This window comes from Petromyzon marinus, chromosome 1 (genome assembly GCF_048934315.1).
Source record: "Petromyzon marinus isolate PM22_M1 ecotype Great Lakes invasive population chromosome 1, UKy_Petmar_22M1.pri1.0, whole genome shotgun sequence".
Classification (NCBI taxonomy): Eukaryota; Metazoa; Chordata; class Hyperoartia; order Petromyzontiformes; family Petromyzontidae; genus Petromyzon; species Petromyzon marinus.
This window is the reverse complement of record NC_133667.1, coordinates 27,503,036-27,791,393: the sequence shown is the minus strand read 5'-3', so window position 1 is coordinate 27,791,393 and position 288,358 is coordinate 27,503,036. Positions and strand designations below refer to the sequence as shown.

Sequence of the window (288,358 nt, the reverse complement as noted above, 5' to 3'; positions counted from 1 at the left end):
CAGGTATATTACATAAGTACTTAGCAATACATATATATATTATAATAAACATTTACGTTATTAATGCAGCTTAAACAAAATAGCTTCTTGCGACAGATGAAACACAATCATCTCTTGAGCAGCGTTTAGTAGCTAACCAGTCTCAGATGGATATACTGCACTAAAGTATTGCTTACAATAGAGTATATTATTCATTGTAGAAGTCGTCAGAGTAGCACACTTTGAAAATAATTTAGATAATTGTTAATGAACGTTGCCCAGCTTCAGCGAGAATAAAACTATTGAACAGCAGAATTAAGTTAAATAATGTACACATTATATGCAGTTTAACAGAGATCTACATTACATTCCCGTAATTCAAGGTTCAATGATTTAAAACGGTACATGCATGTTTTCTCCTTCATTCGCGTAATTTCTATGACAATGTTAAATAGAAAAAGCAACTTAACTGACTCATGTGGTCTGGAGCCAATGGTAGAAATTCTCTGGCCACTCTGTCCATAGCATAACAGCTGCTAGCCAAGGAATACTACGAAATAACAACTACGGTTGGTACTGCTAGATTATACATGACACAAGTTCATTTATACTTAAAAATGTTATTTTTACAAGCGTAAATAATACTTACTGCGGTACAAACGAAGTGCCTTGATTCTTCTCGATGGAAGACGTGTAACCGTTGCTAGTCTGTCGAAAGAATAAGTACGACGACTCTACAGCAGTCTCACATATGCCGGTATATATAGCGTGTGAAAATTACCCTTTAATGGTCAAGTTGAAAAGCCAGTGTGAACATAGGGTGCTTCAGAGAGTATGCAAACTAACTTCCGACTGCAGTAACAAACCTCATAAAGTTCCTCTAGAAACGTGTACACACTGGGTGTGCTGTCAAGTCGTGTTACTTTAAAAGTTGTCTTACACAGCAGCATGGACATTACACAATTATTATTTTTGCCTGTTACTATTATTTTAAGAGGACGTACAATGTGGCATTCACAGTTTAGTTCCACGTGTAATCACACACACATTTATTGTGAATTTTGATCACGCGGTGACCTCAACATCCATGTTGAGGACTCAATTTACCAGACTGACCGTGTTAGTCTCATCCGCGCCGAATTCAACCACCCCACTGCAGGCTCCAAAGCACCTTCTCTTCCTGCCTCTTTCCCCACACTGAAATTCCTTCCAATCGTCTTTTTCCCAAAACTCTAAATAAGCTCGTTCGATGTATTAAAATGTGTGAACTCCTTCTTGATGTATTGCAACTCTGCAAGGACGATGGGCCGAGTCAATCTCCGATCGATGTAATGTAAAACAGACTTTAAAAAAAACAATAGATTGATGATGCAATATCTATCAATAAAGCAAATACATTTTACAATTGGGGTGTGATGCTGAATTATACCGCTGTGCTTTGAAAAAAACTTCAACTAAGTATGACTGACATCGATGCTTATTTTTAATGATGAGAATATCCTGAGTTAAATCCTGTGGTTTTTGGGGTCAAAGAATAGACATGCCTGTTGCTGTAATTCTTATTTGTCTCTGACATGACGTTGACCGGAAGAATAACAAATGGGGTCGTCCATAAATGACGTCACGCGATTTTGAACGATTTTGACCCCGCCCCTCCCTCGTCACACGGCGTCACAAAAAGTCAAACCCCCCCTCAAATATGACGTCACAAAGCTCTGCCCCCCCCCCCCCAAACCATATTTCCATTTTGAAAATAAAACATGCTTCACATCGCTTTAAACTATTGTCATTGTAGTGCGTATTTTGTGGGGGCTACCGTCCCCCGCCATCACTGAATTGTCGGGGCCGTTGCCCACCGACTCCCCCGTGATACTCGTCCCACTACCCCCCGGCTGCCCTGTGGGGTCCGGGCCATCGACCCCCAATTCCCCGTCCCCCCTGCACCCCCGCCTTTGCGGCTGCCCGCGTCGCCATGTTTCAATTGACGCAGTGGTCTGTGGTTACGCCCGCGGTGCGCGTTGCCGTTCAGAGGCGGTGTGTCGCTGTGAGCGCGCTCGCCAGTAAAATCTCCGTCCCGCCCGTAAACAAACAGGCGCAGCGCGGTGTTTCCCTCCCACCCGCGCTCCACGTGTGCCGACAATACCAAACACGCCCCTACCCTCTGCCCAGCCCCGTACACCAATCGCACGCGAGGGGGTTGGAGCCGAGGGACGGGCGGGCGGGGTTTCTGCCGTGCGCGCGCCGCCGATTGGGGGACGCTCGCTCGGCTCTGAGTTAAAGGTCCCGCTCAAACAGTCGCGCGAATACGCGCTCGCTCGGCGCTTTAACTCACTGCTTCGCGATTAGACACTTGTGCGGGTGCGTGACCGCGACACAGCCACACAGGCACGCGATCGCTAAGCACTGTCGTGAGCGATATCACGGGTACGCGAGCACTGGGCACCGCCGAAAGTCGCCACGTATGCCCGTACGCGCCGCGCAGTACCGCACACAATTGCACGGGTGCGCGATCGCGACGCCGTCAAACCGGTATGCGAGCGCTACGCGTTACTGTAAACAATCGTGCGGGCACGTAAACACCACACGCTTCGTCTCGAGGTGCACAGCCGCGCATACACGTAGACACCCAGCGCACTCTGCCCTCCACTTCACGCTCCCAAAAGACCACGCAACACAGTTTTATCCCCCCACTAGCGAATTTTTTTACCTCGAGTAACCAATTTTATCTACGTGTGATGGTATGGGTCAGTGGACGCGAATCTATCCCTCGGAGGTCTTCGATTCAATTTCTCCTACCGATCGCCCCGCTCTCTATCCTGGATTTAAAACGGTTAAACTTACGCCTCTCTCACTCGTACTTACTTCCACCTGATGTACTGACCGCTGTAAGGGGATGAGGCGGCGAGATGTCTCTGTAGAGGGGCGAGCCTGTCGGTGCTGGAGTACGTCTCACGGACGTCTCGGATGGCTGACTCTGCTGCTCCTGGGACCGCGATGATCTTGAAGAAGAAGAACTGACTTGCTACCCCAATCCCCCTCCCTTTATCCTACCTACAACAAAGGAATTTCGCTCTTTCAGTCCCTTGGCCTCCCGTCCAATCAGGGGCTCGGATTCTCCCGCCCTATCGATACCCGGATCCCAGCTCGGGTGACGTCGCCGCAGTGATCTCACCGACGTCCGCTCTCTGTTCTCCCGCTACCAGTCCACTGACCCGTGCTTGTGCGTGTGTGGCTCCACTCGCGGTGGCTCGATGGCCCTTGCCGTGACCATGCAACTTTAATATTAGGTCGCGGCGCCGCAGTGCATGTCAGCTACAGGGGGAAGATCGCCCAATTTCCCGGCCGCAGGAAACCATGAAGTTCGATCCCACTAGGGACTTCTGGACAAAAACCTATCAGCCTGGTGACCTCCCCTCCCGGCTCTACGTGGGGCGTGTGTACGTTCGTGCGGGGGGTGGGGGGTGGTGAGGGTGCACCGCGTCGGCGTCGGCATCCCCCGGTGGCGGCTTTGCGGCGGTGGGCACGACCTCGGCAGAGTGGCCCTGCTGCGGCGGCCTCACGACTGTGCAGTGGGCAAAACGCCGACGTCTGAGAAGGCATCGGCCCCGGGAGAGTGGCGGGAAATCCGAGGCATCGGTGACGGCGTCGCGGTGGTGGGCGCGGTTCCGCTGGAGCGGCTCCGCTGCGGCGGCACCACAATTTAATGTGGCGCTGCACTCTGATGTTGTAGGAGAAAACATTTACTAGAAAGTCTATTTAATTAAGTAGAACGTGTTGTCTATATTTATTTAAAGTTGCGCAATTTTGATGTGACGTCACATTTCTCAAACCCCACCCTCGTTACACATCGTCACAAATGTCTGACCCCCCCCCCCCCCTAGGTGCGTGACGTCATTTATGGACGGCCCCAATGTCAAACCATGGCTTCTCACACAGTATAATGGCAACGTTTGATCACATAAAATAATATATTTTTTTAAATCATATAAAAGCATTCAATGCAATAGATGGCAGTGGTGCAGCACTGCCATTGCTTGCTCCCGCCACTGCTGGTGGAAGAGCCTCCACTGGAGGGAGCTCGAGAAAAATAAGAGGGCCTCTCCAGATGGCATTCGACCAACTCTTCCTCGCTATTTCATTTAATAAGTGAACAAAAGTGCATGCAATACGATCTATTACAGGTCTTGGTAGACCTTTCTAATTGAGAGAAGACAGAAGCTCAAAGAAGGAATGTTCTCAGCAGAAACATGATTCAGAAATCCTCCAACTTCCCAGACATGTAGCTTACACAATTGTCCCTCAACAGTAATTCTCATGATAAAATTCAGTACACTGTGACCACCCTACCCTCATGCTTCCTATATCCTATAACGGAACTTAACACAGACTTTTCATTCTATGCAGTAATGTATTTTCACAGCCATTAGACGTACATGATTGCATTTGCTTTTTTGTAAATATCGCGCGACTGCGATGGCAATGTTGTGTCGTCCACTCTCCGTCGTCTGTCTGACAAACGCCTGATGATGACGGTGGATTTGGGCATTTTGCTCAGTCGATCTGACCCCAAAAAAATGTATGAATCACGGCAAAAGTCGAAAAGCTTGCGTGTTTCAAGTGATACTTTATACCTTGTGTGCATTCTTTTTTTTTCCCAGTAAAGCTGAAATAGTGTGCGTGTGTATGGGCAAGCTTAATAAAACCCACTTCTACATGTAGATTCCTTCCTGCACTGAATCACAGAGCACTCACAAAAGAGAATAATGACAACAAAAGCTAAACACAAGACAGGTAGCTGCCCTGCAGATCACAGGTGATCTTGCAATATTCAAACAACGTAAACGTCAGATACCGTCACGTGGTGAACTCTATGGAACCTCGAGCATATTCCTCAACAGGGAAATTACTTTAAGGAAGTAAATGCCGATAAAACTATAATTTGCATGACAGGTGAACGACATATTGAGTCACGCAGACATCATATATTGACCTTAAGGAAAGATGTAGTTCAAGTTAACATGTAAATTATGTGCCAGTTATTTATGACATTGTTTGGGGCTCATAAAAAAATGGGGTGTATAGTACTGTATTTTAAAAAGTCAATACTCCAATGTACCCAACATTATGTTCATTCGACCTTTAATATCTCATGAAATAAACGTGTTTCTACATTAAGTTTCATTTATTTGGGATAGCCCTGTGAGCCATTCGGCTCTTGAATCGGGTGCAACTGCAACAAACAAAAAACAAAAACATGAACAAGAAAACATCTTAAAGTGACTATGTGACTGCGCAAACAGAAAAATCCAGGAAAAAACAGCAAAATCTTCCTGAAAAAGCACCGTACACCAACGCTGTGTGCAAAAATCCCAGTGGGATGCAAGTCAAACAACAACACCCACAAGACAACTTTGATTAAAGTCATCAGTCTAACCCCGTAATACAACAAACATGGCCAAACCAAAAAACTTTTCGAAATCACCAAAATAAAGCCATAGGGACTGACCGAAATTTCACAATAAACGACGTAAACAAATGTGTATATACGTCACAGTGTGCGTGTGTGTGAATAATACGATTTATGACTATTTTTATGCTGAACATGCAGTATAGCATTTTGTTTCGATCCAGATGACACTGCGACCTACGACCAAATCACCCGGCATGCAACCGATCTCGTTCGATCACGGATGCTATGCAGCATCAAGCCTGGGTAGTGCCGGGATGGGAAACGGCGATGTGCAAAGAAGTTGTCATCGGGCTGCGGGTACGCATGGAAGGCAGCAGAGTTCAGTGCGACAAAGTGTACTGTTGCCCTGCCCTTCTATGCTCCCACATCGATGCTCCCCACCTTCATCAACCTCCACTGACTGGCTTCGTGAAATACGGTCAAATAACTCCCGTGAACTAAACAGACATAGGCAGGCACTCATCCAGCAATGGATTGACAACAGGGCTGTCCATTGACAAATCCACACGTAGACGGCACTGCAGTCAGAACGCTTGACAGCTACTGTCCGAATGCTTCCAATTAAATCCCCAGGCAGGTGCTCATGCCTCCCATCAGCAAACACAGACTATATCACATAAAAGGTGGCCATAAATCTATCACCCATGATTTAAGTATTTGGTCAAGCAGCCCCCCGTGTGAATTATGCATGCATGTTGCCCTTCTTTCGCACCGTATGTAGCCAACCGTGCTAATCGGAGTCTGTTTGACTACACTTCACCATGCTAGTCAGGGCAGTTTGATGAAGAAGAGGGAGGTAGAAAGCAGGTCCGGTCCAGATACATCAAAAACAACTGATCTCAGCCAAGGCTGGGAATTAAACCGAGTTGGATGATCGGCTCCCTAGCATTGTGCCAGTCACATGCAGTTTTTTTTACCATACTTCACCATCATGAGACCTCCTTTGCCAGTATTAAATTATGATAATAGGGGCAAGGTCGTAGCCATGGAGTCAACATTTGGGGGGATCAAATCTTCCAGGTGGTCTGTGGTCCCCCCCCCAGAAAAAAAATCTAAATTTGAAAACTAATTTCCTGCCATTTCCTGCCTAAAATATAAAAAAATTCACTAACACATAGGATGGACTTTCTATTTATTTTTTACTATACAGTAATGTCTAATAGTGTATTGTATTAGATTTAAGTTTTTTCTTTATTACCTTTTCTTGTTTCATTGCATGTAATGGTAGAGATTCGGGATTAATAAAGTACAACCATAACCACAATCATATAAACAGAAATCTATTTTAAAGCAATATATTGGGGGGGACATTTTGAAAATTGGGGGGGATGTGTCCCCCCCTACGATATATATTATATTTACGGCCTTGAATAGGGGTTTCCCCTGTCTGGCAATAAAAAAATGCGTCCTCTGGTATAACGCCAAAAGGCGAACAGCACAAAGACTTTGCGATGTTCGCCTTTTGGCGTCCTCTGTTTGAGACTAGGCTCTAAAGAAAGCTGTCTCTGGTGTGGACCAATCAGTTTCAAAGACAATGCACATACTGTCACAGCATGTTTTTTTGTTTGCATGTTCACCACAAGTATCTGTGGTTAATGCAGACATGACTCCTTGCAAAAGGTTTCAGTTTGGTGTTTTAACATCTTAACACCTGTTTTAATGCCAGAAAGGTGAAAACCCCTATTGCCATGCTTCACCACGTTGTTTCCGTGCGGATTAGTGAAGGGTAGTAGGGGGATCTGGAAGGTTGAGGGTCAGGACATGCTCGGCTATAACTTGCTGACGATGGTCGCCGCGGCGCTCGCGCTCCCAGCCCAATGACTAATACAGGAGGGGCATTTGCATGAAGTTACATTTTAGTTTCTCTCTCGTCCTTTAGTGGGGGCAATCCACAAAGACTCGTACGTGGGTGTGATGCACGCGATCGTTTCCACCACGTGGCCGACGATTCCGTTTTACATCGAATTAATTTCTGAGGAATGTGCTGATTGATGCTGTCACGGGCGCTGTTGGTTGAACGTCAATAACTGAAATTGGGTAGCGTAAGATTTCTCGCCTCAAAATGTTATGGGGGGGGGGGGGTGGGTGGGTTTTCCCCCTTGTTTCTCTTTCTTCTCTCTGATTAATGGAATTGCTATCTTTAAGTCAATAAGACACGTCACATTCACTGACCATTTCGCACGAGTGACCACGCGTTCGTTGAACGGCAGTTTGGGCGTGCCGGAGAAACATGCAAAGTACAACACCGTAGTGGGCTTTCGTGACCAATATTATTCACAATAGAGGTGTTTGAGTGAGATCGCGTAAATATATAAATGTGCCGTTAAACCCGCCACCACCCGACACAGCCAATTAGAAAGGTTTGTCACGTGAACAAAACACGCCAATTCGTAACTAGTACAGCACACAAGCAGAGTTGGCTGTCGTCTGATGATGTTGGTTTGTAATTACTGGCGAAACGTTGTACACACCGGTGTGCTGTACAAGTAACGAATTGGCATGTTTTGTTTGCGTGACAAAAACCCTACGAATTGGCTGTGTCGGGCGATGGCGGGTTTAACGACACATTTATATTTAGGTGATCTAAGCCAAAAACCTGTATTATGAAAAGTGGTGGTACTCTCACCTCTTCTGATACATCTCGCCAGCTTGGAAGAATAGGCCAAATACCCTGCCAAAGGGGCTCTCGAGAGTTACTCCGAGCAGAGGTCCTTGTTCCAGCAGTGTAGTGACCAAGAGATTACAGGGGTTACACCTTGACCTTTTCACATTGCTACAGCACACGGTATGAAATAATATATACATACAAATAATAAGGCAAAGCAAACAAAAAACGTATAGTTATGAACATTGCTACGATGTGTGCAGTATAATGAGCGATCAACTCGTTTAGTACGAAACAAAGTACAATGGTAGGCTATTACAAATGTGCATGTTTGCATATTGGACATGTACCACAAATTTACGAAACTCAATCATCTTACCAAACCGTGTAGCGCATCTAGGAAACATGCACCAACAACCCAGCACTATATATTGTAACCGGCCTTATGAAAATAAGTAAAATAAGATAAACTCCATTGTAATGTGTTTAAAGTAGTAGATATTCTTTTTTTATTTACTGGATGAGCATTTCAAAAATCGTAATTTTTATTCTCTCGTAAAAATAAGTTATATTATGCATGTGTTTTTGTTTCGTTCGTGTTTTGGGTTTCAGTAAAATGTTTTGACGAAGCCAATGTCAGCTTCAGGAGGAAGTTTTGGGGAACTCAGTAGGTTGAGCTTCACTTGGAATGCACGTCTCCAAACGTGCAAAGTTCACGGGCAATAAAATTCGAAATGGCATGTAAATCGATAGTATTTTCCCTGTTTCAAAAATGTCTACACCTATGCACTTCATTTTTCAGCACTGCCAGGTGGCCAAAACCCGGATTCGAACTGAGGTCAGTGCCTCTGATCTGACTTAATCATCATGAACCCCCTGAGCCAAACGGCCACCTCAGGCTCCACGTATGTAGTTGAGCACAACCTGAGCTACAACCAAATTGTGAAGCTCTGGCCTTACAATGCATTTACATTTGACTTGTGGCCCAGCAGGGGATGATCATTTGTGAATTGACTCATGGGGCGTCACCGACATGACTTGGGGTTTTGCAGTGGATGCTTGGCCATTGTGAAACCACATAAAAACAGGGTTCTCTAGAGCTCCCTCAGTGGGGGCCCTTCCGCCAAAAGTGGCGTCAGAAGGCAATTTCAGGGCCGCACCTTTACCTTTCATATTATATGGCAAACATGGTATAACACACTGCACCACATTTGAAAATGTGAATATTTGTCATTTCCACAACATCTTTATACAGAAACATCAACAGGGCACTATAGCAGGTTCATGCTTTTGGTAATGGTCCTTTTTCAGAATAAATATGGAAGTCAAATAGAAATAACTACATACCATTAAATCACACCATTATAATAATGTCATGCAGTTGGAATACTATCCATGTCTTCAATTGCAAACATGCTTTTTTGAACGACATGCTTTACTTCTACCAGCAGGTGGAAGTGGTAAGTAATATTGTGTTGGAGACGAGACTTTGAGTCATAGTGTGATGACTCTCGGACTACACGAACTGTAGAGGATTGCTTTATTTTTATTTAGGGCGATTCACGCGGATAACTTGGCCAGGGATGACACGCAGATAACTTGGCCAGGGATGACACGCAGATAACTTGGGCCAGGGATGGCACGCAAGTAGTGACGATGTGAAGACAGCGACAACACGATGACAGTGATGGCGTGAAGACAGCGACGACCCCGATCCCACGGCAGCCTCTCGCCTTGCCTCTCGCCTCCTTTTATCCTCGACGTGGCCCTCACTCCGCCTACGGCCACCAATCCTTTCTCGAACTCTCTGGCCCATTCCAGAACTTCCCTGATGGTTCCCCCTTGTCATAACTCGCCCTCTATTAAAATCAATCGTCTGTAATTACTACTCGTGACCGCTAGTCCACACACTGTCCCTGTACCCGCACTGTCTCCACACATGCGCCGTCTCTACATCACCCCCCCCCCCCTCCTTAAAAAAAATCAGCCGTCTCGGCAATTAAAAACAATTTTACAGTGTTTGGGCAAAAGAACCACGTAAAAAAATACTCGACGTCCGACGATCGTTAGGGCGGAAGAACCGCATATGTAAAAAACAAAGCCGCGCTTACCCTGGGAGATCTGCCGAGTGGAATCGAAACACTTTGACCGGGTCTTTGATGCCGGTCCATCGCTATGGGTGGATTTTTGGGCCTCTCTGGGCAACGAGGGCTCACACAGAGACTTGAAGGGAATTTGACCAGGCTCCAGCCAGCGGTCCATCGCATATGGCGGCTTCTTGTGATTCCGCGGACTTCAAAGGCTTGGAAACTGTGAGTGGCACAACGCATTTTTCTTGAGGTACAGTTTCCCCAGTCGACTGTCCTGGCTCATCGGACACAGCGGACACCGGCTGCACAAGACTTGGGGATGAGCCGTCTATAGGGGGATGAACATGTGATTTCAGGCGCGACGGGTGAACAAACCAATGGTGACGTCCTGCCTGAATTCTTACGCACTTTGGCCGTTTGACGTCTACCACCTCAACGGGGGCCATCCTGTATGGTGCCAAGACTCCCAGAACGTGATAGTCCCAATCTGTCTGCGCCTCATTAACTGCCGGACACAGCATCGATGTTAAGGTGCTGTGCAGGCGTTCCACCATACCATCTGTTTGAAGATGGTATGGCAACGTTCTAATTTTTTTGCACCCAGTACGTCGCACACTTCGTGCAGCAGCTTGGACGAGAAATTCCAAACCTGATCTGTGAGAAGCTGCTCGGGTGCTTCCTTGTCCATCACATAGCCGTGCAAAAATGCATCGGCAACGGATGCAGCCATTTGGTTGGGCAATGGCCAAGCCATTGGCCACTGGGAAAAATACTCTACCCCGACCAGGATCAATTTATTCCCCTTTTGTGTACTCAGAAAAGGTCTCAGGATGTAAAGCGGAACCAATTCGTGAATGCGGGACACTGTGATGGACTGCAACGGGGGTTGAGACTTTCTCACTGGTAGCTTTCGGCTAAAAGTCTTGTTGCAGGGTTAGCAAAGTTTTTCGATGCCCGAGGTGCATCAACTTATTTTCGTGTACTGCCCGCGTTAACCTACCCCGTAGGGAGGTGGAGAACACTCGACACTGATGTTGTGAAACCTCATCCCACCTCATCAGCAGTCCTTCCTGGTTAGTTTTGGTGTGGCGCCGCAAGTTCAACAAAGAAACATCCTCCATCTGTAGCTGGCCCCATTTGGCATGCATGAGGCCCAAAGTGTTGTCTCTATGTATGACCACTCCAGCTAGTGGCTGGTCACTCAATGCCTCTACGACCCCTGGTGACCCAGCCGCAGGTGGTTTACGCCCGACGAGCATGCACAACGTTCGTTTAGAGGCAAGCGGGATAATGCGTCTGCAATACAGTGCCTTACACCATTCCAGTAAATTACCCGGAATGAATACTCCTGGAGTATCTCCAGCCAGCTTGAGAGCTGGCCGGAAGGCTGGTCCACTCTCAGAGAGTACTAGAGGGCCGCATGGTTCATGCGGACTACGAAGTCCCTGCCATAGAGATAAGGCCTGTACTGTTGAATGAAGTACACCATGGCCAAAAGTTCCCTGCGGGTAACACAGTACCACTGCTCAGCGGTTCACAGGACGCGACTTCTGTATGAAATTACCCTTTCCACCCCGTTCTTCACTTGGGAAAAGACAGCCCCTATGCCCATGTCACTAGCATCAGTGTTCAGTATGAACGGCAGGGAAAAATATGGATTTCGCAGTGCAACAAATGCGTCCTCCTCCTCTTGGCCCCTTTTAAACTTCTGTTTTTTAGCCATCAAGGTATGCAAGGGTTTTGCAACTGTCGTGAACTACAGAACGATTCTTTGGTAATATGATGCAAACCCGACGAAACTGTGCACTTCTCCCACCGACTCTGGGGGTTGGCCAATCGCGTACGCACGCCGTTTTGTCCGGGTCTAGAGCTATCCCTTTTGCACTGACAATGTGGCCCAAATATTGCACTGAGGTTTGTAGCAAATGTCATTTAGCGGAAAATAAACAGCGGTAGAAGAAGCTAAATTATGGCCACAACTGGCAAATGTACTGTGCCTTTACGGCTCATACAGCTACGAGAACGTAGTTACTAAGCCAGCACCACGAAAACTTTTTGCAGGCCCGGGAAAATATTCTAAATGAGGTCTTTCTCCTCTGACCGTGAGTCCTTACTGAGGTGAGGTGTAAATTGAACCCATGGCCTCCTGTATACCACCGTGGTGTCCCGATTATACTGATATACTCGCTACCGATATACTGATAGAAACTGCACGACACAAAAAAACTCAAAGCGTTCTTCATGACCACTTCCTTAAAGTAACATGCAATGTTACAGGAAATGGCACTTCTGAACAGCACATAAACTAAAACTGTTGTTTCCCAGAAAAGATAAGCCTCAAAAGCAAAATCGACGAAGGTGAGGTTCATTTTGCGTTGTTGCTTTATTATGTTGAAATTTAGCAGCCAACTATAGCGTGCACAGATAAGGAGTGTGGTGAAACCAGCTCTGCAAAAAAATGTACTATTTTTCGTTTTTACAGTATAATATTGACCATAAAATTATCGCTAGTTACATATTTTGTTAAACAAGGCCTCAGATATATATACACACGATACATTATATATTTCTGAAACTATATAGACAATTTTTTAAGATGCAATATAACTTTTAGTTTTCGTAAGAGATGTCAACGTGATCAATACTCTCATGTACATTTGGGAAGTATTGTAATGTTATTGCATTACTTGTTTATTTCATACAAAGAGCATTGTACCAAGTGTATGTATATGATACTTGTGAAAATCTATAAATAGTTTATAATTTTCACATACGTTCCAATTTAACCAATCATGTTCGCGGTACCGTAGTCAATATAAATAACTGTACAACCCTTTGTTTTATCAATCTGAAAAGGTATTTTTTTTATCAAGACTTTTTAACACTGTATGTAATGTAATAGATCAAATTTTAATAAATTCGATTCGCTATAAAAAAAATATGAATCTAATTTAGTTTGGAACATTAAAGAAAACATGTTTTACGAAGTTGAAATGTGAAGTTCAACATTTTCAACTGAACATCTGTAAAATAGTGAACACATTAGACAATTATTAAATGCTAGCCTTTTGCCCGTCCAAGGACGGGTGTATTGCAGTAAATCTGAAACTTGCAAGCGAAAATCAGACTGCGACGTGATATTGCATTAATGCGTGTGCAATTTTATTTCATTTATAAAGTTTATAATCCCTTATACTGGTAGGAACGAAGTTGTAAACTGAGTGTACCAGCTTGCAATAGATTAATGTGTCCGTCCTTCCGTCCGTCCCCTTTCAATACTTTAACGAAGTGAAATCTCGTGCTGTTGGGTGTAAAATCAGCAATAGACAGCGCAGAGACTTGTCCTACCAGCCCACCCTGCAGGGACCTGTTTAATCATGACTTCCTTTTTACTTCGATGTCTCAACAACAGCGTTACGGAGATCACGTGACGTGAGGGTTCTACCTTTGTAGTGAGGGTTGTCAGTTGACGCCGAGGAGGGGGAAGGAGGCGCCTCGCCCCCCATGTGGAGTGACGTCACCTGCTAATTTTCTTGAATGGGGGGGTATCCATTTGGAGGACGTCACCTTATAAATTATTATTAATGAGGGGGGCTGGTCGACGTGGAGTGACGTCACGAGCGTTGCACACAGACATTCTTGGCTCATTATAGTAGGTAATAATAATGGCGGGGGGGGGGGGGTGTCCATTTGGAGGACGTCACCTGCGCATGATTATTAATGAGGGGGGCTGTACGATGTGGAGTGACGTCACTTTCGCATGATTATTAATGAGGGGGGGAGTACTCCATCTTGATGATTATATTATTAATGAGGGGTGGTGTCCATTTGGAGGACGTCACCAGCTCATGAATATTAATGAGGGGGGCTGGATGTGGAGCGACGTCACGAGTGTTAAGGACATTCCTGGGTGATTATAGTAGATATATGCGTGGATTGCAAATAAGTCTACAAACTAATGACAATGTTACACCCCACCCCCCTTCCCACCCACCTCCATTAAGGTCAAGACTTCACGAAAAAAAAAGCTTGAGAACAGAAGATGTTTGAACTGCAGATTTTACAAAATGTGGTAAAGCTATTATAGGGGATGTTTGTGTTTCGCTGGAAATCTTAGTCCACGTGACAAACCAGACTGTAGAGGGAGCTAATGCCAACAAGACTGGCAACATTGCAAGGTTAATTGCATCAACAGTAAATGTATGCATTTCATGAATTCGTCTGCATGGTTTTAACCTGGGTTTTTCCAACAGCATGGGCGGGGCAGCTTATGTTAATTTAAGTGATGGGCAGCGACCGCGACGGTGGTGGGTTTTCCACCAATCAAAGGGCTGCCAGGTAAAAATTAGCATGTAAATGTAAGATCGGTGAGCGGCCTCCATGGTGAGCGCGCTGAGGTGGCTATGTTAATATGAGAGATTAGCATCTTAATTAGCTGCCCCGCCCATGCTGCTGGCATTTGGGCTACGCCCATTTCAAACCTTTATAAACAGTTTGCCTTTAGAAGCTAACCCCCTTTACCTGATGACGACCGTTTGTGTCGCGATCGAAACGTCGTAGGTTTTAGTTTTTTTCTTTTAACCTATCTATGTGACTTTACGAAAAGACCCAAAGAATATGTCACTCCACATGTAGCACCCCCTCATTAACAATCATGAAGAGGTGACGTCTTCCAAATGGACACTCCCCCCCCCCCCCCATTAATAATAATTAGCGGGTCACATCACTCCACATGGGGGGGGGCGAGGCACCTCCTCCCCCCTCCTCAGTGTCAACTTATAACCCTCACTACAAAGGCAGAACCCTCACGTCACGCGATCTCCGTAACGCTATTGAGACATAGAAGTAAAAAGGTTGTCATGATGAACTAGGGATTATAACTTTTAAAAGAACAAAGTCTGTGTCACCGCGGCCTTGCAAATTGCACACGAATTGATGTAATGAATAGCAAGTCGCGGTCTGTTTTTCATTTACAAGTTTTAGATTTACTGAAATACACCCGTCCTTGGATGAACAAAAGGCTAGTGTTGAATAGAGTGCGCCACGGTGGCGAGATGTGAACTACCTCGCCTGGTGTGCAGGAGTTCGTGGGTTCGATCCCGACTCTGACGCCTGCTACTGTATGTTTGGAGTATTGCACGTCTCTCTCTCTCTCTCTCCATGGTCGCGTGGATTTTTCGCCGGATCCCTCAGTTTATCTATCCATGTTTAGAATCACGCGTTTAGAGCATTTGGCTGCTATACATTTCCACGTGATAAGCCACTTGGTTGGGCTATCGTTTTTGGCCAGGTCGCTTCTGAAAAAAATGCCTATATATATAGCTCAGTGGGCCTTACCTGGTAAAATAAGACAAGTTTACTTCAGTGTAACTGTGCTACTGGGACATGCTCGGGGATGGGGAAGGACGACAGACATCGCTGCAAATTACTTGATGTTAGCAGGTTCCGTTGTCCGACTCTCAATTTTGATGTGTCAATTTGGTCACCGTGGAGTTACTTGTGCTGTCGAGGTAGACTTGTAGGCGGCGTGAACTCCAATACGCGAGGACTACCTACTCGGCGTTTGCCAACCTCGGGGTGAAATGGCCAAGGCAGTTCTCGGTCACCGTTCCTTCTCGTCAAGTGGGCTGTCTGTACGAGAGGCGCAAAAGCGTAACGTGGGGCACAGCTGGTTCGTAAGAAATGAAGTCGCGGGCTGTTCTTCGAACGTGACGGTGTTTGTAGTGTCCCCCCTTTTTGTGTTTTCTTTCTCCGTTCCTGTACGCCAACCCATCTCCTTTTGGACAGTCTTCAACCGCTCTAACGTTTTAAGAAAAATGTGTCTGTGAAGTACAATACTCGCAAGACAATGAACGCATGGAAGGCCTAGGGTGTGGCAATTTTAATGGAACGGTGACTTTTGAGTGATTGTAAAATCTTGTTTTCACACCCTTGAATTCGAAATGCATTGTATTACTAACATGCTGGAAAGACATCGTTTTTGGTAGTGGGCATTGCTGGATCACGAACGGATGGGTCTGTGATGTGGTGGCAATGCTGATTGTAATGATGCTCCTGATGCTGCTTCTAATTGATGAATATTATACCGATGCTGCTGTTACTGCTGCATCAAAGCAATTTTACGCTCCTCTTAAAGGGGCAATTCAAACATGTACATCCATGAAACCATCATAACACTTCCATATTTCTCAGTCAGTTGACTTGTGACATGTGTACAAATTTCATATTTTAAGATAGGATGACTTTTATCTGTAACAATAAAACATAAGACATTCATGTTCAGCTAATTGCTCGGGAGCACTGCTTGCACGTTTTACTACGAAGATGCCTCTTGCTGCTCAACTAAAGTACTTGCCAGTATCTGACTCCTGCAGTCTTGCATATATTTCAGAAGTGATCAATGATAGCTCCTGCACATTGAGCATACATTGATTCTCTTTTAAAGGGTCTAAAGCGGGCGGTCTTATTGTTGATCCCTTTTAATGCACACATGCTCTGCCATGACAGAAACATGCATGTAATATTCATAATAAAGGTTTTTGGGTTAGATCGCGTTATTTATAAATGTGTCGTAACCCTCCACCACCCGACACGGCCAATCAGCAAAAAAAGTGTCACGTTGACAAAAGACAAATAATTCACTACTTTAGCCCACCGGTGTGTTGAAGAGTGAATCCACAACATTTACAGTTTGAGTAGTACGACGTTTCGCTGGTAATTACATCCAGCATCATCGGGCAATTCGCCAGAATGGTAAAGCCCTCGCTTGCTCCCGGTTGTATATAGAGCAGCAGGGTGACGTCATCATTTAACTCATATCAGGTGCAGTGATTAGAGGCGGAGGGGGTATTGTAATTATATAATCGATTAGTAATCAGTCAATATATATAAAACCGGGAGCAAGCGAGGGCTTTACCATTCTGGCGAATTGCCCGATGATGCTGGATGTAATTACCAGCGAAACGTCGTACTCAAACTGTAAATGTTGTGGATTCACTCTTCAACACACCGGTGGGCTAAAGTAGTGAATTATTTGTCTTTTGTCAACGTGACACTTTTTTTGCTGATTGGCCGTGTCGGGTGGTGGAGGGTTACGACACATTTATAAATAACGCGATCTAACCCAAAAACCTTTATTATGAATAATATTGGTCGCGAAAGCCTACGTGTTAAACTGCATATAATATGTTTTAAATTTGTGCCACTTTTATCCTCGCCAACGACCGATTCACAACAACGTGCGGGAGGCCTGCATGGTACCATTCTGCATTTACGTTTCTCCCTGCAGCAAACTTAGTCACCTGCAATGTTGGTGCTTCTTGACAGCTGCCTGCGTGCAGACACGCAAATGCGTCTATATTTCACGTGCAGAAACGCCTTGTAAACACATTGCCTATTTTAAGTGGAAACCAAAAATTTGCATGACTTGCGTGGTATTTCTGACGAAGGGAAATGTCGTTTGTTGAAACTACGAGAGTGTAATGGACTTTACAGTTCGGTGCTCTATAATGTAACCGAGTAGAATGCCTCATTAACTTCCAAGTAAAAACAGAACTTAAAGAGATTTTTCTTTTAAGGTTACAAACAACATTTCTTTCCCACTGGTATTGTAATTGACAGGGCTGCCCGGAAAAGCAGGGCAAAAAGAGGCAATTATCCCTGGGCCTCACACAAACATCCCCCGAATAGCCTTAACCGACTGTTGGGGCGGAACGGCACACGAGGGGTGTGGGTGGCCAGCGCCATGCCCGGCCGCCTTTGTCTCCCTTGTGGCGATGTTGGCACACCACACTAGGTACTCATTTGAGGCTGAGTCGATCTAGGGGAGGCCCATGACTGGCTCAGATAATCGTCACCGGTGTTGGCCGTGTGCGGAAATTGAACTCGGGTCGCACAGTGCTCTAACCGCAACACTACGGCTGCCTCACACACAAGAAGCCCCACGATAGGGATTCTACCCTGGGCCTCCAAACCCGGCACTCAAGAAACATCTGGGTGGCCCTGATAATGGAGTATTGCGTAACTTCCGTCATTCTTATGAAGCAAGACCGTAATTATAATATATATTGGGGGGGACACATCCCCCCCAATATTCAAATATGCTCAAAATGTCCCCTCCCCCCCCCCCCCCCCAATATATTGCTATAAAATAAATTTATGTTAATATGATTGTGGTTATGGTTGTACTTTAATAATCCCTAATCTCTGCCATTACATACAATGAAACAAGAAAAGGTAAAACAACTGAAATCTAATACAATACACTATTAGGCATTATTGTAAAAAAAAAGTCCATCCTATATGTTATTGATTTTTTTTAAATATTAATATTTAGGCAGGAAATTCGTTTTAAAAATTTAGATTTTATTTCTGGGCGGGGACCTCCTGCAAGATTTGGTCACCCCCCAATGTTGACTCTATGGCTACGGCCTTGTTATTAAGTACAATGAAACAGTGGAAGACTTTTATAGCAGCACCAGGAGTGGAGTTGGTGCATTGTTTACCATACTGTGCTATAAACCCAGTGACCTGATTTTTATTCCAGCCCCTCGCTCTTCCAAACCCGCACAAGTCAAAGCATATGATCGAGGCCTGAACATGGGAAGTAATTGCACTTATACACGTGGTATTGTGACATCGTGGTAATCTTGGCAGTCACATCCATGTAATATATCTGTTACAGTGTACATCTGTTTCATATACCGTATTTAGTAAAACAAGAATCACTTGAAAATTTAAACAATGTTTATATTACATTGTTTTAATTTTCATAATGAAGCTCAGTTCTTGCATGTGGAATTTTTTTTACGTCTCATTTGAGTTTAAAAAAAGCCTTCCCAGTGTTTGCTGGTCATGAAATAAAAAAAAAACATGACTTTAAAACTGATACCATAGTTTTCTGTCTTAAAAAAAATCATCATTGCATGACGACTTCAAACAAAAATGAAACAATTTTAAATATACGGCATACAATACATATGCATTGTGTGTGTGTATATATGGTATCAATAGCATTTTTGTCAGAAGTGCAGAGTAAAAAGTTTGAATCAATATATTACATGCACCAATGGACCAATTTCTCTGCCGTGACAACTCTTTTGTTGTTGTGCCTTTTGTTTTGGTGCCAATTTTTGTTTTTGTGTTTACTCATTGTTTTGCTTACTCTTTGGTTCTTTCGGTAAAGTCACGTGACTTTACCGAAAGAACCAGAGAGTATGGATTCTTGCAGTCAAGAAAGCTTCAAATCAAGATTGTTTTGCTTGTTGGTAGGGTTTTCGTTTGCTGGGTAGTGGCTGTACGTGGGATTGTATCCTTATATTTATAATAAATATACAGCGTTATGGGATGCTATTAGCACGAATGGCACTATATGAGATGAAAATAGTATTATTACAGCAAACTATTAAATGCTATACACTTGTAGTATTGTAAGTTTAGGTGTTTAATTGACTGCACATAACTGCATGCAAAGCTTCACGCAGCACTGCGTAAATACGATGCAACGCTTCAAACTTCACCGCATTTGACCCTGTACACTTACAAAAAAACGAGAACGCCGATTAAAATTACTGTTTGACAATGGCATGCATTTGATCGCAGTGTTACCACATCCGTACGTAACAAAGTATATAGTCATGGGGCATTCCCACCATTATTGATAACCTATTGCAGATATATGCTGGTGGCTACGTGATTGATTTCCACTTGACACGCATTGCAACATTTTCTTACCTGTTTGGTGCAACCTGAGAATCCATTACTGTCATAGGCAGTCAGGACCCACCGATCTTTCCCAAGTGTAACAACTCTCAGTGACGGCTTTTGCAACATTTATTGCCTTCAACTGCAAGAGCGTCCGAACACAGTAACCCACAATAATATTTCACTTATCGCACGTTGTCGGTAAGTGGTTTCTCATTCGTTTGCTTGTTATGTACGCTGTACGAGCTGTTATCAACTGTCCCCATGCCCCTACCAACATATTATACTTTTTATACTTCAACAAGTCAAATTTCCAAACCAATTCGTTTTTTTTATTTACATAGAGTCTGAGGTGGCCGATTGGCTCAGGTGGTTCATAATTATTAAGTCAGATCAGAGGCACTAACCTGGGTTCGAATCCTCGTTTCAGCCCCCTGGGATTAAACAGGTTTCTATGTTTTCTTGCCTCAGACGCTCTCCCGCTATATTTTTTCACCTGATGACGACTGCTCGCGTTGCGATCGAAACGTCGTGATATTTTTCTGTTTTTATTATTTTTCTATCTACGTGGCCTTACCGAAAGACCCAAAGAATAGGTTTCTGAAGTGTAGTGAGCTCATAATCTCCCAAATATCAATGACTTACATAAAGGCCCAGTGACTTATATGTTTTTATGCCACAACTCCTCGCTTTCCTCACTCCTATTGTCCATGCTGTATGGTCAATTGAAAAACAAATCGGCCCTCGTGGTGCAGGTAATGTTGTACTCCTCATCAGGTGATGTTGTTAACTTCAACTGGATTGACTGCAGCTCTTGACTTAAATTTCGGCCTATCCGAGGATATCAAACACATTTGACATGCCACAAAATTTCCAAGGGGCTCTTCCTGCCAAAATATTTTAGTTGGGAGTCGAGAGAAAATACAGCTGTGAGCTTATAAGTTGTGATTTTAGTCCTATGCAGAAAAAGTCGTAAAACCACTGCTGGATGAAAGACTCCTGAAGTCGTCACCATATCTAAATTCTGTGATGCAACATTCCACCGGCCACCTCCACATGAGCTGACGTGATCACTCCAGCTCTGCGGCACACATCCTCATGGGCATGTTCGCTCTGTTTGCTGCCACTCCATCATTAGTCCTGTCTAACAGTCACGAAGGCAACCTTTTGTTCATCGTTAATGGGTGTATAATTTGAATGTTCTATAATCCGTTGAGCATTCAATCTTTAATATAAGTTGAAAACTGTTTTAAATGTGATGAACATTCCAGAGCAACTACCCACAATAAAGTACCATAAATCGTACTGTACTTTACCTGAAAAAATATTCCAATTATCGATTAACCACTTTTAATATATGACCAATATATCAAGTCATATCAGTATATATTGTTAAATATAATCCTCACAGCAGTTAAACATATATGACAAATGTAATCATTCTTTACAATTTAGCTGGTCTATGCCTGCATTGCTTTTGCAAAATCTTATTTACAAAAATGTGTGTGTTTAAACAGAAGAGAATATGAATCTATTATCTTGCATGTTAATGTTTTCAATAGAGATGTAAGCAAAATGTAAAAATGTCCATTACCATCATTAGCAAACCACTACGATTTAAATTCTGGATAAATGTCTCCTCCTTATATGTTTGTTTATTATTATTATTACATTTTGAGCCAGCAGGCCAGGATTGGGCAAAAGTTATCCCACTTTTAACCCAGGCAACTGATCTAACATTAAACTAACATTACAATAACATATTTAAGAATCACAGTTAAGAGACATACAAAATATATACTATAAAAAATAATAATTAAAGTAACTCTTTGTGATCTTAAAATCTCATCATTGCTTCACTTATTTTTCTTTACAAGGTACAAATAATGTTGATACAGACCATTGCTGTCACGATACATTGCATGCATAAATGGTTACCTTTAATCTGAGACTGAAGTAAAAAAAAACTGTTTTACAATTTTGCTACTTACATGAATGCCACCTCATAAAAAAGTGTAGTGACATTTAGTGGAAATGTTAATAAACTTTTCAGGTATTCCTTAAGAAATTACATCATTATCACCATCAGCACGGAAACAAATATTTGATCACCAGTATTATTGGCTCTCAATTGGCCAGGTCACTTGCAGTTTTATCATCAAGACTCAATTCACCAGGGACGTGCGGTCAGGGGAGGCAGGGAAGGCAGAGCCTCACATGTCATGCTCCAATGAAAATAGCTGTTACGAAAAGTAAAAAAGAATTATCAAATAAAATAAATATTAAGATTTTTTTCCACTGATCTGTGTTATAAATGTAATTTCTGTACGATTCCAATCTTTTTTTGTAGTCAAAATCGCCAAATTTGCGGAGCTCCGCTGCAAATACAGGGAGAGACGAGAGGTGAGGCAGCGACGAGCTCAGCCTCCCCTCTGATTGCGCAACCCCTCAGTAACTGGATGGAGCGCGGGCAATAAGCACGTGCCTGTTACTATCTCAGTATGTCACCAATGTAATGTTTGTAGACCCCTTCATTTCATGTCCTCGCCTTCCATACTCCAGGTAACTTATTTCACATATGTGTATAAAGCTATTTAAGCTCGCTGGTCTGGTTATGAAACTGCAATGAAAAAGCACGAGGGGAGGCAGCTATCACATCTGCCTCTGGGTGAGGCCACGCCCCCCTCCGTGAGGTCACGCCCCCCTCAGTGTGTGAATCTGGCTCTGACACTAGCCAGTGCCTCCTCAGCCATTGACCTCACCACACGTCACTGCAATTCACAGCTATGCAAATAAGCACTTCCTCAATACAATTTGGTTCTGTTTGATGGTATGAATCTAGCTAATTTGCCTAAACTATCCTATAAAACCCGACTCCCTTATACAAATAGTTACCTTATGGCTTCCTTTAGGTGGGAAAGAATAGAGGTGGCTCAGAGTTGAGAGCGCTGGAATGGCCCCACTGCTTTACTTACTTTTCTTTTGTGGGCAGTGTTATTGGTGTGTGTTTGGGAAAGCAATGTACTGTTTAATCTTTATTTGAAGCTTTCGTGACAGCAGGAATCCATACTTTTTTTTTCGGTGAAGTCACGTAGTTAGAAATAAAATAAAATGAAAAATAAAAAAAATCACAACTACGTGACTTTACCGAAGGAGAATATTATTGTGTTATTTTATTTTATCATTTTATTATTTTATTCTCATTCTACGTGACTTTACCGAAAGAACCAAAGAAGATGAATCCTTGCAGTCACGAAAGCTTTAAAGCGAAATTTTACCAAAGGAACCAAAGAGAATGTGCTGTTTATGTAAAAATTAGCTGGAACCCCATCAAAATATTTAGAAAAGTCAGCTGCTGTATGATGGAAATCAAATACAGTGCAGCATCTATAGTGACATGTTAATAAGCATATTGACTTATTATTGTTACTCCGGGATTTGTTGTACAGAATTCATCTTAAATGTGGTGATGTGTGGGACCAATATTGTGGATGCTGTGATTCAATTCTTTACTCCGCTTATCCACAAAGGATCACAGATAAGTGCCCGGTAATGTAAGGCATGTATTAACTCCAAGCATTCTCATACATTCCTGTTTTCCATAAAAAAAAGTCAAATCTGTTTGTGTAGGAGTATAAACGTTCATAAATTTGTAGTTTACTCAATGTGATAATTAGAAGCTGACTTCTTCTGTGCAGAAAAAATGTTTAACAGAAGCAAAAATTAAGCCTGTGTGTAGTATAATGTGTAGTACAATAATGTATTTTGGGCCGAAGGATGTACAGCATAATACGCCTTTTAAAATAAAAACACTGCGCACATGAATAAAATTGTTTAACTAACCTTACACAACTGTTCACATGATTATATGGAATTACCGTTGGAGGTGGAGGCCTTCCGTCAATGTAAACTAAACCCAGTATCAACATTTCTCAATATAAAAAAAGAAACAACAGCAGCAGCAATCATCTCTATGGTTCCACAAAGGCTGTTGGGATCACCATGAACCTGTAAAACACTTGCCTTGCTTGAAATAACTTGGCATTCACCTGAAGTTACCCAAAAAAATGTGAATTTATGAAACGGTCAGATGTGTGAACAATATAAAATGAAAGTTACAAATAGTTTACCAGACAAAAATAATAAGTAAACTAGTTTGAAACATGGGGGAAACTATTTTCTGTGCTTTAGAAGTAAGAATATGCACGTATGTATGTGAGATTAAACACATTACTAAATGCAAAAAGGTTAGACTTTTCAGCATCTATAGAAAACGACATTTAAACAAGGGTCCTCCAAATTATCGTAAAGAAAAATGTGAGTGTCTCGTAAACAAAACATTGATGTCCTGATACTGCAAAGTCCACGTTTTGTTGGATGTCCTACATGCCAGTCGCCATCATATCCATGCATACAACCTCATGGCAAGCCACTACCATCCGAAATATGGCTTTGCCATATACATGAAGAAACCATCACAGAGTTATACGCCTTCCCGCCAACTGAAAAAGAAGCCACCTACACATGCTGCCCACCTGGGTCACACAAATTTGAAACTGTGGATGACCTTGCCCTGGCAACGCAAACAGCCACTGTCAACGACATCGAATCCACTCTGAACCAAGACCTAACCACCGTGGGGGAATTTTTCCAGCAATGATGGCTCAAGTTTAATCCCAACAAAACAATAGTCACTGGTTCTCATCTTGATAACAGGAGCACCAAGCACACTCTGAAAGTGACCTTCTGCGGCAACACTGTGCGACACGACCCCACCCCAACCTCTCTCGAAGTGAAGCTGGACTGTACGCTAAACTTCCACAACGACCTGAACAAGGGAGCCACCAAGACAAAAATATGTTTCAACCTCAATCTTGATTGAGGTTGAAACTGCAGGAATCCATACTCTTTGGTTATTTCGGTAAAGTCACGTAGGTAGAAGAAATAATAGATCACGACGTTTCGATCGCAACACAAGCGACCGTCTTCAAAGAGTATGGTTCAACCTCGTTCAGAAACTGACAAACACAACATAGGGAGCATCAGCACCAGTGCTACGGACATCAACGATGGCCCTTGTGTACTTTATAGCCGAGTACTGTGCACCAGTACGGATCAGAAGTAGTCACACTCGACTTGTTGATGTTCAACTGAACACTGCAATGTGGTGTATCACTGGAACCCTCAAATCCACCCCAACACAGCTGGCTGCCCGTGCTGTCACAAATCTCTCCTCCACCCATCTGCGGCAATGCTGCATTTCTCTGAAAAGTCCAGAGAATCAAGGAAAACGGTCGTCTTCTAATTCATCAGGACCGCAATATGGCCCTCGTCGTCACTTGAGGCTTTGGACACATGCGCTTAACCTTCAACAATGCGAGTTCAACCCTGATGAAGCTTGGAGAGCCCAATGGAGTTCAAAAATAACTCCCAAACACCACCTTGTGAAAGTCCCAAAGCAGAAGATCCCTAGATTTGATCTACCACGAAGCTCATGGTTCACCCTAAACTGCATTCGCATAAACCATGGCAGATACAGATACCTCGTGCACAATTGGAAAAAAAAAACTTTCCAGTGTGCGACTGTGGTCATCCACAACAGACCGTGCAACGTATAAGGACGCAGTGCCCTGATCCGCAAATACGAAGGAGACATCAGAGCGATGATGCACTCCGCTGTTCCTGACGCGTTTATCTGGCTTGACCACCTGAATGTGAAATTGTAGTTGTTGATTTGTATCTACATCAGCCATGCCAAAGAAGAAGAAGTTGTTACTGGTTACATTATAGATGGGTTCTGCGAAGACCCCCTCCCCTGCCCCGACACTTTGTTGCAGACAAGGGAAGTTATAATGCACTGGATGGTAATTTCACAAAATCTACGTAACTGCTGGCTACTCGTGACCCCACTGTGTATTTAAAAGTTCCATCATCAGTATAATCAGAATTTGTCACCTTGTTGAAGGGAGGAAAATGCGGACACATACATACCCATGATTTTTGTGTATACATTTGTGGATGTCTTTTTGCTATATTTGAAATTCATCCAATGGTTGTGCCCCCTGTGGCTAGTTATCAAACATTGCTAATTTTTTTTGGAAATTGTATATACTGCACTGTGCTTTCGTTTTTCCACACAACCAAACCCTGGTCTCCACCAACTGAATTCACAGGCCCCTTCACCTTATAAACCCAGTGATGCACGCATTGGTGCTTGTGCCCCAACACTTGTTCACACATACAGTATGAGCCAAAGACCATTCATTTGTGCTGCCACCCATTCACCTTGCATGCTCTCAGTTGGCTCAGCAGCAAGTGGGACAGGGAGGGGAAATGCTGTGATTGTACTTCAAGAGTCCTCTGGAAACCCAATAGCACAGCTGCCAAGCATTTACCGTGACTTCATAGGTAGGTCGAACTCAAATTCTGTAATTCTAGATTTGAAGCTTTCGTGACTGCAAGGATTCATACTCTTTGTTTTTTTCGGTAAAGTCACGTAGGTAAAATAAAATTAAAATAAAAGAAAAACAACTAAATGAAATCACGACGTTTCGGAGGCAACACAAGCTTCCGTCTTCAGGTGGAACAGTCACGGCAAGAGAGCTGCATCAAGTGGGGAGCTCTGAGACCCTCGAGCTTATATAGAGGTTAAGGTGGGGGGGAGGAGCCAAGCAGGGAACGACGACGAGGTTAAGTTAAACCTTGGCTCCTCCCCCCCACCTTAACCTAACCTCGTCGTCGTTCCCTGCTTGGCTCCTCCCCCCCACCTTAACCTCTATATAAGCTCGAGGGTCTCAGAGCTCACCACTTGATGCAGCTCTCTTGCTGTGACTGTTCCACCTGAAGACGGAAGCTTGTGTTGCCTCCGAAACGTCGTGATTTGATTTGGTTGTTTTTCTTTTATTTTAATTGTATTTTATCTACGTGACTTTACCGAAAAATCTAATTCTGTAGTTGACTCATTTGTGTTCATCAAGACCACTTTCTCCGTATCTCGATATCATAGGTTCTCAGAGAATATAAGTTGAGGTTAACCTTTTTCACGTCTCAGGCCATAACGTACACTTAGAGGAATGAGTCTTGTGTATTAGGTGGTCTGCTTCGCTTGGTTTTCTATGACAATAGAGGAAAGGAGTATAGAAAAAATGTGAAGTGTTGCTCTCAAGTTCTCAAATGGACACCATTGACACTCTTAATTAAAGCCAAGTGGTTCAAAATGAGCTCCTAAGTGCTTTTCCAGAAACACTTTTACAGGTACAAATACAAATTGTTGAGTTCAGTTCACCTCACGTAATCCCAGAGAGCAGGGATGCTGCTGTCTGCAGGATTTTCATTCATAATACAGGTTTTTTTTTGTTAGAACGCGTAAATATATTTACAGTGCTTTGTCCATATATTTACGCTGTAAAAAGTGTTTTTTGGAAAAGCACTTAAGAGCTGTATTATGTATGATATTGTTCGCGAAAGCCTACGTGTTAAACTGAGGATTTTGATTGTGTAAATTATAAGTTGACCGCACTGCATGCACACAAGTGTCATAATTTACAGTGCTTTGTCACGCCACTGCTCCATGAAGGTCTCCCCTCTCCACGTCGATCAATGCGTTAACCATACTTCACCATGCCAGTTAGTTAAGGTTAGCGAATGGTGGGGGGGGGGGGGGGCGAACAATCATTTCGGATTTTACTCACCACTGATGTTAGCCAGGGGTGTGATTTGACCTCGAGGCGCAGAGGTTAGCGCAGTATGCAGCAAACCACTTCGGCTGGACATCTGCCATTTTGCGTAATGGACACTGACACAAGTGCAGAGAAATTTGCTTCCTCAATACAATGCTAAGGGTAAGGCTGTGTTCGGGACATTTGCCTCTTCTTGAGGAGGTTAAATAAGATATTCTTTATCATTAGACCTCCTTTGCCAGTACCAAAATTTAATAATAGGGTTTTTTCCCCTTTTTTTCTGGCAACAAAACTGAAACGTTTTACAAGGATTCATGTCTGCATTAACCACAATACCTGCACCAAAATGCGTACAGCTGTACGCCTTTTGGTGTCACCTGGTCGAGCACCAATTGGGTCGAGGCTCAAGAGAAAGCCGTCCCTTGGTGTGGACCAATAAGTTTCAAGGACAATGCATATATTATCATAGTGTGTTTTTTGTTTGCATTTTGACTGCAGGTATTGTGGTTAATGCAGACATGAATCCTTGTAAAAAGGTTTCAGTTTTGTTGCCAGAAAAAAGGAGGAAAAAAACCCTATTATTAAGAGATTCTTATTCTTGAAAAATGTTTTACCCATATGGATTACACCCCCAGATAAACACACGTGCTTTTCTGTCCTATGAAAAGACAGGGTTACGGCAATTGTAACGTGGAATTACCACCATTGGCTTAGGACTGTCAATGGAGGCGAGCATCCCACAAAGCTCCTTTCACACGGGGGGGAGATGCTTTGACGCGTTTTTACTGGTTCGCTAAGGTCGCTCTACCCACTAAGATTAGATCTATTCCCATGGCTGGCTGGCCTCCAAATGTTAAAATGCAGACCACTGTTCTAATTGAAATACCATGTTAAAACGGTGCTGTATTCAACAAAATCAAAACAGATATATATTCACTACGATAGATCATTTATTTAACCCATTCAACAAGAAATATACACCAATGGTATTGCATTCAAATGCGAACAGCTTCAAACAGATTAATTGTAAGATGATTGAGCTATAAGAAAACAATCCTTAATGCCATACGAACGTATTGGCGGTGCACCGGTAGTGTGTGGTAATAAAAAAGGCACATTTTTGCAATAATTATGTATTTTTCCTGGATCCGCAACCCCGATCTGAAGATCTTGTGGGGTGGTGGTGCGTCAAAATCAGTTCTCGCGATGTCGAAGCAGTTGGAAGACGAATGTCAGTTAAAATGTTGATTTTAGACTATTTTACGGGGGCGGGTGTGTTATTCTGCGGCGGTGTACAGCCAATACGTATATATAATAGAAAAAAAAATGAAACGAACATTTTTTAAGAACCTTAAAATCTATACAAAAAATTGTTGTAACTTTGTCTCAAAAGTGCAATATAGGAATGTATTATTTGGTATTAAGGAAAACAAAACAGCAAATCACATTTACACTTTGGTAGTAATATGACCTTTAAAAGCAATATTATTTTGGAGTATCCATTTATTGCATGATTTTGTAGTTATGTTATGCATAAATCTCGTCAAATTAAATCAAACACACCTCTCAGTGATGCACTAAGCTAAACAAATTAACAAGTTAAACATCCTTAAGCAAGTTAGGTAGTAGTTTTGATTGAAAGCTTTCGTGGCTGCAGGGATTCATATTCTTGGTTCTTTCGGTAAAGTCACGTAGAAGGCAAACAATAAAATAATAAAATAATAAAACAATAAAATTCTCACGACGTTTCGACTGCAACACAAGCAATCATCGTCAGGTGTCAAAACCACAGCAAGAAAATTTTTATTTTATTTTTTTTCTTGCTGTGGTTTTCACACCTGATGATGATTGCTTGTGTTGCAGTCGAAACGTCGTGAGAATTTTATTGTTTTATATTTTTATTATTTTATTGTTTCCCTTCTACGTGACTTTACCAAAAGAACCAAGAATAAGTTAGGTAGTCTTTAACATTAGTGATTTTGTTAAATTGTTTAAGCAGTACTCAGTCACCACACAAAATGCAACCAAAAAGGGATGTCCCTTTGAGAATCAAACTTCCACAATTATTATATTCGATTGATCATTACCTTGAAAATCATAAAGACCGATGGACATTCACACTTCTTTTAAGTGATAGTTATTTTAAAACATATTTCTCTTATATTATTGTTAGAATGGAAACTGGTATAAGAAGTTATTGTAATGGTGGACAAAGCGAGCCTAACTTCCATGTAAATATTTAATATTGAAAAGCCTTGTTTTAGGAAATATTATTCTGCTTATTTTCTGACTACAAATTAATGCAACAAAATCAAAATGTCACAACATAGCTGACGTTTAAAGTGTACCACTTGTGATATAGTGAAATTCTAAAACGGTTTTCATGACCAGCGAGTTAATCATTTTGTTATTGATGGGTAAAATGTATATCATGCGTATGCGATGAGTGAAAACTTTGTGAAATCAGAAGTTAAATTTCGATTTAAAGCTTTCGTGACTGCAATGATTCATCTTCTCTGGTTCTTTCGGCAAAGTCACGTAGAATGATAATAAAATAATAAATTGATAAAAATAAATAAAAAATAATATTATTGCGCCATTTTATTTTATCAATTAATATAATATTATTATTTTATCAATTAATATAATATTATTATTTTATCAATTAATATAATATTATTGTGTCATTTTATTTGATCAATTTATTATTTTATTATCATTCTACGTGACTTTACCGAAAGAACCAAAGAAGGTGAGATCAGAAGTTCTCGTAATGGTGGACAAAGCGGGCCTGATCGCAGCGGTTCAGCTGGCGGCAAGACTTCTCAACGGTCTTCGTGAGGCCCGGAGGGCCGCAGCTAAAAATGCCGACCGTTCCAACCTTAAAAAAACCCAAACAACGAAAAACAACAAAAACAATTACAGCAAAAACCAAAACGTCACGATCAGTATCTTTTGCATAACCTGGGCAAAATCCGATGAGCTAAGAAGCTCCCTTTCGCAGATGTCCAGTACGTGTAACACTCGTTGCAATGCATAAACATTTACTTCGGCAAACTCGTGTGCGTACTCAAAGGCGGATGAAAGCGTTTCTGTTCAGCTAATAAAACAATTCAGCTAAATAAACACATTTCTGAAGTTCAAAATTACATTTTGCGTACACCCAATAACAGTAAACAGAAGCACTTGCACCAAACGAGCATTGGATGATAACACAACCACTGTAACTCCAAACAACATTCGATTAAGCCTCCTCTGGAGACAATAACTCAATACGTTTACAACCATCATAACATTTGTTTCAGTGGAATGAAACAAAAATCACTGTGCAACGATGACATTGTACAAGCATATCCATTCGAATAACAAAACAAAGACAAACCTCTGGGTGCAGTTTCTGCAGGGAGTTGAGGAAGGGCACAAACTGCGGGCGGCCAAAGTGCGTGATGGAGCGAAGGCCCGTGAACAGACTGCGGTTGGACACCTTCTGGAAGTGACGCTCGCAGATGTACTGAAGGAAAAAGAAAGAATGACGTTGGTAAAGTTATTCATCGATTCCATCGGTGTTTTCTCGGGATGCTGCCGTGAGTGGAATGTTTAGTGTAATGGATTTGCAATGGACAAGTTTCTTGAATCCTCCTCGCTTCAAATCCACACCTCCGATTAGCACAGTCGGCGACGTATTGTGCTGAAAGAAGTTCAACATACATATACTCATCCAGCAGTAGAAATGGGTACATCAAGTCGCCAGCAAGGGAAAGTAGGCCAAATACCGCCTCGAATGGGCTCTCTTGAGCTCCCTTCAGTGGGTGTGAGCAAGCAATTTTTTGGGATGAACCTTTATATTTCATAGTCTAACATAATTAAGTGTCCATTTCTGCTTGCCGGTGTATGACATATTTGTTGTGATTCTACGACGTCTTTTTGGTTTGTGCCGTGTGCTATGCAGCATGATGCACAACTGAATTTCAGTTCCTGCACCGAATTCCAGGTCCTGGAGATGCCCCCAGGACATGGAGCGAAAATTGTGGATGTCATTCCAGATAACACGCTGTACTACCCCAAAAAAACACACTGGGAGAGCTTCATCGCACAACAGCGGAAGCCTACGAGGTGATGGAGTGCTGTTGTTCACCAGCATAGTTGTGCGCAAGTCGAATTTCTCCGCGAACTGCGTGATGTAGATATGGATGGACACCAAGTCGTTCTTGTCGTTTTCTTCCACCTCCTGGATGATGTCCGTCAACCACTCGAACTGCCTCTGGGTCCGTGTCACCCAAATGAAGTACAGCTGTTCGCCCATCACACGCGATACCAAAAACAACAATCCCTCATTTTTAATTCACCGTCACATTTCCATTTACTACGATTCTGACATTAATGAGTCAACAAACCGATGCATAAATAAAAATTGCTCACGGACACGAGAGTTCCGTGGTCTTGCATATATATGTTTTATTACTAAAGATTTTGCTTCGGCTTGAAAGTGCTCGTCACTCACCTTTCTGCAGGCAATGAGCCTGGCATTAATGGAAGACTTGTAGACGACATCCTTGAGGATGGAAGCAAACGGGGTGACGCCAATGCCCCCTCCCACCAGCACAGACACCTCAAAGTCATTCCAGTGCTGGTGGCCCTCTCCAAATGGACCGTCCAGGTATACCTGTACACGTACACAAAAAATATCGTCCGCCGTTTGGCCCCAGATGCACTCGTAATGTAAGGATGGACCAATCCAGAGATTACTGGTATGGAAGTTGAAACAATAGAGCAGATCTCTTAAATCCATCCCTGCCTCTGACTATCCAGTAATATAAAAAGGGTACTTCATAGAGAAGTGGATCAGCAGGTTGCATGTGGTGGATTGTAAAGTGTGGGTACATCCAATTTTTCTTTCAAGAAGTCTGACTAGTGTGGGGAGCGGTAGTGTAGCAGTTAGCACGCTGCACTATGAACCTGGCGACCCGGGTGCGATTCTCGCTCACTGCCAACACCAGTGACGATTATCTGAATCGGTCCGGGGCCTCCCCTATGTCGACTCAGCCTCAAATGAATACCTGGTGCGAGGTGTAAACATTGCCGCGAGGGAAACAAAGGCGGCCGGGCGTGGTGTTGGCCACCTACCCCCTCGTGTGCTGTGCCGGCCTTAATAGGTGCAGGGCTAACAGCACTTGCCCCAACAGTCTCTTACAGGCTATACGTGGAATCTTTGTCTTGAAAAATCCTATTTTCTTTGAACTTGATCATTCCACATTCATGTCGTGCTATTTATAGAATTATTAAACACATGGCTTTACAAGTTGGCATTTCAAGTGACATTCAAATGATATATGTATTTCATCAAACCTTGGAGAAGCATCCGTCACTGCTGATGCTCTTTGAAGAGTAGACTTCACGAAGGCGGGTGGTCCATGGGCCCGCAGCACGCACGTGGATGCTCAGGGTACCCTCATGGGGTGCGGACGTGAGCGTGAAAGGGTGGTACTCGCTCCGGCCCAGGGTAAGGCAGGCCACGCGCACCCACTGCCCAGACTTGTACTCAAATCCCTGCGGGCGCTTGAATTGCAGGTGTGTCACTCCTGCAAATCGAGGTCAGAAAACGTATGCGCTCGGTGACACGCCCAGGTCAGTCGCAGGCTCAGAATGACACGCACAGGTGCAAATACTGATCGTTTCGAGAGGTTACTTCAGGTCTCCAAGGTTTGTCGGGGGGAAAAAGAAAAACATCTATTACGGGGAAAAAAAATGTTTGTCAAACGAATAGCTCTTTGATGGGTTTTTTTGTTGCGGTTGTACCCCCGTTGTGTTGTTCAGTATGATGTCCCGATGTCTCACTACACGTACTGTAGTAAAACTGGGAGCTTTTTCTCATTGCGATTCAGTTTCTAAAGAAGCTCCCAAAAAGGAGTACATTTCTCAACCAAACACAGGGGATCACGAACACGTCAGCACAATTGCGTACAGCCACGCTGCGGCTTCTTGCAGTCATTATTTGGGTGCCAGATTTATGAAGCGCTGCTGTTGTATCGCCACAAAGCATATTTGTTCGATGTAACCAAGAATGTGCTTGTCAGACAGATACATTGTTTCGAAGATTGTTCAATTTCAAACCCATTTGAAGCTTTGTAACAGCCCAGGATATGGCTGGGTGACAACACTATTGTAATTTCGGGTGGGGTTTTTGGTGCTCATTGGTGTGTGACCACCATTTCACAAATATAATTAGCTAAGTTCACGTACAATAACGCAGCTAAATATGCCTGTTTTATGGGGGAAGTGTTGTTTAAAACATCGGTCTATTTCCAGAAATAAATTGTGGTCACATTCATGTTGGGTTCCTTCATCTTCATATTGCTCTACTGGCGAGAAGCTATTGGCTTCCTTGCCATGTACATATCTCAAGTATTTCAAAATACAATTGTTCATAAAAATGTCTATATTTGTTTATATCTAAATTACACACGTTTATATGTTTAACAAATGCTATTGCGTGGACAGGGTTATTATTATCATCATCATCATCAGGTATGACCCAGGATAAACAATGAGAGTATTTTACTCACAATATGAAGGTTGTCAGTTCAAATCCTAGCAGGGATTGAGCCTAACAACCCAACGTGGCTCTTAAACTAATGCCCACTTTGTGAGACGTCTATAGTGCTCATCCTTTGCATGGACTTATTCACGCTGTAATAATGTGGACAATCCACTACGAATTCAGGTCCACCAAAGGAGATGAGCTCCAGCCCGTTGCTCGTTTGAGCAGCGAGACACTGACTCCATGACGCTGTTTCATTGCGTTGCATCGATATTTGCGTAACTTCAACAGTGCTTAATAATATTTGCATGCCACACTCAGATTCCCTTCTTCGGTCCTCGTTATGCTACAATGGCATGCAAAAAAAACACCGGTTATGACTTATGCTCCGGGTTACCGGATGGCCTTCAGGGCAGTACTTGAATGTAACTTCCGTGTCCTTAAATATCACCAACAGAAACAACATCTGTACTCTAAAATTGCATGACATATGCAACGTCAACATTCTGGAAAATACTGAGTGAGAAATAAGGCCCGTGGATGAGACAACACCTGAGGGAAGAAGCTCAGCCTTGAGCACAGTGATCTCCACCTTGCGTCGGCTCAGGCTCAAGAGACGGTCGCCCAGGAATATAAGAGCTGGTGGCAGAAAGTATACGTAGAACATAGGCTTCTGGATGAGGCCAACACTGCCATGCAGAATGGTCTGTGTCGGGAAGGGCAAACAAGGAGAAATCAAATGTACAAGTGTGAGTATCAGTATTGCACACCAATGTAACAAGGTTGACATAAATTCTAAAAATAATGAAACCTGTTCCATTTATATAATCAAGACTTTATATCACAATAATAAATGACAGCCATGTGTGAATGTGTTGTTGAAGGCCTCCCCAGGCCACATGAGTCATGGGGATTGGTCACATCTTACCATGATGGTCCATGTGCTTTGGTTAAAAAAAATGGGTGTGGTGCCCGAGACAGGTTTCACATCATATACACATATACACATATTACTTGCCACTGACGGTAAGCATGGTACAGGAATCAAACTCAGGTCACCCGGTTGAAAGGGCAGCGCATATAACATTCCATAGTAGTTGCCATTGCAATTTCTGGCCTTCGACACATGAATGTAATCTCCAGCACTGGTCAGGGCTGCCAGTGGGGATGAGTGCCAATTGCTTAAATCAATGGAGACATTTAGTTTTTTACATTCGATTCAAACAAATTACATGACCACCCGGGCTCTGTAATTCGATTAATTCCATCAGCATGTTGCGTTACAATTCAAATTAATTATTGCATGCAACAAATGAGTCAATAGTTGAACGGAACAGCTTCCTACCAAAACATAGAGCAGGATGTACAGCTGGTGGGTTATCCAGAAGGCATTGAAGGTGTGACTGCGGGCAAAGCGGCTGGCGAATATGTACAGGACTGCAAGCACCGCCAGTATCAGCACACCTGTCATACCTGGCAGGGGATGAGTGATGGCACATTGATCAACACACTGATGAAAACAAGACAAAACATCCTCATTTACTTTAATACGAACATATTGTGTCACCTATGAACTAACTTACCCACGGACAAGGTACACGTAAAGACCAGCTCAAAATGTTCCTGGAAAATGTAATCACCTATTTATCCCAAAACTGAGCATATCATTCAGCAATATGCAAGTGAGCTATACAATCTTATTTGGCAGAGAATTAGTTGTTTTTCATACTGTTGAATGCAGCACGGAAATAAGTGAGTCACCATCCTGGCAAACGTACCCGGTATTGTTTGAAAAAACCACCAGTAGAACTTTTTAGGCATCTCGGACCTAAGTTTCAAGAAAGCAGCATTTGCACAGCAGTCATTGACGTGGCAAGCATAGCATCAAAAGGCACATGAAGTTAATGGAGTACAAAAAAAAAGGAATTCATGAATGAGAAAACCCACATTTGTCATTGCGAGCCTCACCCGTCATTGAAAAACACGTTTGGGAAGAGGCAGGACAGAACGCTCAGTGGCAGCACTGAGAAGTGGTACACGTTCACAACATGCCCAATGCTGTGCAGGACTAAGGAAGAGAAACGACAAAAAAATGCCATCAGATCAAATTGTGCACACTCAACAAATACCATTACCACACAATGGAACCGTTAATATACGTATTAAACTGTTTATTTAACCCGGGGCCAAACGCAAGAGGCCAGGGAGTAGTCTCATTTTGTTCGAGTAACCTGGGTCGCCAGAACGACAAAAGTAAATGGGGGTAAAGTACAACAGCAATGACGCGAATAACAAAAACAAATCTGAGGTCAACCAAACGAACTAGAAATCGGCGCAAAAAAACAACCACGTTTAAGGAGGAATCGAAAATTACTGCGCAAACATAAATCAATCTTACGTAATGTGTGATACATTTCCCGCAGCAAACGTTTGCTTGGGTAATTTACTTTGATTGATTATTTTGTGTACAATGTGACAATTATTATTTAAAATATTGGAAAGCTAAACTTTTTTTAAACATTAAAATTAGCCAAATATGCTGATAAATCACAGTGTGAAAGAAGTATATTGTCAGCCTGGGAAGTAAACAGACAAGGATTCAGGGACTCAATGAAGCTCAATATTCAGACTATATTTGCATATTGTGACTTGATACAATCCTACATCATTCAAATGAAGTGGCATGCTTCTTTGTGTTTGACACATATGCATGAGTTTGTACACTGATATTGCAAGTTAAACTGGCTATGTGAAAATTTGGGTAAAGGTGCAGCCGTGCAATGATTTGTTCATGCCACTGCCGGCAAAAGGATGACCAACTAGAGGGAGCTCTGGAGAGCCCTTTACTTTTAGCCTTCTCTTCCCTGATGGTCATACATCTTGATGGGTCACTTGTCAACGTTCTTTATCCTGACTCCAATATGAAAGTCCTGTTTAACACTGTATTGATCACGATACATTGTGGAAAAGTTGTAATATTAGACACAAAAATCGATATTTTTTTAGCCAGTCGTCGGATAGCGCTGCATGCTTCAACCAGATGTCTCCACGTATTTATTCATAATAAAGGTTTTTGGGTTAGATCGAGTTATTTATAAATGTGTCACATTTATAAATAACTCGATCCAAAGGTTTTTGGGTTAGATCGAGTTATTTATAAAATGTGTCACATTTATAAATAACTCGATCATTATGTCACATTTATAAATAACTCGATTATTATGAATAATATTGGTCGCGAAAGCCTACGTGTGTTCCACGTATTTAAATTAAAGGTGCTGATGTGGCCAGCCTCAGTAGACAGTGCACCAAGTAACCGTTTCGATGTTTGACTGAATTCCCCCAGGGCGGTCTGGTCCACATTCATATTTTCATTGATGTGATACATGACCAAGAACTACAGACAGGAACCAAAAAAGTCAGTACCAAATAACAACACCACACATACCCTGACTGCGACAGACTTTTTTTTTTTTACAAAATCATTATTTGAAAAAAAATCTTTCTAGCTGGTTAGCTGGCTGGCTGGCACGTGGGTGGTCAAGTCTGCGCGGTGGTGACATCACACCTCCCACCACCAGCCTCCTCCCCGGCTGTGTATCCCGTATGAATTCAAGGACGTGCTAGCAGTATTTCAAACATGTTTAACTGAATCTTCGAAACACCACTGATTTCACCTTTCATAGCGTCACCCCCTCCGCAAGTGTAATTTAAGCGGATGCGTGGAAGGGTCGATTTGAAATCAGTAAAACTCTTTGTCATACATTCGTAGGTTTTTTTTTTTTACCTGGTGGGCCAGGGAATGCTTAGGAGGTCCAGGAGTGCTGCTCTTACCTTTGTCTCCCTCTTTCACTCCCTTATTTATGCTTCGAATGCCCCATTTACCACGACACACCCAGTATACAAAGCAAGCACATCCACGTCTTGAAAGGTTTTGATTTCAAATCGCTTTGTTCATTCTGGTGTTCATGTGCTTTATTGATTTGATGAAGAATAAAAAATAAAAATACATCGTCGAAACTCACTGGACAGAATGACGGCGGTCATTGCGATGATTTTGTGAAATTCCACGGCCGAGTCGAAGGGTATGTAGTGGTTGAGCGCCGTCTCGCGCAGCGCCGTGATGATGTTCCGGCACATGGTGAGGAGGATGAACGAGTAGCAGAATGAAATCCCGGCCGCCGTGCCGCGCGACAGGATGATCCCCACCTCCGTCACCTGCCGGATCCCAAAGTGCTCTGCGCCAACTGCGTAATCTAAGGGTGAAAGGCAGCTGGAATCAGGAACAACGAAAGAAAATCAACGAATGAAATGAACGTTTCGCAGCTAATATCAAAGCCAAAGTGGCCCATGCCCAAATGAGCATGGGGGAGAGTGCTCATATCCAATGGTGGTCCTGAGTTAAGTGGTTGATGAAGGAGTCAATACTTTGAGGTGTTTTTTTTTTTTAAATCGCAACCTTCTGCCTCTGAGACGAGCGCTTGTTTCGCAGGTTTGAATTCTCCGTGTGTTCGTGTTGTACCACTTTGTTGTTTGGCACGATGTCCTACGTCTCGCTCCGCATGCCGGGAGCTCCTTATGAATTCAGTAGCTCAAAAGAAGCTGCCAGCACGCAGAGCTGAACTTCATTCGTCATGCCGGACAACACAAGCACTCTGCCAAAGCATCACCGTGTGATAACAGTAAAAAAACAAAGGTCAAAATGTTTCCATGCTCGATGTGCCAATGCTCGTTGCTGTTATACACCCTGAGGCCTTGGTGGAAACTTTACATTTCAATCATGGAAGCAAGCGTTTAAATGTTCAAATCGTCATTCACCATCATTGGCCAACACTTTCAATCCACTGCTGGATGAAGGCCTCCCAAGCCATCACCACCACCTCATACAGCCCTGCAATGTAACAATTCACCGAACGCCTGCACGCACGAGCCGGCTTCATCGCTCCATCTCGGCGGCAAGCATCCATATGCCTCCGGCCATCGATCTTTCGCCAACATTTTTTTTATATTCTCCTGTAAAAAAAAAAAAGCGGGGTGGGGGGTAGTTGTTGAATCTCTTTTGAATTGATCTCGAATGCCAATGTAACTTACAGTAGGCGCGCTCGGCCATGACGCCAGCCATGATTCCGTAGAAGATGGCCATGCAGAAGATGTGGCGGCGGTAGTTTTCCACGTAGCGCTTGACGGCCTGCATCGACTGCCCCAGCTTGCTTCGATTGTAGCGTTGACGCCGGGCTTCAGTAAACAAGCGGCCTCGCGGGCTGTTTGTCCTGTAACAGGGAAACGGCGGGGGGGGGGGGGTAAAATTATTTATTCGCAAAGGCCGACAAAGTATTTCTTCCGGAGGCAAATGGTTATTAATGTTGCTCTCCAATGCATGCTCGGGTTGCACCGCACCTTACGCAGGAAGCTACTTCATTCAGTTCCTGAAATTCCCAGAATGTGGAGCAAAACGTCAGATGTCGTGCCAAACACAACCAAACGACACGTCGGAGGCCTGTACAGAACAACTGTAATAAACCCAAGTACGAGTAGGTCTTAATTGTATTATATCCTTAAGAATGAGGGCATCAGTTTCACTCACTGTCTGTGCGAAGACTCTGCGGGATTCTCATCTTGTTTATCAGCGACTCTCCCAGCATTAGAACTGACGGGTTAACATGCACGCAGACACACAAATAAAGCACATTTTGCATATGAAGCATATATGCATTTCCTATATGTGTATTTCATATACAGCACTTGGGGATGACATAACTGAACTAATACCATAACAAGACTTATTTATTTTATCAGGAGCGAAAAGGGCAAGCTACACTTAAACTATTAACAGTGTATCCCTGATTTAAAGCTTTCGTGACTGCAGGGATTCCTATTCTTGGTTCTTTCGGTAAAGTCACGTAGAAAGGAAACAATAAAATAATAAAAATATAAAACAATAAAATTCTCACGACGTTTCGACTGCAACACAAGCAATCATCGTCAGGTGTCAAAACCACAGCAAGAAAATATGTTTTTTTAATTTTTAACCTTTTCTTGCTGTGGTTTTCACACCTGATGATGATTGATTGTGTTGCAGTCGAAACGTCGTGAGCATTTTATTGTTTTATATTTTTATTATTTTATTGTTTCCTTTCTACGTGACTTTACTAAAAGAACCAAGAATATAGTGTATCCCTGCTTGTATGAGAATTGGACAGTGTTTGCAATCTTTATCAGCCTTCAACTAGCAGTGGAAACTCAGATATTTGCATGGCAGAAGCCAGTCTTACCAAATTGGTACTGATTTAATGACACTGATGAGATGGTGCACTCAGTTGACCACCAGCTGTAAATTGAGTTAGCAACTTTGTAAATCGTGAGTTGAGTGTTTTTTTTTACAGTGCCACCTGGCCTGATATTTAGATAATATGAAAAAAAAGTCAATTATTTGCATAACTTTAGAGTGAATGACTCCTTTCAGTGTAAGGATTTTGTTGTTCAACAAGTCACTTTGTTCGGTGTCTGCTGTTGTTTCCTCCGTATGCAAAAAGATTAAACGTCTGGTGGGGTCTGGCCGCCTGTGTTTCTGCAAAGCACTCCGGCATATCATGTGTGTGTTCCAAGAGCAATTCAAGCGAATAAACACTGTTGTTTTTGGCAAGTGCCCGGCAGTCACACGCTACCGGTTTGTATACTTTTCCGAAATCTACACTCATCCAAGTAGACGTTTCCGCACCGGTGCGCCCTTCTGGGTTTTTAACTACTTTCTTTTCCAGTTTCCCTTTTTCACCGCATTTAAAAGCCCCCCCCCCCCCCACCACCCTTAACTTCGACACTGTAACAACTATGCAAAGCACCGAACGGTTTTAGAAACGATGTTAATGGATCCATGGTAAGTAAAGGGCGGGGGGACGGGGGGGGCACACTGGATGTGCAGGCCTAAATGCACGCACAAGCGGCTCTGCGGGAGGGAGCGCGGTTCCTCGAGAAGTCAAGTGCCGTGACGGCATTTATTAACGCGTGTGACCTCGCGATTTACCCATCGTGCGATTTGCGATGGTGGATGAAGGAGATGGTGTGCTCGATTCTCTTGGTCTTTGGCAAGTGCATCCCTGTAAACAATGCAAGCAAATCTGGGTGAACACAGGAGCCCATGCAACATGAAGCATATGTGGCATTGTTTTAACACCTGGTTATCGTGTTGAAACATTTGTGTACTATACATAGGTGCGTACAGATATATGTGTAGGCCATTTCTTAGCAACATTTACAATAAATATATGACACCCTAATGAATTTTTATTGAAAATGCATTCTCAGTTTACCTGTTATATATCTTGTATATATAATCAGTATGCTCTATTTTCAAAATGGCAGCAAATTCACTATTGAATTCTATATTTGCATATTTCCAATATGCAGCACAATTGTAGGTTTTATATTCGTTCCAATGATACATAATAGTGCGATGCGAATGAAGTTCAACACACACACACATATTTTTTTGTTGAAAAATGGAACAAAAAAAAACCCAACGTGCTTTCTTAATGCTTAAGTGATCGTATGCTATTCCACTTCTCCCCCAGAGTGCACCCTGACTGAGTGGCGGGTGGGGGCTTCGCAGCGGCGCTCTGTACCAGCGACGTGAATTTGCAGGTTGCTGGCATCATGGTAGTGCTCATTCAAGAGCTTGTGCAGGTCTTCCCAGGTGAATTCTGTTTTGCCGTTGAGGCCGTACTCGCTGCACACCGAGTCCATGATGCTGTCCTCCTCCTCCTTTGGCAAACTGTAATCGGACAACTCCAGAAACGACCTACGTTACCAGCCCGTAGACAAAGGAAAGAAAAAAAAAAGCGTGAGAAAGTTAGCATTCGTGCTCGTTGTAAATGGAGAAACTAGGCTCATTACTATTGAGGTGAGTTAAGAAAAAGAGAGTATATGTGTCTCATTTGGATGCATGCGCGCGCACACACGCATACTCTGGCTTACGAACCTAAGCATAGATTCAAATTCTTCCTTCGTCATGAAGCCAGTTTGGCTGACTTCGTACATACGGAACATCAGCTTAGATTTGGCCTCAGCAGTTCCTGGTCACAGGAAGAGACAAGTTATATGTTTGTATGCAAACACAATTGGTAAGCAGTGATTATAAAGTTGAATGGTCAACACTCTGATGTGCTTTGAGGTTGCAGCATATGTTGCATGATGTCTCACATTTAGCTCCACACTCTGGGAGCTTCTTCAGAAACTCACAGTGAGTGGGAGCGCAAAACGTACGACATCATTCAAAGCAATGCAGTACAACCTAAAACACACACACAAACAAACACACACAAACACAAACATCAGAGAGCTATAGAGCACAACGACGTGAACTGACACAAAATTCACTGTCGATGCCGTTTATCGATTTCACTGCACTTAAAAAAAAAAATTGTAACCTCAGTTTCAAGGTATTACCTTTGATGAAGACTAGCAGCACGCTTAGCAGCTCGCTGAAGCACAGGTAGCCATTCTTGTCTCCATCCGCCAGACGGAACATGTGTTGCAGGAAAGTAGAGTCGGGTTTAAGGCCTAACAAGTCCCCGAGCTCACTGGGGGACAGCTCACACTTCACTGGTGACTCGTTCACCTGCTCATCGCTCACATCCAGCTCATCTTGTGGTCCAAATGATTCAATCTGCAAAACCTGCCACATCCAATACAATGATTTGCTGGGGATCTCTCTGTAGGTGTGGATATCGATATTCTATGAAATATCTCCTGTGACATATATAGGACAATTGCAACATATTGCACAAGCTAAACAAGATCTGGTTTATTTGGTGCATTTTATTAATTGCATATTTCATTTCGATGGTAAAATATGTGATAAAAAATTACATCACAGCAATAAATTATAATAATACCTTTGCAAAGATCTTTCTGAAGTATGTCTCCAGTATGAGTTGCCGTTGCTCTTTTGTAACTGCATTCATGAGCAGCAACTTTTCATTGCCACCGGATTTGGAAATGAAGTGACGCTCAAATTGTCTTAAGAATGTATCCAAATCTTCTTGAAATCTAGTTCGCTGTAAATCGGAATCAAAAAACAGGACCTGTGGAAGGCAAAAAATGTTTAATATTTCGAACACAAGTAAAAAAAAAATCACCGGATGTGATGACCTCTTGCCCTTCTCCATAAGCATATGGCGGTGAATAGCATATTTTGGCTGTAATAGTGCTCAATTAAATGTATGTTGAACTTCTTTCGCACCGTACGTAGCCAACCGTGCTGTGCTAATCGGAGGTGGCCGACATTTTCACATTCATGACCACAGAACGAAGGAGCAAAGAGTAGAGTCAGCATTTTGACCACTGGCTCAGGAATCTTCAATGAAGATTTGGGACATGTTGCACTTGTTCCGGCAGGGAAAACACGCTCTTTTCTTTTTTTAACCCGACAGTGCGCTTAACATAAACTTAAGGCAATCCTTGCAAAGGCGGTTGGCGTACAACACACTGGTACGCCTCTGACGAGCACGATTAGCTACGCACGGTGCAAAAGAAGTTAAACATGCATGCATACATTGAGGCGGTGACACATATCGCACGCGGCATCGCACACCCGTAGCGGTATTGCCCTTTGACCTCTTGACGGTGCACAGCCCAACGGCGGCTGCGCAGCACGCCAGGCGACGTCGCGGTGCGGCGGCTGCGCTGCTGCTGCTGCTGCTGCTGCCTCACCAGGTCGTACTCTTTGGGCACGTGCACCAGCAGCAGGTTGCCCCTGTCGCTGGCCAAGAGCAGCTCCACGCCGGACAGGGCCTTCACCTCCAGGCTTCGCAGCAGGGCCCCCGCGCAGTCCAGCACCTTGATCGATCCCGCGTCGTCGAATCTCAACCGCACGTCCCGCAGGGGTTCCTTCTTGCCCTGCCATTCGCTGGCTGATAGAACGCAATGCATTTGTACTGAAGGTAAAAGGTGCAGCCTTGCGATTGCTCGCGCACGCCACTGCGGGCAAAAGGGCTTCCATTGTAGGGGGCTCTAGAGAGGGCATTTGTACTGTATGTTGTATCTTCTTTTTTAACTAACCTCTCATTGACAATTCATTGGTATTTCGAATTGCAAATGCGTTTCACATTAATTATAAGCCAAAACACGTGATTAAGTTTGAGAAGATACGACAAAATAATGTATGGCTCTGTGAATTATTTTGTCCGGCTGCCTACCTCAATGAATACAAAGCATATCCCACACGTTCATGCGGTACCTATAATTGCTTTAGGCTGCAGTGGAGCTCTATTATATCCTTGGCCAACATTTTCATATTCATGACCAAAGGACAAAAGATTCAGCATTGTGCTCATAGATTCTTGGTTGAACATTCCCATAGTAACCATAGCTCTTCTATTTGCCCAGAAGTCCTCATACCAAAATGGAAAATAGAATTGTGAAAGCAACTATCGTGGTTTAAAGCAACAACAATTGCTTGGCTTTCTTGAAGCTTTAGGGAAGATGGTTAATATGAGTCATGTAACAAGTCACGCCCTCAACCAGGCACAATTAATCAGGGCCAGAGCATAGTGTTATATGGTGTTGCATATTTACGTCTTTGTTACCTGCTCCATGTAGACCCCTTTCCAAAGTATAACGTTCAATTCCTTACCACGAATTCCATCTGCTCCGGGCTTCTTTCCCGTCTTCAGCTGCTGCTGATCTTTCATTTTTTCAAAGCTTTTCTTCCGTTGGCGCGACACGAGGCACAACACTAAAATGCACACTGTCAAAAAAAATATTCACCATAGATCGGTACTTGGGAGATACCTTACCTTTACACACGTGTACAGTCCGGTTCTCAGGACCAGTATCGGACATCACCCGCCACCGTGCATCGTCACCATTATATAGGCCAGGCCTCGGTTTTTTACGTACCTACAGGCAGCAGCAGAAGGGCCACAATGGTGGCTGCGAAGCTGCCCGTACTTCCTGAGAAATAGTCAATGGTCTCCGGGGGCGTGCATGGCTCCAGGTCGCTCACGGCGAGCTGCTTGGGCTGCTGGCAAGGGTTTCCTAACACATAATGAATTGGAGAGTGTCAGAAATTACGAAAATATGCATTTGTCCAGGCAAGCCTTACTGGAGGCTCAAGATGTGGCATTTTTTTCAGGAGGGGTATTGCTTGGTGGGATGCTGCAAATGGTTAGCACACTTGACGTGCATTCCAAGAGGTTTACTTGTTTGATTTCATGGTGTGGCACTTGAAACAATGGTGCACTTTTAATGAATCCTCCCTGCCTGTGTCCACCAAGCAGTATGGAGGAGTACACGAGAGTCAGTAAGATCTTCAGGTCGCGTGAGGCGGGGTGAAGTGTGGGTGCCCCCACCTCCTCCACCAAGACATCTGGCCAATGTGAAATAGTAGGCCAAGTACCCACTTAGAGGGGCTCTCTAGAGCTCCCTCTAGTGGGAGCCCTTCTGCCAAGTGGCAAGAGCAAGACATTACAAGGCTACACCTTTAATAATTTTACTTTTGTTTGGGACGTATTGCCAATTTATTGAATATTTCCGTCACTATTTGTGAACAGTAAGTGCAATGCCTACAAGTACGTGGGCAGAACACTCAAGCGCCAGACAGTTAAGTTATTAACCCACTTGCTGCGATGCCTCCTACAAACCCTTCATTCACCTTATGGTAAAGTCTTTTGCAAAAAAAATTAAGGTACAGAATATTATTACAAAGCTAGCACACAAAAGCAATGGAACACTTAAGAGAGGAAAATCAACTGCTGCACCAGACTCCTGCGCTCCCACATCTACGCTCCCCATCGTCACCAAAAACCGCGGCGACCAGCATGGTGAAGCATATTCAAATAACCCCCACTACCCGCACAGTGTGGGGAGTGGAACCGGCAAAGATCTGTGCAAGTGAAGCAGTTGCAGTGACTGCGTTGCACCGTTGTACTGTTCATTTTTGTGTTTTTTTACACGGTCGGTGGGTTTGCCCTCCAATTCATCGATAGCCCCACTCGATAGCAAAACATAGTGGACCTCTCGGTCGGCCTCACCGGCTCTCCAGAAGAACACTTCATCCTGGATGGTGCGGTTATTGACCCTCATCACGGCTTGCAGGACACTCGAGAATTTCGTCCTTCGAACAGCTTCCACGTCCGACTTCGTGAACATCCTGAATGGCAAAAGGAGGTTTCCCGTAGTAGACAAGTGTCATCATCACCCTCGTTATCGTCGTCATCATCATCATCATAAGCCATGGTCAATCGTCGTCATCATCATCATCATGATAAGCCATGGTCAATCCACTGCTGAATTAAGGCCTCCTCAAGCTGCCACCATGTCACGTTTCAGCACGCAACAAATCAAATGAGAAGGCATGTGAAGATTCATTGCTTTCACCGATTCGATCAATTCTTACGATTCGATTTTTTTTTGACATTGCGGTGAAAGTCGCGCCTCGAGTCGGCCGCTACGAATCGAGTGACCTCATTGCTTCCGACACACACGCGCAGTCGAAAATAAGGGCTGCTTGCTTCTCACGTTGCACAATTCGGTGCATGTAGGGTGAGAGTAGGAACAGAACATGGCTCGATGAATCCCATCGCATTCAAATCAATCGATCTTGATGTTACGTGCCAATATCGCCCTCAATAAATTAGGCATGCCTGCACATTGCAGCAGAATGCCGACGATGAGCGCGGTTGGCTTCGTACGGTTCAAAAGACGTTCAACGTACAAACAAACATAGAGCAACGGGAATGAGAAAAGAGACACGTCATGCCCTCAGCGGCTAACACCGACTGAGCAGAGTAAATTGCAACCGTGCGCAAAATAAAGTGCAGCAGTGCGCAATGAACAACATGAGAAATGTAAGTAGTAGATAAATATAAGTGAACAGACACGTTTTTATTTGAAACGTTCGTTTTTTTATGAGAAGGTGCATGAAGGTGAAAAATATTCCATATATCACTGTGTTCGGAATATTTTATCGAGCTATTTTTCCACGCATTGTTGCTGCGCTATCACGTACAGAAGCACACTGCACGTGCGGCATGATGTATAGTTAAAATATAGTGCATTGTACATACAAAGGGACAATCAATAATTTTTTTAAAGACCACAATGCATTGTAATTCTACATGCAAATGTGGAAAATCTTTCACCTCGGCATTCTGCAAGTCTGTATGCGGGCTATTGGCAATACAAGTGCCTGCCAACAGTTACACAAATACTTTATTTTTTTATCGCATATCAATTCCATCAGTGGCACTTCACTTGTATTCGATCACGAGTTGTTGTGCTTCAATGGAAATAAGTGGGTTACAGCGCCATTGCAAGAAACGTGGAACGCAATGAGCAGTAAATGAGCACGAGTAGCACCTCACCCGTTGTTGGTGTTCTCAAACCAGAAGCGGTCCCCGTCGCGGATGCGCTCAAACTGATCGACGAGGATGCGCGAGAACAGGGGCCCAGGCCCCCCCTGGCACTCCAATAGCCCCCCCGGCCACAGCTCCAGCCGGGAGATGTCACCGTTATAGACCAGCTTCAGTCGCTCGATCACCTGATAAAAGACAAAGATCCCTTGTTTAGCCTCGACAGACTGTTGGGGCAAGCGCTGTTAGCGAGCTGCACCTGTGAAGGCCGGCACGGCACCCGGGGGTGGGGCGACCAGCACCACGCCCGGTCGCCTTTGTCTCCCAAGTGACGATGTTTACACACCGCACCAGATACTGATCTGAGATTGAGTCGACCTAGGGGAGGCCCTGGACCGGTTCAAATATTTGCCACTATTATTGGTCATGAACGGGAACCATTGCACTGCGGCTTTCCATCTATACAAACACACATACATACACAAATACACAAAGATGTCATCAACATCAGACACTCCATCATCTTGCACACACATAGACACACTCAACCACTTACTACTATAGGCTCAATCACATAGGATAACTTTCATGAGTGTTATAATGCACTCTGACCCCAGTTGAGGACAGAGGTAATGTACATACGCTTTCATTCTTCTTGAGACAACGTTAAAAAGATTGCGCATCGACGTACCTCTGGGTTTTTTTGACTAAGCGTGGGATTGATATCTTCCCACTTGGTGATTGGGTCCAAGTTCATGGCTTTCCGCATATTAACGTAGCTGGGCAATCCGTGGTCCCGTCCACGTTGGATGTTAATGGCCATGAGGTCCAGACGGGAAGCCTTCATAGGGCCGTACATGCTGTCTGTAGCAAGCAATGGGGAAAAGGCACGCGTGCAACGATTGTAATGGACTGCCAACGCAATTTCATACTGGTGAGTGAGGTAGACATGAGTTACGATTGTTGAAGTGAAATGCAATGTTATTGAAGGCAGACTGTGACAAAAATGGTGACCTAAAAAGATTATTGAGAGCAGGATGGAATTGTTTTAGGGAACTGCATTTTTGTAATGAAAAGCCACTCATAAATGTGCTTGAAGAAATAAACAAAAACGATATTGTCCACTATGGTACATGCCTCAGAAACATGGACATTGTGAGAGGAAATGAATCCAAATCTGAAAACTGTGCAAAGAGGCGTGGATAAATGCATGCCAGGAATTGCACTGAGATGAGGGATCAAATGGAAATGATAGTCACCACATTGACTTAATGCAAGCAAATGGGGCCTTGCTTTCATTGGCCATCATCATTGGAAACGATGGTGGCCAATGGACGAGACTGGTGATGGAATTACAGCCGAATGAGGCGGACATGCTGTAGAAGGAGAGAAAACAAAACAACTATTGCAGAGAGATGGAGCACTGACATCAGCTCTTTTGTAAGAGTGATTGTAGCTTCACGGGACTGTCAGGTAGCAATGGTGTGGCCTCATAAACTATGGCCGATGAACTGAAACTTAAACCATTAAGCAAGAAGCATTGGGTCGCGTATCTCACCTAGGAGGTCCTCAACAATGACGTGATCTTCCTGTTCGGCAATTTGAGAAGCCATTCCGAGCACGAATTCATCAACTTCGTGTCCTGATCGGAAAACCTGAAGAAAAAGAGGAAATGAAACCATATTTTTCCGGAGAAAATGCAATGTATTGTGAATTTCACAGCTCGTTCAGCCATTTAAAAATCAATTTAAAATAAGGAAAAATACCTCCTTGGTCCAGTAGTTGTTGCACATGCGGCTTGCATTATATTGAGACTTTGGATCAGATGGCTTAAAATTGCAAGAATCATCCCTGTGGAAAGTTTACATGAACAAACTCAAATCAATTATGCTAATAAACAACAACAACAAAAACATGTTGATTCAACTCAAAGACATAACTATAATCGTGAAAGACCTTTATTTTATTTTCCATAATGATAATATCCAACGTGGGAAAGATCGGTGATGTGTTTTTGTCTTGACAATGCATATATTATCAGAGCAAGTTTGTTTTCATGTTCACCACAAGTACGTGTGGTTAATGCGAACGTCATTCCTTGCAACAGGCTTCTAGTTGGTGTTTGAACATCTTAACACCTGTTTTATTGCCAGAAACGGTCAAGCCTCTTCTTATTTTTTTCATACGTTTTTGTTTTGTTTATTACACGACCACTGGAAACCATGTGACCTGAGTTGGCCTAGGCGAACATCAGTGGTGACTGACATCTGAACCCATCTTGACCATCGCCTTTACCATCCCACACTTACTATTGTATGAAGAAGTATGGCCCAAAAACGTCTCTGACTGATGGCTATGGGAGGCCCTCGTCTATTCATTATTATTATTCAATGTTACACATGCAGCAATGTGCACGAATAAAGTTCTGCATTTTTAGATATATATTTTTACCCTTAAAAAAACATTTGACGCTGCAATTTTATTTCGATTATTCGTATGAAAAATGTTGTTCCACCGTTCTGAATGACCCGTAAAACTGCTCATTGTTTTTTTTTTAATGTACATGCAGCGTGTTCGATCTTATGCACCGCAAACAACAAGGTGGTCCGTTCTCAGGGATAGGGACCAATGAAGATCTGAACCGTGCTTCCATTTCAAATGATTACCAATTGCAATACCAAAGGCCGACATATCACGTGTAAAGGTGAAGAGTAAAGGTGCAGCCCTGCAATTGCTCGCTCGTGCCACTAATAGTGGAAAGGCATTCACAAAAAATAAGTATTTTGGCCTACTCTTTCACACTGGCCAGATAATAATTCATTATTTTAAAGCACCTTTGTCTTGGAATAGGGTGAGAGTGCCCACACTTTGAATGACCACACATCACTTGCCGATCAACAAAACTGTTTATATTGCTGGGTGGCAAAGCGGCGTGGGAATTTAAGATGCCTGAACGTCGTTAAAGCACAGCTAAATATAAAAAGAAACAATCACTATGATGAATGACGTCGTGAAAGGTCATGACAGTAATAAAACACAAGTTATCGTTTCCTCACCTCTTGTAAACTCCCGGGGGCACCATAGTGTGGCCAAACCTCATTGCGGCGGCCTGAAACTCCACCGAAATGCTGGGATTCACGTGGGGCTTATACCCTGTGGTGCAATGGAAAGCATTCGTTCAAAATAATGCCTCAGTTGTTACATGTTAAATTCGGTACGTACTTGAGGGCACACTTCAAGCAATATTGACATTAAAAATGGCGTCAAGTTAGTTGATATACAAACGGTATGCAATAATTGGAGTAGGTTGGACAAAGTTTGCACAATTAAGCAACGGAAGTCACAGCGTTTCTTAAACGAAACTAAAACTATTTTTTATTTCATCAAGTAAGACCCACTGAGATATATAACTCTTTTTCAGAAGCGACCTGGCCGCAAATGATAACTCAACAAAGTGACTTATTACATGGGATTGGATAGCAGCCAAATACTCAAAACGCGCGTTTCTATATGTGGAGGGAAATAGCGGAGGACCAGGAGAAAAATCCAAGCGGCCGCGGGGAGAACATGCAAACTCCACATATACAGGCGTCCTGTACACCAGGCGAGGTAGTTAACATTCTGCCACCTTGGGGCAACGTTTGCAGGGGGTGAGTGCGAGAAGAGAATGTGTGATGGACACGAACAAATCGTAACATTACTCCGTCTGTTTTGTCTTCAACATTTGTTTTAATTTGGTTTAACATTGGCCTAGTTAAGGCCCTCGGCGTTTGGATGCCTCCTCCCTCCTTTTAAATGCACTCCAGGGATGCTGTGTTTAAAGCTCCAATAAAGGCACCATGTGAATAAGTTGCACGTCTTAAGAACGGGGTGAAATTTCTGACTGAATTGAGGATGTCATTTTAATAATGCATCATTACCTTTGTATTCCGCCATGTTCTTCCCAAGCATTGCAGGCAGCCATTCGTAGAGGACAATGTTCTGAAAAAAATATGCAACATGAAGTGTTTTACCAGCAGCGAATAGCTGGAGTTTCCATCATGTTCATCGTTACAAAAATGTACGGCATACAGTTGAGTAAGTGCTGTGCAATGCATGTGACGTCTCACGACTGGAAAGTGACCTCCCTACCTGATACACTGCCACGACCCATTTGCGTGCGTTTATAAAGAGCTCCTTGTCAGACATTTCTGGGTTTTCTTGGCGCATTTTTTCCGCCAAGTGGTTGTGGTAGCGCAGCCACACCGTGCCGATGGCTTTCAGGAAAGGGCTTTCATTTCCTCGTGAATTTCCAAACTCTGTAGCACAGAAGCACAATCGTATTTGTTTACGTCTCTTTCAAAGCGTGTCTCAAACCGATGGCATTTCATTCACTATTTTGTGAAAATGTGATCGATGCCAACGACGGTTGTTACAATTCAAATTTTTCATGATTACGATTCAATACCAAATTTCATGACATGACGATTATCAGGATATGAGTTTTCCAAATCTTTGTAATTGTATTAACCTTTTCATTACATTGTTTTTGTGCTTTCCTGTTCATCTCGTAAGAAAGAAAGGTTACTCAAGGCATCTTCAACGGTAGGCATATAATCTTACACACACCTGCCCCAAACGCCCACCAATAGTTATTCTGATATTTAAAACATCTTACGCTAACAACGCACACATTGATGTTAGTTATGCAACAAATATAAAAATCAATAAACAAACTACGAAAGTTATAATCATAGAAGCTGCCATGCGGTAAATTCCCACTTGAATTTACTTATTTATGCTGGACAGCCACACTGAGTCAAGGGACTTTGTTTCAGGAGGGTCCTACATTGGGAATGCATTGTAAGATGTGTTCAGCCAATCAACGATGAGTGTTTACGATGCAAGCATGGAGAAAACCAAAGCACCCGGAGAAAACCCACAAGCGCGAGGAGGCAACACTCTAGCCCCGTACGAATGGAAGCAGACAGCGATAAATCCATTTGCCTTACTGCCTTCTTCGGGCAAGCCAGAGTATGGTAGCTCAACGCCCATGAGAAGGAAGTTTAGCAACATCTGCACAATCCACCAACCCTCGCTCCCACCGCCACACTGCTCCATTATAGGCAACGTCCATGGCCACCACCCGCCCCGCTCTGAAAGAATTAGTCAATAACCCTGGAAGATATTTTTGTAAAGCACTTATATTTTTTTGCGGCTAATATCTATGGGATTTACAACACTATTGTTTTTTCGCTTGCTATTTCACGAACATTTCGTCAGGTATTTAAATCATCAAGGGAAACACATTTGAGCAAACGATATTCATTCACGAAATCACAACATTTGACAAAATGGACGACACGATTGCCATGGGACTCGCATCGTGCCGCCCGTCGCAGCGTCGCCGCACCAATCGAGGCAAATTATAATATTGCTCCTGTGCTATACTTCGAGAAAGCACGTGAATGCAAGCAGCGTTGTTACCGTAGAGGTTGCTGTGCCCCGAGCTGCCCGCTTTGTAGGATGGGGAAGGGGCATCGATGAGCCGCAGAGAACGGTCACTGACAGCGGGAAGGGAGCCATTCTCGCTGCTTTTCAGCATCCCTCTGTCAAACGTGCGCAGTGCGTGACACCAACTCCTCGAACAACCGTATATCGCGCTGCCGTCAAGCCACGACGTCACCTTATTCACCTGGAAGTAACAACAAAAAAGCAAAAGGACTTTGTTACAATATCAACATTGGCATTTCGATTCCCAAAAACAATATGCTTCTTCATTATTTTTCACTTTTATTTTCACGCGAAACTATTACTTTTTTTCCCCCCTGAAAATGCCATGGATTTCATGAGGTCACAGATTTTAGGATTACACTGAATTGCAAAGGGAAACCACGTGTCACGTTCGTTCCCTGCAATTGCTGGCTCAGGACACTGCTGGCAGAAGAGCCACCATGAGAGGGAGCTCTGGAGAACCCAATGAGACCCCTGGGGAGCCCCACTCGAGAGTATTATTGAAAGAGTTGGAAGCACCCTCCCTGTATGCCCTCACCAAATTATATACTGCTGGGTGGAAGGGGGGGCGGATTAAATAAACCTACCCATTGTTTAATACTGACGTGGACCATGCTGAACACAGCACGTGAGATGTGCGGCGTACACGTTGCATAAATGCAAAATCAAATAATCGCCAAACTGCGACTGTGGTAAACCCCAAGCCATTCACGCAAACCCTCGCGGTATCGTTGAAATCCATACAGTGTCTACTGGGGCCTTGGATTTGTTGAAGGACCTTAACATTCAGCTGGACATCATCTATATCAACTTTTGGTTCCCCCCCCCCACCCCCTATGCCATACAAAAGAAGAAGAAGAAGACTCTGGTGGGCTGGGTGATTCAACTCGTGACCCCTGAATTGCAAGTCCAGTGTGGTAACCGCTGCTCCATGGGCAGCAGCATCCATATCATGCAAATCACGTGAATTACCGGCATCCTGGGGTTGTTTGGGGCAGAGCCGGTGCTCTTGTCCCATTGGCTGCGCTGAAAGGGCAGCACGTGGTAGGGGCTGTTGGAGAAGGCCGTGTCATTCCACGGGATGGGGATGTTGAGAAACTCGGCCGGACACCCCACCTGTCGCGTGTCGACGATCTCATCCACAATGTGCTGACCTGTCACCACCGCCCCCCCCACCCCCCCAGAAAAAAGAAGGAAAAACTTAAGTTGTGGCATTTTTGTTTAATTAATCATTTACACACGCAAAACATATGCCACCTTAGCTATGCAGGTATATTTCTCAGGCACGTAACAATCTCAATATGAGCATAAATATTGACGTGACTAGCATGATGCTAATATCTAACCAACCTTTTAGTGGTAAGACACGAACCCATCTCGTGTTGAAATGTTCTATGGAAAATATTCACATGCCTACATACAACTTTTCTTTTATCCTGATTTGATAATTTACTAGAGCCATTTTTCACCAAGATATAGCGATTAAGAATGTGATTGGAAGTCGGGGAATTACGTACAATAATATTAAATCTGTTCACTTTGACAGGACATATTTTCGTGAGAATGAATGTATTACAGTAAAACCATAAATGATTCTCAGACTATCTTCATAAATGTCTCGTTTGATATGTTTGGTCGAAGTTATAAATCAAGATTGAGTAATTTTGTTTTGTTTATAGGTGGAAGTACTGGGAGAAATCCAGACATGCGCACCTGAGAAGTCATTACAGGTCACCTCACAACTTTGCAGGCGTGAATCTCAGGAACATAACCATCTCAGTGTGATAACAATGTTTATGAAGAGTACATTTGGCATTAGCACCATTATTATAGAACGAGTCCATCATGACGGCGCTACATTTCACAGATAGTTATAGTCTGGCTTTAAGGATAAAAGTTAACTTCAAGTAAATATACAAAATGTGGCAAATTTTAAGCAGTGACGCAGGCACACATGGCATACTGCTTTCCAAATAACATAATAGGATCGTTAACATACATTGTGAAGAAGCCAATCTCAATACGCGAGGAACATTAACCAGGGTGGCCACCAGGCTCGAACCGCGAACCTCTGCAATGAGCGGCAAAAGCGCTACCGCTGGGACATGTCGCCGCCTAATCCCGAACTCGCCTCCTATTCGACTGCATCACCATGCCTGGATCAATTACCAAATAAGGGCCTCACGCAAAACAAACATTCCACAGCAGGCGGCACTCGCCCCGAGTCTAGGAAATTCATGACGAGGGTGGCCGTACCGAAGAAGACGGCCAGCACGGTGCGGTTGAGGGCCGAGGGAAGGCCGCTCTCTCCCCGCATGACGCTGCTGCTCAAGCGACGTGCGTTGGGCACCGTGGGATTGTCCCACATCTGGTAGACGCCATCGGCAAACGACGCCGGAGCGAGGCGCAGCAGCTTGCTCCCTTCGGGCAGACCGGATTTGGGGAGAAGGAAATGCGAGTAACGGGGTTGTTGCAGCAGCTCTGGGAGCATGATCACGTAACCCGGAGAGTTTATGAAAACGAATTCTGAACAAAGCCTGCAAAAGTTGGTTAGCAGACCTGATCCAGCATGGTGAGGATAGGATTTTGATTGTAGTATAGGATTGGTTTGATTCGTGATTCACGAGTTTGATGAATGATTCATGAAAACGGTTGGCTACGTATGGTGCGAAAGAAGTTCAACATACATACAGTACATACTCCCGTGAAAAACACCAAACAATAGACCCAATAATGAGGAAATTGGCCAAAGGTCCCAAGTAGGACCCCTCCTGGAATAAAACCTAAAATTATTACATTCGTTTAAGTATTAAAAGTGAATTATCATATGTTATATTTTCACTGATAGATAGAATGCATCTGCTTCAGAGCGAACTCACTGATTCTTCTCAAGTCTCTTTTTCAAGGATGATACGGGTCGACAAGCGATAACACAGGTCATCAGCTTTATAGCACGGTGCGCTAACCTTTGTACCACTGCTCTACCCTCTGACTTATGCACGTTTATTTGAGCAGCACTTGTCCGTTTAAGCCTTGTCATATAAGCGTTGTAATTTCTCCGTATGTGCATGAACACGTCCCCCCTTTTTGTGTCAATCCATTGCTGACTTGGTGACCCAGGTCGCTGTTGTAAAACGAGACTCTATCCTGGTGACTCGAGTTGCCACCCGGTGAAACAGAGCAAACATTGAGCTTCAACTTGGACGAGAGCCTCCCACTCCACGCCGTAGCGAAATGTTAACTACCGCGCCTGGTATACAGGAGGTCGTGGCTTCAATCCCGACACTGACACCTCTGTATTTGGAGTTTCAATGTTCTCCCCGTGGTCGTGTAGATATTTTTTATCCGGGTCCTCCAGTGTTTCCCTCCTCATTAAGAATCATGCGTTTAGAGTATGTGGCTGCTATACATTTCCACACAAAATCAGCGAAATCAGCGACTCTATTTCTGACCTTCGCATATGATATTCACATATTATGAACGTTATAAGGCGAATTAAAAGTAACTGCGATAATCAAGAAGATGAAAAGACAGGTATTAAAACGGGGATAAAATACAATAATTCCTGAGTGGGTGAGAAGGAATGCACAGCTAGAATAATTAGTATTTATACTCTTTGGTTCTTTCGGTAAAGTCACGTAGGTAGAAAAATAACAGATCACGACGTTTCGATAGCAACACAAGCCATCGTCATCAGGTGAAACAATACAGCATGCGGACTGCTGAGGCAAATGTAGTGTAGCTCTCTCGCTACATTTCCTCTTGCCTCAGCAATCCGCCTACTAATTTTCTACCTACGTGACTTTACCGAAAGAACCAAAGAGTATGGATTCCTGCAGTTACGAAAGATTCAAATCAAAATTAGTATTTAGTTTAAAACCTCACACAGTTTTGTTTGCGATGTTATACTGCCAGCGTCCTCCTGGTTACTATTTAGATGTAACGTTTTCACAATTTAATTACGATCTTAATGTGATGGTACACAAAACAGGCCAACTTATTTGTGTACAATGTGCCAGATTTCGGACGCGTACACGTTTTGCTTTTAGATGTATATGCTCAACTCCAAACAGCGCCACTTAGTGCCTGTAAGAACAAGGCCCCTTGCCATAAAACGCCACCGGTTGTATCTTTGTTTCCCCTTTTAAGGCCACTGTTATTGACGAATAAGTTGAGTTTCATTGTTAATTATTAGATGACGCGCCATCATCAAAGAGCAGTGGTTGTTAGGGTCCCCTGTTTCTCTAACATAGTAAGCACTTAAGATGTGTTCGCGAAATTCAGAATAGACTAAAAAAAATATCCGCTAAAGCAGGCCATTGATAAGACATTTTTGGATGATCCACAAAAAATTGAAATTTGGGTCGATTCGAGAGCGCGGTGTCAGAGGAAATGACGCAAAGTTTATTTCGATGCTTCCACAGCTGATGGCGTCACACGCGGTCAGGCGACGTCACTTTTGTTGAGCACCAAATCAGGTAAAACGATGACACGATGTAACATTCATTAACTATCACGCGCTTTTACTTTTGACAAATGCAGCCGATTGTCATTCGGACTGCGATGGCAGTAGTATTGCCCTCTTGGTAACACAATCATTGCCGGGTGTGGTTTTTGCAGTGAACGTTACCTGTGCTTCCCCAGTGAATGTTATCAAGGTTGTTGTACCACCCATCGTAACGTTGGACCTGGCAATCTGCAGACGGAAACAATGCAGGCACTTGCGTTAAAATGCTCGCCAAGAAATACATCCCCGTTTTCAGCCTTCCGTCAAGCCACTGCTGGATGAATGTCTCGCCGTGACATTTCGATCATGGGGAGTTGTTTTTCCATACTTCACCATGCGGGTCGGGTGTGGGTGAAGGGAGTGCACCAAGGACCGGTTTTGATATTAATCGACACAGACGTTGATCGTGAGCAGGAAATACATTTTGGGTATTTTTAAAATCTATATATATTTATTACAGGCGCTACAAGGCGGTCACTCTAGTCGCGTTGAACAGGTTTTTTTATCTGTTAACAGTTTTGCATTTTTGGTAGTGATTTGTAAAGATTATCTCCTGTAGAATTTGTCTTGAAGTAAACAATAAAATATTTCACATTCAGCGCGCGCAGGCGTTGTGCATTAATTATTTAAGTAAAGGAAGCAAAATATGGCGATGAGACATAGTTGTTAAGAGCATTCGTACAAAAGTGCTAAAGGAACGTATGCAACAGTAACATAAAACGCTATAAATGTGTTGTTGTTGTGGTGGTGATGATGATGATGATTCTTCCGACCATAAAAAAATATATACATGTGATTGACCAACGACCAAAGCGCAACTTCAGCAGCATAAATGCACAGTAACTGTAGGCGTGAGACAATGTCAATAAAACACTGGAGCTGTCGGCAAGCTCAGCATAATACAGTGAGGGAAAAAAGTATTTGATCCCCTGCAGATTTTGTACGTTTGCCCACTGACAAAGAAATTATCAGTCTATAATTTTAATGGTAGGTTTATTTGAACAGTGAGAGACAAAATAACAACAAAACAACACAATCCACAAAAACGCATGTCAAAAATTTTATAAATTGATTTGCATTTTAATGTGGGAAATAAGTTTTTGACCCCCTCTCAATCAGAAAGATTTCTGGCTCCCAGGTATCTTTTATGACGGTAACGAGCTGAGATTAGGAGCACACTCTTAAAGGGAGTGCTCCTAATCTCAGCTTGTTACCTGTATAAAAAACACCTGTCCACAGAAGCAATCAATCAATCAGATTCCAAACTCTCCACCATGGCCAAGACCAAAGAGCTCTCCAAAGATGTCAGGGACAAGATTGTAGACCTACACAAGGCTGGAATGGGCTACAAGACCATTGCCAAGCAACTTGGTGAGAAGGTGACAACAGTTGGTGCGATTATTCGCAAATGGAAGAAACACAAAAGAACTGTCAATCTCCCACGGCCTGGGGCTCCATGCATGATCTCACCTCGTGGAGTTGCAATGATCATGAGAACGGTTAGGAATCAGCCCAGAACTACACGGGAGGATCTTGTCAATGATCTCAAGGCAGCTGGGACCATAGTCACCAAGAAAACAATTGGTAACACACTACGCCGTGAAGGACTGAAATCCTGCAGCGCCCGCAAGGTCCCCCTGCTCAAGAAAGCACATATACATGCCCGTCTGAAGTTTGCCAATAAACATCTGAATGATTCAGAGCACAACTGGGTGAAAGTGTTGTGGTCAGATGAGACCAAAATGGAGCTCTTTGGCATCAACTCAACTCGCCGTGTTTGGAGGAGGAGGAATGCTGCCTATGACCCCAAGAACACCATCCCCACCGTCAAACATGGAGGTTGAAACATTATGCTTTGGGATTGTTTTTCTGCTAAGGGGACAGGACAACTTCACCTCATCAAAGGGACGATGGACGGGACCATGTACCGTCAAATCTTGGGTAAGAACCTCGTTCCCTCAGCCAGGGCATTGAAAATGGGTCTTGAATGGGTATTCCAGCATGACAATGACCCAAAACACACGGCCAAGGCAACAATGGAGTGGCTCAAGAAGAAGCACATTAAGGTCCTGGAGTGGCCTAGCCAGTCTCCAGACCTTAATCCCATAGACAATCTGTGGAGGGAGCTGAAGGTTCGAGTTGCCAAACGTCAGCCTCGAAACCTTAATGACTTGGAGAAGATCTGCAAAGAGGAGTGGGACAAAATCCCTCCTGAGATGTGTGCAAACCTGGTGGCCAACTACAAGAAACGTCTGACCTCTGTGATTGCCAACAAGGGTTTTGCCACCAAGTACTAAGTCATGCTTTGCAGAAGGGTCAAATACTTATTTCCCTCATTAAAATGCAAATCAATTTATAACATTTTTGACATGCGTTTTTCTGGATTTTTTTGTTGTTATTATTCTGTCTCTCACTGTTCAAATAAACCTACCATTAAAATTATAGACTGATCATTTCTTTGTCAGTGGGCAAACTTACAAAATCAGCAGGGGATCAAATACTTTTTTCCCCTCACTGTATGTAAATGTAGTCACACGCATTGATTCTTAAACCCGACTGAGTCAACAACGCTTATTTATTGTAAAGGGACAATATAAACAGCTTACCTGCGGACAGACAGAGTAAACACAAAGAGAGAAGCCGGGTTGATGCCATTAAGTGTGCGTCAGCCGGGAAATCCCGTACTTTAAGAGCTGCTCGGTGTCAGCCTGGGTTCCTGTGAGGAAAATACACACAAAGGTGTCATCCCGTTCATACATTATTATAAGTACAGCAGTTTGAGATACGTAAATGCAACTAAACACTCGCACTCTTATTGCCAACGCTTAATATCAGCCAGAACGGTCTGAATCACAGTCCTGGCAATTATTTTGGAACGCCACATTCTTCTAGCTTTGTTTTGTCTTCGTGGAATTGTGGAGATGTAGACTACATTAATAGAGGATTATTGTGGATGGAAGCACGTTGTACTCGAGTGGCAGTGCCTTTTGCTGATGAGCTCTGCTCCAAGCCAGCCTAGGAGCGTTCCAAAAAGTATCAAGAGACGAATTAAGCCCTGCTTAGGCATATTAAAGACGAAACTATTGTTTTATTTTATTTTACCAGGTAAGTCCCGCTGAGCTAAATAGCGATTATTCATAAGTGACCTGGCCACAAATTATAGTTCAACAAGGTGGCTTATTACGTGGAAATTTATAGCAGCCAAATACCGGAGGACCTAGAGAAAAATCCACGCGACGACACAGGGAACATGCAAACTCCAAATATACACGTGTCAACTCATGCTCTCCTGAATAACACGCGAAATATTTAACATCGTGCCATCGTAACACCATGAAGATCATGGGCAACGTTTGGAGGGGGTGCAAGGCCCCCCCTGCAAACTTGACACCTTTATTAATTTATTTTCAGTTGCTTATAATTTACATTAAAAATATATTAATAAATTGTATGCACCCGCGATTCCTAATGTGAGGGACAAAGTGAACCCGTGGACCCCCCCCCCCCAAATATAGAAGTCAAACTCCGCCTATGATGAAGATATAATTTATACGAGTTTCATCCCTCTATACCAAGTAATGTCCGAGCACATGCATGTGTATGAGCACTCTTTGCAGGAAGCGTCCTGGCTAAATAAGTACTGTAATTATTCGTATTAATTATTGACGATACCTTAATGGGCACCCAATGCATTTATATGAGAACATACAAACATAAAGTTAACATCTACGAGTAGTCAACATTTTCCTGCTGTGCATTTTTTTTAACTGACGATAATCCGTATATTCTTGGTTCTTTCGGTAAAGTCACGTAGAAGGGAAACAATAACAAAGATATATATTTTTATTTTATTGTTTCCCTTCTACGTAGAGTCACGTAGAAGGGAAACAATAAAATACGTAGAGTTACGTAGGGAAACAATAAAATACATAGAGGCACCTATTTTATTGTTTCCCTTCTACGTAGAAGGGAAACAATAAAATAATAAAAATGTATAATTTTTACGTGACTTTACCGAAAGAACCAAGAATATGAATCCCTGCAGTCACGAAATCTTTAAATCAAAAGATAATCCGTATATGACCACTGGAGCTCACATTTCACGTGCCTATGTCAGTAAATATGAACTGTCAGTTAAAGTATACATTTACTGGTGTGTATAACCACCCGCATACAAAGAGATCTTAAACGTCAAAAATGGAAATTCCCAACTGGTCAATTAATCAGAGTTAAGCGCGGTGTACTACTTTATATTGTGCAAACACCTTAAAGTTTGCAGAGCAGTTAACAAAGGACTTTAACGGGGCTGCCTATAGGCTATGTACAGATTATCTTTTATCTTAAGTGGCCCAAGGGTGAACTTTTGATTGCTCTCTCACAAGCAGGAAAACAATGCACAATGCATTAACAGTTTTTTTTTATACAAAATATAGATGTGTTAGTTTTACAGATAAACTCTCTCTATCCACTGCTGGATACTTTTTTTTTACTGAATTATATCCAGCAAAGCCACCCGTTGGACTCGTTTTCAGGACGGTCCTCCGTTTGGGCTTTGAAGTTAAAACGTTTTCTCCCAACCTAGAAGACTTGTGGCAGGAAACCCAGAGGGAACACATGCGCACGAGGGGGCAGCACTCGATCCCCGTGCAGATGGAAGCAGGTGGCGATTAGTCCACTCGCTGCCACCACCTTCTTCTGGCAAGCCAGGTAATGGCACCTCGACGTCCCACGGGACAGGGAGTTTCACCACATTCTGTGTGTGATCCACCAACCCCTCGCCACTGCCTCCACCGTGCTGGATTACAGGCCACGTCGGTTGCCAAAGCCGCCCGGCTCGAAGGTCTCCGCCAAACCGTTGCCGCCTTTCACTGAAATGGCAATTTTCATCGTCCACCCTGCACCTTGAACACTAACTGATTTCATCATATCCATCTCCCCAGTGGACGTCGTCCTCCAAGCCGTGTTTCACCCCCCCCCCCCCACTAAATAATAGGGGAGAAATTATAGAGAAAACCTGTTTTTTTTTCTCTCACATGCCTTCCACTAATCTCAATGCCCTTATTAACTGTTGTAACACGTTATACTATGTAAGATATGAAGCCATCGTTTTAACAATACTGTATTTAATCTATTGAGGGAATTAAGTAAGAGAAAAATATCCCACTGAGTTCAACATACACACATTAATCAATCAATGTGATATAATACAAGGACCGCCCTATACGATTACTCATCGACCTGCAAGGCTAATTGAGCCAAAATTAGTTGTCGACTGGGAAACTTTGTAAACTTGGGAGCATTTAATAAAACGGTTATATTTACGACGGTATGTTTAATGAAGCACACTTATGTTTTCAACTGAAATGCTGCCTGAGTCTTAGACTGGTTGATGTGTTTTTCTTAACATTACCTCGGGATGTTTGTTAATAGTCCAATCACACTGGGGATGTTTGTTCAATTCCTCAAAAAGTTATTTGCATTCGAGCAATGCATTACATTTTAGGTGAATACCCACGGAAAATGAGGAACTACCAACGAGAAAATCCGTGCAGATAGGTAATCAAATATTTCCATCTTCACTAGTGGGTTCTCAATTGTTTTTCGTAAGTAGGTTGGAAAATACAAAAAGATATGGATTACCCTACAAGGCTTCCTGTTGTGGCAAGTGTTGTTCGCGAGACTTAGACCAGCATGGTGCAAGATGATTTTATTTTCATTTACCAGGTCAAAGGCCACTCTGAACAATAATCTTTTTTCAGAGGTGTCTTGGCCACACGTGATAGCTCATCGAAGTGGCTTACATCATACGTGGGAATGCATAGCAGTCAAATAATCTAAGACGCACGTTTCTAAATGTAGAGGACACAGAGAAAAATTCACGAGACCACCACGGGGATACCATGCAGACTCCGCGTATACAGGAGTCATGGTCAGGGCCGAACCCATGATCTAGTCCAGTGGTTCTCAAACTTTTCTTGGCTACGATACCCCGTGTTGAATTTTGTTTCAACCGAGTACCCCCCTGCCTGACCCAACATGGTTCTTAGAAATAAATGTATGAATAATGATCGTCAATATTTTAACCAACTGTCCATTTTGTGAGGAATCATAACTATCTGAAAACTGCAAGCGAATAAAGCAAAATCAACGAACGCTCTGCACGCGTGACGCAATTTGTTCGCGCTCAGTTCGACGCTCTTGGAGACCCACTATTGTTTACACCGTTGTCGGTCAACACATGGATCAAAATGTGATCGTATGTATTTTATATTGGCAGATTCGTACATGATTATTCACCAATGACTCCCACGTATGCTATAATTTCATAAATTTATATAAATAACCTCACGTACCCCCTGGGACATTGCCACGTACCCCCCCACCCAACGTTGAAAACCACTGCACTAATGCATACCAGACGCGAGAGATAACATCTCGCGGTGGCGAGCCAGCTCCATCCTGAGCCGCTTTTGTTTCCCCAGTGACGGATGTTTTTTATTCACCACAACAGGCACTTATTTTAAAGCTGAGTGGACCTTGCGGGGGCTCGGGACCGGTTAATATGCCCGTCACTGATGTTGTTCGTAAGCGGGAATTGGAAGCGAGTTGGCCGAATTAAGTCCAAGCGCAGTGCACTAACCTCTGCACCATTGCTGCCCAAGAATAAAATGGGAAATAAGATAAAAACACACACGCGCACATGTAACAAAGTATGAGTAAGAGACTAAACGTTTTTAATACATCTGAAAAAACCTTCCCGTGACATAAAAATTGAAAACGAATTTCTTTCGAACTGCTTTTTTGTGTTTAGTTTGTTCTTGTAGCACGATTGGCTGCGTAACGTGTGAAAGAAGTTCAACATACACACATACAGACGTGCCGTCAGTAAAACGGATTTCAAAGATTGATCGGAGCATTATCACTACCATAGAATGTATTTCCTAAATGGAGATTAATAAAGCTCAAAGGCAGTGAGCGCGCAGCTATTCCAACACGTAGGACCACATTTAGAGCACAGTACACAGGTCCCAGGCCACGGGAAAACATCAGTGGCGAGTGATATCTTCACCGGGTCTGGGACCATATACTCCTTCGCCAACCCAAAACTGACAAGCGTGGTGAAGTATGGACAAACGAGCCCGTGAGTGGACACACCACGTGCGGACGCATCCAGCAGCGAGTGGACGGCACATCCAGAAGTGGATTAACAAAGGGCTGTACATTATATTCCCAAAATGCAATGTGCCAGCAACGTTATGGGAAGTTACTTTTCATTTAAACGTGTTTGTTTAGTCATACGTTTTGATCATTTAAGGGGTTGTCTTGTCTTGCCCAAAAGCGACTAAAAAGTAACCGTTCATATGTTAATTTAGGAATTGGTCATCGACAAAACATTTTAATTCTTATCAGACCCCATGGTGTATACTGTAGTCTCCACCTCTTAATTTTATTTTATATCAGTACTATTCTGCATAAAACCGACTATATAATAAATGAATGGGGAAAACCGACTCGTATCAATAAACTTTGCAATGTCCATGCAAACTAAATACAAAGGCAAATACTAACGAATTCAAGAACGCACACTGGAGCACTCGGTTCACGTTATATATCAGTTTGCGTGTGTAATAAAACTTTTACAGATTGGACAAACTTATATTTATAGCCTACGACAATGCGTCTATTTCGAGCGATTGTTGTTGTTAAGTCCATGCTAAAAATAAGTAAAATCACAACAGTTTTAAGCAGCCTATGTGTACTCTATGTGTGTTAATTGGAAGGAGGAGGGAGGGAGGGAGGGGATGGAATTCGTCCCATAGCGTCACTCACTCACTCGCTCGCACGCGGAGGGGAGAACGTGTGCCGCGTGCGGATGGCCCAAACGTAATTGTGCATCCACACGCACACACACACACACACGAGCGAGCGCCGTTTCGAAACGTCGAATTCGCATTGCGCAGGCCGCTTAACTGCCACCGCAGCTGACAATTGCTCACCGTGTGCGTCCGATTGCACACGCGCGCGCGCGCTTCCAGTAGGCAGAGCGCGCAAACAACTTTAACGCCGGGCAACATGCGGCAAACCCTGAGCGCAGCCCGCGTCGATCGATACCCACCGACGGTTGCGGCCAAGGTAGCTTCTGATTTTTTTTTAAAGAATAGACAACTCGCAATAGCTCAGCGGGGCCCTACTAATGCTGAAATAAAACATAGTTTCGTTCGGTTAGTCCTCCCATTTCTTGGAGCCACGTGCACGCCGTCGCCACCAACAGGACGCTTGCAGCCGATTGATTAATGGTCTTAATGAGAGAAGCGGCGAAGGTATAAGTCGAGGCCGTCCCCTGTCTGAGCCGCAGGATTTTCCCAAGAGGAAGAATTTTAGAAATAAATTGACCCTTATAAATGCGGCAGTATAACAAGGTAGTAGACGCAAGGGTGGTTTCCGTTGTATTTTACAAGGCAGTTAACAAGCATGCATGAGGTGTGTGTGTGTGGGTGTGTGTAAAATATTAAACAATACCTCGTGCTTTTCTGAGTGCGCTGTAGCCCGGCAATAGGGATAGCAGATCTCTGTGGGTGTGTAAAAAAGCGGGGAGTTTTTAAGGGCTAGGGAGAGATGCGCCCAACCTTCACCTGTCCATCCACATCTGTTCTCACATAGCTAGAGTGCGAGTTAGGCTCCACACTAAAAAAAAAGGAGGCAAATAATTCGACCAATCTGAACGGCCCTAGATCTCTCTCCCACACCACCCCTCCACACCTTCCTCGGCACCACCCTCCACACCTTCCTTAGCACCACGCACTGGCAGAATTTCCCCCCCCCACCCTCTCTCTCCTCCTTGGATGCAAATTTTGTTTTATTGTTTGACAAATGCGTGACTTCATCAATATTCAAGTCGCTTTGTCTTCGTGACCTATAAAAAGGAGCAACGATTTGGGGGTAAGGTCATTTTATTGACAGCTTTTGACCGATCCAGTCTCAGTTGGAGAATATAAAAGCACTTTGGCCGGTGAACTACCGACATCGACAGGAGTCAAGACGAACACGACTACCAACCAGGTACGTCGTACGCATCCTTCCAACAACGCCAGCGCAATTCACAGAGGAAGGATCCCCGTGGAATCGCAGAGCCTAGAGAATAACAGTTGCGCATTGTTGCGTTCAGGTACTGAGCCATATTTATGTTCACTTAAACTGTTAGAAATCGTAGGTGTATTATTGTCCTTCAATTTAGGATACTCGTGTTTTAACAGGGAATCGTCAGAAGTCCGGGGTGGCACCAGTGTTACTTAACAACGTGAAGACAATCCGACCGGCGTATATCTTCTTTTTTTCTCCGAATGAGGAAAACTCGATTTTTTTCCACGAATAATATATGCTTTAACCCTGTTATAATTTACGACGTATATTTCCTCAGTTTAATGATATTTTAGGAGCTTTACCACGAATAATATATAATATAATGATATTTTAGGAGCTTTACCTGTTATCGTAAAAAAATGCAATTGTGGGTCTGACACGAGATACTGAATAACGATACGAAGACAATCCGATGGTAATGTATTGAGTGCCTCTACTCACGTGAGGTGGGTGGCTGGCTTGACTGAAACATACAAAAGCAGCTTCCCGGCAAACCCGATTTGTCTCAATAGTAAGTTTTCTTTCTGTCGATGTGTAGAGACAACAAAAACGGGCATTCTGTTTTGGGTTACACAGACGTCATCGACATTTGACTCAAACTTTTCAGCACGTTGTCTATAACTTTGATTTACAATTGCAACGAATGCCACTTAAAGCGCATTCCCTACTCATTTCTCTTGTTCCAATATTTCACGATACCCGTATTTTTTGTCGTAATACGCTCACCTAATGCCACCTGCAGGCAATATGAAGCGAGCTCTTTTTTTTGGCCGACCACGCCTCACAATATAGCAATCATAATGAGAATAACCAACTCGCGTTACTGTGCGTAGGTACTGCATGCACATGGCTTCAGACACCTGGCAATGATTGTGAACCTGCGTGGTCACACGGTCTCTTGAGACACCCGTTTCACGATGAATGCTAAGTGGCACAGTTAAATTGCGTAAAGAAAAAAAAACCATACTTGGCACAGACCTCCGGTTTCCTCGCTTAGAAATACGATTTGCTGCATCGCCTTTAATTTGATATGTGATGTAAGGCATGACTAATATACTGTAAACCAAATGGGCTTCTTTCAAGTCGTCCGCTCTCCTTATTACAGTACTTATATTTTAAACATATATAATCATACATTATCTTGCGTTGCTTTTCGTGTGGATGGAGATTAAATAAGTTAAACTTAGAGTTAGTACAGTAGTGCATTCTCTTGCAACTTGTTTGTTAAAAAAACACATTTACATTGTCACGAGCACACCGATAAGCGTTTCTCACCATCGTTCTTTACTAAAACATGCTTGAAACAAATATTGTCGTTACATCGCAACAGAAGGTACGACAAAAGATTTGGGTGCCCTTCAAGCTTAGGCTATCTTTACTGATTGCCTTTATTGAAGCAGGTAAATTGCCCACGCATCGCTTTTGCAAAAAAAATGTCATCGGGCGAATTAAAAATTTGGGTTTAAACACATTTTTTTTAAAACTGTGTATAATAATGAAACGTCATTTGCTAACCACTTAACCTGGGGATGATTGGACAATAGCTAACACGCATACAAAACTGCACAACAACACGCATTTGTAAATTCAACACAGTACTTAGTTTGAGAAAGGTCATTACCAATGCTTAAAGTTATATTACGAAGTATACTTAGGTTCAAAAACCTCGACCCTGTTATCGATTGTATTTTTTCCCGATACATTAAAGGTAGCTTAGGAATTAGATTTATTACGTAGGTAAGCACGGCTATGTAAAAGATAATGAAGCCAACTTCATTCGTGCATAACCTTGAACTGTGATATGTAGACGACAACAATGGATCGAATACTTTGGTAATGAGTGCGCTTATTACTAATTACCCACATTAATGATCACACAGCTAATTAATTCAATACACGGGCTTCACTAAATGTTATCAACGTCGAGTGCTACCCATTAGGCTTGGTTAATACAGCTGTCCAAGTTATGTTTTTTACAATGTTTTAGATTGAACACAAAATTTGTGTGTGTGCAATGTAAGGTTGCTGTTTCATCATTGAATGTGTCATTAATATGCCCACTCTGTAATTCTACATTTATATTGTTCGTATTTCATGTACGAAACATTGACCTCCCGCCGGATATCTGCGCATACAAAACTAAAAACAAGCCCCAAGTTTCTAGTCGCATCACATAAAACTGCATTTCACCAAGGATACAATGTAACAATCTGAAAAATGTATGCATGTACTGCGTTCTGAAAAAAGAGATAGAAAGCTCAGTGGGCCCACCGTAGTAAAATAAAATAAAAAGATGTTGAACTTCTTTTGCACCCTAAGTAGCCAAGCGTGCTAATCGGAGGTGCGAGTCTTTAAAAAAAAATAGCCAACTCCCCCTTCCAGACTTTTCCAGCTTTCACGCTCCACTGCTTTCTCAATAGCAATCCCCCCCCCCCCCTCCATGCAAACAAATAACTCCAAACGCGTCTCGCGGCGCTACAATCGACCAAGCTCATTGCAACCGCATGAGGGATTAAAACAATAACACTCCGAATGAAATCCTCAGGCAGCAATAAACGAACGTAGACTTCCAGTCCAAGTACACCGCCTTATATGCATGTAACTTAGAAGAGAGAGTTGCAGCGATTGTTTAGGACTGCTGTTTTGGCCATTTATATCGGGTGTGCTTAAACACACAGATGTCGGTTTAAGCAACCTAAGAACACACCGTTTTGGGGGCTCTAAGCAGAAATTATGTTTGCGAGCCTCCCCTTTAAATGTACAAACTCTTGGTCGACAACGATGCACGCCAGAAAGACAGAGATAAGAGAGAGATTCATTAGCTGTGTTATGTGAATTCGATTATTATGATTACGTTTATTCAGATCTTAAGTAGGGCTGATATTTGGCGCATCTGACTTTCCTCAAGAATTCGAGTTCCCCCTTGAGCTGTTTGGCGCGGTAAGACTGTCCGATTAATTCCCCAACACCAACAGCCACCACCTCCGCAAGGCGCAGGCGTAATTACAGCTTTGGTTTTAATTGCGCAGGTCGCCCTCAAATCAGCCGGTAACAAAAGCGAAGATGACAATCGGGGATGGCTTCCCTCTGTTCTACGGCGAGCGTCGCACAGCCGCGAGCGTCGACCTGGAGCAGCTTATCGTCATCGTCGTCTTCTGCGTCCTCGCCGTCGCATTCTTGCTCATCCTCCCGGGCATCCGTGGCCGAGCGGTAAATCATCACGCATTGTCGCCGCACAACATTGCTCAACTCTCACCTACACTTCTTTTAAATATTTGACTTACAACTTTCGTGACTGCTGGAAGCCATGTTCTTGGTTCTTTCGGTAAAGTCACGTAGATAGAAAATACAATTTAAATTATATAATTTCTATAAAGAAATTATAATTTTTTTCTATCTACGTGACTTTACCGAAAGAACCAAGAATATGAATTCCTGCAGTCACAAAATAAATTAAAATTAAAAATAAGTTATTATATATATAAAAATATATTGACTTCTATTTTTTATCTACTTGACTTTACCGAAAGAACCAAGAATATAGATTGATTTTGTTTATAAGCCGAGAGGTAAATCATCACGCATTGTCGCTGCACACATTGTTAAACTCTCACCTACACTTGTTTTGTTTTTATAAACCAAAGGGGTCACATTTATTTATACGGAGTCGGCTGGCCAGATTTTATTTTATTTTATCTGCATGCACTTCAGTATAAATGGTATCATAATACGTATAGGAATGACAATGGGTTAGTGCAGTCAATGATCAGAAGCTTTAGTACTGCGATTAAATAATAAAATTGACAATTATTTTCATTTCTGCAAAGCTTGCCTTTTATTGTGCATTATGTACGAACTACATCTTATCAATTATTGATGCGTGGAGTTTGTTCCGTCAATTACACGTCGACGAAAATTGAGTTACCTTTTGTAATCGAATGTTTATTTTAACGTATTATAACATTCCGATGTCCGTTGATGTATCTGTGATTGCAGCGAATCTACTGGTTCATTCGAGTGCTCCTCAGCCTGCTGATCGGATGCCTCATAGTCGGTAAGAAACACGTAACGTTTATTTATGCATTGTACAAATTCCACAAACTTTATTTACCTGTGAATATAGGACATGATTAATGATAAGCTTACCTACACAGATAATCCTTGAGAAAACTATATTTACAACAGCGCGATATATATATATGAATTTCCAAAAACACAATGCGTTCACAACATTGGTGCCACAATACAGTGCTGCTTGTGCAGCATCGAGCGTTAGCCTGTACGCAGTCAATCCGAAGTGGCAAACGCGGTTCGCACTGTGCAGATAAATGTTCGAACGCTCCCACTCTGCTGTCCCCCGCCGCCACCCGCGCAGTGGTGAACTTCCAGACGCACTGGGAGGTCGGTCACGTGGAGACACAGACGGAGTACCGCGTGGCGGATGGCAGCACCATCAAGGCGCGCATCGGACTCGGCGTTTCCCTCCACGGCTTCAACATCACCCTGCAAGGTACCGGATAACGCCCAGCCTACGAAACACACAGCACCCCCCACCCACCCACCCACCGTGTGCTTGCAGGTTGATCCTGAATGTTGCTTGGCACGATCTTGGACGTGTCGCTGCACGTTATAATGCACAGCCCGAGAAACCCATCAGAGTGCTATGCGAACACAATGGCGAAAACCTACACCTAAGACCTACTACGTAAGAAGAATAGCGCGATTGTTATTAACGGGAATCTTAATTAACGTCCTGGAAATGATTCAAACAATACGTTGACTACTTCTTGACCAATGCAAATACTGCAGATTGTCTAGAAGGGATAGAAAGCTGGAATTTAGCATAAATATAGCCGAGTCAAAATAAATAATGTAAAAATTGGGCACCGAAAATTACAACCCAGAGAATAAATTGGTTTCACTCTTTGGGCAGGGCGAGCCTGACATTTAAATTCCTATGTTGAACACTTACAAATAGATACTCCCCTGATCATCAGTGATGAAAGTAGTTCACCCCCTATAGAGTGTGTCAATAAAGCCAATAGAGAAATTACTTGCATTCACACGTACACCCGCAATGCATGTCATTTCTATGTTTCATTTATTTAACAAAATCAAGCGTCTCTGCCCAAAGTGGCCGCGCTAATCTCCATTTGATGCCAAGCCAATGCTGCAGATTCCACATTCTTTTTTTTTAAGGATCATTGTCTAAATACGACCAATATTTACTTCCCAAAGTGAGACAGTTATTTTCAGTTTCATTAATTTGGTATAGCCCTGTGAGCCATTCGGCTCTTGAATCGGGTGCAACCGCAACAAACAAAAAACAAAAACATGAACAAGAAACACCATGCAGGGTGATGTATAGAACGCTTTGTTATTTGGCATTCGTCAATAACACTGCCTTGAAAGGAAATCTGTATAATCGGTCCCGTTTGGCCTTTCTTCATAGCACATTCATCATCAGGTGCTATGAAGAAGGGCCGTCGCCATGAATAAGGGCCATTGCCCAAAACGTCAGCTATTATATATTTGTTTTCCTTTAAAGTCAGTGTTATTGACTTTCCATGGGCGAGATATTACAATCCAAACTGAATCGCACTAAACGATTGATTGACAACACATGTAGGGAGGCCAGCGTGATTCACATCTGCTAATCCATCCGGTAGGTAGAGCATCTGCTTTAAATGTAATATTTATCTGTCATGCAAAAGGAGCCTCAATCAAATCGATCCCACGATGCGGTCAAGCCCAAACATGACACGCGCGGTCATGCCACCCCGCCACACCTGCTGATGAACCGTGTTCTTGCACCGCCACTTTCACCACAGGAACTCCGCGGAATCAGCTGAACGAGATGATCGACTACAACGAGCGCTTCACTTGGCAATCTGGCAACATCGAGAGCGACTACCAGCAGGCTCTGCAGAGGGGCCTTCCCGTGCCCATCCTGCAGCTCGCCGAGACGTTCGGCAGAAACAGCGCCTGTGCCAAAGTGTTCCAGTACGCGCAGGCCGGGGGATACGCCTCTGCGCTCATTTGGTGAGGCCGCGGCGGCATTCTTGGCTCTCCCAACATGCACGAGCCGATGTCGTGCGGTTAACTCCCGAAGTAAAATAGGGGGGGCTCTCTCTCTCTCCGGAGGGTGTGTTTTTTTGGGGCGTACCGTGAGCTGTTCGGGCATGGAGTCCGACGTTTCGCCGCACCTTGCTGCGAGCATCATTCGTGCCGAACAACACGCACAACAACCCGAAAATGCCTCGGGGAGCTATACGGTGCACAACTTATGCGGAAGTAAAAAAAAAAAGAGTCTTGCCAAAGTTTAAAAATGGCCCGTTTCTGCACAGCATCGAGAGATTTTGACCGCATTTACATGCTATGAAAACCCAAATTGCATTCTATTGCTCGTTTACCATTTCAAGGGTAAAACAGCATCTGCAAGTATTATCACGTGTGTACCAACTGCCACCGTTTAATTTGCCCTTTTGTTGATAAATCGAGGAAACGCGTTGGCCAGTTTTTTTCCTTACGGAACATCCGATGATGTTAAATGCTTCCCACGACTATTCGCTCTTCTCACATGCACTCGCGAACGACCAATCGAGCACCGTCGTGAAACCACCTTTCCGCGCTGCGTCCACCCCCCACCCGTGCAGGGTCGCGTTTGTCTGCTGGACCCTCTCCAACTTGCTGTTCGTCATCGTGCTCCGCTACGGCGGCGCGGCGCTTTTCATGACCGGCTTCTTTCTGGTGATGGCGCTCATCTCCTTCGGCTGCACGCGCCTCGCGCCGGTCTGCCAAACCCGACTGGGACTCGAGAACGTCTCACTGCACACCACTTTTGGATACAGCTTCTGGCTCACGCTCGCCAACGGTAAGCGGAGGACAGCGTGGCACAATGGTGTTAAAAAAAAGCAAACAAAAAAAAACGGTTGTTAAACGCCGCACGGAATCAATGATGACAATGGCACGCTCATCAATACTGCACTTGGGACATAATGTGCACCCGTTTGTGTCAATATCCCACCGATGGGTGATTGTTAAAACCACTTGACCTAACGACAATTTACAATTTGATTATTAAAGCATTGCTAATAAATCGTGTGCAGCTGTTGGTGTGTTAGAGTAGCCTTGGATTTAAAATGTTGATGCATTTTTTGTTATTTAAATAACTAAAACCTGGCTTTGGCAATTGATTTTTAGCTAAGGTTGCTTCTGCTTATTTGAATAGTGACAGCGAAACATATATTTAATCAGAAATAACAAATCTCATTGAAGTTAAAATACAGGGAAAAGTTTAGTGATACCTGGTTAATAATAAAAGACTACCATAGATTACTGGCCAACCTTGTAGCCAACAGTATGAATACACCTCTTATTATCCAATGTCAGGGATGCTGCGATGGCGTAATAGTCGTAAGCACACTGGACTCAGAGGGTCGCCGGTTCAATCTCCCGACAGCAGTTGAAACAATGGTGCAAGTTTATTCAATCCACTCATCTCTGTCCACCAAAATCTATTGATTGGGAGGTCGCGTGCGGTGGGGTAAAGTGTAGGGGTTTCCTGCCCCTTCCAAGACGTCTAACCAGTGTGAAAGAGTTGGGGTGCCACATTGGTGAGATGTTAACTACCTCGCCTGGTATACACGAGCTCGTGGGTTCGATCCCGACTCTGACGCCTGTACATTTGGAGTTTGGATGTTCTCCCTGTGGTCGCATTTATTTTTCTCCAGGTCCTCCGGTTTTTTCCCTCCACATTTAAACCATGTTTTTAAGAGTGTTTGGCCGCTCTAAATGTCCACATGATAAGCCACTTTTTTGGGCTATCATTTGTGGCCAGGTTGCTTCTGAAAAAATAGCTATATATAGCTCAGTAGGCCTTACCTGGTAAATAATAAACGTTTCCAATAGTTGGATAACTCTGCCCTCGAGAGCTCCCTCTATTGGAGGCTCTTTATGGCAGGAGTGACTCGTTCAAGAACTTTTACATTTTATTTTACCAAGTAAAGCCCACTAAAAGCTATATCGCTATTTTTCAGCAGCGACCTGGTCATACATAATAGCTCGACGAAGTGGCTTATTATCATGTGGACATATATAGCAGCGGCTTGTTTTAAGTGTGGAGGGAAAAACCGTAGGAACCGGAGAAAAATCCACACGACCAAGAGGGAGGACACGCAAACTCCAAATATACAGGCATCGTCAGGGTGGGGATCGAACCCACGGCCTCCTCTATACCAGGCGAGGTGGTTAACATCTCACCACCGTGGCACACACACGGCCGTGCCTTTACGTGCCATTACATGGTGTCACCGCCGTTGTTGAATCTTGTTATTAATTCTTACTGATTCCCCCTCTCCCCACCAACCCACTGCATTCTCAGCCGTGCTCTGCTTACTGCTGGGAAGCCTGGTGATTGCTGCTCATTTCGTGGCTCCGCACAAGCTGGAGGAGTTTTTCTCCAACGAGGAGGACGAGATGGAGGACCTTGGTAATGCGTGCGCACGTCGTAAGCGGTGCAGGCACTTGATTTAATAATAAAAAAAACACGTGACGTCCGCAGAAGAGCGCGGGCATCAATTCATGTACACGTCTCGTACGACCCCTGCTGTCATTTCACTGCTGGATGAGGGCCTCCCCACACCATACATGTCGTGGGGGGGGGGGGTTAGTGAAGGCAGGGAGCATAGAAGTACTGAACAATATATTTCTGCACTGTCCATCTGCAACCTACCACTTAGTCTCTTAGCCCATAACAACATGCTGTGTATGGTGCTCATCAATCCAAGCACTGGTCAAGGCTCAAGCCTGCTTAGCGCTGTGTGATCTGGCATAGGTCATAGGCATCGATTCATTCATCCACACCTCCGATTAGCACGTTTGGCTACGTAACGGTGCGGAAGAATATCTATTATTGGTTCTTTCGGTAAAGTCACGGAGAAAGGAAACAATACAATAATAAAAAATATAAAACAATTTTATTGTTTCCCTTCCACGTGGTGACTTTACCGAAAGAACCACGAATATGAATCCCTGCGGTCACGAAAGCTTTAAATAAAAATTTGTTGCGGAAGAAGTTCAACATACATACATTGCAGACCACGATGTACAACACTTTCTATTGTTGCAGCTCTTTGCATTTTAATGGTTATGTAATCATTGTAAACATATTCTTAATAATAAAAAATAAAATAAAAACTCATCATATGAAGAGGAACTAACGTTTTGATAGATAACCCCAGTATTGCATTTCTATGCAACACGGAAATCATGTATAAAGTCTCAATAGTTCTGTATGTACACATCAAGTACATTACATGTTGCGTATACATGAATTCACGTTTATTTTTTGTTTGTTTTCACAGATGAAAAGAAGCATAATCTTGTGGAATACGCCTACTTGAATGAGGCGTTTACGAATAATGCCCTCGACCCATCAAAGGCAGACATCACAGTGGCCGTCACGGTAAGGCATCTGGCCATGGCATTCACTTGATTCTCACTGCTTTAAATCCACAATGTTGGTGACGATATAACAGCCAAGCCCACAGCAATTTAATTAGTTCATGGTAGTGATATAAACCTTTTGCTCATTTTACATATATATTTTTTCCTCCGGATTTTTTTTTTGTAAACAAAAAAATATTCAATCTTATTTATACGTGCAGCTTTGCTTGCTACATCAGCCGAAATGTAACATCGTGTAACTTTCTAATCATCATCATCGTCATCGTCAGCCATGACCAAGCCTATGCTGGGTGACGGCCTCTTCACTAAATAGATCCTGCAATGCATTAAATCACCACGGCAACAGCACACGAGCCGATTGCATTGATCCATCTCTGTGGTAAACGTCCCCCCTCGGGAGTTTTCCATCCCTTGGGTTTCCGCTCTATCATTATTCTTGATCATTGATCAAATTCAAAGAGGATTTCCATGCATTGCAAACAATCAATTATGACGCACGATTCAATGCCTAGTTCATGCTCGTAATAGTGTATCTGAACTGTGATTCGACGCATATCCTAGATTTAAAGCTTTCGTGACTGCTAGGATCCATACTCTTTGGTTCTTTTGGGTAAAGTCACGTAGGTGAAAATAAAATAACAAAAAATCACTACGTTTCGGCCACAACACAAGTGGCCTTCATCAGGTGAAGGGACGAGACTGTCTGGTAGGACAGCGCTGTCCTCCAGACAGTCTCGTCCCTTCACCTGATGAAGGCCGCTTGTGTTGTGGCCGAAACGTCGTGATTTTTTGTTATTTTATTTTCACCTACGTGACTTTACCCAATAGAACCAAAGAGTATCGACGCATATCGTTAGATATTTAGAAATAAGGCGCATTGATTCATATTTTGAGATGAAGTGATATGGTTGTTTACATTATGTAGAGTAAATGTTCTATGCTCCTTTATTTCAGATTCCAGAGGCAATTAACACCCAACTCTAACCATCCACATCTGAGTGCAACCGGAATATAAACACTTTGTCCACAAACAGGTAAATGTTATTGCATGGCTTTGAGGTTATTCGCGTATATCATGACAGCCACGGGTCATTTAATTACGCATCGATAAACATATAATTCGTAAGTTCACAATACGCACATCGAATGGTGCATGTAATATTCAACGATTTCCTTACACCTTGTATTTTAATACCTTATCTTATGCAGCATATCGTGCTTGAAGTAAGTGCTTTAAGTAAATGTAAACGACTTGTTGTATATGATTAGCCAGTGTGATCATGTTTTTTGACGTTTTATTTTGTATCCCTTTCCAACACACAGTCCAGACATGCAAGCAACTTTGAAAGATCTATCACAGACCCGAATGAAAAATGTTACAGAGGAGGAAGATTTGTGATGTGCAACACATTCCACTGTTTGAACGCATTGTACTGAAACAACCACACTGTCAGTGCAACACACTCCATTTGACCATGTGCTTGATAACATATGAGACTTACAATCTTTATAGTTATATCATTATTCCATCAAATTGCACTTGTATTTTTTTTACAAATACGTGCAGTTCTAACCTGTCGATTTTATTTACAAATTGTACCAAATGTATTAATGGGTAGAAGTAAAGTATTTATAGAATTCTTTTTATACGTTAAGTTTTAACCGCTACATGAATTGCTTCTCATGGAAATAAATTAATTTTCTATGAAAATGAACATATGTATATTTAACAATGTGACCAGTAACTTTGATTGTTGTTGCTTCATGTAGAAAACAATAAATATATATAAAAACCCTTCAGTATTTGATTCTATGTTGTGCACCAGCGATCAGTTATCCTCTGAATTGACATACTTTCAGGATATGTGTTTATCCAGCATCCAATAAATACTACTGCGTAGGCGTTTGGCATGTTCCACATTTCTTTTCCACATGGTCGGAGCTTCTTCGGTTCTTGAAAGATGTCATGCTGAACAACATGCGGTACACTCTGAAACACAATTAGAGCTATCCAGACAAGTTCTAGATTTGAAGCTTTCGTGACTGCAAGGATGCAAACTCTTTGGTTTTTTTCGGTAAAGTCACGTAGGTAAAAAATAAATAAAATAAATGAAAACTAAATTAAATCACGACGTTTCGGGCGCAACACAAGCGTCCTTCAGAAACACTTAAGCGTTTGTGCTTTCGCTACTTTGTCCCCACCTGAAGAAGGACGCTTGTGTTGCGCTCGAAACGTCGTGATTTAATTTAGTTTTCATTTATTTTCTTTATTTACTTTTTTACCTACGTGACTTTACCGAAAAAAAACAAAGAGTATATATCCAGACAAGTGTTCACATCCAAACTTAAAACTTACCCCTACATGTCTTAAGTTTTTTTTGAATCAGCTGTTGCGTATATGCCTTTAAAAAAATATATGAAGTGTGATATTGCCTAGTTTTAATGTAATCGTCTCTTTGTAGACATGTAATGTGGATTCAGTGCGTTTGAAGCATTCGAATGAGAAGTGGAACAGGCTTAATGGCTTGAGCTGATAACGACCAGTGATACAGACACGAGACAAGAAGCCATATGGAGGCCAAAGGAGTTGCACCCCTACTGTTTGAATTGTGCTCATGGCACAAATAACTCAGCACCCAAGCTATTACAAGCCTTGACGTTTGGAAAATTGAAGCATTCAAAATCACAACCACCGCATGGGAATATTTTCACACATGGTATTAAATATTCTTGGTTCTTTCGGTAAAGTCACGTAGAAGGGAAACAATAAAATAATAAAAATCTAAAACAATAAAATTCTCACGACGTTTCGACTGCAACACAAGCAATCATCATCAGGTGTGAAGACCACAGCAAAAAAGTTTGAAAAAAGGTGATATTTTTATATTTTTATTATTTTATTGTTTCCCTTCTACGTGACTTTACCGAAAGAACCAAGAATATGAATCCCTGCAGTTACTTGATAGGATATGCTGGTATATGAAGATGCAGCTCAGGAACAAAATGTTTCAATATGAATATTTTGTATATTCTTATTAAGAATCACTGTTATCCGTACATAATTGCAACTTAATGATAATTAAATTATGGAAGCTCGCGCTGAAGCGTTGAACCTAAGGATAATTTAAGACAACGATATGTATTTTTTAAATATATATTATGATACATTCTATGCAACCAACATAATGCATCAATGGTGTATGACCTCCGTGAGGAAAGGATGGCGTTTATGAAATCAGATGCCAGGATCCCTGCAGAGGCAGAACCAAAGATGACCTAAGGCTGACCCGGTGAATGTTCGAGGGGCGTGAAAGTGGGAGGAGCTTGTGGCTTCTTGATGTGTCTTAGGGAATTAATTAAGATAGACATTCCTATCTAACATTATTTAAAAAAATCGTGTTCGTCAGACCTGCATTGGCAGATTCTGGGGATAGCACTAGTAATATGGCTAAGGGGCCGTCCATAAATGACGTCACGCACCTTGGGTCAGACATTTGTGACGATACGTGACGAGGGGGGGAGGGGGGGTTGAGAAATATGACGTCACATAAAAATGCGCAACTTTAAAAATATAGACAACACGTTCTACTTAATTAAATAGACTTTTTAATAAATGTTTTCTCCTACAACATCAGAGCGCAGCGCCACGTTAAATACGAACTAGAATAACAATGTTTTAAAGCGATTTGAAGCATGTTTCATTTCAAAATGGAAATGTGTTTTTTTTGGGGGGGGGGGAGAAGCAGACATTGTGACGTCATATTTGAGGGGGGGGGGTCTGACTTTTTGTGACGCCGTGTGACAAAGGGGGGGGTAAACAAATCGTCCAAACTTGCGTGACGTCATTTATGGACGTCCCCTTGCAGAGTCAAGGACTTCGAGGAGTCGTACTGTACTAAGCTAAGAGTTGTGAAAAGCTAAGAGGCGTGCGAAGGAGTGTCGCTGTAACACTGTGATAAGCCAAGACGTGTGTGAGAACCCGAGTGGAGATTTGAGTCGCGCAACCGATAATCGTGCGTGCACGAAACCATTGTCCACTCTCGAGGCTGGAAAAGTTGTGGAGAGGCCGAGAGTTGAGTGTGGTGGACACGGGCAAGCCGCCGCACAGCACGGGTTGCTCTTGAGACTGAGCCACAACGGGTGCTCGCAAACCCCATGCCATTCCCAAGTAGGGCTGAACGATTAATCGATTTCAAAACCGTAATTTGAAACAATGCGGTTAGTAAATTAATTTGCGATTTGAAAAGTCATATTACTTTCTTATTGACAATAGTTTTTTTTTAAATCATTATTATAACTTTATTTATTTAAATTCATTGTTCTACGTTTGATTTTTCTATTTCGATTAAACATTTCAATAAATTCATGTTGGAAGCAATTCATACCTTTTAGGTTCTCATCCTTGCACAAGAATATATAGAGCAGTTCATATTGTTGATGGTATCACGTGGCAATGCCCCATCACGTGTTTTACATCTCTTACACAGTGAATATTGAACTGAAGCTTGACTTAAAAAAACATTTAATCGCAAATGCAATCGCAAAATCCGTCAGAAAAATCGCAATTAGATATTTTCCCCCAAACCGTTCAGCCCGACTCCCAAGACTCCAGCTGCGGATCGAGCCTGGCGTGTGAACAATCTGCGCTGGTGCGGCGCGGCAGCTGGCGGCTTGACTTGGGCAGCGTGCCGACTCGGGAGAGCCGGCGAACACACTCCAGCTGTGGATCGAGCATGATGCACAGACAACGAAGCAGCGAGCGGAGTGGCCACGAGCGCGTTTCAGCCGTGGCCCGAGATTGCCCCGCTTGTGTTGCGATCGAAACGTCGGGCTTTTTGTTTGTTTATATAAATATATTTATTTTTCAGGCTACAGTCTACATTATAGACTGCCAGTACACTCAGCGAGGTTAAGAACCAGGCGACAGTCTACATTATAGACTGCCAGTACACTCAGCGAGGTTAAGAACCAGGCTACAGTCTACATTATAGACTGCCAGTACACTCAGCGAGGTTAAGAACCAGGCTACAGTCTACATTATAGACTGCCAGTACACTCACCGAGGTTAAGAACCAGGCTACAGTCTACATTATAGACTGCCAGTACACTCAGCGAGGTTAAGAACCAGGCTACAGTCTACATTATAGACTGCCAGTACACTCACCGAGGTTAAGAACCAGGCTACAGTCTACATTATAGACTGCCAGTACACTCAGCGAGGTTAAGAACCAGGCTACAGTCTACATTATAGACTGCCAGTACACTCAGCGAGGTTAAGAACCAGGCTACAGTCTACATTATAGACTGCCAGTACACTCACCGAGGTTAAGAACCAGGCTACAGTCTACATTATAGACTGCCCGTACACTCACCGAGGTTAAGAACCAGGCGACAGTCTACATTATAGACTGCCAGTACACTCACCGAGGTTGAGAACCAGGCGACAGTCTACATTATAGACTGCCAGTACACTTACCGAGGTTAAGAACCAGGCTACAGTATTATTATTTTTATTCACTTTATTTTTATTTTCTATTTACCGAAAAAAAAACAAAAGCACTGGAGGTATTTTTCGGGAAGAAAGATGGGACATTGACTTTACACTCACTCACTGGTGTATTTTTTAAATGTACCTTGTGCAGGTTGTGGGCCAAGAAGAATCTCAGCTTGCATGCATCACACCATAACAAACGAAATGTGTTTTGTCGCGTTACCATTAGACAGCATGTTCTCTTTTCATCACGCGATCGTGAAATTTGACCATTTCTGCATTTATGATCGTTCAGCACGGATTTATGAGTACGTATATTTGCATGGGTACTGTCGTTGCTATTATATTTTTTTATGACAAGTGTTTTTTGGTGTCCGAGTATGTTGATATTAAAGTTGCTTAGATCAAACAGGATTCCGAGTGCTTCTGTCCTCGCTCATGCATAATTGTATTATGCGGTGAGATCTGAATCCTGAGACCTGACATAATTGCACGTAATTGATAAAGCGATAATCATTGATATTATCACGATTAATAATACATATCCCTAGACAACGAGAGCTAATACTAATAATTTGTGTAAACTTTACGCATACTCGCTTCCTAATTACATACGCATTAATAATTACGTGTTTAATCACAATCATAAATCATTACACTCAACGCATTCTTAATCATTATTTAACTACATCCACATCATTAATTACACTTAAACAAACATTTAATTATCTTTACATTTAATTACATTGTTTTTCTCACAAATAACACATTTTATACCTTTCGAATTTGTATTATTATTTTAATTATTTTATTCGTATATATATTTTTTAAATCATCACAATATATACACAGCTGATGAGCACTCAAAGTGACATCAGAAAGGTTATTGCTCGAGGAAAAGGCCGACTCTTAATTGTTTTACACATTCGGAAAAAAAGAGAATCAGAATCTTCGTCAGTATCTTTATTTATCCTTGGAGGAATCCGATGAGCTATGAAGCTCTTTTTCATAATGTCCAGTAGAAGTGACAAAAGGTAAAAGTGATAAAGAGGTTTCCACTCGAGGGAGCACTAGACAGGTCCTCCAGGGGGTATTTCGAACATTCTACAACAAAAGACAGTCACTGCATCGCGTGCGCTTTCAGATGTGCTTCTGCGGCCGTCTGGAACGTTATTCCTTCCGATATTAGGAAGCCACTGAAGCTATGCACTTTGAAATCTATTTTGAAAACTGATTTCTTTAGAACTGCTCTTTGTGTTTAGTTTGTTGTCCTTCCCCCGCACCTCCGATTAGAGCGGTGGGCAAAGTATGGTGCGAAAGAAGTTCAACATAGATACATAGATTGCCTCACCTCTCTCTGCTCCCTCCACTGGATTCCCATTGCCAGCAGGGTCGTCTACAAGACCCCATGCCTATGCTGCCCGTTATCCACTGTATCTTCATTCACTCCCTTGACCCTGTACTTACTACAGCTTATGGGAGGTCTCTCTACAACGCAACTCTCAACTTCCTCCCTACTTCAAGAACCAGGACCGTCACTGCCACGCGTCCTTTTTCTCCCGTGGCAGTCTCCTCCATCTAGAACGCCATCCCACTGCGCATTCACGGCATTCACTCGACATCTGCTCTTAAGCGAAACTTAAGTCACAGCCTCAGCCATGGTGATATAGGGCTGTGAAATATTATGCGCGTTATAAATCGCATTCTTATTATTACTGGCCATCACATCATCATACCCTCTCACCACACCATAACACCCTCTCACAACACCACAGACCATCTCACTATACCATCACATCACACCACCAAACCATACATCTACTGCACAATGGACACGAAAGATCCAATTCGGTCATTCACAAGAGTAAGCCATTGTGTGCAGGCATCATGGTCCGCATTTTCTAAATTTGAAAAATTACCTGCGAATTACTCAATTGGAATATACATCGCAATCACCAGCCCCAACTGCAAAAACTTGACAAGACCATTTTGAAAATCACTGCTGAGACTCAGTGAGATTATCATGGGTAAAATATAGTAAAAAATAATAACCATCATCGCCTACTCACGCAGTGACCTGATGCCATCATTTTTACGTACACAGATTGACATCAATCATGAGCTTTCTCATGATTGATGATCTGATTGGAAGCTGCTGTCCGAATGGCCCACTTGGGACTTGTTCAGATTTGGGGAAATTCTATTTTTTTACAATGTAAAAATGCTGGTGCCAATCATTGAAATCAATCATGAGTAGGTTTGGCATTCACGCCATTCTTGTAGCGCAAGGCTATCTGAAAGCGCTGTTTCATGTATGTATATATGTTGAACTTCTTTGGCACCATACGTAGCCAACCGTGATAATTGGAGGTGTGAAATATAGTCTGCAGTAGTTTTGCAGTAGGGGCGATGTTGCTATGTGCAATCCCAATTGAGCATTTTGAAGGAAAATGTTATAAATTGTCTAAGTTGGACCACGACGACTGCACACAAAGTCCTACTCTTTTAGAATGGCATTAAGGGATCTATAACATCCAATATTTAGCAAATGGCATGTTATGGTCAATACACCCGCAGTATTAACAGGGCGGCCTGCCAGATTCGAACCCCAAATGTCTGCAACAAGCTGCCCCAATAATTTACGGTGACGATTGCCAGCAAACCATTGCTCTAAAATTCCCCCCAGTGGATCATGGCCTTTACAAATGAGTAAGGATTCTGGAGTGAAAATTCTATAACTTTAGGAGTCATGTTATGAGCGATGTTATACAATACTCGACAGGATTACATTTTATATGGGCTATGTAAAAATACGTTGATCACTTTCATATTAACCATCTCATCGCACCTGTGCACTGAATGTCGAAGTGAAGATTCTAACATTTTTAATCAAAACTGTGAAGCCTCTCAAAATTATAAACGCATCATTAATCGGATGCAATCAAGTTGGAGTTATAACAACATTCCTAAATGTTAGATTAAAACATTTATCAATTTGGAAGACCATAGTGTAAATGCAACTAATTACAATTCCTTAGTTACATTGACTGCACTGTAATTTCACTGAGAAGCCAACACAATATCATCCGTGTCAATGTAGTACAACTGATACATTGTTCGATTTTGTTATAATATTGCAATTATAATAAGACAATTATAATACACAATAACGTTATTCTAAAAACAGTTGTAAACTTGTTAATCAACAAATCTACCCACGCATGGCTGACTCTTGTTAGCCAAATGCAGCATTTTTACACAGAGCATTTGACAGTAAATGCAGTACATATATATTTTTTGCTCCAAATAATATTAAATACATAATCATGGATATATAAAATATACCATTTACATACATTTCATATCATTATTGAGTTGGAATATCTAATTAAACACTTTCAAGATTCCCAACGTGAACAAGTATTGGACGGTGGCCATCTCCTCTGGTGGTTTTGATTTGATGGTAGAAATGGCACGTTCGTATGGTGGGCACAAATATTTGAATAGAACAGCACAGGAGCGACCTGAATAAACGTTTATTCTTTTTGGCTGATCACTAATCCAAAGAAGGGCGATGGGGCTAAGGTGACCCTGGTCAGGGCTTAAACTCATCATACAATTTCAAGGTTGCAGTTATAATGAGATATACAGGGTTCACCCAGCATACAGATAAGGCAATAAAGCAATAATAACGCAGGGAGAAATAACAGAGAGAACTAAAATTTGATTTCAAAGCCTGCACACGTTTCCCACCAATCTCACTCCACTCCTATTATTTTAACTCTCGCCCGTGTAAAATATGAAGCCATCACTTTTACAATATTCAGTCACCTGCTACGTTAATACGCAATCAAGGGGGTCGTTAGAAACCAGTGGGGGTATCTATAAATTAATCACCTTGCACATCGCAGACTAAATTAGTACAGTAATAGTAATACATTTCTTTTTTTTTCATAATTAAAAATGCACAAACTATATTGATAAATAGAACGTGTGCAATGTGTAATAAGAGGACATTTAAACAATTGAAATATTTCCAATGCTATTTTAAAAAACGCAATTGTATTGATGTAAACTCCATAATTTATTTAGTACACATTTTTCCTTCAAATACGTGTCTCCACTGTGAATAAGATAAAAAAATATATAAGCTACCTTGATGCTCTCAAAACATTCATTGACCATTACAATGGATCCAACTGCCCATGCCTCCTTGGAGACTCCATGATGTCACTCTGAAACAGAATATTCATGTAACATTTATTATAGATAAGTAGAACTAATACAAATATTTAAATATATATGCTATATACATATATATAAAGTCCACGGTTAGTTTCCCTTTCAAACAATAAGTAAGAACAACCAGGCAAATGCATGAATTACAAAACGCTTTCCAACATGTGTTAGTCTGCGGAAGTGTTTAATAGGATGTATTGAAGCCGGTGGCTATGAGGGCAAAAATAATTTGCATATTTGCAAATAGTTATTTTGGGTCTAGTGTACATCTCCAAGCTTTAGGAAACCTTTTGATACATTTATCCAGCGTTCAATGGGGTAAGAGTCGCAAGCTGCACTCTATAGTGGAGGTTCGTCAATAATATATGTTTTACTTGAGCTATAATGCCCTCTCTCTCCCAGGTCAAGGACGAACAGATGGACGGAGCTAATGCACACTAATGCTTTCAACCTTAGTTGGACAGTTGTTTTAACGTTCTATAACTTAAGCGGTGTACGTCCAAAATCAGGCTACACTGTTCATTAACATTGCTACGTTATCTATAGGCATTTCATGGAAATGAATTAATTGACTGGCTCTGCCGTCTTACTGGTGACGCGTCATCAAAGATGAGAGTAGACGTTCTGGTGAAACCATGCTGCCGTTCCGTCAGTCGGTCCAACAGGTCCTGCTTCTCTTGGCCCCATCTTCTCGCATTTTCCTGAATCTAATCAGGGCATAAATGAAGAGAAGCCACGATTGTTCAACCTGATCATTTGTTCAATGGTTTAAGATGAGCGCCGCGGTTAGTGAACATGTGACTCAGAATCCGAATCTGTATTCAGACTGGAGGAATTCGATGAGCTATGAAGCTGTTCTTTCCACAGATGTCCAGGCTGCATAGCAATGGCAAAATGTGCTGATTTTTTTCGTGTGATGAATGCTGTGCTACACACATCAAGTTGTGGATTAATGCACCAAAGAAAGTATCTGCCTCTTTCAGGAAGCATGGGGCAATGCTATGAGTCAGTGGTGCAGATTTACTTTCCAATATCAATGGTTCTCAACCATAAAATGAAAAATGAGAGACTCCATTGAATTACCCTAATGTAAAATTTTGATTTAAAGCTTTCGTGACTGCAGGGATTCATATTCTTGGTTCTTTCGGTAAAGTCACGTAGAAGGGAAACAATAAAAGAATAAAAATATAAAACAATACAATTCTCACGACGTTTCGACTGCAACACAAGCAATCATCATCAGGTGTGAAAACCACTTGCTGTGGTTTTCAACCACTTGCTGTGGTTTTCACAAGCAAGCATCATCAGGTGTGAAAACCACTTGCTGTGGTTTTCACACCTGATGATGATTGCTTGTGTTGCAGTCGAACCGTCGTGAGAATTTTATTGTTTTATATATTTTTTTTATTTTATTGTTTCCCTTCTACGTGACTTTACCGAAAGAACCAAGAATATATACTCCCTGGTTGTATTGGGTAAAGTCACGTAGGTAAAAAATAAAATAACAAAAATCACGACGTTTCGGCCACAACACAAGCGGCCTTCATCAGGTGAAGGGATCAGGCTGTCTCGAGGACAGCGCTGGAGTGAAACACAGCCACGATCAGACCGTGGACCTTTAAGCTGTGTGCGAGCAAACAAGGTGTCCCGACAAAGAAATTACCATAACATTAGCATTTGATTGGCCGATTTTAGAAAAGAGGTGGTGTACGTGCCGGTGGACTTGTCGTTTGGCGCGGGTGGGGGGGGGGAGTTTACCTATTGATGGTGTGAAAAGGGAATTTATAAGAGCTGCGAAAGTTTGGGGTACCACTACTTGAAAAATATACTGCACCATTGAAATTAGTTTAATGTTTAGTTCGATTTATTTTTTACCTACGTGACTTTACCCAATAGAACCAGGGAGTATGGATCCTTGCAGTCACGAAAGCTTTAAATCTAGAATTCAAGAATATATACCCTAATGTAATGACACATGAGTCAACCCATAAAAAGGCAATACAATTTTCAAAATCCTGTGAGTCAGGGACAATGAAGATTGCTCAAAAAGTTTGAATATGGTACCTGGGCAGTGGGTAAATTGATGCTGTAAAGGGCTTTTAAATCAATATATGTCGTTCTTGTCACGTGTCCAAAGTAACTCGATCATACCTGTTCCTCCAGCGAGTGTGTGCGACCTTCTGCTCTCTCCAGTCGAGCAAGAAGACCCAATTTCTCCTGGTCATGAAAGGGCTCCACCTAATATGAAACCAAAGAGAACCTATCAAACAAGTTTTTTAAAACACATTAATAAAAATGTGGCATATGAAGCATTAAATAAATTATTACAATGTATAAAACGCGCAGCGGGAATTTTTAAAACTAAATAGAGAGTCGGTTCTACTCAGTTGTTTCAAGTAGCTCTCTGTTGTGTTTTCGAATTGTATGACCTGTTGTTCGGCACGATGTCCGACCTTTTTGCTCCACGTGCTGGAAGCCAAAGGAGCTCCCAGTGATGTGGACAGAAACGTCGGACAAAATACCGAAAATGTGCTGTACGACTCGACAACACATCGGAGACCAATATATACATTTCAAGTTAATTTCATTTGTTACACAGATGCTTCCGTGTAGCTTGTTTCCTGGCTACTTTACGAGGGTGCATGAGCATAGAAGCAAGACAAACAAGAGAGAATAACATCAATATTGCACAGAACGAGTGCAATATTAACGAGTGCAACTAACGAGAGCAAGAGGCACCAGAAAAACGTAGGTACAGGTGGAAGTAATAAAGAGATAAGTGTTGGTCAATTCCAGCATGAGGCAGGAAATGCTCATATCAACCATGTACCGTAGACATCATTACCATGTGAATGGTGGGGATGACATCAGCTGCCCGAATCATCTCAAGTTCATGCCGCAGGCGAGCATTTTCCACCAAAAGCACCAGCTGCATATCCCTGGTGGTGCGCTCACCCTCATTACCTGGTGGACGCCATAATTTCGCGTAAAGCATGAATACAATGTCGCTTTTTACGTACAAATGGCTAATTAAATACAAAAAACACCCCTCCGCTTAAATACAATTATTGCGTATAGTGCATGTATGCTGGAAGCACGTCGCAAAGAAATTTGTGGTTGACCACACCTCGTTTGCAAAATTAATATTTCTTTTGCAATTTTTACTCCACTTGTCTGATCGGCATCATGCCCCTCCGATTAGTATGGTTGGCTACGTACGGTTCGAAAGAAGTTCAACAACATACATACATACAGACCGTGAAATATGAATCTGGAGCTCTTGCAAAGTAATGGGCGGAGACCGTTAACTCACCACACTTGAGAACCCGGTTTAATCACACGTGGCAGAAACTTAGATTCGACTTCAGGATCTTAGCAGTGGAAACTCAACTATCTGGCCACCCATGTTCTTGAGAGTATTCGGATGCTATACATTTCCACATGATAAGCCACATCATTGAGCTATCATTTGTGGCCAGCAAGCGTCTGAATAAGAGCTCTATAGCTCAGTGGGCCTTGCCTGATAAAGTGAACAATAGTTTAGCTAACTTTTTTTACACGATTACTAGATGTATGTCTTCTCGAATTAACTACCGTGATGTACTTACCTTGCTTTCAAAAAATGCAACCCCTCTATTGCAAAATGACAACAATCGCACAATACTGAGAGGAAAATAGAATTACGTAAAAAAAAACATTACCTTTATGTGATTTGTTTTCAGTTTTTCCATTTGAATTTGATGCAACGCTTCTTTCCAGCAATTTTTCCATTTTTTCTATCACCTATGGGGATAACGGTAAGGACCATCACTTCATGATTAATGCACTTGAAATTCAATTATAAATTAACTTTGCTAAAACATTATGAACGGTCATGGGCCACAGTTACCAATATTTCCCGCTTACCTGAAATGTTAGTTAATACAAATAATCATAAATTTTCTAAAGCATTCACGGAAATACTTTATTTTAACAGCACGCAATAGATACAACTTACATAACGAGTAATCATAATGTCAATGTATAGTCTTTATCAAATACAACGAAGTTTGAAGCCTGGTAAGTCAATTTAAATTACACATCACCACGAGAGACTGTGCATGGCATTATTAACTAAGAACCTAGCTGCTAAAAAAATTAACATGATAAGCCACTTCGTTGTTCTATCAGTTGTGGCCAGGTTGCTGCTGAAAAAGATCTAGTTAGCTCAGTAGGCCTTATCTGGTAAAAACAAACAAAAAGTTTAGTTTAGCTAATTGGGCCCTTCCTGCTAAAATAAATGTAATCTATTTATCTATTAAATACCTTCGTTTTTAGAATACAGATTAGGCATACACGACTGTCCATGAGAGTATATACATTAAAACTTTAAAATGCCTAAAACGACCTGCAATTAAATTATTATACTTCACCGCTTGTACCGGATTGGTTTCTCATCTTTATAAATTAAAATGGTATTTAAAGCATAAACTTCCTCCTTTAAAAAAGCAACATTCTTGAAGACACCTATACATAACATGGGGTCCACTACATTACTCGCAAATCTAAAATAAAAGTACGAAGCAATCTCAAATAAAATAAAACATCTAAAAAAAATCATGCTTTACCGGTCTTAAGTTAAGAAGTTAGGTAGAGCAGTGGCAACTCGTGGCACCAATTTGAGGAAACGACACATTTTGTATCGGGTTTCAGGGAATGTGTGCAGACAGTTCAAGTAAATAACGCAAATGTGATGGAGTGTCTCTTCTCCATCAGACATGCGCATGTGGTCTCTGAGTCCCCAGAAGAACTAGTGGACACCCAGCACTGGTGGCTTACATCACGATACCTGTCTTACAGTCATCGATTGAATCACCTACGGGCAGTGTTTAGCTTCAGCCAGAACAGTCCGGAAGGCTGCTCCAGAAATTACTTTGTCGTTCCACATCCACTGCATGTTATTTTGTCCTCGTGGGGTTATAGGAATATATGATACAATAATAGAGTGTAATTATAGAAAGGTGCAGCTTGCACTCTCGTGGAAGTGCCTCATGCCGAAAATCCTCCTTCAAACCAGCCTTGCAAGTGAGAAGTTAAGCCCTGGCTACAGGTGTCACCATGAACCTGAAAAACAGAGGGAAATTTTGTCGACTGCTCATACCGGAGTCACAAGCTGCTCCTCACGTGGAACCATGCGTACTGTACTTAATGAACACAGTAAACAAAACAGATTCATATGAATATCAACTTATCGATGCCGGTGAAAATTTTCCATTGGATATGTCAATGTACTGTGAACCACAAATTGTACACGTGACTTCTATTTTTTTTGTATTCAGGTGTTTATATTGTGCTGCAAAGTGCCATAAAGTACATGCAGATCAGTCAGGATGAGCAGTCAGTTAAAGTGACATCACGGCGGTCCTCACTGCAGATTATACTTCAGGTGCAGATACATTGGGTAACACACGGAAAGGAAGAGATAGCAGGTGAGTTATGGGTTGACAACCAATAAACCAATGTGTCACTGAGATTATTCACCAAGGATAAACGCAGTATACATCGTAATGATGAGCACACTAACAGCTGAAGCAAACCAACCTACCCAAGCAATTTCTATACACTGTGGCTCATCAAGTGCATCACGAGGAATACTATTTGAATTTTTTATTCATTAAATTGCTTGAGATCCTCCTTGACCAACGTGCATAGCTCTTTACTCTCCCGTATGTTAACCAACTTCTCCATGGTAACCACTTCGCTCCCCCTCACTACCAATCTTGTGTTTATGAAAATAAAAGAATGGCCAAACCTTGTGAAATTCCAATGATACAGGCTACGTAATTGCTGTGGCTACTTGCTGTAACCTCCGTCAAAATTACACCCCCCTCCCCATGACGTTAAATAATTAAATAACTAGAAGTGTCGTTGCAAGGACCAACAGAATCATACGAATCATAAGAATAATGACTATATAAGTACTGTAATCAGAGTTTATCACCTTCAGTTAATTGCATTCAGCCGAAATTAAGAGATGCCTATAAGAATAAAACGCACGGAAGGTGATTTATAGACACCAATAGGTGTGCTTGTGGTGCTTATATTACCGCCACTCACGCAATATTACCTTCCCGCACCTTTCATGGACATAGCACAGTACAAGGGTATATAAAAGTCTTCATATGCATGTATATGGGGTAACGTCTCACAGCCTTGATTAGGTGCTTTCGTGACTGCAGGAATTACTCTTTGGTTTTTTTCGGTACAGTCACGTAGAAATAATAAAAAATAAAATTATATAATAGCTCGATTGCAACACAAGCAATCATCGTCAGGTACAGAATTAACACAGACATCATCAGGGGACACAGAGAGAGGCGGATGAGCACACTGGGTTTGATTTAGTGCGCTCCTCCGCCTCTCTCTGTGTCCCCTGATGTGTCTGTGTTAATTCTGTACCTGATGATGATTGCTTGTGTTGCAATCGAGCTATTATATAATTTTATATTTTATTATTTCTACGTGATTGTACCGAAAAAACCAAAGAGTAATTCTCACAGCCTGTATACAACATTATTACAACAGTAAAAAACGTCATACTCAGATTGTAAATATTGTGGCTTGGCTCTCCAACACACCGGTGTGCTGTACTAGTGACGAATTGGCATGTTCTGTTTACGTGTCAATCCTTACAAATTGGCTGTGTCGGGTGGTGGTGGGTTTAACGACACATTTATATTCACGGGATCGACCCCGAAAAACCTATATTATGGATGATATTGGTCTAGAAAGCCTACGTGTTAAACATTTTCCACATCGTCAAGTTTTACTCTTGTATTTAATCATTATCTCCTTTGTGTGCACCTTAATGTGGCATTAAAATATTGGCATGCATCTCTTAAAGACTGGAATATGGCGAAGCTAACCCAGCGGGCACAATCTACAGATCTACCAACCCTTTCTGCAAAGACAATCACTGCATCGCGCGCTTTCAGATGCGCTTCTGCGGCCATCTGGAACGCTCTTCCTTCCGATGTTAGCATGCCAATGGAGCTATGCACTTTCAAATATAGGTTGACAACTCAACTCACTTGTTTCAAACCAATTGCCATGGTTGGCTACGTATGGTGCGAAACAAGTCCATGATCTTGTAGAGTTTATCAGTGACCTTTAGTAAAGCCATCTCAGTGCTGTGGAACTTCCGGTACGCCGACTGCAACGGGTTGAATTTGCCCGTCGAAAGGGACGTGGGGAAGTAACCGCTTCAGACAAAGGCGCTCCATGACCTTCGAAATCGTACTCATGTTTGATATCGGCCAATAATTTGTGGGGTCACTGTAGCTCAAGTCAACTTTTTTTTTATTGCTTCTGTGGTCCAAGTATCTTGGCTAACACATGATTGTAAATATAAAACACCCACTCATGTTAAACAATGACCAAAGTAACATGACTCACACAGGGCTCCAGTTTCCTTATGGCCTCGTTCGGCTTGGAGTTAACTCCCACGCGAGTCCAAGCCATTGGCGTGCCTCAATACGACCGACTGCCAGGCGAGACAATCCGTTGTGTTTAGAGCGCGAGAATGTCAGTGGAAGTGAGACGTCTCGAAGTCTGCGGCGCATCACCTTTTCCTGTTGCCGCACCGTGTCTTCCAGCCGTGCCGGGCGCGCTGCCCTCTCCTGGTAGCGCAGCAGCACTGCCTGCTGCTGCCGGTGAGCCAGCTGCAACCGGACCAGCTCCTTCTCCCGATCGGCTTTCTGCGAAACACAAAGGACACAAGCAAGGGTTCGATTAGCGTCGAATGGGGGGGGGGGGGGGGGCCCGTGACCATTCAAGTTTTGACGGCTGCTCTTTCCCTTTACCTGTGCTCGATGCCAAACATGCCACTGTTATTTATCTTGGTTATTTTGTTCAGTTGTTTTTGTAAAACGACACATGATCTGGTAAGAAACTCAAGTTAAAACCAGCAAAACGGTTTTAATTTCGGCTAATGACTGGTGGTAATATACATTGCTATAAAGACCAAATTACCTTTATCTTACATTTATATAGTGCCTTAGCTCAAGGCGCGTTACATAGTTTAAAATCGGTAACCAAAAAATCGAGTCATTTATAACAGCGCTTCTGTATTGCGGTTCAACCATTATACAGTAGCATGCATGTTTGTGTGGTCCTCAAAATCTAATCCCAGGGCTGCGGCCCCTAAAGCCACCACATGAATTGGCCAGTAACGATATCACAGCCAGCCCCACAGCGACTTGATGAATTAATGGTCGCGGTTAAAACCTTTGCAATTTTTTTTTCAAATATTTTCCCTACATTTTATTTATATTTTCCTTTTAGTCTTATTTGGACAGTTTTGCTTGCTCCATCAGCCCTGCGTGTAACAAGTCACCCCCACGACCCCAACCTCTTCCCCAGCGATGTGATGAAAAAGTTATAATTATGGGTTAAGAATCGATTCAAGAATCTATTTTGTGTGTTTTGTTTACTCTTTGGTTCTTTCGGTAAAGTCAATTAGAAAGAAAATTAAATAATAGAATACGACGTTTCGATTGCAACACAAGCAGTCGTCATCAGGTAGAACTAAATTTCAGAGAGACAAAACACAGACACGGAGACACACAGACAGACACACAAGCAGAGAGAGACACACAACATAGACACACAGAGAGAGACACACAACATAGACACACGTGATTTGAAGTGTCATTGTAATTGGGTAATAATGACAGCTCTGACCGGAGCGCATTAGAAGGTTCAAAAAGTAAATTAGCATAAAGTTTTGCCTTGTAGGTATATTGATACAGTACATGAAAGCTGGGCTTACGAAATAAATTTTTGTTGTTATAACTAGAGGGATATTTTTAATAATACATTTCTGCTGAAACACTGCACAAAATTTTTATAGACACTCATTATGGTGTCACCCCCTCTGATGGTGTCACCCGGTGCGCCCCCCCCCGCACCCTCCCCCGCACCCCCCAAGTGACGCCACTACTGTGGTGTACACATTTATACTGGTAGGAAACGTAGTGGACTGGAAGCCCAACCGGGATTAATTCACAGGAGGCAGGGGATTAATTGTGTATGTCTGTGGATGTCTGTCAACGTGTATCCGGACACCCCGATAAAATGGGAGGGGTGGGGCTGGGTGGAGAGGGGAGGGTGGGGAGGGTGGGGAGGGGCTGGGTGGGGAGGGTGGGGCTGGGTGGGGAGGGTGGGGCTGGGTGGGGGGTGGGAGGGGTGGGGCTGGGTGGGGAGGTGCTGGTCACCCCGTGGTGCCCTTATAAAACTCAACGTTTAACCTACTCACGCCGGCTTGTGCCCGCCCTCACAGTCAGGCATATTTGCGGAATACACCACGTGGTGCCGCCGTTGACCCTGGCCATTGACGGAGCAACCCAACGTTCCTACCAGCTCCCTCCGCAGGAATGTGTGGACAGAGACGTGGGTATTTAAGGACACACACTTTGCTCCATCTATCTCTCTGGCAAAAAGAGAACCAGCGACCTCTGGATTGCAAAGTCCACTGCACTAACCATTTTACCACGGTAGAAGTGTACCATCATAATTATTCATGGGCAATTGTAATTGTCATGGGTCTGGTGGATTCTTGAAAAGAGCTGCTAAAGTTAACGAAATAGAAACATACCCAAATCAATTCATTCTGCAGTTTTTGAACTTTTTCCTTGTAGCTCCGTAGAGTGACAGTCTCGCTCGCCAGCTTCTGTTTTAATTCCACTGAAAAAAAGGAAACACGTTGGGAAAACCACTTATACAAGTCTCCATGAGGATTAAATACAATATACAACTCCTCTTATCCGTGACCCTATTGCACACATTTTTTCCCCACATATAAGTGGAGGAAAGGTATTTATGGCCCAAATCAGGATTGGTGTTAATTCCTGCATTAATCTTACACATTTTCATCGCTCACTTGCAACTTCACACTCAATGATAAATCCACTACTGGTGTTAAATATTGTGCCAACATTTTTTGACATGACAGCAGGAAGAAGCTCAGCCCCGTCTAGCCACTCAGATGCTACGGGGCTGCTATCACTGCTGTATTGCCAGGTGTTTTATGGTATGTTGAACTTCTTTCGCACTGTACTTAGCCAACCGTGCTAATCGGATGTGCAGAGGAAGGACAAGTTAAACACAAAAAGCAGTTAAAAAGAAATCGAGTTTTCAATCTAGAATTAAAAGTGCAAAGCTCCAGTGGCTTCCTCATATCGGAAGGAAGAGCGTTCCAGACGGCCGCAGAAGCGCATCTGAAAGCACGCGATGCGGTGACCGTCTTTGTTCGATGGCTAGCCAGCGTTGCCAGGTGTGTCATGGTATTGTTTACAAAGTGCGAGAGTTGGACCCAGTGGTTAGACCACTTGTGTTGGGATGTGAAGGCCACCGACCTAGCCGGCCAATGAGCTCTTCCTTTGTCATGACGTCAAACTGGCCATCGCTGAGGAGCAAGCGTCCTGCATCCCTGTGCAGGCTCATCTGCCGCCGCAGTTCACTCTTCTCAATCTCCAGACGCATCACCTCGTTTCTCAGGGACAGGATGTCCTCCGCCATGCGCCGCATGCCCACACGGTACGTCTCCACCTCCTGCTGGCACACACCGATGTCATGCCCTTGATGATGTGCATGGCACGTGCAGTTTTAAATAATAAATGATGGTGTTAACCAGGGCTAAATTTCCACACTAAAAAAATTCCCGGAACATTACCAGGTCACCTTGGAGTAAGGATTGTTGGCAAAAGGCAATACCACCAGAGTGCAAGTGACACGTATCTATAATAAGCTTATATCTGCGAACCCTAAATTCCTATGATTCTATGTTAAAGTTCCTAATCCTATGAACACTATCATGTGGAAAACATGAGGCGAAATGAATTTGATGTGCCAAAAATAATTTCTGAAATGGCATTCAGGACCGTTCCGGCTAAAATCAAGCACTGATTTGACCAATTCAGATTTTACATTTGGAAATCAAACACCGAGTGATGCTGCTGCAGTTAAAGAAATGGTTGTAATATTTACAAATCGGTCAGACCGTCCCTCCATCTCCATATATAAAAGGCTAAGTTGTGAATATGTGTCTGTTCAAAATGTTTAGTGTACTTCCCGACATGCAACAAACTTGAAATTTTGCCATGTGGGTACTTTCCAGACTGTACACCATGCAAAAATTATAAAAATACACTTTTGTTTTTTTTAGGGGGTGGGGGGGGGGAGCTCAATAATGCATATATTTTCTGCACGGCAAGTGAGCTGTGACGTCAATTCTGTCACATGACCCTCGCATGTGGAAGCGTAACGCATTGTAGTGTAGTGGTTAGCGCGCTGTGTATGTGTCTGTGTGTGTGTCTGTGTCTGTGTGTGTGTCTGTGTGTGTGTCTGTCTGTGTATGTGTCTGTGTATGTGTCTGTGTGTGTGTCTGTGTATGTGTCTGTGTGTGTGTCTGTCTGTGTGTGTGTGTGGAAGCGTAACGCATTGTAGTGTAGTGGTTAGCGCACCGCGCTACGAACCCGGCGACCCGAGTTCGATTCCCGCTCACGGCCACCACCGGTGACGATTATTTTAACCGGTCCTGGGCCTCCCCTAGGTCGACTCAGCCTCAAACGAGTAACTGTTGTGGTGTGAACAACGCCACTGGGGAGCCAAAGGCGGCCGGGCGTGGTGAATCCAAGTCACGGGCGAAGCCAGGTAGTATACAGCTAGTGGTTGTCTTATGCAAACGGTGGCCCCTGGCATGGCTCAGGGCTGCCAGTGGAGGATTGCCAATAAAAATTTCATTCTTATACACATTTGCCCAATTGTACAAATTTGGCCAAATAGTGGAGCAGAAAACATGAGGTCTTTCAAATGGTGATACAAGCACCACATTCCTGAGGTCACGTAATAATAACATCGAAGATGGCCACCATTTTTCCAAGATGGTGGCATTGTTATTTGATGTTTAGGTGGCTGATTCTTTTGTCCTGAAAATACACCGCTGTGGATATCCCTAGCAAGTCTCAATCTTGTGTCGTGCTCTTTGGGTCTTTCGGCAAAAGTCACGTTGATGGAAAAATAGTAGATCACGACGTGTCGATCACAACACAGGAAATCGTCTTCAGGTGAGGGTTCGTATTGTAATTTAAACGACTGATGTAAAAGAACACACTCATCTCCTCGACTAAATATCTATGGAGAAAAGTGTGTTTGTAATAAGTCGAAGAGATAGGTTAAGGACTGAAGAAATTGGGAAAAGTACAGGGGCTGTTATTAAAGCAAAAGTAATTAAGTGAGCAAAGTGGCAGGATATGGCCGTGATAAAACTCCACCAGCTATTCTACCCCCCCCCACCTCCTAGCTGACATCCTCACAACGCATTGATAAACCACGAGAATAACCAAATGTAGGTCGTAACCCAGAAAAGTTTATTGGTGTAACTGTAATGATGTTGGAAAGTGTGTTGAAAATAAAGTTATAGAAAGAAAAATACTATAGAGTGGAGGCCCAAAAGGTGCAAAATAATAAAGGGGGATGGGGGGGGAGGTAGCATTTGCCCCTGTGGTGGCCATTTACAGTCCGACAACACTTGAAGGTAAAATAATATGGTGATAATAAATTAAGAGCTTACAATAAAACGCTATGAGACAGTTATATTTATATTTACCTGAGTACAATTGGTATAATAAACACTGACTCATCCGCACTATACACACCCATGACTTTGTGTATCAGTAGAGCCAGTGGACGGACTGGGATGAAAAAATCGGCCTGGGCATTTTGGAAACACAGCGGGCCAAAATTGCCGTGTGATCTCATTGGCCCGTTTGGGGCTGATCCACAAAACACAAATGAGCCGGTGAGAAAGAATCTTGAGGTCCTGCCAAATACGGGCACTTACTGCCAACTGAGAGCGTAAATAAGCAATGAAGCGTGTATATATAGAGTTAATAGGATATATATTCTTAGTTTTTTCGGTAAAGTCACGTTGAAGGGAAACAACAAAATAATAAAATATATATAACAATAAAAAATTCTCACGACGTTTCGACCATAACTCAAACGGTCGTCTTCAGGTGTGTTGGTTTGCATAAATTTATTTTTAAACAGCGCATTTATTTATTTTTTTAATAGGATATGTTTATATTTACGCGATCTAACCCAAAACACCTGTACTCTGTTCGCATTTGCAATTTCTCCCACAGACATTTGCCCTATGGCCAGGTCCGGGCCTGAATATAGCCATGGTGAATATTCCAACATTATTGTTTTTGGCTTTCCGCTACTAGCTGTATTTACCCACCTTTATCTGGTAATTGTGAATAGTGGTGATATCTCCATCAAGGTTACTGAAACAAACAAACAAAATGCAGACACATTTAACAATAAAGTACTGCATTGTATTTTGATTCAAAATAGTTTTTTTTGGGTCAGATCTTGTAAGTTAAACGTTTGTTGTACACCCCCCCTCCACCCGACAGCCAATTCATAATCTTGCCACGTGAACAAGCGTGCCAATTTATCACTGTTTCAGGACACCAGTCTGTTGGTGTACAATCAACAACATTGAACACATTTGGGTATGACGTTTCACTGGTAGTTACAACCAACAACACTCGTCAGTTGCCAGAAAATATACCACATTGTATTTCATTTCACAGCACTTATTCAGAATACAGTACTGTACTGGACTAAAGAACGGTACTATTTACACAATCGTGAATACAGAGACTATTAGTTATTGCATACACGACCCACAAGGTGGCGTTCTTAAACAATAAAGTGTTAGAATGTGTTGGAACCAAAGTCTCCTGCAAGATTAAGAGTCACGTCATTTGGATTGCCCCTCCCTCCCCCCCGGCTTCCGTCAGGATTTTGTGACGTGATAAAATATCCATCATTTATGAAATTAAGTAATTGGGTTGATGTGCAAACAAAAATGAATGCACCATCACCATTCAAGTGTGGATGAAACATTCTGAGTACGCCTGAGACCATGGTATTTTATGAGCAAATCATGATGAATTTGATCGCGTGCAAAAAGTAGCAATGATGTAATCATTCATAAGAGTTGTTTTGGGTTAAATCGCGTAAATATATAGATGTGTCGTTAAACCCACCACCACCCGACACAGCCAACTAGTAAGGGTTGTCATGTAAACATAACATGCAAATTCGCCACTAGTACAGCACACCGGTGTGTTGGAGAGCCAAGCCACAACATTTCTAATCTGAGTACGACTAGCTTCACCAGGCGACAGCCAGATGTCTGGAGAAGTCCACCTGTTTATATATTTACGCGATCGAACACAAAAAACCTCTTACGGATATTGGTCGCGAAAGCCTACGTGTTAAATGATGTAATTAGCCTGCGTGTGTTCTCCAATCTGTATATTTCTCTTCTTGTCTCCTCTCAATGTAAGTCCAAGCATGCATCTGCCCACGATTATTTGTGCCCGTCTCCATTGTTGTTCAGTTTTATTCATGAACACTGCAGGTAGTGAAGCACTGACTTTAATTAAACCGCAGGACAATATCTACTCACTCTGGTGGCTGGCTGTCATTTTGGTCCTGGTGAGCCTTTGATTTGTTCGAGGATGTGGAGTTCTTGCTCGACTGCAATTGGTGGGTGGCCGCGTTCTGTCGAGTGGGCGGTTGTTGCTGTGTCTGGGAGTCCGGCTGCCCCTCCGTGCGCTGCTGGGTAGGGGTTGCCTCACGGAAGAGCTGCTCGAATTCGGGCAGCACTCGCGCCAGCGCATCGTAAGGAGGGAATGGCGGCGTTGGCTCCTGTGAATGAAACAACGGACCAAATTGTATTGCATAAGACAGCTTTATAGCTGGGGAGGGCTGCAGGGGGGCTGTGTGTCCCCCCCCCCTCCCCCGCACACCCACTGCTAAAGATGTAGTGTCCACCAACAAAATGCTTTGTCAAAATAAAGTTTATTTGGGTTAGATTGCTATTTAGTTCCTACTTCAGCCCACCGGTGTGTTGGAGAGTAAATCCACAACATTTACAATTTGAGTACGAAGTTTCCTGGTTATTACATCCAGCATCATTGGGCGATTTCGCCAGAATTCTGGCTGGGGAAGGCTGCAGAATTCTGGAAAAATCGACAATTTTGCCAATTCGTAGCAATTAATTGGCATGTTTCGTTTAAGTGACAAACCTTACTAATTGGCTGTCTGGTGGTGGCAGGTTAACAACACATTTATTCTTCCGCGATCTAACCCAAAAAAACTTTATTATGAATGATATTGGTCGTGAACGCCTACCTGTCAAAATGCTTTGTCAAGTCAAAAAGTGTTGGTAAGATATTTAACACACAAGTGGCAATTGAGCGATGAGCATAGAATGCAGCCTCTTTCCGCATATACATGTGGGGGTGATGAAACCGTTGAGCAGAATTCTTGATACACAACAAGCAGATCAAAGCGTTACACATCCTGTTTAGTGTTTAACACTTTTTGTTTAATATTGTGTCATGGAGTCGCTGAGCTTTTGAATGCCGCCACACCGCGTTTAAACAAGGTCATGCTGCAGGATTGCAATAAAATTTGGTCTTATGTAATGAGAAAAGGAAATTGTGTGGTTTAAAGGAAAGCATACGATAAATCACACGATCAACTACAAGTATTGACAGAATTTGCAAGAAAGTGTTTATCTGTTCAACACTAAAATGTGAGCAACAGAAGAAGAAACACGTCTTTAACCTACATTTAACTGGAGGTGCAGAATAATATGCACAGGCATTACATATATTTCCATACCAAACAATCTTGAAAATTGAGGGATTGCACCTCCGATTAGCACGTTTGGCTACGTACGGTGTGAAAACGAACTATTTTTATTTTGGCCCACTGAGCTATGTAGCTCTTTTTCAGAAGCCACTTGTCCACAAAGGAGAGCCCTCCGAAGTGGCTTATCACGTGCTGCCTGTCAAACCGCAATGGTTTCAGATGTGTGGCGGCCCTCACACCGATGATGTCTTATCGGCGAAAGTGGTCCCCCTTTCTGAGAATTCGTGAAAAACACTGCCGCAGATATTGATTGGAGAGAGGTGCAGCAGTTCACGGCGTTCATCAGAAAATGGCGAACAAATAATGATGGCGAACACTGCAATATATTTGGTAATGTAAGTAAAAAAAAATGCATCTACATATGTTCGTTTACAAAATACGTGCATACATAAGCAGGTGTTGCGATTTAAATATCTCCCAGAAAATGTTAAGAATCCAATGTAGGAAACAAAAATAATATCACATAAGTCCGTCTGTTCTGCACCTACAATCAGTGTTTTGTTAATTCAGAGCATGGCCAACATGTAATTAATTTCCCCATAATGCCTCTTTAAACAGATGCATGCTCTTGCTTAGCTGATGGGGTTAGCCTTTTTATTGGTGGCTTGTACATTGTCCAAGGAACATAATTTAGGCAAGCAAAAAGCATAACTTAATTGAGCCAGACGAATCATGTTTATTCATGAGCAATTTACCGAAATTACAAGTGCTATCCATCTGTGGACACGGTGATTATTTTTCTACGGTTTGGCCTTTTAATTATCCAGTCAATGGAAGCAAACAGTAGGAAATTACTACAAATGCACACATTTTGATGTTAAAAGTCACACAAAAAAATGCAACCACTAATGGCACCTACTATGTGTGGGATGGAAATGTGGCGTAGGTGAGTAATATCCATACATGGCCATTTACTCTTAAAACACAATGGCCACAATACTGTGCGCTGATGAATACATTTAGTTGCAGCCCTTTTGTCAATCCACTGCTGGATGACCACTGCGGTGCTGTGTAACTGATGGCGTTCTTTGACCATACTTCACCACGCTGGTCGATGTGGGCTGGGGAAGGGAAACCAAAGCCCGGTGCCGATGTTACTTGCCACTGATGCTAGCCATGAGCAGGAATAAAATTCAGGTCGCTGTGTTAATTGTACAGCGGAGTCCAGATGTCCTGTGGCTCACACTCAATTCTCTAAAACGTAATATTTTTAAGGTTCATTTAAAACAGAAATGAATATGCAAAGGAAATAAATGCTAGGGGGTCAATTAATTGGAGGTCACGACATCTGGCCCACCCTATACAGCAAGCGAACACATACGTCACCCACGACTTGCTAAATCGTGTGCTGTGATGCATTTATTGCATGGAATTTTTAATTTACGCCAACAAACTTACCATGAGAGGGAACATACCATAAAGTACTTCTATAGCAGGGTGTGTACACGGAAAATACTTTTCAAGGAAGACACAAATGCAATCTATTGGTTAGTCACCCAAAAAACACATTACAGTGCTTATTTTTCCAAAATTTCAGCAGTCACCAAACATCCAAAGCCACTGTTCATTAATTGGAAAGCACACAATAGTGCTTCATTGTACCAATATGTTTTTTTCCCTACACGTAAATAAAAAGAAAACAAATCAGTGCATTTTATTTCCATTAAGTTAACAGTCCTCCTGCACCCAGTAAGGTCACAGTCTATATCCAATATTCTTTGGCCTGCTTGGACCCAATTTGGAGGTCAATCGCAATCTGAGATACATTTTATGGAAGTGATAGATTTACACACATTGACAAACTTCAAGCGAGAGTCTTATCAGGTCCTGCAGGCAAGCAGCCGTGCCATGCGTACGCTGAAATATGGCCCATTTTTATGGCTGCGCGTCCCCTGGAGTGATATTACACTGCCAGAATCTATTACCATCAGGTCAAACCAAATCACCTCCCTATTTGCCTATTGGTCTGTGGTGGTCCCTAAATTTTTTATGACTGAGATGGAGAATTTGGTTAGATATGAAAAAAACACCAAGGCCAATGCCGGAAAGCAGACTGTTGTGTTGTTGGATTGTTTCCACTATGTGGTTATACGCACAACATTTAAAGAGTGTATTTTTTTTTACGTAAGACTTTTGAAGTAATTTGTAGGCCTTTTTTGTACTTGTGAAAAATAATTAACATTTTCGACATTCCTCGGGATATATTTAATATATTTTGTTCTTTTGTATCCTTGAATATAAAAGGCTTTTACAGCAGCATTACAAAAGGGGAGAACATTGCTAAGCAGAAATTTCCGTTGACCTTCTGCTAAAAGCTTTTCAGGGTCTGAATGCCTGCCGCCTGACAACTTCAAGTGAGTGTGCTAGGCACGTGCATTAGGAAGCCCTATGTACTGTCCATTAGCCAAACAGAAAAACACGTATTCAATCCACACTGACATTGTATATGGGAAATAAACATGCATTCAAACATAAAATGTGCACCGTGTACTGACAAAAGTATATTAATGTTTAGAGCAGTGCTGTCTAATTATTTACGTAATAAATCACTCGACCGATCATCGGTTTGAATAGTCGGCTCATCGGATAACACGAAAATAGTTGATAACAAAAAAAGTGTCACCTCTGGTCCAGTCAATGCTGCTGGATGTATGTTGAACTTCTTTCACACCATACGTAGCCAACCATGCTAATGGGAGGTGCGCATGGGAGGTGATGGCCAGGGATAGGTGACATCATTGGTAACATCAGCCTTTTCACACTGGGCGTGGCTTGTAGGGGGTTTCCTGCCTTCAGGAGGAAGAATGTAAGGATGGCTGGCATTTTTACAGAGATCTGAGTAATCTCTGACAAAAAAGTAGTCGATTACAATGTTCTATAATTAATTTACTTTATCGACTACTCGTCTCAACATGTTATGCTTGTCATCAGAAATCACAGCTTTAAATGCCCAGTGAGATCCAAGTGTGTCCCTATACCCAAATGAATTTTGGGCAGTGCTGAACCCTGTTGGTGATCTGGCCATAACCAGTCTCTCTACAGAATGAGCACTGCTGGCTTCCCACAAAATTAATTCAAATTCGTGGGGAGTTGGGCCCTTAAGCCAGCATATAACTTGGCCAGATTAATGTATTGGATATTACATGTACATACACAGATTAACCTCATTACGTATATCATACTCATTTGCTGGGTTTAGCAGTGGCACAGTAGTTGGTGCAGTGTGTTATGAAGCCGGTGAGTTTCACAGTAATGACTTAACATCAGCGGAAATTGCCATTATTGGTCCTGCACCAATTTTCATCAATATGCACTGATCATCAGTGTTATAGTCAAACAATCCCCATGATTGATATGGCATGGGGAGGCATTCATCCAGCAATGGATTGACAGAGGACTATACATTATTTTAATTTTCATGATTACTTATTTATATGCGAAGGTGTTCTGCATTATTTACAGTATGCACTACTAAGTATCGTTTCTATGATGCCCAGACCTAATATGGGATTGTTTTTGTCGAGTTAATATTATACATACATACAGCATACATTCGGTTTCACTAATAGGTGCAGCTCTGCAATTTATTATCCAATGCCACTGCTGGTAGAATGGCCCCTACTATAGGGTGCTCTAGAGAGCCCCTTCAAAGGGTAGTAGGCCTACACTTCCAGTCTGGCCAGAAATTGTTTGTATGAGGTGGGAGTACTCAATGCTTCACCCCACCACACACAAACTCTCGATGGACGAACTGCGATGCACCTATTTACACTTCTGGGTGGACAGAGGCGGTGAGATTTAATAAACTTGATCATTGTTTCAACTGCCATGCCGAGAGATCAAACTGGCAACAGTGTGCTAACGGGTTAAACCAAACCAGCATCACCTACATATTAATAATGATTCTTACACTGTTAAATATGAATTTAGGACTGGGTGGCATCCTGGAAATTACTGAAAGTTTCTACAGGTGTACTGCATGAATAATGAGATAAATACAGTTTTACAAAGCCAACAAGTAACACAATTGCTCACATGTCCAAATCCCAGTAAAAGCACCCTCTCCCATTAGTAAGTGGCTGTGGTAGTAATAATGTCACATTAATATGCATTTCAGACAGAGCATGAGGTTAAGTAGGTCGCCAAGAGTAAGGCACCACACAGTGATGTGTTGTGTTGCTATGATCCTACTGAGGATATATACAAATCCTCATTTATTTACATTATTTTTTATATTAAGCAAGTATATCTATAACGATACGAGTGCAGACACACTGTTCCCGTCTGCAACGTGCACTCTACTGGACATCTGCGTTGATTACATAAGAATTATATAAAAAGACCAGTGGTTCTTAACATTTACTGCAGCCTTCACCCCTTTGGTTTTCAATCGTAAACAAATGTATGCTAATAAATACATAGTTTTGATAAAACCAAGTAGTTGTACTTACGTGCCCGTGCTTAAATAATTTTCTTTTATTATTTACCTTCTAAAAAGATCTAGCCATGTCTCGCACCCCAGGGGCTGCGCGCGCGCACCCCAAGTTAAGAACCACTGCGCTAAACATATATGTACCATCTAGAGGGATCTCTCTACAGCTCTCTGTAGTGAAGGCCCATCCACCAGCAGCGGCTTGAGCATGCAAGTGCATGGCTGCACCTTTAATTTTGAAATTTGACCTCATGAGACAATAACATTGTCCATGTAAAATTGGCTTCTTTATGCTTTACATGTGTATATACAGTACTATAAACATATTACACAGTGCCTGTGTGTGTGTGGCGTGATGGTCCAGTGGTTAGCAGACTGTGCTATACACCTGGCAGCCCGAGTTTGACTCCCGCTCACGACCAAAAAACAGTGGCGAATATCTGCACCCGGTCCTGGGCTTCCCCTATGTTGACTGAGCCTTAAATTAGTACCTGGTGCGGTGGTGAGTAAACACCAGCACTGGGGAGTCAATGGCAGCTAGGCGTGGTGTTGGCCGGCCTTCATAGGTACTGGCGAACAGCACTTGTTCCAACAGTCTGTTGAAGGCTTTACGGGGGATCTTTGTATGTTTAGAATATATATAGTGCGACGATATGTACCACGAATTTCTGCACTTTTTACAAGCAGTGAATTACTGATGATTGTTAATGCAGAGAATTACCGGCAGTAATGGCAAGTAATTGTGATGCATTCGTGCTGCACTGTGGCATTCTCAAAATAACGCAACATTTGTGGTTAATTCCACGGTTAAAACACGTTTTATTAGGCTAAATTATTGAGGCGCCTTTGGAAGTAATCAGCCTCCAGGGCAGCCCATTGTTCACGTGGGTAAACGGCACTGCCTTTTTCCGTGCAAGACTAATGAAGTCATGGCCTTGAATACAAATACAGGTGGCATTTTATTGGCAATCCTGCTGATCCAGCAGCACACAGCACAGTTGCAATCAGCGCTCGTTGGGAAATAAATTATTATTTAATCAGCAATGCATTTAAATCAGCAGGCAGCAGCTGGTGCATTTGAGCAGATGCTCAGTAATCTGTTCAGGCATATTTAAACTGCATGGTTTGTTTGGTTTTTGTAAAAGAGTGCAGAGAATAATTTCAATTTGAAACATTGTGTGGGGTGTGATATTAAATGAGAAACATAACATTATTTTAACAAAATCGTATTTTATGAAAGGTGGTAGAGTGTGGGGCTCAGAGTCAAAAGGTTACGTGTTCAAATCCTGGCTGTGGAATGATTCGACCCATCATCTCTCCATGTCTGTGAAAACGAGAACCACTTTGTGGGAATGTCAACAGTGCTTGTCTGACAGACTCATTCCTACCGTAGGAATGTTGAATTTCCACAACTAGCTCAGGGCTGTAAACAGCAGATGAGCACTGCCTCAACGCTCATATGGGAAGGACATCACATTGACTCGTATAAAGTAAACGTAAATACTGTAGGAATTAATACAATGTGTTATACACATACTAAAAACACATTTTAACAATGTCTACATATTTTTCACTCGACCTAAATAGACTGTTCGGGCAGGCATTATTAGAGGTGATAATCAACACTTGAGTAGTGGGACTAGCACAGTTGCTAGGCATTGGAATGCAATGGTGCAGCGATTAATCGAGTGCATTTCCATTTTGCGAGCTCATGAGATAAATCAATTGTGCATCTAAAAATGTATTCTTTATTATTCATGAAAATGGTATGTTAATAGTTTATTCATGTTATATGTAGGCTAAGAGAGTGGGAAAAAAACCATACAAAGACCAAAAATAAGATAAATTATAAGAGATGGTAAAAATGGTGTAAAAAATATGGTTCTTGAATTAAATCACGATTCTGAACCATGACAATTCATGGAATCACTGCAAGGACGCATCGTTCTGTGCGTAATAGCAAAGCTGATGTTGACACACCATATCAGCACTCATTTTAGGCTGAGTTGACCTAAGGGAGGCTCAAATAAAATAATGTGGTCATGGGAATCGTTCCCAGATTGCTGTTATTTCAGTACAGTTTAGAAGTTCACTTACCATATTTCTGCTCTCCACTACACAATCGCACACCTTCACACACTGTACAGAGCGTGGTGCTTCAATTACTCTGTCAAGGCTGAGACATGCCTGGATGCTATTATTGTAGCACGCAGTAAGATGTAATAATTTTTTTGTACTTGTCAAGTCTTACAAACGTCCTCTTTTTTAAGTGCGGTGATTATAGGTATGAAATTGTAAGCATAAATCATTGCCGGCTTTAACGAATAATTCAGTATTTGTAAGAATTGGATTCATCACAACTGCTGTCATATTTTAAAATGCCCGCATATTTCTAAATAATTTACATATTATTTGACAACCTTTAGTCAATCCACTTCCAGATGAAGACCTCTCCATGCAGTGTGGCCACAGGGTTTGACCATACTTCACCACTGTGGTCAGTGAGGGTTGATGAAGGGGGGCAGATGGGGGACTAGGACCGATTGATATATCGCTCACTAAAAGATGTTCACTGTAGCTAGGAACAGAACTCAGGTCGCCAGATTCACAGCGCAGTGCGATAACCACTGCACCATCATTCCATTCACGAATGTATACATTATTTGTATAGTCTTGGTTCTTTCAGTAAAGTCACGTAGAAGGGAAACAATAAAATAATAAAATATAAAAACAATAAAATTCTCACGACGTTTTGACTGCAACACAAGCAATCATCATCAGGTGTGAAAACCACAGCAAGAAAATTTGAAAAAAAAAGTCGAAAAAGATGGCAAGCTACCTTTTTTGGATGTCCTAATAAATAAGAGATGGTTCAATGTGCCACTTTGTCTACAGGAAAGCTACCTATACGGATGCTTACCTGAAACCGGATCCCCACCACCATCCATTCCAGAAGAATTCCCTCACCAAGACTCTGCACCATAGAGCCCAATGCATATCCGACCAGGAACACATAGCCAGTGAACTCAAGCACGTACACCAAGCTCTTAAGGCTAATGGTTACTCCGACTACACAATCCGCAAAGCTATTACTCCAACCATGAAGAAGGGCCCTCTTGAGGAACCATTCAAAACCATCACTTTACCCTACATTACGGGGATCACAAAAAGATCTCCAAAATCTAAAATAAACACAAGATCCAGGTCCGATTCAACACATTACATAAAATCCGTGATCTGGTTCCGTCTGTAAAAGATGTGATTCCGGACATACAGTACCCTGGCATCTACAAACTAAGTTGCCTCTGTGGTAGTAGTTACATTGGAGAAACCAAACGACATGTCTCGGACCGCATCCGTGAACACAAAGCAGACCTAAAACACGGTAGGACCAACACCTCGGCCGTGGCAGATCACTGTTATAATTCAGTAGGCTCACGTGACACTGACTTCTCCAAGACAGAGGTTCTCAGCAAGCCATCTGGCTACCATGAAAGATTCGTTCATGAGGCTATTCACATATACAAACACAGAGACAATTTCAACCGAGAAGATGGATTCTGGCTTAGCAATCATTGGAAGGATTTGATAAACCATTTCGGGTCTTAATTGATTGTTCACGCTTACGGTGGCTTTCAGACCGCATCCATTATTTTCGTCTCCTCCCTCCCCTTTTCCGAACATAGATGGACTCATCTGAATAACTGCCAAATCGCTCTCCGTGGTGCTAACGTTAAAAAAACGCCACTTTTTTCAAATTTTCTTGCTGTGGTTTTCACACCTGATGATGATTGCTTGTGTTGCAGTCAAAACGTCGTGATAATTTTATTGTTTCATATTTTTATTATTTCCCTTCTATGTGACTTTACCGAAAGAACCAAGAATATGAATCCCTGCAGTCACGAAAGCTTTCAATAAAAATTATTTGTGTATATATATATAGAGTAGTGTACTTATTTATAAAAACAAATGTATTACTCTGGCTGTATTACATTTTTAATTAATGTTTTTTTGGGGGGACCACAAAATAATAAAACACATTGACCCACCTTTCCTTTCTCTCGACCTTTAACTTATCTCGCTTTTCTAATTTCCTTTTTTTTCCAAGCTCAAAGATACCGGGATTCCTAGTCTCACGTGTTTACACCGGTCACATTAACATCGTGCTTATGTTTTCCCCTGGCATATATTCGCATTGAAAGTGAAAGAAAAAAAAACATCAGCCCATTGCGCCGTGTGAATCGTGCAAGGGTGGAAATGACTGTGCATGGCCACCCGCGTGCGAACGCAGCGAGGGGCTACAGACGGCTTCTCGAAGTGGTGCGGCTACCTTCTGCGCGTGGCGAGCTTCCTGCTGAGGACCACGCGGTCTCCTAGGAGATGACCGCGTGCCCTCCTCCACCCCCTCTTCTCCGCCATTGTCGTTGGGGCCAAACGGGGGGAAGAGGGGGGACACCGCCCTGGCATTGTTGAGAACTGGCAAGCTGCCAGGGTCCACCGTCGTCAACAGTGAGTCTGGCCTCTGGAGGGACACAATAAAGCAGAACAAACAAAAAACCAAGCAGAAAAAAAGGGGGCAAGTAAGGACGCTTCCTAGTTTCACAAGCGCGAAGAAACACATGAGGCGAAGGGTGTTATCGAGTGTGAATCGAGAGTTGAGAGACGTGATAGGGACTATAAAGGCAAAAAAAATAGGTCAAAGCAATCGATACCCATTTTTTGTTCGTGCAGCAGTGAGTGCTTCAACGTCTAAGTTGTACGGCAAAGATAAACGCTAAATGTTTCACCGTTGAAATGTACTTAGTTCAATTGTACCTCGTTACTCCACCACCATCACGCACCAAACGCTATTTTCAGCCACAGGAAATAGCACAATTTATATGGTTTCAATACTCTTATATGTCACATTTAACGGTCATTCATTTTTTTAAATAGGCCCGTGGAGTTGAGCGGCGAACGATGCACAAACTACACAGAGTGAGTAAAGAAACGTGTTGAGACCCCTTTAGGAAGACATGATACACACACACACATATATGGATTTGTGGAAGCTACAAAACAAAGCACTCTACGTATTGAGCGTGCGGGGCCCCACGAGGCGGTAGTGTGGCCCACTGGTGGTGAATTATTCATTGTGCGCTCCTCTGCAGCTGAGGATCCGAAAAAGAAGGCCGGCTCGGGCTGGCCACCCACCCACGCCAGCTGCCTGCCTCGGACAGGTAGCCAGAAGAATATTGCCCCAGGGCTCATAGCCTTTATTAATATTCTATTTATATAACCTTTGTGCCTTGGGAATTTAATTTTGATTTTACTCTGCAGCGCAGCGTGGTATGCAACAAGTGCACAATTTAGGTTTTATTATTTTTAGTGGAAACAAATGTGTCCGTCCAAAATACTCCAAAGCATAGTCCTTACTCAGTGGCTAAGCAATAGCAGTAAACAGCATTCCCAAAAGCAACATATATTGTAATTGAGGTATAAATTCATTTTAAAAAATAGGTAATGGTCCTATAATGTGAAGAACATTAGGGTTCTATGAATTTGCTTTGGATAGGCTTTTAAATGCGTTTCATATGGCTTCACAGGAACGTGCTGTAATATCCCCCTTTCACATTATCGAAATTATTCAACGTTCACTTTTATGTAAAATCGTCAACAATAACTACCTGTACCATTCCACTTAAAAAAAAAATAACATCGATGCTGAACACAGGACAATCTGAGGCAAAAAATAAAAAAAACAGTTATCTATCTTGGGCAGAATGCACAATCATTGTCACTGTACATCGCTAGATAAATGGCGCAGTGGCCGCGAGCACGTTCGTCATACGGCCGTGGATGTTCCGAGCGCGAGAGCTGTCAATCCCAGAGAGCCTTGCCACGGGAGCCGTTTTAATCAGCGCTCCGTCGGTCCCGCCCGCCACAGCCCACATCAATACCGCTTTTATGAGCTTGCTGAGAGCATCTACAGCCCTCCTCCCCCCCCCCCCCCTCCAAGCTCCTCATCATGCCGCTGATTAAAACGTCTCTCTCATCACGGTTACGGTTATGGTGCATCCTTCCCTCTGGCGCGGATCTTGACGGTGACAGTTTTACGAGCGATGTAATAACACTAACATCAGCGGTTCCATTTTTTTCCCACCATCTCTCTCTCGAATGGTATATAAGAATCCGTGTGTGAGGGCTCTCACACACCGCTTGCTCGCTCACTCACGCAGACGCTGCGCATGCACGCGCGCGTAACGGCATGCTCGTGATTTAAAACTGTGAGATCATTGATATTTTTCGTTGGCGAGTCATGTTGTTTCATATTAATACAGTCCTGTATCGTGATATTCTAGATGTGCAGTTAAAATAGAGTGTTGTATTTATTTAGGGTAAAAAAAAAATTGGACGTTTAAAAAAAAAGACACCCTGACAAATTGCGGAAGCAATTTCGGATGATAAATGTGCCGCTACATGCGATGCACATTCTTGCCGGTGCATGTGTGCGAAAGCGGAAAAAGATTACTATCTAGATTATTTATTAACATTATCATCTATGTAGACATGAAAATAAATTACAGATCTCAATTCAGCCCAAGGGTAGCAAGCCTTACACTGGCAAGGGCTAACTTATTTCCTGGAATTGAACAAGGCAATCTAGTTCCGAACAACATTACGTACCGTGGCCATGACCTTGCAGAATTGCTTCTAAAAAACTGTGCACTATTTTTTTTTTACCTCAATCTGACACACGTATGAGGAGGTAACACTCGAATCCTCTGCATAGTTGGATTCAATAATCCATTACTGTGCTGCCTTCTGCCGGTTACCTCACACGTTTTATTCTATGCGCAAACATATTATTTTACTTGCGACGTAGAGACACGATTTCATGCATCGGTGAGTTTGCGGACGTGAAATAATGTCATCTGCACGGCATGTCTGCGTTTATTTGCATATCCATGAGCTTTCGTTCGGGACTAGTTTAATGCATGGGGCTTTAGGGATTAGGATCATCATTCCAGGGCCTTGGATTCCAGGGTCGTAGATTTACGCTGGGTAATGTTGTATTTAATGGACAATTTGCTTTTGAAATTAGGCTTGCAGCCAATTATTAGGCTATTAAGGCATACTTTTTCAACCGAGGCTGAGAGAAATAAAGACGTCACAGTCACGTTGAAAAGTGCAGCAAAAAGAACAAGGGGAGCATCAATTATGATCGAGCTCTCACAAACGTTTCGCAGCTTTTCCACAGATCACTGAAATGCTGCGGTGCATTCTGCATTGCTTTCTAAATAAATACGTGAAAAAAAATAATGCTTTACTCACCTCAGACTCAATAAGACGTAGAATCAAACCAACAGATGGAATGCCGTCATCCCGAGTCTTCAAGACTTTACTCTGCAATACAATAAAATAAAACAGAATTTAGCTCAGTGTATTTGTGCGCTTTCTATTGGATTAAAAAACATAACTCATGTGGCCTCCAATCCACAGGTTTTGACTTTCGCTCTGCTGGGTTCATTCAAATGCGTCATGAATTGCAATTAACATTGCAGTAGAGTGATGGCTACAAGCAAACCAACAGCCGAGTGACTACCTTGTAATTATATTTTTTTAGGTCATGACCCACGATTTTATCTGGAAGATTTTAATAAAAATGCGGGTTATACAGGACATAAGGGCTGAGAGAGTATGTGCTTGCTATTGTTATTATCAGCTTTACTACTTTCACATATCCATCTAATTAGTGTGGTGATAATAATTACAAATTCATCCATCCATACCAATGTGTGCTATTAAAATCGGGCCCCAAGGAACTGTTAACGCTGTGGTGGAAAGATGTCGTAGATGTATCAGAGGTGCAACAACAGTGCTGTACTGAGTTATACGAAACACTCTAAATATCCATTGTTCTTGCAACATCAAAAATCCATACTTATGAGGAGGTAACGCTCAAATCCTCTGCACAGACGGATTCAAGAATCCACACTGTGCTGTCTACCGCTGGCTACCTTGCACATGTTATGCTATGAAAAACAAATTGTGCTATGTGTGACGTAGAGTTATATTTTTCTGCATCGGTGAGTTCGCAGACGTGAAATGATGTCACCTGCACGGCGTGTCTGTATTTGTTTGCATCTCTATGAGCTCTCTTCGGAGCTAGTTTAACGCAGGAGCCTAAGGAGCTGCATTCTAGAGCATCGGATTTTGAGCCCCCACCCACAATATATAAACAGCTTCCGAACGGTTGAAACGAAATACCGTTGCACTTTCATAAAACTACTCAAACTGAACAAATGTGCTCTGGTTCATCCAAAATCCACGTGATCGCCTCTACAGTACAGTAGTTGCATATCTTTACAACAGTGGGGCGGAGTTTGATTCATTTTGATTGGCATGGCTCTGCTATCCACTTAGTAGGCGGAGTCTTCTGCACAGGAGCAGAAAAGTGTTATCACTGAGCACACGTATCGATCGGTCGATCGTTAGGTTTTGACATAGAGATCCGTGGAAAATGCTTATATTTTTTGATTATCCACGATTTTGATTTATCCACAGCCGTCCTCCCCATCATTAGCGTGGAAAATCAAGAGTCAACTGTAAATATTTTATTAAAGCCAAAGCATCACTATGTGAATAACTAACAGTGTATATGCCAGCATTTCAAAAGTTTTCTTAATTTTTACTTTTATTTAGCTTCACATTTAAAAACTAGAACTTGATATAATCAGGGTAAACAATGGAGTGACTGGCTTCTGACTGTGAATGGCAGTGGTCAAACATGACACGCCAGGAATTGAATATCCAGAGGAGGCAATGAAAATTATAACTGCCCCAAGCAGTTATAAAATGTCGCCTCTGCTCTTAGACATTGTTAATCAAGGTGCTATGTTTATTTCCTTTTCTTCCTTGCCCCCTCTTCCTCCTCCTACGATTTGGCATTTTCAGTTTTTTGTACTCAAAAAAGACCCAACACGTTTGCCGTGTGATCCACGCTCGAGCGTACGTGAACGGGCACGCGGTCGAGGCGAATGCCCTGCTTGCAGCCCTCCTCCATGAGCCGGTGGTACATGTCGTCTCCTAGCGGCACCACCGAGATGCCAACGGGGCTGCCGGAGTGCCAGCTTGCAGCGTTCATCACTGCCACAAGAGAGAGCCGCCGAGGATTAAAAATACCTGGCCATCGAGAGCCCAGTTACGCCGCGCTCCGGCAGTCGTCTCCATTTGTGTTATCCCGTCGTTGCTTTGTGCCACAGTCGTGTGTGTCGGCTGTTGTTCCACACTTCTTTTTCTGCTAGCAGTGTGCCAAGTTTCACACGTTGAATGTAAAAAGTTTTTTTTTCTCCTCTATCAAATCAATGCCATTGACACGTTTTGGCAGCACACAAAGAGGCTTAGTTCAATCAAGCTGGGTTTGTGAAATAAGTTTATAAATGTGATTGGAAGCAATCGCCGCTGAAAAGCATTTGGCGGTGGATGTCATTATCGCCGCGAGTGATTGCGTTTGCTGTGAGAAGGCAATGAAATGTGTTGCAATTAATTGCACCTGTGCTAAGCTGGTAAAACTCTAAGATGAGCGCGGCATCAGCTGTAAAAGCGGTGGCACAATCTCTGCTGTGGAACAAGAAGGTATGGTCCCATTGGGGCTGCTCCTTAGGAAATCCTCCAGCTGAGACCTACAGGGGGGAGCACATATCACACGCTGGCATCAGATACTATGACGAACGTTCACACGCTGGTGGCATTAACGTTACATCTTAGCTTTTCGGTAGCACACACTCTATGGGGCTGTACATCTGAGGAGTGTCGTTTGTTTTTATTACGTGTTTAATTGAACCCCCGCAACACAAACGCGACAGAGAGTAAAGAAATCTGCGCGCGGGGAACGGAGTGTAATTTCACACGTGAGAATTTTATTGTTTTAGATATTTTTTTATTGTTTCCCTTCTACGTGACTTTACCAAAAGAGCCAAGAATATGAATCCCTGCAGTCACGAAAGCTTGAAATCAAAATTTGGAAATGTACTTATTTATCCGGGCCAGCCACACTGAGTCGTAGGACTCTTTCTCTGGAGGGTACTGCGTTGAGGCTGTTTGTTTTATTTTAAGATTTTTCAGCAAATAAATGATGAGCGTGTATACAAGTGGGAGGAAAACGGAGCACCCGGAGAAAACGCGTGTGTAATGTTCACATGCAATATATTTTTTTAAATTGTATCTTGCACTCCCTACATATTTTCGGCATAAAAAAACAACCTAACTTATTGACCGATGAAAGTAATTGTAAGTGACATGACCGCACGTTGACTTTGCTCTATACATTTCCGAACTGTGAACAATCATTTCAACTACACAGAACACACATTTGGCCCGAAGTTGGAATACTATTATTCCTCCCTCACTGTGCCTGATAGAATTCTACGTGAAGCAGTCGGGCTGATTGATGACCCAGCGCTCATCGATTAACTCCAGGTCACATGCTCATAGGTGGCCGGTCACCTCCTTATCACTCCGTAATCGCTACTGTAATCGTCCCGTGAACATCACTTTTTAATTCCTCCACCCATGTTGAGGATTTGGTGTATTGGAATGAATGTTTCATCTCATCCATACTCTGTTCAACCACCATACTGCAGGTTTCAAACACTTCTTTTCCTGCTTTTTCCCCTGACGCTGCTCGGCGTTGGAATTCACCCCTATCGTCTCTATTCCCAAATTCCCACAACCTTGCTCAATTCAAGAAACTACAGTACGAACTATTATCTATCTTAACTTCAATAAGCGCTGTTTGTTGCTGGCCACTTGGAATTTTGGGCTTTTGGGCCTGGGCTTTGCAACCATAATATCAATAAAAAATATATATTTTAGAAATGTAGACATCACTGCAGTGAAAGCAAAGCGAATGAAAGTGTTCGTACTAAACAATGGCACTGGGTGGAGTTAAACCTCTATTCGTTGGCCTCAGTCGTTGGTGAAAATTCCACATTCCTATGGCGGAGGGTCGTCTCTCAGCTGGACAAACACTATCATCCTATCATGTGAGCACAATTCTAAACATGAAAATATTTATATACTTAAACCACTCGTCATTTGTTGAAATTACTATCAGCAAAGTCATCATCATCAGCCATGACCAATCCACTGCTGGATGAAGGCTTGCACAAGCTGTTGCCATATCACAAGGTACTCTGTGTGTACAACAATCCACCTAACATAGGCACAGACGCTGATTTGATTGCTCCATCGCCACAGAGGACATTCTCCTCGGAGACCAATAATTTCTCACGAGTATGAATAGTGACTGCATAATTGAATCCCATTATCGTGGAGCGACAAAGCTCCCAAGCCATTACCTAACTATAACTGAACAAGAGAGTCATGTGCGAACCCACACCTCAGGTGACCTCTTCATTTGGTCAGGCAGAACACAAGCATGCCTATGAGGTTTCTTCCTCACACACAAATAAATCGCATGGCTTTACCCTCTGATTACCATCAACCCTTCAGCCTCCCCCATTTCATAATCCCTGCGTACGCCAATGCAAGATCCATAGTGGAAACCTAAGGATATTCTAACAAAATAATGAGGCCAAAAAAGGGTTTACCGGCAAACTGATTCTCTTAGGGATTGGATCAGTATTCTGAAGCTCAAAGCATTTCTCTGCATATTAAATTAAATATATTACCCAAAACTTACAATGCATGTTTTGCCTCAAGTCCTTTTATGTCACTTAAGATGCAGTATAATGATTTATTGTGTTAACAGTAACAGTCATTGGTAGGAATGCAAAAAAAATATGAAAAATTCACACTATGGCAGTGTCCAAAATCAACTGATATGTGGGCAGATGTAGTATCCACCGTATTAATATTATAGAATGTATTAGCCCTCTAAGCAGAGAATTTTGTAATATTTTATTTTCTAAGGAAGCAGTCAAACATTGTATGAATTTGAAGAGGACTATGCTAATCTGCATAGATTTTGTGTGTGTGTGCACAGGTGTCCCAACTTATAAGGACTAGGCATGTGACAATGCATCTATTTATCGAGTAAAATCATTTTTATATTCATGATGCAAGAATCGAATTGTGTGTGGGGAGCAGTAGTGAAGTAGTTAATGCGCTGCGCTACAAACCCGGCGACCCGAGTTTGATTCCCGCTCACGGCCACCACCAGTGACGATTATCTGAACCGGTCGTGGGCCTCCCCTAAGTCAACTCAACCTAAAATGAGTACCCGGTGCGATGTGTAAACATCACCACTGGGGAGACAAAGGCGGCCAGGCGTGGTGCTGGCCACCCACGCCCTCGTGTGCCGTGCCGGCCTTTATAGGTGCTCGCTAACAGCACTTGCCCCAACAGTCTGTTAAGGCCCTACGGGGAATCTTTGTCTTTGAATCCATTATTAATATTCAGGCTCACGGCCTGACCAAAAATGTACACATTACAGAACCAATTAAAAACAAAATAACGCACTTTGTATTTCTAAAGCGTATAATTGCAAATGTATCTCAAGACGCTGCGCAATACAGTTGGGACATCTATTACTGGGGACGATATATCTTTCAAGACTAAAGGCAGTCGGTCAAAGGCAGAGAAAATTAGCTTGAACATGAGCAGAGGCAGGAAGTCAACACCAACGAGATGGTAAAACATGGGACGAAAATAAATAATATATTCATGAACCAAAACGCACAACACCCCGATTCACGATGCTCCATCGATTCTCTTGGCGGAGGGGAATCATTCCGTGCCTAATGCGCAATTAGCCTGTGGAGCGTGGGGGGCACATTCATCGCTGGCTGTGGTTTTCTCGCTGGCTCGCATTATATCAGTACCTGCGGGTGGCCCTGGCTGGTCACCGTGTGGAATGCTGCCAAATGCTGCATGGGGAAATTAATTGTTGTTATGTTGATCCCGAAGGCCCTCGGAGTCCTTTGAAGCAGGGAGTTCCTTTGGCATAAAAATACACGTCACAAAAAAACTTTAGTTTTTCCACACATCTCCTATAGTTGTAGGGAAGGAGGCCTGCATAATAAAATAAGTTGTGGGGTAGGAATAAGATCTGAATGGTAAACAACAAAAGCAAACAAATTATTGGCACCATTTGAAATAATTGTCATGTGATATTATTCGGATTATCATACGACTCAGTAAGTAAGCCGCAACCCAAACTTGTACCCGGTGTGAGTAAAGTTATAAAAATATGGTCACGCACACACACAGACAGACACTTAATTGATTATAAGATGCACCCCCAGCTTTTGCTTTAAAATACAGGGGAAAGAAGTGTGCCTTATAATATGGAAAAAATGCAGTATGTGCTATAATGTGCCATATCTTTTAACAGAAAATTTGTATAATCTACTGCTGGAGTAAGGTCTCCTCATACCGTATCAGTTGTGGGGGATGTTTGTACATACTTTACCACGCAGGGCAGTGTGGATTGAATGGACGGGTACCCAGGACCGGTTTAGAGATCACTCACTACTTGTGTTAGCCGTGACCGGGAATGGAACTCAGGTAACTGGATTCAGAGCACAGTGTTCTGGGCACTATGCCACTGCTCCACCACCATGCCTTATGATGTTGCGTGTAAAATAAAAACAGCTGAAGCAAGGCTTTTTTATTATTATTATTACCTCTAAATCCCATAACTTGCTCCAGGGAGGCATATCCAATAAAACGACAGTCACGCTATGAAGAAGTGAAAAAGTCAAGTGTGCACACGCAAGCGTGCCTGCACGTGCCGTTGTGAAAATGGGAATTGGACATGCTACTTTGCTGTGGTCATCAGTGCGTCACTATCCCGCAGATCAGCACTATTAAATATAACGATTGCTCCTCGTCAAGTAAGGTACAAGTAAATGGAAGACACAAATTAGGTAGTTTGCAATAATGCAAGTGTTGCGTCAAACTATACATTTAACAGTAACCTTCGTCTATATTTATGTAATATAAAAGACACTGGAAAGCAAGACCCACGCAAAAATTGTGCCACGTATCACTAAAGTTACGCAAATCTGAACATACCCACACACCCAGCGGATAATAAGATGCACCTCCAACTCTTACTCTTGTCATGAATGATACAAGCGTCACCCAACTGCCACCCTTTAAGAATCCCAATTTGTGCAATGGACATAAATCATTCCCACTAAATCATAAACCTAATTTATTTTAGCTTTAAACCTGTAGCTGACGAAGTCGGGCACAATGCGGGCGGCGGCTAGGATGGGCCCTGCCGGATCCTTCAGGGGCACCTCTACGGCCCGTAGCAGCACCTGCCATGCAAAACAACATCCGTGTCAGCTACTCACTCTCAATGTGCAGTTGCCATACATTCTTAAAAATATATATTTTGAGGGGGAATTATACACATTATAGTTAATTGACCGTAAGCGGGCAGTTGTGGCGTCTTTAGACAGCTTGTGCGTGGCGATGTACTACCCAACTAACAGTTTTGTTTTTTGTAATTGTTTTTGTGTACTGCGTATGTAAACGTGTTGTCTTGTCTTAATACGCTCCTGCATTTAGACGCTTTATACATTTAAAGTTTCTAATTACTGGAGCAATATGATCGGTTCATTGGTATGAGCGAGATGGATGGTGGCATCACAAGACTGAGGGATTACAACAGTGTGGGGAGGCCTTCATCCAGCAGTGGATAGACAATGGCTGCTGCTGATGATGAGGTTGACATAGGATAATGTAATCCCATCTTTTTCAAAGTTGACTTTACATATGTATAATTTGGCAGAATCATCACGTAGATCCTTTGACATTTTCAGGTTACAGTGATAGAAAATAGATGAGTAAACGTATTGATTGAAGTTTATGCAATAGTTAACTCAAAATATAATGCATAAATACCAATTACTGTGAGTGTATTAAGCATTATACGAATTGTAGAACTACCACTGGACGTTCTGTTATTCGTTTATTTGCGCTGAAATAATTGTTTATCCTTTAGTCAGTGGGTGGTTACATATATATGATAATAAACAATGTATAGCCCCTTGCTAATCAACTGCTGGATGAAGGTCTCGCCACACCATATCAGTAACGGGGGTTGTTTGACCATACTTCACCATGCCGGTCAGTGCCAGTTTGTGAGGTGCGTGCCCAGGACCAGTTCAGATATTGCTCACAAGTGATGTTTATCCGTAGCCAGGAATCAAACTCGGGTGACTGAGTTCATAGAGCAGTGTGCGAACCACACTAACAATGCTCCACCAATGTACATATACACACTGTGCACTGATCCATCTCCCTGTGCATGTCCTTGACCCCAACCAACTGAGTTCCTTTCTTGATGTTTACCAATACTGACGAGTGTCCACAAACGCAAGTCAGCGGTAAAAATGAAATGTAAAATGAAAGGAATTACAGTCACATACATTAGTTACAACAGTCTATCCTACTCAAATTCTTTGCATTACATGTGCAATTTAAGCCAAGGCATCACAGGGTATTATCGTCATTCGGCAGTCTGCCTACTCCACAAAACACAATTTGATGCATATTTTAAAAAATTAGCATTTTTATGCTATGCTACAGAGGGATGGCCTGAATAAAAACCAATAGCCCAAATTTTGCTTTACACAAAATCAAATAAAACATGGCAATAAAACGAGCCAGGTATTGGTAGTTCATGTCTGAAGTACAATTGTGTTTTATGTGGGATTGGTGGATCGTGCATAGATCATCATGGTAATAATACACCAACCTGCAGGGCTAAGAGGTGGTCAGTAGGCGGCAGTACAGCAAGTAGGTTGCTAACATGTGTGGGTTTTTTTTTAGAAATATACACACATATATATGCGTGCGTTGTAATCCAAGTGGTCCAGATAATTCTCACATGAAAATCACTGCACACGATAAGGAATTGGCTAAACATTCCAAGAAGGACACATCCTGAGAAATTCCAGATGCATTCGAGGCTTTCATGGATAAGTAATGGACACTTGTTATTAGTCATCATCATCATCATCACCATCATCAACCAGGTCTCACAAAGCCTCTGCCAAATCTTGCAATCCTGCGATGCAGCAATAAACCTAGCACCTGCACAAGAGCGTATTCATCACTCCATCTCCTTGATGGGAATTCCTCTCGGATGTATTCTATTCCCTCGCCGCCACTCGATTTTTATTCTTGACCATCGGCCGTCATTCCCTCCAGCGACGCATCCCGGCCAAGCCCACTTACGTTTCTTCACAGCTTGAATTACGTCCTTAACCTGCAGATGTTCTCTAACAAACATGTTCATCTTTCAATCTCTTCGTGAAATTCCAACCGTCCATATCCCCATGCTTCTCTCCACACTTTATGGTTTTTGCATTATTTTTTTTTATATAATTCACCCTGGTGCTTGGCAGTAGAGCAAGGACGTTGTGAGTTCAAATCCCGGTTGCGGCTCGACTCGGCCACAATTACCCGTCCAGGGTCAATAAAATTACTATCACTTTCTAGATAAGTAAACATTAGTTGTCCTACGCAGATACTCGCCCCTGTCATAGGATAGCGGAATTCCCACCACTGGCTCAGGGCTGTGATCGGAGGATGAGCACCGCCTCAATGCTCGTTTGAGCAGGAAATCACTTTGTCTTCGATTTGTTTGGATCATTACTATTACGCCTGCTAAAATATTCTAACAGATGGAGGGGGGAGGGGGAGACATTTTGGCGTGGGGATTGAGGATTGTGCAGCCGTGCCTGACCTCCAAGCTGGTGAAGGCGAAGCCGTGCTGCCTGGGAATGGCCTTGCCCTTCCTCACCACGCTGGCAAACAGCCGGATCCCAACCGCGATCCGCTTGTCAGGCTGAGGGCACCCAGGACGTTTTTCGCAAGGGGTCATTCATTATCAAAACACATTTTTTACACGAGCGCTAAACGTGTCGTCATTCACGCATGCCACTACATGTGTGTCTGTTGTTGTTTTGTGTTTGTTGTGCATTCACGTGTGCGTTAAACATATTGTATAGCAAAAGCACGTGCCGAGCAGGTTTATTTAAATAACTTTTTCACGTAAATTTTTGCCATTTCATTGCAACAGTATGCATTCGTCAAAAAAGTTCACGTTTTCCAATTTAAAGACCGCATCTGTTGAGTAAGTCTATGCACGTATAACGTCAACTTTGCATTGTTTTGCAGATTATTCTACAGCCACGTTAAATTGCTTGCAAACGCGTACATTTAATTCAATTTGTTTGGCTACGTCAGGTGGTTGGAGGGTATTATGGCAGATCGTTATGCTTGTGAATCGTAATGAATAATGAATCATAATATTGGCTAAGAAAACCAACGTGTTCAGTCAAACAAAGCCGGTCTGCATTATTGCTGTGTTTCACGCATGTGTGCTTTGCTTTATTTACAAAGTAACTGACGGTTTTCAAGGCAAGGCCAATTATTTGTTTTGGTAAATACACGACAAAGTAGATAGTACTAGAAAACCAAGACATGCTTCTTTTCTACTGCCGTACATTATTGGAGCAGAAGTGACGTGGTGGCGAAATGGTTACTCCCTCGCCTGATATGCAGGAGGTCGTGGGTTCGATTCCCACCCTTAAACCTGTATATTTGGAGTTTGCACCTTCTCCCCGTGATTACGTGGATTTTTCTGCGGGCCCTCCAGTTTTTTCCTCCATATTTAGAAACAAGCGTTTGGAGTATTTGGCTGCTATACATTTCCACTTAGTCAAGCTATAAATTGTGGCCAGGTCATTGCTGAAAAAGAGCAGAACAACTGAGCGAACGAGACGTTTAATTTCAGCTGCATGCGTTGGACAAACAACAAAATACCTTGACCAGTTCCAGGTGGTAGTGGTGGAACGGTTGCAAATACCAGACCGGCAACCTATAGCTGACTAGAAGCTCCTTGGTGTTTTCATCTGCCACGTTCACCACCACCACTGTGCAGGAAATGGAAATGTTAGTTTAACACGTAGACTTTGGCGACCATTTAAGAACGAAACAGGAGGATCTCTCCACAAATAAGGCTGTCGCTTGATGTTGCTGGTTGTAATTACTGGCAAAACGTCGTACTCGAATTATAAATGTCGTGGGTTTACTCTCCAACACACCGGTGTGCTGCGCTCGTAACGAATTGACATGTTTTTGTTGACGTGACAAACCTTACTAATTGGCCGTGTTGGGTGGTGGCAGGTTTAACGACAAGTTTATATTTACGAGATCTAACCCAATCAAACCTCTATAAATGGAAATGTTTTTACATGGATGAACCTGCTCGGCAATACGACCGCACTTTTTGTGTCGTAAAATTTCGATTTAAAGCTTTCGTGACTGCAATGATTCATCTTCTTTGGTTCTTTCGGTAAAGTCACGTAGAATGAGAATAAAATAATAAATTGATTATTGTGTTATTTTTGTGTCGTGTTTGTTTTATCGATATGAAAGGGTCATATAGAGGACATAATTCAAAACATCTGTCCACAAGGGGCTGTCGAATACGTGTAAAAGACAACAAAATAACACTGGGGAAGTGGTGGCACAGGAATAATAATTACAAGCCTGACTACCTGAGTTCAATTCCTGGGCCATGCCTAACGTCAGTGAATCGTGGTATCTTAGCCGGTTCTGCACCCTCCCCAATGCTTACTCTCAGGGAAGCCTCGTTGGTTTAAAAAATATATATTTTTTCGTGTGTAGTTTGTTGTCCCCCCCCCACACCTCCGATTAGCACGGTTGGCTAAGTACGGTGCAAAAGAAGTTCAACATAGATACATACATGCATACATGGCAGACTTCATCCAGCAGTGGATTGACAAAGTACTCTAAATTATATTAGTATAAAAAAGACACTTACCTAACAGGCTTATTTTAAAGATTAACATATTAATGTGAAAAGAACACTTGTTTCGCTTCGGGCATCCCATGATGACAGATTATCTCTGTGTATAGATCATATACAACGCACATTGCACAATACACGAAAACCTGTGCTAGTGCTCTCGAATAGAAACTATGACAATACTGATTTAAAGCTTTCGTGACTGCAGTCATTCATATTCTTAGCTCTTTCGGTAAAGTCACGTTGAACAGAAACAATAAAATAATAAAATATATATAAATAAAATTTGCTTTATATATTTTAATATATATTTTATTATTTTATTGTTTCCCTTCAACGTGACTTTACCGAAAGAGCTAAGAATATAACAATACTAACAAATGTGTCCGTGTATAAAATGAATACTCTTTTGTTGACTCGATGGATTTATACCACTACAATACAGACGTTTACAGAATGTAGTTTAATACATCGTGTGTGGGTATCCCCTCGTGTATTGAAATAGGTCGGATTTTGATTATCACGCATTGTGAATATAAATTATCTCAACGGGACATAATTATAGATATCCTTCACCTTCATCAGTGTAAGTGTTTTTTTTTTAAAACGTCACAACTTGGTCATATAGTTTAATTTTGTTTAAACAAATTCTGTAAGTTACAGCCCCCTTGTCAATCACCTGTTGGATCCATGAATGGAATTTGTAGAATAAGTTTTCAAGAGCATCAAGAAGGCTATTGTGTGTCTCCGGTGTCAAAAGCAGTGTCGGGATTAAGTATAATGAGGTGTGACTACAGGAAAGATGACCATTGACCACGTGATGAGAGGCAGTCTCATCTGAAAGGCCAGTATATAAGCCGGGTTAAATTGGGTTGAGTGGACAATCGAGTGTCAACTGCTCGACTAAGTATGGGTGACTCTTTCAGATACTTCGCTGTGGATTGGTACGCAAGATTATACCATCGTAGCTGAGATCGGGGATTTGGTTCAAGTGAGATTTTTTTTTCCTCAGGACGGAGGTAATGGCAGCAATTTAGAGGTGCAGAAGGTAATACGTAAATAAATAATGTTCCGCTTTAGGGCAAAAAAAACAATCAGCTTTGGGGGAAAATGTTTGATTCAAGCCGGCATTTCAGTTTCGCTAATCCAATTCAATGGCTGCAGACAATTTCCAGGGGACACCCGCAGAGAGATTCGGAGAGAGGCATTCATGGGTAAATGCATTTCAAGTTCATGCCTGAAAAATGGCTAAGCCCTGCTGAATGAGAATGAAAATTGGGACATAAATGTGACACAAGAGCCAGCCACAAAGCCAGTCACATCACGATAGACAGCTCTTAGTATGTCAATCATAAATGACGAACGTGGCTGTTCAGTCGGCCTGAAGGTCATATTTCATTCCTCAACATTTACATGTTGAAATAATTTATTCCAATTACCCCATACCCAAATATTCTTATTTATATTAGCCATGGTTCACAACAATACAAATGGGCTGAGAAATGTTGGTCTGAAAGTGGTTTTGTTTTTAATCCAACTCTTGGGCACAAACGCACATGGTACTTATCGAGAGTTATTCCAGTAAGCTTGCAGGCGGTAACAAACTAACAATCAGAATCCAAATGTGTTAAGACGGCGTGGCCAGGTTTAAGCACACAAAGAGGTAATAAGCAGGCCACCTGCAGTGCCCGGAAATGACAGCATACGGTAAGCCGGCAACCAAATGTGGGGAATGAACGACAGAAAATTAGTAGAAACTGAATTGGATACGGTACATGTAGGGCCATGTCAAGTAAGTGCGAGGTTTTGGGATAATACATTTTCCAGGAGCCAATTCCTATTTGGTGGAACAGCAAATGTAGGAATTTTTAGTTAGAGGTACCTCGTAGATCTAGGTACAATACTAGGTTTTCATGCACTAAGTCCAAAGGTTATCTCAGCTCTCTATATATGTATAGTGACTGACTCAGAGACACTAAGAGTAGGAGTCACTCTGTTTATTAACACGGCCTAACAGTTCACACTTGGTAACTACGGCTCCCAGTCAGGACAGCTGGTAGACTGCCTGACTGACGACGCCGAGATGGTGAAGACGGAGACGACGGTGAAGACTCCAGCAGCAGCACGACGGGGATCCCACTCCAAACGACAGCCCCGAGGTCCCCTGCCGGAGCCCCTCTTATACTGTCAGCGTAGCCTGGCTCCGCCCCCGGCCACGCCCCCTTCTGGAACCTACTAGCGGGTTCTCGATGTGCCCCTTCCGTAACCTTTACCCTCGATCCCTCTCTGGTCTATCACGTGGCCTGCTGTCAGTCAGGGCTGCTGTAAGTTGCAGATCCCCTTCCCTGCCAGCAGCCAGCGCTATGCTGCTACGTGACCAATTCTATGTCACTACATATGCATAGCCATATAGGAGACGTTCAAAGTCAAAGTGGTCAGATTCTCAACATTTGCAAGTGTTCATCTTCATCGGTGGAAACTGAGCCAGTGGTTGAAATTCAATAATGCTATGGGAGGGTATAGACTCTCCGTAACACAACTATTGTTGAATTTTAAAAAGTAGCATTAATTTTATCACCCCCCAAATAGGTGATGGACTGTCAACCCACAATCCAAGCGTATTCCACTGATTGTGAGTGCAAATTTGCTAGCATACAATGAGGAGAGGGATTGGAAAGCGCATATTTCCGCTTAGAATAAAAATATCTAACCACGACATAGCCCTCTGTGGCACTGCACAAGGCAGTAGCAATGTGCAATGTGCGCACTTGTTTATACAGAAAGAGGAATACATGAAACACATGCATGAGAAAATATATGCAGGTTAATAACATAATTCAAACGATTCAAAGAAAAAGTGGGCTTTGGCAGGACACTTCGTTAGAAGTGTTGACCAATGGTCACGAATAATAACGGAGTGTCAGCCAAGTGACAGAACATGTCTGAGAGGGTACCAACCGAGGAGATGGAGCAATGAAATATCACCTGGTGTGCAGGTGCTATGTGGATTATTACTTCGCAGCAATTGCGAGAGGTGGCAGCCGCTTGGAGAGGGCTTCATCCAGCAGTGGATTAATAATGACTGATGATGTTCATGATGATGACCACAACGATTATGCACCTGTTTATTAAACCATACCTTCATCATCTGCTTTGTTCTCGTCTATCTCCACACTGACGGTCTCCTCCCACGAAGGCGAGTGTGTGGGATGGCTGCTTGCGTGCGTCACGCCCTGGGCTGCCCTGCTCTGCTGCTCGTCTGTGTCACTCTTTCTGCCGGTGCAAACAATTCCACAACCAGGAATAAATATCGTCCAAATGAATGTTTTCCAACGTGCGTTTTTTTCCTCTTTTTTAGATAGCATACGTAGGTTGAAGATATCGCGTTGCATTGCTCGAAGGGATTATGAGCTATGGTCAAGAATAATGATGGAGTGGCGGCTAAGGAATGGATGCGTCCGCTGTGGAAGGGAAGGAAGAAATCCGCAAGTGAGGTGGGTGTCAGGATCAGAGGAAAGGGCGAATATAATTGTGTTTTTACAAATGTACACTTACAATGAAAATATGTAAAACTTAACACATACTGTACCATGCTCTTTAGGGATTAATTTATAATCTAATATTTAACAGTCCCCCCCCCCTCAAACCCCAACCCCCCTCAGAAATATTTTCTCAAGAGCTTGGCTCACAAACAGCTTCGGTTTAAATTAAGCCCTGGTAGTGGTCATGGTATTGATACACTTTCACCCACAATGGGAACGTGGCATTTCCATCAGTGCCTCACGGTCACCAGTGGAGATCAGCATAGATCCCGTGGTGATTTGAGAATGGAGATGCTGACCCTTTTCCAGTCTGAATCGGTTTTTTTTACAAGTTCAATGTCATCAGGTGACTGCTGCATCTTTTTTTTTCCCTGCCTACTCCAATTATAAATTACAGGGTGGTATACAAATAAGTACAGATTGTTTTATTTTACCTTTGTTTTTGTATGTTTTGTTAAACTTGTATAATTACTAAATGTAAAATTGGCCCATAGTGCTAAAGACCATCAGATTAATTAATTTAATGTTTCAGGCATTAACACTACTCTTCATATAATGCAAAACCACATCTGAACAGTGTCCATTCATAAACTATTAATTCGACCCATTTAAGAGCCAATTGATTATTTTTCTCCATCGTTCCTGCATTGTCCCTGCTTAGTACGATATTTTCTTTGGTTGTGTTTAAAAAAAAGACATCGCAATGAAAAAAAATACAATGAGCGAATAGCACACGCAGTTTTGCCTAGTGCCATTCGCGTGTTGCTTTCAATTTGTGCTTCCGTAAATCCTGTGGCAAATTCCCTGTTCACACTGCCACGATGGAGCCATCTGTAATTGAATGCTAATACCAGCAATGCATTCCAGAAGCACAAACCGAGTCAGATGACTTCAAATCCCTTTAATTGGGCAAACAAGCCGAGAGGCAGGCTGGGCTCAGACGGCTGGCTAACAGAGGGTCCTTGTGTGTAGGCAGTCTCGGGGGGAGTTCAGCCTTATCCCTGTGATGTAATATTTATGGCCTGGACCTCCACGCGCTCCCTCTCAAAACACCAACTATGCGCACACGATAACCTCAAGCGTGAGCCGAGGCTCTCCAAAAGGGATTAACGGTGGCCTCTCCTTCCCTTCGCAAATATTCATCAGCCAATTAGCAGATCAGTTGGTTCCATGCCTAGAGGTATGAGCACATATGGTTGGATTCCAGGTCAGATTTTCAATTCTTAGCTCCAGCTGTATAAAATAGCACGGCTTTCCTATTTGCCACTTTACAGTAAAAAAATTTCTCACGCACAGAGTAAATCTTCGGGTTATTTAAATCGCGTGCGCATCTTATTCATTTCCCCTACCACAAAGTAATTTTGCTGGTGCAGAAATGTGTTGGCTTAAGTCATTAAAGTGCATTGGCAAGGTGAAGGGAATTTCCATTAAAATCAGTCGGAGAACATAAGCGAGGCATACAATCAATATTAAAACCAGACCAGGCCTAATGAAAAATTGATGACACCTCACTTCCTTCCACAGTCTGGGCTGTGCCTGAAGGCCATGATGTTTTTTTTTTAAATGGAAAATTGTTACATGTAAATTACATACATACAGGATTCAGTCCCAAACACATGTGGAATTTAATCGTTTTGACTACTCAAAAATTATACGTGCTCAGAAATGAGCAAACCACCTTATATGTCAGTAATGTGCAAGTTAGTAATGTACAAGTTAGTAATGTACAAGTTAGTAATGTACAAGCTAAAATATTTTCCTTTGTTTCATGAAGCTATAAATATGACGAAATACTGTTTTACGTTGATGTTTTCTGTGGCATTTTCAAACCGAAAAAGCATGTAAGTATAAGTGTATGTAAAACATTTTTAAAAGATATTCAAATGCTAGCCGTTTGAACGGGGTACAATTCACAGCCCTTCACTGCCATGCAATAATTCCCATTATAAAATAACATGACCTGTTTAATTGCTATAATGTCATTGCCAATAAGATAAATACTGCGAGTTGTAATTTTTTAAAGGGGTACTGAAATAGCATGCATTGTTAAACAAAAACAACAAAACTGAAAATAATCAGTTTTGGTGATCGATGTGACTGTCCCGAAAGTGGATATGAATTCAAATCACAGTGCATAGTCCATCAGGTGAGAGCAGATATTTCACTTGTTTATACCACGGTGATAATCGGAGGTGCTGGGGGAAGGAAACAAACTAGACACCATAAGAAGTTCTAAAGAAATGGGTTTACAATCTAGATTTAAAAGTTAATCGTTCCGGTAACTTCCTAATATCGGAAGGAGGAGCACTCCAGATGGCCGCAGAAGCTGCATCTGAGACCACGTGACGCAGTGACCGTCTTTGTTCGATGGTTAGTCAAAAGACACTGCGAGTTTGCGTGATGGTTTAAAATGTGGCCAATAACAGTGAATTATGTGATAACCTTTGGAAATGAGTGGGTTATTAATATAACTCACTCTTATCAAACAAGTAAATAAAAAGGCACGACTAAAGTTTTTTTATTTACTTTAGGTTTTACCAATGTATGCTCTGATCCATGGAAAAGCATTAATGTATTCAAATTGCTACTAAGCGCCCCCTGTTGAACAAGATTTAGACACGGTGCAACTAACGTTTGAGCTACAAAACACGCAGGATAAATAAATGGGAAGAATATCTCGCGATACCAGAAGAAGGGAGAACTACATATACTATAAGTGCATCTTGTTGTTGTTATACAACTGACAAAAATACCGGAGCTATAAGTGTCCCAGGAAGATTACCCAGGACAACTACCTCAAAACAGAGAGAGCATTCTGGGAAAACTGAGAGGGGTGGCAAGCCTCGGCAAAACTCGCACTTAAGCCGAAACACGTGCCCTCCTTAAACGTCTTGAGCCCACTCGCTGCCTAAAACGCCGTGGACACCACCCACCAGCACAATATCCACACCACTATTGTACACGGCGTTGTTGTTGTTATCACGTGACGATGATAAGGGTTGGAATTCAGACTCATCGGTTAATGAATCGGCTCACATTATGTGCCCTGAATGACGCGCGCAAGAAGCGGCGTGTGGCCAACGTTGTTTATACTGTATTGAAATGGGTTCACATAGCCCACATCGACCTTAAAGTCAATACGATTCAAGGCACACGATGTACACATTTGACGCTTGAGTCGAATCTCATTCCTGGTTTGCGACAATCCGAAGAATCGCCGAGGGTGAATCGTTCCACTGTCCCATGACAATAAACTTCACAATCATTGGTCGTGACAAATTTAATCAGATCCTTATAAATGACTGAAATAACTTGTTAACCATGAGATAATCCCATTCATTTTCATGCTTTTTGTTTACGCACAATGAACATTCCGATACTGTCATATTTTTGTGTGTGTAATATATATGCTTTGTGCCAAAATAAGAGTTCAGTGGTAGCTGCACTTAAATATACCCCGAACGGTTGCCAATCATACATTGTGGCCAACATCGCAAGCTTAGGAGTGGCAATATCATCTCAATGGAAATTTGCACTAATCTCACAGGCACTTGCATACGACTGTCTCACTGACAACAGCGCAGACGAAAGATGAAAATGTCAAATCAAGACACGTGCATTTGTGAACAATTTTTAAGGCATCGGTACGAAATGCGCGCACGCTCCCGCATTTCCGAATACCAATGTGAGACGTGAACACGACTGAACAACGACGCCTCGGACAACGAGGAAGGCGGGTTCGTGCCTCTGCATGCACCCGAGCCTCTCATCTGCAGCCTGTCTATGTCCCGGCCCAAATAAAAGTTTAATGAAGCGGCGCATTGGGGACAAAGCTGATGATTTGCCGATGAGGTGGAGACGGACGTGCCGCTCCCCGTCTCTGAAGAGCAACGTAGTCGATTTGCAAAGCCAATGGGAAGGGATCAATATGCCTTCCATTATGGCCAAGGAATTTAGCAACAACATAGATTGGTGTTTAAGCACTGGTCTAATTGGCAGCGTTATCCAATATCTTTGGATAATGATGATAATGAAGATTGCGCGGGTCTTCTAGGTGTAATGTGTTAATAACATCCGAAAGGGCTCGTGACGTGATGGTAAAATGTCAATACGCAGTGCATTGCGGATTGCAGCAAACGAGCAAACAGGTATCACGTGCTTTAGTTTTAAAATAAAGTCCCTGCGTAAGCCTTATTATCTACAAATGGAATACGACAAGTCAAAATAAAGTCGTCCTATTTTGTGAATTCCTCGGGCTGCCAAGCCACATCAGGGTTGCACAGCTGTGTGTCAGATCAACTGTCTAAGGCCCTGCAGTGTGCGGCTTTTGCTCTGTCAAGTGCCAAACTCGTCACTATAGAGACCTGGAATGGAGGTCAAATGAAAGTGGGGTGCAAGAAATGGGCTTCTGAGTCGGTGGGATTTAAACAAAGGCAGGGGCTGTCTCGCCGGCTGTCTAAACACAGTCAGCAGCGAAGTCGTTGAGTGAGTGAGGAGGAAGAAATGCAATACCTCCAATGCCTCATCAATAACATCGAGTGACATTCACAGAGAGCAATTATCGCTTGTGGTCAAAATCCTAAATATCATCTTATTTGTCTGTAATATTTGCGCATGTTAAGACTCAATATGTGTACTTGAAAGTTTATTAGCAGCCAATTATACAACAGAATATCAAAAATGTTTTACTTTTTTTCGATTTAAAGCTTTCGTGACTGCAGGGATTCATATTCTGGGTTCTTTTGGTAAAGTCACGTAGAATGGGAATAAAATAATAATAATAACAGAATAAGATTCTCACGACGTTTCGGCCACAACACAAGTAGCCTTCCTCAGGTGAAGAAACAGGACTGTCCGGAAGACAGCGCTGTCTTCCGGACAGTCCTGTTCTCACGACGTTTCGGCCACAACACAAGTAGCCTTCCTCAGGTGAAGAAACAGAACTGTCCGGAAGACAGCGCTGTTATTATTATTTTTATTATTTTATTCCCATTCTACGTGGCTTTACCGAAAGAACCCAGAAGATGTTTTACTTTTGTTATATAATGCCACGTATATAATTTACTTATTTATATTTTATCTACCAGTCATACATTTTGAGAAAACTGACCTCTTTCCAACATTTTTAATACATTTGACAACATTCCTGCATCACAATCGAGCATATACGTGGTGCCAGAACTAAGTGGTTGAAATATTGGCAACATATTCCTTGTGGCATTATCAGCAGAATGTCAGGCTTGGGGCTTGTTGGTCATACTTCACCACGTCAGTCAATGAATCAGCGAAGGGGGGGGGAGATGCACCAGAACTGGTTCACGTATCATTCCGTTTAGAGCAGTGGTTCTTAACCTGGGGTGCACGCACCCCCCGGTGATGCGAGGTGCCCTTTCTGGAGGTGCGAGACATGGCCACCTTTTTTAAGAAGGTAAATCATCGAAAGACAAATTAAGCACGGGCACGTAGGTACAATTACTTTGTTTCATCACACCCTCTATGTATTTATTATTAATATTTGTTTCACGATTAGAGAGCCAAAGGGGTGCAAGGCTGCAGTAAAGATTAAACAACTGCTGCTTTAGAGGGATGAAACTCACCTGAGAAAATATGAACACTACCAGGTATATGTGGTGAGTTTGGTTTAATCAGCCGAGCTCAACCTGCTGTTTAATTATCCTATTTTTTTTACAATGGACGATACCTTGCGGACGACATATATAATATGCACCTCCATTCCTCACAACATTCCCGGCACAGCATTTAAACAGCCGATACAGACATTACACGTAGGGCAGTGGTGGAGAACCTATGCCCTATGATTGCACATCACGCGGCCCGCACAGCCACGTGACGCCTTCGATATTTATCCACCGCTGCACCTTAGCCGCACTCATCGGGTACGAGAGGGGGGCCCACTTTCGACGTGGCGATACCGCATCCATAAATTCGGCACGCTCAGTTACATCTGACCAACGCATGCGGTAATGTGCGGTCTCGCCTTTGGCGACGCCAAATTTTAAAGTCCTCTTCGGCGGTCGGTATAGGAAACAGTTCCACCCCCCGCCGCCGCCGCCGGCGCCGCCATCCCCGATATAGAGCAAGGAGCGAGATGGCGGTAATGAGGGATGATCTCCGCGCTTGCGTGACGCGCAGCACTTACACGGCGGCGAATGGCCGCGGGACCCCTCCGTCGCTCGGCGGGGGCAGGCTGCTCACGCCGTGGAGAATGAGCGTCACCGTCTCCTTGCCCGGGCGCGACACGTGGCAGGAATTTGTGGCAGCATTGACGGGCGGCTCCGAGGGCCTCGCCGCTCTCTCCATTACCTGGGCCAGATGAATATTTCACATTGCTAAGGCACTGTGCATGCTCGATAGATTCACACACACACACGTACAAGTTACGGCGAGTGACATTGACAATCAAAAGCGATGGCAATTGTAAACATTGAGGTTAGTGTTGGTGCCAAATTTAAATTATTCTTTTTGTTCCATGTAGGAATTGTGCATTTATCTGTGCTGAATTATTGGCAATTAAGCTCGGTTTTTTTCATGCACTATGGTTCAGCACAACTTGATGCAATTGTATGCAGTGAGACAGTCGATGGTGTTGGTTTCAACATGCAGTAGTGCAAATTAAGGTTTTGAAATATTAATGAGTAGGTATGCATTACATGAACATGTAGGAAAAAAATCCGATGGTAGTTATCCAACTCTCCCGTATTTTGCAGTAGATTATTTTTCAGTCACGGACAAATTTCTCAAAACAAACCCCATAATTCTTGACAAATCACTTCACGTGCAGGTGCTTGGTGGATTGTTTAATCACAGGATTGTGAGAGGTGTTGGTGACTTAGGGGGGAACTTCATCCAGCAGTGGATTGACGATGGCTTATGATTATGAACATTTTTGACGTAATTACTCTTGTTAGGGGTATGAGTAATGTAATTTAAAGCACACTCAATTTACTAACATAATCATTTCCTCAATAAATGCCACTCCTGATTCTCTTCACACATGGAAATATTACAACAATAAATGCGGCTATTTTAATACCATTTCCAACGGTTCTCTTGACATCGCTGAATTATATATTAAAATGCAATTGTTTTGAGCAGTGAGATTATTTCCATATGCCTATGATTTTAGTTGTTGTTTTTTACCGAGTGAAACTAAACATGTGCCAACATATTTTCTACAAATGTTTACGAATAGGTTATAATATTTTTTATATTAATTATTGAACGAGAAGTCTTACGGCTTTTGGTACTGAAGGCCGCGTTTGATTCCTCACCCCATGGCTAACATCAGTGCCGAGTGAAATGTGAAGAATTGATATTAATCTGTGATTTTATGCATCGTTCCACCCCTAATATCAATACATATGCAAATGTGTCTCTGCTTCAGAATGTATCTGAGGTTAAAACTAAAACATTTTATCCCGAATGAATCCATGACTGGGTGTCACTCAGAAGCCCCTCTCTGGTACAGGGCTCCTACAGCCACAGGTGTTGCTGATGAAAAAACTTGTCTCAGAATCAAAACATCCTCTGTGGTTCTTTGGGTAAAGTCACGTAGGTATAAAACGAAAATAAATCACGACGTTTCGATTGCAACACAAGCAATCATCATCAGGTGGGAAAACCACAGCAAGAACATTTTTGCTGAAGTGAATTTTTTTCTTGCTGTGGTTTTCCCACCTGATGATGATTGCTTGTGTTGCAATCGAAACGTCGTGGCTTATTTTTATTTTATACCTACGTGACTTTACCGAAAGAACCAAAGAGTATGGATTCCTGCAGTCACGAAAGCTTCAAATCTAAATCAAATCATCGTGAGTGTAATCTCAGATGGGGGGGGGGGGCGGGATCATGCCTTCCTCCAATCACATCTCTGTATTTGAAGATACTGGTTCCCACCAGAGGAAAAATGAAGCTTATATCACTAGCCTCGGGGCACCAATGAGCATGAGCACCATCTCATGTGTGTTGAACTTCTTTTGCACCGTACCTAGACCAACCATGCTAATCGGAAGTGTGGGGGAAGGACAACAAAACTCAGAACAAAAATCAGTTCGAGACAAGTGAGTTTTCAACATATATTTAAAAGTGCATAGCTCCAGTGGCTTCATAATATCGGAAGGAAGAATGTTCCACACGGCCGCAGAAGCACTTCTGAAAGCAAGCGATTTAGTGGCCATCTTTGTTAGATGGGTAGTCAAACAAGCATCTCCTAATGCTTGTTTGACTCTTGAAACACTGAACAGTTTTTTTTTACAATTGGGTCTATGTCCAAATGACCTGGAATGCACCCAATTCCATCAAATATCAGAAATAAAGCAGGGTTGAGGCCAGATATTTGCTGGATGGGTGACCAGCATTCACAAACAGGTTGCTAAAGGAGGCTGCCAGACTACATGGTGGGTAGCAGAGGGCAGTGCAGAAAAATAAATAAACCTTGTACTATACTGCTCTGCTCCTACTTCTATGATGCCCGCATTCACTAGGACGTACTTATTCAGTCCGGTGCCCACGTTTTTATTCAGCATATGGTCAAATAACCCCACACAGCCGAGGAAGGTCCTAATCCAGCAGTGGATTCACGAAAGGCTGTAAATATACAAGTACTGTATATAAATAGCAATTGAACATTTCTTTAAAAAAATGATTGAGCCAACCAACTTACGACTCATGCCATTATAAGTTAAATTGTCAAAAGTATCAGAAATATTGCAAATCTATAATGTGCCAGGGGGTGCTGCACCTTCTCCAAACTTTGTACTTATTCCTCATCTTATATTCTTGGTTCTTTCGGTAAAGTCACCACGTAAAAGGGAAACAATAAAATAATAAAAATATAAAACAATAAAATTATCACGACGTTTCCACTGCAACACAAGCAATCATCATCAGGTGTGAAACCCACAGCAAGAAAATTTGAAAAAACCACAGCCACTTTTTTTCAAAATTTCTTGCTGTGGTTTTCACACCTGATGATGATTGTTTGTGTTCCAGTCGAAACGTCGTGAGAATTTTGTTTTATATATTTTTTTTTATTTTATTGTTTCCCTTCTACGTGACTTTACCGAAAGAACCAAGCATATGAATCCCTGCAGTCACGAAAGCTTTAAATCGAAATGTATTCCTCATCTATTTTAAAATACACTCTTGCTTCCCCTCAATCCCAATAGACCGGTCAGTTTTGTCAGCCATGTGCTCGCATCCTAAATGCAGAATATTCATGAGGTTCGATCCTCTCATTTCCCAGAAGGAGGCAGGTGCGGTGCTGCTGTTCCGGCTGGGTTGGTCTCTCTCTCTCTCTCTCCATGCTCGGTGAGCTCCAATGTAGCAGTGCAGCTATGCCCAGGGAGCTTGGAGTGTGCGATTTACTGAGGCCGCAAACCACACGGATAGCAATCGGTGGTGGCGGCGGCGCTAGGCATAAGCAAACCAGCCAAAATCTTCGGTCCCCGCCATCCTCCGCGCACAGCTCAAGGGGTCTCAGATCAATGAAAACGATAGAGTGCATAAAATGTCGGCTGAAATTCAAACCATTGTAAATCATAACGTCAAAAAAGTCAATGAAGCTCGCTCATCTCTATCTTGTCTGCATCTCTTCTCTCATTTCACGGCATCTCTATGTTTTTTTGTCGACAATTTTACTGAACTCACGACATCTAAATCTCTTGGCTTTATCTCGCTAGGAATTTAGAAATTGGAATCGGGCCGCAAAAAAAAATAATTTGTGTTTCGGGGCACCGCGCCCGCGCCCCCCACTCCCCAATGGGCTTACAACAACACGTGGCTAGCAGCCCCCTCTTAATCTCTACCCCCCACCTCCACACCACCATCAACCCCACCAAAGCACCCCCTAGCACACCAGCGACCTCCCAAGGGGCACTGTGCCCGGTCACGGCGGCCCAGCCATCAATGTTTTGCCATTTCAAAAATGTATTTTTTCATTCACCACCACCGCAGCAGCCTACTGAACCCACAAAACAACAGTTGTTTGATATGCGCAACACAACAGATGTTTCATAAGCAACCGACATTGTAAGACAGCTGTGAAGCTACTGTTAAATTATCGGTGGCTACTGTATTATTTTAAAACTAGTTTGCAAAGTCTGCTGTTGCTCATAGCAAAAACGACAGAACACGAGGCGGTATTTAACAAATGCCGTAAGTGGATTGCTTTTTGGATTTTATTTTTTTCGCCACGAATGTTCTCGTGCAGTACATCTGCCAGAGACGAGGCACTGTGTCAAAGCCCGCCGCAATTGAAATGCGCGGTCTTAATGGAAATCATTTTTAAGGAACGTGTAAATCATAATCCACTGTTTCCATTATTTTAGAAACCGAATCTACTTCAGTCCCCAAAGGCAGCCAAGTCCACCTATGACAGCCGCATGTCTAATTTGCATGTCTCTCCCATGTCTTCCGAATGAACTACAGAGAGGAAGAAAAACAATCATACTGCAAGGTCCCAGTTGCAAATCACCAAGCTTTGTGCATCGGCAGTGAACACTACTCACGCCTGCAATCAGCGCCGATGCCTTGGCGCACAATAGGTGTGGTATGTTCTGGCAAGCAATTCACCCGAATCTTTTAAGGTGACAAGACGGAATCTATGAATGCTGCAAAAAACACGTACAGTGATGCGAGCTGTTGTTTCCGTCCACCGCTGCCAGGAATATATTGCTTCTCGTGCGCTAATTTGTCACCAGTGCAGTGACTTTATGATCAACGTGTTATCCACCTTTGAACCTTGTACACTTTTTCAGCTGGAAAAATTAACAGCTCGCTCTATATATTATAGAGTATGACATACATCCCAGCATGAATGCAGGATATGAGCAAAGGCTATAAACAGCCATTTTATAAACAACTAGCTTTAACTACCCGGCTTCGCCCGGGACTTGGATTCAACACGCCCGGCCGCCTTTGTCTCCCCAGTGGCGATGTTAACACATCACAGCAGTTACTCGTTTGAGGCTGAGTCGACCTAGGGGAGGCCCAGGACCGGTTCAAATAATCGTCACCGGTGGTGGCCGTGAGCGGGACTCGAACTCGGGTCGCCGGGTTCGTAGCGCAGCGTAGCGCTAACCACTACACTACAATGCGTTACGCTTCCACACACAGACACACACAGACACATACACACACAGACAGACACGCACACAGACACAGACAGACACATACACACACAGACACACACACAGACACACACAGACAGACACACACACAGACACGCACACAGACACATACACAGCGTGCTAACCACTACACTACAATGCGTTACGCTTCCACATGCGAGGGTCACGTGACATATTTGACGTCACAGCTCACTTGCCGTGCAATAAAAATATGCATTATTGAGCCCCCCCCCCCCAAAAAAAGTGTATTTTTTATAATGTTTGCATGGTGTACAGTCTGGAAAGTACCCACATGGCAAACTTCAAGTTTGTTGCATGTCGGGAAGTACCCTAAACATTTTGAACAGACACACATTCACAACTTTGCCTTTTATATACATGGAGATAACGGTGGTTGATACAGTTTGGGTAAAGGTGAAACCCAAGCCTTCACTTGTTCACGCCACCGCTCCTGAAAAGGCCTCCACCAGAGATAGAGACCACACCTGGTGGGTATTTTGGCCTACTCTTTCATGCTGCTGATTGACGAACTGTGGCATATCCCATTTATATCACTGGATGGAGAGAGGCAATGGAGGATTTATTAAGAAACTCGGCCCTTGCTTCCGCAACCGCGCCGGGAGATAGAAATCGAACCGGCGGCCTCTGCATTGGAAATCCAGTGTGGTATCGATTACACCACGGCGTGTGGAATGGACCGTGATATCTGCCTGCATCTAAAACCCATGAGCTAGACTTTTACGTTCATGATTGGTGATCTGAGAATTTGTAGTGGGAATTAATTACGAGTGGAGGGTGGAGAAATGAACGTTCAACGTGTGTTTGCTAACACAGAGACAGCCAGAATGAATGTCTCGTAGGCCTGGGGAATTCGCTGTGATGGACAGCTGAGGATTGATGGAAATGTATGCCCCGTCATTGCAACATGAGCATTGGGTCACGTTCCTTCATCACGGCATACCCTGGGGAATAAAGGCCAGACATGAAACCAACCAATTTCACATTGAAATTGGCATTTAAAAAAATAAGAGAATTGCAATGTTATTTTTTTAAATGTTGCCATTTATAGATGAAAGTTCGACGTGAAAAAGGGAGATTACTTTGTTTCAAACGAATAAGCTTTGTGTGTGATTTTGTGATGTTACCAATATGCTTTGTCTGAATAATGAAATAAATAACGCAATTCAATCCACACATTCTCAACATATATCTGTCTTGATTTAAAGCTTTCGTGACTGCAGTAATTCATATTCTTAGTTTTTTCGGTAAAGTCACGTTGAAGAGAAACAACAAAATAACAAAATATATATAAAACAATAAAAAATTCTCACGACGTTTCGACCATAACTCAAACGGTCATCATCAGGTGTGTCGGTTTGCATAAATTTATTTAGAAAACGGCATATTTATTTATTTATATAAAAATAACGTTTGCGTCACGCACAACGATTGGCTGTTTGCCAGGACTAGTCCATCTATTTTTTTTTTTTGAAAAGAGGAGGGGGGAGACGAAATTTGTTTTTATGTATGCTGTCTGAAAGCCACTGTAAGCGTGAACAATCAATCAAGAACTGAAATGATTTATCAAATCTTTCCAATGATTGCTAAGATAGAATCCATCTTCTCGGTTGAAATTGTCTCTGTGTTTGTATATGTGGATAGCCTCATGAACGAATCTCTCATGGAAGCCAGATGGCTTACAAAGAACCTCCGTCTTGGAAACGTGAGAATTTTTTTATTGTTTTATATATATTTTGTTATTTTGTTGTTTCTCTTCAACGTGACTTTACCGAAAAAACTAAGAATATGAATTACTGCAGTCACGAAAGCTTTAAATCAAAATTTAATCGCCTCTACGGGGAGGGTTTTCACATAACTTTAAGATCCTTCAACAAACTCCGGGATAAGAAAGCTCAGCTGATCGAGTCTCTCACCTTCCTGAAGAGATGCCGCGACTCTGGGGTAATACCAATCGCATTTACACTCACCTCTGCTACTGTAACTTCTTCTAATGCGAAACGAATTCTTTTCAAAACTAGCTTAGCTCTTATCTCAGAAAAAATCAGACTTATACGCACAGAACTAGATCAGTTAGACAAGACACTCTACAAATCACACTTATCATTGACGGCAATAATGTCCACATCGGATTGGGAACATGTAGACAATATGACTGCCTCTTCAGCTGCTACTATGTCGACCAAATGTAAGGAAAACCTGATTTCCAAATTTAACCTCCTATTCAACAAAAGACCGGACCCACACACCAAAAAGTTAGACGTTAATAAAGTCGTAATTAATCGCAGTAACAGTTCTATTTCCGATGGTCTGAAATCCGTTTTAGCTAAAGGTCTAAACTTTGCAGTCACACCTAAACACATACCAGTTAATGATATAATTGCCCAAGTAGACGTTGCTCTCAGGGGCCTGGGTCACATCGCTGCAGACGTAGCAAGATCTGAAATCGCTGCAACCCTCAAAAACGCTAAGATGCCAGCTAGCAACCTCAGCAAAAATGAGCGTTTTGAATTATATAAATTAAAAAAGAGGAATGATATTGTAGTTCTCTCAGCTGACAAAGGCAATGCTACTGTTATGGATAAAATAGAATACAACAACAAAATTAAAGAATTACTCGACGATGGTAGTTATACAAAAATAAAAAGAGATCCCACCAACAGCCTCGTCACACAAACCAACAAAATAATTTCTGATTCAACCGCATTAATTGATCAATCTAAACAGTTTTCATTGAAACCTTCTGCTGCCAGGCCACCAAGATTATACGGCTTACCAAAAATACATAAAGTTGATACACCTCTTCGTCCCATAGTCTCTACTATCAGCTCCCCCACCTACAAACTAGCTCGTTTTTTGTCTGAAATCCTGCGTCCTTTCACTGGAAAGACCACCTCTGCGGTACAAAATTCTACTCACCTGGTATCAACAATCAAGGGTATTTCCCTGTCCCCAGACGACCTGCTTGTCAGTTTTGATGTAGTTTCCTTATTCACCAAGGTTCCTGTACCTGACACCATTGCAATCATTGAAGACTTGGTTCATCAAGGACTAAACACTGAGGTACCCCCCCTGGTGAGACACTGTTTAACCAATACATACTTCACTTGGAATGGAACTTTCTACAAACAAACTGAGGGCACCCCAATGGGCTCCCCCCTTTCTCCAGTTATAGCTAACATTTTCATGGAGAAATTTGAGACTGACGCCATCCAGACTGCCACTCTGCGCCCAACCTTATGGAAGAGGTACGTGGATGACACTTTTGTCATCTGGCCACATGGCCGGCCTGCTCTAGACCAATTCTTCGACCACATCAATTCCATACACCCAGCCATCAGATTTACCATGGAAGTCGAAATAGATGGCAAGATACCTTTTTTGGATGTCCTAATTAAAAAGAGACCTGATGGTTCAATGAGCCACTCTGTCTACAGGAAAGCTACCCATACGGATGCTTATCTGAAACCGGATTCCCACCACCATCCATCACAGAAGAATTCTCTCATCAAGACTCTGTATCATAGAGCCCAATGCATATCCGACCAGCAACACATAAGCAGTGAACTCAAGCACGTACACCAAGCTCTTAGGGCTAATGGTTACTCCGACTATACAATCCGCAAAGCTATCACTCAAACCATGAAGAAAAACCCTCTTGAGGAGCCTTTCAAAACCATCACTTTACCCTACATTGCTGGGATCACAAAAAAGATCTCCAAAATCTTGAATAAACACAAGATCCAGGTCCGTTTCAACACATTACATAAAATCCGTGATCTGGTTCCGTCTGTAAAAGATGTGATTCCGGACATACAATACCCTGGTGTCTACAAACTAAGTTGCCTCTGTGGTAGTAGTTACATTGGAGAAACCAAACGCCATATCTCGGACCGCATTCGTGAACATAAAGCAGACCTTAAACACGGTAGGACCAACACCTCGGCCGTAGCAGATCATTGTTCTAATTCAGTAGGCTCACATGCCATTGACTTTTCCAAGACGGAGGTTCTTTGTAAGCCATCTGGCTTCCATGAGAGATTCGTTCATGAGGCTATCCACATATACAAACACAGAGACAATTTCAACCGAGAAGATGGATTCTATCTTAGCAATCATTGGAAAGATTTGATAAATCATTTCAGTTCTTGATTGATTGTTCACGCTTACAGTGGCTTTCAGACAGCATACATAAAAACAAATTTCGTCTCCCCCCTCCTCTTTTAAAAAAAAAAATAGATGGACTAGTCCTGGCAAACAGCCAATCGTTGCGCGTGACGCAAACGTTATTTTTATATAAATAAATAAATATGCCGTTTTCTAAATAAATTTATGCAAACCGACACACCTGATGATGACCGTTTGAGTTATGGTCGAAACGTCGTGAGAATTTTTTATTGTTTTATATATATTTTGTTATTTTGTTGTTTCTCTTCAACGTGACTTTACCGAAAAAACTAAGAATATGAATATATATCTGTCTATTACAACTTTAATCTCACTGTTGCTGCTGACTGCTTAGCGTTTGAGCTTTTGGGCCTGTGCTCAGCAGCTGTGATTAAAAAGGAAAACAATCTAACAAAAGGATGAAGGCCTCCCCATGCCATGTCAGTCGAGGATATTTTTTCGTACCATACCATGCTGGTCAGTGCAGGATAATGAGGGGGGTGGCGGCAGAAGTGTTTCTGATGTCACTGGCATTAGCCGTAGCCAGGAATACGAACCTGTGTCACCAGGTTTATAGCACAGTGGGCTAACCCCCACACCTAATTAGCACGGTTGGCTACATACGGTGGGAAAGAAGTCCAACATACATGCACCTCCTAATTATCACGGTGGGCTACATACGGTGGGAAAGAAGTCCAACATACATGCACCTCCGATTAGCACGGTTGGCTACGTTAAGTGCGAAAGAAGTTCAACATACATACATACATGAATAAACATGCACCACCGCGTCACCCCCATGTTTTGTTAAAGGTTTTAAATTGATATGGCCCGCGTGAGAGAAATGTGAGGATACACAACGGTGTCAAGGTCCCCGACACAGCGGGGAGCACTGCCCAATGCTCGTTTGAGAATTAAGACACTCGGCAAATAATACATTTTTTATGCCATGGAACTTTGTGTTTTATTGCTATGAAGCATATTAAAAAAATGTTAAGCTAGACTCATATTTTGGGGGGGTTTTAAATGCAAACTTGCACGATCACTAAAGAAACCAGACCCAAACACGACTCAGATCTGGTTTCTAATCAGCATGGAAGCGTAGCATAGCCCCAAAGGCTATTCTAGCCTTGTATATAAAGAGAGAGCTATACTGTATAGAAGATTGTCAACGTTAAATTGTTCCTCATCTTAATGTTTTGTAGTGCTCATCTCCTGCCAGTACTGTAAATGCCACATTAATTCCTGTGGAGCAGATGGGCATATCCATAAGTTAACCATGCTTATTTCCCTCAAGGTGGTACTCATTTTAATAATTCTTCAGGAATGAAAGGCTGAATAGACCTCATCAAAAAGGAGATTAAATTACCATTTTCTGACAGAGAAACTCTAGCTTTAACCAAAAGTAAAACCAAAAGTATAGCCCTGCAAGGTATAAAACGCATTTTCTAGTCGTTCCACGTGTGATTCGCTGTGATGCTTGACATTTATCTCTATGCACGACAGAAGCACCCAGCACGTGGAGCAAAGCGTCAGACATTGTACCGAATGCACATCGGAGAGCTAAACACCACAACCTTGATAACCTATGCAGCAGTAAGGTGTCAACATATCTTTTTTCTCGTATTCCAAATGCATATTTTCATCTACTCACCAATTCAACGCTCTATTTCATTCAGAATGTTTCAAAACAAAATTGCCCCAAAACATAAATTGTGTTGGAACTTTTTTTTTATTCCGCATTAATAAGGGTTCAGCATCATTCTTGCGAATACGATTATCAGGACTTAGACGATCCATTCCACACCACAGGAAGCTGTGCCCAGCATGCCACTGCCATATTCCATTAAACCACGTTTGCTCTTGCTAAGTCGGCGTCAGCTGAAATATCGATTTCAGGCAGCATCTAATGTGCAGGGGCCAAAAAGTCATGAATAATGGAACAGCATTTTAAATCCTCAACAAACAATGAGAGCTGCAACTGCAGCAAAAAAAAACTGGTTCAAGAGCAAATCATCTTTTTTTTTATTCATGCTCGCTCTGGAGTAATATACGAAAGGAAAGTGTGAAGCTCCAGGGTTTATTTAAATTCTATATTTCATTCGCGTTTTAATGTCTGTTATGAGAAAAACAAAAAATATATATAAAGATCACCCGAGTTAGGCTACATATGCACTCTTGGGGCAAATACTATTCGCGAGCACCGATGAAGGCTGGCACGGCGTACGATGGGGGTGGTGTGGCCAGCCACCTTTGCTGGCTGCCCTTCGTCTCCCTGGCGCTGAACATTTACACACTGCAACGGATACTAATTTCAAGGCTGAGTTGACTCAGGGGAGTCCCAGCACCGCTTCAGAGAATCACCACTGATGTTGGCCATGGTCGGAAATGTAATTCGGGGCCACTTCGGTTTATGGCACAGGGTGCCAACTACTGAGCCACCATTTCCCACAACAACACACACACAAACACGTACACTTGCGTCAAACTCAACACCAGGAAAACACACTATTTCTAGTACCCATACAATTCATTTAAAGTAAGCATCGATTATAAGAAACTGAAACACAGACATATGAAATTAAGTAAAACAAAATAATATGAACCACTTGGCAGGCTGGACATACTTAAACTACCATTGTCATTTGCTTGTAGTTGAACAACACATAATACATAGGCATTTACCATTTCACCCAGTGATTAGATGAATTGTCACAATTTGGCGTCACAATTCAACTCTAGAATCAATTCCTTTTCGTCTGAATATCACCATCTTGTTTGTATTTATTATCATATTTCTTGCCTCATTTGTACAGTTGTGGTCAGTACATGGGCATCAATGTAACATTAACATATGTGCATTTTTTAAAATGTATACATAGTAAACCAATTATAATGAGCATGATTCTATGCATATGAATTGGTGATTCGTTGGGTGCTTACATACCTAATAATAAGCTAAATTGGTAGACAGAGATCTTTGAGAAAGGGCCATTTCCTGACGCGAGATTACGTTAAAACGTTCAGATTAAGTTAGAATGTTCAGTTATGATAGAAATTACACGAACATGCTAGGCTGTTTCATTGAGGCTGATGGGCGTGAACACAACTGCTCAAACAAGACGGAAAATTTAAGAAACAATCCAAAAATAGATTGTTTTAATCGAATCATGACCCCAAATTGTGACAAATCGAATCGCGGGCAGGATGCATAATTACCAATGTATGCCATAACGGATTTAGCCATTTAAGCTTTCGTCTCAATACCAAGCCAATTAATTCACCTACCAGCCAGACTCTGCTCCTCTGTCTGTATATAGAGCCGCACCCCATACCAGCCAGGCACATCCGCAGGGCAGGACCTACCCAGGCCGTCTGCGACTCGGCCAGGTCCCATGAACACATCCTCCCCCCCCACCCATCAACATTGCTGGGAGGACCACGGCGAAATACACCGCTGAAGGTCCCCCTCGTTTGATGGACGTCGTGAAACGCGACACACGCATGCTCAGCAAAGCACCCGAGGAGAGCTGGGGTTTCTGGCATTAATGATTCCGTTGGTAACACTAATTGAGGCAGTGATCCGTGATAAATTTATACACATGGAGCCCTTCAAACAAATCAATAATTCAATACAATCCTTTACTTATAATTGGGCTGGCTGCGGTGTTAATGAACGGCAAATGTATTCCGCTAGAATACGAAAGCAATTTACTTTTTAAAAATAACAAACGGTTGAAATAATTACAAGCAAGGTTGCATTGCAACGCTATTTTGAAACTCCGTGCTTTCAGGCAGGGCATGGTGAAATGCAATAGACCCAATTACAACATGCATCTGACAACTGCCTGATGCCGATAACTTGAATTATGAGCACAAGGCATACCATGCCATAAATACACGGTTGACTGGATGTATGAACATGCCTTTGAAACTACAAATTATCCTGGCGATGACAGTGATGAACAGTAAAGTGCGTGCCAACCACACGGCTAGGCTGTATCACCGCACACGACAGGGCAGGAGGCTATAAAAAAAATATAAGGACCGTAAATTAAAATTAAAAAATGCGTGCACGCAACTATTTTTCATCTCACCTTTCCGCTGTACGGTGAAGGCAATTAATAACATGGAGAACAATAAAAGACAAAGCGTCCAATCAATGAACAACGACGACGTGTCTCGTCGGTCGTTTCTTGGCTTTAAACTGAAGGCAAAAGCCACTTTGGGCGAAGTGTTATTTATTTACTACATTCCGCCCTGCAGTAAAAGCTCATTCCATTGGCTGTGCTGCGTCGAGAGACGCCTGAAAGGCGGACCGAGGCTCACATTTCTAGGCAACGGGCCCACCGTGTTGCTTATTATTTGTAGGTGCAGACCACATTCAGTTGTCTGCGACTCCGTGATTTAAACAGCCCGCGTTTCAGCTAAACCCGTTTCTTTTTCTTCCGGTAAATTCACTTTTGAGAAATGCATTTGCGCGACATACTTGGTGCATTTGTGCTAAAAATAAATTCAACATGCCGTCATGTTTCAATGGGCATCGAGCAGCTCTCATCTCCATTGCCAGTTCTACCGCCAGGAGTGAACATTATTCCAAATTCCTATGGCAGGAACAAGTCCGACTAAGACAATGTTGACTTTCCACGAGGTGGTACGGCACTCAACTCATGTGTCTGCCACAAAATCAAACTGATGACTCCCGATCTCACCATGTATGAGACAGGTGTTGCAGGCTGTAGACATGTCACGTTGTCAACAGAGGGCAGTGCAGCAAAATAAATTGTTGTACTGTATTATTCGCCCAAGTCTATGTTCCCCCACCTTTATAACCCTAATGACTCTCTTGGCATGGGGAGGCCCTCATCCAGCAGTGGATTTGAATACGGGTTGTACATATGCACGTACTCGTTTTACGAATGAATGATGGGAGAGCATCGACCCTAACTGAAATCAAACACTCTCAAGGATTACAGCTCTGCCGCTCTTCTGTCTACAGAGTTTGATGCAGAGAAATGTTAGAAACACCACATAACACTGCAGTATATAAACCATTGCTATAAGGCAGTGGCAGCTCAATAAGTAACGTGGAGTCAACCAAATGAGTGCAAAAGAAATAGCGCAGCATGCATTTAGAACGGGAGTGGAGCGGTACCGCAGAGCCTAGCTGCACCATGAACCCGGTGACCTGAGTTCAATTGCTGGCCACGGCTAACGTCAGTGGCGATTGATGTCTGAGCCGGTCCTGGGCACGGCCTTCACCAGCCCACACTGACCAGCATGGTGAAGGGAGGCCTTCATACAACAGTGGATTGACAAGGTGCTGTGACTTATAAGAGTTTTACATTCCAAATGATGAACGCTATCTTACCGTGTTCATAAATATAGATATGCTATTTAATCGACCAGTTTAATTTAAAAATGGTCAAACCATTTATGTGTAACATTGCAAGTATTATTGGTCGAAATATCACAAATTGTGCATAGACAGTTTTCCAAGTAAACACTGAAATATTACTAAAACCTCACAAGAATAAGTTCCCACACACAACCACCACCTTGCACAAGGCTATTGCACTGTTTAAAACCTACTGCACTTAACTGCATTATGATGAAATGTATATATATTGATAATCCAAACATGACGTGTGCACAAATAAATACATTCAAATCAGGTATTACAAATTCTTGGTTCTTTCGGTAAAGTCACACGTACTGTAACTCAAATTGTCCTGGTATGAATGCATGCTAAGCTTACAAATTACACACCTAAATTTTGTAGATTACAATGTCTTTGTTACGAAAATGTTGTTAAATCATCAGCTGCCAATTCGGACGAGCATTTTTTTCTACATCACCAGCCTTTGAAGGCGTACTTATCTCAAACACACACACAGGGGCTGGCTCGGCTCTGTGTGCGCTCCACTGGCACAGTGCACAGCATGCTATTGAAAAATAAATCGGGTTTTTTCAACCTTACGTAATCTAAAATCAGCCACACGTTGAGAAATATTAGTCATTCCCACCACCCCCCCCCAAAAAAATCTCAAACATCGGCACGCGATCCTTATGGCGGGATACCGCCATAAGGATCAATTGTTGTAATATAAATGGCCATTTGAGTAATGTTTGTATGCTATGGTAAGTGTTTACATTGACGATTTTATATTCTATTGCTATGCAGTGAGCGTATCTAAATGTAAAAGGATGCATTATCGACCTTATTGCAAAGTTGTGAGGAAATACAGTACACATATATGCATAAGCAATAAATATATTTTACTACTCGACTATGATGTAATAAATGTCATCGAAATGAGATTTGCATTGTGAATGTTTTTACATATGATAACAACGTTATTTAACAAATGGAGAAAACTGTAACGCATATAGCCCAAATATATGTAGAGCAAGGCCGTAATTATAATATATATTGGGGGGGACACAATATTCAAATATGCTCAAACTGTCCCCCCCCCCCCAATATATTGCTATAAAAAATATTTGCTATGCTATGTAAATAAAAACAACAATTTCCTATAGCTTGGCCACAATATCTGGACTTGTCTTCATACAAATCAATGCATAGATTTCTGTTTATATGATTGTGGTTATGGTTGTACTTTATTAATCCCTAATCTCTGCCATTACATACAATGAAACAATAAATGGTAAAAAAGGGACAACAGAGCAATGTAAATACAATACACTATTAGACATTATTGTAACAAAAAAAAGTCCATCCCATGTGTTAGTGAATTTTTTAATATTTTAGGCAGGAAATTAGTTTTCAAATTTAGATTTTTTCTGGGTTGGGACCCCCAGACCCCCTGGAAGATTTGGTCCCCCCCCCCCAATGTTGACGCCATGGCTACGGCCTTGATGTACAGAATGATGTTACAACATAAATAAATATAATTTAACCACAAAAATTTCAAGTCACCACAAATTGTGTTTTCAGAGACCACATCAGAGAGCTAAACAGCACAACCACGACGACCTTCACTGTAGCATTCAAAATATTGTCTTCTCATTAAAGCATTCGGTCCCACGCTTAATGAACCACCAGAGCTGGCAACAACAATGAATACCAATGGAGATACACATCACAACATCTCCTGGTTTAAGCAGGTGTAGCTCACAACTCAATGAGAAGAGAGAGAGAGGAAGGGGTTAGGGGCAGAGGTCACAGTGAAAAGGGCAAACATCCCAACACCCATAGACCATCCCACAAACCAAACGGAGATAAATCGGCTCCCCGCAAGCACCGCAATCTATCGCTTGTCAGCAGCGTGCCGGAGAGACAGGGCCTTATGTAAGCAATGACACGTACCATTAGAGTGCCAATTGCCCGCTTTGCCTTTCAATTACAGGGCAGCATCCGTGGGGCCTGGGTTGGAACCGTTAGAAACCTTGTCATTTGTTTTATTCCAGCGCATACAACAAGCAAGGCTTTCATCTTGATTTGAAGCTTTCGTGACTGCAGGAATCCATTCTCTTTGGTTCTTTCAGTAAAGTCACGCAGGTATAAAATAAAATAAATCACGACGTTCCGGGCGCAACACACGCACGCGTCCGTCATCAGGTGAAGTCACGTAGGTATCAAATAAAATAAATCACGACGTTTCGGGCGCATCACAAGCGTCCGTCATCGGGCGCAACACAATTCGCCCGTCATCGATGACGGACGCTTGTGGTGCGCCCGAAACGTCGTGATTTATTTTATTTTATACCCACGTGACTTTACCGAAAGAACCAAAGAGTAAGCAAGGCTTTAATGCAGCATTTTGTGGAAATCAATTTTTTGTTGCAATATTATGTAACGATTTTAATTGGACACTGAGGCATGTTTGTAACCTTACAATTCTTATTCCACTAAATCTGTCAGAGAGGGAAATGCTAACCTAACAAAGATATCCACTTAAGTAATATCGTGCAGCCTGCAGCTGATGCTGTATGTCTTTCCTCCTTAGCTGAAATTGCACTCCTTGGCAATTACAGTCATGCAAAAGAGCGTGCTATAGACGACAGCAAAAACTATCAAGAAACCCATAGCATCCCCTGACAGTGCATAACACTATCACAACTATAATAGCAAATATAGATGATAACAAAAAACCCATCAAGATAAGATTTACTCCCCAGAAAAAAACAAGGCTCAATCTTTCTGCCAACTATCCTTTGTAACAATGTAAAGTGTAAATGTTGATTTAAAGCTTTCGTGACTGCAGTAATTCATATTCTTAGTTCTTTCGGTAAAGTCACGTTGAAGGGAAACAACAAAATAATAAAATATATATAAAACAATAAAAATTCTCACGACGTTTCGACCATAACACAAACGGTCGTCTTCAGGTGTGTTGGTTTGCATAAATTTGTAAAATGTAAAGTGTAGTTTGCAATATCGCACAGATGCGTGTGCTTCACCACTCATAAGGAATTATCAGCATGCCTCGAACTATCCAGACTAGAACTACTGTGGAACTTGCATAGTCAGTTACGAGAGACAACAGCACAAATAATATTGTGCATCAGCGCAATAAATAAACAAATAGCTTCATTAATTTACTAATCCCTGCCATTCTCAATCTGCCAATGGACGAAAACATGCCTATTCCATAACAGACATGGGGTTTATTAACTTTGCTTCACCACCGCTGGTCCGTGCGGGTAGGTAAAGGGGAGAGAGCATGATATGACTTGCCACTGATGCTAACCATGGCAGGGAATCAAACTCAGGTATCTGGGTTCATAGCGCACCACACTAACCAGTGTGCTACTGTCTCCGCCCCACACAAGCATGTGAAATGATAATGAAATATCAACTACAAACTCCACAATTGTAATATTATGACAAGCGTGGTTAGCCATGCCAATTGTGTTTCGTTGTCAGGCTCCAGTAATAATGGCTTTGGCACCGGGCATTTGCAGGCGTTAATAACACATGGGTTGCTGCAGCTGTGACCCAGCACGCTCGGCTCTTCTTGTTTGGTTTAAGCAAGCACTTGCTGCCAGAGACGGATGCATTCGCAATGCAAATACGCTCGATATTTGAATGTGAAAGAAACTGATGCTGGTGTTGGCAGCTTGTGCACAAGCACAAATAATAAAAGCTCAACATATAAATCAATAATATAACCCGAAAATAAAATAAGTGTATAATCGGTCACGTTTCGGGCGATTAGGTTGGAAATTGCAATCCCATTTATAGGCTTAGTCAGCCCATCATTTCTCAAGGGTCCTTAAAATTTGTAGTACCACTTTGTGGAAAGTCAACTGGCTTCTGGGAAACAAATGTGGAATTTTCTAAAAAATACTTCAGGGTCAATAATGGTATACATATTATTTGGGTCTCTCGGTGAAGTCACGTAGATAGGTTCAAAGAGAAAATAACAAAAACTACGACGTTCCGATCGCAACACAAGCGGTCGTCATCAGTCCTGATGTTACGATCGGAACGTCATAGTTTTTGATATTTTGTTATTTTCTTTGAACCTATCTACGTGACTTTACCGAAAGACCCAAATAATATTAATTCCTGCCGTCACGAAAGCTTTAAGTCAAGATTCAATAATGGTAATTAGCACTGTGTCCTTGCTCATTTTACTTACTACTATTCACTATATTGATTTTACCAGGAAAGGGCCACTGAGCTATTGGTTCGTTATCAGAAGCTTCCTGACCAGAAATAATAGCTGAACTAAGTTGCTTATCATGTGGAAACGTATAGCACCCGAATGCTCTAAACACATGTTTATAAATGTGGACGGAAAAACTGGAGGATCCGAAAACAAATCCACGCGACCAAAGGGAGACCATGCAAATTCCAAATATACAGGCAATATTACAGGCATCAGGGTCAGGATCGAACCCACGACCTCCTGCATATCAGGCGAGGGAGATAAATCTCGTCACCTCAAGAACATTTTTCCTTTCCTTGCATATAATTTACATAATCAGCAAATTACAATCGTGAGCATACACAAAACAATTAAACAAACATTCAATTCGATGAACAAAAATATGTCAGTCCTATTAGGACACTGCAACACACATTTTCATTGTTTATAATTACTTTTTGACTTTCGTGACTGCAGGAATTAATATTCTTTGGTTCTTTTGGTAAAGGCACGTAGATAGAAAAATAAAAATAATACAAAAATGAAGTGAATACAAAAATAATAAAAATAGATTAAAAATTAAAAAAAAACACTAATGTAGACTGTAGGCTGGTTCTTAATCGGAGTGAGTGTCCTGGTAACCTATAATGTAGACTGTAGCCTGGTTATTAAGTTTGGTGAGAGTACTGGTTGTCTATAATGTAAATTGCAGCAATGGTTATTTAGCTGGGTGAGTGTACTGGCAGTCTATAATATAGAATGTAGCCTGGTTCTTAACCTCGGCTACAGTTTACAATGTAGATTGCCAGTACACTCACTCCGATTAAGAACCAGGCTACAGTCTACATTAGTGTTTTTTTATTTAAAATTTTACTTTATTTGTATTATTTTTATTCACTTTTTTAATAAAAAAAATTCTATCCACGTGACTTTACCGAAAGAACCAAAGAATATAATTACCTTCTTAATTCAGATTGAATTATGTTCTGCACACGAATGCAGTTAAGCATTTGCAACTTTTTAAATGCTCTGTCAAAAACTGTTGATACAGTATCCCTAGAAAAAAACATTTAAAATACTATTTGGTGGTTATTCATTTACTTATTTGTGATGCTCACAAACATAGTTACATCATATCAGTGACTGGCAATATACTTTCAAAGAAAAATTCACCGTAATAACATTACGAGTACAAAAATAAAGGATCTATAGTGAATATGGGTCAATCCACTGTGCTATAATGCAATCTTGATGTGAAACCTTCGTAACTGCAGGAATCAATACTCTTTGGTTCTTTCGGTAAAGTCACGTAGGTATAAAATACAAATAAGTCACAACGTGTCGGGCGCTTTCCAAACTGATGACGGACGCTTGTGTTGCGCCCGAAACGTCGTGATTTATTTTATTTAATACCTACGTGACTTTACCGAAAGAACCAAAGAGTATAGCTATAATGCAGTGGTTCATATTCTTAGCTCTTTCGGTAAAGTCACGTTGAAGGGAAACAATAAAACAAATATAAAAAATGCAAACCGCCACTTCTTTCAAATGTTTCTTGCCATTGGTTTTTCACACCTGATGATGACCGTTTGTGTTATGGTCGAAACGTCGTGAGAATTTTTATTGTTCTATATATATATTTTATTGTTTCCCTTCAACGTGACTTTACCGAAAGAGCTAAGAATATGAATTACTGCAGTCACGAAAGCTTTAAATAAACATTTAATGCAGTGGTTCTTAACCGTTGCTGCAGCCTTGCAACCCCTTTGGTTCTGATTAGTTAAACAATGTATAATGTTAATAAATACATAGAGGGTTTGAGAAAACGAAGTAGTTGCACTTATGTGCCCGTGCTTAATTTTTGTTTTCGATTATTTACCTTCTAAAAAAAAAATGTGGCATGTCTCGCGCCCTCAGAAAGGGTATCTCGCACCCCCAACGAGGGCGTACACCCCAGTTTAAGCTGTTTTGGTATTTCAAAACAGATGCATTGCGATATCACTTGAGCAGTTCGGCCAAGGTGCATCGCTCAGTTGCATGCAACCTCGCTGTACGTGTAGGTCTTCGTCACCGAATACATCTTAGAAGGCAACGTCAACCGACTACAGGAACGCGTTGCCATTAGTTTGAATGTTAACTTTTATAATATAGTTCTTTCTATCAATATCATGGGAAAGCAGAGCAGTGCAAGCAGGCTGCAAACGAAAAGGCGTTGTCGTGCACCCACAAAGAGGTGACTTTCAGACAGCAAAAGGTACGCATTGTGACAATCGCCTTGCATGTCATGTGACATTGCCACACTGCATGTGTAATGATGGGAGAATGGCGCAAATTGTCACGATCCTGCCTTGTCGCTGTCCAGAAATCACCCCTTGCCTGCAGCATTATCATTTTTACGTTCGATGCTTACTTTTTTTTCCTGGCGATGCCTCTGTTTTCCCTGGCTGACGTTACACAGCAACATGCCGCACGATCCGGCAAGATTTTTTTGTTTTACAAAAGTCCCAAATCCCCCCCCACCACCCCCGCCCACCCCACTGCAGGCTCCACTTCTTCTCGCAGACGCAGTAGAATAGCCAGGAGTTAGATAGAAGAAGAAAAATACATAAATCTCACGGGGATGGATTTAGCATTTATTGAAAGCTGTTTACCAATTCAAACACACGTTGTTCCGAGGGGAGCTGAGGACGTGGCATGTCGGCGGAGAGCAGGGCACACGTGCTCATTATTCCCTGCCATTAGCCGTGCGCTACCCCTAATCCGACCGCTTTCTGGCCCACATTGGGCCACTGTGACTTTCCCAAGGCCACGCGGCTCTTGTGTTCAGCGGGACCTGCCAACCAACCGTGCCCAGTGTGAGTGATCGCGCTGACCTTTGTCGCCGTTGAAATGCGGAGGTGAAACATAATCAGTCCCGAATTAATCGGCACTTAGACCTCCAAGGAGAGAAATCGGGCACGACTCCGCTGGGAGCGTCTTGTATAAATGGACGCCGAGCTAAATTGATTTATTCATCGAGGAAGTGTCCACCACACAAGTGTACTTGCATTAAGAATGGGTCTACGCTTTAATTCGACTATTTCCAAGTGCACCCTATCTTCCTGCTGCTGCAAAAAAAAATGCACTTCTGATCATTCACGCTACCCTACATCTCAACGGTTAGAGGAGATGAATGTAAACGTCTTAACGCTCCATTATTCAAACAATACGCCGTGCAATTGACCCAGTGTATTAAAATTCTGCACGGGCCTGAGGGAAATTACAATCGTTAACATTTTCAGAATACACGCGGCACCAGTGGTTCTGGATTACAATTTCGGCTTTATGAATAATCAGGGCGTCTAATAAGCAAATCCCATGCACACAGGTGCAAACAATTACCACGGGGACAAGGGGGGGGGGTTGACGATCACTGAAATAGAACGTGAAGTTGTACATACAGGTGGCCGCATTTCAAGGCCGTAGCCATGGAGTCAACATTGGGGGAGACCAAATCTTCCAGGGGGTCTGGGGGTCCTCCCCCAGAAAAAAATCCAAACTTGAAAACTAATTTCCTGCCTAAAATATAAAAAAAATCACGAACACATAGGATGGACTTCTTATAATTTTTTTTACAATAATGTCAAATAGTGTATTGTATTCCATTGCTCTGTTTTTTTTCTTTTTTATCTTTTCTTGTTTCATTGAATGTAATGGCAGAGATTAGGGATTAATAAAGTACAACCATAACAACAATCATATGAACAGAAATCTATTTTATAGCAAAATATTGGGGGGGGGAACATTTTGAGCATAATTTAATATTGTGTCCCCCCCCCAATATATATTATGATTACGGCCTTGCCGCATTTGTCAGCACTCACGTGTTGCAGGGGCGAGGTCTCGGCACCACTGTCCGGAGAAACGATACGCAGCGGCCCTCTGGCACGAGGCCACGGAGAGGCGACGCGTGGCTCCGGGGATGAGGGTGGAGACGGAGGAACCTGCTCCTCTTCCGACTCCGGAGGTGACGGGGAAGCGTTTCCGAACGGCTCTTGGCCAGGCTGCAGGCCACACGCGCAAACTGTCAGATCCTGAACACAGAATGTCTTGCATTTTAAAAATGAATAAATAAAAAATATGCCGACATTAATTAGAAAGATTTAAACGAATTGTGTTGTGGCACCGCTGCGTTGGCAGTGGTGCACAAGCACAATTTGTCAATAACTCTGCCTTAAAAGGAAAACATATATATGAGGTGACATTTCAGGCAATAACCCTTCTTCATAGCACATACATTTAAGTGCTAAAGATCGTTATGAGGAACGGATATTGCCGGAAACGCTGCCTATTACATATTTCTCGTTTTTAAGGAAATGTTATTGACGAACGTGTTGAGTTCATTTTCACATACAAAAAATTTTACATTGACATTTCAAACTATCTATTACACGCAGTAATCAACTCGCAATCAATCCGAAGGTTGCAAGTTCACCTTCCTGTTCGGAGTCGACATAGCCAAAAGCCAATCAACCCTTCAGTCTGCAGGAAGTCATCAATGGTCATAAGGAGACTGGCCCTGCCATATAAATGTCGAATGTCCATGTTTGGATCATCACCACTTAACAAGTGCTCATTTAAAGTGACATCCTACTTATTCTTAGCTCTTTCGGTAAAGTCACGTTGAAGGGAAACAATAAAATAATAAAAAAATATAAACAATAATATATTTTATTATTTTATTGTTTCCCTTCAACGTGACTTTACCGAAAGAGCTAAGAATATGAATTACTGCAGTCACGAAAGCTTTAAATCAAAATTTGACATCCTACTTGTAAAGGAGCAGCCCTTTTTTGTCAATCCACTGCTGGATGAGTGCCTCCCCATGCCGTGCCAGTAAAGATTTGAGGTTATTTTACCATACCTCACCATGCTGCTCAGCGTGGATTGGTGAAGGCGTGAACCATAAATGGCGGGAGCCTAGAATGTAGAGTACAACGGTGCATTTTGCCGCACTGGTCTCTGCTGACCTGCACATAGCCTTGCATATGCAGCCTATAGCACCTGTGTTAAGCACGGTGGTCACCCATCCGAGCACTATCCATGTACGGAATCGTACTTGGATTCCAATATCCGATGAGATTGGGCACATTCCATGTGATTTTGTCATAGGCAAAACGACGATGTACTTTAATGCTACACACGAGTTGAAATGCGAATAGATCAAGGGGAGAAACTGTGGCTTGCCTAGCTGGACAAAACGGCAATGTTTTAAAGGACACAAACACTATCTATTTGGCACGTGCTTTTAACACATATAACCTTCTTGTGTTTCAATATGAATAACGCCACTAGGACTTCACACAAGAACAGACGCTGCATGCCGTTAGAAGTCTACAATTTTTTTATCCCATTCAGATCCAAGGGATGATGAATGTGAATGGATAAAACCCGACGGACAGTGTGCCCGTTTATCTGCAGGTAAAAGCATCCAGCGACGGGTCGTGCCGCTTGCTCGCATGAGATCTCAAATAGATGGAAAAATGGGCCATGCTGTGTCACAATGCCACTGCCCCCACCCGTGCTCATTAAATAGCCAGACACCAGTGCCGATTTTATCATCTGGTGGGGGACCTTTTCAGTGAAAATTGAGAAAACTGCGTTAATGTTCCCCGATCAATTTTTCATTACTTTTTTGTTATAATCGTAGCAACAAAAAAAGAAAACATGAGATAGGTGATAAGATAAAGGAACCAAAATACGAGTAATAACGCACCACTGGTGTATTCTTTCAGACAAAGTGCCGGTCAATGGACTTCCAATACATCAAATAAAAAAAAACTAAAATAGGACCACTTCCATGTAATGTACAAAATGTAAAGGCAATTCAATAAAGTAGCTGAAAGGTTTCTTGTCTTATGTCTTTTGTAGAAAACGTTGTTACCCATTGGATCAGGAGTAATCATATTAGATACACAGCTCTGATGGTACTTATGCCCCAAAAAGATTTAATTTTCACATCAAGAGCCGTAAATAATCGCGCCACACTGCAGTTTATGTGAATCTGGGGAGAAGTAAAAGCCCACCATCAAATGCGGTCGTGTCAGGCTGATTGATAATAACGTGTCCGGGTGATTAAATATTCACCAATCACGCTCCTTGGGAGCCGTAAAGAATTTGCGGATACCCCCCCCGGTAACACGAAGCAAGACAAGACGCCCCTCCTCCACCCTGGCCCGGACGAGCGCAATCAAAGCACAGGGCGTCTCACGAATGACACATGACCAGTTTACAGGAATAAATAACAAAAATGTAAAATTGAACGATAAACTCTTCTTTTAATGCATAATACAATTTCACGATACCTTTTTTTTTACATGGTAATTGTGTCTCTCGGCACTGATTTGTGTTTGTGTGTTGTTGTCAAACGTTTATTGTCTTTAACCACGCTAGAGTTGCTGGGCACTATACCAATAAATAAATTAATGTGCTTGTGTGCTCATGGCTGTTAATTTTGGAGAAGGACAGCCCCAGTCATTTGTGCACTGCTATAATCATCATGGCAACCCGGGTTCAATTTCTGGCCACGATCACCAGAAGGTGGCAAGCAGGTATCTGGAACCGTCCCAGGTTTCCCCTGGGTCAACTCAGCCTCAAAGAGTGTAGGTCATTAGCACTTGGCAGATGGCCAGCCACTTCTTGTATATAGTGCAAGCATTAATAAGTGCTTGCTGACAACGCTTGTCCGTTCGGTCAACGGTTTAACGGAGGTATAATTGTCATGGTTATGATGCTGCTGACGATGATTATCATCATCAGACGTCTATTTGTATGTATGTTGAACTTCTTTCGCACCGTACGTAGTCAACCGTGCTGAACGGTGGTGCGCGGGAAGGACAACAAACTAAACACAAAAATCAGTTCCAAATAAATATGTATTGCTGGACGAAGGCCCTCCCCATGCCAACGCCATCCCACCACGGTGGTCTTGTGATGCCACAATCCATCTCACTCCTCCACTTGGACCAATCTCATGGCTCCGTCTCTGTGGTGGTCGTACTTTCGGGCATGTCTCCTCTTTTGTCCGCCATTGTTCCTGCTTTGCGCCGTGTCCCGCCAATAGTCAATTTCATTTCAACATGATGTCTGACTTACACTCGCTCTCAATGGGCATCCATTTATGTACGTATACTAACTATACAGCAGAATGTGGTATTATTATTATTATTAACGCTGCAATGGAGTTAAACGTTATTTATATCTCGATATCACCCCTTTGTTGGGCCTCTTTTAAGGAAAACTAAATGTTGCTACAATATAGCGAATGTCTATACACAGCAAAATTCTGATACTGCCTGTGTGCACGTATGTGTTGATCTCAGTGTGTTTACATCCATCGTGCCGAGTTCACCAGACGTCTGTCGTGCGTGCGTGTACGGCAGTGCTTAATGCGAACCCCACGACCAGGTGTTCATTTCATGCAGGGCAAATTTCCTTGGTGTAAGGGATGGAACCTTGTGGGTGGGACACCAGAGAGGAAGGCTGTCCCCTTGTACGGAAACATGGGAGGAGCGGTTTCAGAGGTAAGAGCAGAGCCGCAACTTGTGCACCCGTCATTTTACCGATGAAGTAACTATTAGTGGAGAATATATTTGAAAGGAAATTATTTTTGCTCAGTCTGCATTCATGCACATCCAACACTTGTTTGTTGCAAATGATGAGAAAAACCCTTCACAGACATGGAAACAAATAGCGATAACAATGTGCATTGCTAATGTGTTCATATGCATTTCTATCTGCTCACCAAATGTAATTAACGTGTGATTCATTGGCGGGTGAATGCATAACGACGTTGGTTGGCCTCCCTTTGTGAAGGACAAGGTGCATACATTATTCCCATAGGCATAGTGCCATTTTGACTTTAATCATTTTATACAGTAAACATTTTCTTTATAAAATGTATTCTCTATAAAGCATTTCCGTTTAAAGGAAATATGAGTCAACGTTAATGGCTCCTTATATTTCTCTTTATTTTAATTCATGCAAAACAATTATCACAGAAGTTTCATGACTAGCAGCAATCACAAAATTCAATATGTATTTTTCAAGCAGCATTTTCGCAAGGGCTCCGCACATTTTTTTTTATTTGCCAAGCCTCATTTTCACAGCTCGGTGATCTTGCGTTCCCCTCTTGCTGCTCCATGCTGCCCGAGGCCATTCTCAAGGACGTTATTATTGCAGTCCGCAGGTGTTAATTCTGACGGATATTAAAACGATATTCCCCACAGACATCACTCTGCCACTGCAGCTCAAATCCAATTTTCATTGTGATCAGCGGGACAGTTTCCCCGTGCCTGGAAGTTTTTGCGGTCACTCCAGTTCAGCCCACAGGTACAAAAAGGCAATTTGTGACAGCGTCTTAACCCCGCGGTTCATCGTGAATTAAAATAAACTAAAACTTTTGACAAATATTGCACGATGAATTATACTGCGATGTGACTGAAATGTTAATGATATGAAAAAAACATTGAGTGGGTGTCTTTAAAATAATAGTAATATAAGTGTATTTTATTTCCCCGGGATGGTCTCACTGAATCTCAAGTGGATACTATTTTTTCTGAGATATAAATCTTTGGATAAATAGCGCAGATATAATTTTCATTAATTAAATTTCAGGACCACGAGAGATGTCGGTGAATTTCGGAGGCCTCCATCCATCGTTGCATTTTCATGGTATATGATGATGATCGTCATGGTGAAAGTAGACTGATTCAAAACACACCGTTAAAACCAAACTATCCCATGCGCATGAAGCCCAACAACAAACAAGCGGGACTCGACACCCTTGGCAGACTCACCTCGTCGGCAGGTGAATCTTGACGCGCTGCTGAATCCCACGAGGCTGACGCCGCATCTGCCCTGACCGCGGGCCCCTCTCTCGATTTCCCATGAGAATCCAAGTCGCCATCAGGGTCACGTTCGGGGTCAGACTCGACCTCGGCATCGTGCTTCTGTGCCGTCTCTGGCGGAGGCGGCGGCGGCGGCGGTGGCGGCGGGGGCTGTGGCGGCAGCGGCTTGTGCTCGTGCAGGGCCACCTCGTAGGCGAGGCGGCCGCAGTGCATGGCCAGCTCGTCGCGCCGCACGCGCAGCAGCGCGAGCACGCCGCGGTAGCGGTACAGGTCCTGGCCGCGGCGCGCGTACAGGTCGATGCGCGGCGTGTCGGTGCGCGGGTAGATGGCAAAGAAGCCCTCGCCCGCGCGCTGCCGCTCACGGCCCTCCGTGCGCGTCGCCACCGCCCGCAGGCGCACGTCGTGGTTCTTGTCGTTCTTGCAGAAGCCTGGAAGGAGGGGGCATGGCGAGGAGCCGCGGGAGAGACGGAGGCATCGACGGTTCAGGCATCGTCGCCAGTTGGCCCACTGCTTGCTGCTCGGCGGACGAGGGCTTCCCACGCTCCCCCCTTGGTGTGTTGGCCGTGGAGGTTGTTGGACCGTAGCTTGGCCGTGCGAGTCGGTGCGAATTGGTTGAAGGCCCGTGGTATAAAAGTAGAAGTACCACAGTGGGATTTGATGCACTGCTTCTCTATGCCTTCCGCCCCACCCCCTGCAGCCTGTAACGCCTGATATGCATGCTGAGCGGTAATCGCGGCACTATCCAGGTTTTTTTTTCCTGCTGAGCTTGTGAGATCTGACGACACTGGGTGAATTTACTACGATAATGAGCCAAGAATGTCTGTGTGTCCCGCGCGTGACATCACTCCACGTCGGCCAGCCCCCCTCATTAATACTCATGAACAGGTGACGTCCTCCACATCGAACAGCCCCCCTCATTAATAATCAAGAGGTGACGTCTTCCAAATGGACAACCACCCCCCCCCCCAATAATTAGTGGGGCACGTCACTCCACATGGGGGGGGGGGGCGAGGCGCCTCCTCCCCCCTCCTCAGTGTCAACTTATAACCCTCACTACAAAGGCAGAACCCTCATGTCACGCGATCTCCGTAACGCTATTGAGACATAGAAGTAAAAAGGACGTCTTAATGAACAAGTGATTATAACCTCTAAATGAAATAAGTCTGTGTCACCGTGGCCTTACAAATTGCACACGAATTGATGCAATGAATATAACACGTCGCGGTCTGATTTTCGCTTGCCAGTTTCAGATTTACTGCAATACACCCGTCCTTGGATGGGCAAAAGGCTAGTTGCGGATGATTTGGTGATAGGCAACGTGCTTAGACTGCAGGAGTCACGCACAACGATGACACGTTTTAGAGTGAAATTTGAAACCATTAATCCGCCAGAGATGTATATTATTTGCTTAAATTGTGAATCACAAGTTTTTCAAATGGGCGTTAATTGCCTCGCTCGCTATTTCTCTATTTCTTTAGAGGTTACGCCTGATGATGCATATGAGCAGGACTTAAAAGTATCCTTCAGTGGTTCAAATACCGTGGCTGCGTTGCAGCCTGCAGACTGCCGACACAGAAATCCAATCCAGCACACAATAGCCTGGGGGAGTTGTTGATCGTTTCGCGATGCTATTGGATGCACGCCGCTTTCTTTGTGCCACACTGCGATAAACATTGAAGTAGCGGTGCCTTGTACCACCGCTAATGAACAATCATTTCACGACTGCTGTAGTACTTGTGTGAGTTCTTTCACTTTCACATCAAGCCTCACCGAGTGCTGCCTAATCGAAACACGCATGAATACATTCAAATAGTTGAATGGTTATATGCTGTTAAAAAACATGCATTGCTACTCGTGTGGTATTAATTAATAGGATCTATGCTGAGCTGGATAACGTTTTAAGTATTGAGGCATGGCCTTTTGTGTATGCGTTTGAGCTGCAGATGTCATCCGTTGAGTCCTCGCAACAAGCGCCCATTCGCGCACCTTGTGACATTATGCAGATGAGTGAACGTAGGTCACAATTAAGAGGAAATCCCCTTAAAACCCAGCTATTGACTCAGAAAATACAAACATTACAAATATAACCATTTGTCACAAAAGCGCCGATTATTTGTTAACCGCATCTGCAACTTAATTGTGTTTGCTTAACAGCCATTCATGGCCACGAAATGAAAGAAATACAAGGCCAACACTATGTTTTTGCATGTGTCTGCAAGAAAAGGGTAATCCTGTTACGAAAAGGGATAACTGGATTAATGGGCAACCAAGATGACGGCAAATCCTATTAGTGTCCTTTGTGGGGGTTTGTGTCCGTACATTGCCGGCAGCTGAGAAGGTTTCCTACTGCATGCGGTGCTGATGGAGGTGAAAGGCAGCGGCGGTGACACCCACGTGGATGAAACGCGAACAGAAACGCAAACACCAACGCCAGCGAATGCGCCACCGAGGAGAAGTTATCCGCAACGATTGTGGAATACGTATTTGGAAACGTTCTTGTTGCTGTTGCTGTCACATTGATTTGGTCGGTCCTCTATCTAATTCCACGCATTATTTTAAAGATAGTGTTAAAGTGTGTGCCTCCCCCCCCCAAAAAAAAATATTTATCATCAGCTACATTGGTGTGTTCAAACAACAGATAGTCCAGCACACCGTTAAGAAAGTATTTTTTTTCAAATGCAGCACACGGAGAGATGTTTACTGTGCTTTGAAGACACCGGGACCATTATCGGCTTGTGTGTGTGTGAAGTGTGCGCTGATAAATAATCATTTAACAAAGAACAGTGTGCTGAGAGGATAATGTAACAAAGATACATGTTGATGCATTTATCCACAAACTAACACATTCTCCTGCGGAGGGAGCTGGTAGGAACGTTGGGTTGCTCGGTCAATGGCCAGGGTCAACGGCGGCACCACGTGGTGTATTCCGCAAATATGCCCGACTGTGAGGGCGGGCACAAGCCGGCGTGAGTAGGTTAAACGTTGAGTTTTATAAGGGCACCACGGGGTGACCAGCCCCTCCCCACCCAGCCCCACCCCTCCCACCCCCTACCCAGCCCCACCCTTCCCACCCAGCCCCTCCCCACCCTCCCCAGTCAGCCCCTCCCCACCCTCCCCTGCCCACCCAGCCCCTCCCTCCCCACCCAGCCCCTCCCCACCCTCCCCTCCCCACCCAGCCCCTCCCCACCCTCCCCTCTCCACCCAGCCCCACCCCTCCCATTTTTGGATGCACGACGGACGGACGGACACAATAATCCCCTGTGGGCTGGTGTAACCAGAGGTTCCTACCAGTAAAATGTATGTATATAGTGGATCTAAATTGTACTGTTTTTTTGTATTCTAGGTTATTGAATTTATATATTTTAGATTAAATGCATTTTTGAGTATTGTAAAACATGTGTTTTTTCATCTTTGTTGATTTTTACAATTGTGGTGTGTTTTTTTTTCTGCACTGCAGTATGTGTAATGTGCATACTTTTCGAAATAGACATTCATCCTCAAAATAAGTTCCTATAGAATCGATGCTTGTATTAATGTCTACTCAACACCAGCGTGTGGAGTAGTGCAGTGTTTAAAATTCTGCACGAAATTAGACTGAACACACATTGAATCCCCGCGACGCCCAGCAAAAATCTAATATTACGAAATAAATAGTTAACAAGATTTGCAAATAGCTTCTCCTACGTATGCAATCAAAACAGTTAATGGTTGGGTATACCAATTTTGTACCAAAAGGTCATATAAAAATATATATTTCTATTCTCTCCACCACACATTATTATGGGCTTATATGCTACACTTGTGTGCATATACAGTACCTCGCGGTCAAATTCATAATTACATAAACACGTTACGATTCAGATTTACATTTAGAAAAAAACGTAAATTCCACAAATTGCATTTAGTTTCACACGTAGACACTTTGGGCCTAATTCGTGCATTGGTCGAAAGGCAATTTGCACAAACATGCCATGAAGTAAGTTTCTATTATAAGTACATTTTTTGTTTAATTGAAACTAATTTCTCTGGAACTGATTTTTTTTTAGTTTGTTGTCCTTCCCCCGCACTTCCGATTAGCACTGTTGTCTATGTATGGTGCAAAAGAAGTTGAACAAACATACTTACAATCTGGCTCTATAAACATTAACATTAATTAAAAAAAAACATTCTTACCCATTAAAAAAAGGGCCATATGAACCTAATGGCGCGACCCCGGGCTCCCACAATCCCCCGGCTCTCGCATGAACTGCGTTGCGGCGTCATGTTATGTCTGTTGAAGGCGAACGACACGGCAATGTATTCCTCTCGACGCGCATTCGTCCTCGCCGCTGATTCTAGGACGACACGACAACGGAACGATCCGCGCCAGGTGGGTCGCGGCGTTCATGTGCGCGGTGGGACGGAGTCGCCAAAAATAAATTCACTCATCACGATTTTGACTTCCGTTTATTCGGGACCCCGGGGTCCCGCCACAAGGTTCATATATATATCTCTTCATGCATATCAATTCCAATCATAACGTCAATTACAACCAAGACGTCTTGCCAAACGTGGAAGAGTAGACTAAAACTACCCTTTAACGGGGCTCACAAGAGTTCCCTCGAAGTGGAGACCCTATTTTGCCCGCAGCGGTGTGAGGCGCCCCTTTAATTAGTGTGCATTTTATACAGATTCAAAGCTCAAAAGCAATGCGTCGCAGAAACAGCGCCGATGCAACCAGCCCTCTAACCTGCAGGCAGGGTGAAGATAAACTTGCTCTTCTTGAAGCTGTAGGTGGCGGTGAGGTTGGCCTGTTCCACGACATCGGTGGAGACGGCGTTGGTGCGCAACACTTCCCTGGAGCTCGCCTCACGCATCATCACACCCTTGCCCGCGCTCTCCAGCAAGGGGTTCTCAACCATCAGGCGCAGTTGGTATCGCCCCTTCTCGTTGAACTGCACGTTCAGGATCTCAAAAACGAAGTCCAGTCGCTTCTCCTCAATTTTGAGTTTGGTTCGGGCCATCTCGGTGTTCGATAGCAATGTTTAGTTGGTTTGGACTCCTTATATCCCTCTGTATTGCGATGGGGTTGAGCCTGGATACAGTCGGACTGAGGACATGCAGAAGATGTTACCATCAATGTTTGGTACAACAACAGCCATTATACAACTTGCATTTATATTTTGCCTATAATGTAATTGATGTATCAGAGCTCAGTGTTTAAGCCAGATACCCATGTGAACATACAAGCGGCAGTTCTGATATAATTTAAATGCACAAAAAACATTTTATTTAATTAATCATTGCTAATCTATGTAATGTTGTACACAGATTATAACACGAACACGCAATCAAGTCTAAGTAAAAAATGACTACAGATTCTTTCATGTCACTTATAGAAAATACAATTTACAAAAATACAATACAAGAAATACAATTACTATTTCGCCAGTTTGACTTTCTTCATGTTGGTATATATAAATATATATAAATACAAGCAAAAAGTCTTTATCCCTTATAAACCACCATCTAACACAGCATTCAAAAACATTGCCGTAGTGAACACGGAATGAGGACAGTGCCTAATGGTGTCATCACTATAAAGGACCCTTAAGAGAAAATGTGATTATAACAATCAATCAGATAAACCTAGTTCACCCTATCAGCTGAAGGAAATGGCTTAGGTCTCACTTTGCCCCCCCCCCACCGATTGTTGAGGTCAAATGGGGCAAGTGCTTTCAGAAAGAACGCTTGATTGAAGCCTCTTTTCCCACTGACACAGCCTCTACAAACCGTAGGGTTGACAAATGCCAGACCACACGCAAGATGTAATTTCCACAAAGAATTTAGGCCAGCAGCGTGCGTCATGATTTACAGCTTCACGAACACACTCCATGTAGTCTGCATAGGCACGCAACGAAAGAGACGAGGAAGAGCAACGACGCTAAAAAACACACAATTGCCTTGCGAGGACGAGTGTCCATGCGATCACAGCGCAGTCAGTCCGTACTGCCTAGCGTTTGTTGTGGGGGGTGGCGGCTGTGAAGGACCCGCATAGCGTTCTCTCCATGGCCAAAAAGGCAAACAACTCCAAGCTCACCCCACAGTTACAAGCTGCACCTATATAAACAGCAGTGTCTTGGAACGATTTCTCACAGCCCACGGCTCAAACAGCATCGTAAAGTCAAAGCCGAGTCATTGGCTCTGTAGCGGGGAATTATGGACATGTGTGAGCTCCACGATCAAAGGAGTGGTTTGATGATATCTTTAATGGGCTTCACTTTAAGCATTACTCCCATACCGTCTGAAATGTGGCAGCATTTAAATAAATAAGTATCTAATTAGGCATCGCATTGTAAAGTACAGTATATCATCACCGTTGTCATTATCACCATCAGCACCTGTGATCAATACAGTAGACTGCTGAATAAAGTGTCCCCAAGCCATCGCCGTCCCTCATGATTCAGAGATGCGACACTCCTAATAGCACCTGCACATCGGCTAGTTGAATCACTCCATTTCAAGGGTGGATGGACTCTCAAGTGAGTTCCCTCTTTTGGTTGTCGATCCATCGTTGATCTCAACCGCTAGCCACCATCCCTTCTAGTAAAGCGTCCTGCTTAAGCCCTCTTGCTTTTACACGTGACGTTTATTACTGGCACATTTTCTCTGATCTCTTCCTGTCTAAAGTTTATTCCAAGCACGCATCTCCCCATGCTTCTTTGGGCAACTTTCAGATTTTGGAAGGTGATCTGCCACAAGTGTCATCGGGTAAATTTTTTCACAGCAGAAACCATTGCCAAGTCATTTTCTAACAAAAGTATGAATTACATCCACAAATACTTGACACGCAAAATTACTTCTAGATTTTAAGCTTTCGTGACTGCAATGATTCATACTCTTTGGTTTTTTCGGTAAAGTCACGTACAGTGATGGAAAAAAAGTATTTGATCCCCTGCTGATTTTGTACGTTTGCCCACTGACAAAGAAATTATCAGTCTATAATTTTAATGGTAGGTTCATTTGAACAGTGAGAGACAGATTAACAACAAAAAAATCCAGAAAAACGCATGTCAAAAATATTATAAATTGATTTGCATTTTAGATTTGAAGCTTTCGTGACTGCAAGAATTCATACTCTTTGGTTTTATTCGGTAAAGTCACGTAGGTAAAAACAAATTAAAATAAAATAAACAATTAAAACACGACGTTTCGGAGGCAACACAAGCTTCCGTCTTCAGATGGAAACTCATCCCAATTGGTATCTATGGTCAAAGACATTGTACTGGCCCCTGACGATATCCTCGTCAGCTTTGATGTGGTTTCAATGTTCACCAAGGTCCCAGTACCTGACACCATTAAAATCATTGAGGATCTGGTCCAACATGGACTTGACCCCGAGGTACCTGTGCTGGTTAGGCACTGCCTCACCAACACCTACTTTACTTGGAATGGTACCTTTTACAAGCAAATTGAGGGTACTCCCATGGGTTCCCCCTTGTCACCAGTGAAATTTTAATTGGACACCATCCAGACATCCACCCTCAGTCCTTCCCTGTGGAAGAGATATGTGGATGACACTTTCGTCATTTGGCCACATGGCCTCCCAGCTTTGAACCTTTTCCTGGACCACATCAATTCCAGACACCCTTCCATCAAATTCACCATGGAAGTAGAGAAAGATGGCAAACTGCCATTCTTGGATGTTCTGTTTGAGAGGAGGTCTGATGGCTCGTTGGGACATTCTGTTTACAGAAACCCCACCCACACAGATTCCTACTTGAAACCGGATTCCCACCACCACCCGGCTCAAAAGAATGATCTCATCAAAACGTTATACCATAGGGCTCATTGCATTTCGGACCAACACCACTTGACCAGTGAATTAAAATTGGTACGGCTGGCCCTCAAGAGGAACGGATACTCTGACCGTACCATCCGCAAAGCTGTTTCTCCTACCATACAGAAACAACCACTTGATACTCCGATCGAAACCATCACAATACCATACATAGCAGGCATTACTAAAAATATTTCCAAAATTCTAAACAAACACAAGATCCAAGTCCGGTTCAATACAGTACACAAAATTCGTGATCTGATCCCATCCGTAAAGGATGTCATCCCTGACTTACAGTACCCCGGCGTTTACAAATTGAGTTGTACCTGCGGTGATTGCTATAACGGGGAGACGAAACGACATATCTCTGACCGAATTCGCGAGCACAAATCAGATCTGAAACACGGCAGAACGAATTCATCTGCTGTGGCTGATCATTGTTACAACGCTATGGGTGATCATGAGATTGTCTTCTCCAATACCAAGGTTCTCTGTAAACCTACAGGTTATCACCAGAGATTTGTCCACGAAGCAATTCAGATATACAAACACAGGCATAACTTCAACCGAGAGGATGGTTTCAAATTAAGCAACCATTGGAAAGACGTTTTAAATCATACCAAACGTCAACTAAATTTTAACAGCAATTTCAAGTAGTGTTATACCAAGCATATTCCTTCCGAACTTTCTATTTCCCCTTTTTCTACTGCCCCCTTACAGCACATTCTTGCCGATCTTTAATTTTTCTATTTTTCCGTTTCTATTGCACACACACAGTGACCCACCCCCCGCACCCTCTACACAACAAAAGACGGATTAACTCAGCCCCGCACCCCACCAAGGTCCCCCTACATGGCTCCCCCCCTCCCTTAACCTGTATTTAAGCCCGAAGTTCCCAGAGCCTCGCCACTTGGTGCAGCGATTTTTTGCTGTGGCTGTTTCCACCTGAAGACGGAAGCTTGTGTTGCCTCCGAAACGTCATGTTTTAATTGTTTATTTTATTTTATTTTAATGTGTTTTTTACCTACGTGACTTTACCGAATAAAACCAAAGAGTATGATTTGCATTTTAATGAGGGAAATACGTATTTGACCCCCCTCTCAATCAGAAAGATTTCTGGCTCCCAGGTGTCTTTTATACAGGTAACGAGCTGAGATTAGGAGCACGCTCTTAAAGGGAGTGCTCCTAATCTCAGCTTGTTACTTGTATAAAAGACACCTGTCCACAGAAGCAATCAATGAATCAGATTCCAAACTCTCCACCATGGCCAAGACCAAAGAGCTCTCCAAGGATGTCAGGGACAAGATTGTAAACCTACACAAGGCTGGAATGGGCTACAAGACCATTGCCAAACAGCTTGGTGAGAAGGTGACAACAGTTGGTGCGATTATTCGCAAATGGAAGAAACGCAAAAGAACTGTAAATCTCCCTCGGCCTGGTGCTCCATGCAAGATCTCAACTCGTGGAGTTGCAATGATCATGAGAACGGTGAGGAATCAGCCCAGAACTACACGGGAGGATCTTGTCAATGATCTCAAGGCAGCTGGGACCATAGTCACCAAGAAAACAATTGGTAACACACTACTCCGTGAAGGACTGAAATCCTGCAGCGCCCACAAGGTCCCCCTGCTCAAGAAAGCACATATACATGCCCGTCTGAGGTTTGCCAATGAACATCTTAATGATTCAGAGGACAACTGGGTGAAAGTGTTGTGGTCAGATGCGACCAAAATGGAGCTCTTTGGCATCAACTAAACTCGCCGTGTTTAGAGGAGGAGGAATGCTGCCTATGACCCCAAGAACACCATCCCCACCGTCAAACATGGAAGTGGAAACATTATGCTTTGCGGGTGTTTTTCTGCTAAGGGGACAGGACAACTTCACCGCATCAAAGGGACGATGGACGGGGCCAAGTACCGTCAAATCTTGGGTGAGAACCTCCTTCCCTCAGCCAGAGCATTGAAAATGGGTCGTGGATGGGTATTCTAGCATGAAAATGACCCAACCACACACGGTCAAGGCAACAAAGGAGTGGTTCAAGAAGAAGCACATTAAGGTCCTGGAGTGGCCTAGCCAGTCTCCAGACCTTAATCCCATAGAAAATCTGTGGAGGGAGCTGAAGGTTCGAGTTGCCAAACGTCAACCTCGAAACCTTAATGACTTGGAGAAGATCTGCAAATAGGAGTGGGACAAAATCCCTCCTGAGATGTGTGCAAACCTGGTGGCCAACTACAAGAAACATCTGACCTCTGTGATTGCCAACAAGGGTTTTGCCACCAAGTACTAAGTCATGCTTTGCAGAGGGGTCAAATACTTATTTCCCTCATTAAAATGCAAATCAATTTATAACATTTTTGACATGCGTTTTTTCTGAATGTTTTTGTTTTTATTCTGTCTCTCACTGTTCAAATAAACCTACAATTTTAAATTATAGACTGATCATTTCTTTGTCAGTGGGCAAACGTACAAAATAAATCAGCAGGGGATCAAATACTTTTTTCCCTCACTGTAGGTAAAATAAGTGAAAACAACTCAATTAAATCATGACGTTTCGGAGGCAATACAAGCTTCCGTCTTCAGGTGGAAACCGTCACAGCAAAATTGCTGTATCAAGTGAAGAGAGCTCTAAGAAACCCGAGATTATATACAGGTTAAGGGGGGGGGGTGGAGCCAAAAGGCGGCTTAACTTAGCCCCCCCCCCACGGCCCTTCCTGGCTCCTCCCCCCCCCCCCCCTCGTAACCTGTATAAAATCTCGCAACTCTTAGAGCTCTCTTTACTTGATACAGCAATTTTGCTGACAGTTTCCACCTGAAGACGGAAGCTTGGGTTGCCTCCGAAACGTCGTGATTTAATTGAGTTGTTTTAATTTATTTTACCTACGTGACTTTACCGAAAAAAACAAAGAGTACGCAAAATCACTTTCAAAAGTTCAAGTAAACTCGAAGGCGAGAGATAAGAGTCGTCAATGGTTTAACAATCCCAAGCTGTGATTAATGGAATTTAATTGCAATGATCTCATCTCAAACAGAGTTCAACGCCATAAAAAAATGCATTTGATAAACAACTTTGTGAATAACGATACAGAAACTTAAAATAATGCAATTTTCTTCCTAACCCTTTTAGTAAAAATTATCCCATTTCTTGAAAATTGTAATATGCCTATCAACTTTATGTTGGTGTAGGCCTGAGGTTCAGCATTACAACAAAAAAACCTCACATCTCTCGTGCTTTTGGATGGTAGCCGTGTGGAAGCCGGATAACCCCAAGGTGAGAAAGTTGCCTACACACTGGCACACTCCATCGTTGAGGGGGAATTATAATTGTAAACTATAATTGTTCATATGCAATGACACGCGTGTTCACTCTTTATGAATTCCACTTACGCGTGTAGCACAAAACTAGAGGTGGGAGAACGTGTGCATACTATTTACAGACTGATTATAGAAATCGGTGGAGGAGGAGTGGTGGCAAAGTGGATCATGACCTGAACTAATCACTAGGAACCCCGAGTTATTTTCCCAGCCATGGCTTAAATCAGTGGCCGAGTGATACCTACATCTTTCTGACCCCCCTCTTGAATAACCCACACTGATCAGCGTGGAGAAGCATTTTCAAACACTCTCGTGACAGACACAGCACGAGGTGGCTTTCATTCAGCAGTATATTGACAACGGGCTGTGAAGAAAATGCTGTTTATAGGTTTACCAGACTTTGCCCCATTCCTTTTGAAACTGTATCTTCTGTATGTACACGGAAAAAAATCCTCATCCAATTTGGATAAATATTAAATGGAAAAGCAATGAAACCAAATAAACAGTGCTATCAAGCTCAACCTTATCCAAATGCTCACAGAGACACATACAATGTGATAAGTTCAACAAATACAGTGGAAAACATGTCCATATGAAGGACACAACTCGTATAATTGGCAACTGCAAAAGCTCCCTTCCAAAAATCACCCTTTCCAGTTGAACTATGAATAAACTATTTACTCCATAGACTTCCTCTCTATGGAAAATAGAACAAATGACGTCTGTTAAATGTTCTGGTCTCATTATCAGAAGTTATAGGCTTCGCAAACCCTGTCTTGCTAGAATAAGCAACACACTATTGTCCCATCCAAAATACAAGGACCTCATCTGTTTTCTGAAAAATCATGGCATATAGAAAGATAAATAATCAGCACGGAGTTATGGTAAAAGTTACACAAAACTGCATAAACTCTTCACGAACTCTGCCCTGGGCTATGAAAAATACACTTGGTACCAATACACACAAAACATTAACTGAACTCCAAAAAAATTAGTATTTCATGTAATTTAAATTTCGCTACGTATAGATTAATTACCCAAAACTTAATAAATTCCAAATCACCTTTTTACCACTTGCTTTAGTTATCCAAAGAAAAAAAATCACATTATAAATAACTTTTTAAGTTATTTCAACTAAGACCATTCCAGGTATATTTCAATAAAGTGTCATGTTGCATATTGTATCAATACCACTCTATTTTAATTAGCATCAATCATTGATGGTATAATTGTATTATTTACATATTAAGCTATGAAAGACAGCCCATCCTGAATGTCCTCTCAGATTCCACTGATGTTAAATTCCAACTCAATCTTTGGTATAGCTTCACCAGCAGCAGCACCATCATCAGTCATGACAAATCCACTGCTGGATGAAGGCATCTGTACATCATCACCATTCAACAGTCCATCTAACTCCTGTACGTGAGCTGACTACATCACCCCACCTCAACGGTGAACTTCTTCTTGAGAATGTTCCTCCTTTAACTGCCACACCTTTGTTAGTCTCAACCACTGGCCATAATCTCTTCGAGCAACATGTCTTGTCCAAGCCTATTTACTGTTCTTAACAGTCAACGTGATCCATATTACAGGTTTCTTTAGGGTTAGATCGCGTAAATAAGCGTCGTTAAACCCGCCACCACCCGACACAGCCAACTAGTAAGGTTTGTCACGTAAACAGAACGTGCCAGTTCGTCACTAGTACAGCGCTAGTGTATAGTATAGTGCATAGCGTAGTGTATAGTAATGTAGTATATAGTGTAATATACTAGTACAGCACACCGGTGTGTTGGAGAGCAAAGCCACGAAACAGAATTTTTCCACATATCTGGCTGTCGCCTGATGAAGCTAGTTGTAATTACTGGCGAAACGTCGTACTCAGATTGTAAATGTTGTGGCTGGGCTCTCCAGCACACCGGTGTGGCTGTATTAGTGACGAATTGGCCGCGCTCTGTTTACGTGACAACCCTTACTAGTTGGCTGTGTCGGGTGGTGGCGGGTTTAAGGACACATATATATGCGCGATCTAACCCAAAAAAAACTGTATTATGGATGCTATTGGTCGCGAAATCCTACGTGTTAAGTCAGCGTGATGTTTATAATGTCCTATGTTCGCTGATTCATGTGTTCTTCTTCCTGTAATTCCAAACGTGTGGCGCTCCATCAAATACGATGTGAATCACAGAGCATTTGTGGAATGTGACCAAGACCATGCCATTTTTTAGTGCTGCCCGTGTGAGTGCAGCTGTGGATTAATTCTACCCCAGACAGTCATTTGAACACAATCTATTAGAGGATGGCAGAAACCTCCTCGTGGACAACATTTATTTGCCTCCCGTGATATCGCGTCGAACTTTGCACCGCAGCATTTTATTTGCCCTTGGCTACGGCGCTGTTGTGTGCTGCAATCCACTCTTCAAAGGGACATTCGAGCGTTGCTACATATCCAAATTGCCCAAAGCCTAATGGTAAAATAAATAACAAATGAGTTTCACTGCACCCATTGCGGAAAGATTCGTATGCAGAATTTGAGCAACGACCATTAAACTCATAAATGGTTCCATTCCACATTGGGTGCTTTTCACATCGCATGTAATATGCAAATATGCAACGGCAATACTGCCGTGTAAGGTTTTTTTTGCGGTTGTTCTGGACAGCTCTCCGATGTAATTTCGGGTTGTGCGTTGTTCAGCACATTTGTCCAACGTTTCGCTCCCAGCACGCCGCGTCGTAACGTTGGATGTCACGCCAACATAGGGAGGCAGCTCGACCCGAAAACACATCATAGACTTGTGCAATGCGTAAACTCGCAGGCCTATTAATTAAGACACCATTGAAGCAATGCACTTGTAAATCAACATTGAAAACTCCTGTTTTTAGAACAGATTTGTGTGTTTAGTTTGTGGTCCTTCCCCCGCATCTTCGATCGGCATGGTTGGCTACGTACGGTGCGAAATACGTTTATAACGACCCACAATTACTAATCGGCTTTGTCGGGTGTGGTGGGTTTAACGACACATTTATATTTCCACGATCTAACCCAAAAAAAACCACTTTATTAGAGACCCACGCTTGCTCACAGATGAACGAATATTAAGAGCCGAATTTTATTGTAAAAATATTCCACTCAGTGCACTCCGACCCCTGCGGTTGGGGCACGGATTGTAATCTCGGGACACGCTGGGTGTCGTGCAGCAACGACGCACGTGTGGAGCGGAGATTGCATCGGCTCAGCGGGGATAGGGGAGTCCCATCCTCACGCACAAAGGATGTGCAGGCAATATCTCCGTGGGGTGACGCTTCTGTCCAGAGCTATCAAAGCCACCATAGGAATATTGACTCATCCCCATGTAAACACCCCGAACGAAAATTGTATTTCTCGAGAGAGCAAAACAGGACCTGTCGACATTGTCACGTTAACTATTTCATCTAAATTACGATCCCCATTGTCTTTATCTCCTGAGTGTGAACACTCCTATCGCTTGCAAGATTTCTGGCCAACATGGAAGAGTAGGCCTTCGAGTTAAGGCCCTTCTGCCAGTAGCGGTGCGAACAAAACATCACAGGGCTCCGCCGTTACCGTACGGACGTTTTTGTAACGTCAGATATTTATTGTGTAAAACAGAACCAGGATTTCGGTGCATGTTAACATGGGGCGGTTTGTATATTTCTACAATAGACACCCTATATATGTTTTCAACGTTTCTGTAAACTTTATTTGTAATTGTAAATTCCATACATTTGTAATTATTTTTTACGATTTAACATTAATTTATGATTGTGTAATATATTTATTTTATTTCTCATGTGACGCAGTTGCTTTTGTTCTGGTTTCTATTTGCAGCAATCCCGTACTTTATTTTATTTGTTTGCCCCTTGCCATTGTGTTGACCCAAGTCACTCGTGAAAATGAGACTATCCTGGTCTCCTGAGTACTCACCTGCAGGTTAAACAAAATAAACTTGAACTTGGTGGTGCAGTTAGAGCACGTTGCTCACCATGAGCAAGTTGCAAGTTTAAATCCTGGTTGAAGGTTGACAGTTCATCAGGCTTCCAGGGTTGATCAAATGTATACGACTCTGTATTAAGTCAGCAGTGACCTGTCCTGTGAACTTTCCACTGTGAACTCGGAGCCACCACCACAGCCACTATAGATGAGCATCACCCCATTACCGTTCTCGTTTTAGCAAATAATTATGCAGCGTGAGAGATTGGCAGCCAAGGAATGGAATGCAATCCGAGGTTACATCCACTGAGGAAGAGATGAAGCAATTAAACCACCTCATGTGCAGATACGAGGCGGACTGTTACATCACAGAACCATGAAAGATTATGATGACTCGAGAAGGCTTTCATCCAGCAATGTGTTTTGTCATGGTGGATGCTGATTTTGATGTAAAATTTGGATAAGATTACAACGAATGTTTAATTCAGCAAAGAAAACAGTAAACTCACAGAAATTATTCTGCTTGGGCTGTAGCACAAGACATTGTGATAAAAAAAAATTGAGGCAGAAGTGGTTCTGAAAAGATGAGAAATTAACTCTAAATCCCGAACCTAAAACATCACCCATAGCCTATTGAGATAACACGAATGGCAGACCACACCGTTTCAATATTGATGTCAAGTCTTATTTTCAAAACAAATTAAGTATTTGACAAGCGTTGCTCTTCACCCAATGTTCAAGACATTCTCCTGGTTTCCCATCTCTACAAAGGGGGCAAATTGGCATTGCGACGTGGTTCAGCTGATGCTCTTAGCTGACTGCCACGTAAACAGACTGACTCTGTAATTGGAGAAATGGCTATAAATTGCACGTAGCCTTCCATGCAGAACTCAGCATCCAATACAAATTATTGGCTTTTATACATTTATCAGAAAGCCCTTTTTAAAATTAATCATCGGTTAATTTGATCATTTATGGTGTGTACGCTCTCTCAATGCTTCACACCTGAATCTGCATCTGCCAATGCACTTAATGTAACGAAACATGGAGAAAGAAAAACATGAGCATATCTTCACGTTTTTATATTCTTGGGTCTTTCGGTAAAGTCCCATATATAGGTTAAAATAAAATAATAAAAAATAACAAAAAACTACGACATTTCGATCGGAGCGCAAGCGGTCGTCATCTTCACGATTTCACTCTTCCAAAACCACCAGATTTGACAAACGCAAAACGGCCGCTTCGATTTTTTGTTTTCTGGCTCTACCACGGAAACTTCCACCCAGTATGTCAAAACCTGACTGACTGTGTGTCAAAACTTCACTGTGTGTCAAATCCTGACTGAATGTCAAAACCAGTCCAGAGTTTGCCCGTCTTGAAGCAATGCTGCTGCAAATGATGCACCCCCAGAAGGCGGTTCGTCTGATGGGTTGCGCAAGAAATATTATTCTTCACGTGGAGAAAACAGATTCGTGAACGAGACGTCTGCCTATTAACTTTGTGAGAAATAACGTTACAAAACGCGGCAGCGTTTTTTTTTTCCCCAGAAACATTCTGACGCCTATAGCACCTGCTGTGCGATTTGCCAAGCCCGCAATTAAAACAACACCAACAAGGGGAAGACACCAACTGATGCCATTGCTTTAAAGGAGGTGAGTTTTACAGCGACACAAAACAGCCGTCGACTCAGCATTTCAGCCGGGGTGAATGGCGACACAAAAAAAAGGAAATTAACTCTGGTAATTCCACTGCCCCAATAGCAGGGGATGAATGGCTTCCAAGTCTTGTGCCGTTCCGGCTTCCAGTAAAAACTTAAAAGGGCACGCGGCAGTCGTGCGTGCAGCTTTTCATAGTAAGGACTTGTATCGGTTACCACATTCTTCACGATGGCTGCCGCTCAAGTCTCACCTTTCCCCGTTTAATATTGTACTCGATCGTTTGCATGAGAGAATATATTTTTTCTGTTTGTTCCAGCCGTCGTTTTGGTCTCGATACGCTGGGGGGGGGGGGGGGGGGGTCTCTCAGTGTCGGGGCGTTGAAGACGTTCGGCTCGTCGAAAGTGTCAATCAATGTCGTGTGCCTTGCATTGAAGGGGAGAGAAGGGAGCCAAACAGTGAGGTGGAAGCGCAATTGCTCTCTGTTATAACCCGTTTAGAAGTGCCTTCTGTTTCTCTATTTACTCTCTTCCAACTTGTTCAGAGTTCGCCCTGGGAATTGATCGAGTGCCATAAAAGAACTCCATAACCTTGCTGGAAACGCAACACAATCATACGCAACGTCGCTGTGCGACAACGCATCGCTCTTCACATCACAATATCCAACTGACATGTATTACATGTATTACTCTTTTCACTTGCAATGGTTTCACATATTCTACCAAATTATGAAATGAGTAATTATTTAATAATAATTCGTTATTTAATAACTTACGATCGGTCACTTTAAAAAGTGAATGCCACCTGGATGATAAGACAATAACGGCTTGACATACCTTAACGATGAATGCGTGTGACATTATATTTCTAACTTACCTTTTTTTATCCTTCGGTCACACTTTACGATAAAATCCACAGCTTCGCGTGTGCGTGTGTGTATCTCTCTGCTCGATATCCAAGCGTGTTCGTGCAAGATCAGTTCCCCCCGAAGTAAGTAAGCACCGATACGCTTGTGTTAAATAAAGTCCTCCGTGTTGTGGGGAGAGCGAGAGTCGGCATCCAAGGCGTCAGGAGAAAACACGCGTCACGGCTCCATTGGTAACCGGGCTGAGAAATATAAACAGTTTGATTGAACCTCGGTCACACCACCACCACACCACATAGAGCCGGCAGCAGCCACCCACACCATCGTGTTTGCTTTGGTGACGGTCAATTCGGTTTGTATCGCAAGAGTGAGTGTGCACAAAGGGGAGTGGGGGGTGGGAACGGAATGGTCAGTTTCGATGGGCACCCTTTTTTGTTGTTGATAAACCACAATGAGGTGCATCCCTTACTTTAAACAATCCTTGGCAGGCGAAAGATTATCTCGGCAAAATCCTGTGACGGACAAAAAATATATTCTACCATTTTCAACCGTCACAAATACTGCTTTAACAGAATAAACACGTATGATAAATGGCTTATATATATATTTTTTGTGTTTAAATGGACGCTGTGTTATTTTGGCAGCGTCGATGTACAAACACCGTGTCAGGCAGCAACTCCACTGTTGCCAAGACACAACGCAATCTGTTGACGAGCGCCCGGGAGAATGAAATGGGGTGTGAATTGGAGTGTCCCTTAACGATGCACGTGCGGTAAGATACGTTTGCTGTTAGCGATGCGTTGCACTTTTAAACGTTGTGTTGAAACAAAGGCCAAATGTACAAAGTGTTTCGTCGATTAAAGGTGAGCATTGGGATGCCACTCGTGTGTGCAGGCAAGACTGAACCGGCAGCAGACACGCTGCATTCACGTGGCACAGGCCAGTTGCTCCATAGGACAACCGTTTGTTAGCAACTCATGTAACTTCAACTTACATGCTGATTTAAAGCTTTCGTGACTGCAGGGATTCATATTCTTGGTTCTTTCGGGTAAAGTCACCACGTAGAAGGGAAACAATAAAATAATAAAAAGATAAAACAACTTACATGTGCAGCCACTGCTGGATGAGGGCCTCCGCGTGCTGTTCACGCTTGTGGGGGTTTGTTTGACCATCGTGAACCAACATGGACTAAACATAAGCAAAAGATGCGTGTGTTGCACGGTCATAAGGTTTGTTTAATTGTTACATTGATCTGTACCGAGACACCTAAACAATACACATTCGACGTGTGTATAAGACTAAGGTCTGCGGGCATCGGCTCCACTCATTTGAAGTGCAGTGAGTTGAAATGGGTTTTTAGACTCTAAACACCTGTTGTAAACTGCACACTATGAAGCTTTTAAGAAACGCTTTAATGACAGATTGAAATGCGCCTCTAATGCACAGCATAAGCTTTACAACACACCACAGGTCTTTTTTGGGGGGGTGAGTGGGGTTGCAAGTGTAATTTAAAACCATAATGTATCATCATAAAGTGTGTGCATTACATCGAATTAGGTTCTAACGACAGCCAGTGAGAATGTGTATCACCGTTGCATTCACGTAATTGCACGATATAAATACACTTTTAAAAAATCTGACTCAAAAAGCCATTATCAGCTTCGTGATAGTTAACTCTAGTGCGCTCCGTTGCAGGTCTGCTGAACTTTTTCTTTGCTTTAGTTTGTTATTATTGGTATCGCTTTCAGTCTGAAACTTTTAAATAACACCCGTAAACATTTAACACTCTTGGCTGTCGACGCTGACGTTGATTTTATCAGCCGCTGTTACCATTTTGCGAGATAAGCCTCAAGGATTCCCTGATAAGCAAGTCACCCTTTGTGATCCTCCACCCCGCGGCGAGTGCCTGTTTCGCTCTTCAACCGGACCGCCGTGTGACGCCTCTCATATCGCGACGCAACTGCCACAAACTGCACGGTCTGGTGACTTAACAAGAAGTTAAACAGGTGAGTTGGCTCTCATTGCTCTAAACATCTCGGCAGCGCAACACTATCATTCTTGAGGAGCTGCATCATCGCTGTGGGAATATACGCACGTTGGTTCGAGGACTTTGTATTGTGAGCTCGATTTGTACGTGGTGTGTACATGTGCATTCATGGACAGACAAAGGAAGGGAGAGAGAAAGAGCTCAAAGTTCCACGGGAAGACAGGGCTCAAAGTTCTGTGCGCCCAGAAAAATAGGCTGCATGTTCTATGCTTAAACCACAGGTACGTCGTTAGAGTATGAAAAATTGGTAATTCACTGATTTTAAAAATACGTAAAAAACACTGCTTTGTTTTGAAAGACTGTGTTCAAAAGTGTTGACTGTATTGTTAAATGCGTGTCCTCATATGCCTAAAAACTATGTCTTGTTTTGGTGAATAATATCCTGTATTCAAATGGTCTATCACTTTTAAGTTATTTTAAGTGTGCTGGACGATGGATTGCTATTTGTAATACGTTTGAATACGTTAATGTCTTGCATTTGTGAAACTGACAAATAATCCATGTATGTTTATGGCAAATTATACCAATACTGTAACTGTGGTACTTATGCACATGGCCTCGTGACTTCAAAGGGAACCTATCTTGGCACAAGTATTACGCCGGCGTAATTGTTGATGTTCTTACATGTACACATTCTTGCGTGTGCCAGTGGTTAAATTTTTGGCGTGAGAGAAGACTTCATAATTTAATCAGATAAATACGCACTTCACGTTAAATATGTAAGTGGAAATAAGAAGTTGGGAGTCTCGAAAAGAAGAACGTTTGAAAAATTGCTCCTGTGCATGTTGAATGCATTGCATAGGTTGCACAGCGAGTTGATCGGGCCCGCATTCAGTGGAGGAAAATTTAGTGGCCAGTAAATATCCAGCCAACATAATAGCACCATTGTGCGTCTGTTGTGTGTAATTTACGGCCAAACTCTGAAGTGAGTCTTCATTTAAAAAGCTGCACGAGGAGGGGCCGCGGGGGCTGCCACGGCCCCCATCGGCAGGGCAAAAATGCCTCCAATGCCCTCAATCCTTTAATGCCCCGCACATTCACAGGCATGAAAACCGATAGTGGGCTCTGAGTGTGTCTGGGACAAACAAAAAAGCTCTTTTGCTGCACGGTGACTTCTCGCGTGTGAATCGACTTGCGCTCCTTTCCCGACATCTGCAATGGGTTTAACTTCAAAGGAAATAAAATTAATGCGAAATTAAATATCGGTCCCACGTCCATCATTAACACGGGCCAATGTTAACGACGAGTGTGGGTGGAAGACGTTGGGACTTGTGCACTCCCGCAAGTGCAGAACCTTGCTTTATGTTTATGCATTCACATAAGGTGATTTTATCACATATAGTCGTATGAGAGGAGCGGTGGCACAGTGATTAGGGTACTGTGCTACAAACCGGGCGACGGGTTCAATTCCCAGCCACGGCTAACATCAGTGGCGAGTGACATCTGAACATATCCTGCTCCCCCCCCCCCCCCCGATCTGCCTTCACCAAACTTCATTAACCAGCGTGGGGAAGTATAGTCAAACAACCCTCATGACCAGGCCTTCATCCAGAGATCAATTTACAAAGGGTAGAATATAACACATATGCAATGACGCCGACACACGCTTTGCTATTCGGAGCCCTTTTATTCGGACGCAGCATCAACGACTACGCCCGGGACTTCATTCTTGATGCTCGAAGCTCGTCCTCTTCCCAAACGTCCCCTCCTTTGACACCCCCTGGAGCCCCCTTTCTGTAAGCTTCGTTCACCCCCCCCCCCACTTCCATTCATCCAATCCTTGCCGTTCTCCTCCTCTAACGGTTGTCAACCGTCGCACCGACCGTCCACCCTTCGCTTCCCTGCCTTTTACGTAAAAATAAATATTCCCTCGAATGCCCTTTTTGAACCTTCGCCCCTCGACGAATCGCTCTGCACCGATCCCAGGCACATGGGTGACCGTCCTGACTGTCCGTTTGCACGCACGCTTGTTTTAGCTAAGCGGTCTTATTTGCCTCGGTCGTTGCACGTGGATAGTTGCATGCGTTTAAAGTTTTCCAAGCACAAGGGCATTGGAAGATTTTTTGTGTTTTAATTCGCATCACTCCAATGTCGATTCTTTTACCGAGTGTTACCAAACTCGCATCGTAATCACCATGGCACGCACTTTAAACGTAGTTGTAATTAAAATGAGAAACACGGGTTGGAGGGATTTCAAAGCCAACGATGTCACCGTCTCGCACAGCCCTTCGATGTGACAATCCATCGCTCGCACCTCCGCACAAGCTGATGAGTCAACGTCCTCTCGGGCACTTTCCATTCCTTGGCTGCCACTTCGTCACGAGTATTAACCACCGCCCATCATCCCTGTTTTTAGTGCTTACTCGTTTTTTAACAGGCAATGCGATGTCTCTAAATTGTGTATGCCCTCCAATCATTGTATTCCTCTTTCCACCTCGCAATGTTATTCCAAGCATGCACCTCACCGAATGCTTCTTTAGACACCTTTGAGCTTGTGTTCCATTTTCTTCATCAATGTCCACGTTTCAAAGGGCCATGTGTCCTGTTGTGTCGCCAGAACAAAGGAAGAAAACCTATTCCCATATTTTGGTACTCGCAAAGGAGGTCCCATGATGACAAATGCGTTCTCACGTTTGTTTTCACAATATTCTCAACAACCTTGGAGCTTCGCGCCAGAGAAAATGTTTTACAGTGCAGATAGATGAGCAAGAATCATTATTATTATTATTTACAAGTGGGGGATAAGCCTGATCAAGCAGTGCTCACACAAGGCCCTGTTTTGTGGCGTTGAGCGTCCTGCAAACTCGCCCGCGCAATGAGCGACACTTCTGAGCGGGCCCTCTTTGGCTTGCGTCCAGGCTTTCAGTCGCGGAGGAGTAATGGGGGACGAGTTGGGATTAAACTCCGCCTCTAACAGGATTACGTTCCTTTTCGCTCTCACTCTTGTGCAGGACTTCGTGCCGAATAAGTTGCTCGCCCCGATTTGGAGTTTCCCACGACGTGCGGTTCGCGTCAGGCGGCCGCTCTGTGGTGCTCCCTTGCAGGACGCGCAGGTGAGACTCTATCGCTTTTTTTTATGATTTCGAGCAACTTTCACAGCACGTTCGTGTGGCTCGCTTCGGTGAGTCAATAATCGGGAAGCGCAGGTGAGGTCAACGATGTATTGACATTATTGTAGTCAAGCACAGAGGTGGCTTGCTTATTGCTACACAATGTAATTAATAATAACAATTTACAATCCTTTGTGAATCCTCCATTGCCTGAAGCCCTCCCCATGCTCTGTGCATCACGGGGCTTGAATTAACCGTACTTCACCACACTGGTCAGTGCAGGTTTGTGAAGGGGCGGCCCAGGGCCGATTCAGATATCACTTGTCACTGATGGCCGAGAAGTGAACTCAGGTCATCGCGTTCACGGTGCAGTTCGCTAACCACTGCTTCACCGCTCCACGTGGCGTGTTGCTGCTGCACACGCACAATCCCTTCAACGTGATAATTGGCACTTCACATTATATAAGTTCCTGCATTCTATTGTCTATATTTTCCCCACACGTATGACACGCGTAAACCAACCGTGTGTGACCGTATCTTGGCCAAGTTTTATATAAATTAACTACGAGTGTGTAATTCTGTTGACGTATGTCAGCATTGGTCATGTTAGAGTTACTTACGCTGGGCTTTGCTTGAAATTGCTCCAAGCCAAAAATGTAAACAGTTGAAGCTCGATGCAGTGTCGAGTGTGAATTAAAAAAAATACTTTCTCATTTGTTTATTATGCCTGTAGCAAGATATAGTAATAGGTTTTTACCCTTCTATCTGGCACCAAAACTGACACCTTTATACAAGGCAAAGGAGGTCTCATAATGTAAATGCTTACCCCGAGCTCTCAATACTCTGATAGTGCGCTGTTTTTGAGTTGTACGCCTTTTGGCGTCATCTGGTCCAACACCAGTGAAGACTAGGCTCTAAGAAAAGCCGTCTCGGGTGTGGACCAATCAATTTCAAGGACAGTGCATATTATTATCAGAGTTGTCTCTTTTTGTTTGCATTTTGACTGCTTGTGTTGTGGTTATTGCAAACATGATCCTCTTTTCAAAATATAGATGGACTAGTCCTGGGCAAACTGCCAAATCGCTGCGTGTGACGCTAACGTTTTTTTATAAATAAATAAATGCGCCGTTTAAAAAAAAATTTATGCAAACAAACACACCTGAAGATGACCGTTTGAGTTATGGTCGAAACGTCGTGAGAATTTTTATTGTTTTGTATATATTAGATTATTTTGTTGTTTCTCTTCAACGTGACTTTACCGAAAAAACTAAGGATATGATCCCTTGTATAAAGGTGTCAGTTTTGGTGCCAGATAAAAGGGTAAAAACCTATTACTACTACTTTGTCATTTGTTTATTTTCAGGTACAACCAAGCAGCAAGTGGAGTTTGATATATTAAACAAATAAGCACAATGGCAGCCCTCAACGAAACGGACATGAGCTACGACTACTACGAGATTGGCGTAAAGCTGCCGGAGGAGCCTGTAGCCACGTACGCTCGGGTCAAACCCATCGCACAACTACATCAGTCGCAGCGTGTCACGTGAACGTCGCATGTAACTTACTGTTACACACACCCAACATTGTGATGCATGTAACTTACTGTTACAGACACCCAATATTGTGATGCATGTAACTTACTGTTACGCACACCCAACATTGTGATGCATGTAACTTACTGTCACGCACACCCAACATTGTGATGCATGTAGCTTACTGTTACAGACACCCCACATTGTGATGCATGTAACTTACTTTTACACACACCCAATATTGTGACGCATGTAACTTACTGTTACACACACCCAACATTGTGATGCATGTAACTTACTGTTACACACACCCAATATTGTGATGCATGTAACTTACTGTTACACACACCCAATATTGTGATGCATGTAACTTACTGTTACGCACACCCAACATTGTGATGCATGTAACTTACTGTTACACACACCCATACCAGTGTATGGCAGACTGTTGGGGCAAGTGTTGACAAAGATCGCCCGTATAGCTCTTCAACAGGATATTGGGGCAAGTGCTGTTAGTGAGCATCTATGAATGGCGGCACGGCACACGAGGGGGTGGGTGGCCAGGACCACGCTCGGTCGCCTTTGTCTCCCCAGTGGCGATGTTTACACACCGCACCAGGTACTCATTTTAGGCTGAGTCTACCTAGGGGAGGCCCAGGACCGGTTCAGATGAGCGTCACTGGTATATGAACACACTGCTCCACACACACCGCACCGTACTAGCACAGCACATAGAACACAACAAATGCTACACATACAAAAACAATTTACACGTAGGCTTTCGCGACCAATATTATCCATAATGGAGTTTTGTTGGGCAAGATCGCGTAAATACAAACATGTCGTAAAACCTGCCACCACCTCACATACAATTGTAAATGTTGTGGGTTTACTCTCGAACACACCGGTGTGCTGAATTAGTAACTAATTGTCATGTTTCGTTTACGCGACAACCCTTACTAATTAGCTGTGTCGGGCGGTGGTGGCGGGTTTAACGACACATTTATATATACGCGATCTAACCCAACAAAGCCTCTTATGGATACGAAAGCGTGGTAAGCAGATAACAGCGGTTTTGTGTTAAACTGACCTTGCGTGTGCGTTTTCTTTCAGGCCCGAGCCACCGTGTGAACCCAAGTTCAGGGGAGACTTCCTCCACCCTTGGGTTGGCGTGGCATCGGTAAGACCACCAAACGATAGGCGCTGTCACGCTCTCCGATGTCTTTTCTCGGATTGTGCCGCACTGATTTCTCTTCCTAAAATAAACTCCCCCGGGCACGCGGGGCGAAACATCGGACAATCGTACCGAACGACACGGTGCAAGCTGAAAGCACATCGGAGAGCTGTGCGGCAGCAGCGACTGCGAAAACCCCACTTAGCAGTGAAAAATCACTCGTGAAAAGTGCATTCGCTTCATATCGTCGATTTTCATTATGGGACCTCCTTTGCCAGTACCAAAATATGATCATAGGGTTTTCCCCGTTTTTTTTGGCAACAAAACAGTTGTGTTAAGATGTTAAAACACCAAACTGAAACCTTTTACAAGGAATCATGTCTGCATTAACCACAATGCTTGTGGTCAGAATGCAAACAAATAACATACTCTGATATTATATGTATTGTCTTTGAAACTGATTGGTCCACACCAGAGACAGCTTTCTTTTGAGCCTCGTCTCAAACGGTGTTAGACCAGAGGGCGCCAAAAGGCGTCGATCGGTTTAAAAAATGTGTTTGGTATTATGGAACGTGCTTGTTTATCAATTTGTTTACACGGAGTGTGTATTTCTCGATAAGATTTTGAGCTCAAATGTGCTTCGCCCACAGCTCGTTTGCACAATCGGACTTTCCTTCATTGTCAAGCGACAACAGTTTTGTAAGAATTGCTCCAAAGGATATCCGGGTCTGTTGGCGTGAGTACTCGACTGCCCAATATATTCAACATGACGCGATATTTTCTTGTTGTGATGTACATTCGGTGTGACAAAAAAAGGCATTCCAGTATTGTGTGGTATTTAACACGTTAGTATGTTCCTAGTGATGTCAATTTGTGGTCCATCACGTAACTAATAACAAGGTTTCAGTGTAATTACACCAGGTAAAATTAAACTAAACTCTTTACTATTTTTATCTTCACTATTTTGTTTACCAGGTAAAGCCGACTGAGCGACTACCGCTTTTTCAGAAGCGATCTGGCTACAAATTATAGCTCAGCGAAGTGGCATATCATATCTGGGAATTCATAGTAGCAGCCAAGTACTCTAAACGCGTGTTTCTATATGTGGAGGGAAAACCCGGATGACTCGAAGAAAAATCCACGTGACCACGGAGAGAACATGCAAACTCCGAATATACAGGCATGAGGGTCGGGATCAAACGCACGACCTCCTGCAAACCAGGCAAGGGAGATAACATCCCGCCACCACAAGCGAGAATAAGAACAAAGGCACGTAATGTAGGGGCCACATTCATAATTACGTAAATCATAATCAGTTATATCTAACCAAATAAAAATAAAGCTATAATCCATTACTCAAAGCCTATCCATGAAATTGTGGCACTTGGATTTCTGCAAATTTGTTCTGCAGTATCAAAAATATTTGACAGAACTTTTTACTCATGAAACACTTTTTGAAAGGGACTGAACAGTTATTATCACTGGACTAATGAACTTGAACTATCACTATGTAAAAAGTGAAGTGTCAAAAGCTGGTCCTGTCTCTTATCGAGAAATATCTGCACAATAAGATGATGTCATTAATTTTGAATCATAGATAAAGTCTGGTATAATATATTTAATTGTTATTGCTTTTAATTGTATACACAATTGTATGTGTACAGCCCATTTTTTGTCAATCCATTGCTGGATGGGAACGTCCTCATTTTGTGTGGGTCATGGAGGTTATCCGAACATACTTCACCTTGCTTATCAGTGCAGGCTGAATGTGGGGAGCATAGACATTGAAGCATAGTATAGTACAACAATGGATTTTTACATACTGCCCCCAATGTAGCTCTGTAGCAAGCCGACCACATCTGTTTTATGCACTGCGCTCGCCCATCCAAGCACTGTCCAGGCTCCACCCTGCTTAGCCGACGAGATTGGAAATTCCGGGAGATAGTGTCATAGCCATACATATAATTGGCAGGCTGAACATTAGCCCATCATCTTTCTGGGGTCGATAAGGTGAATACCACATTATGGGGAAGTCAACGTTCGCTGTTTTATGGAAAGACTCTCTCCCCATTGTAAGAATATGGAATTTCCACTGCTGGCTCAGGCGCTGTATGTACGGTATGTTGACCCTTTTTTGCACCGTGCGTAGCCAACCGTGCTAATTGGAGGTGCTGTAAACAAGAGGTAAGCACCGCCTCGATGCTAACTTAAATAGGAAATCACTTTGACTTTTGAAATGTAAGCGTTCAAAATGCATCATTAGACCTCCTTTGCCAGTACCAAAATGTAATAATAGGCTTTTTCCCCTTTTTTCTGGCAACAAAACTGAAACCTTTTTACTAGGATTCATGTCTGCATTAACCACAATACCTGCAGTCAAAATGCAAACAAAAAACACACTATGATAATATATGCATTGTCCTTGAAACTGATTGGTCCACACCAAGGGACGGCTTTCTTTTGAGCCTCGACCCAATTGGTGCTCGACCAGATGACGCCAAAAGGCGTACAGCTCAAAGACAATGCACTATCAAAGTAATGAGGGCTCGGGGTGAGCATCTACATCATTAGACCTCCTTTGCCAGTACCAAAATGTAATAATAGGGTCGAGGCTCAAAAGAAAGCCGTCCATTGGTGTGGACCAATCAGTTTCAAGGACAATGCATATATTATCATAGTATGTTTTTTGTTTGCATTTTGACTGCAGGTATTGTGGTTAATGCAGACATGAATCCTCGTAGAAAGGTTTCAGTTTTGTTGCCAGAAAGAGAGGGGAAAAACCCCTATTATTATGTTCAAAATGCCTTAGTATAAACTGAGTGGCAGCACGGTAAGGACCAAGGTTTGTGGATTTCGCACCCAACTCAACTTTGTAGAAATGGACACGATAATACATTTCAACAAAGATATGTAGCAAGATTTCTAGTGAAAAATATGTGCTTCCATGATCAAGGTCGTTGCTTACAAAATTTTCAAACATTACGCAACATTGAATATTTAATTTCAGTTACTATCTAACTTCAGTAAAGATATTTCTGAACTAAAAACAGATTTCGTGCTATCTGCCAGCCACTTGCAACTGAGACTGGAATTCGGAATCATGGAGTTCAGGGTACATTTTACATGCAAAACTTTACATCTAAATTATAATAACAATCATCACCAATGTGAGCATCCTTCAGCTACTACCATATTGTTTGGATTATAAGGCACACCGTATCTTTCCCCTGAATTTTAAAGTAAAAGTTGCGGTTGCGTGTTATAATCTGGGATATGTGAAACGTTATTGACGCTGAGCATCTTGTAATCCCTAGAATAGGGTAACGTCCATGGAACAAACAAACAAAAAAAACATCAAAGTAGCTTAGCACTCAAAGGAGCATGCTCATCTCCAGTCCGAAGCTCCGAGGCAGTGGTGGAAATTCTGCATTCCTATGGCAAGGGTCAGTTTTTTTTCCACGGGAAAACCACTACTGAGTTCCCATCAAGAGGGACATCCGATGTTGTGGGAAGTCAGCAGGAGGAAGGAATGAAGGCCGGAGTCAACCCATGGCCGGAATTTGAACTCTTACCCTACCGGTTTGTGCAGCGGGCAGTCTAACCTCTGTGATGCTTGGATGTAACTGGACCCTCTGGAGTTAAGCTTACAGCGCTCGGGAAACAAAACAATACCTACACCCCTATCATTACTGTAGGTTCGAGCGAGTTAATTCTTTCGTTTTTTGTGGAAACTGTCATAGCAATGAACAAAACTAAATCTATCTCAAGACACTCACACACCATGAATAGATTAAAACAAAGACAAAGATCCCCCTTATAGCTTTACAGACTGTAGGAGAAAGTGCTGTTAGCGAGCACTTATATGATAGTCGGCACGACACACAAGGGGGTGAGTGGCCAGGATCACGCCCGGCCGCATTTGTCTCCCTCGTGGCGATGCTTACACACCGGACCAGGTACTGATTTGAGGCTGAGTCGACCTAGGGGAGGCCCAGGACCGGTTCAGATAACGCACGCGCACACACACACACACGCGCGCGCGCATTCCTTCCACCCACCGCATTGAACGCTCACGCGAATCCCAGAGTGTTTTTCCTGCGATGTGCATGATAATAAGCCTGAGCAGACTAGCAAATGGGTATGCAGAGAAAAAAATCCTCACCAGCTGTGATGACATAAAAAATATAAATATAAAACAATCCATCATTTTGAACTCTGCAGGCCCGTCCACTTCCTGGAAAACAGAAGCAATCGCAAGCTATTCGCGGCCGGCTTTGGGGTCGTGCTTTGCACCTTGTGCCGGGTGGCCTTCCTGGACTCCCCCCTGCCCTTCGCCACAGGAGACAGCAAGGAGATAAAAGGTTCATCGATTGACCGTCCAGTGATCCCGGACTTGATTTACACTTAAAACACGACTATGTTTTACTTTATCGAGCGACATTAGCTCTTTTTCAGAAGCGACCTGGGCCACAAATGATAGACCGACGCGAAGTGGCTTATCATGTGGAGATTTGTAGCGGCCGAAGACTCTGAGCGCGTTTATTTCTAAGTGTGGAGAGGAACAAAAACAGTGGGGCCGGCGAAAAATCCATGCAAATTCCAAATATATTGGCATCAGGGTTGGGATCGAACCCAGGCGCTCCTGTGTGCCAGGCGAGGTAGTCAGGATCTCGCCATCACGGCGTCCTGAACACTGATGCCACAGACACAGGGATGCTACCGTGGTGTAATGGTTAAGTCGCTGGTTCAATTCGATCTCCGGGCACGGCAGTTGAAATAATGGGAAACAAATTTAAATACCCCCCCCCCCCCCCCCCCGCCTCTGTCCACATGGCAGTTTCCTCCTGCTTGTTAATTGGCTGAAAACATCTTACAGTGAGGGAAAAAAGTATTTGATCCCCTCCTGATTTTGTACGTTTGCCCACTGACAAAGAAATAATCAGTCTATAATTTGAATGGTAGGTTTTATTTGAACAGTGAGACACAGAATAACAACAACAAAATCCAGAAAAACACATGTCAAAAATGTTATAAATTGATTTGAATTTTAATGAGGGAAATAAGTATTTGACCCCTCTGCAAAACATGACTTAGTACTTGGTGGCAAAACCCTTGTTGGCAATCACAGAGGTCAGACGTTTCTTGTAGTTATCCACCAGGTTTGCACACATCTCAGAAGGGATTTTGTCCCACTCCTCTTTGCAGATCTTCTCCAAGTCATTAAGGTTCGAGGCTGACGTTTGGCAACTCGAACCTTCAGCTCCCTCCACAGATTTTCTATGGGATTAAGTCTGGAGACTGGGTAGGTCACTCCAGGACCTTAATGTGCTTCTTCTTGAGCCACTCCTTTGTTGCCTTGGCCGTGTGTTTTGGGTCATTGTCATGCGGGAATACCCATCCACGACCCATTTTCAATGCCCTGGCTAAGGTAAGGAGGTTCTCACCCAAGATTTGATGGTACATGGTCCCGTCCATCGTCCCTTTGATGCGGTGAAGTTGTCCTGTCCCCTTAGCAGAAAAACACCCCCAAAGCATTATGTTTACACCTCCATGTTTGACGGTGGGGATGGTGTTCTTGGGGTCATAGGCAGCATTCCTCCTCCTCCAAACACGGCGAGTTGAGTTGATGCCAAAGAGCTCCATTTTGGTCTCATCTGACCACAACACTTTCACCCAGTTGTCCTCTGAATCATTCAGATGTTCATTGGCAAACTTCAGACGGGCATGTATATGTGCATTCTTGAGCAGGGGGACCTTGCGGGAGCTGCAGGATTTCAGTCCTTCACGGCGTAGTGTGTTACCAATTATTTTCTTGGTGACTATGGTCCCAGCTGCCTTGAGATCATTGACAAGATCCTCCCGTGCAGTTCTGGGCTGATTCCTCACCGTTCTCATGATCATTGCAACTCCACGAGGTGAGATCTTGCATGGAGCCCCAGGCCGAGGGAGATTGACAGTTCTTTTGTACTTCTTCCATTTGCGAATAATCGCACCAACTGTTGTCACCTTCTCACCAAGCTGCTTGGCAATGGTCTTGTAGCCCATTCCAGCCTTGTGTAGGTGTACAATCTTGTCCCTGACATCCTTGGAGAGCTCTTTGGTCTTGGCCATGGTGGAGAGTTTGGAATCTGATTGATTGCTTCTGTGGACAGGTGCCTTTTATACAGGTAACAAGCTGAGATTAGGTGCACTCCCTTTGAGAGTGTGCTCCTAATCTCAGCTCGTTACCTGTATAAAAGGCACCTGGGAGCCAGAAATCTTTCCGATTGAGAGGGGGTCAAATACTTATTTCCCTCATTAAAATGTAAATACATTTATAACATTTTTGACATGCGTTTTTCTGGATTTTTTTGTTGTAATTCTGTCTCTCACTGTTCAAATAAACCTACCATTAAAATTATAGACTGATCATTTATTTGTTAGTAGGCAAACGTACAAAATCAGCAGGGGATCAAATACTTTTTTCCCTCACTTTCAAATAAAAACCCAATGCAGGACCCTCCTGAACAAAATTAAGTCTGCTATGCAATGTGGCGCTCCTTGATAATTAAATAATTAAGCATATGCTGGGTTGACTGAGTATTGAAGACCCAGGACATTAAAATATCACCTGTCAATGTCGTTATAACACAACATATCCGTGTACATAATCATCTCCAGCGGCTCCACCACACGTGTTTTAAAAAAAATGGCACAAAATTAGCATGCACGCTGCGAGTTATTCTGCAATGCATCGTACTTGCTGCTGCCGTTAGCAGTTGCGCAATTGTCTGAAGTGCTTCAGTGCCGGCAAGACCACGCTTTCGGTGTCACGTCGCCATGGCAAGCATGCTCGCAGAATGCTCACGGACGAGCAATGAGTCGGTGTGTATGTAACGAGCGCTAAAGCAGTCACCGCTCTTTGTGTGTGTTTTTTTTCCATTTGCAGAGCTGCTGAAAATCCTCGCCTTCCTCTACTACACGCTGGTGTACTACCCACTCCTGGCGTGCGCCACGGTTCACAGCCGCCCCTCTCACATCCTGGGTGCCCTCTTCTCCTGGTTTCACCTGGCGACCCTCATCTGCCACAAGATCGAATGTCCACGATCTCCCACCGTCAGTGTCGAGCCCGTGCTTATTTAACTCGTGTTTTATTTAGTTATTTGTATTTGAGTTTCTTTTGTTTGTTATTCCCCCCCCCCCCCCCCCACCGCCAATTTCATCCCGGTTGTGCTGTTGGCGCATCGTCACGAGATGGAGGAGCCATTCGGATATCTCGCAGAGCAGTGCGACCCTTCGTGTTAGAGAACGGAATGCTGAAGCGGATGTCACGGAGCTACCTCTGAGATCTCTTTGAGACTTGTGGTCCACACAGCAGGGGGCAGCACTAGTCCTGCTCACTCTGCATATGACATGACAGTAAAATTGTAGGTTTCCCCTTTTTTATGTAAAAAAAAGGTGTTAAGATGTTAAAACACCAAACTGAAACCTTTTACAATGCATATATGCATATATTATCAAGTATTGTGGTTAATGCAGACATGATTCCATGTAAAAGGTTTCAATTTGGTGTTTTAACATCTTAACACCTGTTTGTTTCCAAAAAAAAAGGGGAAAATCTATTCTCATATTTTGGTACTGGCAAAGGAGGTCCCATGAAGTAAAATTGTATTTTAATTCCCAGAGCTGTAATATCGGCAAATTTAGATGCCGCAATGTATTTTGCGTTACAGTTTTCTTTTGTGCAGTCATTGGAAAACTGTGCTCTTGTGCTCATGAACGCAGAGCACACGAGAAATTAGGAAGGCGCACGTGCAAACATCTCCTCCGTTCAGTACATTCTAATATGCATCGGAAAAAAGTGTGGATCCTTTACTGGATGAAGTAGCTTTTTAGGTCACTTAAAAAACAACGATGTGAGAATGCGTAATATATGCATGTGCTGCATTGATATCTTTGTAGTACATGTGCAAACCTTGTTATCTTCTCTACAATCCGGTTTATAAAACACGCGTTAACTATAATGTCACGGATTACATTGCAGAAAATGTTCATTTGTGTACCCTAATTAAAAAAAACTTTTTAAATTAATGAAAAACCAGGAAATACATTTATAAAGAATACGATCAAAAAACATTTAACACATAACCTGAATTACTTCCCAAAGCCTCACAGTATTCGGTGGCGAGATGTTAACTACCTTGCCTGGTATACAGAAGATCGTGGGTTCGATCCCGACCCTGACGTCTGTATATTTGGAGTTTGCATATTTTCCCTGTGGTAATGTAGATTTTTCTCTGGATCCTCTGGTTTTTCCCTCCACATTTTGAACCATGCATTTAGAGCATTTGGCTGCTATACATTTCCACATGATAAGGCACTTCCTTGAACTATCATTTGTGGCCAGGTCGCTTCTGAAAAAAGAGCTACATAGTTCAGTGGGCCTTACCTGGTAAAATAGAAAATAATCTTAGTTTAGTTTACTCAAGTAATTTAATTCCACGTTAGTGGGAAGGTGTCTAAGAGGTTTGCCCACCAAGGAGATTGAGTGATGAAATCGGTGTATGTGATCGTGCTAGGTAGATTGTTACATCTCACCATCGCCGAGAAGTCGCGGTGGCTTTAGGAGGCATTCATCCAGCAGTGGATTGACCACAGCTGATGATGATGATGACATGCATGAAACCACATAAAAGTCAAGGCCACTGAGAAAGAAATATGATTTTGAACTACCAGGAAATTCAGCAAGACCAAAGCTCTCTCACTCGGCATTCTCACTGCTGTGTGACTGACTGTGGTCTCAGACAACAATACATCGTTCTTGAAAGCCGATGCAGAGCCAGTGACCTTTGGTCTCTAAATTTTAAAATCTCCACTCTCTCTGTCCCATCTACCAGAGGTCGACGTTTGATTACAGAAATGCGTGGAGTGTCGAAAATTCAGCAGCATTCAAATAAACACAGTACCGTAACCACGTCCTCTGAGAGGTCGCCTACCGAGCAGATGGAGGCGATGAACTCGGTTTTCGTGCCAGTGCTCGGTGGATTGTTACATTGCAAGGGATTGTGAGAGGCAGCTGCTGGTTGAGGGAAGCCTTCATCCAACAGTGGATTGACCGTGGCCAATTACGAATCGCATTGTTGAAATGTCTGAAAAATTGTGAGTATGACACATGCTGTGTGTGTGTGCGCGCGCGCGCGTGTGTGCGTTGTTCCACATTTCAGTTACACAGCTACTACGACCTACTGGCCTCACTCCCGCAAATGCTGTGCCTGCTCTATCTGAGCGTCCGATACCCCATTTTGTTGGTCTCAGCATGCAGGAAGCCGGTGGTAAGTGTGGCTCACAAATAACTGGAAGCATCGCTTTCTCTCTCTCCATTTCACTCCACGTTATGCAAACGACCTCCGGTTCTCTCTCGCGTGTGGCTGAGCAGATTCTAGGAAGTGCTTTACGTCAAAAACATCTGTAACATAACGTTATAATTTAATCTCTCCAGTGATGAAAAAATTCAGCATCGCAGAAATGCCACACGTTTAAAATGCAATGTCAGCCACGCTCACCATTTTTCAAGCACACGATTACAATTTTCATCTTTTTTTTCTTCCGCAAACCAATTTCCCTCCTAGTATGGCTGCCAGGAAGAGGATTATGAGTCACAGTACGTCAGATGGCTGTTCAAAAGGAAAGCTCCGAAAGTCAGGTGGTGGTGCACATTTTTAATTGCCAATTATAATTGCACAGAACAACTTTGTTCGAATGCGCCGCATTGTGTTTTCAGCAGATTACGTTCAGTTATTTCTTTTCACCGCCATTTCAACATAACGCTTACGTTTTGCCTTGTTTTTTCGCTTCTCTTATAGAAAAACAACCTCCATTGCATTTGCATCGCTCATCACTACCTATATGTCCTCTCAGACAGAAGGTAAAATGTTTTTTTTAATTGCATATTGGGAGTAATATACGTGGTACTGTATTGTATATATAAAAAAAAACACAACTGTATATTGTTTAAGGAAAAGTACTGTATGTTAATAGATGATGCGTATATTCATGCTGTTAAGTAATTTGGTTTTGTAAAATCCACACGGCACAAATACGGGGTCAAATTACTTTGTTGCAGCCTGGCACTCATAAATTGGACTAATTTTATACCCGCATTCATTTCTACCACACAATTTTCGCCATGGCAAACAGCGAATGAGTATCAACAAAATCAATAAATACTTTACTCCACAAGTTAACCTACCAACCGTGCCCTCCACAACTTGAGTGCCATTATTTGAGTGGTTGATAAAGATAAGTTCAGCTTCGTGGCTGTTTTATTATTATTATTTTATTATTACCGCAGTAATGTGGATCTTCCGCTGTAGTTTACTCCCACAAGCGCTCCCTTGGAGCACGAAGACACGAACCTATTGCAACAGAGTGGTGTTCTCAATGACCTTTGCCATCGTGTTGTCAAACAGGCTTTTGCTACCCGACCAAGATGGTCATCACAGCGCTTATCTCTGCCATCACCGTCTACCAGGTGACAATTGTTTGCAGCACCTACCTTACCCGCTGCGCCTGAATGAACGTCGTGGATTTGAGTGAAGGCATCACTGACCAGCGGCTGCATCTCTGCGTGACTCTGCATGTCTCCAGGTCGCGCTGGTGCTGGTGGTGTTGCTTGTCCCACTGTTGCAGAAGGTGCGGTCGGGCGTGTCGGTGGACATCGTGTACCTGCTGGCCGGGTTCGGCGTTATCCTCTCACAGGACAACGCGGAGGCCGTGGAAATCTTCAAGCACTTCTTATGGGTCCTGGAAGGTACAAACCGGCAACGCGAGATGCTTGAAATGCAAGAAAAATTAACTTTAGCAATTAATATGAAACTAAAACTAATCTACGTTTTCTTTGGGTCTTTCGGTACAGCCATGTAGATAGAATTCCTGCAGTCACGAAAGCTCTAAGTCAAGATTTGAATTACGTTTGTGTTACCAGGTAAGGCCCACTTCCGTATTTTTCAGAAGCGACCTGGCCACAAATGATAGTTCAACGAAGTGGCTTATCATGTGGAAATGTCCAGCAGCCAAGTGCTCTAAACGCGTGTTTTTAAATGTGGAGGGAAAGCCCGGAGGACCTGGAGAAAATTCCACGTGGCCACGTAAAGAGCAAACGCCAAATATATAGGTGTCTTTGTCGGGATTGAATCCATGACCTTCAAATCCATTGCTAGATGAAGGCCTCTCCACACTATGACGGTTATGGGGGTTGCTTGACCATAGCTTACCACACAAGTCAGTGTGGGTTGGTGAAAGGTAAAAAAAACGGTTCAGATGTCACCGCTGATGTCAGCTGTGGCTGGGAATCAAACTCAGGTCACCTGTGGTCACAGCAACCTTCATCAGTATAGTAAAATTACATCAATGAGGTGTAAAAGAAATACCACACAATTTAGATCAATAAAGCTGTTAAGATACAATCAAGAGGAGTATCAAGCCTGCTTCTTCTCCTTCTTTCGTATGGCGTTTGAAAAAAGGCAGGAGGCTACAATTGTTCTGTTGATGTACACCATTCCACGGCATCCTGGGTAGCTGAGTAGAGTAGTCCACTCGTTCCACCAGACAACGCACTTTGTATTGGAGTAGGCATCATTTGCATACGCCCGATGGTTTGAACCTCCCCGGATTAATCTTCCATGAGTGGGGGGAAATATCCACACCTTGGATTGTATATTATTGGTTCTTTCGGTAAAGTCACGTAGAAGGGAAACAATAAAATAATAAAAAACATAAAACAATACAATTATCACGACGTTTCGACTGCAACACAAGCAATCATCATCAGGTGTGAAAACCACAGCAAGAACATTTGAAAAAAGTGGCGGTTATTTTCAACGTTGGATTGTGTTGTTCTGACGCGGGTGAGAGCGGTCCACCGTGGCATCAAGACTGCGGAGACTGAAGAAGGAAAGAATAAGACCACGGGCGGTCAGGACGCGTTTTGAGCACGAGCCCCGGGCAGGATGCCGCACTTGGCGATGCTGCACACGACACCAAGTGCAGGGGGAGGGGAAAAAAACAGAAAAGCGGGTGGATAGATGCAGAGGTTAAAAAAAAAACAAATCTAGAAGACAAATTAATTGAGACTGAACGACGCAGTAACGCCGCCTCAAGGAAGAGAACCACGGCGGAAATTTGTCTGGCCCCAATTGTCGCGAAACGAGCCCACGGAAGGAGCAGACGACGATGATGAAATGCAAGCGTTGTACGACACATTTAAACGGTGTGTGTGTTTGAGCGCAGTCGCCGCCATTTATTGTTAAAGTGCGCCCAAGGTAACGTTGTTTTCTTGTCGCAGTGTGCTATGTGGTGAGTGTGGCAGCTGCTTGCTTGATCACCATCTACATGCTGCTGAGGACCTTTGCGATGCAGAGGTACAAGACCCAGTCGTGACAATGCACACACACATACACACACTGTCGTCCAACGTTGCATCTACAATCATAAAGCGGCAATATTTTTTTTTATTATCCCACGTGAGATGTTTCTTGTTTACAACTAGATGTTATACAATGTGTAATTTCGGGCTGGCTGTCGCTTTCGATAACGTGGTGATGATTAATTTAATAAGTAAATTATTATGCTCATGATGCACACATCTAATTGCGCGTCAAAGAAGTGATCATTTATCGCCTATACAAATTGTATGCAAATAATATGGCAATGTTACAGTCAGGCTAACACAGTCAACAGAGCTGTAGAAACAAGGCAAACAATTAGCGAGAAAGAGAATCCAGTCGAATCGTGGCCACAAATTATGACAATTCATCAGTTCATCATGAGGGTGAATAGATATGCATCTTAAGCTTCAAACAATATTGCTCCTGTGATTGAAAGCTCACAAAGCACATTTTCTGAATAGATCCACTGTGGTTTTCTTGTCTTAGATCATCAAATTAAATTTTGAGCAAATATGAACGGCTCTTGTCTGACAGCAGCATCACTGCTGCTATCAGACAAGCGGACCACAATGCACTTCTTCAGGAAATGTGTGGCTTTGTACACTTTCTGTTGTCTTCCTTAAAACGTATGGTCTTCCAGCCTGCACGATTATCCGTTTCTGATGGGGTTTCTCATCATTTACAGATTTTATTTGAGTTACGCACCTGCTAGCCACACTGTGGTTCGAGCTTGCGACTCACAGTACGAAGTTTGCAAACTCAACAAAACCCGGTTAAGGGTGTAACATCAGGCAATCACCCCCTAGGGGTCAATAAGTAAATACCATTTTGGGAAAAGTCAATAGTCGTCCTGGAGGAAGATTGTTCTCCAGAATGAGCACGGGGGATATCCCCACATGGCCCTGGGCCACCACAAAGATAAGCATGACTCTGGCGCTCATTTGAGCATGGAGATACAAACATCAGAATTTTAAATGAGAGTTTAGCCTTGTGGCCTGTTCATTTCCATTATTGCATGTGGTATAAAAAATTGACTCGTGGCAAGGTGTAGCACTTAACTGAATTTTTTTTTATGAAATCCATTAGCACTTAATGGGTATTAATTATAAGTGGTGCTTGGAGTCCTGGCAGTAAATGCACCAGTCAGCAGATAGCATTTTGTTTTAAAGTCACAACTCTTGTTTCTCCATCATCACACAGCCCACCATCCCTTCAGGGCCAATAGAAATGAGAGACTCACCTCTGTCATAGAAATGTGGAATTTCCACGACTATCTCTCGGAATTCTAAACAGGATATGAACGCTGCCTCAATACCGATAACTTTGACTATCATCACACAATCTACTTGTTCTCTTTCTAGACCTGTCTTGATCATTGATATGTTTTTGTCTTTGTCCTGTACAGAGAACACCTCCTGGCAATGTACAGAGGAGACACGTCTGAGATCATTCCAAAAAATCAATCATTGCCATCTTCAGGATTGTCTGTGGTAAACAAAAAAAATAATTTTAAGAATTATTTTTCGAATACTGTATTTATGCTTGATGCCCATCCCGGCAGCACTGAGATAATGTGCTAGCCAAGGCTTTTAGTTTGTATAAATATATACATTTATAATACTGCTGTCAATTGTGAACCTGTATAATATCCTTGGTTCTTTCACACCTGATGATGATTGCTTGTGTTGCAGTCGAAACGTCGTGAGAATTTTAGTGTTTTATATTTGTATTATTTCATTGTTTCCCTTCTACGTGACTTTACCGAAAGAACCAAGAATATGAATCCCTGCAGTCACGAAAGCTTTACGTTGCCTGTCGATATATACAGAAAATGTTGTGTTTAAGGAATACAAATCTGTTTTCACAAAGCCCCCACATGTAACACATTTTTCCAAAATCTTATGCACGTACAAAAATATATTCCACTTTTCAACATACCACACTAGTGAGCATGTTATGCTGAGCTTGTTGACTGGTGCTAAAGCATATGCATGACTTAAAAAATATATGGTTCTTCTAATTACTGTTCAGCTATTTGGTGAATTCTATTCGAGAGCTCATTAAAATTCCGGTCAATGCCTTGTGCAAAAAAAAAAATCTAAAACTAAGAGACTCGTACAGGCAAAGCAGAAGCAAAAAAAAACACACTATTATAAAATAAATCAATACAAAATGCTGATTGCCCCTTTAATTATTCACCAGGTGTCCTGGATGACCTACAGTGGTTTTCAAACCGCGCTCATATTCCTGGGTAAGATTTACTCATCATATAAAACATCGCTAAATACTAAAGCATTCTGAATGCATCGGTTGTAATATTTCACTGGCTCGTGCCACTTTGTTTGCGTTTTGTTTATTGCATTTTGTTTAATTATCCAGACTCATGAAATATAAATAAGGCACAGATGCCCAAAGCGCTGCATATGCATGAGGGAGCATAAACGCAAATGGAAAGAGAGTTTTCATCTTTGTCCAGGGTGCAGAAACAACTTCCTTTTTCACAATATTAAAGCCTTCAATAAGAATGAACATTGTCAGCTTCCGAATCTAATTCAAAGAATAAAATTACTGTAGATAAAAAAAACTAACCCACTTTTTTCTTTTGTCCATAACTCCATTCTGAGTTTTCTTTAGAAAAAAAAATCCCAACTGAAATTTCTTTGGCATAATGCACATCATGTTGATGGACTTTACTCGTGTGTTCATGGTTACAATTAGAGTTGCGTCACGTTATGGCAATACTATGGTATACCATATGATATAAGGTGCCGTACACTATTAATTCCACAACAATCGTATCGTCCGTTTTGCGAAATAGTGTGATGCAGTAATTATCTTTGCCCATTGCATTTTTCTTAACCATCCCCTAACAACATACTTGTGAAATAACAAACCCAATATTTAGGTTTATAAATAAATAGCTATTATTTATCGAATTTAGTCTTTGTAGCAAAATATTTTCCAGACTAATGGATGGCGTGGTGATAATACGACAATCATTCGCAGAGTTTGTGTAATAATTTAACAAAAATATGACGTAACTTAAATTGTGCGTTATAAATTATAATTATGAATACCACTTATGACAGACATACGCTGGGTGAGCTGCAGTTGGAAAACATTTAATAAATCTTTCTTCCGACGGGAAATCCAGCAAAGTTCAAAAACCAATATAATAAAAATGTGAAATACAATTTCAAAGTCACGGCAAACTGATAACCGCCATGAAATATATAACCGTATGGCATCATGTTGCGGCATATAGTATTGCGGCAGGACTGGTCGCAGTGCTCTCTTCTATCGAATGCAGGGTTCGCTATACAGGCGATCATCTATTACATCTGCTCCGTGGCGATTGCGTTCCTGCTCATCATCCCTTCCATGTACGGTCTCACGGCTGTCGCTCTCAACATCGTTCGGAACATGTGGTGAGTGTCCCCAACGGATAAACATTGTTGTTATCTCATTCTTTGGGTCTTTCGGTAAAGTCACACAGATAGGTTAAAAAAAATCCTTTAAAAAACACCACGACGACGTTTCGATCGCAACACAAGCGGTCGTCGTCAGGTGGAGAAAAAAAAAGGTTGAACCCACCTACGTGACTTTACCGAAAGACCCAAAGAATATTAATTCCTGCGGTCACGAAAGCTTTAAGTCAAGATTGTTGTTATCGTCGTTATAGCCCCCCCCCCCCTCCTTGTTCCATGCGCAACAGCGGACACGAATAACAAGAGCTTTACAAACCAGTACACGCAAAGAGATATATTGACATGGTAAAGTTGAAAGAGGGTGCAGCGCTGCAATGACTTGCTCATGCCATGGCTGGTATAAGGGCCTACATTAGAAGGAGCTTCAGAGAGGGCCTCTGGAGGGTATTTCTGGACTAATCTTTCACACTGGCCAGACATTTCTGAAGAGGTGGCCGTGCCTACACATTACCTCAATGCAAACGACCTGCTGATCAACTCTGGTTGCACCCATTTCTATTGCTGGGTGGACAGATGTGGGGGGAGGGGTGGGGGGTTAAGAAATGCGCACATTGTTTCTATCGCTGTGCTCGGAGGTCGAACCAGTGACCACTGGATAGCAAGTCCGGTGTGCCAACAATTGCATTATGGCAGCATAATTTGGATATGATGTGGCTGTTAATGACATGCTGGTGGTTTCATTTGCTCTGCCAGAGGGAATTCGAGATAATTTATATTCGTTGCCTTGCACTTCACTGTATTTCATCCATAAAATAAACGAAACGAGTTAGTCTCGAGACATTAATGAGTGATGCATAATAGGAAGGACTTGAGAAGGATTCTATATTCCAATTTAATCGGTAATAAACCACCCATAAACTCCACCTGAAGGCACTCAGGAGTACGGTTCTGCCCACTGCAGGTGACACTTCCAGGGAATTTTACAGCCACCATCTCTCGCACAGGAGGATAAATACTAAAACGTGAGCATCACTTTGCCTAAGCAAACCCGTTGTGCCATGCTCATACCGTATTATTCTTGCCGCAGGCCCTTCTGGTTGATGCTCGTGCTGGTCATCGTGGTTCAGCATCTTCTTGCCAGGCTCGTCTTCCTGAAAAAATCTGAGCACCATTCTTCTTTGGACAATCTGTACGTTTTTTCAAAAATATATTTTGCGTTACACACAATTTCATCGAGCCAATGGCCCTTTATCATTGCTCGAAATGTTATGTTTATTTTGCTTTCAGGGGCAGTTATTGACAAATGTATTTAGTTTGCTTTGTTACTTCCATAACAAAAGCAAGATGGTTTAAAGACGAGGACTACAATGCACGTCTTCAAGAACTGCTGATGGGGTTTTTAGCATAATGCACAAAAGGCTCGGTGCTCTTTAAAGTTTTTTTGTCGTGTGAAATTTAACAATTTAATTCCTGAAGAAGCTCCCAGCACGTAGAGCTGCGCGGCACAACCGCGAAAACCGACGCAGTGGCGTATTCCTACGTGCCCTGGTGATTTCATTCACGTCGCTTTATTCACTTCGCCCTGTCTGTCATTTCAGGCGACTCCTGTACATCACCACATACATGCTGTTCTGCTACAACATCTTCATTGGAGTGCTGACGGGGTTTTGGAGGCTGATCATCACTGCCATGTACAACACGGTCCACCTGTGCAGGATGGACGTGAGCCTACTCAGCCAAGGAGTGGCGCTCTATGACCCAGGCAAGCCGAGACAATTGGAAAGGGCATTGAACTTTCTTCATCAGAAGATATCGTTCGTTACGTTAGGCTGCACATAGGGACTGGGCCAGCTTGCACGTGTGCGATCGTCAGTTCTCAGAAGTGAACAGAGATGGGCCGGGTTAGTACTTGGAAGGGAGGCTGCCTGGAAATTCCTGTACCAAGTGTTGTTGGCTTGGGTTGCAAGGTGGTTCGGTACCATCAGTACAGCAATAGAGCTTGGCTCGATAGCTCACGGATTTAATGTGTATTGCAATCGGTGGGAGACATGTAGAGGTTTTGAAATTAAATGTTGATTTATCCCGAATATTTTAGCGAGGAAATGATGATGATGATGATGATGGCAGTCACATTGAATCAATGACGACCGCCGGGCGAGTTCAAATCGATAGAACTTTAGTGGGGTAGTTAACTATACACGGAGTGGAGCGTGTCACGTTCATGGAATGCATCCGAGAGGACAACCACCGAGCAGATGGAGCAACGAAATCAGTTCGTGTGCAGGTGCCAGGTGAATCCTTACATCGCAGTGTTCGTGGCAGGTGGCGGCGGCTCGGGGAAGGAATTCATCCAGCAGTGGATTGTGGGTTTACCACGGCCTACGGTGTGGATATATAATTGGTACGCCAGCTATACGACTGGGGCCGGATTAAGACTTTGTAGGCCCCTGGGCTACAGGTACTGTGAGGCCCCCGGTAATATTTTCAGAAAGAAAACAAAGTTAAAGAAAATTTTAAAAAATTATTTTTACAAGGCTAACAACAAATAAAATTCAGCATTCACAAACGAAATAACTTTTCACTTCATCTCTGGAGGCCCCCTCCAGCTGGCGGAGGCCCCTGGGCTGCAGCCCCTAAAGCCCCCCCCCCCCCCCCCCGTGCCTTAATCCGGCCCTGCTGGGCGCACGTATAAATGTACAGACGAATGAGCGATGAGTCGATGGCAGACGAGTCGAGCTCGAGAGCGCCCTGCCTCCCCGCGCAGGCTACCGCTGCTACGTGGGCTTCCTGCAGCTGGAGGCGTCGCATGCTCACCCCGTGGTGCGCGCATTCTGCAAGGCCCTGGTGAGGGCGACGAGCAACAGCAGTTGCTCCGCCAGCGTCGTTCCCACGCGCGACGTGGAGGAAGGTGAGATCTCTGTCACCAAGCATCCCCACCACCAGCCCCACCACCGATGCACCTCGGAGGCAGATCTAGAAACTTCCCCACGGGACGAGAGGCGGTTCCTCAAATTGCAGGCTTTTTAAAATAGGGCCCTACATTTATATGAGAAGAAAAATGTCAACGTAATTTCGCTTGCAGATTTCAATAACGTGCCACATTTTGGGTCTGCCACTCATCCACCTGCCACGTATGCACACAACTGGAAAATACTAATGATTGTGTATATCTCGGGAAATACTTGAAGGCGGACCTGGATCAAAATGATTACATGAAAGCCTTTGAAAAAACGGAATTGTTTGACCGTATTAGAAGTTGCATATCAGTGTGTCTCCAGGGTAATGTTGTGAATTATTGCATACCACCTGCAAAGATATGGATCAGAAACAGGGACAATAACAGCGAAGATGGAACAAAAGCTGAAAATAATCCCAAGAAGCATGGAGAGAGATACTCGCTTGGAATTACAACTGAGAGACGAGGGGGGGGGGGCGAAACATGAAGATCGGGCGACGCAAAATATAAACATAACGACTGAAGAAACATGAACAGGAGATGTCGCAAGAAGGGAGGGAGGGATGGCTGATGGATGACGACTGGCGATGGAATCGCAGACAAGAAGATAACCACCGATGAAGATGGCGGAATGAGATCAGCTCATATGCAGTGGCAAGGTGGATTGTACAACAGCCAGACCTCCAATGGTGGCAACATATTTTGGAGGACTTCATCCAGCAGTGGATATAACATAGCTGATGTGATACAAACAGCTTCCCTGTACTGCGCAGTGTTTTCCATTGAAAACGAAACACATACACCGGCACTCAAAATCGTAGAATCATTGCGTAAACATCGACAACGTCAGCATGAACAGGGCGAAACAAGCCAGGATACTGCCTGTCAGTGGGCACATGCACGGGCGCTTACATACATCAAAAAGCAAACTGATATTCTAAGTAACATATGGTCATGCTGAGAGGCAAATTGGGATTAGCTCTTCATGCATAACAAACAGTGCCCGGAAGGTATCAGGTTACATCAGAGGGGTATCATGAGATTATAATTGAAAGTCTTTTTTTGGTTGTTGTAAATATTACAAAACTTTAATCCTGTTTCCAAAAGGTATGCTTAATGCACGCGACTTTTCACTACCTGTTCCCACTTTGACATTGCTGTATGATGCTGGCCAATTGACGGTCTAGGCCTTGAGGCGTCAGCTCAACAATGGTGTCAATCGAACGGCGTGAACAATCACAACACTGACGACTGACTCAGCATGGGCAAAGTTGTCTCATAGCGGTGGACTCACGAAGAGATGTCGTCGTCATCATCAGCCATGATCGATCCACTGCTGAATGAAGGCCGCTCCCGAGTCCCTGCCATCTCTCTCACGAGCCTACGTAATAATCCACCGGGCACCAGAACACAAGTGGATCTCATCACTCCGTCTTCTTGATGGATGTTCAAACACAACATTGCGTTGCGAAATTAACTTTCACCACGTACTGATGTTCTCACCATGTAGCGTGTGTACTATGCAAAGACGTAATGATGTACCTGAGCCAAAATTCATTTCGGCATTTTGAGCGTCACATTATTTCACGCCACTGAATTAATAATTTCACGTATTGAACGTTCGGCTTAGAAATAATACATCTGTCTCAGGAAAATTACTCAGTCTGTAACTGTGAAGAGGAGTGAATGCCTGATATCGGTGCAATTTTTACTAATTATTTTGTTGGCAGCAAAATTAAACATTATTTGAGCCACAGATTACGGTGGCTATGCACGCTCGTAATTGTGTGCCGTGGAAGCAAAGGTTTGTGGATCACAGAAATGTCGTGAAACTACCCTTCCACTGAGCGTCAAGGTCACCACTACACTAAACTATTTATTATTTTATCAGGTAAGGCCCACTGAGCTCTCTAGATCCTATTCAGAAGCGACCTGGCCACAAATGATAGCTCAACGGAGTGACTTATCAGATGGAAATGTAGAGCAGCCAAATAATCTAAACGCACGTTTCTATACGTTTCGGGAAAAACTTGGAGGGTACAGAGAAAAATCCACGCGACCACGGGGAGAACACGCAAACGCCAAATATACAGGCATCAGGGTTGGGATCAAACCCACGAACTCCTGTAGGCCAGGCGAGGTAGTTAACATCTCCTAGCCACCGTGGCGCCCTTACCATTCCCTCGCTTGCCAGGAGATGGCAGTATGGCTAGTGGGTTCATTTCAATCTCTTTCCATCTGTACAGGGAGTGTTGCCTCACCCTACACCCTCCCCCATTCCCCCCACCTCGCACGCTTGGGTTTTCTCAGATTACTTCAGTTTTTCCCACATGTGTAAGCACTGAAACCATCTTCACACATGAGGACTGCAGAGCTTGGAAAATTGTTGGCACCGGATAATCAACGCCTGGCTGCCTTCCCGCTTGTCTGTGGTTCCTCATACCTACAAGTCGGTTTTTTATCTTTGAGAACAAACTAAATAATAGTAATCTCAACAACAGTGACGTCACGTATCATCAAAGTTGAATCACCTGAGGGCACTTTTGGCAGGAAATAGCACTAAAGCAATGGCAAAGAAATAACGTAAATTTTCGGAACAACGTTTTTTTTGGGATCATCCGAAATGTCACATTTAGGCCAGGCATTCTGCTTTCTTTTCCTTTGAAATATGAAATCCAAAATATTCAATCCAGGAACACATCCCTGCAGTAGCGAACGCCTCGTCAGCCAAATCCATGCGCTGACGGTGTGGCGGGGGTGGTGGTTGTGGCGGTGGTTATCTGTCGGCACCAGCAGGTGTGCAGCTGGTGCAGCGCAGGGCTCAGGGCGTGCGGCTGCTCCGCGCCCACCAGAGCCGCGGCCGCTGGCTCGTGGCCTACACCCTCCTGCGCAACCCGTGCCTGCTGCCCCGCAAGAGGACGTCGCCACCCGCCCAGGGGGCCCACAGCACGACCACGAACGGAGGAGGCCTCACGGCCGGCGGCGAAACAGAGAAGATGTGACCGCCGAGGTCGGCGATGACGCGGGACCCGATTGAGTGTTTATACCGTCAGTAATATTGCTATTGGCACCGTTCTTATAGCGCGACACGGTGGTGTTGTCACCATTCGTACAGCGCTAGGCTATCATGGACACGTTGGTATATGTACTATTCGTGTAGCGCAAGGCTATCACGGATACATTGGTATTTGCACCATTCTTATAGCACAAAGGCTAACACAGAGGCGCTATGTTTCACAGGCGTTCAGTCGACAGTAGTTTCTCAGGAGGGCGTGATACCTGCTATGCGGCTTTACCCAATTCGGCAATTGGCGAGTCATTTCAAATTTGGACCGTGACGCTGGCACACGTGACCCACTACTATATAGAATAACGTTACATCATGGGACCTCCTTTGCCAGTGTCAAAGTATAAGAATAGGTTTTCCCCTTTTTTCTGGCAACAAAAGGAGGTTATAAACTTGATTTGAAGCTTTCGTGACTGCAGGAATTACTCTTTGGTTCTTTCGGTAAAGTCACGTAGGAAGAAAACAAATTAAATAAAAGGGTACGACGTTTCGATTGCAATGCAAACAACCGTCATCAGGTAGAACTAAATTTGAGAGAGAGACAAAACACAGACACGGAGACACACAGACAGACACACACACAGAGAGAGACAACACAGAGACACATAGAGAGAGACACACAACATAGACACACTGTGTGTTTATGTTGTGTGACATTGGCAAAGGAGGTCCCATGATGTAGCTGCTCTCCCCGAGCTCTCATTACTCTGATAGTGCTTTGTCTTTGTGCTGTTCGCCTTTTGGCGTCCTCCGGTCTAACACCGTTTGAGACAAGGCTCTAAAAAAAGCTGTCTCTGGTGTGGACCAATCAGTTTCAAAGACAATGCATCATATACTGTCAGAGCATGTTTGTTGTTTGTATTTTAACCACAAGTATATGTGGTTAATGCAGACATGATTCCTTGCAAAAGATTTAAGTTTGGTGTTTTAACATCTTAACACCTGTTTTGTTGCCAGAAAAAAAAGGTGGAAAACGTATTCTTATAGAATAACATTACAGGAGCTCTAGCGTCCATTGCTAGTCGAGATTGCGTGCATTCATGGTTAATACACCAGTAGTATTAACCAGGGCGGCCATGGGCTCGAACCGCAAACCTCTGCAACAAAGCGGCAATAGCGCTCCCGCTCGTGGACACCAACCGTTAAATCATACAACATCGCTCGCCAATGTTTGAGTGTTAGAAGCGGGAGATTTGTAATTTTCAGTGGGCTGTCTGGACAGAACTGCACACCTTGCATGCCTTCTGACGAGATATAAGGCGAGTTACAGGGTATATAGAATTAGCGTTGTCGAAATTGCGTTACGTTACACGGCGTCGTAAACTGTAAATACATTTTAAGTTGAAGCCACTCTCCCCCCATCACCCCCCTCCCCCCTTAACCCCCCTATCACCCCCTCCCCCCTTAACCAGTTTGAATGGACCATAATCGTGAAATATGGTCAAAAAACCTCCATGACCAGCATGGAGAGGTCCCTATCCAGCAATGAATTGTTCCATTAGAATCAGAATGCACGTATAGAAGCTTTAGACACAGCAGGTCAATAGACAATGGAGTGACAGATTTGGTGCAGGTACAATTAAACCATATACAAGGTGAATCTATAGCATAGATTTTACATGAAAGCATGTGTACAAAACAACGGTAATGTGAACCATTGCAACGCCACATGCCTGGATTTTTGTAACTCTTATCAAATATTCACTGCATTCGTGATTAACACTGCATGAGTTGAAAACAAATATGTGAAAACGCTACTAACGCTCCTCAACATATCGGCGTATTAATTGCTTTCCTTGCTATATAAACCGGCGTCGATGACGTGTGCATGGCGAGTCTGTTTGATTTGTATCTGTGTACAAATGCCAACACCGCTCTCTCCCCCTTAAGGTTTCATTGCTAATGCAAGTCTTCTGATTATTGGGCGTAGGTCTGTGTAGGTAAATGTTGTAAGTCGCATCCATCAGTCTTCTCTTAGTAGACTGAATCATCACCGTGCTCGACATATTACAATGGCGAGATCATTCCCGAAGAGATGTTGACGGTTTTGGCTGCTGGCGCTGACGACAATGGAGGTGCCGGATAAGTTCGTGGTGTTAACAACAACAACAACACATTAAGTTCGTTCAGTTAAAGTTAATTTACGTTATGAAAAAAATTGTGAGAATAACGACGGGGAGGTAGGAGTTGCAGCCGAATGTCGTGAAAATTATGAAACTAAACGAATTGAAAGACAATGTTTATTTTAGCAGGTGGGGCCCATTGAGGTGTATAGCACTTTTTCAGAAGGGACCTGGTCACAAATGATAGCTTAACGAAGTGGCTTATCGTGTGAAAATTTAGAGCAGCCAAATACTCTAAACGCGTGATGTTGGATTATAAATGGAGGGAAAACCTGCAGGACTCGGAGAAAAATCCACGCGACCACGGGGAGAGAGACATGCAAACTCCAAATATACAGGCGTCAGGGTCGGGATCGGGATCGAACCTACGCACTCCTGCTCACCAGTCAAGGTAGTTAACGTCTCACCACCATGCACGGACAATGTACAAACGTTGAGCAATGACGACTACCAAAACACGCGCAAGAGAAGATAGACGTTTAAAAAACACGTGGAACCGCTAGTGCCTGGGCGCCTCTCGTTCACAAAGAGGGGCGGTGGGCCGCGCCTTTCCTGACAAAGTGCCGCGCTAATCAGTGTGTCCGACAGCAATCGAAGAAAGGCTGGAAACCTAAAGCGGAAATTTGCTGAGGTCGTAGTGAAGTGGGTACTGGGTGTGTGGCCGGGTGTTTTTTTCTGGCTGCTCTCATCCATCACCAGAGCTCATGCAATGATTGAACCAGCAGAGTGTGTTTGTGTGTGTGTGTGCGTCTAGCATTTGCAGAGATGATTGCTAATCGTTCACAACAGCACCATTGCACAATGTAGCTCCCTGAAGAATTATTTTTTTTAAATCTAAACCAAGTGCAGAAAATGTTACATCGAATAGTTGCCATTTGCCAGAGTTTTAATTTGTATGTGCCAAAATAACAAAAGACAAACAGATAAAGCTACTCTCTTCTAGATTTGAAGCTTTCGTGACTGCAAGGATTCATACTCTTTGGTTTTTTCGGTAAAGTCAGGTAGGTAAAATAAAAATAAAATAGATGAAAATAACTAAATTAAATCACGACGTTTCGGAGGCAACACAAGCTTCCGTCTTCAGGTGGAACAGTCACAGCAGAATAGCTGTACCAAGTGGGGAGCTCTGAGACAACCGAGATTATATAGAGGTTAAGGGGGGGGGGGGAGCCAGAAAGGGACGTGGGTGGGGGGGAGGGCTGAGTTGAGCCGTCTTTTGTTATGCTGCAGGGGGTTCGGGGTTGTCTCAGAGCTCTCCACTTGATACAGCTATTCTGCTGTGACTGTTCCACCTGAAGACGGAAGCTTGTGTTGCCTCCGAAACGTCGTGATTTAATTTAGTTATTTTCATTTATTTTATTTTTATTTTACCTACGTGACTTTACCGAAAAAAAACAAAGAGTATGAAAGCTACTCTCCTTTCACTGTAGTTAGCGAGCACCTATTCAGGCCAGTACGGCACACGAGGGGTTGGGTGGCCAGCACCACGCCCGGCTGCCTTTGTCTACCCCAGCGCTGTTTACACACCAGACCAGCTACTCATTTAAGGCTGAGTCGACCTACGGGAGGCCCAGGATCTGTTGCAGATATTCATCACCAACGTTGACTGTGAACAGCAATTGAACTTGGTTTCGCCAGGTTCATAGCGCAGTGCGCTAACCACTGCACCCCCCCCCTCCCCCACGCCAGACACAATACATTGCCACACCAAGTCACAGATTGTAAATGCAGTGCAATACTTGGCACTAAACTGTGCTTAGCATTAACGATACTGTACTTGTAAAAATATGTCTGTGCCATGCTGGTAGTGAGCGTTCATTAGCAATCTTACAAAAGAATTGGAAAAAAAAATCTGAGTTTTTGCTAAACAACGAAATCCCTAACACTCTCAGATCATCCAGACATTGTAATTGTGCAATGTGAGCAACGTAACACTAATGAGACGAACCAGCATTGCATGCAATACTCACTTGCTGAACCATTAGGGGTACATATACTGTACTTTATTTCAATTCAGCTATAGAAATTGCCATCAGAAAACATGAATATAAAACGAAGAACAATGCACCGTCATATTTATATTTTGTTGATGAATGTATTCACATCTGTTTATCGATCTACGTTTAAAAATGCACACGCTGACAATGTAATAAAAATGAAACAGGATGAATAGAAAATCAACTTCGCTTTGTTTTATTACCACTTAAAGTTGAGTTGCTCTCCGTTGCTTATGGACATATGCATGCACTAAACATTGCATGGACCAAAACACACACACGGTGCATAACCAGACGTGCACACACGCACATCAGTTACAAAGTACATATACCACTGCCTTGCCTGAACACAACACCCAAACGTGTTGCATTTGAACAAATATTACCATGGATTTCATGTTTAAAAAAAAAGAACGTTTCATTTTACGCGTTTATTTGCACTTTGTACAAAAGACAAGGTAACATCACGGACATCGAGGCGTCTAAAAGTGAAGACTACACATACACACGCGTATCGTCAATATTTAAAATATCTACCAAAAAAAAAATATTTCATCGGGCCTGTTTAAAGCAAGTCGTAGCTGAACGGTGTTTGCTCATGAAGGCTGGCGGAGCTTGTGAAGGCCTCGGCAGCAGAGAGTACCGGGGTCAGAATTGGCGTCGAGCGATTCGCGAATTGCTGAATTATCCTACAAAAAGCTGACGACAAAAAAAACAACATCACGTGGAATGCGACGATTGCCATCAGATATTCAAAGCGAACCCGGGCTTGAGTTCTGAACAGTGCTTGGAACGGGCGATCAAATCGAATGATGGGAGCGGTCTGAATTAAAGATGCACATTCCGATCAGGAATTAAAACCAGGTGAGGTGCTTGGATGCGTTGCGGACAGCCGAAAGGCAGTGCAGCGAAATCACTTCTCTTTGGAACTGCATTCGACCAAGCCGCAACCGTGCAGCGTGGTCAATGAACACCGGTGAGCCGCACGGCATTCTAGGGCGAGGGAGTTGATAACCCTGCTGGCTGTGCTGCCTTCGACTGGACATCATTCTCACGCGACACCGCAGGCGCGCGTTGCATCACCCACCACGCCTGGCACAGCCACGTGTGCCAAATGTGCCCCTGTGTCCACCTCACAGTGTACACGTGGAGTTGGCCAGCAGGTCGTGTGTATTGGGGGGGGGGGGGGAGGGGGGGCGATGGTTTGTGGTTACTTCCACCTCGTATTCTTTGGGTCTTTCGGTAAAGTCACGTAGATAGGTTCAAAAAAATAACTAAAAACTATGACGTTTCCATCTACGTGACTTTACCGAAAGACCCAAAGAATATGAATTCGTGCAGTCACGAAAGCTTTAAGTCAGGGTTTTACTTCCACCTCGTTCAAGACGTTGTCTGACCAGCCTTGGAAGAGTAGGTCAAATACCTCCTCCCTCTCCGCTTCTTCCTCTCGACTCCGGCGGAAATTTGAGAGCGCTCCCTCGTCACTTAATGGTTCTTAACCTTTCGTGCAGCCTTGCAGCCCTTTGGGTTCTTAATCGTAAACATTATTTTTTATATAATGTTAATAAATACATAGAATTTATGAAACAAAGTAGTTGTACTTACGTGCCCGTGCTCACTGTGTTTTCGATTATTTACCTTCTAAAAGAAAAAAATCTGCCCATGCATGGCACCCCCAGAAAGGTTATCTCGCACCCTCAGTGGGTGCGTGCACCGCAGGTTAAGGAGAACCACCGAGCTCTAGAGGGGAGTTGCCCCACTCTGCCACGCTGGTCAGGCGAGCACCGTCGTGGACGAGGTTGGAAGAACCCACACCCGGCCACGATACACGCGACCTGCTGCCGGTCACGCCGAACTGCTGCCGCTGCTGCTGCTGCTGCTGTGACCCGTTTCGACTCGAGCGGCCCTTCCGCCAGCAGTGTCGCGAGAAGAACGGCCACGGGTGCAGTTTGTGGAGTGGGGGGCACGGAGGATGGGCGTCGGGGGCGGGGAGGGGGCAACCACCCCACCTAAACTTGACGCCTTTAGGAATTTATATTCAGTAGTTTACAATTAAGATTAAAAAGCAATTATATGCACCCGCGATTCATATTGTGATGGACAAAGCGAACCCCCCCCCCCTTCCCCCCAAATATAGAAGTCAAACTCCGCTTATGGCTGAACCTTGACCCCTTTTTTGTCGTTTGCAATGTCTTCTCCCTCCTGAAAAGGCAGAGCCTTACGAATGGCGAGAGTCGTCGCACGCGTACGGATGTACAAAGCTGTGGATTACAACTGTATGTACAGGTTTGTAAAAAAAAAGGTTCACCTCAAGCGAGCTCATAATAAATGTTTTTGGGTTAGATCTCGTAAGTAAAAGTGTCGAAACCCTCCACCACCCGACAACCAAATTACTAAGGGATCTGTCACGTAGACAAAACGACGTTACTATTTGGCGTATTGTTTACGTGACAAATCCCTTACTAAATTGGCTGTGCCGGGTGGTGGAGGGTTTCGACACATTTATACTTATGCGATCTACCCAAAAGCCTTTATTATGAATAATATTGGTCGCGAAATCCTGCTACGTGTTCAACTCAAGCGAGCTGTTGTTGCACCTCTGATGTGCCTCGGATCCCAAGTACGTACTCATACGCAGACGGGGAAAGAGATTAAAAAAACCTTGAGTCGAACCGGATTTTTGCCATCACATGAAATCCATCGTAATAATAAAACTTGGAAAATCATCGATCCTGGCCCTTAGTTTGATTAAAAAAAAACCCACGCACAAATTTTACGACTGATTTAGTTTACATTTTTTAGTTTGTTTTTGTTTAAATTAAAAACACACACACAGTAAAATACACACGAGAGACAAACGTGTCTAACGAACTAGTACAAATGTTTATAGACTGACGTTATCGTACATTTTTTCTCAATGTTATGCTTCACATAGCATGTTGTTCACTAGAGCTTGTCAAGGCATCGAAAGTGCTCATTGAAAAAAACACATGACACTGAACTGTTGTTTTTTTATATATACTGTATATATAATCTGCCTTGAATGCACAGAGCCACGTACTTTAACCGAAAGACTGATGACATCTATAGCACAGCGCAATTCGAAACAAGCAACGTCAGTCAACCCTGTGTTGAGTGTTTCACGAATGTCAATCCGAGACTACGTTGCGTACATCGCTAAAGCCACAGCGTTAAGCTACGTTACAGATCAAGGGATTCATTTCAACCGGGGCTGTGCTCTGGAAAATAACCCCCCACCCTCTCCCCTCCGCTCTGTTGTCGAGGTAATTGAAGGGTTGTAGTAGTAGGGGGGGGGGCGAAAAATATTCCATGATGAATTAAATATTTCCAAATGACAGCCGCGCGCACTTTACTACACAGGGAGCGTTGAAAAGACGGCCACGGCATTTCGCGCTTTCAGATGCGCTTCTGCGGCCGTCTGGAACGCTCTTCCTTCCGATATGAGGAAGCCACTGGAGCTGTGCACTTTCAAATGATCGAGATTGAAAACTCATTTCTTTTGAACTGCTGTTTAGGTTCGGTTTGTTGTCCTTCCATCGCACCTACGTACGGTGGAAGTTTGGCTACGTACGGTGCGAAAGAAGTTCAACAACAAATATGTTCCGTCACATCCGCTGGAAAATACAGTGGCAAAAACACAGAAATATGTGTCATTGAACAAAACAACTAAAAACTGAAGTCTCATGGAAGTAGTAAAAAAACACACGGACGCTTTGGCGACATGACTGCCACGCGTAGCAAACTGGCGAAGAACTGTGCTGTTCTTTATGGCAGGTAAAGTGATCAGTGCGTGTCCCGATTGGGTCGTGATCGACATGCAACGAGAGGCGTATTGTGCCCCAATGCACACAACCCAGCCAGACCACAAGTACTCTTTAAAAACAGGTCAAGAACTCAGCATCAACCTATGAGTTTTTTTTTTTACTGTAGCCTACACCTCTTATAACTAGGCTATAACGTATACCCTTCAATAAAAATGCGTTTGGATGGAGCGGTGGCGCAATGGTTTGGTTAGCGCGCAGCGCTGTTAACTCGACCTCCAGAGGTCGATTCTCGACCACCTCTTAACGACATCGATGACGAGCGTTAGCGGAACCGGTCCTGGACCCGCTCACCCAGAAGTGAATTGGCAGAGGGCTTTACCGTACATTTATTCAAATTGAAGTGGACTACGAATTGAAACGCGTGATGTCGCCTCGATGCACCCGAGTGTGTGCGATGTGTCGCGTCGCGCTTTGCTTGGTGTTTTATTTCCGTCTGGTTGATATGGGATGGGGGGGGGGGGGGGGGTGTACAGCCGTTACGTACACTCGAATTATTGTCACCTTTTGAGACACATAGCAAAGCCGATTGATAAAGTAAACAGCGCCCAAGTATGTGGTATATATATGTGTGTGTGTATCTTAATTTGAATTTCGTAAAGGACACAAACAAAGAAGTGTTTAATACTCTCTGGTTCTTTCGGTAAAATCACGTAGATATTAAATATATAATGAAATGAAATAAAACACGACGTTTCGGTCGCAACACAAGCGTCCGTCTACGTGACTTTACCGAAAGAACCAGAGAGTATGGATTCCTGCAGTCACGAAAGCTTCAAATAAAAAAAAAATGTTTGTTTGCTTAAAAATATCATTGGCGCGATCTTAAACAAGAACAGATGGGAACCAGAGCGGAGACGGTCGGCTCAGCGGCGTAGCTACCGTCGAGTGTGCCGGCGGTGCAACTGCACACGGGCCCTATGAGTGGAGGGGCGGAGGGGCCCATGCGTCGGATTAACGAGGGGTAAATATTGAACAGAGGGCTCCCCCCCCACCACGGCCCCAATGCCCAACCGCGCTACGCCACCGAGTCGGCTCTCGCGTCTCAGCGAGCCGGGTGCTTGTAGTTGCCGTTGATCTCCTGCGCGATATTCACGGCCTCGGCGCCCAGCGGAAGGCGATCGCTGCACTCCGACTCGAGGTCGAACTGGGCCGCGTCGTCCTTGCACCCCGCGGGCGGGATGGACGCCTCCTCCTCGCTGGGCTGTAGGCTCGCGTGGTCGCCCACTTCACCGATCGAGTCGCACATCGAGTCCCGCTGCGCGCAGTGCACAACCCGCTGGTCGCCGGGGACCACCCGCGCGGCCGGCTGCGCCACGCCGCCTCCGTTGCCCGTCTTCTCCTGCTGCTGCTGCTGCTGCGACGGCTTCTCCATGGGCTTGTAGGTCTTGGCGCGGTACTGGTAGACCAGGTGGCAGCAGGCGGCGCCCAGCAGCGGGATGGTGGCGAGGCCCAGCAGGAAGGAGCTCACCACCACCATGATGAGCAGCGACGGGATGCGCTTGCGCGTCTCGAATGGCACCTGCACTTCGCACGACTGGCCGGCATGACTCAGGCACAGCGTGTACTGCGTGCCGGGCTTGAGGCCGTGGAAGCGGTAGAAGTGCACCTCGCTCTGCACCAGCGACCACTGCACGGGCGAAGAGTCAGGCGCGTCGCCCGTGCACAGGTACATCATCTCGAATTTCGCAGCGGCACCCAGGTTGCCGTTCGCCTGTTGCTGCTGCTGTTGCTGCTGTTGCTGCTGTTGCTTGAGGGCCGACCACCCCCTGTCGCCCTGGCGCACAGGCAGCGCGCGCTTGGTGTCGCCTCCGCGCGGCACCGGGGTGAGCTGAACACGCGCGTCCGTGTCGGACACCTCGAGGGCGATCACCCCGAACTCGAAGCGGTGCCGCTGCTCGTAGCCGAGCGCCGGCACGGGGGTCCCATTCAGCGCCTGCTCGAGCGAGGAACCCCCCGCGTGCTTGAGCGCGCACGCCGTGTTCACCGGGGTCGGGAAGGGCGCGCCGTGTTCGTTGTAGTCGTAATCGTCGTCGCTGTCATCGTGGACGGACACGTCGTTCCTCTCGACGAAGCCGCCGGCGCGATCCTTCCCGGCGCCTTTCTTGTCGGTGATGCTCGCTTGAGACGAGGCATACTTCCGTTTCTTCGACGTTCCCGGGACGAGGAGCGGGTTGACTTTGGCCTTGCCGCGCTCATAGCCGCCGCGCTTCGCCAGCGTGATCCGAGCGCTCGCCGAGCTCTCCCCCATGTCGTTGGTCGCCACGCAGGTGTAGGCGCCTTCCTCGCTCTCGCTCAACTGTGGGATGACCAGCGTCCCGTTCCTGAAGGCCATCACTCGCTTGTCCAGCACGTCGTTGGTCTCGACGACCGCTTCCTCGGGGACCTTTTCCTCGTCGAAGACCCCCAGGTCGATTTCGCCACCTTCCTTGCGCAGCTTCCACGAGACGGTGGGCGCGGGGAGGCCATCGGCCTGGCAATCGAGGACCACCGCGAAGTCAGAGTAGAGCCGAGTCTCGCGCACGTCCGGGCTGCTGGAGAGCCGCACTGTGGGAGCCACGCACTCGACGTCGGGCATCTGCTGCACGGCTTGCCCCTTCAGCTCGTCCGGCTCGGCGCACGCGATATTCTCCTTGCTGGGGATGTCGATCGAGGTGGTGTTGAGCCACGCCGGAAGCCAGCGCGCCTTGCACGAGCACCGCAGAGGGTTCTCGTAGAGAAGGAGGTGCGAGAGGGCGTGCAAGTTCTCAAAGGTGCCTTCCTCGATGGTGGCGAAGAGGTTGTGGTGGAGACGCAGCGATCGCAGGTCGGTCAGCGTCTCGAATGCGTCTCGAGGAAGGCGCACCAGATTGTTGTTGTTCAGCTTGAGCACCTGGAGCGCCGTCAGGTTGCGCAAGTCCTCCCACGAGAAGTCGGCCAGCTGGTTGTTGCTCAGATCGAGGTTGCGCAGCTGTACCAGGCCGGCCAGGGTACCCTTCTCAATGCTCACCAGCTCGTTGTGGGACAGCCACAGGGAACTCATGAGCGGAATCTCCTCGAAGGCGTCTCGGGATAGGCTACGCAGGCGGTTCGCGGATAAGCTGAGCGAGGTTATGTTCGCGGGCAGCCCCTTGGGCACCGTCTCCAGCTGCTTGTAGGCGCAGTTGGCGATTTGGTGCACGAACTTGTCCAGGCATTTGCAGGGCTCCGGGCAAGCGGTGGCCGAGCGCAGCGAGGCGATGCAGCCCAAGACCAGGAGGATCAGGCGCACTCGCACCATCTTGTTTGCGCTCTACAAACCACAAAACACGGCACTTACACACCGCGCACAACGCGTGCTGTTTAACACTCGTAACATGTCTTTATAGACAAAGATAACAATTACATTTTAGAGCCGGAACGCACGCACGTTAATGATGAAGTCGTTACTCTATTTGCAAGACAATATGCAGTACTTGAATTCGTGGACCGGTGGCGCAGCGCTTAACGCACTACGCCCACGAACTTGACCACCTGAGGTTGATTCCTGTCCGCGGCTAATACCAGCGGCCAGTGATGGTTGAATCGGATCTGGAGACCCCCCTTACCCCCGATTCATGAACAGGCACTAAGCAACGTGGTCAAGTATGGTCAAACAACCTCTGTGACCGACGCTAAATGGGGAAGATGCCTTCGTGCATTACTGAATTGAAACATTGTACAATTATATTATTATACTTGAATAATTATTTTACTTATTAAGATAAGTAATATAGCCTTAAATTGTATAATAACGTTGGTGTTTATTACATAAGTCTTACATGGGGTTTCACTTATCATGTTAAACGTGGCGTAATTACGGCGAGCCTTACATTAGCGTGTATTTTAATAGCCCAATTTAAATAAACACACAATTCATAGCGCACGCATATTTCACGAATCGGATGCAATGTTCCATCGATAATTCAGAGGCGCGGAGAGATCCAAAGCTCACCGTCTCTCGTACGCCAGCCTGAACAAGCGTGAGCCTTGAGCATTCGGAAAGTTGTTGAGTTTTAAACATTTCATTCTAAAAAAAAATAATTATTTACGAGGAAAAAAATAACAAAAAACTATGTGAAATGTTACTTAGCAGTCGAGAAATTATCCAAAATGGAATGCGTTAAATTTGTTCGGAATGCGCGTCTTAAATTTCGATGTTTTTTTTTTTGCAGAAACATCATAGACGACGAAACAAAAACATGAAAAAGAACGTGCAATATTTTACTTTTTCAAGCAGCTAACACGTTATAGATCCATACGCGTATAGAATCCGCATTCCATACGCGTATTTATTTGCCAAAGATCACCGCATTTTGGTTAAAGCGACTAACTAAAGCTCAGAAATAAAGTACAGTGTTTTTTATATCTATAACGGCGTCTAAATGCATCTCACAACTCTGGATTCTTGATGCAACGAGGGTGGTACATTGGCACGTTCAAAAAAACGGCCGAATCGCTTCGCCTTGCCGATTTGGTCAATTCTATTGATAAATCGTCACATCTGCAGTTTTCACCATAAAAAAGAGAGAAAGGTAAAATTGGCTACGACTTGCATGCAGGACAACACTTGTTTTTTTGTGTGCAATGCGACGCATATTGTATTTGCGGCTATTCTAATGAAGTCCAGCGTGGCCAATGTGTAAAAGGTAACATTCATAGACGTTATGTGTTCTGTTTCAAAAGCGACTGTCTTTCACTTGCACAGAGATCTATTTAAAGCGTATGCAATTAACTTTCATTTGCACATATTAAATTAGTTAATTACAATATTCGTTTGCAATAACTCAAATCCTGTGTATAGAGGGGATATGGTTTAAGGGCAGTGCAATACGAAACGTAATATGATGCTCCCGAGGTCAGTTCATGACATCATAACGTTATGGAATTACTTTTAATGTATTTCGGAAAAAGCGGTTTTGGCTTAAGCATTTTTACGAATTAATATCGTTTATTTGGTTGGAAATAAAGCACCACATTTATGGAAGCTCGTACTATATGGTTCAGCACCCTGTCGCTGTCCATGGTGCTGACGTTACGTAATCAGCATCGCTGCTAAAGCCACGCCTTACTATCCAACTATTATTAGATAACAAAAACACACATTTTAAATAATAGCAAACATGTTTATGCGTAACATTGCCTTTTACGTCTTCTTGTAAAATTCATCCACCCCCCCCCCCACCCCGCGTCGCCCTCAGCCCCGATGTGAAAACGTTTGCAAAACGAATGTCACATTGCAAAGCTGTCAACGCGCGGAGGCAAATTGTCCGTGGTCGCAACGTTGGCTGTGCGCTACACAATCTGTCGACATCCGACACCGTATCTGAGCGCATGCTTCATTCTCCACAAACAGACATCTTTAAGTGCACATTTATATATATAAAAAACACACAAATGCTCGATTCTTGTTGTTACGTAGAAGCTGGAGGAGCTCCGCAAATTGCACACGACGAGCTGTTGAGCCAAGATCATGCGAGAAGCGATATAAAGTATATAGTCACAATCAGTGCACACAACGTTTATACAAGCGCTTTGAGACGTGGCTTACGCGACTCGCATAGATGCTGGGTGATGACCACCTTTAGAGATTAAGCGTTAACCTAATAAAACACACAGATGACTGCATGAATCAACGCGCGACTGCCTTAATGCACGCAAGTGCAACGTATACTTGGCTGCGGACGAGATTGTCCAAACTTATTATCGTAGAAATCAGGGTGGGTAAATAAATGTGGTCGGGCGTTTCCCATGATTCTTACCTCGACTGCGCAGAACCTCGACCACAGGAACCGATCAGTTGTTGTCAGAGCAGCTCATGACTTGCTGCTTATTCACTTCAAACGAGAAGCACGCGATCGATTTCCGAATCAGCAATCACACGCGTTTTACCCCAATCCTAAAACATTCCGTAAGTGTCGGCAGATTTTATTTATTTGTATTTTTTCATTTAGTTTTCTTTATTTCAACGAAGGGGGCTCCAGGCTACGCGGGGCTGTCTTCCCTCAAAAGAAGCTCATAGAAGGAGGGGAAGGCAGAGGAGGGGGTGGCGGCACTGCAGGAGGAGGAGGGAGAGGAGGAGGAGGTGCGGTGATGTGGGTGGGCGTGCAGGACGACGAGTTGAGAGCCTCTGCCCGCATGTTGAGCGCCACGCTTCCGCACGCACATTTGGCGGTCGGAATGAGAATTTGACGGCGAACAGCGCGGCGCGATCTACAGGTTGACGAGCGGCGTTACGGCTGCGGGTCGCGCTGCAACAACCACGAGTAACGACAAAGCCAGGGACGTCCTCGAGCTATAATGCGCACCAAGTATCGCGCACAGATACATTATGGCACGTACTATTACGTAATTTAGATCGCTGTGCTTTCATTCACCAAGCGATCGGGCGTCCCAACACCGATTCCTAAAACGGGCGTGGTGGTGGTGCGCGCGTTCTCTATCGGGGGGTTGGTGGATCACACAAAGATCATTGTATACGCGGCAAGCTACCTGCCTCCAGGTGCCCCGTAGAAGACAGTACGACCAGCGGAGGGCAGACCTATTTGTTTGGATTTCGGGGCGTTCCCCCCCCCCCCCTTGGAGTCGATGGTGAGGCTTTCCTAGATAGGTGAATATTTGTATTCTAAGCGTAACCATGAACCTTTTCCCTACCCGACACGGTTAGAGATTATTACGTGTTTTTCTTTCAATTCTCACGCACTGGCGGTTCGCATTTTGAAAGCCGTTTATAGTTCATTATTAAATACATGTATTGTAATGAAGAACGTATTAATAGTCTCACATTTTCCGACTATATAGTTTAGCCAATGAAAATTTACCACAAGGAATGGTTCTTCAATTTAACACAAGTGCAACGGCTTCGTTCCAGCGTTATTCAATCCACACGTTATCCCAGCTTTATACAACATAAATAACGGTTAGTGTTTGCAATAAGTACCACGATTATGATATTAAGTTTAATCGGTCATTATCTGCCGTCTCTAAACACCATCGGAAGCCACAGTTGCTTAAATGGCACTTTGGCAAATGGCCATAATTTTAGCTCAGGCAACTTTTACAAACACACACTGGATACCATTTGCACTGGATTACTACATTAGTGCTGCTATTCACACGCCGAACGACAGCGATGGGACTAAATATAGTAAGAAGAAAGTGTAAATGTTTTCTTTATACACCACCCATAACACGATGCTCTCTACTCTTGCCAATTACATCAGAGGCCAAGTACCTAATCGCCCCTGGGTTACTCGATTATGTACAACATTCCCAGTCGACGGTGTAATTTGGATGCACATTAAGGATTGAGTACAGAAACACGCCGCGTGATCAACGTTGCGCAACTGTTATTTTAAAGCACTCACACTCTGATAGAAAGAAGTAATGATTGAAGGCAACGCGGCTATCTATATAAATGTTTAACACGCAGCGTTGTCGCAGTCGCTTGCATCCCAAAGTGAGGATGTCCGGCTTTGGTTGCGCCTTTGTAGAAATCCTTTTCCCGATATTTCGCCATATATTCCTTCCTTTCCTATAGGAGGGTGAAACTTAGCTACATTTCGCGCGTGTATTTTCGAGGTATTTAATGGCATTCAATCGGAGTCGCGGGCAGTGCTGGATCGTGGGATTGATGGTCTATCTCTGGTGACCGCAGCAGTCACATTGCGGATTGTTTTTCATTTTCCTTTCATGAAGGAGGTGACCACGTCTGCCGTGACCCAGCAACGTTATCTTCTCTCTTGAAGCTGCCATTATTGGATGGTTATATAACGCTGTGTTGATGTAGCCAAAACAATCGTAACACTATTCTTGGTTCTTTCGGTAAAGTCACGTAGAAGGGAAACAATAAATAATTAAATAAAAATATAAATATATAAAACAATAAAATTCTCACAACTTTTCGACTGCAACACAAGCAATCATGATGATGATTGCTTGATGATGATTGCTTGTGTTGCAGTCGAAACGTCGTGAGAATTTTATTGTTCTATATATATTGAATTATTATTTTATTGTTTCCCTTCTACGTGACTTTACCGAAAGCACCAAGAATATGAATCCCTGCAGTCACGACAGCTTTAAAGCAAAATTTAATCGTAACACTCTTTAAGTGGCGAGCCAGTTCAGACGCAGTTAATTCCCACAACCGACCCCGTCCCAATTACGAGCAACAACGAGGCACGCCGGCACGTCTCATATCGAGTTGATGCTCAGTCTGACGACGTCATAGAAAAAAAACGTATAAAGTAGCAATTTTACGCATATCTCAATTGCAAAATCGAATGAGAACATTATTCGCAACCAAATGAGACAAAGGCATGGCCGTGCTATGTAACTGTGCACTAACCAAGTTACTTTGGGAGGAGAAAAATGCCAATGGGCCTCAAATGGTTAAAGGTCATCGGGAACAAATAATTATCGGCATTAACAGTGCGTTGAGGTTGCCAAAATTCGTGAACTGTGACTCCCTTCACGTCTCCCATGACGGAACAGCGATTTTGTCTTCCAAAACACAATGCACTTTTAATTAAGCGCCGTCGTCACGGTACACTGTCATTCTTTACATACCACATGTTTGTGTTTAGTGACGCGTGTCAATCCACTGCTGGATTAAATGTCTCTCCTCGTCATGTCGGCTCTGTGAGATTTCTCTTTGTTTGTTTGTTTGTAGGCATACTTCACCTCATCGAGGTGCTCTCTACAGCTCACTCGTGGGAGGTTCTTTCTCCAGCAGCGGCATTCGCGTGCAGTTGCAGGGCTGCACCTTTGCCAACCACCTTAGCGTTTTCTGTGCCATTAAGTCGATGTGTAATACAATGCACTTCGCGAATTCACGTCATATGCATCCTGTACCAAAACTATATGTAATAAATAAAAAGGGCATGAAAATTCACGTCATTTCCTCTCCATAAACCCCACTTGATGTTAAAACCGGCGCTTATAGCACGCTTCCTCAAAAGCGCCCCATTCCGTATTCAGCGGTGATATGCAGATAAATTTGCCATCGCTGGAAATCCATTTGCTCAGCCATAAACCATATACACGTTTACATCAAGTCAAGAACACACAAATACACATACGCGCGCGCTCACCCTCTTTCACACAGACCACTGACGATGACGTGGGTCTAAATAAATCGGGGACAGACAACTTAACGATTTGATAAATAAAATATTTAAAAAATGGATGGGACAATTGACATATGCATAGGCCTACCGCCTAAAGCACACGGGCACCGACATTTCGCGTTAAGGGTATGCAACTGCTCCAGCGATCACGGACTGCAAAGCGAATCTGCGCGAGACGGGGGCAGAACAACGACGTCCAATAGACATAAAAAAAAACTTGCAGTGGCTGTTCAATTCATAGAGTCTGGTCGTGAGCCATTGTGATACAGGATAAATTAAAACTAAATTTTCATTTTCATTTATCCTTACAGTGGCTGTTCATTTCATAGAGTCTGGTCGTGAGCCATTGGGATACAGGATAAATGAAAACTAAATGTTAGTTTCCATTTATTTATTTATTTTACCTACGTGATTTTACCGAAAAAACCAAAGAGTATAAATCCTTGCAGTCACGAAAGCTTCAAATCTAGAATTGTGATACAGGAGGTGCTGTAGCGATAAGCTGCGCGTCACGTGCTCAGGTCTATTTCACACGGGCGCTTGTTTTTACATCACCCGGTAGGCGCCCAGGCACTCTTGTGCATGCAGGCGGGCAAAGGCGAAGCCCTGCAATAACCTGTTAATATCATTGCTGGCAGAAGAGCCTCCACTTTAGATGGAACTCTCGAGCCATTTAGCGACCTATTCTTCCACGTTATCCGGACGCCCACGAAGAGGTTGGAGTACCCACACGCGACCTGGCGATCGACTCTGGTGTACTACCCATTGATGCTACTGGGCGGGACAAAGGTGGCGAGAAATAAAAAGGAACTCGCTCATTGTTTAAACTGCAGCAGCGGGAGATCGAACCGGCGACCTCCGGATCACAAGCCCAGTGTGTTAACCAATCACACCATGGTAGCATCACACGCAGGTTAAGTGGCCGATAAATTCGTCACCATAGGACGTTGCCTGCACAGCGCTTCGAAAGTACGTACAAATACTTACTTTAGAATGGATTTTATCCGGCAAGCCTCGCCGAGCAAGAAGCCTTTTTTTAAGGAGGGTCCCGAATTGTGACGTTAGGCCAATTCCATTCATGTTCGGCTTTACGTCCAGGTGAATCCACTGAGGGCACACTCAAACATCCGCACAGATAGATCGGCGAGCATATGGCTCGACTACCGCCACCTGGCCACACCTTAGCCCAAGCCTACAACTCATTGAAGCACTCTCTCATCCAAGTTCTAACGAAACTCAGATCTGCTTCGCTTCCGAGATACGACGCCGACACGCGCATCAAGTCCCATCTGGTTCTGGCAGTGCAAATGAGAAGTTGGAGAGATGCATTTAAGTATTCCAAACGGGTTTGAGAGGTGACTGCGATTTAATGTTGCTCCTTTAAGTCTCCGCAAGCTCGGCAAATGCTGCGTATTGCACAAGTCATACGTCAATGTTAACACGCGTCGTGTTATTTGTAGCATGAGGCGCTATCGCGTCGGACTAAAGATGGAACGAGCCTCGTGACTGCGAGGATTTACTGGATTAAAGAAAAGGAGCATAAACGTGGTCCCGTCAAACTGCCGGATAAAGATTCCCCACCACCCACCACCCCACTCCCGCACGCCGTCGCCATCCTTCAACAGCGCGATGCCATCATCCATCTCGCACTCCGAACTGCACGCGAGCTCGTCCCGTCGCTTCCCGCGGCCCTCGTGTCCTCCTCGGCCACGTTCTCGCTTGACTACCATCCTCCCCGTCACGGGTCTCCCCCATCCGTCGTCATCCTTTCTAGCCGTGCCCTGCCCCAGCCCACTCACGCACCGTCATTTGCATGCGCTCCCGATTCGCATCGCTTAAAAGGGGGTGCGCCACGGTGGCTGGGAGATGTTCACTTCCTCGCCCTGGTATTCAGCAGGTCGTTGGTTCGATCCCGACCCTGACGACGCCTGCTGCTGAATATTTGGAGTTTGCGTGTCTCTCTCTCTCCGTGGTCGCGTGGATTTTTACCCGGGTCCTACGGTTTTTTCCCCTCCACGTTTAGAAACGTGCGTTTAGAGTATTTGGCTGCTAAAAATTTCCTCAAGATGAGCCACTTTGTTGAGCTATCATTTGTGGCCAGGTTGCTTCTGAAAATGAGATATATAGCTCAGTGGGACTTACCTGGTAAAATAAAAATGTTGTTGAAAATAGTTTAGCTCATTCCGAGATGCATTTTTTTTCTTCCAAAAATGTGTTTCCAACAACAAAGAAGCGCATTTCTCCTTCAAGAACGGTTATATTGTTAGTAATTTAACAAGCGATAATTCAAGTATAGGCTTGGTCTTGTCGACTATGGTATAGATGATGTTTGTAGCGGCCAATACAGTTATAGAATAATGGTGGATCTTCTAGCGCCTATGGTGCGGCATTGACCTCGATGCTGAGACGGTACCTTCAGCCTCATCCGTCCAGACATACGCATCGAATAGCGCACATTCTAACACTTTATAAAATTGCAATGTATTAAAAAAATGTATAATTATTATTACGCGTTTCGAACATATGCATCGTAAGAGTGTGTAATCATTATCGATAAACCAATAATCGAGGGCTGGGTCCATTATATACACCCCGAATAAGTAGGGCGTATAATCCATGCAGGCGAAACGAGTGCGGGACGTGACATTGTGGCGCTCAAGCATAGCATAGAGCTTACGCCGTCATACGGTGTATGTATTGCGTATATACTCAAACCACAAAGCATTGTTATTCTTCAAATTAAGTCCACAATAAATACTTCCCGATTGTACGCACTGCGGAGCTGTGTGTAAATATGTGCACGAGCCATGATCCATCTACTGCTGGACGAAGGTCTTCGTAAGCCGGCGTTATCTCGCACGGTCTAGCAATGCAACAATCCATCCGGCACCTGCATGCGAGCCTTTAAATCGCCACATCTCCAAGGATGGGAACGTTCTTCCAGGGCGCGTTTTAACCCCACACCACCTCCCCCCCCCCGTTTTATTACATCCCGTCGTTAGTCTCGACCAGCACGATTGCATAATGTCTTTTACCAATCGCGATTCCCTTGACAAACATTTAGTGCGAATTCTATTACTATTAAAACTAAATCATTTCACCAGGGCCCGGTGAGCTATATAGCTGTTTTTCAGAAGCAACCTGGCCGTCACAAATGATAGCCCAACGAATTTGCTCATCATGTGCGAATCCACAGCGGACAAATACTCGAAACGCATGTTTCTAAATGTGGAGGGAAAAACCGGATGACCCGGAAAAAAATATCCACGCGACCACGGAGTGAACAGGCCATCTCCAAATATATAAGAGCCAGGGTTGGGTCGTACCCACGACCTCCTGCATACCAGGCGAGATATTTAACATCTCGCCACCGTGATATTAGATATCACTCACTCTCCATCGATGTTCGCCGCGCACGATAATCGAACTATTACTATGCTCCACGCGTTCATAGTTTGTATTCATGACGTAACGGATTCAATAATGCATGCTGTTCAGCTTGCTTACAACGAGTGACACATTGAAGCATGACAGAATAGCCTCTTCATAAACACTGTGATTTAAATCAACTAAACACACAGCAACTTCCAAATAATTTAGCGTGCCCCTCCACCTTCACTGGTGGCTTACGCCAACATACTGAGTGGTTCCCATCTCCGTTGGTGACAAACTTTGTTGTCCTTCCACCCCCCCCCCCCGTCCAACACCTCCGATTAGTACGGTTGGCTACGTGTGGTGTGAAAGAAGTTGAACATACAGTACATACAGTCGGTGATAGAAATGTCACGTTCTCATCAGGCCAGGAGTGGGTCTCGCTCCACGGTTACGCCCCACAACGGAGCGACTCGTCGGACTCAACCGGGAGTTGAACTCGCAACCACCCTCCAAAACTGCGAATTTGCGCGTTATTTACCAAGCACAGGTAAAATAAACGACCACTACGTTGGCAGATGGTGCACAAACGCAAAAACTAATACAAAAAAATACACGATTTGTCAATAACGCTGCCCTATTTAACAAAAAATGTGCAGCATATAACAGACGACGTTTTGGGAAATGGCCTTCTGCACAATGGAGAGATGGGCGATATTTTAGGCACTCCTGAAATGAAGGGCAATTGCACGTCACGTCGCTTATGTTTTTTTCTGTGATTTTATTTCAGGAGCAGTTATAAGCACAGCACCATTTAACCAGATGTTCATTAAAAATAAAGTCAGTACAGTTTGTAAACCAATTACATACATGTCTTGTATATACAATGCACGTTTTGCGACCCACGCTTTATGCACGAGTGTAACGCGGTCTTCAAGTACAGACACCAACCAGCTCTCACGGTCCCACAACGCATGCAATACCCTCGCTACATCAGAATGTCCCTACCTCGTCTGTGGAGTGAAATTCGAGACAAATAGGGCATCTTGTTGGAACAGGGCACGCCAACCACGGTCCAACCGAGCAGAATTTGCTTCACACCCACACGCACCAATACAACCACACACAAAATCTCCACCACCGCCACCACAATCCGCACGTTTTCGCCTCGACGCTGTCTCTGAGCCTCTCCCAGCTGTGGCTCCCTATTAATGCAGATTTTGGGTGGAGCCCCAAAGCAATATCGCGTGTGCCCACGGGTCGCTTTGCACAAATGTACCCCACGGCAGTTTACTCGCCGGTCAATTCCACGTGCTCTGCTAACGAGGAAAAGCCGGTGTTTACTGGAACTGTAGTTTTTTTTCTTACGTGCATGAGACCGTAATTGTATTCGTATCCCGTTCATTAATCTCAGAGGATTTGTGAGAGGTGGCGGCTCGGGGGAGGTCTTTTCATTCAGCAGTAGATTGACCATGGCTGATGATGATGGTGAGTAATTCATCACGATACGCCCCCGTGTCCGTGTGGATTCGAAAACGTAATGAAGGCAGTGCCCTTTTTACTGGCTTTGTGATTACCGTCGACGGTATTTCGCGAGTTGTGTTTGCATGCATGCGTCTGGGCACAGAGTTAAATTAGGAAAGTATTCATGAGTCACGTGACGCCACGATATCATCGGTAGAGTCAATTGTTTTTTTTCCTGGCCGCATTGGGCCGCACGAATAACGCACAAGCGAGCCAGTTCAGTTCAACTCAACTTTATTTTATGTAGCGCCATATCATGATAATTATCCCAAAGCACTTTACGAGGTTACAATCATTCAAGGGTAAGCTCCAACAAGTAGTACATTTACAGTCACAGAAAACATGAACACCAACTTTAGCATTTCTAGAAACTAGTACAATTTACGCACAAAAATACACAGTTCAATAATGCAATTTTTCCAAAAAAAAAGGTGATTTCACTCACAACAACAGATTGGGGATATATAATGAAATATAACTAAAGGGAAAATCTAGACATATAATCGATTCGTCTATGGGCGGAATTTGGGGGCGGGGCACGGGCATGTACAATGCTGCCCAAAATTGAACGCATTTATAAATAAATTTGTAGTAGTTTACAATTCAGATTTTTTTTTTTAAATAAGCAAATTATATGCACCCGCGATTGCTAATGTAAGGGACAAAGATAACCCCTGAACCCCCCCCCCCCCCGAAATATAGACGTCAAACTCCGCCCAGGAACCCGTCCTTAGTTTTCCATAAAACTCTAAAGGTTGAGAAGGGATGCATCAGAGCTGAGAGAGCGTCCCCCAAGCGGAGAATTTTTTTTTATGAATAAGAGGAACAATCGAACATGAATCACAGGATCTCAGATGCCATGTAGGGGCATATGGGGTCAGGAATACATCACTAAGTGGATTATGTAAAAAAAAGTAAGTCAGGGACCATTAAGCGATTATCTTCCTCTCTTAGCCACTCTTTCACTCTGGCTCACCTTCCGGGTGCTCCAGATTGACCCCTAATATGTTTTCCTTTGCACATTCATGTCTGTTTTAAATAAACCTTACTTGAAATATATATTAAGTTTTAGAGAATTTAACGGGGGATCACAAGACATCTGGACCGCCCTGGACCGTGAGGAAGAGACATATAGAGTAATTGACGAATGTGTTAAGGTTACTTTGAACTATTTATGGGGGTTTGCATATCGGTGAAGGATGTAAGGCCATTGTTGTGAGGTTAGACATACAACGTTGTACACTATTCGTGACTTTATAGGCAGCCATGAAAGGAATGGCGTCACGTGATCACGGTGCGTTGTTCCCGTAAGACTCCTGGCTGATACTTTTCGCACCATCTGCAGCTTTGTAGAAATCCAGGCTAGAGGAGACAAAAGGCATGACGGAGAATCCCAGCATCTTGAAAAAAAGAGATAGGGGACGAACCTTGGCTATCTTACGGAGATTGTAGAATGAGAATATCACAAGAGACGATGTGGATGTGTAAGTGTCAAAGGCCACCATGCAAGTGAACTCTTAGATTTGTTTTGACCAAGGAGGACGAAGGAAGCAGCAAGGAGTTTCCAAGCTGTAGGGTGATGGACTTGACGTTTTGATTTAAAGCTTTCGTGACTGCAGTAATTCATATTCTTAGTTTTTTCGGTAAAGGCACGTTGAAGGGAAACAACAAAATAATAAAATATATATAAAAAATACAAAAATTCTCACGACGTTTCGACCATAACTCAAACGGTCGACTTCAGGTGTGTTGGTTTGCATAAATTTATTTTTAAACGGCGCATTTATTTATTTATTTAAAAACGTTAGCGCCACGCGCAACGATTTGGCAGTTTATTTAGGACTAGACCATCTATATTCTGAAAAGAGGAGGGGGGAGACGATTTTTTTTTATAAATAAATAAATGCGCCGTTTAAAAATAAATTTATGCAAACCAACACACCTGAAGACGACCGTTTGAGTTATGGTCGAAACGTCGTGAGAATTTTTTTATTGTTTTATATATTTTTTTATTATTTTGTTGTTTCCCTTCAACGTGACTTTACCGAAAAAACTAAGAATATGGACTTGACATTGTGAAGTTCAGTCAGATAATCCGAATGTTTTTTATGCTGCAGGAATCCAATGAGCCAACCACGAAGAATTCCGTCTCCCTGGTATCCATCTGTCTGGAGAAGGAGTTGGTAAGGGGCTCTGTAGGCAAAACACTTGCACAATTCGTTATTTAAAACCTAACAAATAGATGTGTGGGAAGCCTTCGTTGAAAGTGGATTGACTATGGGCGATAAGATAATATTATTTGCTATTACTACATTGACTTTGGAATTTTCGTTCATCGAGCCGCACGAATGAGAGTGGTGAAGTATGGTCAAACAACCCTTGTGACTGACACGCATGGGGAGGTCTTCATCCAGCTGTAGGTGGCCCAAGGCCGGTGAAAAGAGACTTTTGGAATCCATAGAAAACAGTTGGCGTTATTTACTTTCTTGCAAAGGAATTTGCATTGAGAATTAAGATTTTCATTTACAAAAGGCAAAGCCACGTTAATATAAATATAAAGAAATCCAATGTGATGGCGTTATGTGTATTATTTGGAGTTATACGTATTATGCTGTGATAACGTGTTTGCCAACGTCATGTTGCTCACCTTGTGCGGTGTGTGTAAACATCGCCACTGGGGAGACAAAGGCGGCCGGGCGTGGTGCTGGCCACCCACCCCCTCGTGTGCCGTGCCGGCCTTCATAGCACTTGCCCAAACAGTATGCTAATGCTACACGGGGGATCTTTGTCTTTTTTGTTTGTTGTTGTTGCCAACGTCATGTTCCACATATGCCAAATTATATTCAAACAATATCCGCTAATTTATTCAATTTGGAGAGCACGTGGCGACATCTCGCCAACTCCTACCAAACTTATCGTTGTCTAATCTTGATTTGAAACTTTCGTTGTCTCTTTGAAAAGAGTCCCGAGAGTCAGTGAGGGTAAATCAGGAGAGAATTCCCAAGTCAAAAATGGGGGGGTCTGGCACGAGAAAAGTCTTCCTCGTTGTCGTGTATGATAACTATGCACCTTTGGCGACCTCTAGCGGATGCCCGTTTCAATGTTTTAAATTCGCTTGTCGCTTAAAAATATATAAGCACGCACGCAAGTTTTAAAATTCGATCCTGTAAACGAATCTTAGTTGGCGTGAATAGCTCAACACATTCGCCAATAACCCTGCCTCAAAAAGGATATATAATAGGTGACGTTACGGGCAATTGCCCTTCTTCATAGCACGTAAAAATAATAGCAACATAAAAGAGACATTGCCCGAAACGTCGTCGAATGTACTTTAAACACGTCCAACACGAAGCGCTATAACATTAACTCTGCCTGCGTCGCGTGGCAACACGCGCGCACGTGGCAACACGCGCGCACGTGGCAACACGCGCGCACGTGGCAACACGCGCGCACGTGGCAACACGCGCGCACGTGGCAACACGCGCGCACGTGGCAACACGCGCGCACGTGGCAACACGTGCGCACTCTTGAGGTATCAATCATCCGTGAAAAATTGCTTCACGGGCTCATCAAAATCAGATAAATTCTGATTCTTAAATTTGTAATCGGCTCCTATCAACGCAGACAGCGTTAATTGCTTGGCGCGTCACGTAGCACGTGGTTAACAATCATCGGGCGCGTGCAGCGTTGAACGTGTCAATTTGTGCTATTTGTTTGTGAGGAAGCAAATTGGTAAACGCGGAAAGACGTGGCGCGGTGTTGGCTCCGCGAGCACTGAAGTTTGGGAAACCCGGGCAGTAGAAAAATCAATGTTTATGACTAGAGCGCCCTCTCGTGGAGACCACTTCGCCAGCAGTGGCATGAGTAACACAATTTCAGAGAAGGCCCCCCGATTACATTACAGTAATAAAACATAATATTGATGATGATGATGTTGTTTTAGAGGCGAACTTGTCACGTGTTCAGAATAATATACAGCACCCCCACAAAATAGATGAGTAGTCGAGTCAATTAAGGAAATGTTCAAAGCGCAGCCCTATTCAAACAGCTTCAACATTTTAACTGGAACGGCGACAACGCCAATGAAACGCACCCACGTTTTAATGCGCGGACGTACGCCCAATTGGTTTTAGCACACCACGGTCCGGTGATCACGGAAGGCCTGGCATATAAGCAGAGTAAACGCAACACAATGGAGCAACGCGCCTATTTAGAGCCAATTTACAATCGACGTTATAAGTCAGGCGTCATTTACTTTGCCTTTAACGGGCTGGAGCGATGGCAAAGTGGTTACCCCAACTGCGCGATGAACCTGCCATCACCGAGTTGTATTCCCAGACAAAGTGGTGAAGTGTGATCAAACAACCCCAGTGACCGACGCTACCTGTACATTTAACAAAGGTTCTGTAATTAGTTTACTGGCCTTGATGCGTGATGGTTTGCACCAGTCCTAGAATACACTGACCAGAGTGGTGAAGTATGATTAGAAAGCCCTCGGGCCATAACCGAAATAGTTCAAGAGGCTTTCATTCATGGGTCGTACCTACATCGTATATTATTATTTTTACAAACGTTAAATTGTTTTCCCTTATGGATTGATATGCTACGACGTTGCACTTAGCATTTTTTAAATTTACAATGCGCTACAGAACAGATTAATGTTGAAACTTACATTAAACAATTTGCATGCCATGATTTCGCTTTAACAGGATAGTTTCACACCTTTTTTGTGTTAAGTTTGATCTCACAAAACAAGCATACGGGTGATGTAACGTTTTGTGATACATTATTCTACAGTTATTGCTTTAGATACCGTAACAGGTTTTATACATAGGGCTTAATTCAACTGTTGGCAGAAAAGCAGTGTTCACTGACAATCTGGCATGACAAATTGCCAAATTTACCATTTCTTTTCACCGATTTGGTCATTTTTCCAACAGAAATCTGCAGAAAACGAATTTCCACTTACAAATGAATCAGACTTTATATTAACAAAAAACATCTATTCAATGATTGAATGAGTGAAGGACAAAACGTGTTGGCCCATAGGCAGCTGTTTACCCTCTGATGAAAGTCAATATTAGGCAAGTAAAGTAATGGACGTTGGTCAGTTTGGCAGGGAAGATCTTATTACAGAGCCGGAAAATTTATGTTGATTTCAAGAAAACCACAATGATTTATGACGTTATTATTTTCCCCTTCTTGATACAAATTGTTTATACACTAGACAAATGTTTCAAATGTTCAGCTAGCCCAGCAGATGGCAGAAAATTATTATATTCTTGGTTCTTTCGGTAAAGTCACGTAGAAGGGAAATAAAATAATAATAAAAACCACAGCAAAAAAATTCTTGCTGTGGTTTTCACACCTGATGATGATTGCTTGTTTTGCAATCGAAACGTCGTGATAATTTTTTGTTTTATATTTTTATTATTTTATTATTTCCCTTCTACGTGACTTTACCGAAAGAACCAAGAATATGAATCCCTGCAGTCACGAAAGCTTTAAATCGAAAATTATTACTAAAAAAATGTGTATAATTTGAGTACTGAAGTACAGTACTGTATTTCACAATCATCAGCAATGCTCAATCCACTGCTGAATGAATGCCGCTGTCACCTCACACGATCCTGCAACGTAATAATCCACCTGGCACCTGCACATTAACTAATTCCATCGCTCCATCTTCTTGGTGGACGCCCGCTCTCTCTCTCTCTCTCAGACGTGTCCCATTACAAGATTTACCGAGAAATGTTTCGCATTCTACATGTAGACCTGTGGATAATTGGCGCAGTCAGCAATGAGTGACATTTAATGCGGTCCCTGGCCACTCCCCATCATAAAGCCGCACTGACCGGCATGAAGTGTGATCAGAAAACCTCTATCACTTGGACGGCCTTCATGTATCAGTGGGTTAACAAAAGGTTGCCTTTTTTGTATTATTATATATAATATATTGTTAATGTAGACCTACATGTTTTTTTACTCAATAAACGCATTTCATGACTCGCCTTCTTTGCATAAAGTGAAGCACTCCGACATAGCTTTCACCAACTGTCTTACCGCGTACTCTTCGGTTCTTTCGGTAAAGTCACGTAGGTAGAAAAATAAAACAAAATAAAAAATAATATATCACGACGTTTCGATCGCAACACAAGCGGTCGTCCTCGGGCGGAAAAAAAATCATCCAGCAGTGGAACTGCTGAGCCTTGTCTTACCGCGTACTTACGAAGCAAGATCGGGGGGTACACCAGCAAATGAATTCAACAATGACTGAGAAGTGTTGACCGCACCTAAAAGATCGTAGTCAAAGCAACGACACGTGCCGGTTTGGGCTGGAGCAGGGTCCGGTTGTGAATGAAATGGGTTTGTAACACGACGTTTGTAGATGTTTTTTTTATGTGTGCCAAATTTCACGCTCCTCCACTCTTTGTATATGGCAACAAAGGGTGGGGCTACCTGGGTAGTGGGCTGCTGTTGGCTGAGACGTGGAAGGGGGGCCTTTGGAGCAGTTGTCGGGGGCCCCAACATCAGAGAGAGGGAGGGGGCCCACTACCACCCCACACCCCTGTACCGTGCCCGTTAGACTGCTGCTCGATGTCCAAATCTGATCCAAGCACCCGCTGCCATTCCACCAGACACCGGCCTACGGGGACGCCCTTTTCACGAGAATAATGTTGCGAAGCGAGGATCGCAGGACGGGTTTGTGTGGCTTGAGAATTGAAAATGTCGAATATGCCGCCAACCACCATCGTGTTGCCTTCCTCTGCCCCCCTTGAGCTTAACAAATGCATATTTGCATTGCCGTGAGCTGCCTATCCAATTCCGCCCACCTCCCTCTCCCCTCAACGGCGTCTGTCCCTTTTCAATGCCTGTCGACGGTGACGTAACAATCTTGGCTGCCGTGAAACGTCTCGGCTGTGAAATAAATAAATAAACGTGCCGTTAAATCTTCACTTAAAGCTTTCGTGACTGCAGGAATACATATTCTATGGGTCTTTCGAAAAAACCACGTAGATAGAAAAATTAAAAAAATATCACGACGTTGCTGTTGCCGTGCCACAATATTCCCAACTGCCCGATGTTTGACTCATTGTGCAGTGCTATCTGCGAGCATCGGTTGAGACGAGAACACCGCTCAGCGAGCGCGTGGAAAGCTGCATGTCTGCCTGCTTGGTGATACTCATGTAACACCAGTGGCGGTGCATGGTTGTCGTGAGGCACCGTGCAAGGAATGAAACTAGGACTCCCCTCCGAAGCCTCCCACCCCCCCCTTTATAGCCTGGCACCTGGACACCTCCAGCCAGAGCCCTCCCTAGGGTACGGCGAATCGGGGCGACCGCCTCGGGACCCGCGCTTTACCGGGGGGGGGGGGGGGCTGTTTATTCGACGTCTCGGTTTCAAATGTAATACTTACGCTTTAGTTTGAAGGCATCGGTTGTGATTTTCCCCGGGCCCCGACCCCCTCCCCCTGGAGACGGCCCTTCCTCCTGCCCGTGAGTCCCGGTGGATACTCGATAGCTACGCAACTGAGCGAGGTAGGCTGAGCCAAACCACAAGGCTTGGTTCGGACTCATTTTGACACTTGCGTCGGGCATGGCAAGAAAATGAACCCCATTGTCCGATATCATAAACTGTGCAGTGTGCTTAGCATAGACATCACTCCTCCGCCCACAGCACACAGCTCCAACAAGAGCAGATGCTATTCGCCCCTAAGTGGCGGCGATGTCACTGCGTCGTTTTGCGCCTGGCAAGGTGCAGGTTGAATCCGCGTGAAGAGACAATGGCTCGCTGACAAGTCACGAGACCCAAATGTGTTTGGATGAAGAGACTCTGGTGGTCTGGCAGACGCACCACCTGCTCCGCCTACCGTGCCAACTTTACTGCGTTTTCGCCACGAGACGCTCTGGTCATTGCTCACAACAACAACGCACCGACACAGCAAAAAAAACAGTTTTGATTAAGTGTATTGGACTTAGGCATTTATTATATTCACGGTTTCGTTTTGCAGAGACGGTGCGGTGTTGTGAAATTATTATAGTGGTGCAAGTAAGGGTTGTGCCTCTATTAATATTGACCATCGCTGACTCATGCCAGCCGTTCATCGGAAGGTTATTAAAACACAAATTACGTTGGAGGTAAATTAAAAGTTATCAATATGAGGACAATGTGCATTTATTTTTAATCGCAGGTTCTTCGTTTAATTGCATTTTGCATGCAGCTTAGTATTCAATATATATGTATATTTAAACTGTCAGTCTATAACACTCGTTTAAATGTCGTTATTAATTTTAACAATGAAATTCCCAGCAATCTTTGTAAGTTTGTATTAAATAACCGTGTTTCTCTATATACAGTCGTATATGTGAGTTAGAATTCTGCACAATTTTATATCCAATCGTGGAACTACTGATGAATATTAGGATAAGCAGCAGCTGCCATAAAAAAAAAGTTTTAGAAGCTACACTGCAATAAAGTTTTGTTATCTCCAAAAAGTAAAAAAAGTATTCACCACCGTATGTTGTCGATACTATATACAGTCGTATATGTGAGTTAGAATTATGCCCAATTTTATATCCAATCGTGGAACTACTGATGAATATTCGGACAAGCAGCAGCTGTCATAAAACATTTTAGAAGCTACACTGCAATAAAGTTTTCTTATCTCCAAAAAGTAAAAAAGCATTCACCACCGTATGTTGTAAGGTTTTCATTGACTTGACGTTTCTTTCTGTCGATACAAAAATTTAAGTGAGTACATTTGCATAAAATGTTGAGCTCAACAGGACTGTGCATCTGGCAAGTAGTCAGAAATTCCGATGTCGCTACTCGGCTGGAAATCTTGCACGGTTATGAATTTCTGGTGGGCACACCACAATATTCTGACATTTTATTTTTTTGAAATGGCTTGGACTGAGCCCTATCAACCTTTGAGTAACCAATAAAGCAGGGCCCGGTTCTCATAATTTTGATTTAAAACAGCCAGTCAGTCCCTTCAGGCGAAGGAAATGCTGCATGGAAACGACCAACAATCCGTACGTGATGGAATGGCAGCGACAGTAAGCGACGCTGACAATAATAGGTGAAGATGCTGGCTCTGTTACGATCAGTGGTTCTTAACCTGGGTTCGATCGAACCCCAGGAGTTCGGTGAGTCGATCTCAGGGGTTCGGCAGAGCCCCCGCCACGGAGGTCCGGACACACTTGAATTATTGTGTAAATTTGTGATGACACACACGGCCCGCTTGGCCATCACTGGCTGCAGATGATCATGCTACACTGCTTGGCCAATCAGCGCTGCGGGGAATTTAGTGCGTACTCAGTAGTCAACGTGTGACTGTTGTTGTCGTACGTCGTGTGATTTCTTTAATATTTTATCCATACTAACTATGTCGGGCAAAAGAAGAAAGTGGTCGGACGAATATGTACAACATGGATTCTCATGTATCACGGAACGTGATGGGAGTGAGCGTCCTATCTGCATGATTTGCAACGCCAAGTTGAGCAACTCTAGTCTTGCACCGGCAAAACTAAAGGAACACTTCTTGAAGCTGCATGGAGACGGGGAATACAAGAACACAACACTTGCTGAATTCAGGGTGAAGAGAGGCAGATTCGATGAAAGGGCCACTCTGCCTGCTCTTGGATTTGTACCTGTTAACAAACCGATCCTGACAGCATCGTACGAAGTTGCTTACCTGATCGCAAAGCAGGGCAAGCCACACACCATTGGTGAAACACTTGTGAAACCAGCTGCATTAAAGATGGCGAATCTGATACTCGGAACAGCGGCCGAAGGTAAATTATCCCAAATTCCCCTTTCAAATGACACCGTCAGTGACAGAATAGAAGACATGAGTAAAGACATCTTGGCTCAAGTAGTCGCGGATCTGATTTCAAGCCCGGCAAAATTCAGCCTTCAACTCGACGAAACCACAGACGTTTCTGATCTAAGCCAGCTTGCTGTTTTTGTACGCTATGTGAAAGACGACATGATAAAAGAAGAGTTTTTATTTTGTAAGCCTCTTACAACAACAACGAAGGCAGCCGATGTGAAGAAGCTTGTGGATGACTTCTTCAGAGACAACAATCTTTCATGGGATATGGTTTCTGCAGTTTGTATGGACGGAGCTCCAGTCATGCTGGGAAGAAAGTCTGGTTTTGGTGCGCTAGTAAAGGCCGATGCACCACACATCATTGTGACGCATTGTATTCTGCACAGGCATGCGTTGGCAACAAAAACCTTACCTCCAAAAATGGCAGAAGTATTAAAAACTGTGGTGGAATGTGTGAACTATGTGCGAAAAAGTGTTCTGAGGCACCGCATCTTCAGTGAGCTGTGTAAAGAAATGGGCTCTGAATTTGAGGTACTTCTGCTCCATTCTAATATTCGGTGGTTATCCCGGGGACAGGTGCTGAATCGTGTTTTTGCCATGCGTGTGGAATTAGCCCTGTTTTTGCAAGAGCACCAACACTGCCATGCAGATTGCTTCAAAAATCCTGAGTTCATTCTCATTTTAGCGTACATGGCTGATATATTCGCAGCTCTCAATCATCTCAATCAGCAGATGCAGGGTGGTGGAGTCAATATCATGGAAGCGGAAGAACACCTGAAGGCTTTTCAAAAAAAGCTACCGTTATGGAAACGACGAACAGAGAACAATAACTTCGCAAACTTCCCGCTTCTGGACGACTGTGCAAGTAAGATCGAAGATGTGTCTGGAATCGGAGATATTTCTGTATCCACGGAACTGAAGCAAACAATTGCCACGCACTTAGATGAGCTTGCAAAGTCTCTCGACGGATATTTCTCTACAAGAGAGTCATATCCAGCATGGGTGAGACAGCCGTTCACGTTTGCTGTTGAAACAGCAGATGTCAATGATGAATTCCTCGACGAAATCATTGAAATTCAGCAGAGCCAGGTTCAACAGCAACTCTTCAGAACAACAACGCTCTCAACGTTTTGGTGTCGACAAATGAACAAGTATCCAGTTATTGCTAAGAAAGCCCTGGATTTTTTTATACCATTTGTTACAACATATCTTTGTGAGCAATCCTTTTCGAGGATGCTGGACATAAAAACGAAGAAAAGGAACAGACTTTGCTGTGAAAATGACATGAGAGTGGCACTTGCCAAGGTGAAGCCACGCATATCTGAACTGATCTCTCAAAGGCAACAGCAGAAGTCACATTGATTTCCAGGTATGTAATTTGTTGTGAGTTTATGCATTGTGTTGGTTTTATTCTTTGAACAAGGTAATGTTCATGCACGGCTCATTTTGTGTACCAGTAAAAAACATATCTATGTCTTGAATTTGAAAAAAATCACATTTTATTTTTCACTAAAGAGGGGTTCGGTGAATGCGCATATGAAACTGGTGGGGTTCGGTACCTCCAACAAGGTTAAGAACCACTGGTTACGATAGACACGGTATGATATAGCAGCAGCGTGTATGAATGTTGACTTGGAATGCAGGTGGTTTCCCAATTTTAATCTCGCCGTTTTTCACGTCTCCCGTGTTCATATTGCAATTTTAATGACCCCTCGCCTGGTGGTTACAAACAGTCTCCAAATGTACAGAATGAACAGATGCCCAACTGAGAAAATATCAGGGCGGGTGAAACTCGAGTGGAAGTGTCTCTCTGCTCAGGCGAGCGTTTGGGGGCGGTCCGGAGCCGGCAATGGAACTACCGCATTCCAATTATCTCTCCGCATGACAACTGCCGTCAAACGGTACTTTTATCGAACCCGTACATATGATAGGCTGAAGAACACCCCCAATCGGGGATATGAGCTCGCAACCATACAATTTGAGGCAAACACTCTCTCCAATGTGCCACTCGGAGAGAGGATGCTTTTCAAGAAAAATGATGGCAGCGAAGGCGAGATGGATGCGCGGTGCTGCACTTCATGCAAGACCTCCTGCCTGCAGATGTGCTTCTGATTTTACCTGAAGGCCTCTGGGTCGGTCAGCCGACTCTCAGTTGCCAAAATACTCCTCCGAAATCGACTGCATCTTACTTAAGAAATGGCAGACTAACAGGTGCGCACCGAGCCTCTCTCTGAAACATGGAAATTACACTCTTGCTGAATTTTTATTGGAAATCATCTCTGAGTGGCAGGTGGATATGTTTGACAAAACATATATACAGCATTTCAAATCTACACACGGTACACTTTTGTAGTGGCACGGTGTTCTTATACAGCAAAAGAAGGTCTTTCGATTAAGATTTCCAAAGTTTAGCATCGTGATACAGACATAAGAGACGACAGCGTTCGGGAGGTCGTATTTAGGGTAATTGATCCTCGTCTTAGGTAACGAAGAAATATGCTTCACTTTTTCCTTGACCGTGGGTGCGCTGGTGTTGGAGGAACAGGGCAGAATATTGTGAAATATTGATGTAATCTCACGTGAGTTGTGGACCATGAAAGCACGAAGGCTGGCCCATCGCCCCCGGTAAATCAAGGGTGTCCTGTCGATCTCTAATGCAGTTACTGCAAGCAAAGCAGGTGACGTTGGGATGAATACACCAAACAGTAAATCAGCTCCGTGCAGGGGATAGGTCGGGGGATGAAATGATCTCTCCCCCCCCCCTCCCCCGTTTGCCCTCTAGGAGGCAGTCAGCTAAGATTCCAATTTCAAGGCTCCCCGATGTGCAGCAAAGGCTATTGATTTCAGACTTACTAGCCCAGTTTGTCCCAACATTGTACGTTTAGACAGCAGGATACTACTTTGTCTGAACTAGTCCTTACATGACATATTTCAACGCGGGCAAACAGTTTGAAATTGGTACGGAGCAGCAAGCTGTATAAAGTGCACCATTACCAGCAGCAGCAGCAGGAATGATCTATCAACTTGTGGATGAAGTCTTCCAGACAGAGTCGTCATCGCTTATGGTCTCGCATCGCACGTATTCTCGCTGTGATTGGGCCTTGGTGGTGATGTTTTTGTTGTTCAATTAACTTTGGTCTTGCGCTACATTATTACTGTGCCCTAAATTGAAGAAAGAAACGGGGTCAAAATTGTTTAGGGTCATTAACTCGCACGCATGCCAAACTGGGCAAACGGTTGCAGGTGATGGAATGCCGCGGCATATGGTAAAACCCTCGGAGGAGCCACAGCCAGGCTTGATAATGAATGCAGAGTCCCGTGCAGCCTGGCTGCCCTAAGATTGAGGCCAGCGGAGCGTGATGAGACTGATGCCTCGCTCCTTAAACTTTACTGCAGTTGCGCGTTATAAGATGCCCGCAGCAATTGGGAGTACATTTTTTTTGCGGTAATATTGCATTATGCAATTTTTCGCAGCTTCTATTCACGACGGTTTTAATGGCAGGCTGCATTTTCTTTGAGGCGCACGCGTTACAATTGAACATTTTTTTTGCTGTTGTTCGCAATTACGTGGCGTTCCTTTGTCGTCGCTCAAAGTTTGCTGCAGTGTAATCGGAACATATATATGCAAAATATAATAAAAATGCCTCCTGTTACTGAAGGCCGACTGGAGTTAAAGCGACTAAATAAAGGGGCGGACGAGAGCAGTTCGGAGTGAAGTTTTCGAAAAAGCTGAAACTTAATCGTGGAAATTAAACACACATACGTGCCCGATAAAAAGAGTGTTTTTTTTTAATCATTGCCTACCACCTGCTATGGCATATGTTTTAGAAACACGGTAATTAACAACAACAACAACACAAAAATGAAATCGACTGAAATGTGTTCCGAGAAGCATGGAGCAGTGTGTGAATGCTTGGAATTACATTAACAGATGGACTATAGAAACGCATATTTGAGACATTGTTCAAGACACGTCACAAGGAGGGGGGGGGGGGGAAGGGCGACGGTCAAGAAGAGCTCCGGCAATGGCAACCAAGGAATGAAATGCATGCGAGAGAACGTCTACCAAGGGAGACGGAGCAAATAAATCAGCCGCTGTGCAGGTGGCTAGGCGGATTGTCACGTCGCACAAGTGTGACGGATAGCGACGGGCCTGGGGAGGCCTTCATTCAGCAGTGGGTTGACCACGCGGCTCATGATGCTGATATTCTGCACCGGCTCGCCAGTGTGGTTTTTTTTACGGTGCCCGACGCTGGTAACTGAAGCGGTTATGGTCCCCCGATGTATACCAGACTACGAACCCCATTATCCTTCTGCTTGAGGATGAATCGTGCCGCTGGGTGTTTGTAAATGACTTACCCCCAGCAGAGATGGCACCACGCAACACCATTAACGATGGCCAAAAAGTTGGAGAGAGAAAAAACAACAACCTGTCACGAGCCAGAGGAGGTGGGGGGGCCAAAGTGGTAAATGAGAATAGGTTTCCCCCTTTTGTCTGGTAACAAAACAGGTCAAGTCTTAACTGTGATGTTTCCATCCTACCTGCCGATGTCAGCTGTTATTTACGACTCTCTGTGTCTCTTTCTCTCTCTCTCTGTGCATCTCTCTCCGATCTCTACTCCAGTGAACCGGGTGTTGCTGCGGGGTCCACTTACTCCCCCCCCTTCTCTCCCCCCCCTCCCCCCCCCCTTCTCTCCCCCTCCCCTTCTCCCCCCCCCTTCTCTCTCCCCCTTCTCTCCCCCCCTTCTCTCCCCCCCCTTCTCCCCCACCCCCTTCTCTCTCCTCCCTCCCCCTTCTCTCCCCCTCCCCTTCTCTCCCCCCCTTCTCCCCCCCCTTCTCTCTCCTCCCTTCCCCTTCTCTCCCCCCCCCTTCTCTCCCCCCCCCTTCTCTCCCCCCCCTTCTCTCTCCCCCCCTTCTCTCTCCTCCCTCCCCCTTCTCTCCCACCCCCCTTCTCTCTCCCCCCCTTCTCTCCCCCCCTTCTCTCCCCCCTTCTCCCCCCCCCCTTCTCTCTCCCCCCCTTCTCCCCCCCTTATCCCCCCCCTTCTCTCCCCCCCTACTGCCGAGGCCCGAGGCCTACTATATAACCTCGTGCCACGGCAGACCTGTCGCCTACTTCAGCAGTTTGTTATTGATGTGGTTGTCCCACCTGATGACGATGGCTTGTGTTGCGATCGAAATGTCGTCATCTATTATTTTTCTACCTACGTGACTTTACCGAAATAACCAAAGAGTAACAAAACAATTGTGTTAAGACGTTAAAACGCCAAACTGAAACCTTTTACAAGGAATCATGTCTGCATTAGCCACATATGCTTGTGGTCAAAATGCAAACAAAAAACATACTCTGATAATATTGCAATGTCCTTGAGATTGATTGGTCCACACCAGAGACAGCTTTCTTTTGAAGCCGAGTCTCAAACGGTGTTAGACCAGAGAGACGCCAAAAGGCCAGAAAAAAAGGGGGAAAACCTCTTCTCATATTTTGATACTGGCAAATGACAAGGTGGTAAATGTTAAGAAGTTTGATTTTATCCCAGCGAAATTTCCACACGCTGCTCCTGACTCATTAACAGCAAGGAACAAGCGCGATGCTGTTGGCGTGGCCAAATTTGGCCCTTTGTGTTTTGTACGAAATCCAACATTCACAACCCCGTTCACGGGAGCCGCTCACAGTCCGGATCACTTCAGCAGGTCCACGAGAAAATACGTGGCGCCGTGTCGGACGCATAAGGCATGAGCGTGAGAGACGCCAGCAATGGATACAGATTCATTCACACAGAGCCTAAGGCTGACAAAATGAGACGTACCGACAGATTCACACGTTTATACGCAAAGATCACCCCCCCCCCAGCCCCAGCATGGCTTTAACAGACTGTTGGGGCAACTGCTGTTAGCGAGCAGCAACTATGAAGGCCGGCACGGCACACGAGGGGGTGGGTGGCCAGCACCACGCCCGGCCGCCTTTGTCTCCCCAGTGACGATGTTTACACACCGCACCAAGGTACTCATTTGAGGCTGAGTTGACCGAGCGAAGGCCCAGGACCGCTTCAGATAATCGTCACCGGTGTTGGCCGTGAGCGGGAATCGAACTCAGGTGGCCGGATTTGTAGCGCAGCGCGCTAAGGGGCCATCCATAAATGACGTCACGCGATTTTGGATGATTTTTGACCCCCCCCCTCGTCACACGGCGTCACAAAAAGTCAGACCCCCCCCCTAAAATATTACGTCACAAAGCTCTGCCCCCCCCAAAACCATATTTCCATTTAGAAAATAAAACATGCTTGAAATCGCTTTAAAATATTGTCATTGTAGTGAGTATTTAATGTGGCGCTGCACTCTGATGTTGTAGGAGAAAACATTTATTAAAAAGTCAATTTAATTAAGTAGAACGTATTGTCTTTATTTATTTAAAGTTGCGCATTTTGATGTGACGTCACATTTCTCAAACCCCTCTCCCCCTCGTCACACATCGTCACAAATGTCTGACCCCTCCCCCAGGTGCGTGACGTCATTTATGGACGGCCCCTAACCGCTACGCCACCGCAAACATGCGTTACGCTATGCAGTGCTCTTTATTACAATCAATGTACGAACTTCAAGCTGTAAATATCAGTCCCCCTTTTACAACCGTAAACGGCCACCACCTCAGCCACAACTTTGTGTCGTGTGAGATGTATCACGGACATATACCGTACTGCAGCTGCTTCTAAGAGCTCCGTGTAGTTCGAGCAAATGAAACCCTCTATCCTTGTGTGAAACGTACAACACGGTTGATGATAAATGACACTTGCAAACACTTATTTTATTTTCCAAGTTTGACTGCCTCGCTACGAGTTCTGTAGAATAACGCCACTTTGAAACAACATTGATTTCATTACAGGCTCTTAGATTAAGAGCACGTGTGTGTGTGTGTGCGCGCGCTCATTCCAACGAGCACCTCCCCGGAGTCAATTTGAAAACATAACCCGACTTAGTCGTGCTTGGAATTACATTGAGAGACAGAGGAACACATTCATTAGTAGAGAACATACACACATACTGTATATATATACATGATAGGGTTTTTTTTTGTCAGATCGCGTAAATATAAATGTGTCGTTAAACCCGCCACCACTTGACACAGCCAATTAGTAAGGTTTACTCTCCAACACAGCGGTGTGCTGCACTAGTAACGATGTGTCATGTTTTGTTTACGGGACAACCCTTACTGATTGGCTGTGTCGGGTGGTGGAGGGTTTAACGACACATTTCTATTTCCGAGAACTAACCATAAAACCTCTATTATGGATAAACTGCACATACATCATTCCAGCTGTTAAAACATGAAATGGGCTTCGGCAGGACACATTGGTTGAGAGGCAATGATGGCCGATGGTCAACACTCGTGATGGAGACACAGCCAAGCAATGGAACGCGTCCACGAGGATGGAAGTGACACAATCGAAACAATCGTGTCGTGTGCAGGTGCTCGGTGGCTTTTGGAATCAACGGATCACGAGAGATGGCAACGGCCTTGGGAGGCCTTCATCCCCAGTCGAATGATCACAACTGATGATGGTGATAACATTACGTATAATCGTATCTTCTTTATCGTTTTATACCTGAACAGCTACATATTTCGTGTGGTGTGTGGAACTGCTATGGTGAGAGAGCGGGCCAAATATAATATAACCGACAGAAATACAAGTTCGCAGGACATTTTGTAAAACCCGTCTTAACAAAAAGAAATCATCGCGAACCTACCTAACCAAGGGGACGTTCATAACCTCCCAAAGTCTATATTGAAATTCTACAATCCGCTTAGTTCCCACATTCAATCACGATGCACAGTGCAAAGCAACTTGGGATAGTGCCAGCATCCCTAACAAGTACCACATCGCCAACCCCACAGAAGAAGCCCCCACTTTAAATTCATCCCGCAAACAAGTCTGCATTGAACCGCATCAGAACATCGCAGATACCAGCTATCTTCTACACCATAGGAACAATTAAGCATGGCCCACAGTGTTACCGCCATCAACGATATCACATCGTGGAGCATAACAGCATCACCGCTGCCCTTTTTAAAAAAAATAATTTGCTGGCAAGATTACAGATATTAATTGGGCTGCTCTTGAAGCCATCCACTGACTTACTCACCAACCCTGATCAATTCCCCGCCATACAAAAGAAGAAGAATAAAAAGAACAGAGTGTAGCTTCAGACTCGGCCGATTCCCTTTGTGAAACGATGCGTGTTGTTTATCTGAAGTAATGCACCTGCACAGCGAGACGTCTGACTTTCTGCCGTGGGAATTTTTGCTTTTATTATTTTTAATTTATTTTATATTTTATTTTATTTTTCTATCTACGTGACTTTACCGAAGAACCAATAATATAATCTTAAAATTGCTCATCAGCAAACCCCGATGTTTATATCCTCCATTCAATATTCCAGCTCTCTACCGCTTGGAAACCAGATAGTCGCTTACTCCAAGGTCACAGGGTGCAATAATGCATGACACGAATGTTCCCTCTATGAGAATCTGTAAAAGCTCTCAATCACCCCTCAGCAGTAGAACAAATTTCAACTCATGGTAGCTAATGGTCGCCGTCAAAAACATTAACATTATGGTCACCACGGTGGCAAAATGTTAACTACCTTGCCTGGTATTTACAGGAGGTCGTGGGTTCGACCCCGACCCTGATGCCTATGCATGTGGAGTTTGCAAGTTCTCCCGTGGTCGCGCGGATTTTTCTCCGGGTCCTACGGTTTTATCCTCCACATTTAGAAACACGCGTTTAGAGTATAGGGCTGCTATACATTTTCACAAGACAAGCTACTTTGTTGAGCTATCGTTTGTGGCCAGGTCGTTTCTGAAACAGCGCTCTATAGCTCAATGGGCCTTACCTGGTAAAAGATAATTAAAATGTTTATAGTTTTATAACGGTGTGTGTATTTTTAAAACGCTTCAGGTGTGTTGGGGCGGAGCAGTGGCAGAGTGGTCAGCACTCTGCGCTCATAAACCCGGCGACTTACGTTCCATTCCCCCGCCGTGGCTAACAACAGCGCCGTGGAATATTTGACCTGGTTCTGGGCACCCTTATCACCAAATTGCACTGAACAGTGTGATGGCACGCCCCATGGCTGAAATGGTGTGAGCCAGATGCCTTTCATCCAGCGGTGTTTTATCTGCATACACTGTACACACCATTGAGCAGGCTTCTTTCCTGGAGGTGCTCGACCTACTTATTTATTCTGGTTCTATGGGTTGTAAGCGGGTACAATTTTCGTCAATTTGCACTGCCAGTTGGTTTTAGGTGGGGTTATTTATTTATACAAGTTTACAGTAAATATAGCCCTGTATATTGTGTTCACTATACCTACGGTTATTTTCATCATTAGGCTGCAGCAGCTGTGCTGCAAATAGGGCATGGCACTTTGATCCCAATGACTTAGCTTTTGCATCCCAGCCAAAAGCTCAGATCAGTGGCGAGCCATTTCTGAATTGGTCCTTGACCCCCACCCCCACCTTCCCCATTTCACCAACTCGTATGGACCAGCATGGTGAGGTATGGTCAGACAACCACAAATTACTGAAGCGGTTCAATGGTGGCCTTCACGCAGCAATGAAAAAGATTAAAGAGTGAAGGTGAATGAATTGACGTTCTTGCATTTTGCATAAACATCATGGAATGCATTGTGATGATGATGTCGTTTTCAGCGATCATTTTATTAAAATGCGTCGAGATAACCCGACGCAGTGTGTTTTGCCCTCGCCTCCATAAACAATTGTGCTCAGCCTGAGATTTAATTCGAGGCTTCATTGATTCCATGAGAACCGGGGACTGATGTGGGAAAAAAGCATTTACCTTAATATAAAAAAACGTATAAACATTTACACTTCTAAGTTGATGCAATCCATCAGATGAGCTCTTGCATACCTTCGTACCACGTCCAGAAAAAAAAACATTTAAAATCACACATTACGTTTACGCACGTACTGCATGCACACAAAAAAACACACAGATGCGTGTGAATCATCCGTCTGAAAAGCTCAAACTATGTCGTTTTAAATTCTACCACGCTAAATATTTAATTCCACGTTGCGTGTAACCTTGCTCTGTATGACGTATCTATACGTGACCTTAATATTTCCGGCTGCCTGATGTATATAGAATACATTTATTGTCGCGAAAAGTTCAGTTCACCCCAAAGAGCTATAAGCAGTTCCTGCAAATGTTGGCTGTCATGGGTGATTAATGCGATGGTAATTCATTATAATTTCGGGCTGTGATTTGGGGAGGAGCAACAACGTCTGCAATGACTTTTGAGAAACCCTGTGTACAAGCTGTTCTGAGTCATGGGTTGTGCGTGATAAATTGGCGCGGTATTGCATTCTATCATCACAAGCAATACATCCTTTGATAATATGGCCTTGGGTTCACTTTGGACGAATGCAAGGGCAGTATTAAATGTCACGCTCCACCTAATGATTTGCGAATCGGTTGCAGCTGTCTGCTGGGGTACAGATACTATCTCCTATACCGGGAACAAGAACATTGAATTACGTGTGATATACTGTACGCATAAAACATTAGGGAAATTAAGACTTTGCAGTGGGAGCGGTGAATTTAGCGACCGATGCATTGCAATGGCAGGAAATCTTTCAAGAAAACATTTTTCGTTAATTCGCTGTACATTGGTTGCAATCCATCGATTTGTTTTTGTTTTTCAAATCTATCTTCAGAAAAAAATCGCATTTACCTTCTTGCAGATTCGCTTTGGTATTTTGGGCGGGGGGCTGCACATGTATTCAAGTGATTGCTTGCCAGGGCATCCCAGAGTTTGTTTAACCATCATCTGACAACAAAAATCATGGATTTATGAGCAAGCTAGAGATCACCCAACTGTGTTCATTGGTGCGTTAGGTCCAACCATTTGCCCTCATCACTAGAAGTGTTTGCAGTATAATTATCCTTTTCCACTCTACTGCGAAGTCTATCACGTACTGTGTGGACAACACCTACGGTCTGAATTAATGATATTGGACGATGAAGAGTGCCAAAATGTGCTATTAATAATTAAGGTCATTGTAAACTTAGTGCTAAGTGGATTAATCAGAAGCTTTTTTATTCAAAGCCATAGTCATTTCAAGACTCGAGCAATAATGACATGTTTGCAGCCCTGGCTGAATTCTTCAGTGTTTCCCAAATGATTTCTGCACCCAGGCAGCTGGTGTCTGGAAGGATAAAACGATGTCACGTGGAACTGCACGGACTGCTGTTTCTGATCCTTGGTATTTTATTTCTTCAAAAAAAATCACTACACTGGTTTTTCGTGACTGGCAGCCCATCAGTTTAGTTTTGGTCCAATGATTGATAAAATAAAAAAACACCCCTGCAAGCCCTTTTAACACGAGGCTCACTGTCACAATCGTGGACATCAGAACATTGCATGCAACAAAGCAGTTTTCAGCCACTAAGTTTAGGGAAAAGGTATTTATCCAACGAGTCAAACGTTTTTCAGTCTCCATTGAGTCTTCGCCTTGCACTAAGACGCAATGGGTCATTCAGGACATTCAAACTTACCATATAGAACAAAGCTGGCAAGACGTTAAGGTATCATGATGAACAAATTTTTTATTTTTCTCCATTAGCACATTTCCCAGCCTCAAGTCTGCAGACAGCAAACCAGGTAAGACGCAGATTTATTCAATATTAAAATGTATATTTGCTCAATAGAGCACGAAATGGCACTGATCTCATTTTTACAGCCTTTCACTTGTGGTGGAAATTCCACATTTCTATGGTAGAGGAGAGTTGTTATTCCATAGGACGACTTATGTGCTCATTTCATCAACCCGAGAATCATGAGTGCTGAGTCAATCCCTCACTCGGATTTGACTCGCACCCGAACGATTGCGAGAAATGCACTCTGCCGCTGTGCCCTCGAGTCACATTGTTCAATAATACTCTGTTGGAATCGACTGTCGTAATGCCTGTTTTGGTTATATAACGTTGCCAATTAGGTTAACAATATAATTTACTACATTTTAGTTTAAGCCGATGCATAAGTCCATAAAAAAGCAAACATTGTCAAACATGGAACAACATTTTATGTTTGTCAAGGCAAGCCAACTACCAGCGATCGCTTGATATTCAAATCAAATGAGGTCATATAGCAATTCACGTGAGATGAATGTTTTCCCCTCAGCCTCATTTTCAGAACAATGTCCAGCATTCCAACCAGCCACCAGACAGGCTTGGATTCAATGCAATATTCCAGTTGGCAAAGTAACGCATTTCTGAATTGTGGCCAAGAACAGAATTGAAACTGTCACCTTAGATCTCCTAGGGCAGTCATCAATTCCCAAGCATGGCAGCACATTTTGATATTGGCATCTGCCATCGACAGATGCCAAAACAATTCACATAGCAACGGATTATGCAATGCAAATTTGCACGCCCGCCTAAATAACCGTAATAATGAGAGCATTAACGCAACCTACCCACAAAATGCGGTAAAATAATAAAATGAAAACAGAGCTGCGTGAATTGTAAGTTCAGCCATGCGGCACTTTTCATTCCCTAGATTCACCAACATAAGTTGCTGTGTCTCACTTTCTTACATTTTGTTTATATTCACAGCCTTCTGTCATTGCACTGCTGGATGAAGGCCCTCCCCCCTCCATCTTGTTGGTTGTGGGTGTCACTTTGGTCAAACTGCACCACACTGGTCAGTGTGTGTTGGTACAGAGGGGAGACAGCCAGGGCTCATTTTAGCCGTGCCTGGGATTTGAACTCAGGTAGTCGTGTTCAAGGTGCGGTCTGCTAACCACTGCTCCGCAGCTCCACGAACATACCTTATCACGTTGCTGGCAACACAGTTAGCCGATCTTTCTCATGCTCATTGAGACCTCCACATTAAAAAGCGTGCGCCTGAAGGAGATACCCGTAATGCCCGAAAGTCAGCTACAATTATCAATTGACCCAAATCTGCCTCTGAACGTAAAGCCAGATTACAAAGCCTTTGCTGCACAGCATTGAAATTGTGTTTGTTGATATATAAATGACGTCTTGTCTTAAGATGCAGTTGCTTTCAGATTATGTATACTGTACATACAAATGTTATTATATATACTGTACTTGCTTTTTGTGCAATAACGAAGGAGGTGCCTTCGCAGTGCCTTTGCTGATTGGTTTGCATCAACGTGGCTGATCCATCAATTTGTGACCTTACAAAAATGCATGACTTTTAAAGATTTCCTAGGATGAATATCCATTGGGTTTTTTGTCATGTGCATCACAATGATAGCTGAAATGTTTTTAAATAAAATTATGTTCTTATTTAGGCAAGAGCAGCAATAGAAATAAGAACCAATGCTCTTAAAATCGTATGTTTAATTTTTTGCTCTTTAATACATGTAAATTAACATGTGAATAATAAATCAAATGCATTTAAAATAGAAGTAATCAATTTTTTTCTTGCACTATTCAAACACTACATGTAGCCATTATTGGCATGACATTTACCACAACATCATGCCAAAACAGGCTGCCGTTAAGCATATTAATACAATCTGCCTAACTTGCATGTAATGCTTATCATTGTGTAATTATTCCAGTTCGTATTGGCGACTTGATGCTACTAATGATTGTGGTTGAGACTCACAAAAGAGTGGCAATCACGAGGGAGATGTGAGCTGGTGTGCAGGAGCGACATGGATTGTTCCATCGTGAGATCATGAGAGATGGCAACGGCTTGGGAGGGCCTTCATCTAGCAGTGAATAAATCTTGGCTGACGATGATGAGGATTTTGATCATGATTATTGTGACTAATGTTTACCTGGCCAGGTAGCCCTGCGGAGATAAGAGCACCTGCCTTACAATTGGAAGTTGGTGAGTTCAAATACGAGTCAGGGCTCGACATGGCCTGTCACTTCTCTTATAACTGATAAAATCACTCCAGTATTGCGTTGTGACAAATCAACAGTAGTAGCATCTGTAGAGTCCAGCCCCTATCTTGGAAGATGGATTTTTTTACCATTGGCTTAGGACTGCCAATGGAAATAAGTGACACTCCAATTACTCGTTAAAGCAGAGGTACTTTAACTTTATTGTGTAATGTCTCAATGTATGCTCATTTACTTTGTGCTCCCCAATGTTTGTGCATTATTTCCACGACCCATGAAAATTATTGTCGAGAATATAAATAAATCCAGTTAAATCCAAGATGGTCAAACGATCCTCATGACACACGTGACATTGCAGAGACCTTCATCAGCAGTGGATTAACAAAGGGGCTTTATATTTTGCTTGATTTATGTGTTGTATAAAGAATGTCAACAATCGTTCTCCAAGCTTTTACCACGGCGAATTTGATAACAATTTAGTACTGTAGCTCATTTAAATGTCTCGGTTACATTTGTAGGGAACATTTATGCGATTTAATTGCTTGTTCACATGTGAAGTCGGAAAACTGTTTCTTATTCCCTAATTATTTTACCGGTGTTCATTTACCAACATTTCAACTGGAAATGTAAGCCATGACTATAAATATAGCAATGATGGCAATGCTGAGTCAGGAACAGCGTAATTTTATACAATTCCTTCTTTGTGTTTTTTTTATATTTATAGTGAAAAAACTTGCGAATGTGAATCGTTATTGATGGCTTACTAAAGCATGTAAAAGAAAATACGACATATGTAAATATTCAATATTTACATTTATATTTGCCCTTCCGATTTAGCAAAACATTTGGCCTGCGAAAACATATCTGGGTCCACCAGTGAATTCTAATAGCATTACAATTTAATAAAAAATAATAATCATATCAGTAAGGCACCGCTGCAGCGCATACACAACACTAATTGATGTTTTTCTCTTTCCCACAAGCTACTTTCGGCAGTTTACTACTCAATGTGCGAGTATTCATGGTGAATCGTAACATTTTGGAGCGCTGTGACAGGATCAAATTAATCCGCGACAGAATGAATGATAAATTATGTTAATATTTTAGGCCCATATATGGAGTAATTGGGCATGGGTTTGGCCGTCGAAGGAATCCGAATACTGGAATGGCAATAAACGTATTTTTAATGATCCAGTGCTCGATTTAACGGGAATCGTTCGAGCATTGATAAAGCATGGATCGAGCTGCGATGTTTGTCCTCCAGACAGTCTCGTCCCTTCACCTGATGAAGGCCGCTTGTGTTGTGGCCGAAACGTCGTGAGACTTTTTATTGTGTTATTTTATTTTATCAATTTATTATTTTATTCTCATTCTACGTGACTTTACCGAAAGAACCAAAGAAGATGAGTCTTTAAATCGTTAACGTGATTCCGCGCGCATGATTTCTCGAATCTAAAGAGACGATTTGTGGATCTAAACAGCCCCAGATCAGGCTCGCCCCTTGACGTCGATTGGCTTCCTTCCGCATTAGGGGCCGTCCATAAATGACGTCACGCACCTGGGGGGGGGGGTCAGATATTTGTGACGATGTGTGACGAGGGGGGGGGGTGGTGAGAAATGTGGCGTCACATCAAAATGCGCAACTTTAAATAAATATAGACAACACGCTCTACCTAATGAAATAGACGTTTTTAATAAATGTTTTCTCCTACAACATCAGAGTGCAGCGCCACATTAAATACGCACATTACAATGACAATAGTTTAAAGCGATTTGAAGCATGTTTTTTTTTTTGGGGGGGGGGGGGGGAAGCAGAGCTTTGTGACGTCATATTTGAGGGGGGTCTGAATTTTGTGACGCTGTGTGACGAAGGGGGGGGGGTCAAAAATCGTCCAAAATCACGTGACGTCATTTATGGACGGCCCCTTAACGAAACATAATTCCTTCTGTCGCGGATTCATTGCGAATCATGACTCGATCCACGGATTGATTGGCAGTGAATAAACACACACATTACGATAACCCAACAATCAACGCGCCCGTGACAACCCGGTTATTTTTATACTTATGTCGTGGGTCAGGAACCAGAACGGAGGTGAGGCAATACAATATTTATTTAACTGCACTGAATACAAGGTCCCTAACACAAAGGGGCAACCGCCCCTTTCACCCGATACCTAAGGAGGTATGGCCTCCGGGCTACATTGCTTCCTAACACTGGGACCACTCTAGCTCTGGGCCCTCCAGCTGGGGGTCCTAGTGGAGGCCACGCTGACCCGACTGTCCCAAGGTCTCCGGGTCTTGACCGCTGGCCTCACTGAGCTCCGACCCTTAGAAGGACAGCGGAGCTTGGGGTCCAGGGTCCTATCTTCAGCTCCGTCTTCGATCTTCAGCTTGGAGATGACTGAGCCGGACCCTTCAGAGGCCCGGCTTATATACAGGTCCGTGGCTTGCTCCGCCCTAGCCACGCCTCCCTTCCAGAAGCTCCTGGAAGGTGACATCATCCCCCAATCCCCCCTCCCGGGGTTTGGGGATTTGTGTCCCAGGATCCCTTATCCCAGGGATTGGCGTTGGCCCCTTGGGCCATGATCCTTTACACTGGCGTGACCCCGCTTCCGCCCCCTGTTGACCCCGCTTCCGCCCCCTCTTGACCCCACTTCCGCCTCCTCTTGACCCCGCTTCCGCCCCCTCTTGACCCCGCTTCCGCCCCTTGTTGACCCCGCTTCCGCCCCCTCTTGACCCCACTTCCGCCCCCTGTTGACTCCGCTTCCGCCCCCTGTTGACCCCGCTTCCGCCCCCTCTTGACCCCGCTTCTGCCCCCTCTTGACCCCGCTTCCGCCCCCTGTTGACCCCGCTTCCGCCCCCTGTTGACCCCGCTTCCGCCCCCTGTTGACCTCGCTTCCGCCCCCTGTTGACCCCGCTTCCGCCCCCTCTTGACCCCGCTTCTGCCCCCTCTTGACCCCGCTTCCGCCCCCTGTTGACCCCGCTTCCGCCCCCTGTTGACCCCGCTTCCGCCCCCTGTTGACCCCGCTTCCGCCCCCTGTTGACCCCGCTTCCACCCCCTGTTGACTCCACTTCCGCCCCCTGTTGACCCCGCTTCCGCCCCCTCTTGACCCCGCTTCCGCCCCCTGTTGACGAGAAGGGGGAGCTAATCTCTCACATTAACATAGCCACCTTGGCGTGCTCGCCATGGAGGATGCTCGGCGATTTGACATTAATATGCTAATTTTTACCTGGCAGCCCTTTGATTGGTGGAAAACCCACCACCGCCGCAGTCGCTGCCCACCACTTACATTGGCTGCTGACATTTGGGCTACGCCCATTTCAAACCTTTATAAACAGTTTGCCTTTAGAAGCTAACCCCCCTTTTCCTGATGACGACCGCTTGCGTTGCGATCGAAACGTCGTCGTTTTTTGTTATTTTCTTTGAACCTCTCTATGTGACTTTACCGAAAGACCCTAAGAATATGAATTCCTGAAGTCGCGAAAGCTTTAAGTAAAGATTTACCCCGTATTCTTATACAGGGAAAATTGAGTTTTCAGGTCCATACGGATTACAGCCGTTTCAATATGGGAAAAAATAATGTGTTTGTCTACTTTGTGTTTCTCCCTTGTGATGGGACTTTGTAGGATGAACGTTGAGATTTATAAGGGGTACGGGGTGACCAATAAGGTCTGAATTGGTCTGTAATAAGGTAGGGGGGACTGACAAGGGGTTGACAGGTATGTAGTGGTGAGTGTAGTGGTGAGTGTCTTATTTATTTGTGTTTCTCCCTTGTGATGGGACTTTGTAGGATGAACGTTGAGATGTATAAGGGGTACGGGGTGACCAATAAGGTCTGAATTGCTCTGTAATAAGGTAGGGGGGACTGACAATGGGTTGACAGGTATGTAGTGGTGAGTGTAGTGGTGAGTGTCTTATTTATTTGTGTTTCTCCCTTGTGATGGGACTTTGTAGGATGAACGTTGAGATGTATAAGGGGTACGGGGTGACCAATAAGGTCTGAATTGCTCTGTAATAAGGTAGTGGTACTGACAAGGGGTTGACAGGTATGTAGTGGTGAGTGTAGTGGTGAGTGTCTTATTTATTTGTGTTTCTCCCTTGTGATGGGACTTTGTAGGATGAACGTTGAGATGTATAAGGGGTACGGGGTGACCAATAAGGTCTGAATTGGTCTGTAATATGGTAGGGGGCACTGATAAGGGGTTGACAGCTATGGGTTGCCCACCTGCTCGCTACATCGTCAACAATTTGAGACCATTCGCCCAAGGGAGAGGTGACCGGGGCAAGCCGGCCCATCCACAAACACCGCCCTTGTTAAGGACCACTGGTCGCCCATCGTCTTCTTTGGGTACGGCTTGATGTAGACGCAGAGCAACAACTAACAGTTTAACACGAGGGCTTTCGCGACCGATATTATTCATTATAAAGGTTTTTGGGTTAGATCACGTAAGTATAAATGTGTCGTAAAACCCTCCACCACCTTGACACAGCCAACTAGTAAGGGATTTGTCACGTAAACAAAGCGCCAATTAGTTACTTCTTAAGCCCGTTTCGCTGGTAATTACATCCAGCATCAGCGGACGATTTGCCAAAAGCGATGAATAATTTCACGTGCAGGTGTGGTCAAGCCAGCAGATAACCACGTACAGGAGCAGCCGCGTGGTATCGCTGTGCTGTCTCCTTCGCATTTGTGGATCGGGCAGTGCGTCGTGACATGTTGCTATAGTATGTTCTGAATGACCACAGTGGCACGCAGGAGAGCCCATTAGAATATACATGGTGGACCAGATGTCTTGTGACCCTCCAATTATATTGACCTCGAAAAATATTTTCCCTTTACATATTATTTCGTGCATTGAAGAAACCTTATTTTACAAATATTCAGTTTTAGTGAATTACATGGGGGGTCACAAGACATGTGGATAACCATGTGGAGTAAAATATGCAGCACCATGCTGTACATTAATAAAATCGATTTCACGTGTAAAATAGCACCAATATCCCACTGGTTGAGATGCGTTCCATTTTCAAAGATGCTTTTCATTGGGCTCTTTTCATCCATGTTATTCATTTATGGTGGTGGTGGTGGAGCCGCTGATTGTATGATCTGTCATTAGCATGGTTATTACGGACATTATAGACTATCTTGCAAAGCATCACAACACTTACCAAAACGTTTTCTGAGCCAAGCTGCATAAGCCTGATCATTGTGTTGTGAATGAGGTTTTTGTTTCTACAATGATTTAACACCTCATTGTCATGTGATTTTAATGAGTGCAATATTTTGGAATACTGCATAAAAGTTAATTTTTCATCGCAACATCACAGTGTTTGGAAACAAGCATGTTAAGGAATATTGGCAAATGGAGGTGTCTCGTAATACAACCACAATGCAGCACTGCATTTCTTGAATAATTTTGCAGCATAAATCCCAAAACAAATTTACCCAGAATGCACTTGGTCTTATTATATTTCACAAGATAAGCAGGTTTGAGTCTGGATATTTGCCTTGGAAGGATGACCGCTATGCACACGAGGTTTGGTATCGGCTGTTGCGAGGATACATTGTGGACATCAGAAAGCAGTGCAGCAAATGTCATTGTTGTACCGTACCTATACCCACCCACGTCTGTGCTCTCCACATTGACCAGCCCACGCTGACCGGCGTGGTAGAGGATTCTCTAAATAACCCGATACGACCCCCAGAGAGTGGGGAAACCCTCATCCAGCAGTTGAGTGACAAAAGGGCTGCACGTGTACATGACAGCATCAAAACGACTGTCATGAATTGTATCACTGCAGCCCTGTTTCGTGTAGCCTCTTAGCGTGAGTACGACCAGTTAAATTAAACTGTGAAATTCCATAGCGTTGGATCTTTAATTTAAATAAACATTGTAAGAAGAAAATGTCTTGAAAATAATTATTGAAAGACAAAGCAAATGCAGAATATCTCTACAGAAATTAATATAAAAGTTTCCCTGTGTGCAGCATTATTGTATAAGCTTAATAAAACCGATGGCACGCTAAGTTACTGCTTGGAAAAGTACTTCATAACTTGCTGTAAAAAACATAGCACAGATATTGTGGACTTACAAAACAATAATTTAGCTGATTAATTAAAATTACCAGGAACTATGCAGAATGCTCGGTAGTTCCATTGTTTTTAAAACTGTACACTTTTTTAACCATAAAGATTTAGTTTTGCACACCATTCAGCAAAATGTGACCTTTGAAGCACTAAATTTCTGTTCTCGGTCATTTTCTGCCTACAAAAGTATGCTGCCTGTAAATGAGAATCATGCGAAATTTATTCGAAAATGAGTAAACAAAGTTAAAGCATTTACCCAGAGTACTTACAACATTTAGGGATGCTTGCCGTTGTGTAATGGTTATCAAACTGGACTTTCAATCCAGACTTTGCCAGTTCCATCCCCTGATGTGGCAGTTGAAACAACTGTGTAAGTTTCTTAACACTGCCCCCTATCCCACCACTTGCTGTCCACCCAGCAGTGGCGATATGTTAACTACCTCGCCTGGTATAAAGGTCATAGGTTCGATCCCAACCCTGACGCCTGTATATTTGTAGTTTGCATGTTCTCCCCGTATTCGCGTGGATTTTGCTCTGGGTCCTCTGGCATTCCCCTCCACATTTAGCAACACGCGTTTAGAGTATTTGGCTGCTATAAATGCACGAGATAAGCTACTTCGTTGAGCCATCAATTGTGGCCAGGTCGCTTCTGAAAAATTACCTGTATAGCTCAGTGGGAGCTTACCTGGTATAAATAGAACTTGTAAAAAAAAAGTTTCAGTATGAATGTGTGCCCCACAGTTAGTCGATCAGGTCACGCGTGGGGTAAGGTTAAGTGTGGGTAATCCCACCTCTTTCAAGATGTCTGGCCAGCGTGTGAGTAAAGGCCACATTTATTTATCCTCTAGAGGGGGCTCTCTAGAGCCCCTTCTGCCAGAAGTGGCGTGTGCAAGCATTTTCAGGTCTGCACCTTCGCCCTTGAGATTTACAGCTGTCAAGTGTGGAGGGCATCAACACGTGTAATTTGCTAGTTGGCACGACCGGGGGTGGAAATCGTTAAATATCACCCGTGCGATTTCTTTGTGCCTGCGAGGGCACATAGGGAGGGGATCCTGGTGGGAATTTTCGAGACAGTTGCGTGGGAGAGAGCGGGTTGCGTGTGATTTTGTGCAGTGTTTCGCCTGTGAGCCAAAACACAACGGAATTCGCCAGATCTCGTCAGATCACACAAACTATGCAGGGTGACCGCGCTGCATTACAGCCGCTATAGGGCCACGTGGTATGGATGGGAGAACACAGCGCAGCAAAAATCTCACGCCTATGCTCCCACCCTCCCTTCACGAAGCCGCACTGACCGGCGTGGTCAGTTACGGTCAAATTACCCCCCACCACCTGCATGACAAGGGTAGGCCCTAACCCAGCAGTGGATTGACAAGGGATGTTTTATGCGCGTGTTTGCGTGTCAGTGCAAGGGTTTGATTGGTGGCGGACTTGTGAGACAGCCGGGCATTAGCACGCGAGCGTGTGATTTGGCCTTTTCCATGCGTCACGTGTGCAGTGTGTGAGACTTGACAGCGCTGCTCATGCGTATATGCATGTGTAGGGCGTGGCGGAGTGGAGGAAATGTATCATACATCTTAAGTCTCTAGCTCACAATCATTAAGGACCTTCTTGTTGGTGGGCAGGCCAGATTAAAGGTATGTAGCCATGAGTCAGACATTCCCTGTGCACCTAGGCATAAGCAGGGATGGTCCTAAAGCTGAGACACATTTCACATCTTTGTTGATCACATAGTCAAAGTAGTTGACACCTCTTCCATGGCTGTACCAGTGAAATTTCCACCTGCTGGAGATAGAATGGGAAGCTGATTGATGCGCTCGTGTAAGTCAATGCATGGCTCCCTCAGGGTCGACCTGATGAATGTTGATGACCTGGTAATTTCTGACCATTGTGAGGCGTTAGAGGCACTGCTGAACCTGGAGCTTTCCTCAAAGAGATAGCCCATGACCATCAGCTTCATAAAAACAAAACACCTCCCTGGGTACCCTGTGTCATCGCACGCTCTTCCCTTTCCATTCTCCATGGGCAACGAGATAGTTGTGGAAAGGGTGGATAAGTTCCCATACCTCGACAATGTTGCTCATGGCTTACTGTGCATTTATCAAGGAGACGATTTTTTACTTTACCCAGGAAAGCCTCAAGATGATCCTGCGTTGGGATATTTTGATAATTCCATGAATAAATAAATAGAAAACTCAACAATATTTCCTTAAAAGAAAAACACACACATATATAAACAGCGACATATGAAGAAATACCGTTGCTCGATACGTCTTGCACCGTAATTTATCAACCTCAGAGGGATGTTTTCGAATCGCAAGCCGCGCTCATAATTTACAGAGCCACTAGAGTATATATAATAGTATACAATATGATATAATTATATATGGTAGTGTTATTGACAAATGTGTTTAGTTTGTTTTGTCCATTGTGCTTGTGTTTCAATGAGAGAATTTCAAAGTATCTTGACAAAACCAATGCCCTGGCAGTCCCCCCCCCCTCCCATCTTAATACTCATCCATTTCTTAGCTTCCCAGATCTGACAAGATCCGGTGTATTCAGTGTCGTGGGCATCAGCTGCATCACGCTGTGTGGAAGCTGCCTGAACTATCGCTCCGTATTAAATTGTGGATCTTCTCAGCCATATCCATGCCCTCTCTTTTCGATGCTTGAAAAGAAAAGTGTGGGATCCTAATATATTAAACAAAACACCTTCACCAACTTGACACATTTAAGATGACCCGTCTGTGATCCATCCCGGGTTTATTCAGGTCAAATTGTATGAGGAACTCTTGTACTTTGCACTCCTGCCGTGTTTTTTTGTATTTGTTTGTTGTTGTAACGCTCTTACCCGCCCCGACTTGACATCTTCAAAAAAAGAGCTTTGTAGCCCATCGGATTCCTCCAGTATAAATAATCTGATTCTGACTCGGTCTACCAGACTGACTGTTTCATCTCATCCACACAGCGTTCGCCCACCACACTAGAGGCCACTATTCCCTGCCATCGTCTCATTTGCCAAGCTTGTGCTCAATTTAAGAAATGTATTAACTCTTAGTCTATTCATCTTGATTTGAAGCTTTCGTGACTGCAGGAATCCATACTCTTTGGTTTTTTCGGTAAAGTCACGTAGGTAGAAAAATTAATAATAGATCACGACGTTTCGATCGCAACACAAGCAACCGTCATCAGGTGTGAAACAAACACAGCAGGAGGACTGCTGACGTAGGTCAGCAGACGTAGGTCAGCAGTCCTCCTGCTGGTGTTGCGATCGAAACGTCGTGATCTATTATTATTATTTTTTCTTTGTCTATTTACTTCTTCAAAAGGTATGTTTTTATGCCAGCCACTTGACGCCTCGGGACCTTTGGCTGGTGCTTCAGCAACCTTGAGTTTAAATGAAATGGAAAGAGTCACACGCATAGGCTTCTCTGGCAGGTGAGGATGCGTGGGCTGGGTCAAGCAGCCTGCACACCCAGGCACCGCATCTCCCCACAATCTGGCCAAACAGCCGCTCTTGTTTGGCCAGATAGAGGGGGTATAAGCAGGCACGACATGAGTTAGAGCAGAGATGTGCTGATGTGGCACAGGAAAACCTACAAGCAAGTAAACTCGGTGATAACTGGTACAAAGACAACCACTGCTTTCAGATACGCTTCTGCGGCCACCTGGAACACTCCTCCTTCCAATATTAGGAAGCCACTGGAGCTATGCACTTTGGGATTTAATTTGAAATATCATTTCTTAATGACTGCTTTTTGTGCTTAGTTTTTTGTCCTTCTCCCGCACCTCCGATTAGCATGGTTGGCTACGTATGGTGCGAAAGAAGTTCAACATACATGCGTATATAAGAATGACTTTGCTGGGCATCTGGTACCAGTCATCCCCCGGCACCAATAGGAGGGGCAGGAGCAAGTTGGCAGAGAAGGGAGTGTGAGTGGTGCGACTGCCAGTCAGTCACACCAGCCAGTTAACCCATCAGGCCCGGGTCTGTCCAGTGAACTTCTGCAAGAGAGATTTTCGCCGCTTTACGTGACCTCAAATTCCACCGAGTCTGATACAAGCGCCACGATGCACAGTGATGCCACCACCACGCAGTGGTGACTAGCAGCTGTTGTTGCTGTTGACATCGTGGTTCATGCGCTACATTACTCTCCCCGGTCTTTTTGTGTTCGATCGATGGCCATGCACAACACCAGTGACTACTGCAATATGTACCTGGTCTAAATATCCTCTGAACTAAATAAATAATTTGGTGATGGCTGCTGCTATATTGGCAGTGGTGCACAAGCACAAATATCATTTAAAAACCCCAACACATTTGTCAATAACACTGCCTTGGAGTATAATGTTAACAGAGGCAACATTTGGGAGATGACTCTTCTTCAAAGCACATAAAACGGCCATTGCCCAATGCTTTGGGTAGTGCTGTTGACGGACACGTTGAGTTTTGTTGTATTCATCTTGGTTGACTAAGTCTAATATGAGTGATTGGCACACTGTGGTCACACAGTAAAGGAGAGATAGAGGTGATCGTGGCTTGGTTTATAATGACCTCAGCGGTTTCCTTGGATCCCATGGTGACTTTAATAAGTGACCATTCACCAAGAGTACGTGTTGTCAAATAAAAGGACTGGCCCTTGTCATAAAAAATGTGAAATCGCCACTAATGTCTCTTGACCATGAAGGAAGATTATCATCACTGAATAATTAATTGAACAAGGAGACACTTCGACTCATACAATATTTTGCTTAAAAAATCGACAAGGATACTGACATTATTTGTATGAACTTATAGCAATGTGTGTGTGGATGGATGTGTGTATGGCACAGTAGGGGGTACAGCTGGTGCATCTACCAGTCCTCTCAGTCAACCAACCCATAGCACACGGTCAGCGAGCCTTCGACACTTCACGTGGCCTCAAAGCGCACCTGGCCTGGCACAAGCGCCGTGGTAACGTCACCATCACTTAGTGGCGAATGGCGGATATTGGTATTGGTGTGTATGGATCAATACAAACCCGGCTATCACCAGTGACACTTTTCTGAACAGCTCGTGGGCCTCCCCTACGTCGATTCAGCCTCAAATGAGTACCTGGTGTGGTGTGTGAACATCAACACTTGGGGAGACAAAGGCGGCCGGGGGTGGTGTTGGCCACCCCCTCGTGCGCCGTGCCACCCTTCATAGGTGCTCGCTAACAACACTTGCCCCAACAGTCTGTTCAGGCTATACGGGGGATTCATCTGCTTGGTTCTTTCGGTAAAGTCATGTAGAATGGAAATAAAATAATAGAAATAAAACATTATAAAATATGTATGTATCAATGTGTGTACGAATGTGCAAACGCACCAAAGTCAGATTTGTAAAAAAAAAATCCATTCAAGCTACAGTATCTCTAAAATTCTATATACATACACACAAAGATCCCCCGGATAGCCTTAACAGACTGTAGGGGCAAGTGCTGTTAGCGAGCAACTATGAAGGCCGGCACGGCACACGAGGGGGTGGGTGGCCAACATCACACGCGACCGCCTTTGTCTCCCGAGTGGCGATGTTTACATTTCGCACCAGGTACTCATTTGCGACTGAGTAGACCTAGGGGAGGCCCAGGACCGGTTCAGGTAATCGTAGCAACCAGCGGGAATCGAACGCGGGTCTCTGGGTTCGTGGCGCATGTGAAATAACCACTACCCTGCCGTTCCACACAAAGGCAAATCCCACAGTCTCACTCGGACATACATTGTGCACTGCAACCCGACCTCAACTTTGATTATAATTTTCACCGCGGTAAACACAAACACGACGACAACAGTGTGCAGTAGATGATGGCTTTCAGGCAGTGGTGATGTTTTTGGCAAAGGGTTGAGTGCAATCACATCTTCATTCATCAGCATGCCGGACACGTTTAGGACGAGTGTGGTAAACCCTACTGTACCGTTCGTTTCTGCACCGCTGACGAATAATGATCAGACTGAATACCTCCTCTATTTGCGGCTCTAGCCCAAATGAAAACGCAAGCACTTAATTTTTAAAATGCCCCTTGTGTGCGTGCCTGCAAAGGGAGGTTTTCACCATGAAGAGAATGAACTCCAAATAGTGAAATTTTTTAAATATATATGTTTAAACTAAATATAAATCTATCTTTTAGTGCAATACGTGCGTGCGTAAATTAAGTGATATTAGTTTGGGTGGCGAGTATGCATCAAAGTTTTCATGATCGCGAATACTGTATTGGTTACGACTAACTAGACAAACAAAATTACAATTCACATACCTTTGGCCATTAAAAAATACGGGGCCTTTACTTAGCACGTAAAATAAATTTGTTTTATCCGTAAATTAATCACGTAACTTAAACAAAAATTCGAGCCAGGATTTTTTTGTTTACGCAAATCTCCCATTAAAGCCAACGATTGACTAATGGCAGCAGCCTGGCTCCGTGTTCCACTGTGCGACTTTCATAGAAAAACCACAATGTTTGTATTTTGTGACTCCCACATCACTGAGGGCAATTAAGTGTGTCTTCCGATGGAAGAAAGCTCCATGTCTTCTTCACGGTTTGCACCCGGGCTACTTTCTGAACTCCTTTACTCATCGCTGTCAAACATCCTGTGGGCAAAATTGTAAATGCCACTAACGTATAAAAAAAATTGACAGATGTACCATTTTTTCTCCTCACAAAACGTGACACTTCAACCCGGCGATTTATTTAATTTCTCCATGGGGTGCACGGATGGCTGAGTGAGATCAAACAAGCCGGCGTGTTTCTTGATATTTCACAGCCATTTGTTGCAATGTTAAATACGCTTGTAGCATAACTTGCTCATAAATAAATTCCAACAAGCTCGATGCGGACAACTTGTACCTTATTTACATCATGGGACCTTCTTTGCCAGTACCAAAATATGAGAATAGGTTTTCCCCTTTTTTTCAGGCAACAAAACAGGTGTTGAGCACCAATTGGGTCGAGGCTCAAAAGAAAGCCGTCCCTTGGTGTGGACCAATCAGTTTCAAGGACAATGCATATATTATCATAGTATGTTTTTTTTTGCATTTTGACTGCAGGTATTGTGGTTAATGCAGACATGAATCATTGTAAAAAGGTTTCAGTTATGTTGCCAGAAAAAAGGGGAAAACCCCTATTATTACATTTTGGTACTGGCAAAGGAGGTCTAATGATGTAGATGCTCGCCCCGAGCCCTCATTACTTTGATAGTGCATTGTCGTTGAGCTGTACGCCTTCTGGCGTCATCTGGTCGAGCACCAATTGGGTCGAGGCTCAAAAGAAAGCCGTCCCTTGGTGTGGACCAATCAGTTTCAAGGACAATGCATATATTATCACAGTTTGTTTTTTGTTTGCATTTTAACTGCAAGTATTGTGGTTAATGCAGACATGAATCCTTGTAAGAGGATTTCAGTTTTGTTGCCAGAAAAAAGGGGAAAAACCCTATTATTATAGGTGTTGAGATGTTTTATCTGTAAATTAATCACGTTAATGCAGACATGATTCCTTGTAAAAGGTTTCAGTTTGGCGTTTTAACATCTTAACACCTGTTTTGTTGCCAAAAAAGGGCAAAACCTATTCTCATATTTTGTACCTTAATGTAAAGAAATTGTTTTTTTTATTACAGCACTTTACTGGCATTTGACCCCAGATACTGAGGAAACAGTGACGTTTATTCGTTTACAAATTACCTGTCATTCGCAAGGTTTCCAATAGCAAGTATGAGAAATAACTAGGTGTATTTGAAACGAGACAAAAATAATAATAATAATAAATGAAGTCAATTACCACTTAACAAGACATAATTGTGTCTCTTTAAGAGCCATCACCGGCACCATGTGATGGTGATTTTTGCATTTTTTTATTCCACGTTCATGATTGTAATTTGGATGGACTCCATAATTACAATAATCATATTTCAACTTTCAGCTTATGATCAGGTCACATTTGGATCCAGACTTGCACCTATTAGAATACAGTAATTATTGAATGATAAAGGACTCTAATAACTTAAATTTCGATTTAAAGCTTTCGTGACTGCAATGATTCATCTTCTTTGGTTCTTTCGGTAAAGTCACGTACAATATTATTGTGTTATTTTATTTTATCAATTTATTATTTTATTCTCATTCTACGTGACTTTACCGAAAGAACCAAAGAAGACTCTAATAACTGTTATGGTAAAATTTGGATTTAAAGCTTTCGTGACTGCAGGGATTCATATCCTTGGTTCTTTCGGTAAAGTCACGTAGAAGGGAAACAATAAAATATAAATTATTTTATATCTACGTGACTTTACCGAAAGAACCAAGAATATAACTGTTATGGTACTTTATTAATTGCATGCAATTATGTATTCTCTCTCAAAGGTAATGCACAAGATTTGTACTATCTTGTGGCTTTCGCATTTTACACAATCACCAAGGCAGGTGCCTAAGGGCTGTTCACAGATGCTCGTGGAAGCTATAATTGGCTATGAGATTTAACCACCCTGTTGACACCATTACGTTGGCAAAAAAAATAGCTTTCCCGTGGGCTTTACGCGTGCAAATCAATCAGCCGTTGAAAACATCAGCCAGTTTAAGTGATGGACACATTTAATGGACCTCACAACTTTAATATAAGTGCAAATTATAATGAATCTGTTTTTAAAAAAAAATAAACTATGCACGACACCTCAAGAGAGTGGAGGACCAAAGTTCAATGAAGACGATGCATGCGGAATTCGTTCATTCAAGCCGGGCAAGCGGCGTACCGCAAACGTTGCGCAAGTATTGTATATCGAAAGTGATAATGCAGCCATCTGTCAGGTTTATCTCTCCGATGTGTTTTTTGGGGTTGGAAGTCGCGCTGGAGAAAGCGCTGGGTGCAACCCGGAGGAAGAAAAAAAAACATACACACTTTGGAGACCACCACAGAGCAGAGACGTAAAAAAAATCCCCATGCAGCGGGATTATCTGTTAAGTTCATACTCGCAGCCCATATTAAATCCATTAACTACGATCTGCGTGTGACCTTTAACAGCAGGATCTCTCATTGAAGATCGCCCTTTCCTGCGTACAAAATTGTCCCCTAAATGAGGTCTCGCCTTCTTTACAATGAGACGGCGTTCTCCGTTTTAGAAAGCAATTGGGGGGGAATTTGATTAGGGTTGGCAAGCGAGGCCTTAAAATAGAGATAACAGAGGATCCAGTTAACAACCAGTTGCACTGTACACCGGTAATGAAAATGACCACCCATGTTCGGACTGCTTGTAATGCACAGAGCATTTGCACACAGCACAGCACTGAAACTGTTCAGTTTTTTTAATTAATGTCTGTAGTTTACGGGGGGGTGGTGGCGGTGTTACTCGCCATAACCGCTGCACCCTGCCATTTGACGCAGCACTCCACTGCAGTGCTGAACTTTAAACAGGTTGTACAAGCGCGCTTGATAAAGTGAAACATTTTTTTTATGCCCGTGACATTGAAGATAACATCCAAAAGGAGATCCATTCCGTCACTTCAAAGTGCAGAATACATATAAATAATGGTGAAACTTTTGGAACGCCTCTGTTTTTTCCCCGTGTCTCTGCATGGAAATTGCATGTTGTACCCTGTTAAGCTACACAAATTACATTCTGAGATAACCCGTGGAAAATGCATTCTAACCAGGCAAGTGGACCTGCAGTCACAAATTTGGATAGAGTCCAAAAACAACCCAAGACTGAAACAGCAATTCACACTGCCAAACGACTAGACCAACACAATTGCCTCCTGAAACAGATAAATACACCTTCGTTTTTAAACTTTTACAATCTTTGTAATCGATTGTTATTTATTCGAGTGATAGTTTACTAATTCCCGACACAATTAAAACAATGTATTTCTATTCCTCTCTACTGTATAGAATACATTAATGCCGTCGTGATGATCATCAGCCATGGTCTGTGCACCGCTGGATGAAGGCCTCCCCCAAGTCTCGTGACGCAACAATCCATCTATCAATCTAGATTTGAATCCATGTATCTCCTGCACATGAGCTCATTTCATCGCTACATCGCCAGGGTAGTAATATTCTCTCATGTGTGTTCTTTCTTTTGACTGTGTACGGTGGTAGTAAAAAAAATCAAAGCAGTTTCGGGCTCTCTTGTGATTGAAGTGGCCCTCGTCTCTTGTTCACATTATTTTTATTTAGAGGACTGTGTGCTGTCTTGGTGTGGTCTGGGGCTGGTTTTGTTGTTGTTTTGATTCCTTGACCAAGGTTAGGAATTGGTGTACCTCTCGTTTTACGCGGGGGTTGCGTTCTTGAAAAAACGGTGTGTAACTTAAAATCGCGTAAACCTAACATAATTTCACCATTAGAAATAAAGGAAATGTTTGGGTTTAGGGAGCGCGCACTATCGAACCTCATTCTTACGTCTACATATTTAACCGTTAACAGTACATATTACATTTATAATACTTCCATATGTCTATTAAAAATAGCAACAGCCTATATGAAGTAGTAGTAAAAAACGCAAAAACTGTTGTTTTTTTTTTTACACTAGACTGAGATGATTACCGAACATATTGGGAAGGCAAATGTGTGCACTAGACAACGTTCACGAGGACAAGATCTTCAAAATGTCACTCGAGGAGGAGATGCTGACTGTCGCTGCCCGTCCCCTGCGGTGGCTGTCACACTGCTTCCGTCTCAGGCTGCTGAACTTTGCCGCCCGACTGACGAATCAGCTCGCAGCGCGTTCCGTACACCCGCGGCGAACGCGCCAGGGCGCGCGTTGTTTCAACAAAAAAAGCGCACCGTATCACCAAAAAAAATCAAGTGGGAATTCATCGAACGCGCTATTTCAGAATCGCGCGTAAAAACGCGAGGCGACTGTACTCACGCAGATTGAACTCATATACTTCATGTAATTACGTATTTATTTTTAAGCGAATTTCTCACCTTTCCTAAACTTTTCGCTCCTATCAGTTTTTTGTATTATTTTTTTAGTATTGTTTGTTGTAACTTTCTGACCCACCCCTACATCTGAAAAAAAGAGCTTCATAGCTCATCAAATTTGTTCTTCTGATGATTCTGAAGCAGGGTGTAAATTCCACATTACTACGGCAAGGGTCAGTCAAAACCATAAAACAACCGCTGTTGAATTCTTACAAAGTAATATCGTACTGATTTTATCAACCCCGGTGATGATGGCTCAGTCGACCTCTGCCTGGGATTTCTGCATGTAAGCCGCGCACTTGACCACAGAAGCACCCTCCATTCGTCAATAACACCGCCTTAAAATAAAAAAAATAACCGATGTTACCTATTATATATTTTCCTTTTAAAGCAGTGTTACTGATAAATGTGTTTTTTTAATTAATTGCTGCTAGTGCATTACTGCCAATGCAGCAGCATCACCAAATAAAGTATCATTTTGATAAAGTATACTTGTATATACTCATGTTTTAATAAATGTAACTATCTTGTTGAAAACTTGGAAAAGTTTTCATATTTAAAAATATATATTTTTAAAAGCCCCTTGCACACATAGAAAGGGTGACATCATTAGAGAATGCCACTACGATCCTCTAAGAGTAGGCTACGACTATGGTTCTCAACTCCAGTCTTCACAACCTCCAACTGTCTGCTTTTCCTTGATTACTAATCTCTTCATACTGCGCACACCTGATGGTTGGTAATCATGGAAACCTAAACGATGGGTACCGCTAGATTATGGCTCGATTTGAGAAACACTGTACTATCACACGTCAAATCCCCACGTGAAATTTGGCAATCCATATTTATTTATTTTACACTTCAATTCTCTCAGTGTGAAACAGAACATCTTTATAATATGAAGGCAGCTTCTTGAAGCTTATTCGAGTTACCCAGTAAAGTTAACACTAAATACATTTCAATACATAGCCTTACATTGGTTTAAGTTAATGCGCAAACTGTGAAGGGGTTAACAATACTGGACTGGAATTTTGAAAGTAAGCCATTCTTTTTTTATGTTCTATAAACAAAATTGTGCTGATGGTAACTTTCACGTGCATCAGTGATTAAATACATAAACCGTTTCAGTTAATTAAAATTAATTGCCCATTTATTACAGAGACACGGTGTAAAGTGGAATAAATCATGGTACATAAATTGATTACTACCAAATACTCGTGGCACATGCATATTAATATATATTGCTCTCAAATAATAAGTGAATGCTGCCATTCCAATTAGTGTTGGCTTATTCCCATGCCCTCTCTATTTGTAATGCTACCACTGGCAAATGGGCCAGTGGTAGCAGGCCACGCTTCTAATACGCGTTAGATGGCACAAGATATCAAGAGCTCCGTCATCAATAATTTACATTTTACAATGACATCCCAAAAAAAAACCCACAGCACACAACACAAACAAACCAAAGACATAAACATGTAAGAGGTACGGCAAAATGTATCTCTTGAGGTTGGATTTATTAAAGAACTTTGATCCCTTGGCTGAAATCCAGTTTTAGTTTTTTTAAGAAACTCTATTTGGATTAATATTCTGCCTGGGGCATGTGGGGGAGTCAGAGACTATAAAATAAAATGGTGAGGGGGGGCCGTGCTGCCGACCGGCCCTGGGATGGCTCTGCTGCTGCTGCTGCTTCTTTTTATCCTCCTGCCTACACGTTCAAAAGTCAGAATCCCCAGCACCACAGTGCCTGCCACAAAGGACACATTCTCTCAGCAAAAGAGGAAATTGTAATGCACTGCCCTAGGACATCTAATACAGATTCAAGAGAAGATTACATTTTCTTTACATTCTCATCAAATTAATGCCTAACTAAACTCCATATTACAGTGACGAGGTAACACAATATTACAGTGACAAGGATGTTTTTAAAGGTGTTTTTAGTTTATTTTGTTACATTTCCAAATCGAAATTTCGATCAATGTGACTGAAATTGGTGATGTGAGGAAATAGGTTACGTGGCATGAAGGCTGTGAGCATAGGCGCTCTTGTCCTTGCCTAAGGTTGAAGAAGGAGCCAGCATATTTCCTGGATTCATGTTTCTGATAAGGCCAAGATTAACAATGAGAGTGACCAGTGACTGAAGCCTTGCTCGTTGGTGATAGGGAAGTCTAAACACTGCAGAGTATTGTTTTTTTCCTCATCCATTTTTTTTTATCGTGGGCTTGATTCCTGTATCAGCAGAAAGGCAATTTCTGCCAAATTTTTGTTGGGCAGAATGTCCAATTCTGCCAAATATTACAGGAAGCTGCCTTTCCACCAACACAGGAAGCGGACGCCTAGATGAAATAGAAATGTTATGAAACTTCCTTTACGTAATATCAAGCCCAGTTTCACATGTGCACTGCAAACAAATTCTGAATTTTGCAAGAGATAATTATTTTCAGGAGCTCGAACAAGACATGTCCCAGGATGTCCACTCAGCAAGCATTTGAAATCAACCACCAGAAGTGCAAATTGCTCATCATACATTCACAAGAAAGGAGTATTGTATATACATGTTTTTAAAAAAAAAGTTTGTAAAGGTGGAACTGCAATGATGTATGTCGTTATTTCAATCGTTTTAGACCTTTTCTAATAGGTTGTATTTCTGTTATAAAATGTGAGTGGATCTCTGGATGCCATTTCAGATTTGCTACTGCATGTTGTTCGACACGAGGCTCGAAGTTTCGCTCCAGGTATTGGGAGCTTCTGCATGTAATTGACTGAGCAAGATTACTTTCTTTTCCTCTAGATAACATAGCCACTCAATTCAGAGAGCGACACAGCACAACCACAAAACCTACGCGCGTGGTGTATACAATTCACATGTGTTTGAGGCAAGGCCGTAATTATAATATATATTGAGGGGGACACATCCCCCACAATATTCAAATATGCTCAAAATGTCCCCCCCAATATATTGCTATAAAATAGATTTCTGTTAATATGATTGTGGTTATGGTTGTACTTTATTCATCCCTAATCTCTGCCATTACATACAATGAAACAAGAAAAGGTAAAAAAGAAAAAACAGAGCAATGTAATACAATACACTATTAGACATTATTGTAAAATATATATAAAAAGTCCGTCCTATGTGTTAGTGAATTTTTTTTAATATTTTAGGCAGGAAATGGCAGGAAATTCGTTTTCAAATTTAGATTTTTTTTCTGGGGGGGAACCCCCAGACCCCCTGGAAGATTTGGTCCCCCCCAATGTTGATTCCATGGCTACGGCCTTGGTTTGGGGGGAAAAAAACACATACTCAGGTATAAAGGATGCATGGTACATCTAAATATTAAAAGAGTACTGTACTCTATTCACAATCTCGGGTTTGACTGTTTGAACCCAGGCATACATATTCAAAAGACATGGTGAAGTTAAAATGTACGAGTTAGTCAATATTTACGTATATTTTTTTTAAAGAAAATCCTTTGAATTGCATTACAGTACTCTGCTTTGAAGAGGGGGAAAAAATACGACGTATTACAATGCGTATCTTGCTTACGGCATGTCACTGCATAGCCTTTAGCCCGGGCTTCCATGCTGAGCAGCTGAGTTAGAAGACACAATAATTCACAACATGTGATCCACGGAGTGACTCACTGCATTAATGCAGAATCCACCCTCCACTGGGATGGTCGGAGCTAACAGCGGAAGATAAAATAAAAAAACAAGCATTCAGCATGCTCACGTCTACATTACAGTACGTATGCTGTTTTCTCGAGCATCTCAGTAACGTGTGCTTGCAATCGTGAATGTGCGCAGTAAAACATCAGCTCTCGTGTGCACATTGTCAATCCACTGCTGGATGTGGTCCTCCCAATCGTCCCGCGAATCGTTTTGTCCAGACTTCACGAACACCGGTCAGTAACGGGTTGGCCAAGGTGGACAGCACAGACGCGCGATGGATTTTGCTGCACTGCCCTTTGGTAATCACTGGGTAAGCCACACGCGCCTGTTTGTTCACGGTGGTCACCAATCCACTCACTCTCGAGGCTCGACTCTGCTTTTGCTTCCGAGACGTGACGAGATGGGGCGCATGCCAGGTCATTTGGTCATCGACAGCTCTCAAATAAGCGGCGTCATTTATATACTCTGATGAGCACGGTTGGCTACGTACGGTGGGATAAGAAGTTAAACATACATATACTGTGCTGTGATTTGTTCTGCTCATAAAACATGCTGTGTTTGGGGGCAGACCTGCGTCAATCACAGGATGTCTATGATTAGATCATCTTGGTTTACCGGCACGAATAGTATAAGTAATGAATTTCCGAAATAATGGATGATGATGTTTTTTTGTACAATATTTGCAAATTTCGCATTAGATGTATATTTTTTATGTTTCCAACAGATAGCATCCCCACAAAATCACGCAACTTTGTTGTAATAAGGAAGAAGCGGAGTTTTTCATTACAAATTACTTTTTTCACTTCAACACACGATGCACTTCATAGCTATGAAGGTTGGTTCAAGTAAGATTTGCATTCTTAAGCACACCTGATTTGAAAATGAAAGTATTATTTCATTATTGTTTGTAGTTGTAATACCATCGCGGCAAAACAGCAGCGAAAGGAATAAATATTACAGCAGTGCAAATGCTGCAAAAATGATTAATGCAATTTTTACGTTAATTAATTATTCAAGAAAAATAATGCCTTTGAAATTATGTTCCATCACTACCCGCTGATCCTTGCGCGTGACACATAACATCACAGTGAATGAACTGGGCTCCGACCCACGGTAATAGTATACATGAAGCCTTCCTTTCAATCCACTCGAGAGCCAAGTTATTACTGCTACAGTTGTGTGCTGCTATTGAAATCCCTTCCGCTATTGCTGGTAATGCCTGACCTCTGCCAATTTTAGTTGTGAGATGGCGAGCTTCATCATATATAGATAAATCTCTCAAATTATACTCTAGTTATGCTTTTTAGTCAATTCAAAGGGTAATGGAGAGCCCATTACAATAACTCCCTCGTACATTTGGGATGACTCTGCGATACAACACAACAGAACTGGTGCACTTTTAATTATTTTGAATTAAATCTCTCTATTCCAACAGTAAGATTAGTATCAGAAGCGCTCTCACAGCTTGGGAAGGCCTTCATAAAAAAATGGATTGACCACGGCTTATGATGATGAAGATGTATATCTCTTTTGCTGTATGATACATGGTTCATCACATGCCTAATAAGAGAATTACAGTATATCCACATTGTTGTTTTCCTTAAATAGAGTAACCCCTGCCATAAGAACAAGGAATTTCTGTCAGTGTCTAAGGGGTGCCAACAGAGATGAACTTCACCTTGTATTAATTTCATGTAACTTTGATACCGTTAATGCAACGTTAGCCCACAGAGATAAGCTAGGCTAAAATAAACGAAAAACCAATAAACTTGCATTTGGGCCATTTATAAATCCAATTCTTTTGCAATACGTAGTATTTTTGTTAGTTATCGATTCGAGTGGCAACACATCACAGGAGCTAGGGTAAGCACTGTTTACCAGAACTTCAAACACTATATCCCCCGACCATTATAAATTATATTATACAGATTAAAGGAACATGGAAATATCATGTCATGTTGACACCCATCCGTTTCTAAAACAACGGTGTAAGCCCCAGAGTAGATCAGTTACTGTGCAACAAATTTCAGCATGGCGAGTGGCGCCACGGTGGTGAGATATTAACTTCCTCGCCTGGTATACAGGATGTCGTGGGTTCGATCCCGACATTGACGTCTGGAATGTGCATGTTCTTCAGAATGACATTGGCATAGAGTGTGTACAACATTGTGATGTTGACATCGTTCATGTCGTGCTGTACCCGTTTTCCCCTCCAGAAAACAAGACATCGTGCGAATGTTTAGTCACAACTTGTCCACCTTCTTTCAGGATTTCAGCTTGGAATTGTATTTCTTCCTACAGCCATTTCTGATGCGAGGGAGGCAATTGTTATTTTAAGTTCCCTTATGGATGGCTCTATATAAAGCTTCTCGGGAGGTCTGGAGCCTGGGGTCACATTCAATGCTGCGAAAGAAACAGTGGTTTCACATAAAGAGAGCTTGTGTTCCACCCATCATTGAATCTGTTTCTTTTATCATTGCCACCACTGAGAGAATTGAGTGCGGCAATATTCTTGGGCACCAAAAGACCAAGATGTTTGGAAGCCAGCACAGCTGCAGGAGATGCCAGGGGGACAGAGCAGTCGTCCCATGTACGATTTGACTTCAGGGTTTGCTTCCCTTGCCTTTGTTTAAACAATAACTGGCTACCAAACAGCAGTACCAGATGGAGTAACTCCTTTGTGGATATGGTTTTCCATATCAGTGGATATTTGGCAATATCTCTCACCGCTGATTGCATAGCGGAGTTCCTGGTTTATTCGCCAAGCACAAGGCCTGCGGCAGGTTTTACTGGGCTTACAATGTGGTACTCGTCGCAAGCCTCACGAACGTGCCCTGGCAGGTTAAACGCCACTCAACAAAACCTCAAACACCATGTCCTATGATCATTATAAATATCATCATAGAGATAAACGGAAGATTTATCAAATATATATTTTAAAGCATGTTAATAAAACCTTCTCAACAGTCATCCTTATTTACTCCAATTTACTTTCATTGTGAATCATGGTTTTTAGCCGATTAGCCTTTGACAGGCTATTATCACAGCATCATCCCCCCTCTGTCAGTATTCAGACAAATGGCATTCACGAGTCTTGGCAGAACACGTGACCATGGTATACACAAGGTACAACACTGCTGCAGTCACACTCACAGTGATACGGGCTGAGGAATGTCCTCACAAAGGTGCACCGTCTCCTCAAGATTCACAGCTATACCTTGCTGCTGATTGACTCATTGATAACCACACATCTGTTCTCTAAGTTTGAGAATGTAATTTAATTAAATGTAGGAGCCCAAGACTTCCAATGCAGGATCTGAGTGATGTTGGCTGAATGCAGACTGGCACAGGAGTAATAGGTTGGGTCTCCCAGCTTTGTGTATTTTTCTTTAATGAAACACTATTCTGAATTGCACACGTTTGTGCGGAACAAGTCTTACTTAACTACTATTTAATAAACTACTTTTTTTTACCAGGTAAGACCCAGTGAGCTACATAGCTATTTTTTTTAGAAGTGACCTGGCCACACACAAATGATAGCTCAACGAAGTGGCTTATGGTGTGGAAATGTATATCAGCCAAATACTCTAAATACATGATTCTAAATCCACGCGATGACAGGGAGAACATGCAATCTCCATATATACATGCATCAGGGTCGGGATCGGACCCACGCACTCCTGTGTACCAGGCGAGGTAGTTAACATCTCACCACCGCAGCTTCTTGTTTTTTTTTATTTAATCCCTTAGAAAATATTTCTCGGCACAAATTGCTGTAAAAAGTATGTAAAATGCAAAATGCACATTTTACACATCACTTCATCTTTTGCCGCCTTAGCTGAGATCAACTTCAGCCGTGCATATTTGACAGGTACCTATTTTGAGTACAATACAAATAAAAATGCAAAAGCATCGAAATAGGTGAAGGTAAAAATTAAATATATTGTGATTGTCAACTGTATTTGGAAGTCAATGACAGAATTAAATAAGACGTTGATGAATGTGCAACTGTAATGACAGCAGCTTCAGTTAAATGAAAAATTATAATTGCTTGAATTGACTGCCAAGGATGCACATTGAGGGCAATTTACCAATATCGCATTCCAAAGGCAGCATCATCTCATTGTCTATGCCATTACCGAAACGTGGGCTATTTTTCAGATGTGACATTGCATGCTATTTTGTTTTCATGCAAATAAAACTCAAACTGAGGATGCGATTGCATACAAAATAGCTTTAAAGAGTTTTAATCTTCAAAATAGCCATTAAAACGTACAATACAGCTATAGTTTAGTTATGTTGTCAACAGCTCATTGTTGATGCATGTTCAGACGATTTATTTTTGCTTTGCAATAATACTGTACGTGATTTATTGAATACATTTGTTCCAAAATGTTACAGTTTTGATAGTGTTCATTTGTTACAGTATTTACCTAATAATGGCATCCTTACATCTATAACTTTACAGACAATCGTTTCGCTGATTACTTTTTTGAATTGATGGCAATGTGTGCGCGAGTAAGATTCTCTAAAATATCAATACTGTATGGAATGTGCGAAATGACCGATGAATCATGCCGAGCTTCCATTAAGGTGACGGATGCGGCAAAGTTGGTGATATTTATTGCAATAAGTAATCAATCCACTAACTCCTTAATCACACATATTGGTTGCGTTAAATAGCACAAGTCTAAATAGTAAACAAGCAACGCATTCGTTTGATGTGTATAATAAAGTGTTGTTTTTAAAAAGCAAAGCAATATATGTTTTTTTTCTAGAAATACATGCCATGTATAATTAGGATTATTACTTAAGGCTCCATCTACGGTATATATTTTTGCAGAACATATACCACGATCAACTGAAATGACAATCACTAAATTTAAATACGTATTAATGTATACGGTGTGGTGGCAGTGTATTCATGGTTACATTTTAATGTACAATTTTATTGAGGGACTGTGCGTTGTCTTGGTGTGGTCTGGGATTGTTTCTGCTGTTGTTTTGCTGTCTTGCCCAAGCTTGCATTTATTGTTGAAAAATGGGCAGGAATGTATGTACTTGTGTAATTTGTACTTAGAATCTTTATTAATTATATTAATTATTTTTGAGTGACTTCAATACTTTGCACTCAAATCGTTTTTGTTGTTGTAGTAACTTGCTGACCCGCGCCCTACTGGCTATCTGTGAAAAAGAGCGTCATAGCTCCTCGGATTCCTCAAGAATAAATAAATAAATAAAAATTCTGATTGTGATTCTGGGGGAGTGGAGGTGGCAGGGGGGGAGAAGTGAGCACGACGCTACGAGCCCAGTGATTGATTCCCAGTCAGGACTAACGCGCGTGGGGAGTGATATTTTAATTGGTCGTGGGCACAGCACTTTCTTCACCAACACACAATGATCAGCATGAAGTATCATCACACTGGCCCCCCAAAAAAAACACACCCCGTGGCTGCCACAGCACGCAGATGCTTTCATCCAGCAGCGGACAGATGCTTTCATCCAGCAGCGGACAGATGCTTTCATCCAGCAGCGGACTGACAAGCAGATGGAAATACGTTTTTAAAATTATTTTTGTTATTATTAATTTATCCATGAATGTCTCACTGATTCTCAAGACTCATTTGATGAAAATGTTGCTTGCAATGTGGGGCAAAATCCTTTATCACGTTTACATTTTGAAGAAAACCACAGTTCACAGAAAAACAAACCTCCAAGCAATTTCTTGAAAACTAAAATACGAATTACTTTATGAAACCTAATTATATAGCGTTCCTAGGTACATATTCAACTATGTTCACCTTTTGTGCCCCACTAGCAGATTCTTTAATTGTTAAGCGAGTTTGTTTATATGACCTTTGCCCTATCAGTAAGTGTCCCAAAGGCAGGTATCATCTGTGCATGATTTCCCAATCCTGCATCAGTCACTGGAGTTAACGGCGTGTACCACGACAACAAAACTAAATGATATTCTTCTGAAAGTCAAAGATATACCCCAAAAATACGAGAATGTTCATTTTTTTTCATCAAGTCTTACAATTCAGATGGATAAAATCATTTGAAAAAATGTTCTGCCATTTGACGACCCACTGCTAGAAGAAGGCTTCCATCCGGTTGTGGGTGTTATTTATCTTTAGTTTACCATGCTGGTCATCTGGATAGCCATGGCCAGGTATGTAACTCAGATCTCCAGTTGCAGTGCTACAGTAACTGATTAACTCCCCCCCCCCCCCCATTAATTTTGTTATAAATACACTACTGTAATTATGTCATTACTTTTAAGCAAATTAACGTACAGTATTTTTAGAGCTCATGGATGTAAATTTCTCTTCCATTTACCAATGACTTTGGGTGTGCATCCGTGATTTATTGAACACGTGCACACAAAAAAAGAAATCTTGCGGTGTGTAGTCCGACAGTGGCCACCAAAATTTAACAGATTCTCCCTAGATCAAGATCCTCCTTGCCTACCCCCCCCCCCCCGCACTGATTCGTGTTTCACTTGAGACAATAAAATAAAATAAATGTTTTGAGTATGCCTGTAATGCTAAGCATTGCCAGTTTCCGTTGTTAATTATAAAAGTATGTATTTCTTTAAGCTCTTCTCAATTCACTCCAAATATATGCAGCTTAGTTGAGCTGTCATTTTTTTTCACCAGAAAACCAGCCACCCATTTTCTCTATTCTGCTCAATTGGACCGTTGATAAAGATGTCATCATGGCCAAAGCTGCCGATGCTACCTAACCTCGCCAAAGCTCTGTATCCTATATCAGATCCCACAGATGCTGCACAATAAACATTGAACCTCCAAGATCTGCCGTAACAGTACCCCTTGTACATTATTCCCGTAGATACCTTCTGAAAATGTAAAAGCACATACTACGTAATTACAGTAAAACCTTGGATTGCGAGCATAATTCGTTCCGGAAACGTGTTTGTAATCCAAAGCACTCGTATATCAAAGCACTCGTATATCAGTTGTGATCACGTGACGCTCGGCAGACAAAGCGTATACGTACTACTCGTATTGCAAGACCTCGCTCGTTTATCAAATTAATATTTATTTAAAAAAAATTGCTCGTCTTGCAAAACACTCGCAGACCATGTTACTCGCAATCCAAGGTTTTACTGTATATCCATAAGAGGTTTTTTGGGTTAGATCGCCAGGTTTGTCTGGCTGTCGCCTGATGAAGCTAGTTGAAATTACTGGAGAAACGTCGTACTCAGTTTGTAAATGTTGTGGCTGGCTCTCCAACACACCGGTGTGCTGTACTAGTGACGAATTGGCATGTTCTGTTCACGTGACAACCCTTACTAGTTGGCTGTGTCGGGTGGTGGCGAGTTTTAACGACACATTTATATATTTACGCGATCTAAGCCAAAAAAAACCTCTATTATGGATGATATTGGTCGCGAAAGCCTGCGTGTTAATGCGTAATTATAAATAAGATAAAACTATGTCTTATAATGCATTTTGGAGACAAAAATCGCAATTGTTTTAAAGAAAGTACCTTAACAAAACATGTAAGTTGTCCATTAATGCAAATAAAATGTGACTTGGTGAAAACGTTGGCTAGGCTCACACAAGATCACTAAATAAGCGGAATGGAATGTAATGACACCTTACGTCTCAACTGATTGTGTGAATCAACGTTTGCAAAAGTGAACGTTATGGATCGGTTTGGGTTGGAGTGGTGATAAAAGGGGTAGAGCCAAGGGCTGATCATTTTAAACCAGCCACCATTGATGAAATGTTGCGAGTGGAAAGCAGTGATTGATTAACATAAGAAGTGGGGGCATTTCCAAGGCAATACAAATACTCTACAGTTTCCTCGACCTGATGTCAAGGACACAAGGAAAATAAAACCTTGGTTGTTATTGGTGTTAGACACGGAGTTCATTAGGCATTTAATGGGGAGGAAGCAGGAGGCACTGTAAGCTTGGTCCTTGTCAGTTTATGTGTATTTTTTTTACAAGTGAAATAGCTAAAACCTCAGTGACAGCCATTGATATACTGTATTACTAATTTGTAATTATAATTTGATATTATCTGTCAGAAATGAACATTTTTGTATTTTGTTGTGCCTGTATAAAAGTTATGATAGATTGGGCCTAGTTAGTCTTAACCTAGGCCCAAACAATGCACATACACACACATGCACAATACATGACCCTGATGTTAAGTACCTGCAATGTGGTGGTGTCAAGACTTTATACATAATGTAAGACACGTGACATTTACCAACATCTATGCCTAAAATCATGTGTGAACCCTGTCTTTAAAAAATTCCTGAATCATTTTAACATCTGGTGGTTACATACTATGGACATAACTAAAGAGAGAAAAAACTGAGCACAGTCCTAAAAAAATGGGGTAGAATATTTTCAAGACAAAGATCTTCTGGGTATTACGAAATCAAAAGTGCAATTACGTTTATCTTGAGCAAATACAAAATGCCCATATTCTCTTATTGTACATCTTGTATCCAAATAGTTGGAGCATTTATGTAAAATATATACACTGTGTGCACTTATTTATATGTTCCATCCGGTTGTTAATGCCATTTTTGGTTCACTTGCATGGGTATCCATTTTTTAGACAATTAATGTGTAAAAGCGTTGGCCAATAATTATAATAATTCATCCATTAATTTACAATGTGACATAATTCAAAGTGGAGTTAATTAAGTTAGAACTCCACTGCCCTTTTGTAATAACAAACCATAATTACTGTATATTGGAAAAAATAGTTAAAATAAAAGACAAGTTATTATAAACTATATTTCATACTTGTCATGCAAAGCATATGGCTCACCTTGAATGTCTTTATTTAGTCCTCACTGGATTTGCAAAACACTGACCATGAAACTTAACATACTTCCTTCGATGGATGTCATTGTCCACCATAAATGCAGCAACCTATGGCTTTCCAACCTTATTTTTCATTAAACACCCTTTCAGAAGCATTAACTATTTATTATGATTTATTTATTTATAACAATTGGTATGAATTATTGAGTGTTATGTACTCGTGGGATTCCTTCAAGCACTCTGGTTTCCTTCACAATTAAAGAATTGATCAAACATATCAAGTGGGACTGTTCTGAAAGTCAAGGCTATACTGGGTATAAGACATTTCTTTATTACAGTAAATGGTGCCTTAACCATCTCCTCTAAATCCACCAAATTTCTGGAAGGCTAAACATGTTTAAACTGGGACAAAATCCTAGTTTTTGCAATTGCTTTGGGGCATCAGGACAGCCGTTCTGAAACCAGCCATGTTTCGGCCAAATGAGGGAATGTGGTAGCTCTTGCCCATGCAGAGGAGTCAATACTGGATGTAAATGAAGGATTTTTATCTGCCCATGCCTGACCTCACCTAGACCCATTTGAACCTTATTTGAGGGTCATGGCTCAGTTTAGAAATCAATGCGCGAAATAATTATGCTCAAAATTGTTTTTAAATAAAGATTATGACATGCGTGTTTTAAATATTAAATAGGAAATATTTTGACTCACTACACAAGCAAGCAGAAACACATCTTGTTGGAAGGATAAATAGTACCGTATTTCAATTTCATTATGAATTACCAGTCTCACGTTAAGTACTGTACTTGTGAACCTTATTGTTGGCAGATTACTGCATACTGTCTCGTTTGTAGTCTAATTTGTCCTGCTCCTGTGTGATCACGTTTGTAATCAAATCTAAACACTTTCCATCTCTGATTATACACCATCAATATTCATATACACAATTCGCGTGTGTCCATCAATTTGCCTTTTCACACTTAGGCTCTCCCAAACGGTACGTGGGAGGAGAACAACCAGACGATTAAAACATCATCTTGCTGAGTTGTGTAGAGGAGAGCCAGTACATTGTTACTCACTTAATGATATAGACTTGGGCCTTCGGATGAACACCTATTTATAGGCCACATCAGGTTATATGGCATTAACTGTACTGGTTTGTGAAATTAAATTGACTAATTCTTGGTGAACCTGCACGCAAAGTTTGTTGAGTGTTCGTGGCAACATTAGTTTTAGAAGCTAAACATAGTTAAAGATGCATCAATCATTTAACGGAGTCATTATAAGGGGTCAGTGATAATCATACTTAACCTGGAGAATGTTAGAAAAATAAAATTGTATTATTATTGTAAAGATAAATACATTAAAGCTTAAACTTCTGTTAATATACTTTAATGAACATATATATACACATAAGCCGATGATATTTACTTTGAATAGAAACAAGACACCATATTTTATTTCACATTTCAACTCTTCTCTGCAATATACAATTGAAGTTGTATATTAAACTGCACTGTAGCTATGTCTATTGGTTGGTTTGATTGTCAGATAGTCAGTCAGTCCCCCCCATCCCTCACCAGTCGCCCCCTCCATCCCCCATGCCCCCTCACCCCTCCGGGCCTCACCCAACATCTCCCACCATTCATTTTCCCTACCCCCATTTCTTTCACAATTTATATAACTTTATTTTGATAAATTCCGGAATAACCTAAAAATGTAGGCTAACCTCATGAAATCATTAACAGATGGCAACTCAATCAGAATGCAGTCTTTAAATCAGTTGGATTTGTCTTAAATATTAATGTTTGTGTCAGTAAGCAATGGAGATGAAATTACATTGGCATTTAGAAACATTTACAGATATGAAAAAAAGGAAAATACAATCATTTGCAAAGGGGGGAGGGAAAGAAAATAGCCACCGTAAGCAAAAACGACAAGATGAGAAGAAATATAGGAGGAACCAGGAATCTCACACATTCAGCATCTAAGACGGACAACGCCACGCACAAAGAAACCAGCACACACGGAGCAGAACACCCACCAGACAGTGAAAATTAACATCCTCCCAATGGAAGTGGACCCACGCCTTTGCTCCTGCCCACCCATCCTCCACATTACGCCAATTCCTGCAGATGGAGGTGCACATAGGTCTCTACCACTGACGACCCGGTCCTGCGCACATGCCAATTCCTGAAGATGTAAGTCAACCCGGGGCTCCGGTCCTACAAGTGCAGATTCCTTGTAGTTGGACGCTGACCTCCACTGCTGCTGACTTCTGTGTAATCCCTATTCCCTTGTTCAACCCTTTAAGACCAACCCCGGATCACGAACTGCGCTGGCTACCCCACACCTCCCCGATCACACACAATCGCACACCATCGCCATGCTCTTGCAGAGCAGTGCTACCCTTGAGATGGGGGATGCCACATTTCCCAGCAATTATATACATCGTTTGTCTCTATTTTCTGTCAATTGTATTTTCTTATGTTGATGCTGTCTTGTTTGCACAGTTGTTGCCCCATTAGCCTCGCATATAATTAGCATAATCATCAATTCACACACAAACGAGTCGATGTATGCATCTTGGGTGTTATACAGTCATGCAATTACATCGTCGATGCTTCATTATGTATCTAGCACATAGACAAAGATCCCCCATACAGCCTTCAACAAACAGTTGGCGAGCACCTACGCAGGCCAGTTTAGTACACGAGGGGATGGGTGACCAACACTACGCCCGGATGCCTTTGTCTTTCCAGTACTGATGTTTACAGATCTCACAATGGGGCAAGTACTACATTACACACTACTGTACACATTCTAAATTGCAGAGATTGGCACATTAAATGAGTAATTAGATACAGATTACATTTAGGCGCGCAAATTACAAACAAATAACAAATTTGATATTACACATTTTCATTTCATGTACATTTGATAATGGCCATCTTTGTTTATACAGTAAGCGTCCCACCTATTTTTCATTATGGACTATCTGTATGCAGTGAGGGAAAAAATTATTTGATCCCCTGCTGATTTTGTACGTTTGCCCACTGACAAAGAAATGATCAGTCTATAATTTTAATGGTAGGTTTGTTTGAACAGTGAGAGACAGAATAACAACAACAAAATCCAGAAAAAACGCATGTCAAAAATGTTATAAATTGATTTGCATTTTAATGAGGGAAATAAGTATTTGACCCCCTCTCAATCAGAAAGATTTCTGGCTCCCAGGTGTCTTTTATACAGGTTACGAGCTGAGATTAGGAGCACACTCTTAAAGGGAGTGCTCAACAAGGGTTTTGCCACCAAGTACTAAGTCATGTTTTGCAGAGGGGTCAAATACTTATTTCCCTCGTTAAAATGCAAATCAATTTATAACTTTTGACATGTGTTTTTCTGGATTTTGTTGTTGTTATTCTGTCTCTCACTGTTCAAATAAAACCTACCATTAAAATTATAGACTGATCATTTCTTTGTCAGTGGGCAAACGTACTCTTCTTTAGGGGGATTGTGGTCCTCGTGCAAGCCATCCCACCCCTACCTATTGACCGGCCAATACTAGACGTCTGTGATAAAGAGTGTCACAGCTCATCGGATTCCTCCAGTCTACATTCTGATTCTGACCTGGTGGCCCCGTCGACCCCTATCAGGGGCTCCTCTACTTACGAACGAGTTAGGTTCCAGAGGTCTGTTCGTAAGTCGATTTGTT

The 288,358-nt window shown here is 43.2% G+C and overlaps 6 protein-coding genes across 16 annotated transcripts in view; 3 read left to right on the top strand and 3 right to left on the bottom strand.

The window, feature by feature from the left end:
* Positions 1-28,457: 28,457 nt before the first annotated feature.
* On the bottom strand, positions 28,458-69,154 carry LOC116939211 (dual oxidase 1-like). Of its 2 annotated transcripts, XM_032947354.2 has the most exons (35): positions 66,995-69,154; positions 65,933-65,982; positions 60,019-60,128; positions 57,536-57,601; positions 55,162-55,326; positions 53,878-54,059; positions 52,879-53,086; positions 51,544-51,710; positions 51,333-51,393; positions 50,469-50,565; positions 49,179-49,263; positions 48,971-49,067; positions 48,104-48,276; positions 47,425-47,600; positions 46,093-46,211; positions 44,960-45,097; positions 44,694-44,807; positions 43,772-43,971; positions 42,955-43,143; positions 42,506-42,734; positions 42,039-42,132; positions 41,683-41,858; positions 41,085-41,157; positions 39,648-39,710; positions 39,155-39,333; positions 38,089-38,319; positions 36,032-36,131; positions 35,842-35,891; positions 35,409-35,536; positions 34,616-34,769; positions 32,872-33,104; positions 32,027-32,188; positions 31,661-31,816; positions 30,908-31,036; positions 28,458-30,406 (listed from the first exon to the last, which is right to left on the bottom strand). In XM_032947354.2, the coding sequence occupies exons 3-35, from the start codon at positions 60,065-60,067 to the stop codon at positions 30,284-30,286; spliced, it is 4,566 nt and encodes a 1,521-aa protein (XP_032803245.2). In that variant the 5' UTR covers positions 60,068-60,128; positions 65,933-65,982; positions 66,995-69,154; the 3' UTR covers positions 28,458-30,283. The 2 variants fall into 2 exon arrangements, with proteins under 2 accessions (XP_032803245.2, XP_075922616.1); XM_076066501.1 differs by lacking the exons at positions 60,019-60,128; positions 65,933-65,982; positions 66,995-69,154 and having other exon boundaries at positions 57,536-57,890.
* On the top strand, positions 65,348-77,719 carry LOC116939244 (dual oxidase maturation factor 2-like). 2 transcript variants are annotated; one of them, XR_012941516.1, is made up of 10 exons: positions 65,349-66,472; positions 69,583-69,763; positions 70,550-70,607; positions 70,929-71,063; positions 72,385-72,595; positions 73,210-73,427; positions 74,937-75,044; positions 75,919-76,019; positions 76,976-77,055; positions 77,345-77,719. XR_012941516.1 is itself a non-coding variant. In XM_076066527.1 (9 exons), the coding sequence occupies exons 2-9, from the start codon at positions 69,617-69,619 to the stop codon at positions 77,003-77,005; spliced, it is 1,008 nt and encodes a 335-aa protein (XP_075922642.1). In that variant the 5' UTR covers positions 65,348-66,472; positions 69,583-69,616; the 3' UTR covers positions 77,006-77,719. The 2 variants fall into 2 exon arrangements, 1 of the variants encoding a protein (XP_075922642.1); XM_076066527.1 differs by having other exon boundaries at positions 65,348-66,472; positions 76,976-77,719.
* Positions 77,720-85,033: 7,314 nt separating this feature from the next.
* LOC116939182 (coiled-coil domain-containing protein 33-like) lies at positions 85,034-180,099 on the bottom strand. Of its 3 annotated transcripts, XM_032947288.2 has the most exons (24): positions 179,759-180,099; positions 166,877-167,236; positions 162,097-162,575; positions 157,123-157,302; positions 134,465-134,628; positions 127,902-128,035; positions 123,754-123,863; positions 122,672-122,773; positions 120,142-120,233; positions 118,788-118,902; positions 115,496-115,625; positions 114,956-115,089; positions 113,275-113,346; positions 110,291-110,482; positions 100,276-100,517; positions 99,034-99,079; positions 96,146-96,341; positions 95,386-95,474; positions 93,356-93,487; positions 89,453-89,534; positions 88,597-88,715; positions 87,903-87,989; positions 86,342-86,458; positions 85,034-85,747 (listed from the first exon to the last, which is right to left on the bottom strand). In XM_032947288.2, exons 2-24 carry the CDS (start codon positions 167,148-167,150, stop codon positions 85,697-85,699), a joined length of 3,339 nt encoding a protein of 1,112 aa, XP_032803179.2. In that variant the 5' UTR covers positions 167,151-167,236; positions 179,759-180,099; the 3' UTR covers positions 85,034-85,696. The 3 variants fall into 3 exon arrangements, with proteins under 3 accessions (XP_032803179.2, XP_075922623.1, XP_075922624.1); XM_076066508.1 differs by lacking the exons at positions 85,034-85,747; positions 86,342-86,458; positions 87,903-87,989; positions 88,597-88,715 and having other exon boundaries at positions 89,524-90,854; XM_076066509.1 differs by lacking the exons at positions 85,034-85,747; positions 86,342-86,458; positions 87,903-87,989; positions 88,597-88,715; positions 89,453-89,534 and adding an exon at positions 92,161-93,273.
* A 244-nt stretch (positions 180,100-180,343) lies between these two features.
* Positions 180,344-211,253, top strand: LOC116939196 (receptor for retinol uptake stra6-like). Of its 5 annotated transcripts, none has more exons than XM_032947323.2 (21): positions 180,344-181,753; positions 181,911-182,015; positions 184,746-184,847; positions 186,208-186,336; positions 187,490-187,556; positions 188,201-188,286; positions 191,772-191,911; positions 194,479-194,645; positions 196,754-196,861; positions 197,159-197,232; positions 197,393-197,454; positions 197,999-198,060; positions 198,177-198,339; positions 199,873-199,948; positions 201,381-201,465; positions 202,178-202,226; positions 203,286-203,403; positions 204,491-204,592; positions 205,002-205,165; positions 206,168-206,311; positions 209,153-211,253. In XM_032947323.2, the coding sequence occupies exons 4-21, from the start codon at positions 186,257-186,259 to the stop codon at positions 209,359-209,361; spliced, it is 1,956 nt and encodes a 651-aa protein (XP_032803214.1). In that variant the 5' UTR covers positions 180,344-181,753; positions 181,911-182,015; positions 184,746-184,847; positions 186,208-186,256; the 3' UTR covers positions 209,362-211,253. The 5 variants fall into 5 exon arrangements, with proteins under 5 accessions (XP_032803214.1, XP_032803223.1, XP_032803232.1 ...); XM_032947341.2 differs by having other exon boundaries at positions 180,345-181,753; positions 209,156-211,253; XM_032947332.2 differs by lacking the exon at positions 181,911-182,015.
* Positions 211,254-213,530: 2,277 nt separating this feature from the next.
* On the bottom strand, positions 213,531-231,048 carry ISLR2 (immunoglobulin superfamily containing leucine rich repeat 2). 3 transcript variants are annotated; one of them, XM_032947275.2, is made up of 2 exons: positions 230,897-231,048; positions 213,531-220,659 (listed from the first exon to the last, which is right to left on the bottom strand). In XM_032947275.2, the coding sequence occupies exon 2, from the start codon at positions 220,645-220,647 to the stop codon at positions 218,434-218,436; it is 2,214 nt and encodes a 737-aa protein (XP_032803166.1). In that variant the 5' UTR covers positions 220,648-220,659; positions 230,897-231,048; the 3' UTR covers positions 213,531-218,433. The 3 variants fall into 3 exon arrangements, with proteins under 3 accessions (XP_032803166.1, XP_032803155.1, XP_032803144.1); XM_032947264.2 differs by lacking the exon at positions 230,897-231,048 and adding an exon at positions 223,148-224,045 and having other exon boundaries at positions 213,531-220,681; XM_032947253.2 differs by lacking the exon at positions 230,897-231,048 and adding an exon at positions 223,148-223,968.
* Positions 231,049-275,907: 44,859 nt separating this feature from the next.
* Positions 275,908-288,358, top strand: part of APBA1 (amyloid beta precursor protein binding family A member 1) — a 40,284-nt gene continuing 27,833 nt past the window's right edge. The window contains exon 1 of the mRNA XM_032947232.2: positions 275,908-276,144. The gene's annotated coding sequence lies outside the window, so the exon portion shown is untranslated. The remainder of the gene's footprint in view (positions 276,145-288,358) is intronic.

Excerpts from the sequence above, each read along its gene's own strand:
- LOC116939182 (XM_032947288.2), bottom strand. The coding sequence starts at position 167,150 with ATGGCCCGAACCAAACTCAAAATTGAGGAGAAGCGACTGGACTTCGTT. Across the intron at positions 157,303-162,096 it reads AAGATTCACCTGCCGACGAG|CCTGGCCAAGAGCCGTTCGG; the intron begins GTGAGTCTGCCA and ends TGTGGCCTGCAG. Across the intron at positions 115,090-115,495 it reads GTTTTACCAGCTTAGCACAG|TGATGAACGCTGCAAGCTGG; the intron begins GTGCAATTAATT and ends CTCTTGTGGCAG.
- LOC116939211 (XM_076066501.1), bottom strand. The coding sequence starts at position 57,656 with ATGTATTTCTTGGCGAGCATTTTAACGCAAGTGCCTGCATTGTTTCCG. Across the intron at positions 51,394-51,543 it reads GGGTCGTGGCAGTGTATCAG|AACATTGTCCTCTACGAATG; the intron begins GTAGGGAGGTCA and ends TATTTTTTTCAG. Across the intron at positions 47,601-48,103 it reads TTAGTCAAAAAAACCCAGAG|GTGATCGAGCGACTGAAGCT; the intron begins GTACGTCGATGC and ends GTCTTTTATCAG.
- LOC116939244 (XM_076066527.1), top strand. The coding sequence starts at position 69,617 with ATGACAATCGGGGATGGCTTCCCTCTGTTCTACGGCGAGCGTCGCACA. Across the intron at positions 69,764-70,549 it reads CGGGCATCCGTGGCCGAGCG|CGAATCTACTGGTTCATTCG; the intron begins GTAAATCATCAC and ends CTGTGATTGCAG. Across the intron at positions 72,596-73,209 it reads TACGCCTCTGCGCTCATTTG|GGTCGCGTTTGTCTGCTGGA; the intron begins GTGAGGCCGCGG and ends CCACCCGTGCAG.
- LOC116939196 (XM_032947332.2), top strand. The coding sequence starts at position 186,257 with ATGGCAGCCCTCAACGAAACGGACATGAGCTACGACTACTACGAGATT. Across the intron at positions 204,593-205,001 it reads CATTCTTCTTTGGACAATCT|GCGACTCCTGTACATCACCA; the intron begins GTACGTTTTTTC and ends CTGTCATTTCAG. Across the intron at positions 206,312-209,152 it reads CACGCGCGACGTGGAGGAAG|CAGGTGTGCAGCTGGTGCAG; the intron begins GTGAGATCTCTG and ends TGTCGGCACCAG.
- ISLR2 (XM_032947275.2), bottom strand. The coding sequence starts at position 220,647 with ATGGTGCGAGTGCGCCTGATCCTCCTGGTCTTGGGCTGCATCGCCTCG.